The sequence below is a fragment of the Microtus oregoni genome, unplaced genomic scaffold, assembly GCF_018167655.1.
Source record: "Microtus oregoni isolate MIOR12 unplaced genomic scaffold, Mior012 000073F_ref0000255, whole genome shotgun sequence".
Classification (NCBI taxonomy): domain Eukaryota; kingdom Metazoa; phylum Chordata; class Mammalia; order Rodentia; family Cricetidae; genus Microtus; species Microtus oregoni.
In genome coordinates this window covers 1,824,508-2,112,865 of record NW_024543986.1, presented here as the reverse complement: position 1 = coordinate 2,112,865, position 288,358 = coordinate 1,824,508, and the positions used below count along the sequence as shown (strand labels likewise).

Below are 288,358 nucleotides of genomic sequence, written 5' to 3'. Positions count from 1 at the left end.
ACTTTCTGTTATTTAAATAGTCACTATTCTGGAACAATGCATGCCCAATCTCTGACCCTAACATGTAAAACAATTGATTGTGGCACCAAAAGTTATAAGGGCAAAATCTGTAAGAAATTCTGCATATGTCTTATCTTCCAAGAAACTCAAAAAGTTATTAGCATATTATTGTCTTTGAAAAATCATACAATAAAAGGAAATAGGTATAATTTTCACTGAATATATTTTAATTGTGGTATATAATCTCTTCTATTATTAGATCTTATTAGATCAAAGAGAAAATGAAAACAAATATGTTAATATTTTAAAAGGTAAAAATGACCCAATTTAAGAGATGGCTCAGCAGGTAACAGAATATGTTTCTTTTCATAGGACTCAAGTTTAGTTCCCAGTACAAATATCAGGTGGCTCACAACTGTAACTCCCACTCCAGAAACTCTGACCCCCTCTTTTGGCAACTACCATATTTGCTTTCATATGCACATACTAATCCACACACACACACATAATGTTATTAAAAACAAAACAAATCTTTTTATAGGTGAAAGCAATCTTTTCTGATCTGCCTATTTCTTTGCTGAATTTTATACATGTATTTGAATGGATGTATCCTCCAGTTTTGGTTTTCCCCTTCTTATCACTTTTTGTGTTGGTTTATTTTATTACGTAAGAGTCTTCCTAGTGAATTTTTTTCACTTGATTTTATGTTCCCTCATTACTCTTCATGGGGCAGGCAACTACAGTAACAGATAGAAAGATTTGACAACAGCCACATTTTTTTTTCAGTACAATGATTGATTCAAAGTGGATCAAATAACTTATGGTAAAGTTCGACATTTTGAAATCACTAAAAAATAAAATAAAACAAAACAGGTCAAACCTTTCAAGTTATAGGCATAAGCAATGACTTTCTGAAGAGGACTCCAATATCTTAGAAAAGTATAGTAGCATATTAGCTGTGTTTTAATAAATAAAGTTTGCCTAAAGATCAGTGAAAAGCAGCCACACTAATCAGCCATTCAGGCCAGGCAGTGGTGGCATATGCCTTTAATCCCAGCAGCTACGCTAGTCAGCCACAGAGGCTGGGCGGTAGTGGTGCACGCCTTTAATCCCAGTACTAGAGAGGAATATAAAGTGGGATGAGACAGGAATTCACTCTCATTCTCAATAGGAGGAATTGTGGAAGCAGGATTGCCTATTTTTGTCTGAGGTAGAGGTAAAAACCAGTGGCTGGCTTCTTTGTTTTTCTGATCTTCAGGTTGAACCCCAATATCTGACTCTGGGTTTTTATTATTCTTGCTTGGAAAGAAAACCAAGGATTAGCAAATGGAACTACATGAAAATAGGAGGCTTCTTAAAAACAGTCACCAGAGTGAAGAGAAAGTCTACAGGATTGAAATTTCTTTTCACCAACTACACATTATACAGGGGACAAATATCTAAGGTATATAAAGATCTGTTAAAAAATTAAACATCAAATATATTATCTAATTAATAACTAAGCTAAATGTCAAAACAATAAATATAAATGGTCAATAAATATTTGAAAAATTATTCAATATCTTTGTAGGATGATTATCTAAAAACAGAAAGAAGATGAGTAGGGACAAAGGAAGAAAAGAAGAAGAAACAGCAGCAAATGCTGATGGGGACTTGGAACAAGAGGAGCCTTTATTCACTGATAGTAGGATTGTAAACGTGTATAACTACTGTAGAAATCTATATGCAGATTACCCAAAAACATTGAAACTAGAACTAACATATGAAATAGTGTGAAGGCGCAAATATTTGAACCTATTTTATCCTGTTTGAAGGTCCAAGAGTTTGTGATTATTTAAAGTTGTTAATAATAACTGTACTACACACCTTGACCTAGGGTGTGGTTATTTGGGATTTTGGACATTAAGATGGTCCATGGAGATAAATCCACTCCACCCTGACCTAAATTCAAAAAAAAAACTCAAGCCTACTTTTGCTCCTTCTTTTGAAATAAGAGGTTTGACCTTGGAAGTGGCTGCCTTGAGGATACTTGATCTAGGATGGGTTTATTGCCTAAGGACAAAATGCTTTTCTCATAAATTAGTGGCTTGACATCTCAAAGTATTAAAACAAGTAACTGTTCTAGCTGTTCTTTGTATCATGTTAAAGCAGTATTTTGCCTTCTCCCCCCCCCTTTTGTATTGGGTTATAAATATTATGGTTTTTGACTCTTTAAGAGGCAAGCCACTCCCACTCCCCGTGACCGCTGCTCCCCTCTCTTCGCCATGTTGAATATCTTACTGTTCCCTCTTTGCGTGCATGTGTCTCTCCGCTTCTCTTCTTCTCTGTCTTTCTCTTCTCTTCTCCTTCTTCCTCCACACTCTCTCTTTCCTCTAAGTAATAAATACTCAATTCTATTCTGTATGATGTGTCTTCCTTCTACCTGCCACCTGCTCATACCCGCCCACATGGTGGGACCAGACTGCTCTGCCCCTGGCCACTGGGAAACTGCACCAGGTGGGACCTCCAGGAACCAGCAGATGTCTCTGTCTGGGACTGGCTGCTCCCAGTGGGACTGGCTGCTCCCAGAGCCTGCTGCCTGCCACCATATGGCCCACTGGGGACCTGCCAGTATTTTTAAAAATTAACAATAAATGTGTATGGAAAACTAAACACAGGCAAACTCAGAATTCAGAACTCAAAAGTCAAAACTCAGTTTACAAGAGGCACTGAGTTACTCTCCCAATACTATGTTATGTTTCTATCAGGGACCAGCCTCAAAAAAATTACCTTTCTTCGAGAGTGGAGGCATAGAAATTTAGAAATACAGTAAGGAATACAAAGGTGTGGAACAAAAATAATAAAACACAGAAAGAGATAGGATAGTATTGGGACAGAATTTCAGCGAATACTGATAATTTTTCTGTGTTTAATTTCCAACAGTTTAATATACCCCTGATTTCAAAAGGTAGGAGTAGAACAAAAGGACTGCATTAACATACAAATTGAAAGTCACGGGGTACATTCATCACTCACGCCCTTGACTCATGCCCTAGAACAAACACTCCATAGGTAAACCACTCCCTGGGTAGAATCCTAAATTATTTCCATAAAGGGAACTGGAACTTACTTGGATCCTTAGACTTTTGTTTTAAGTAAGAACCAACTACTTCCCTATTTCAGGAACATGAGGTCTGGCAATTAGCCATACCTGTTGACAATACCCCTGAAAGAGCAGAACTCTGATTTACAACTAGGTGAGACCTTTGTTTAAGTTAGAAGTACAATAATCTCAAACTAAAAACAAATCCCAAACTCTCTGACCTTTGGCCTCTTTGGCCTCCACATGCCTCTGTGATTCTTTCTTATCTCTGTTCTTTCGAATCTTCTCACCCCTACTCTGGAACTTACAAACTCTTCAAGGCTAGTATCACAACAGAAGTCAGCCACAAAAGGTGGCCCATGATATATGGTGCCCAACAGGGGGTGACTCCCTACATATGGTGCAGGAACATGGTGCTTAGTACTCATGACAGATAATGCACAGATGTTTGGCCAGTGGTACAGGGGGGAAATATGATGGACATTGCCCATAAATGAGACACTGCAGGTATAAGAATAAAAGGTGAGTGCTCGTGTAAATACAGAAAATTAACAGAAAGGGGCAATGATTGTATTGGGAGAAAAGCTATCAATATTTGTAAATATGGGACAAGAAATAGTATTCAACTAAGTACAGTTCCTTAGATGTATTTTGAAAGCCAAAACAGCTGAGGGTGGAGCAGAAACAAATGCAAAAATTTTTAGAGTTTGTAAATTGTATAAACAGTATACATCCTCCACTCCAGCTCTGGGCTGTTCCTAGTCTCTGAAAGGCTGAAGTGCAACCCTGCCTTCATCCCCAAAAATAGCCAGTGCTATGGTCATGTAGCTGTATCTGCTGCAACTGAGTGGGTGGAAGAATTATGGAAGCACAGGACACAAGGTGTGCCATACAAAGTCAGGCTATGGTCACAGAGCCACAGCCTCTGCTTGTTGTTGAGTGAGTGGGAAGAGAGAAGGGATCTGGGGGCACACAGTCCTGCAATGGCCTGGGTTAACACTGAGATTGTATCAGGCCAAACACACGCATGCAATGAAGGCAGCTCACTCTGGCCTGCACCGTGCTGCTTTGGAGACAAAAAAGCTTGGATGGCTGTGCCCAGAGCTGGTTGGCAGGAAATGGCTAGAGGCAGCATGGCCTGATACAGAAATTCTGTGATTCTCCTAATTTTGTGATTACAAGATTTAAAATAAAAAGTCAGAGGTAACTAAAAGTAAAAAAAAACAAAGCAATGTGACTATACCTAAGCTTGTGAATGTGGCAGTCTCAGAGATGCCACATTGATGGACACCTAAAAACCTGAGCTAAATTTGGCAGCTGGTCACTATTTGTGGCAGGACCACTGAGTATAGCTGGCACCCAGCCCAGGCACAGCAGGCAATGAGGGACTAGCTTCCTGATCCCAAGTTCCTGGTTGGACCCTGTAGTAATAAGGGCAGCGGGGCTGCGTCCCCAGCACCCCAGCCACCTGCCTGGCTAGCTTATGCCCCGAAATAATTACACGGACACTGTATCCTTTTAATCACTGCTTGGCCCATTCTCTTCTAGGCTAATTCTCACATATTAATTTAGCCCATTTCTAATCATCTGTGTGTAGCACCCCAAGGTGCGCTTACTGGGGAGATTCTAGCCTATGTCCATCCTGGGTCGGAGCTTCATCCCGGGAGCGGGGCATGGCGTCTCTCTGAGGTGTCTGCCCCCGAGAGGAGAGCTGTCGAGTCTGACCTCACTTCCTCTTCCTCCCAGCATTTTGTTCTGTTTACTCCACCCACAGGGCCAAGCAGTTTCTTTATTGCTTAACCAATGAAATCAACAGATTGATATATGACACTCCCACATCACTTCCCCTTTTTCTGTTTAAACAAAAAAGAAGGCTTTAACTTTAACATAGCAAAATTACAAATAACAAAACAGTTATCAAGTAAAAGTTACAATAATCTTTGTCATAACTAAGGAAAACTATAACTAACTATTCTTAACTCCATCAAAGACTCCAGAAAGATATAATATTACCTAAGTAAACAAGAACTAAGAAACTTCAAACTCCAGAAATGACAAAGACATCTCGCTGCCCGGACAGTCACCCAAAGTTCTTTTGTACTGTTGGGGCATCCATCTTCAGCCTTCAACCCCATGTACCCAGCAGACATTTCCATAAAGCAGGAAAATTCAAAGTCAGTTCAGTCACTATCTGTTGTGTCCTGCAGAATGTCTCGCAGACTCTTTCAAAATGAATCAGGAACCCCGAAAGATCATCTCACCTTAGGCAAGTTCAGTAGTCCTCTCTCTGTGGGTTCTCTGTGTCCAGTTTATGCAATAGTCCAGGCAAGAGCAGTTTCTTGCCCAAATGGCTATCAAACTCCATAAGGTGCCTCTTTGATGCCCATCTTCCTCTTGAAGTACATTGGTGCTGCCAGGAGCAGAGTGTCTCATTGTCATGAAAAGTCCTCAGTTATTAAAACATTAAATGTCCTATTCTATAATCTTTGAAAGACATGAAGAATGTCTATCTAAAATATATCTCTATATATCTAGAAAATCTAACTAACATGACTGCAAGCTTTACTATTATCGACGATTATCCATTAACAACCTATATTTCTTAATTATAAAGTACATATTTAAATGAACTACACAATCACAATACCTTAATCAAAATCAGAAACACTTATACATATAACAAAATTGACCTTAAATCTCTATCAATAAAGCAAAATCTATACTAATGCAAATTATTCATACCTATATCATATCCCCCTTTAAATGTAAAAGGACGTTTATAAACCATATTTGGGAACATGGGTGCAGTTTTTTCTCTCCGAACTGCTTCCTGCTAAATGGGGGCGTCGTTAATTAGGTCTTTCATGGTATAACCTGTGTGCTAGTTTCATCTCAGTTGGCAGTTGAGCGAAGCAATTTTCTGAAGATGTTCACTGCAACCCTTCAGGAGGGCGTGGTCCATCATACCAAATCGGAATAGAAGAAATGAACAGCGTCTCATCCTCTGTGAAAACAAAATAAGAAACTCCTTTCCAAAGTATCATATCCTTAGATCCAAATTCAAAATATCTATGTTGGATTAGTTCAGCAGCATTTATAAACAAATATCTTTTAGCAGTTGTTGCTCCTTCCTCAGCATTCAAATAATTCAAAGAGAGCATAATAGCATACAGTATCAAAATTCTCTGTGTATTTTCCATCTTTGTGCAGCTTTGTTTTAACCTCTATTTTGTTTACTTTTACTTTTAACTCTTTGCTTTTTGAGACAGGCTCTCTGTATCTTTGACCTGAAGTAACTTTGTAGATCAGGCTGTCTTTGAACTCTCAGAGATCCGCCTGTCTCTGCCTCCCAGGCATTTGGGAATAAAGGTGTACACTACTATGAAGGCGTAAGTCATAAACAAGGCCACACCAGTTTGGAATTATGATTAATAGGGTGGTATTTATTTAAAGGGGAAAAAACTTACAGATCACCATCCCAGACAACAGCCCTCTGCGCAACCAGGAAGGGAGTCTAGTTGCCGGCGGAGCAGGAAGTGAAGAGAAAAAGGAGAGGGAAGTGGCCGCTCTTTTAAAGGGAAAGAGACCACGCCCCAATGGGCTGGAATCTCAGTGGCTATAGGCTGGAGGAGTGGGAGGACCTCCCGCAACATATGCCACAAACACCAGACAGGAGCAAAGAGACCAGCTATGCCAGAACGTGGCCAGCACTGAGCCTTCTCAGGTTCCCCCCAAAGATGATGCCCACAAATAAGCAGGAAGCAGTCTTGAGAATCCGCTGCCCCAATTCCTTTGACCTGTGGTGCCTAACCGCCTGGCCTTTTTATTGTAAAAAAGAGATGGGAATGTAATGGTTGTTCTGTCTCTTTAAGAGACAAACCACGCCCACTCCCTCCCCCATCTGCTGAGGCAGGCTGATCTTCAGATTCCGGCCTGAGCTCGCTCTTTTTTCCATCTTCCTCTTGGAGAGGCAGCTTTGCCAACTTCTCCGCATCCCCCTTCTCTGTTTCTTTCTCCTCTTTTCTCTCTCTCTCTCCCCCCTTCACCCTTCTCCCTCCATAACCCCCTGAATAAACATTTAACCTCACTCTGCATGTCGTGTCTATCCATGTCTCTGTCTCCTGCCCTCCTGCCATGTGTCTCCCTAGCTGGGACCAGCCACTGCTCAGGGACCAGCAGCCTACTCTGCCTGGGACTGGCTGCTCTCAGAGCCTGCTGCCTGCCACCACATGGCCCGCTACCACCATTTGGAACCTACAGCATTTCTGCTGCCTACTGCTCCCAGGTATCTTGCAGCATTTTAAAATATATATATATAAAACATGGCCTCTGCCGTCCATGCTCAGAATGCTCCTGCCCTGCTCTTCCCTGCTGACAGTAAATCCGTTTTTCCCCCATCCTTCCACTCTAAAACTCCTACCAAAATGTTTTGTCTTTATGTTTCTGTTCTCTCTTGCAATGCCTAGTCAGCTGACACAGGTTCCCTAAGGCTGTCCTATCTGTTTCTCTGTTAGAATAATGTGCTCACTGTGTTTATTTAAGTGTGTAACTGTGTTTTTGTGATGTGAATTTGAGTTTTGTGTTTATGTGTGCTTCCGGATTACAACAGCTTTAAAAATTTAGTTTATATGCCCAGTTTAAACTACCAGGTAATAATACTTGGTTCTCAAGTGCCTTTATATTTCTGAGATCATGGCATTTTAACAAGAGCTTCTAACAAAGACAGCCAGCTTCTGCAGTACTGTGTCCTCCAAGAAGACAAAAGACCTGCCGTCTCCAGGCTTGCTCTGGTTTGCAAAGCCACCAACACAGAAGCCAAAGAGGCCTTTTACCCAGGAAACTGATCTGCTTTTCTTGCCAAGACAGGTAAAGTAAATTCTTCCCGCTCACAGGAAAAATCTATGGGCCTCTCACACTCAAAAGCTAATGCCAAATACTGCTTCTAAGCCTGATGTTCTCCAAGGACAAGGAGAGGACTTGAGATGGCCTGCTGGCCAAAAGCTGTCTCAATTTTTGCTCATCTATTCCTCCCAGATCTGTCTAAGGCATTTGACATCTAAAGGTACTGTTCTTTAACAGGCTTCATAGTTCAGGATTACCAGGTTTTCTATCCTTTATCAATAATCAGGTCTGGTAAAATCCAAGGCTTTTAACTTTTAACCCCATCCAGTTTTAAGCATATTTTACAGGTTACTCTTGTTGCCTAAGTCAAGACCAACCTACAAAATGCTCCCAGGACAACACCAAAAGCACCTGTACCAGTTCCTGGGACTTCATTGGTACCAGCTCTTCTGGATCACAGACACCTGCCAACTAAAATCTGGTTTCATCTGCTATTGTATCTCATCCCATGGCTAGCCCCATTTCATAGGTCCAATAATAACATTTTTTTTTCTCCTAGACACCTGCCTTCTTACCTCCTTTAAGAAACAAATGCCTGGCATTTCCGGGATGACAGTGATCAGAATGCTATACCACCCGCTGAACATGGACCCACCAACACCCAGCTCTCCCCTACCTACCCATGTCACCCTATGCCTGCAGGAAGTAACCAGACTTGAGTCTGCACCCCCTTTTTCCCAAAGAAAGCCTATCACTTCAACTTCCTGTCACCCCTATATCCAAAGAGTCTGGAATGTTAAGTCTGGAGTGTAACTCCAGCCCCTGGCATCGATTCCAGCCCCCCTGACCTGGAAATATATTGGTCTGGAATCCAAATCCCAGCATGCCAGGTCCTGACAGGGTTTTTAAGTGGGCTCCCAGAGGAGAAACACACGGTTCTGGGTTTGAATGTACTCCCCGCTTTCCTGTTTCCCCACTATGCGCTCGGCCACCTGAGAGCACCATACTTAATAAAATGATGGGCATTTTAATTTGGTTTGATTTGACCTAATTGGATTTTCTTGCACTGGTGGAGCTGCCCCTTCTTAGGATTTTTTCTTAATGGGGAATATACCACCTGAAAGAAAATATTCACAAGCCACCTAGCAGAGAGCTTCCCACCAGTGTGACAAATACATGAGAAAACCAATTTATAAAGAAAAAGAGGTTTATTTCTGTGCACCATTTTGGGGTTTTCAGTGGTTGAAAGGCTCAAGTGGAGTTTGTTGTGAGGCAGTACATCACAGCAGGGAGCACTCAGAAGAATATCTCATAGTGTTGATGCAAAGAAAAAGTGATGAAGAGACCTATGGGCCTACAGTCTCCGTCATGAGCCAGCCTAGAAGGATCGCCTACTGGCCCCACCTCTTAAAGTTTCTATAACCTTCCTACAGCATCACAGACTGGAGAACAAGACTTTAACACATCTGTCTGTGGAGGACATTCTAGGTCTAAACTATAGAATCACATAGCCACCAAAGACTTAAGATGTAGAACATATTTTTGAAATCTCAAAAATTAATAATAGGAACAGGGAAATAACTTAGTGGGTAGCAGCACTTGACACACAAGAATAACAACCTGAGTACAGATCTCTGGATCCCATGTAAAAGTTGGACACCATGGTACATGTTTGTGATCCTAGTACTCCTACAGCGAGTGGGAGGTAGAGACATGAGAATCCCCTAAACCTTGGAAGCCAGTGAATCTGCAATAGGAAGCATGGGAGAATCAAGAGGGATCGTACCTCGATAAAATAGAAAAAGAGGACCAGTTCCCAAAAGCTGTCCTCCACAAACAGACTATGGCACAGAACATGTAACATTGTATGTACACATACACAGAAATAAATGAATACGTTTCTTAAATCAGCAATAAATAACAAACATGATCAAACTCTTCACCAAGAACACAAAGACAACTAATAAGTATATGCTTAACCCCTAGAGAGCTGTCCTTAGCCTCTCTTCTCATTAATGTTTAACCAAACTCCTCACTTCCCTAACACCATCCCCATTGCCTCCCACTTTCCTTTTTCCTCCCCCAGCCCTGTCTTCCTATGCACAGTATCCTAGCAAGGTTCTCCCAACCCTTGTGCAAGGTCAGGCAACCTGATTTGATCCTCACAGTTTATTCCCATCTACTCCATGCTGTGAACCTCATCTTAGTAACCAGGGGAAGTCAATCCTGGACACTTAAACTGTCCCAAGTCAAGTAAAAGCTGAGAAATGGGGCAAGGTGGTAAAGAAAAGAGGGGCTTTCAGCCCTACAAAGAGAACTGAACACAGCTGTGTACAGCAGGGTTCCTTCCGCTGCTGCCCTCATCAAGCTATAGAGGCCACCAGCTTCTTTCTACTCTCTTGTTCTCAGATCAGCAAGAAATGGACTAATCTGTGGTTTTCTATTCCTTAAGCAGCAAAAAGCTTTCAAATCAGTGTTAAATGTGCTGCCTAATGGCCTGCAAGCTAACCTCTAGCTATCTCACTATGGAATTTACTGAAAGTCAGGGAGTATGACTGGTTAAGTGCAGAACAGATTAGCAGCTTCAGAGAAGGGGAAGTTAGTGTGGGGTGGTGGTGGTGCATGTGTGTGTTAAACTCTGTATATGTATTTGTTATGGGGTTTGTGTTGTGGGGTGTTTCTATATGTGATATAAGGTATGTATGAGAGAGAGAAAAAAAGAGAGATGGGGTTGTGTATATATGTGTGTTAAGGAAGATGGAGATAGGGGTGCAGTGTGTGTTAAACTCTGTGTGTGTGTGTGTGTGTTATGGGGTTTTGTTGTGAAATATATGTGCTGTGAGATGTGTGTGTTTGATGTGGGATGGTATGTGCATGAGGGTTGGGAAGAGGAGTGTGGTGTGCATGTATCTGTATGTTATGAAGTGTTTGTTATTTGTGTGTGTTGTGTAGTATATGTATATGTGATGTGAAGTGTGTGTGAGATGTGGTGTGGTGTGCATGTGTGTGTTTGCAGGTGTTGTAGGATAGAGATTTGGGATAGGATGCATGTGTTTGTATGCGTATTAGACTGTGTATGTCTTGTGGCGTTCATTTTGTGAGGTGTTAAATGTGTGTGTGGAGTGCATATCTATGTGGTGTGAGGTATATGTGTATTATGTGTGATGGAGTAGGGTGGGATGAAGCAAATGTGTATATGCACATGTTGGTGGAGGTATGCAAGGTGTGTAGTGTGTGTGTGTGTGTGTGTGTGTGTGTGTGTGTTTTCCACAGGGACAGATGTACCCAGAATAAAAACAGTGGAGGGTGGAGGCCTTCAGGATTCTTTGAAACTCCCAGGTGGATCCTAGGTCCTACACACATCCTGCATGGACTTTTCCTGCCCAGCTGGGATATCCTGTGTTTGTCAAAAGGACTACACAGGGAAGCCATAACCAATGTCCTTCCTGAAATCTGCCAGTGTGCCCCTCCCCAGACTGAGGCAGCCTCCCCATACAGAGGAAGAATGACTTTGGAAATGCGTTATCAGCATCCTCCATGGATTTCCTCATCTCCTGCCCAACCCCATTAGCTGCTAGCTCCTTAGCATCCTCAGACAGAAACCTCAGAGGCTGGGATAGGGTCAGCATCCTGAGGCCAGTTGCTTTTGACAGTTTCCTTCTGGTCAAGCCTGGTCTCTGTGCTGCTCTGAGTGTTCCGCTCACCACCGCAGCTGCAGCGCAAAAAGCAGGATGGAGCCCCTAGCTGGAGCTGACACTGCCACCTTCCACCAGCGCTGGCCAGCCCGGCTCCTGCTGTGGGTCTCAACCCTGAGCTGTTCTTTCTCCTCACCAGCTTCTCTCCCTCCGTCCCTGGTACCCCGAGTCAGAAGCAGCTACACTCTGGGAAGGACGTTCCTCAGTCTTGATAAATGCAATGCCTGCATCGGGACATCCATTTGTAAGAAGTTCTTTAAAGAAGAAATAAGGTCAGAATCTTCATGAAATAACTCTGAGGAGCAAATTAAGCTTCTCTTAGTGTGAAGAGATCTAATTTATGGGTGGGAACTAGAGGAAGGCATTTAACAGTGGTAACTGCTTGACATAGAAGGGCAAGGGTGGAAGCCAAATTCTAGCCCTAAATGCTAAAATCTAAGGTTCCACTTGAAACTGAAGGCTGAAATTTCTTTTCTATGACTGGAGTGGCCTGAGACTGTTGAGTTTTCCTACTCATTCCTCATAATGGGAAGAATAAAACATATAGAAAGCTACTATGTGGCAGACATTTTAAACCATTCCAATCTCAGGTGTTGATAGTTTGCACCCATTATTCAGACATTACAGACATGGCAGGATTAAGGGACTTGCACAAGGCAGACCTGGGATACAAAGACAGTTTGCTCCTACATTTTAGAGCCTGTCTTCTGCTGTGTGGTAATGATCTGAGGAAAATCAGAGCTTAGTTCATTGTGAGATGTGTGTCTCTCATCAGAAAAAGGCATTCATGCTGATCAGTACACAGTCACAGGAAATTTAACAAGGCTAGAAACCAGCTGGGACTACGTGGGAGCAGCCACCATAACTTTTCTCCTTGTGTTCTCGGTGGGCAGGAGAAAGGACAATATTACAAATAATATTGACATTTGGTCTGATGCAGGCCAGAGTACAGAAGTGCCAGACAGGGGACAGTGATTACAGAGAGAGATTTTCTGGGGAGAGGACTTCTGAGCAAGGTCTTTCAGGGTGAACTGCGGATTTTGCAAGGGGAAGGCAGAAGAATGATCATAAACATGGGTGGAAGTGTGTGGGGAGAGATGAGAGGTACTGGTGGCTGAAGCCCTGGGTATAGGTGGATACGGGTACAGGAGAAGCCTGGAATGACACGTGAGGCACAGTCCCTTTAATGTTTAAAATTTTAATGTTTAAAAATTTAATGTTTAAAAATTTCCAAGAAATGGAAAACTTAGCTTTCAGTATTTTTCAGAACCAAAGACTTGACCGACACCCTTTCTCCTCCTCTCACCTCACTGAAACCTAGCCTTCTGCCTGTAAGATAGATGCTGTGACCAAACAAAAGGCATAAGCAATAATATACAACCTCTCCATTAGCCAGATATCTATGATTGTTACACTAAGTTACTAAAAAGAAACAATAGAAAAGTTCAATCAAAAATGTTAAATTTCTTTTTCTATTTCGCTTTTTTATTACTACATATTCATTCTACAAAATAATGGGCTTCCTTATGACATTGCCATGCACGTATATTATGTGCCTTAGTGGTATTTACCCCATTACATTTTCTTGAGCGCCTCTTCCCAATAACCTTCCTCTTCTCAAATCATTCCTCTTTATTTTCATTTCATATATTTTTTTAAAAAATTAGGTCCACATGTGAGAAAAATGTGGTATTTGTTTTTCTGAGTCTACCTTATTTCATTTACTATGATGATCTTCAATTTCATCCATTTTCCTAAAAATGACATAATTATGTTATTCTTTATGGTTGCATAAAACTCCATGTGTCTGTGTATGTGTGTATGTGTGTGAGAGAGACAAAGACAGTGACAGAGACAGAGAGACAGAGAGAGGAAGACAGAGAGAGCGAGAACATTAAACTTAATTTTTATTTTATTTCATGCTTGTGTGTGTTTTGCCTGCATGTGTGTCTGTGCATCAAATGCATGGCTGGTACTTGAGGAAGCCAAAACATGGGGATAGATCCTCTGGGACTGGAGTTACAGACAGTTGGCTGCTGGGACTCCAATCTGGTTCTGCTCTAAAAGTGCTTTCTTAACACCAAGCTATATCCCTAGATCTATTAAACTTCCTCTTATAATTTTAGATGTTTTAGAGAGTTTATGTGGACATTTGCTATTAAGAATTTTTGGTTTCTGTTTTCTTCTTCCTGGTGATGAAATGAAAACACAGGGCCTTTCGAATGCAGCCAAGTGCTCTCGGCTGACTAAAGGCTTTGTGAAGGTTGCAAAGTTGAACGATCCCTAATTAGGACTGCTCTGCTGCAGACAATGGGAAAGACGCTAAGCTGGGAGATAAAAATCCATGTTTCAGGGGGATCTTCCAGAAAGTCATAGGCAGGGTGGCCTGGGGTTGCTCTTAGGGACTGAAGAACCAGAAGAGAGATCACTTCAGAAAAAGAGAGCAGAAAAAAAGCCATCTGGATTCAGCTCTGTATTCATTTTGTTGACTGGATTGTGAAAGGAAATACAGAGATGTTGAATTTGAACTCAGAAATTCCCACCTAGGAAGTGGGGTGCAGAGAAACAAGAACATAGTGAAGTGTGCTGATTACTCTGAGAGAGCAGCAAATGAAGATACAGATCCAGTTTAAACTGGGAGAGAAAGGGACTGCAGGATTCCAAAGAACAGCTCTAGGCTCCCTCCCTCCCTCCTTCATCAAATTCTAGATGTTTTTTCATGCAACACTCTTTCTTTAGAATTTAAGACATTCCATATGTACCTAAAGAGGAAGTATGCAGATGGACACAGGAAAACATCAAACATGGCAGGCTGGTGGGATTACAGCACTCTATGCTGAGAATGTTTAACCTCAACATAAAGAGACAAAGAATGTATGGACTTGCTCATCCCCTGCTTCACTACCTTATAAATAATTTTCTTTTATTATAAGCACTGTAGTTGCTTATTTTAGAAATGTTAAGAAAAATTCAAAATAAAAATCGTATAGAATTCGTTCTCAAATGGGCTATAGAGATGGATCCATGGGTAAAGTGCTTGCTGTGAACTTGGATCCCCAGCACACACACAAATACTGGACTTGGATCCCCAGCACACACAAATATGGCCTTGTAACTCCAGAACTGGTAAGTGGTAACAGATAAATCCCCAGATACCCTGTTAAAAAATAAATAAAATTATGTCTCTCTTAGGGTCTTCTTTGTTGTCTGGATTCTCTGGAATTGTGAGTCGTAGGCTGTTTTTTCTTTATGTCTAAAAGCCACTTACGAGTGAGTATATATTTTAGATTCATTTGTTGAGAGTTCTCTGTTTAGGTTTGTACGTCATTTTTATTGGATTTTTTGTTCTTTTGATGACCAATTTCTTGAGTGCTTTGCATATTTTGGAGATCAGACCTTTGTCTGATGTGGGGCTGGTGAAGATCTTTTCCCATTCTGTAGGCTGCTGTTTTTGTCTTATTTGACCGTGTCCTTTGCTTTACAGAAGCTTCTTAGTTTCAGGAAGTCCCGTTTATTTATTGATGCTCTTATTGTCTGTGCTACTGGGGTTTTATTTAGGAAGTAGTCTCCTGTGTCAATGTGTTCAAGTGTACTTCCCACTTTCTCTTCTAGAAGGTTCAATATAGCTGGCTTTATGTTGAGGTCTTTGATCCATTTGGACTTGAGGTTTGTGCATGGCAATAGATATGGATCTATTTTCACTCTTCTACATGTTGATATCCAGTTATTCCAGCACCATTTGTAGAATATACTTTCTTTTTTCCATTTTACATTTTTAGCTTCTTTGTAAAAAATCAGGTGTTCATAGGTGTGTAGATTAATATTTGGGTCTTTGATTTTGTTCCATTCATCCTCCTGTCTGTTTTTATACCAATACCAGGCTGTTTTCAGTACTGTAGCTCTGTAGTAGAGTTTGAAGTCAGGGATTGTGATGCCTCTAGAAGTTCCCTTATTGTACAGGATTGTTTTAGCTATCCTTGGTTTTTTGTTTTTCCATATGAAGTTGAGTATTGTTCTTTCAAGGTCTGTAGAGAATTTTGCTGGGATTTTGATGGGCACTGCATTGAATCTGTAAATTGCTTTTGGTAAGATTGCCATTTTTACTATGTCAATTCTAAATTCTACCTACCCTAGACAACAACAAAGATCCTAATAGAGACATGTTTGGATCTAATCTACATGGGAAGTAGAAAAAGACAAGATCTTCTGAGTAAATTTGGAGCATGGGGATTATGGGAAAGGATAGAAGGGAAGGGGAGAGGAAGGGAGGGGAGCAGAGAAAAATATATAGCTCAATGAAAACAATTAAAAAATAAATCCTATATTAAATATTTCCACTAAATTATAATGCCCTATATCAGAAAGCAGAAATATCCTATTATTAGTCAAAGCACCTTTTCTATGGTTCTCTTTTGTAGAATTTATAATTAAATCAAACAATTTTTCTTCACTAAAATAGGAAGGCAGTTTTCACAATGTTAATGAAAGATTTGCCTCTAGAGATGATAACCCTGTTGCCATGGCTTCCAATATGGCAGGTTGGATGCTGACTAATTCATTACCATCATCTCCTATTGTTTGTTAATTTTTTAAAAACTTTAAGAATGTTTCAAATTAAAACAATAAAATTTTATTGATTTAAAAAATAAATATTTTTTATTTATTAAAAATCTCCACCTCCTCCCGTCCTCCCATTTCCCTCCCACTCCCCCCACTCCCATTCCCCCTCCCTTTCCAGTCCTAAGAGCAGTTAGGCTTTTCTGCCCTGTGGGAAGTTCCAGATCCTCCCCACTCCATCCAGGTCTAGGAAGGTGAGCATCCAAACAGACTAGGCTCCCACAAGGCCAGTCCATGCAATAGAATCAAAACTCAGTGCCATTGTCCTTGGCTTCTCAGTTAGCCCTCATTGTCAGCCACATTCACAGAGTTCAGTTTGATCACATGCTCCATCAGTCCCTCTCCAGCTGGCCTTGGTGAGCTCCCATTATATCAGTCCCACCGTCTCAGTGGGTGGACATACCCCTCACAGTCCTGACTTCCTTGCTCATGTTCTGCCTCCTTCTGCTCCTCATTTGGACCTTGGGAGCTCAGTCCAGTGCTCCAGTGTGGGTCTCTGTCTCTATCTCCATCCATCTCTGGATGAAGGTTCTATGGTGATATGCAAGATACTCGTCAGTGTGACTATAGGATAGGGCCAGTTCAGGCACCCTCTCCTCTGCTGCCCACAAAACTAGCTGGGGAAATCCCCTTGGACACCTGGGAACCCCTCTAGGGCCAAGACTCTAGCCAACCCTAAAATGGCTCCCTTGGTTAGGATAACTTCTTCCCTGCTCCCATATGACCCTTCCTCCATCGCAATTATCCCATTCCCACAAGTTCTCCCCAATCCTCCCCTTCTCCCTTCTCTCTCCCCATCTCCCCTTACCCCCAATCCACGCCCCCTCCTCCCAACTTTTGCCCGGCAATCTTGTCAACTTCCAATATCCAGGAGGATAACTATTGTTTTTCTTTGGGTTCACCTTCTTATTTAGCTTCTCTAGGATCACAAACTATAGGCTCGATGTCTTTGTTTATGGCTAGAATCTGCTTATGAGTGAGTACATCTCATATTCCTCTTTTTGGGTCTGGGTTATCTCACTCAGTAAAGTGTTTTCTATTTCCATCCATTTGCATGCAAAGTTCAAGATGTCATTGTTTTTTGCTGCTGAGTAAAACTCTAAAGTATATATGTGCCACACATTCTTTATCCATTCTTCTATTGAGGGGCACCTAGGTTGTTTCCACGTTCTGGCTAATTACAAATAGTGCTACTATGAACATTGTTGAGCAAATGCTTTTGTAATATGATTGGGCATCTCTTGGGTATATTCCCAAGAATGGAATTGCTGAATCCTAAGGTAGGTTGACTTTCAGTTTCCTGAGAAACCACCACACTGATTTCCAAAGTGGTTGCACAAGTTTGCATTCCCACCAACAATGGATGAGTGTTCCCCATATTCCACAACCTCTCCAGCATAGATTATCATTGGTGTTTTTGATTTTATCCATTCTGACAGGTGTAAGATGGTATCTCAAAGTTGTTTTGATTTACATTTCCCTGATTGTGAAGGAGGTTGAGCATGACCATAAGTGTCTTTTGGCTATTTGAACTTCTTATGTTGAGAATTCTCTGCTCAGTTCAGTGCCCCATTTTTAATTGGGTTAATTAGAGTTTTAATGTCTAGTTTTTTTGAGTTCTTTATATATTTTGGAGATCAGACCTTTGTCTGATGTGGGGTTGGTGAAGATCTTCTCCCTTTCAGTAGGTTGCCTTTTTGTCTTAATGACAGTGTCCTTTGCATTACAGAAGCTTCTCAGTTTCAGGAGGTCCCATTTATTCATTTTTCCTCTTATTGTCAGTACTACTGGGGTTATACGTAGGAATTGGTCTCCTGTGCCCATGTGTGGCAGACGACTACTTCCCACTTTCTTTTCTATCAAATTCAGCGTGGTCAGATTTATATTGAGGTCTTTAATCCATTTGTACTTGAGTTTAGTGAATGGTGATAGATATGGATCTATTTTCATTCCTCTACATTTTGAAATCCACTTAGGCCAGCACCATTTGTTAAAGATGCTTTCCTTCTTCCATTGTATAATTTTAGCCCTTTTGTCGAATATCGGGTGTTCATAGGTTTGTGGGTTAATATCCAGGACTTTGACTCAATTCCATTGGTCAACATCTCTGTTTGTATGCCAATACCAAGCTGTTTTCATTACTGTAGCTCTGTAATAGAGTTTGATATCAGGGATGGTAATGCCTCTGGAAGTACTTTTATTGTATAGGATTGTTTTGGCTATCCTGGGTTTTTTTTTGTTGTTTTTCCATATAAAGTTAGTTATTGTTCTCTCAAGGTCGTTGAAGAATTTTGTTGGGATTTTTATGGGGATTGCATTGAATCTATAGATTGCTTTTGGTAGAATAGCCATTTTTACTATGTTGATCCTACCAATCCAAGAGCAAGGGAAATCCTTCCATTTTCTGGTATTCTCTTCAATTTCTTTCTTTAAAGACTTAAAGTTCTTGTCAAATAGATCTTTCACCTCCTTGGTCAGAGTTACCCCAAGATATTTTATGCTATTTGTGGCTATCGTGAAAGGTGATGCTTCTCTGATTTCCCTCTCTGCTTCTTTGTTCTTTGTGAATAGGAAGGCAACTGATTTTTTGGAGTTGATCTTGTATCCCGCCACATTACTAAAGCTGTTTATCAGCTGTATAAGTTCTTTGGTGGAGTTTTGGGGGTCGCTTATGTACACTATCATATCATCTGCAAATAAAGAAAGTTTAACTTCTTCCTTTCCAATTCGAATCCACTTGATCTCCTTATGTTGTCTTATTGCTATTGCTAGAACTTCAAGTACTATATTGAAGAGGTATGGAGAGAGTGGACAGCCTTGTCATGTTCCTGATTTTAGTAGAATGGCTTTGAGTTTCTCTCCATTGAATTTGATGTTAGCTGTCGGCTTGCTGTATATAGCTTATATTATTTTTAGGTAATAACCTTGTATACCTAATCTCTCCAAGACCTTAATCATAAAGGGGTGCTGAATTTTGTCAAATGTTTTTTCCGCATCTAATAAAATGATCATATGATTTTTTTCAGTTTATTTATATGATGGATTACATTGATAAATTTGCATATGTTGAACCAGCCCTGCATCTCTGGGATGAAGCCTACTTGATCATAATGGATAATTTTTTAATGTGTTCTTGGATTCGGTTTGCCAGTATTTTATTGACAATTTTTGTGTCCATGTTCATGAGTGAGACTGACCTGTAATTCTCTTTCTTGGTTGGGTCTTTGTGTGGTTTTGGTATCAGGGTAACTGTTGCTTCATAAAAGGAGTTTGGCAATGACTCTTCTGTTTCTATTTTGTGAAATACTTTAAGGAGTACAGGTATTAGCTCTTCTTGAAAGTTCTGGTAGAATTCTGCATTGAAACCATCTGGTCCTGGGCTTTTTTTGGTGGGGAGGTTTTTGATAACAGCTTCTAATTCTTCACTACTAACAGGTCTGAAGGCGTAAGTCACAAACAATGCCACACCAATTCGGGGTTATGATTATTAGGGTGGTATTTATTTAAAGGGGAAAAAACTTACAGATCACTGTCCCAGGCAACAGCCCTCTAAGCAACCAGGAAAGGAGTCTAGTCGCCGTTGGAGCAGGAAGTGAAGAGAGAGAGGAGAGGGAAGTGGCCGCTTTTTTAAAGGGAGAGAGACCACGCCCCATGGGCTGGTATCTTGGTGGTGATAGGCTGGAGGAGTGGGAGGACCTCCTGCAACACAGGTCTATTTAGATCGTTCACCTAGTCTTGATTTAACTTTGGCATATGGTACTTATCTAAAAAAAAATGTCCATTTCTTTTACATTTTCCAATTTTGTGGCATACAGGCTTTTGTAGTAAGATCTAATGATTCTCTGAATTTCCTCTGTGTCTGTGGTTATGTCCCCCTTTTTATTTCTGATCTTATTAATTTGCATGTTCTCTCTCTGCCGTTTGATTAGTTTCGATAGGGGTTTATCAATCTTATTGAATTTCTCCAGGAACCAGCTTTTTGTTTCATTGATTCTTTGGATTGTTTTCTGTTTCTATTTTGATGATTTTAGCCCTCAGTTTGATTATTTCCAGTATTCTACTCCTCCTAGGTGAGTCTGTTTTTTTCTATAGCTTTCAGATGTGCTGTTAAGTCTCTAATGTGTGCTTTCTCTGTTTTCTTTATGTGGGCACTTAGTGCTATGAACTTTCCTCTTAGCATTGCTTTCACAGTGTCCCATAGGTTTGAGTATGTTGTGTCTTTATTTTCATTAAATTCAAGGAAGACTTTAATTTCTTTCTTTATTTCTTCCTTGACCCAGGGGTGGTTCAGTAGTTGACTGTTCAGTTTCTATGAGTTTGTAGGCTTTCCGGGGGTAGAATTGTTGTTGAATTCTAACTTTATTCCATGGTGATCCGATATTACACAGGTGGTTACTGCAATTTCTTTGTATCTATGGATTTTTGCTTTTTTACCAACTATGTGATCAATTTTTGAGAAGGTTCCATGAGATGCTGAGAAGAACGTATATTCTTTTGTGTTTGGGTGGAATGTTCTATAGATGCCTGTTAAGTCCATTTGGTTCATTACATCTGTTAGTTCTCTTATTTCTCTGTTAAGTTTCTGTCTGGTTGACCTGTCCATTGGTGAGAGAGGAGTGTTGAAATCTCCTACTATTAGAGTGTGGGGTTTGATGTATTCTTTGAGTTCTAGTAATGTTTCTTTTACATATATGTGTGCTTTTATATTAGGGGCATAGATATTCAGGATTGAGACTTCCTCCTGATGAATTTTTCCTGTTATGAGTATAAAGTGTCCATCTCCATCTCTTCTGATTGATTTTAGTTTGAAGTCAATTTTGTTAGATATTAGTATAGCCACATCAGCTTGTTTCTTTGGACCATTTGATTGGAATACCTTTTCCCAACCCTTTACTCTGAGGTAGTGTCTGTCTTTGTGGTTGAGGTGTATTTCTTGTAAATAGCAGAATGTTGGATTCTGATTTCGTATCCATTCTTTTAACCTGTGCCTTTTTATAAGTGAATTGAGTCCATTGATATTAAGTGATATTAATAACCAGTGGTTGCCAACTCCAGTTATTTTTCCTGGTGGTAGTGTTTGTGTGTTTCCCTTCTTTGAGTTGTGCTGGTGGAGGGTTGTTAGATGCTTGGGTTATTATGGGTGTTGTTGGCTTCCTTGGTTTGTGGTTTTCCCACTAGTATTTTCTGTAAGGCTGGGTTTGTGGCTAAGTAATGTTTAAATCTGTTTTTGTTTTGGAATATCTTGTTTTCTCCATTGATGCGAGCTTTGCTGGATATAATAGTCTGGGCTTGCATCCATGGTCTCTTAGTGTCTGCAGTACATCTATCCAAGACCTTTTGGCTTCATGGTTTCCATTGAGAAGTCAGGTGTAAGTCTGATCGGTTTACCTTTATATGTTACTTGACATTTTTCCCTTGTAGCTCTTAATATTCACTCTTTATTCTGTATGTTTTGTTGTTTGATTATTATATGGTGAGGCGATGCTTTTTTTGATCTGGTCTATTTGGTGTTCTGTATGCTTCTTGTACCTTCATAGGAATATCCTTCTTTAGGTTGGGAAAGTTTTCTTCTATAATTTTGTTAAATACATTTTTTTGGGCCTTTGAGCTGTAATTCTTCTCCTTCTTCTATCCCTATTATTCTTAGGTTTGGTCTTTTCATGGTGTCCCAGATTTTCTGGATGTTTTGTGTTAAGAATTTGTTGGATTTGTTATTTTCTTTAATCAATGAGTTTATTTCCTCTATAGTATCTCCGGTGTCTGAGATTCTTTCTTCTATCTCTTATATTCTGTTGGTTATGCTTGTCTCTGTAGTTCCTGATAGATTACCCAGATTTTCCATATCCAGCCTTCCCTCGGTTTATGTTTTCTTCATTACCTCCATTTCATTTTTCAAGTCTTGAACTGTTTCCATTACCTTTTTGATTGCTTTATCGTGGTTTTCTTGGGTATCTTTGAGACATTTATTAATTTCTTCTACCATTTTGTTTGTCTTCTCCACTTCTTTACAGCAGTTTTTTACATCCTGTTTAAGACCCTCTATCATTTTCATAATGCTACATTTAAAGTCTATTTCTTCTACTTCTTCTGGAATAGGGTGTTCAAGTCTTCTTCTTGTGTGATCCCTGAAATCTGGTGTTTTCATGTTGCCTTTCAGGTTGTTGGAGGAATTCTTGCATTGATGCCTGCCCATCTCTTCCTTCAAAAGCAGCCAGGAGAATCTTGGTGTCTTGGTCCAATCTATGCTGTGACTGACTCTGGGTGAATCTCCTCAGTGCAGGAGCAGGAACTGTTCCCCTTTGGGTGGATAGCCTCAGTGTAGGAGTAGGCACTGTTCCTGGGCCAAGGACCTCACAGTCAATAGGGCAGGTTTTGGGGGGGGGGAGGCAGGGATGTGTGGAACAAAGAAGCCCCTGTAGCAGGAGTTGAAAGGTCCCAGTGCTCCTTTCCGGAAGTTCTGCCCCCCCCACCACGGATGGCACCCACTCACCGGTCTGAAAGGTTGTCCTCAGCACAGGGACAGGACTGTTGGAGGTTGAAGGACCCTGTAGACAAAAGGGCAAACTTTGGGGGGAGGGGAGGGTTGTGCGGAGCCAAGAAGCCCCTGCAGCAGGAGTTGGAGATGCCATGCACTCCCCTCCGGCCGGGCGGGTGCACACTCACACCTCTGGGTGGGTAGCTTCAGTGCAGGAGCAGGAACTGTTCCTTGGCCTAGGACTTCGCAGACAATAGCTAAAAAAAAAAATTTAAAAACGTAATCTTAGTATTGGGAAGGCAGAGACAAACAAGATCCTGAAGCTCATTGACTAGCCAGCCTAGCTGAAACAGAGAGTTCTATGTTCTGTGAGAGAGGCTGTCTCAAAAAACAAAATGGGGAATGACTAAGAAAGACACCTGACATCAACCTCTGACCTTCACACATACATACAAACAGTAGCATCTACATCCAAATACACATGTGTACACGCACACACACATGCATGCATGCACATGTCCACCCGTATAAAGATCCAATATTCTCTAGGGAGTTTAATAGTATGTGAAGAATATTTGTTTACATTATTCAATATTCTCCTCCATAATTTGATTTTAATGGCTTCATGATATTGGTACAGTTATATATTTAACTAACCCACAAGCATGAAACAACAGAATTTTTTCACTTTTTCAATATTATAAACAATGATGTGTCAAACATTACTGCAGGAAGAGTTTGTGCCTCTCATTAATTCCCTGTGACAAACTCTGAAAAATGGTATATATGAATAAAAAACTAATTTTTAGGATTGTATGTATACGTAGTCAGACGCTGCTCGTTCATTTCCCAGCTGCCCAAAATAATCACTCAAAAACTATATTAATTACAGCACTGTATGGCCTCTTAGCTTATGCATATTTCTAGCTCATGCTTACATATTAAGCAGCCACATGGCATCTCACTGACTCCACTTCTTTCTTCCAGCATTCAGTTTGATTTTCCCATCTAGCTCTATTCTGCCCAATCATAGGCCAAAACAGCTTCTTTATTAACCAGTGGCATCACAGCATAAAGAGGGGAACCCCACATCACCTCCCTATTTTGTCTAAATAAAAAGGAAGGTTTTAACTTTAACACAGTAAAATTACTTATAACAAAACCGGTATCAAGCAAGAATTATAGTTACAATATTTATATCTACTTTATTTTTATCATAATTATGGAAAACTATAATTATAACTCTATTCTTTAACTCCATCAAAGACTCCAGAAAAATATAATATTACCTAAGTAAACATAAAGTGCATTGTAAGCAACTTCCAAAACTCTAGAATTGACAGAGACATCTCACTGCCTGGACAGTCACCTAAAGTTCTTCTGTAACAATGGGGCACCCATCTTCAGCCTATAGGCCCATAGTGTCTGGCAGACTTTTCCAGAAAGCAGGAAATGTCAAAGATAGTTCCACCTATATTGGCAGTTTCTCAGTCACTTTCTTTGTTGTCCTGCAGAATGTCTGGCAGACTCTTTCATGAAACAGGAACCCCAAAGGACTGCTCACCTTCTTTAGGCAGCTTCAGCAGTCATTTTTCTGTGGGTCCTGCAAGTCCAGTCAAGCAGTTCAGGCAAGAGCAGTTTCTTGCCCAAATGGCTAACCAACTCCATGAGAAGCCTCTTTGATGCCCATCATCCTCTTGAAGTAATTGGTATTGCTAGGACCAGATGTGTCTCATTGTCATGAAAAGTCCTAAGTTTTTAAAACATTTTAAATACCATATTCTGAAGGTCTCTGAAAGATCTGAAGAATACCTAACTAAAATATATCTCTATATATTTAGAAAACCTAACTAGCATGGCTATAAGCTTGACTATTATAGATGACTATTAACCTGTATTTCTTAATTATACATTGTGAGCTGCACAAGCATACTGCCTTAATCAAGACTAGAAATATATATAACAAAATTGATCTTAAATTTTTATCAATAAACCAAGATTCATACCAATGCAAAGTATTGATCTCTATAGCATATTCTCCTTTAAATGTAAAGAAACATTTATAAACAATATTTGGAAATCCTACACATATATACATGCATACATCTTTGAAAGAGTACTCCTATCTATAAGGCTCATTTCTTGCACATTCACAAATATTTGATTTGATATTAATACTAATAAATAATGTTATTACATATATTAATATTACAAATGTTAAGTATTTTCTTAAACAAACTTCTCTGCCAATGCAAATAACCCCAATCAGACCAAATTAGACTGAATTAAAATATACCCAGGTTTAACTGAGTGCCTTCACTCTTGGGTGGTCCTGGAAAAACACAAAGGGGAGGGAGAAAAGCTGAAATGACCACCAGAGATGAAAAGGGAAGACCACATGTTTATTCTCTAGAGGGTAGTTTAAATAGCCTGTGAGAGTGGTCTTGATCTTCCCTGAGGAGGGGTCACCATTTGGTGGGCTTCCTTGACTCTCCCTGGGGAGGGGTCGCCTTTTGGTGGACTTTTTCGGAGGTGGAGCTTGGACTGAGGAGACTCCCATGGGAGGGAACTTGGAATAGAGATTTCTGTCCAAGATTCCAAAAGTGGATGCCAGGGGGCTGGGGTGAAGCCCCCGACTAAATTTTCCAGACTCTGTATAAAGGGGTGCCAGGGAGCTGAGGTGATGCTTCCAACCACTAGATCTATTAATATTTGTCCATATTGTGCATGCAAGGGTACTTAGTGGCAGTGTTTTAGAAATATTGACAGAGACCTAAAATATGTGGTTTACTCAAGAGTCAACAGGGACTTCATAAGACCAAAGCAAGTTTATAAGGGGAACAGTAGATGGTGGGCCTAGAAAGGTCATAGTGAATTGTGCTAAGTAACATGACTCTACCCTAAGTGCTTTAGAAAGATCCAGAATGTTTCAAGGGCTTGGTATGGTGCAGAGGCACATAAAAGAGAGAAGAGAAGAAAGAAATATTCTGGGAGGCATGTATGACCAGGATCCCTCCTAGGGAATCTTGGGCTTGCACCAGGGCTGATTCATTATCTCATCCTCCTGACTACATGTAATTGGGCTAACATCTCTAATTCTTACTCTCAAAACCTTAAAGAATGTTCATACACCCCTTACTGACTAGTGAAGAGCTTGCCAGGAAAACAAGTTAGGTTTTGTTTGTTTTGATTTTTGCCTTCCCCTTTCCTTTTTTTGTCCCCTGCAAGAAAGAGTTGGTAGTTACTTTTCTTGTCTCTGTAACCAAATACATGACAAAAAAAACAGTATATTAATGGAGGGATAGTTTAATTGTGCCTTGTAGTTTGAGAGTAATCCAATCCATCATAGCAGGGAAGGTATGTCAGGGAACACTAGGCAGCTCTGTAGCCACAGGAGGCATCAGCAGCTGACTACATAGTATTGGCAGATGAGAAATAAAAATAGGTGTTTGCTGATGCTCAATCAGCTTCCTCCTTTTTACCCTTTGACTCGGTCGGGAGCCCTGGTACACAGGATGGTGCTACTACATTCAGAGTGCATCCTCCTACCTCAGTCCAACCTCTCTAGAAACGCCCTCCAAGGCATACCCAGAGGTATGTCTCAGGTAATTTGAAATCCACTCAAGATGGTAGTAAAGATTGGCTCTTAACAAAGAGAACAGTAATTATTGCCTTAATTTATTTTCTGACCCCAATTCAGAAGTCTTGTCAGCTCTGAGACCTATACGATCCATTCATCCATTCATCCATGTGCCCATTCATCCACTGTCCAATTGGCTATTCATCCAGGAAGTCCTCCATACATTCTTCTCTACACCACCATCATTTTGTGCATTCTATGATCGTGTCCTTTGATCATCTCTCTCCTCTCATCCAAATAGCCACCATGGTCCATCTATACATCCAAACATTCATTCATCCAACTACAAGGTATTGAGTACCAACTTGGTAAAAAGCATTCTATTAAATTCTTGAGTTATAAAGTTGTAATATTTTCCCATGAGGATCTTGTTATTGAGAAAACAGACAAACAAAGTAATATTTAAAGCACAATGTATAAAATGTCCAATGCAGAATGTCATGGGAACATATAGAAAGAAAGCCATCTCAAATAGAAACAAAACAAATAAAGATCAGGAGAGGTACCTGTCAAGGATTTAAAAGGTTGAGTAGGTGCCATCCAGAGAAGAAACAGGAGGAAAGTGTTTCAGACAAAGGGAAGGGCATGTCAGGAACCTGAAATAATGTAGTTATCCAAGGGTACCTAGTAGCTTAGTGAGACCAAAAGAAATGTGTAAGGAGAATGAAAGCACAGCAGGTGATGAGCCTTGAAAGATCACTGTAGACTGTGCTAAAGACCATGACTTTATCCTGAGAGTTTTAGAAAGAAGATGGGTGTTTTGGGGGTTCAGCATAAATCTGGGACATGAAAAGAGGAGACAAGAAATATTTTAAAAGGTACGTGCAAATACAGTAAAAAGAGAATACTTCATTCCAATTCTAGTTCCGTCTTCCCTAGCACCACCACCACTAGCAACCACATGTCTGCCCTACTCACCTTGATTCTCTCCAGTTCTGAGGAAGCATGGCCCTGCTCATCTGCCCTTTTTGCAGCCAGCCTTACCTCAATCATGCCTTTGATCTCCATTCAAAAGAAAGAGTACAAAGGTGCCTGGATTTTATGTTGTTGTTTTGTTTTGTTTTCCAAACTCCAGAATAGTGGCATTTTAATGAATGAAGAGCAGAGCACGTTTTCCCCAACACTCTTCTAGTCTGTGAAGGAGGCAGTTGATACTGTGAGATACACACTTCCCCTTTGCAGCACTAAATGTCACACCATTTTGACTGAGAGAGAACCTGTCTGTTTTCCTTCAAATTCATTATGAAATCCCTTCGGCCATCACTGAACTTGCAGATCATCTACAAAGACACGTTGTCATCTCATCAAGCCTCCTCAGAAAATGAAAACAGAGAAAAAGAACAATAACCATGGCCCCACAGAGTAGGAAGTCTCTCTCCCCTCAACTCTACCAATTGGCTGAAGGAATCCCTAGGAGCTGCCTCCCTTTATGAGTAATTGTCTGTGATTCTTCACAGAAACCACATATATCTGTCTTCAGTTTTTCATCCTCAAAACAAGATGGAAATGGGGGTAAGAATAAGCTTTTAGGACTCGCCGGTTCTGGCCTTTAATAATATTATTGACCTGCTCCCATGAGCTAACTCATAAAATGGACTATAAAGGAATAAACAATTGCAACATTGTGAGAGCTGCAAACTCTGCAGGCTTGATGTTACTTCTTCCAAGTCCTGGTCAAATATCTTTGGAAACATTATATTGCCATCCCATGCCTCTGGGTCCTCATCTGCACAATTTGTAATGATAACAACATCATAGGTATATTGAAAGGATTATGGTGATGTGGAATTTCCCTCTGTATGCTGTGAATGCCATCGGTTAAAAAGGAAACTGCTTGAGTCTGTGATAGGATAGAATAGAGCTAGGCAGGGAAAACCAAGCTGAATGCTGGGGAAAAAAAGATGGAGTCAGGGAGAAGCCATGGAGTTGCCAGAGGAGAAAGACACAAGCTGCCAGCAGGAACCTTGTCAATAGGCCATGAGCCTCGTGGTAAAATATAAAGTAATAAAAATGGGTTAATTTAATATGTAAGATCTAGCTAGGAATACTCTAGAGTCATTGGCCAAGCACTGTTTCAAATAATATAGTTTCTGTGTGGTTATTTTGGGAGTCTAGGTGACCGGGAAATGAATGAGCAGCCTCCTACAACAGATTATGTGTTAGGGATGTGGTTTAGTGGTAGAGCCTAGTATGTTTGATACCCTGGGTGTAATACAAAAAGATTAAATGAATTAATACACATAGTTTAGGAAAGAAGATGACATATTTAAAGGCTTCATAAATTTAAGTTACTATTTCTCATTGGAAATTCTAAGTTCCAGGACCTTTGTGGGGTTGGAACTTCATGAGCAGGAGAAACCAATGAAAGCAGGACTGTCTCTGGACCCTGAGCCCTTTCTAATCCTTCTTAGAGGGGAAAGTGGTTCTCTGCAGTTGTCTTCAAACTTCCATTGGGATGACACTTTTCAAGTTCTTCTTCTTCAATATCCCTGTGGCAAGATTCTTAAACAGAACCTCTTGGGCCTGCATCCATTGCTGTTTGCATTGTTATACTGCAGGAGCAGCTTGCTGGCAGCTCTTTCCCAACTATAAGAGACTGGCGCTCTAATACAGAAGGGACTCAGAAACCTGGGATCTCCAGCTATTCTTTCTTGACCTTGACCTTTTGTCTTTTAAACTTTTTCTGTGGTTTGCCTTACTATCAAAATACTAGGAATGAACTGATAATGTGGTTCAGTTGTAGCACATTTCGGTAGCAAACGCAAGGTCCTGAGATTCCTCCCCAGCATGGCAATTAACAAGCAATCAGTGGAAAACTTGTAATCTCTTTAAACAACAAAGAATTATATGAGTAAGAAAATAAAACAATATACAGTTTTGGGTTCATTGAAATGCTAATTCATTGAAAATATACTAGCTAAAACTCATTACCAATGACTTCCCGATAGTGCTCAATAACAAGAATGGAAAACGCCCTTTTAAGTTCAGTATTTGATATAGTCTGACTTGCACTTGCAATATGACCTTCAGTTAATAATAATGAACACAAACTTTTTCTGAGTAATTTTTTCAGACATAAATCAAAAGCAGATTCAACATTCTTCCCTAATCAAAATGTCAGCGCACAGCTGGAGAGATGACTCTGCTAGAAAGTGTAACCATGGAGCCTAGAAAAGCAGCAGATGACAAGAGGCCAGTGCCTCTCCCCTGAGGAGGGTTCAAAGCTGACTGCGTCACAGTGCACTGTCACACACCTGCTGGAGCCAGATGGCTTAGACTTAATGGACATGAAGCTGCCATGAATGCCTGAAATTTGTTTGGTGCTGATGACTTAAATCAATGTCGACGGGGCTCCTTGGTGTTGGATATAGGGGTGGAGTGGTCTCTCAAGGTCAGGCCCAAGAGCCTCTTGGAGAACTGTATTTCCAGAACCCAGGCATTGGTCAAAGAATGGGTGGTTTGGACAAGCAGAGTAGGTAAAGGATAGATTTGGTGCTTTATACCTCTGACTGTCAACATTGTATTCCATTTTGAGCAAGATACATAGACTCTATCAGCCTCAATTTCTACATGTGTAAGGTGAGAGTGGGGCATGAAAAGAAACAGAAGTGTAAAGCTATTGTCTTTAAATGGGGTTGAAGTTCAAAGAGCCGTAGTTGTCCCTTCTGTACACTGGGGGAAGAGGGTAGTTTTTGTGTGACCTCTTTTGACATCACATGTACACTTCTGAGCTTGGCCAAAACCAGATAATCCTCTTGGAAAAGGAATTTGAAACACATCAAAGGGAAAGAAATGTTCCGACAGGTTGCTGCCCCGTCTCTCTGGCTCACCTCTGCCTCACAGGCTTATCCTATGCTTCCCACAGCTTTGACAACTTGATGACTTCCCACCTGAGACTGCCTCCTCAGGACTTGCCTTCTTATGCTGCAAATTACTCAGATGATTCGAAAACCTGGCGCCCTGTGGAGGTCTCTCGGTTGGTCAGCAAGTACCAAAGCGAGATCTCTGACAGGAGAATATGTGCCTCTGCATCGGCTCCCAAAACCTGCAGCATTGAGAGCATCCTGCGAAAAACAGGGAGGTTCCAGAAATGGCTGCAGGCCAAGCGACTCACACCTGACCTAGTGCAGGTGAGTGTGGGCCTTCGTAGAATGAGGGGTGGCAGGAGATATCCATTCATAGCTCACAGCTCAGTAGTTCGCAACCTGTGAGCCATGACCCCTTTGGGAATTGAATGGCCCTTTCACAGGAATCACCTAAGGCAATCAGAAAATTATATTATGATTCATACAGTAGCAAAATTACAGTTATGAAGTAGCAATGAAAATAAAAATAATGTTATAGTTGGGGAATCACCACACATGGGAGCATGTGCCCATAATCTCAGTACTCAGCCGGCAAAGGCAGGAGGACCATGACACAAGGTGGAGTCCAGTCAATGAGCAGCTTGGGCCTAGTCCCGCTGCCTGGCTAGCTTATGCCCGAAATAACTACACACACACTGTATTCATTGAAATACTGCCTGACCCATTATCTATAGCCTCTTATTGACTAACTCTCACATCTTGCTTTAACCCATATCTAATAATCTGTGTAGAACCATGAGGCCATAGCTTACCAGGGAAGATTCAGCATGTCTGACTCTGGCGACTTCATGGCAGCTCTCTCTGACTCTGCCTTCTTCCTCCCAGAATTCTGTTCTGTCTACTCCACCCACCCAAGGGCTCCCATATCAAAAAGGCCAAGGCAGCTTCTTTATTCAACCAATAAAATCAACACAAATACAGAAGGACCTCCTACACCACTCATGTGTGTGTGCATGCACACACACACACACACACACACACACACACACACACACCATGCTCTGCCCCTTTAGCAAACCTGACTGGTACATGTGGAGACTGTTGAAAGCAGGCATCAGGAAGAGTGCAGGGTTGGTCTCAAAGCCACCATCTGACACTGGACAAAGCTGAGCTTCCCAAGGTTGTCCTTCTGCCCTACCTTCTTGTTCACAAGTCCATCCCGAGGTACACAGTCCCTCAAGGCAAGAATATTTCCATCTGGAAACTGGGAAACAGCAAAAGAAGGAACTTCCTAGTGTACAATATAAATTCTAAAGTCTGTGGGGATCTCTACTACCACCACACCCACAGGCGAGCAATTCTGTTGCAGGGAAGCAAAGCAGTAGTTTGGTTCAGCATGACTAAGTAGCCAGTGTTGGTTCAAACTTTGGTAATATGAACACAAATAGTTTTTCAGGCATTGGAGGGGTTTTTTTAAGTTTTTAAACACAGCAAAATTTGGTAAATAACTTCCTGTTTATAAATAACCCAATCCCGTGTGCACAAGAAAATTTAAGACATGACTACATTGTCGCGACTCTACCTCGTCCAGCAAGGATGACGCGACCACTGGAGCTCTTCTCACTTCAGTTTATTCCAGGACTTTATTCACTTCCTCTCTCTCTTCCCCTCTCTCTCCTCTCTCTTTTTCCTCTCTCTCTCTCTCTCTCTCTCTCTCTCTCTCCTTGACCTCTCCCCTGGGCAAACCTCTCCCAGCCCTTAAGTAGGCATGGGCTGCCAATCCTGGATTGCCAGGTGGGCACTGCCCATAGGCCCACACATATGCAAGCAGCTGATGATCATTGCGTGATCAGGCATAAGTCAGACTTTAGCCATAGGAGTTGATTATACATCTCCATCAGGTGTGATTCCATGCAGCTCGCTACACTACATTGATAATACTCTTTGTAAAGTACATGTGACATCTCCCAGAAAAACAGATCTGATTCATTGATGAGCTCATATCTTGGCCACACAGATAGTACAAAATCATCAGTCATCTCTGCTCCCACTCTTATGGGTGAAAAACGGGTTCTGTGTAACCCTTTAACATTCCTGGTTCCCCTAGGGCTTATCTGTGAGCACAACAACCACCATACCTTCCACAAAAGACATTATAATGTGGCTAGATGAGTCTTGGGCTCTAGACAAGAGTGGTTCTCATACTCCCTAATGCCGAGACCCTTTAATACAGTTCCTCATATTGTGGTGGCCTCCAACCATAAAAGTATTTGATTGGTATTTCATAACTATAATTTTGCTACTGTTATGAATAATAATGTACATAACCAATATGTGACCCCAGTGGGGTCACAACCCACAGGTTGAGAACCACTGCTCTAGACTCAGGTAAAGTCTCTTCCCTTTGAGTTCTAGACACTTCCATATTAACAATAGATGTGGGTTATCCCTTGGATCTTGACAAGTTCAGAGCACCCTTCTGATACATCTAGGATCACCTGTGTTCATATATGTAGACATCAAGGTATAGGCCAGAGCTCCATGGAATTTAAAAACTGTGCTTGAATCTAGAATCTCCCACTAAAAGTTGTGGCAGAATGAGAAGAAACAGAGTCCCAAGAAGAACTGGGTGCTTCTGGTTCTTATTCAAACATTCAACAAGTTCAACAACTGTGCTTCAGCTGTGGATTTGGAGATGAATCACACACAACCTCCTGCCCTAGTCTTTTGGCTCAGTGGTGGAGACAGATAAGACCACTTTTACTACCAACTCTTTCATGTTGCGATGACAGTCTCTATGGGGACAAGGACCAGAGTACTGATTTAAGTCTTTTATTCACTGACCAATGGCCTTGAATTTAAGCCTTAGACTTATCCTACGCTGCTTTGGCATAATACCCTCCAGGTTCTGACATTCTTTGACTTCTGTGGCTCTGCCACGTTTACTTCACAGATGCACCTGACATTTACCATCACCAAGTGCTGGGCTAGGCTTAGATTTTCTCATTTCTGGAGGCAGACATGCTACCGTTGTACTGTGAGGTCCTGGATTCTCTCATTTCTAAAACAGCAGTACATGCTCCTTGTCTGCCTGATTCCTTCATCCTCATATTCGTAGAGATAGGAAATGCTTTAGAAAAGCCCCATCACTACAGAAATGCATGCAGAGTTTTGGTAACAATTGAGCCTCTTTGTTTTATTCATTATGCAAAATTCTTCTTTGTCTGCTTTTTCCTTTTGTATTTGACATGTAGCTTGCGAGTTTCCCTTCTTCCTACCCAAACAATATCTCTTCCCAACACTCAATAAAACAGCCCAAACCAGACTATTTTCACTTTTCCTTGGCCCTCCCCTAACACATCTTTTCATCCCCACTGGACCTAAAAAACAGAAAAAAATTATTTAAAAAACAGAAAAAATATCACCAACCAGTTTATAAATTCAGGAAAAACTCCATTGTTTTTCTATTCATGAAGATCAAAGTTCTCAGTATTCTTTTCTGGCAGCATCTTCTCCCTTTCTTATCATACTTTTCCCCAGAGACCTTTGCCCTTGGAGTCTAAAAGCTAACTGCCCTTGAATTTTTGCTACTCCTAGGACTCATCTGACTATCACCCACAAGCCTCTTCTTAGCTTGAGAAAATTTTAGTTTCAAATAGATCCTTTTCTACTAACACTGGAGGGAAAAATCCCTCACCTAGCCTAACCCAGAAGAATTGAAAACCAGACTTTAAAACAGTGTTATAGTAAATATTCATAACAGTGCTACTTATCATAGCCAAATGGTGGGAACAGCCCCAATGTCCATCAACTGATGGATGGCTAAATAAAATGTGTTGTGTCCAAACCACAAACTATTTATTAGTCAGCCGTAACAGGGGAAAAAATACTGATTCACATCCACACAGCTAAACCTTAAAAACATGGTCCATAAAATAAGCCAGACACCAGAGGGCAAGTGTGATTCTATTGATAGGAAATGGTCTCAGCAGGCAAATGAACAGAGACAAAAAGAAAATTAGTGGTTGACAAGGTCTAAGAATAGGAGAGAATTCAGAGTGAGTATTGTTGGGATGAAGCTTGTTTTTGTAAGTCATCTAGCCTATACTCTACACAAGCACTCCAACATTGTCTACAAATGATCAAGTATTGTGGAAGATCATAAAACCAACCACAAACCACCTATTCCTCTCCTGGAGGTCAAATATAGCTATAGAATCCTTCTCAATAGCATTCCAAACAAGCAGCCTCTGTTCCTATTCTCATCCAGAAAAAACTGAGACCTCTGACACCATTCATCCTTGATTTGGCTGAACAGCTCTGCTCTGTTTTTCTGACAATCCATCAGGCATGCGTCCTTATTTTTGGTTGGGAAATCTTTTTTTTACTTATGTATGAGTTGTATGAATAAAATGGGGAGCTATTATGGGATGTATTGAAAGGATATGTACCTCATCTTTCAATTTACACCAAATAGCCCAGAGCCAGCTTAGCCTACCAGCCAAGCCAGCCCTGGCATCTGTCAGTATTTAACTGAAGCTGCCCACCCCAACTCTCATTTCCTCAAGTGCCACTTTGTAACAGTGATCTAAGCCATATCCCTTAAGTGTGTGTGTGTGTGTGTGTGTGTGTGTGTGTGTGTGTGAGAGAGAGAGAGAGAGAGAGAGAGAGAGAGAGAGAGAGAGAGAGAACATTGTGTGTGTGTTCGTATATTTGGGGAAGGTAAAAAAAGGCTACAATAAACTAGCAGGCCTTGTTCAGAAAACAGGAAAGGCAGAGGGGAGAGTGATGGAGGAAAGTCATTTGTTAAAAAATAAAGAAACTGCTTGGCCCTCATAGGTTAGAACATAGGTGGGTAGAGTAAACAGAACAGAATGCTGGGAGGAAGAGAAAGTGAGCTAAGACTCGATAGCTCTCCTCTCTGGGGCAGACGCGATGAAGCTCCGACCCAGGATGGACGTAGGCTAGAATCTTTCTGGTAAGCGCACCTTGGGGTGCTACACTCATTATTAGAAATGGGCCAGTCCAGGTGTAAGAGTTAGCTGAGAAGAGGGTAGATATAATGGGCCAGGCAGTACTTAAATGAATACAATTTGTGTGTCATTATTTTGGGGCATAAACTAGCCAGACAGCTGGGAGCAGAGCAGCAGGAATGCAACCCGCAGCTCTTACTACAGAATGGCACCCGACGTGGTAGCAGCAATTTCTCAGGTCTGCTCTGCTTGCTAGAGGCAAGCAAGCGCTCTCATCTAAGAGAGGCTTCCTGACTCAGCTTTAGCTGCAAAACCCTGCAGCTCATTAAGAGGTCCTGCCACAAAACACTTAAATGGTATTGAAAAGCTGACTGCATGCTTGTTTGTTTTCAGCCATAGCAGGAAAATGTTGTGCTGTTTTAAAATGCCTGCTTTCTAGGCCATCCTGCCAGGGCAAACTCTGACTGTTTGAGGCAGGAGGGCCGACTACAGAGAGAGGACTTGTGTGTTGTCTGTGGACATGATGCTGCAATTTACTTGCTGGCAGGGACCTTGAAATGCCATAAAGTTGTGGCAGTAAAGATGGCTACAGCCGGTACCTCCACCATGAGACTGAAAGCTAAGGAATGGGCTGGATCTAACCGGCAAAGCCACTGCTTTAATCCTACCCATATTGCTCAGTAATTTAAAGGCTCATGTGATCAGAAAAAGAGAGAGAGATACAGTAAAAAGAGATTCAAAGACAAATTTTTTTTTAATGATTTACAGTGTGTTAAAAAGATATGCAGGCTAAAAGTTAAAGTTCTTAAAAAAAAGGAAGAAAGAGAGTAGTTGGGTGTGGTAGTACACACCTTTAATCCCAACACTTGGGAGGCAGAGGGAGATTGACCTCTGTGACTTCAAGGTGTGGTAGTACCTGCCTTTAATCCCAAAGCCTGGGAGGCAGAGACAGGTGGATCTCTGAGAGTTCAAGGACAGCCTGGTCTACAGAGTTATTCCAGGTCAAAGATATACAGAGAACCTGTCTCAAAAAGCTAAAAGTAAAAATAAGCAAAATAGAGGTTAAAATAAAGCACACACAAAGATGGAAAATACACAGAGAATTTTGGTACTGTATGCTATTATGCTCTGTTTGAATTGTTTGAATGCTGAGAAAGGAGCAACAGCTGCTAAAAGATATTTGTTTATAAATGCTGCTGAACTAATCCAACATAGATATTTTGAAAATAGCTTGACTTCAGAATTTGTATCTAAGGATATGATACTTTGGAAAAGAGATTCTTCTTTTGTTTTCACAGACGATGAGACCCTGTGGATTGCTTCTATTCCAATAGGGTATGATAGACCACGCCCTCCTGAAAGGTTGCTGTGAACACCTTCAAAAAATTAGTTCGCTCAACTGCCAACTGAGATGAACCTAACAGACAGGTTACACCATAAAAGACCTAATTACCAGCGCCCCTACAGCAGGAAGCAGTTTGGAGAGAAATAACTACGTCCATATTCCCAAATATTGTTTATAAATGTTCTTTTACATTTAAAGGGAGAAATGATATAGGTATGAATAATTTGCATTGGTATGGATTTTAAGGTCAGTTTTGTTATATGTATATGCATATTTCTAATCTTGATTAAGGTATTGTGATTGTGTAGTTCATTTAAAAATGTAATGTATAATTAGAAATATAGGTTGTTAATGGATAATCATCAATAATAGTCAAGCTTGTGGTCATGTTAGTTAGATTTTCTAGATATATAGAGATATATTTCAATTAGATAGGCATTCTTCATATCTTTCAAAGACTGCAGAATATGGCATTTAAAATATTTTAATAACTTAGGGCTTTTCATGACAATGAGACACGTCTGCTCCTGGCAGCACCAATCTACTTCAAGAAGAAGATGGGTATCGAAGAGGATCCTTATAGAGTTTGATAGCCATTTGGTCAAGAAACTGCTCTTGCCCGGACTATTGCATAAACTGGACACAGAGAACCTGCAGAGAGAGGACTACTGAACTTGCCTAAAGGTGAGATGATCTTTCGGGGTTCCTGATTCATAAAGAAGTCTGCAAGACATTCTGCAGGACATAACAGATAGTGACTGAACTGACTTTGAAATTTCCTGCTTCATGGAAATGTCTCTGGATACTATGGGCCTGTAGGCCAAAGATGGATGTCCCAACAGTACAGAGAAACTTTGGGTGACTGTCCAGGCAGCGAGATGTCTCTGTCATTTCTAGAGTTTTGAAAGTTGCTTATTTCTTGTTTGCTTAGGTAATATTGTATCTTTCTGGAGTCTTTGATGGAGTTGAAGAATAGTTAGTTATAGTTATGGTTTTCCTTAGTTATAATAAAGATAAAATAGATGTAAATATTGTAATTTTTATTTGATAACTGTTTTGTTATATGTAATTTTGCTACGTTAATGTTAAAGCCTTCCTCTTTTTTTGTTTAAACAGAAAAGGGGAAATGATGGAGGAAGGTCATTGGTTAAAAAATAAAGAAACTGCTTGGCCCTCATAGGTTAGAACATAGGTGGGAGGAGTAAACAGAACAGAATGCTGGGAGGAAGAGAAAGTGAGCTAAGACTCGATAGCTCTCCTCTCTGGGGCAGACGCGATGAAGCTCCGACCCAGGATGGACGTAGGCTAGAATCTTTCTGGTAAGCGCACCTTGGGGTGCTACACTCATTATTACAAATGGGCCAGTCCAGGTGTGAGAGTTAGCAGAGAAGAGGGTAGATATAATGGGCCAGGCAGTACTTAAATGAATACAATTTGTGTGTCATTATTTGGGGGCATAAGATAGCCAGACAGCTGGGAGCAGAGCAGCAGGAATGCAACCCACAGCTCCCACAACAGGAGAGGAGGGGGAAAAAATTACAGAAATGGAAGTGAACTGAGCCAAGGAGCCATCCAGCTGACCAGTGGACCTTAGATCTCTACACTGTGTCTTGTTTGGTAATAAAGTCGGCATGGGTGAAAGGGCCAGTGGTCACCACTATTAGAGGCTGACTCTGGAGTCTGGGGCTCCCCTCCTACAGAGCCAAGTACAGCTCTGTCACAAGGACACTCCCTGGAACCACAAATTATTTACAGCGGGAGCTGCCAAAGATGGTGGCAGGATCAAGAATCAAGAGGAAGTTGAAAATTCAGGGCTTATGTGGCTGTGTGTTCCCAGCGCTTACAGTAATTAAACCGTGACTTTCCTGCATTGTTCTAATGGAAATATCCCACAGCCTAAATTGCTAGTCCCCGAACAGCAGCGCAGGCAAGAACACCACACTGTTTTTCGTGATATGCTTTTTTGTAAAATCACAAAGAAGGCTTCCTCTGTTTTTATGCCAAGTGCAAAGAACCCCAGCCAGGCAGGTGTTGGAGAGGGAAAAGCATACCCTCCATCGTGTCTGTCTTCCATTCCTTCAAGAACCCAGCAATCTTCCAGGGACGTAGTCCTAACTGCAGGTCGGGAAAACTCCAAGGAGATTGCGCTGACGGAAGACGAGCTTTTTGACCACTAGATGTCATTACAGAGTCTTTCAACAGCTTTGTTTAAACCAGGACACCTGACAATTTTACTTCCTAGTTTCCTTTTTTTTTAATAGACGATGAAAGGGGGCATTTAAAGGGGGGCATTTGCACAGTAGTGAGCCAAACCCCTCAAAAGACATCAAGCCTCCATTTTGCTATGAAATGCTTCGTTAGAGATCTCACTACCCCTCTTTTGATATGCAGTAGCCCTTCCTTTATTTATAGTTCCATTCTCTAGTTCCCACGGTCATTCAAAAAATATCAAACAGGAAACGCCAGAAGCAAATATTTCATAGCTTTGAAATAAGTCTTATTATAGTACGTTGCTATAATTATTATATTTCATTTAATTGGTATCAGGATTTCCCTAAAGTGCCTTTCTACGTTTTCTTTTCTGTGAGACATAGTTTCTTATTGAACCTAGAGCTGTCCCTAGGATCCTGTCTCTACTCACCAACTTTCAGGATACCGTCCCCAGATTTTATATGGACACTGGGGATCCGAGCTTAGGCCCTTATGCTTCCACAGACAGCACTTTATGAACTCAGCCAACTTCCTAGCGTGACAATTACTGTATTTTTGTATGAGTTATCATTAACATTTTACCATAACTAATTTATAAATTAGACTTTTCCAGACTTCTTTGGATATAGAGAAAAATAGTTTATTTAGAATTGGTGCTCATATCCAGAATAGCTTAGAGAAAAGTACCTGCGGTCATGAAGCAGATGCTTTTCCTGTAAATGTGATCTGGTTTAGAGGCCTCTGGACTGGCTGTGTCTACAAATATCTTCACACCACAAAGGAAGCAAAGACTAAACATTGTAATTACTGAATACTTTCTACATGCAAAGAAAGATATATGGAATAAAAAATTACAGAACCAGCTTATGCATCATGTTTTAAAAGTATTTATCAGGTCATAAAACCACTTAATTTTCGGAACTATAAATATTAAAGACCACTTTCTCTAATCAAACTGTAGTAACATCAGACACAAAAATAAAAAGATAAAGAAAAAAATGAGGGATTTGACAGCAATCTTTAGATCACGGAACAAGGTATTGAAATTGTAATATGGAGAAAATAACAATGAAGAAAATTCTATATTACCACTATGTATATGACTTATTAGTCTTTACCAAACCACTGTTCAGCAGAAAATCAGAAATCAGTGCAGCATTGTCTTGGGCAGCTGTCAAAAGAGTTTGGTCCTTCATGTGGAAGAATAATACAAAAAGATACAAAGTGCATGTTTGTTCAATACGAAATCAGGGCCACTTCTAGTAGACATAATTTTTCCAACTGAGTCAACTCTCCTCTCTAAATATTATCTAGACTTCTGTGGAAGGCATGATTCCTAAACCTTTCCTGTCTGTTAGGAAGTAAATTTACTCTCAGTTTGTATATGACAACAGGTCACAGAGCAAGATAAAAATAAATGTCTGAGGCCAGTAAGGTGGATCACTGGGTAAAAGTATCTGCCACCGAGCCTAAGGACTTGAATTCAATCCCAGGAAGCCACGCACTCCCACGAGGTGTCCTCTCACCTCCACGTGAGTACCATATCATGTGCTCCCATCACACACACACACACACACACTGATTCAATAATTAAGGTTTTTGCTTTGGTTTGGTTTTTGGTTTTTCAAGACAGAGTTTCTCTGTAGCTTTGGAGCCTGTCCTGAAACTAGCTCTTGTAGGCCAGGCTGGACTTAATTCACAGCCTGCCTCTGCCTCCTAAATGCTGAGATTAAAGGCGTGCACCACCACCGCCTGGCTCTAATTAAGGTTTTTTGAGAGGGGAAGGAAGAGTTTATTTGGGGGGCACAGTTTTAGGGGATACAGTCCATCACACTGGGGAAGGCAGAGCTGCAAGAGTCAGGAGCAGCTAGATTTCTGTCAAGCATATGTCATAGGTTCTTGAAATAAACTTAAAACATCACTGTTTAAAGTAAGGGAAAAACAACAACAACAAAGGATTATCTACCTTACCACACAATGACAGAAAACTCATTCCTTCAGGAAAAAATAGGTTGTCTTGGGACAGAAGTCTCCTAAAAATGCACTGTCAATCTATCTTCTTGTAACTTTCCTGCATATAAATTATTTCTATTCAATTCCTCTAAGATCGTCCTCCTAAGTTGTTGTGTCTCTAGTCTAAATATCCCTAGTCCTATTTCCCATCTGCCCATTGCCCTCATATTGAAGTGTATTCATCTTTAGATCAACTATAAACTCTGTGGCTAGATTTTAGTTCATAAGAACAGAACATTTAATTTAACCCACTAAATATTATCCTAGATTAAATCCATTACTCTAGTCTACCATCTTGATCCTGATTTTAAAAAAGAGTCATATTTATTTTTATTTAATGTGTGTGTGTTGCATACATGTACGTGTGTGCACTACATGCATGCTGGTGCCTGCAGAAACCAAAGGCAAGTTTTAGATTCACTGCAATCCAAATAGTTATGAGCACTGGAAACCAAAGCTTGGTTCTCTGGAAAGAGAGCCAATGATCTTAACTGCTGAGCCAGCTCTCTAGCCTCCTGAGTCTGATTCCTTCTCATACTACTATCATCCCAAGTACACATCACCCTCAGTTTTAATTAAGAGAACTTTAGTTTCAGTTGTTAATAAAATTTCTACATGGGACAGAGCCAAAAAGAAAACCTTATTGTTCCATGGAAATTTATCTATTAGTTTTCAGGCAAACCCAGTTAGCATTATCTTTGTTTTGTTGCAGTCAAGATGTTCAGTGTTATACTAAGAATCATTGTTGAATATCTCACTAAGTACATATATTCTAAGTCCATTTCACTTCTGAGATTTAAAAAGAAATAAAATCACCAGGTCAAAGAAGAAAGCCAGTTAGGAAATACTTGATTAACAGATTCTCAGTTGCTTCATGATATCAAGTATCCTCCCAGAAGTTTCTAAATCATCCCACTACAGCCTTACTTTAGGATATTTACCATGATCCAAGATGAGCCGATTTCTCTAATCCACCCTGTGCTCCTTTGGAATATCTAAAACGTGCTTTTTAGTCTTTTCTGATACCTGCATCCACTGCCCATGGCCCAGAGATCCTGTTTGCAAAGTCTCTGCGGGTCTGGTTCAGAAGAGTACAAGCTTGTTTGCTGCTGCTGGCTTTCTGCTGCTACTCACCAGACTTTGTTCCACTCTTTTCAGATGGAAGTTTCATCATCTGGCAAAGAAGACAGTCAAACCCTAAAAAAAAAGCAGACCCTTCAGTTTGTTAACGACAAAAATTCTTCCCATAACCTTTTTTAACAAGCCTTTTTTAAATCTCTGTACAATGCCAAGTGTCGGGATTGTTTGGTTTTGGATTTGCTTTTTTGTTTGTTTAGTTGGCTGGTTGATTGGTTTGGTTTGGACAAGGTCTTGCTATTTATCTCAGGCTAGCCTTAAACTCATGATCTTCCAACTTTGGCCTCCTGAGTGTTGGGATTTCAGGCATGTGTCACCACACTCAGCTCAAATAGATATTTTTAAAGACTTCTAATTAAAGTATGAATTACATAATTACATAAATCTTAAGTATATTGGGTAAAATGTAACATGTGGGTTCACTCAGAAACACCATCTACAAGATCCTGGATGTTTCTGGCCCCTCAGAAGGCTTTTTTTTTTGTCCCTTTCCAGTAAAAAGTCCCTTCCTAGGATGACAAACCATCCCAGTCTGCTCAGAACTACTTGATTTTAGCAATAAAAGTACAATATCCCAGACAACTTCTCAATTCCAGTTCAACTAAAAGCTCACTCTATCTCCTTTTAAAAGTAGTCACCTTTCTGGGCTGAACCACCTTGGATGTTCTTTGCCTGTTTTGCTTTGTTTTTTGTTTGTTTGTTTATGACAGAGTTTCTCTGTGAAGCCCTGTTTGTCCTGGAACTCGCTCTGTAGACCAGGATGGCTTCAAACTCAAAAGATCCACCCGCCTCTACCTCCCGATTTTTGCTTGTTTTTGAACTTTATTTAAATGAAATAACACAGTATTATAATGTTAGTATTTCATCAAGTTATTGAATCAATAGTTAATTTTCTTTTTTCTAAAAATATGATAGTTTACTTTGGATGACACAAGTTACATATTCTGCCATTGATGAACATTTGAGTTGCATTTACTTTGGGTTATTGTCAATTGAAATTTATGTCAACATTCTCTCGTTTGTTTGTTTGTTTGTTTGTTTTATAGCCTGGCTGCAGTTTTCCCTCCCTCCTCTCAGCCCAGTCCCTCTCCTCCATTCTTTCACAGTTCCCACCACTCGTTCCACTTTTCCTCTGTTTCTGTTTATGAAAGGGCAGGTCTCCCATAAGTATTAATAAAACAGGGCATAGCAAGTTGCAATAAGACTAAGTACCCTCCTCCTCCATGTATTAAGGCTGAACAAGGCAACCCAGTATGAGGAGGAGGATCCCAAGAACCTGTAAAAGAATCAGAGAGAGCCTCTGTTCTCCCTGTTAGCAGTCCCACAAAAGGATCAAACCATACAACTGTAACAAATATGCCGAGTGGCTAGGTCAGTCCCATGCAGGTTGTTGGTTCAATTTCTGTGAGTCCCTATGAGCCTAGTTTAGTTAATATTGTGAGTTTTCTTGTGATGTCCTTGACCCCTCTGGCTCCTCCAATCCTTCCTCCCCCTTTTCTGTAGGATTCCTAGAACTCTGCCTAATGCTTGGCTGTGAGTCAGCATCTGTTTCCACCAGTTGCTGGATGAAGCCTCTCTGATGAAAACTGCTCGTCACAGGAGATTGTCAGTTCAGGCTACTTATCCACTATTGCTAAGTTGGGGTCTTCCTTGTGGATTCCTGGGAGATTCTCTTGCACCAGATTTTTATCTGACCCCAAATGCACCCCTTTCCAGTAGTCTGTTTCAGTACTCTCTCCCACAGTTCCACACCCCCAAGCTGATCACTCATGTTCCCATCCTGACCAGTCCTCAATTCACTCAAGAAATCTCTTTTATTCCACTTCCCAGGAAGATCTGAGTGCCCCTCCACAATAAACCCTCCTTGTTTTCTAGCCTCTCTAGGTCTGTGGATTGTAGCATGGCTGTCTTTTATTTTACAGTTAATATCCATTTGTGAGTGAGAACATACCATGTTTGTCTTTCTCGATTTGGGTTATTTCACTCAGAATGATTGATGTCAACTTTCTTTGTGCCTACAGTTGAACTTAAACATGTCAAAGTGAATTTCCATGGTCATAACATTACATATGGACAGAGTTTGAAGGGACTTTTTACTGGTTTTCTTATATGCAGTATGCAATATATGCTTCTCCTATATGCAATGGAAGAGAGGGTAGTGACTGTTCTTTTCTATCTGCGTTGGCTCATTCTTATTAATTTTGCACTTCAGGTATTTTAGTGGGTGTCTACCAGTATTTCACATGGTCTCACTTGTATTTTCTGATAACATAATATAGGGCCTGTTTTCATGTATTTATTGGCTTCTTTGATCTTTGATAAGGTACTTGTCCATTTTGTAAGGTTTTCTGTGTTTATTATTGATTTTCACAACTTACACAAATTATATTTACATCCCAAACACTATTTCTTTATCACATATGTATATTATGAGTAGATTCTTATAGATCTCTTTGTTTCTGCATGGACCTGCCAGTATGAGGAAGGCTCTCCTTCCAACAAGGTAACCCTCCTACATAGCACCCTTAGTCTCTGTTCCCTGGGAGGTAGAAAGACAGTCCAGGAAGTACACAGTCTGATACTGGAACCGGGAAACACACTATAGCCTTCAGTGATCTACCCTAGCCAACTACCAGTTAGGTCTCACCTATTAAAAGTGTCACAGTCCCCCAATATAGTACCACCACCTGGGGAACCAATGTTCAAAACATGAGCCTCTGGGGAACATTTTCAGTTTAAACCAATAACAGTATTAAAAATGATTTAGAGATTGTTTGGCATATACAGACAGATGTAAGCCTATGTTTTATGTAAATGCTTTACCATTTTACACAAAGGACTTTTAGCACTTATAGGGTAGTCCCTAATACCCCATGGATACTGAGAAAAAAAAACCTACTTATTATAAAAATTCATAGTCTCATCCAGCGTGGTGGTACATGCCTTCAATCCCAGTACTTGGGAGGCAGAAGCACGTGGTTCTCTGAGTTTGAGGCCAACCTGGTCTACAGAGCTAGTTCCAGGACAGCCAGGGCTGTTACACAAAGAAACCCTGTCTTGGGAAAAGAATTTATAGTCTCTATGTATTTATAAAAATGAAGTTTGGAGATGTAGATCAGTCACAGAGTGCTTGCTTAGCATGTAGAAAGCCCTGAATTTTATACCCAAGACCATAAAACAATGGAACAAAACATTAGGAAATTAAGAAGATGAAAATCAACTATAACAGAGGCAACAACTTGAACATACTGCAGTTCTTCCTTCTAGACCTTTTCTAGTCGTGTTTAATTTAACTTGGCTGCAGATGAGTTCTATGTGTAATGTTTCCCTATGCCTTAATTGCATATCCCATACTAGTCCCCTTGCTATTGGAATGATAAACATTATTTCATCATGTTGATACAACACAGTTTAATTTACTATTGTTGAATGTTGTTATTGCTTGATTTTTCACTTATCAAAATATACTTTGAAGAACATGTTAGTGCAGAGGCTTTGTCTGAATCTTATTATGTCCTTGAGATAAATTTCCTTTTCAAAGCTACCACTTACTGACCAAGCATACTTCATACACATTGGTGATAGTTGATCTTTGAATCCTGAAACATTTTGTCCCCATTAGATGGGGAATCTAAAACATGTGTTCAAAGCTTACACTGCTAATAAATTTTGGAACTTGGATTTGAACACAGGCCTTTCTCCTGACTCTAGAAATTACAACCATAAACACTGCTTACTCTCTGTTGTTTTATTATGTTATTATAGTAGAACAAGTAACCACAAGGATGTGAGCATTTTACACTAGAGGTGTGTGTGTGTGTGTGTGTGTGTGTGTGAGAGAGAGAGAGAGAGAGAGAGAGAGAGAGAGAGAGAGTGTGTGTGAGTGAGAGAGAGAGAGCACATGCCATATCCTGTTTGGAAATCAGAAGACAGTTTGTAGGTGCTAATGTTCTACGGTGTGGGTCCCAGGCATCCAACTCGGCAAGTGCCGAATCATCTTGCCATCCTCCCACTCACTAAAAGTTTTAAAGTATGATCATAGCAACTTCATGAACTATAAACTTTGCCTCTAAGTTTATGTACATTATGTGATCAACATTCAAATGGTTCATTTTTCAGCTTTCTTTTCCAGTCTTCTCCATGTCTGTATGTTCCAGGCCAGAGATAGCTTTTAACTCTATTCCTTATATGCCTCTATTCTTTGTCAATTTTGACCTTGTGGCCCGAAGAGCAGTGACTTGAAATATCCACTGACCCAAATCCAACTCAGCCTCAAAGCCAGGCACATATGGCCACTTCTGTGGCACATATCCAGATTCCCCTGCTGTTCTGCTTTCCACAACGCCTGATTTACACCTCCTGGAGCATTTGTTGTATTCTGTCCCACAGTGAACTTTGTGACTTTTTATTCTGGCTCATAATAATGCCAATTCCTTAGAGGTAGGGACCTTCTTTGATTTATCTCTATGACCCCTTCTTTATATAAGACACTTTGCATAAATTTTGACAAAAGCTTTGTTTAACATATGTGCATGACTGGATTGGTCTATTTTCCCAATTCTTTCTGATTTTATCTGAACTGCAATGGCTGGATCTGAGCTTAGAGACAATCACAGTGAGTTAGGACTGCTAACACTTCCTTCTGAGGGCCAGGGGTGCTTAACTGAGACTGATCCCAGCTCTAGACCTCTCTCCCCATTGTTTCTGAGACTACTATCCCATGCCCGGGAAGCTACTTACTTTTTTCTGTCCACAGCCCTTCCTTCCACCATAAAAAAGGCACAGTAGATGGTACCCTGTGAAGCCACTCTGGGTGTACAGGAGTGGGGATACTAACAAGAGGAAACATAGGGTTAAAATAGAAAATGAAACAAAGATACAATGGCTGGGGATATAGCTCAGAAACAGAACACAGGCTTAGTAGGTGCAAGGCCCTAAGATCTATTCCCAGCACAAAAAGGAAAAGTCCCATGAATCTTCCTCTCTATTTGAATCCTGCCTAATACATGTGGTATAATAGCACCTGAAGGACTCAAGGAGGGGTAGAGAAAAAAACCTAGCAATGCCCCCCTCCACTCTTAGGCCAACAGGAGTGCTTTCCTGACAGTCAGAATTGTCAGAGCCTCCTGGACCAGACCTTTCAGACATGCTTAGCTTCCTAGTTTTTTATTAGAAAAAGAAGAAGAAAAGAGAAAATCAGTAGCCCATAAAAAGAAATGGCCCAGTGGAGAATTAGGATCCACCTTAGCATGCCTGAATCCAAATGACAGATCATTGAATAACATTTTACTCTGTATCAGCTGCCCTGCCTGCCCCAGCTGTCAACTACTTTGCCTGCCACAGTGATGATTTCATCTGGCCCAGTGAAAATCTTTGAGCAACCCACAAATGCTTTAGTGGCAAAGCTCCAGGGGCACTGGGAGAGAGGAAGGTGCAGGACAGAACAGGAAGCAGGAGGACCTCGCTCTGAAGTCCAGGCTGCGCAGAACTTGGTGTTCCTGCTTTAGGCTCCCCCATGCTGGGACTGAAGGACAGTGACACTACATTCAACTTTTTGTCTGTGTCTTAATCTTGGTTAAGGTTAGGGTGAACTTAGTTACAAGGATCAAAAAGTGTGTTCAAATCAATTAAAGTCAAAAAGGAAGCTGGGCAGTGGTGGCACACACCTTTAATCCCAGCACTCGGGAGGCAGAGGCAGGCGGATCTCTCTGAGTTCGAGGCCAACCTGGTCTACAAGAGGTAGTTCCAGTACAAGCTCCAAAGCTACAGAAAAACCCTGACTCGAAAATTTAAAAAAAATGAATAAATAAAATAAAAAAAGAAGTTAGTAAAATCATTAGTCTTGATTGTTAATTTGACTGAATTTAGAATCGTCTAAGAGACACACCTCTGGTAATGACTGGAAGGGTGTTTGCAGAGAAGTTAAACAGAGGACAGAAGATTCACCCTGGATGTGGTAGTGCTATCCCAGGAGCTGGATACCCAGACTAAATAGAAGAAAAGCAGAAAGTGAGCTGAGTATCAGCATTCATCTGTCTCTGCCTCCTGTCTACAGATGCACTATAGCCAAGTGTCTCATGACCCTGCTGCCATGCCTTCACTGCTATGATGAACTGTACCTTCAAGCTCTGAGGTGAAAAAAAATAAAACTCCTCATTTAGTTGCCTCTGTCAAGTAATGAGAAAAGTAACTAATACAATTAATGTGTTGGAAATGCATCTACCTCTGCCTCCTCCAGGGAACTAGGAAGCTGCAAGACATTTCACCCAGTCCACTTATGTCTGTTTCATGGCCCATTCATTTCTTGTATATATCTATTTCTGGAAGTCCATGCTATGACCTGTGGGGTCAACTGGATCCTTCCATGTTATTCATGCTTTCTACTCCCCCAACATCACCAGAAGTCAGAGTTCCTGGACCAAATACCAGCTGCCTTACTAAGCTTCTCAGGATTTGAAGACTAGGGCACATACCCCAAGAAAGTACATAATTACATACTACATTATATCAGTCTGTGAACAAGAATTTATTTCTTAAAATTTCAAAGCTGCCCACACACTACTAAGTTACAGAAGTGTGAAACTCCAAAGTCCTGGCCACAAGGGACCAGATGACTAAAGAGACATGTGATGAGCATATAGCCTTAAGACCTATGAGGCACAGGTAACAAGAGAAAAACGAAAATGAGTGTTGCAAGATCCAGGAAGCTTCTTGGAGGAGGTGTGACCTGAAGAGGAAGGATGAGGTAGAGAAAAGGTTATGTATCCTCTGTCAGCAGCACAAAGAGAATAGAAAATAATGTGTGATTATGGAAAGTTGGAAGTGTCATGACCTATTGTCACTGTGTTGAACTTAAAAACACAGCCTGGATGACAAGGCTGGAGCTGGGAGCACGAAGCTAAACATCACTTGTTGGAAATGGTGCTCAGCTGCCAACATGCGTCAGGAATCCTGAAGAGCTTCTTACCACATATATCACTGGGTTCTGGCCCCCAGGGTGCTTCTTCAGAAGGTCAAAGCAGGTTCTGAGAATTTGTATTTGTAGAGAAAAGCAACTGAGGACAGTGGGGTCTTTCCATAAGGAAGTTTAAATGTGGTATACAGGTTAGACAGGAAGGGATTCAGAAAAAAATTAGAGACTTCATGGCAAAAGTAGGTCAGGATACACCCACATAGAGTGGGGTTAACACGAACTGATGGAGAAAGTAGGGAAGGGAGAGAAGAGCCAGGTGGTATGGCACTTACCATAGGCCATACAATATCTAGAAAGGAATTTGTGGAGAAACAAGGGCATGTGAGATCCAGTTCCTTCATCTGGACTCCCTACCAGTACTGGAGAGAAAAGGCCCAACAGAGACTGGAGAGTCAATACAAAGAGAGAAAATGGACTGGCACTCAAACAAACCTGGGTTAGAATCCTGGCTCCATCACTGCCTCCATCACTGTATACAAAATTATGAATCTGTCTTTCAACTCCCTGGCAAACAAATCTCCACTGTGAGTTACCACCAAGTCTGTTCCCCTAAAAGTATAAAAATTAATACAACATTTACCCAGCACAGAACAAGCTTTCAATAATATTAGCTGCTACTTTTATTCTCACAAAGTCAACAGGCATAATACCTATTAGCTTTCTACATAGTTTAACCCTTTCAACCCATTCATGAGCATGTATAATTAATAGGTTGTTCAGACTTCTTTCAAGTGGCCTCATTGCATGCCTACTGTACTGATTTCATTGTTAAAATCACATTTTTGAATGGGGTGATGATGTGGGATTCCCCTCTGTATGCTTTGATTGCCATTGATTAATAAAGAACTGCTTTGAGCCTATGGCAGGGCAGAACAGAACTATGTGGGGAAAGCTAGGCTGAATGCTAGGAGAAAGAGGGCAGAGTCAATTGACACCATTGAGCTGCCAGAGGGGAAAGATGTGAGCTGTCAGCTGGAACCTTGCCGGTAGGCCACGAACCTTGTGGTAAAATATAAAACAATGGAAATGGGTTAAATTAAAATGTAGGAGCTAGCCAATAAGAAGCTAGAGCTAATAGGCCAAGCAGTGATTTAATTAATACAGTTTCTATGTGGTTATTTCGGGGCTGAGCAACCGGGGACAAACAAGTGGTCTCCTCCTACAGGGTGAGAGGAAGAAGCTTAAAAGAGAAGAAAATAACATGTGGAAGAAAAAGGGGAGAATCCTGGGGTAGGAAATATTTAAAGGAAAGAGGAAGGAGGCAGATAAGAGAAAGGTTGGTGTTGGGGAGATGGTCAACCAAACTAAGAATATATGGAAAAGCCACAAAGAAACTTACTGCTTTATGAGCTCACTGTGGTGTGAGCTCTGAATGAGAAATATATAAGCTCATGTATTGAACACTTGGTCCGCAGTTGGTGGCAATATTTGGAGAGGCTATGGGACCTTTCAAAGGTGGAGCACCTCTGGAGAAAGCTTGTCACTTGGGTTTTGTGGATTTATAGCCTGGCTTCACTTCCTGCTGGCCTTCTCTGGTCCTGTGCATTTCAGTTACAAGGATCAAAAAGTGTGTTCGAACCAATTAAAGTCAAAAAGGAAGCTAAGCTGGGCAGTGGTGACACATGCTTTTAATCCCAGCACTCTGGAGGTAGAGGCAAGTGGTTCTCTGAATTCTCAGATTTGGTCGGTGCTGTGGGATGATATTTCTGTATGCTGTGAATATGTATTCTATTGATTGAGCATTAATAATTAATATAAGCCTCTGAATGATTATTTGGAAGCAGCTATGGGACAGGGTAGTACAGAGAACGTATCGTTTATAGATCAGAGAAGCCTCTTTTGGTAGTAGATAATGGTCAAAGCAGAAACCCATAACTGATCAAAGTGCTGAGAATAAGTAACTGCTGAGTGCTTGGATTAATAAGGGTCACCTATGTAACACTTCCCCCTTTAAAATACGGGGATCATTGAGGAAGAGTGGGTGGAAGGACTGTGGGAAGTAACCAGGAGGAGTGCAGTGAAGTATGTCTTCTGGATATGGCACAGCTGTGGAATCACGAACACACAGAAACTGTGACTGCCTGTATAGGCAGGGGAGAAGGAAAGGAAGGACACGAGGGTAGGAGGGAGACTGATTGTAAAGAGGAGGTCAATAGAAGTAGAGAAGGGATTAGATAAGGTAGTGGAGGTGAATGTAATACAAGTATGTTTATCTTTTTTTAATTAATCAAATTCTTGAAATCACCTCTTTCACTCTCAAAAAAGCTCCTGGTTCAGAAGATAAGACAAATGATCCCCTTTACAATTATCCCTACATTACATATAAGATAAAAAACTCCCAGAACATGCAGTTGTTAAGTGACAGATCTGGGATTCGAACCTGCCAGCTTTTCTGTAATGGATGTGCTTGAAACTATTTCATCACACTGCATTCTGAAGGTCTCTGAAATCCAAGCTTGGTTGTGAATGTTGTCTACCCATCCAAGCAGAAATCCCTCTTTAGGTCAGAAGAGAACCAGGTTGAATAAAGAGAAATAGGCAGTCAGTTTGGAGAGGTAAAACAGAAATGTGTTGGAAGACTCTGGTAGAGGCAGGAAAAAGGATAAATCCAATACAACTTCACACACTCGTTACTCCTCTCTTGGGAACTTCCCCCCAGCAACCAAAATGGGACATAATTACAACTGCTCTCCTCCTCAGAGAACAACTTAGAGTCTCTGCAAAGTACCAAGAATCTAAACAAACAGAAACCCTGCCTAAGGAAAGATGTCATCAGAAGTGAGAGGACCTGTCTTATATAAAAACTTGGTCTTTGAGAGACTGTACCTTCCATATTGTTTACCCTTCCTAACAAGTCATTCGGCTAATTGAATATGGCTTTAATGTCTACTCAACTGTCCTGAGTATGCTATTCACTCTAACATGATCTAAGACAAACTCCAAATTCAGCACTCCCCCTGGGTTCATTTCCTTCTCTACCTCTACCCTTTTAGGGTGACTTTGTACCAATGCCTTAATATCAGGGACTCTGGGCTGATCAGCCTAGGTTGCAGAGAGAGCAACTTCCTAAGGGGAAAGAGACCTATCATAGCCTGCCCTAACTTATGGATTTCAAAGACAAATTGAAATTATTTAGGGACCATCTACTTAAATCTTCCCCTCCCTCCTCTAGTAACAGTGAGCTTAACTATCCATAACAATTGAGACAATTATTAAATTTCATTGTCTTAATAGTAGCCCGTTGATTAACTGTGATGCATGGTTAACCTTAGCTCTGTTTTACAAGCATACTTAAGTGCACAGTCGTGTAAAAGGTGTTCAGGTGTATAACTGGAAGTAAGTTTATTCAAATTCATGTCTTCTCCTAGAGGCTAGAAGAGGTTGAGAACAGCCAATTTTCCTCAAAGTAAAACTTCCTTTGCTGTACATTTCTTTCAGCATTCTAAAGTCAGTTGTTGGAGGCAACCTTACTGAGAAGAGCCAACTTCCAGTTTTAGGGTGAAAAGCCATATTTCGGGTCATAGATTTTCTTTCTCAGAATAACTGGTGTTCGTTTCCTTCATACATTTATATTTCCATCAGAACAGATATTCAGATTGTTCAGCAGTGGTAAATCGAGCAGTATTTGCTTTTGAAAACATCAAGTCAGTGAGAGCAACCTTGAGTGATTAATATACACTTTAGCTTAACCATAATGTGGTTTTCTGAAACCCAGGATGCTGAGTGTTTAAAAAGAACTTTTTGAAGGGTAATTCCTGTGAGGTGAGAGAAAGGGTTAAGGTTAAGTTTCCTGAAGCTAAGGTTAAGTTTCAATAGATTCAGGACTTCCTATCCTAACCACTGCCTTTCCTTCAGTGCCTCAGTAAAGCCGCATTTCCCTGAATTGCTAAAGCTGCTTGGCTTCCTTGGGACAAGGAACAAAGACTCAGTGAAGCCACTCTCTGGAAAAGGAATTTGTGGTGCTGCTGTCTTCATCTGTTTCCTATTGGCATGTGTGAACACCATCCCCAAGTCCCCAAGTTTTAAAAAACAGCTGTTTGTCTCACTAATGGTTTTTGAGGATGAAAAGTCCAAGAATTTGACACTAGCATCTGGTGTGGGCTCTATTATGACCCAGCAGAGGCATTATGTGAGATACAGAGCAAGCATTGTAGCTTAGGTCTCTCTTCCTTTTCTTAAAAAGCCACTAATGCTTTTATTGGGACTACCCTCTTGGCTATCCAATCCTAATTACCACTCAAGGATCCCACCTCCAAATACCATTAACATATGACTGGGATTTAAAGTTCCAATTTGAGGGACAAAGTCAAAACATGGCACCATCTCCGACTTAGCTTTTAGTATAGCAGTTTATAGGCCTTGTGCTCTAGAATGAAACAACGTTGTATTTTTTTTGTTCTAAATTTTCTTTCGTAAGTTTCCAATCACTTTGGTTCACAGTATCTCTTGCTTTCTTCATAGCTCTCTCATAGACCCTCTGTCTCAGATGGATCTCCAAATCTAAATCCTCAAGGGGATTGAGCTAACTTTACTGTCTGTCCCATTAGGAAGAGTCCTTACCTCGAAAATTCTGGATCCATCCAAGACAGCCTTATTCTTATCCTACTTCTCTAAGCAGGCAGTCATGGGAAAGGAGCTTCCACTAGAAGCACATGGACAGCAGTACGACTTATACTATTAATTCTCTTTTGATTTTGATTTTTTTTTCTGTATGGAAGCAAAAAAAAAAAAAAAGCAAAACTTCAAACTTTCAAAGAGGCAGAGCTGGCCTCCATACCCCCAGTGCCCCAATTCCTGCACGGCCTTCTATGCCCTCTCCCATTCTCTATGTTCCTCCCAGGGGTCTCTACCCTCTTGCTCAGTATCCTCAACCACCCATGGATCTTTCCTCTACTATTTATCTAGACTCCCAGTCCGATATCTGTGTCCCTTACAAGAGTCCAGTAACTCATCCTGGGTCTCTCTCATGTGTCTCCAGGGCCTGCCCAGTCCCTTCCTGCGCTGCCCTTCCCAAAGACTCTTGGATCGTGTGGTTCGACGCTATGCTGAAGTGGTTGATGCTGGCAGCATCTTCATGGACCACTTCACCGACCGTGACAAGCTGCGTCTCCTCTACACACTGGCTGTCAATGCACACCCCATCATTCTGCAGGTACTTGGTGACCCCCACAAGCTCTCCAGGTTATGTTACCACCTTGGAATTTCAGAGACCATCCATAAGTTGATTTTTCTCTCCTTCTTGCTTCATGTCTTGGGGCCACAAATCTGGGCTCATACATTTGCAACATCAGGTAAGTGTTTGACAGCCTTGGCAGCTAGTGAGGAAAGAGGTATGGGAGTGCAGGGCTGGGAATGTAGGTGACAGGGAACAGCAGTCAAATTTACAAATTGAGGCAGACAGGAAGGCATTCATGAATCTCTGCCACTAAGAGAAACATGATCTGAGCAAGTTTCATGGATTGGTGAGACAGCTACTCAGAGATATACCTTGAAGCTGTGTTTGGAAAGGAGAAAAAAAAACTGAAAGTGAAATTATTGAAAAGTGGTCAAATAAATGAGTACATATTAGGCCTGGGACACACTTAGTCAAAAAGATAGAGGCACCATGTTAACAGTTATCCATAGAATTCATGGAGCTAAATTCCCCCAGAACAAGGGTCAGGACATGGACACATAAGTCACATCATGGACAGAAAAGATACCAGAAGTCACAGGGGGAGAGAAGGGGTGAAAGAAGAGTAAAGGGTGAAGGAATGGGATGGGAGGAGGAGGGAGAAAGATAATAATAGGGGGAGGAAGAAAAGGAAAAGAGGAGGGAAAGCTTGGCATGGTGACACGGGCTGTATAATAAGACCATCTTTTTCTTTTTTTCTTTCTTTTTTTGGGGGGTGGGGTGAGACAGGGTTTCTCTGTGTAACCCTGACTGTCCTAGAACTCACTCTGTAGACCAGTCTGGCCTTGAACTCACAGAGATTTGCCTGTCTCTGTCTCCTGAGTTCTGGGATTAAAGGTGTACACCACCACCTGGCATGAGACCATCTTTTAAAATACCATAATATAAAAATACAGGTAGGGAAGAAAGGAGCCACAACACAGATAGTTCCTAAATATTTGCCAAAAAACTAATGGATGACTACACAATGAAGACTGTTGGTTATTAGGTTCTTGCTGCGTGCCAGGTGTGCTGAATAATGGCTATCATTGTCAATTATTTCTCACTACAAACCTCCAGAATGATATTGTCATCTCCATTGGGAATAAGACGGGAGAAGTGCCTTAGCCACTATCACCTAAACACAAAGATGTCTGCCATCAGAGACAACAAAAGCTATACTCTACCCATTAAACCTGCCTAGTGTCTTTGACATGCTAGCAGCAGAGAAGGAGCTGCTCTTTGCCCTACATGCTCAGGGGTCTTCTTGGAGGCCTTTTACTCACAACTTTTATTCTAACTTTTGTTGTCACCTTGGTTACCTGAAGGTCTGGTTCCTGAGAGACCTGACCTGGAACCATGTGGCTGAGACACCCCACTCAACCCTGGGCATTACCAAGAAAGAGTGTGGTAGGGGACCAAAGAGTGGTTTTGCATATTTAAACAAGATCAGTAGGTCCAGGTTGTCCCTTGGAGGCACATAGTGTATAAGGTACTCCAGTTAGGGAAGCTCAAAGACCATGACTCTTTATAACGTGACTTAAAAGAGGTAGAAGATACAGGAAAGAGAGACAGACAGGCAGACAGACAGACAGAACTTTGAAGTCTACTTTTTATTTTATTTTCTGTAGTGCTGGGGATGGGACCCAGGGCCTTGTGTTTGTCAGGTAAGTGGTCTGCCACTAAGATGCATCACTCAGACATACTTTGTTTTCTTAAGGTAAACAAAGGGGAAAGTGGTGTTTATAGTTTTGCTTGTCAGTTCTAGACACAGATTCATTGAGAAAATGATAAACAGTTGAGGCTCTAACACATACAGGGAATATTCCTTATGGCCCTACCAATAGATGAATACAAGCGGCCCATGGCTACTGAGAGAAAGAGAATCAGTCATCTTTCTCCATGGACAAATTCCCACATAGACTGTCCAATTCCAATGGTCAGCTCTGGTCACATGTACATATGAGTGACACTAAATGGACTCAGTAGGTTGTATATAATATATATGTGTGATTATATATGTCTATAAATATATGTATCTATGTGTAGCAATAATTAAGAATAGATCATGAATTTTGGAGAAAGAAAGGGGACACAGGAGTTAGGAGGAGGAAAGGAGGGGTGGGAATACAGGGTTCATTTATGATGTACAAAAAACAGACAAAAACAAATAAAAAAATTTAAAAATGGCCAAGAAAAAACAGCTAGGATTCCTTCCTAACTTTATATCACCCAAATCCACAAGTTGAGAGCTTTTTCCAAGGACAGAGGCTAGGCTATGCTTCCCCAGACCAATGTTAGTCTATCTGGAAGCTTCCCACCAGTGGAGAAGAATCTTTAAGTGTGTAGTTACCTGAACCATGCAGGAATATCCAGTCTAGCAGCGGGAACAGCCACCAGAATTATTCTTGTCCCATCTTAGAACCAGGTAGTTGTATTTATTCATTTATTTATTCATGAGCTCTGTTGACCAAGCTGACCTCAACCCTCCTGCCTCATCCTCCTGAGCAGCTTGAAGAAACCAGCTCACATGATACCTGATTTGTAATGTATTTATTTATTTATTTTTTTATTATTATTGTCTTTCAGTTGCCCTGAAGTTTCTCTTTTATTTTTTTCCATGGCCTCTTCCTAAGTAATGATATCTTGGAAAGTACAGACTAGTCATATTTTTTAAATGGCACAACTTAAAAGAAAAATACCCTGAATCCTGGATACCACTGAAAATCACTGAAGGTTGATTAGCATTCTCAGGTTCCACTTGGAGAAACTCGTAAAATCTGATCCACTGCATAAATGAGAGCGGCCTCCTTCCTGATTCCTTCCATTAGCAACACACTCCCAAAGTAGGGGGAGGGCAGGGCCTTACTATGTTCCAAAAGGTATGAAAAGATGGGGAAATGTTTTGCCAGCATGTTTTGAGATCCAGGGTGGCAATAAGACTTATTTGTGTGGGCTGTGGGTGAGAGGTAGAAAACAAACTCCTCTGTGAGATCTCTCTGTGTCTAATTCCTGCTCCTTCTGGCTTGGCAGATCTTCCCGGGGGCAGAGGGCTGGCCACTGCCCAAGTACCTGGGCTCCTGTGGTAGATTCCTGATCAGTACCAGCACCAGACCACTGCAAGAATTTTACGATGCACCCCCAGAGCAAGCTGCTGACCTTGCCTACCAACTCCTTGGGGTCCTGGAGTCCCTGAGGAACAATGATTTGAACTATTTCTTCTACTTCACCCATGTTGATGCAAACATGTTTGGCATCTTTGACAATGGGCATCTGTTCATCCGGGATGCCAGTGCACTAGGTGTCATCGACAAGCAGGAAGGTACTCAGCATGGGCTTCATTGAGCAGCTGTCAAAGGGGATGTTAGGGTGACGAAGGCTAAGGAGGGGTGACCTGGGCCTTTGTACTCTCTGTATGTCACAGAGTAATCCAAGTTGGGAAATGTTATTGGTCATAGCACAATATCTCCTCACCCTCATTTGAATTTTGGTTTTATCTTTATTTTCAAAGGGAAAATGAACTTGGTCTTGCCTGTAAGGGGCATTGTCCGTGGTGGTATGGACCCCCAGTGAGCCCTCCCAGGGTAGTTCTGGATCTCACTCACATACAAGTCACAGGCCCCTCTCCCCCTCAGACCCTTTCTCCTCAGATGCTCTTAGCCTTGGTCTAAGATACAACTGCTGGCCTAGTTCACTTTGCAGTTAGTGTTGACATATTGACCCTGTAAGGTTTGAAAATTACACAAACAGGGAACTGAACGAGGTGTGTGAGCAAGTCACAGTTCTCGTTGTTCACAACGGCTCAGCCAAGTGTTCTAGAGACCATTAAGCCCCAGTTTCTCAAGGTGACCAAATTTGTTGAGCCCAATAACAGGACAAAAGATTTTTTCCCATTTCTGACACTTTTTTTAAACAAACTCTGTAGAGGGAAAAAACCTTTCCTCACTTCCTGATTTGCCTTTATTAAGAAGAATCAAATTAAAAGAGAGATTGATCCCAGCTATGCAAACATCAGTTCCATTGTAACCTGCTAAACACATATTTTGGATGACATGTTTTCCTCCCTGACTTTTTATCCTAATGGTACAATAAAACCAATCCTAATACCATCCTCACTTCCCTAATTCAGTAATAACAGAAAAGTAACAATGTGGTTATAATTTTTATAATTATAGCCCAGCTTCTGGTAGAGACAAGTGGGTTTTCCATGCTTGGGCTTTAGCCTAATTGTAGGACAGTATTACTCAATGCTGTTCTCCAAAGGGGCTGCTGTGTTCTTGAGCCCTACATCTGATGACAGGGAAATGCTTGGATACTAAAGCACTTCACTCCGCAATTGTAATTGGCAGTCCCCCTTCACCCCGTCCCCATCCCCACAAGAATAGGTTTACAATATCTGATATTTTCCATGTTTCTTCTAGGCAGCCAAGCAGCTTCCAGGACTGGAGAGAACAAAGACATTTTTAGCTGCCTGGTGTCTGACTGCACCACCCAGCTGTCCTCCTGTGACACTGTCCCTGAGAAGCAAAACCTGGTGCTGGTGTGTCAACAATTGCTGCCTCGACTTCTCCAGGGAAAGTTTCCTTCCCCTATGCAAGAGAAAATAGACTCTGCTCTCAGTCTGTGTAGCAAGAATGCCAGCACAGACATGGAAGTTTTAGGGGCCACCAACCTACTGAAGGACATCTTAAGACCACTGAGAACCTGTGACCCTAGATTTGCCTACCGCTACCCAGACTGCAAGTATAATGACAAGTTCTGAGTGACTGGGGCCTAACTAGCTTGAAGGGACAATCCACAAGCTCTTCCATGTCCATGGATGAGTTGACACCAAATTAGAAGAAGAAATTTCAGTTTAAATATTTAAGTACATTCCTTTCCTAGGAAACACTCAAAACTAGTGAAAGAAACTTGTCTAACATGCTTGCCTTCAAGTCCTCTAAAAGACAAGTGTCAAAACATGAGTTTTCTTAGAGAGGACATGCTATGGGGAAGGTAAACAGGCAAAAGCTGACAGGCAAACTCGTGCTGCACTCTGACCTGCCAGCAAAAAAAAAAAAAAAAAAAATTGTCAATGCAAGAAAGTTTTTCTGGATGTCTACAAGACCAATATGGAGCCATACACCAAGAGAGCTCCATGTCTCCCACGAACAGATCTGCTGTATTAGCCCTGTGTGTTCAGGGATATGCAGAACAGGCTGTCCAAGTGTGACTACAGCTTAGTTACAAAGACAGATTTCAGAGCACAGCAGCCTGAGGGTACCAGACAGGTTTCATTGTTCATTGTAACTTCAGCCTGGGACCAGGGCCTGGTCTCTTCCATACCACATGCTCCAGTGCAAGACTCAAAGGAGTCCTAAAATTTACATCCAAATGTGACCTTACAAGTTTTATTTAAAACAAACAAAAAAAAACATTTTTTTAAAGGTCAACCAATGGAATGCATTTTCCTCTGCTGTGCCTTTAAAATATTTAACTACATGGCTTATGGGCCTCTGTGCATGCCTCCTTAATAATTATAAAGGGCTCTTAGACCTTTGCCTAGCCTCCCTACTAGACTTCTACTCCTGGGAATTGATCAGTCTACCTCCTTTCTTCTACCTCTAAATCAGCACCTTGGAGGTCAGAACACTCAGTCAACAAGCCTTGCTGCACCCATGGGGAAACAGAGGCCCAGGGAAGATGTGATTTGCTTGGATAATGCCGAAACCCTCCCTACCAGTTCATTCACCTGTTGCCTTCCCCATCAGTCTCAGACACCCATCTTGAACAATTCAGTTCTAATTTCTTTCACATTTAAACATGAATCCCTATCTTGTGGTATACTGGGGGACCTTTCAGTTTTGCCTTTTGACTGCTCCAGACACTCTCTGTCCCCTGGAAACCACAACAGTGAGGATGGCAGGCCAAGCTGCTGCAAGGACTGGCTTGTCATGCTTGAGAAGCTTTAAAGCTGATGTCTTCTGGTTGACTGTTGAGAATGAAGTCCGACCACATCTCCTTACTGACTTGCTGGGGTATGTGCTCCCAGACAGCCTCCTGACCAGAACCCAAGGAAGGGGCTACAGTCTCAGACTCCCCAAAGGTACAAATGAACATAAGACTGTCCTCAGGACTCTCCAAGACACATGCCAGGCCTGGCCTCTCTCAACAGAACCATTGTTTTTCCACTAAATACTGTAAGTGACTTTGAGTGACGCCCCAGGGTGAGTTGAAAAATGGAACTTACTGTAACCCTCTTCTTATTCCTCTATCACATATCTGTGGGGAAGGTAAGAAGGGGGGACAAATGAAGACCTCTCCTCTGGACCAGTGACCTGGGACTCTAAAGAGCTGCTGAGTCTTAGAAGGGAAAATAGCCCTAGACACCTCTTGAATCTAGACAAAGACATCTTATGTCCTCCTTGATCGCATCCCAGGAAAGAGCAAAGAACAAAACTATCTGAGTACCCCCTGGAAAATAGTGGGATATTTGTTTTTAGTACAAGCTAAAGCAAACTACATGTTTTTGCAGCTGTGTGCAGATCCGCAGGGCAGGCCAAAGGAGGACAAACAACTCTTAGGGCCTAACACTTTGGAGTGGCCTGGAAATAGCTCCTCAGCTAGTGACCTTTTGCAAGATCAGGAAATAGAGAAGTCCCTTTTCTCATGCCTTTTGAGAACAAAGCAGACTTGCTCTTTTCATCGTGATTGAAGATCCAGGCCCCCTCCTAGGTCTTATCTCCAAGGGATATACTCCCCACTATCTGCCATCTGTTTATTCTCTGCCGCTACTTCTACAAAGGGCACCTCTCTCTCCAACGCAGGAGAATAGTAGGCAGACAGCACTGACTGCCAGCCCTTTGGGCTCTGCCTTGGTCACTCTGTGGCTTCACTCCAGGCCACACCCATCCTAAGGCTTATCCATACCTAGTCACTGGGCTTGGCAAGATGTGATGTCTCAGGCAATTTGGCCCACTTAGCTACAACTCTGATGGGTAGTTTTTATTCCAAAATTCTCCATGAATCAGACCAAGACTTTACTGGCCCTTCATCACAGTCCAACTTCCCCTACTCCTCCTTTCCCTCTGAATTCTTTTCACGGGTGTTGGCTAGACAACTTGTGCCCATTTTGTGCCAAAATGGTAGCTCCAGAAAAGTATTTTCACATCTTAATCCTCAGAAACTGTGACAATTGCCTTATATGGGATATGGTTAAGGATGCTGGGATTTTCCAGGATTATCTAAATGAGTCCTAAATGGCAGCCCATGTGTCTTCATTATGAGGGAGGTCAGGGGACTTTTAAGAGAGAAGAACCAGTGAAGTGAAAGCAGAGGATAAGATTGGAATGAGGGCAATTATAAGCCTCCAGCAGTCACCAGAATCTGGAAGAGGCAAGCAATGAACCTTCTGCCATATCCCCCAGAGGGAATATGGCTCTAATGCTACCCTAACTTTAACCCAGTGAGCCCCAAGAACTGTGAGAGGATATAAATCTATTGGTATACACCACCTCCTGTATAGTGATTTGTTTAAATACCTTCAGCAATCCAATACATACTCCAAAGTCTACTGAATATCAGCTTCCAGAGAGCTCCAACTGCAATACTTGTCCACAGTCTACCATGAGCAAATAGAAAGTAGTCCTTGGGCTGATGATGTAGCGCACTGGTAGAGCCCTTGCTTAGCATGCTCACGGCCCTAGTTTCGGTCCCAGTACAACAGAAGCATGTCTTGGCATGGGAAGCATGAGCTGTAGCCCCGTGTAAGGATAAGGGCTTCCATCCTCCAAAGCTCTAAACACCACTGAAGAGCCTGCTCAGTCCTCCATTTATGCAGAGCCTTTAAAATATGCCAGCCACTACAGAACACTTTCTGAACCTTGTCCCTGAAATTCTGGTCCACATGTTTGTGCCTCATTTGAGTATGATTTCAGGAAGACCTGTGTCCTGCTTCCCCATCCGTCTGGGAGCTTCCTGAGTCTGGGTGTAATGTGGAGAACTTTGTGTTCCCCTCAACAAGGGAGGGCTGGACCCAGAGCAGAGGCTGAGAACAATGAGTGCCTTCTTTAGCCCTTCCCTACATTGTTCACATACCATACTGGCTACCCATCAGATGGAAGACTTCTCAACAGGCAAGAAACAGTTGAGTCAGCACCCAAGAGCCTTCAACCAGAATAAAATTATCACCAGCTTCTCTCTGCTCCCTGGGATTTGAGTGGAGGCATTATTTCGCCAGTTTTTGTCAGCTATGCCTTTTAGCCTCTAGGACTGGCTATGTGACTTGTGGGGCCCAAAGACAAATGAAAATTTGAGATGGACCTGTACAGAAACAACTAATAGTTGCAAACTGAACCAGCAAAGCTAATCTGAGGCCCTCTGCTCTATAGATTACAGGCTCACCAAGCTGGCCCAGGGGACAGACTGCAGATACGGATTCCCCTTACACTTGACATTGAGTCTTACTGGCATTGGCTGAGGGCTCATTTAACCTTCACACCAAAGGGAGCAAGTTTAGGACAGTGATGAAATGTAATATATGCCGAAGGCTTATGAGATCAGACTCCACCAACTGCAGTTATCAGGAAGGTATAATGCCAGCTCACCCACAAGTCTGACTTAGCACAGGAGAATGCTGGCTTCAGTGTTTTGTTAAGTGTGATTGTTTTTACGTTTCCTGACTGTGGTCTTGCATCGTCTGACTTCTGCCTATAAGTGATTCCCTAAGTCTGAACACTTTCCCTGGTGTTAACAGAAATACTTTGTTGAAACTGAGGTCTTTGGTGGAAAGTCCAGATCTCTGGAAATAGACTGACTTGTTATCAAATCATGATTATCTTGTTACTGTATAACTTTCTCCATGTTATTTATTTTTTCCAGATATCACTCTTTTTGTGTATAAAATATGGAGGAAGAGATTTACTCTTGCAGAAATATTGTCCCCTGTAAGTGATGTGGGTCTCTTTTTGAAAGGAAAGAACAGAGGCATTCTCTATAGAGAACATAGTGACATTTTGAAGGAAATTCTGACTCCTACCCAGGAGGCAACTGGCCCTCTGGCTGCTGACAGTCTGACTGTGGTCATTTTTGGTGCTTCTCCCATTCAGACCCTTGGTCAATCATGAAAGGCAACTGGGCAGCTTCTGTCCCCACCTCCCTCCCTAGCCTGGCCTTCCATCAGGCTCAGAAGGGAATCTTCCAGTGAACATGGTACAGGGAGCCTTACCAAGTCCATCTGTGCTCATTATGTGAAGAGAAATAAGGACATAATGTCCCAGTGAGCACCAGTCTCCTAGCTAGCTCATGGTGCTGTGGCTCCCCTATCCACCTTACCCCTGCTTTTCACACACATTGGCCCAATTGAGCTCACAAGAACATAGGATATTCTCTGATCAGCTTGCAGCTCTTGAAGGAATTTCAAATGATAGGAAAAGCTTGACACCCAAACAGGGGACAACAGCATTTGCAGGTTTGCTTGAGTATTTGCATGAGTAAAGAATGGCTTCAGGCCTGTACTGTGACCAGAGGGCCAGCGTGGCAATCCCAAGGAAGCAGACATGTATCCCTTTGGATCCTGTTGCAGTCAGCATAGCAAAAATCAATATATCCAAGTTACTGTTTGCAGGAATGTTAGTCTTTGCAATTAAGCAATAAGCACTTCATTTGTAATAGCAAAATGTTGGAAATATATTTCTACAGAATAACCTCCAAGGCATCCATACAACCGAGTGCCACCTTGTACAGAAGGATGATGAGTGACTCTGAACTCACATGAGGAAACGCACCATAAGCACTTAAAACAGGCTGATTTGTGTGCAGGAAGAAGAGCTATAAAATCCCATTTATGTGCCTGCTCACTTGAAATATTCTAAACTGCATACTATGAGGAATTGGAAGAAATTACATGATTGTATATCAGAATACATCCACAGTACAGGCTAGAAAAGATGAAGCATGTCTGGAGCTCCATTAGGAAAACAGCAGCCTTAGTTTAGCTTCTTCATGGTTAAGGTCAGGGTGAGAGATGCTTGGTCATTCTGTCTGTACAATGTTCATGTTGTTGTTTGTGTTAAGTCATGAGTACAGAGCAGCCTTGTTTTGTCTTGATCCCTCTTAGTCAAAGAGGGGCCTTGTTTGATGTTGGCATTCTGAGAAATTGTGTCTAAGGAGAACAAAAGGGCTGTGCTGTGCTGGCCAAGCCAGCTGTGGGTAACACCGAGGCTAAGGCTTAAATGACCATGCCAATCCAAATCCACCCCTCTAGGGTGCGCATCTCCTTCTCTGTAGGACAATTGGTAAATGTCAAATATGGTCTATAGGTCAATAAATGGGGCTGTTATGAATATTAATTTTTGAGTATCAGTGAAGATTTTGGTTGAGTGATGTGTTAACATATGAGGAACCTGAATGAAGATAATAAATGGATCCTACATTCTATTTTGTAGCTTTGTAATTTAAAAATTTTTTTATATTGTGTGATATGCTCTGTGTGTGTGTGTGTGCGCGCACGCGCATGTGTGTGTGCACGTGTGCGTGTGTGTGTGTGTGTGTGTGTATACCACAACATTCATGTTGTTGTCTGGCATGTCAGGGTTGTGCTGCACAAAACAAAATGCACATATCAAAATACCAAAGCATTATCTATGTGACACAATAGCCCTAACAATGAGAAGCACATGGAAACTGAACTAGCACCACAAGAGGATTCAGGTCACCCATAGGAGGTATAGTCGAGGGCAGTGTTAGTTGGGTAGAAGCATTACTGTTCCATTTCCATTGTTACTGTCGTTTATCTCCATCTCTTTGATCCAATCTGTTTATGTGAATGTGTCCATCATGGGACCAGGGCTACTTGTATCACAGCTGAAGAAAACAGATACTCAGAGCCCAGATTCTTTCCCTATTATACACAAACAACAGTGTTCTTTGGAGAGCAGCTACCAAACACAATCTAACCCACCTCCCCACCCTGGCATTCCACTGTCATACTTTAGCCAAATCCATTTGCATCTTGCCTGTACCTGTAACAACTCTCTGAAAAGAAAATCACTCATTAAGGGGACTTGTGCCAAAAGTAAGTCAGTAGTATTTGGCTTGTTGAAAATACAAATATTTTAATATGTTATTTTTTTAAAGATCCTACCCAGGGAAGGCAAAATTTCAGGAAAAGAAGCAAGTCATGGAAACTATTGAAAAGCAATTTGGTAAAGTTCGTCAAGAGCCTTAAAAGTGGAGTAGTGGGGAGAGGAAGGGAAAGGAGCCTAAAAAGGGATGGCACACTCTACCTAGTAATTCCACTTCTGGGATGCCGTCCAGAGGAAGCCATCAAGAATGCAGAGATGTGTGTGCAGACCAACTGCAAATTAATCATGGGTTGAACATTCATGACCTTCACTGAATGAGAGTAAGTAGTATTTTTAATAGGTATAAATTACAAGACAGAGTAACTTGGGAGAGGAGAAAACAGAATCACAACTTTGAAAGCCCAAAAGCAAACAATTTTGAAGCAAAAGAACAGGATTCTAAATTGGCAGCAAAGAATGTGAGAACCAGATCAATTCATACCACAAAACCCTTCCCTCCAAAAGCTTGAGACTGACATCAGATCACACCAGAAACGAGGACCGAAAGGTGGCTGTGGTTTGTATAAGGCTTCTTTTTAAAAGCAATTGGATGTCTGCCCGATTCCTCAGCTTTCAGATCCAATGTCAAGGCCCTCAAAGATCAACAAAGAATAAGACACTCTATTATGTACTGGACAGTGCATGTGCAGAGAGGGCCTGAAAGTTTGTGTGCATGAAGACTCAAAATTCCCAACCCTCTCCCATACCTCCAGGCTAGAGAATAGATGAGTGATCCCTAATCCCAGAACCTCATGGAAGAGACTGACATGAGAAACTCCTCGAATAACCCCCTCATCATGTCCCTACCAGGTCACATCCTACAACCCCCATGTGCTTTCCAGAGCACTCAGTCATCTTTTTAGTTCCCTGCTCCTTTTGTTTTCCTTCTGGTTTTGAGTCCCAACATTATTTTGAAATGACCTCAAGCCTTCAGAAAAGGTGATAGAAAAGTCGAAATGCCTCCTGTGTACCCTGTATCTGCATTGCTCTTTATTTGCTTTTTTCCCCATGCCTGCATTATCGTACCACCCCTCCCTCTTCACCCATCTCTCTCCCTGGATGGCTCTGATGCCTCACGCTCCACCTTTTATATTCCTACTGTTTTCTGGGCTATTTTGGGAAGATCACACATGTGTACCTATATACTTGAGTCCATATCCTAAAAGCAAAGAATTCTATAATCATAGTTTGAGGACCCAGACCAAAATAGTATCACTAAAAAACTGGTAGCCAACTACAGCACTTCTTCCAATTTTTCTAATTTCCCTCAAACTGTCCTTTAAACAAATATGTTTTCTTCCTGTCCCAGAACCTAATCCTGGACCACACATTGCACATAGCTGTTGTATGACTCTGGTCTCATTTAACTTGAAATGATTGTTTCACCTACATATGTGTGTTTCATCACTTTGATGCCTTTAAAGTGGAAAGGCTGTTTGTTTTGTAGAATGTCATCCAATTGGGTTTCTTTGATTCAGTTTGTTTTTTTTTCCACTTGGAGTAAGAATGTTCAGAAATGACACTGCGATTTCTCAACTGTTTCCTATCAGATACCATATGAGGCCAGTTTATCCTGTTGCAGCTGATGCTGGTTTGGTGATGTGTACTTGGAAACATCTACTGCAACTGAAGAAGTGATATTTGGCAAATATCAAGAGATCCTCTATTCCTAGAACTTCCACCTGCTAACTTTAGTATCCATTGATAATGCTTCTGAATCAGGTGTCATTATAATGGTTGCCAAAAAAAAGTGACTTTTTAAATTCTATTATCTTTTACATTGATTAGTTGCAACCCTAGTATGAAAAGAATTTTTTCTTTCCCTCTGCTTACTATTTTATTTGTGCATCTATATATGTATGAACTAGTGGATTCATATTCAATGGGTTATAATTTGTTTCCATTTATTTGAATGCTTAAATTTTTCCCAGAGTTGGTGATTGGGTTGTCAAGGAACACTAGACATGAGAAGATGATGACTTCAAATTTCTGAAGGAAAATTGTTTCCAACCTTGAAAATACCTATTTAAACTATCCAAAATATTTCCAGATATTCACGGTCTGAGGTTTTCTTTGTAGATTCCGTGTCTTAGGAAGCCATCAGAGGATGTGTTTTGCTACAAGAGCACAATAGGTATAGGTATTATATAAAGAATATAAGAGTTGTAGGAAACCAGAGAGCTGGCATGGAGATGGGCAAGGATCCCAGAACACTAGTAAATAAATGATGTTATGTGGTATGTTCTTTGAGGGCTCTAGCTCTTTGACTCAGTACATTTTTTGAGATTTGTCTACAGTGTTTATCTTTGGTTCATTTCCTTCTAATGCTGAATAGAATTATGTTGCTTAGAGCTCATATGGGATGTATCCATCCATTGAGGGGCATTTGGCTTGTTACCATTTGGAGGTGTATAACTAAAGCGAAACACATGTTTTTGTGCAAGTCATTACATACATATACTTTTTTATTACTAAGTAATCCCTTTTCCTGAGCAACACTGAGGCAGTAAAATCTATGCCCAAGGCTTCTGTCTATTTGGCATGCACCTGTAACTTCAGCACTCAGGAGGGTCAGAAGTTGGCTATAAAGTGGATGTAAGGCTAGCCTGAGCCACACCCACTTTCTCAATACAAAAATGAAATAAAATAGCAATAGGACAATGATGGGGGAGAGTCTTCTGTTTTCTGTTAATTTCATTGGTTAAATAAAGAGACTGCCTTGGCCCTTTAATAGGACAGAAAATTAGGTAGGTGGAGTAAACAGAACAGAATGCTGGGAGAAAGAAGCTGAGTCGCTGAGTCGCCATGGTTCTCCCACTCCAGACAGACACAGGTTAAGATCTTCCCCGGTAAGCCAGCTTGTGGGCTACACAGATTATAAGAAATGGGCTAGTCCAGGTGTGAGAGTTAGCTGAGAAGAGGCTGGAACTAATGGGCCAAGCAGTGTTTAAAAGAATACAGTTTCCATGTAATTATTTCGGGGCATAAGATAGCCATGTGGGTGGCTGGGTGGCGGGACACAGCCCCGCAGCTCCCTATTACAACAGGATAATGCAGTTGTGTGGGTGATATCCCCAGAGCTGATAGATTTAGAGTCAAAGAAACTGCTTACTTTTTCCTCAGTCAATTGCCCAATGCTTCTAAAAGTTTTGAGGCATGATGATCATTTTTGGTTGTCAACTTGGCTACATTCTATAATCAACTAAAACCCTGGACAGTCTGAAGAAAATTTTCTGGATTGGATCATTTGAGATAGGAAGATCTACCCTAAATCTGGGCCGCACCTTCTGGTAGCAGCCCACATGAAAGGATATGAAAGAAGGAAGCTTTTGCTTTTTGCCTCCTTGCTTTCACTCTGTCTGGCAAATTTATCTATCCTGTCATTTAGATATTCCTTCACTGATATTAAACCCTACTTCTTCAGGATTCCAATGTAGACTGATGACTGGCAGTTCTCTGGGTGCCTAGTGTACACTCTGGGCACAATCTACCTCTGGATCCTGGATTCTCTCCACTTAATCTAATTTTGAAAAGATACTTTATTTATTAATTTCCTGACTGTTCCCTAATTTTTACAACTAATATTATTTATTATAATGAAAAATAAGTAAAAGATACAATTTTAGTTTTACATTTGCATTTTTAAAATGTAATGCACAAGAATGGAAGCACCTTCCAAACAGAACTTCATGAAAACCATCTGTAATTAGAAAACTGAAAATAAAAGGCATGCACTTGAGTGTTAGGGTGTCTTTTATGTTAAGATTGATGATCTCAATTGTCAAATTGATGAGGTCTAGAATCCCATAGAAAATACACCTTTGGGCATGCCTATGGGGAATTATCTTGAGTAGGCTGAGATAGGAAGATCCACCTATTCTGGGTGGTCCCATTCCTGGTGGATTCTGGATTGTATAAAAGTGGAGAAAGTAAGCTGAGAACAAGCATGCATCACCACCTGCTTCCTAACTGTGGATGCAATTTGACCAACTGCTTCAAGCTCCTGCTACTGAGACTTTCTTGACATGATGGACTATAGTCTTGAACTATGAGTCAAAATAAACTTTTTCTCCATTAAGTTATTTTTGTCAAGGTATTTTATATCAACATCAAAAAGTAACTAAGACACTAGTTTTTGAACTACAAAACAATGACTATATAGCATTGTGAAAGTATTAGCCAGCACTTTGAATAAAACACTGAAGTGTTTATCTAGCTATCAATCAAAACTCGGGAGTCAGATATCAGGTTAAGAACATAAATGATCAGAGAAGCAAAGGAGGAGTGACCAGTGACCTCTCTCTCCCCCCCCCCTTGATACAAAAGGGCTGAGACTCTCTCTAAGCCCTGCCCTACTACTTTCTGTGTCTCTACAGATGTCTTTGGTCCTCCAAAGACCTTATGGCTAACTTTGGTCAGCTAGTAGCTAGCTCTGCCCTATGATTCAAAGCAAACTTTATTGGCAGTCTTAGCTTTTCTGAGATCTGTTGCATATGACATTTAGTTAAAATGTTTTAAGATTTCTGCTGTGAACCATACACATTCCTAACAGTGGCCTTTGAAGTCTCCAAAAGGATGATGGGACCCCACAATGAAGATTCCACCTGAATTGTGGTAATGCCATTAAGTTGACAAACATCACCCAAAGATCAGGTGTTGTGATCCAGCTGCCCTCACTCCCCCTGACTGACAGTGGAACTTCCTTGTGGTCTGTAATTGACAAGGATGTTTGTGTTCTTTCTGGCCGGACCCAACCTTTTATAAAAGGTTTCTGGGCAAAATAAAGGTTGCTGTTCTTCCACCTGAAAAGAAGCCTCTGTGTCTCAATCCCGGCACCCCCCCCCCGCCTGTCTCGGCCATCCAGGCTGCACTGGCCCCAGCAAGTGGAGGTCCCACTGAGATCTGGAAAGTGGGGATAAGTGAACGGGGTTGCTCCAGCCACCGACTAAATCAAGGAGTGTATTGGGGAAGGTAAAGTGTTCTTTTTTTTAATCTTCAGAGATAACTCTGAGGGACATCCTCCAAAACATAAGCAAGTATAAAGAGGCAGGAGGGTGAACTGAAAGGCCTCAAAAAGTAACTGAAACTCTTAAAGCAACAAGGCATGAAAGTAACAGACAGCCAAAGATTTTGTACAGGAGGGGGTTTAAATGTTCCAGAGTGGGAACAAGCCAAGTCAGATTAAAAGGAGTATGTGTGTCTTCATCCCCAGAGATTCTCTGAGGGATGCCCTCTGGAAGATTGACTAGTAGGGAAGAAATAAAAAGGAGGCAGGAAGGTGAATTAAGGGCCTCAAAAAATAGAATGTGTAGAGATGTGTATTATTATATTGATTGTGTTGTCTTTTGTGTTCTGGACTGGAGAAAGACATTTGATTCTGGGAACTGCTAAGAAAGGTATTTTGACTTTAAAATACAGGCCTAAGGATTTGATGCTTTGGAAAGGAGGTTTTGCTTTTGTCTCCACAGAGGATGAGAACCTGTGGATTCATTGCAAATTTATGCGGTTTGAATTACTGAGAACCCCTGAAATGCTGATGCAAAATACTCCCAAGAATGCAAGAATGCCATGCCCTCGCTCAGCAGGAGGTAGCCAGACAGCTTGACTACGCCCAAATTCCCTAAAAGATTGTTAAAGTGGGGCCCCTTCAAAATGGTTCTGGAGCAGGAGCAGCGAGCCTGCTTCCCTGAGTTCTGCTCCACTCCATGCAGCAGTTTGGATTCAGAGTGAGTGTGGCTGGGGTCAGAAGGCAGCTGGAGCAGAGCTTTGCCACCACAGCTACTGCTGCTGGACTTGCTCTCTCACAGACAGTGCAGACGGCTGAGACTGTCAACCATCAGCTGAAAGAGTCAGCAATGCTTTGGACATTCAAATGATCTTAATGGACATATTAGATTGGGCATATTGACCTTGAACCAACAAGTGGCTCTGGTTCAGAAGCAAGTGGACTATCTTTGGACTTTTGAACAGTTTATGTGTGTTACTCATGGCACTGTATTGCATGCTTCTGCTACTGTTATGGATGAGAGGGGTTTGGAATACTGCTTTTGTTAATTTTACCACCCAGTTAGTGCATGCTAGATGGTTACAGTGCTGGTCTGGCTCGTTGGCTGTCAGTCTTGGGGATACTTGGTTTAGAGCTATGTGTCTGGGTAGCCATGGATGGGCAATACTTTGGGGGCAGGATGCTACCTAAGACAGGGAATATTAGAGGGCTATTCCCCAGGACAGACAATGTATTATAAAATAACATGGGGGAGTTGTTGTGATCCAGCTGCCCTCACTCCCCCTGACTGACAGTGGAACTTCCTTGTGGTCTGTAATTAACAAGGATGTTTGTGTTCTTTCTGGCCCGTGAATCTCCACTGAAGGAGTACAGGTATAAAAGGTTGCTGGGCAAAATAAAGGTTGCTGTTCTTCCACTGAAAAGAAGCCTCTGTGTCTCAATCCCGGCACCCCCCGCCAGTCTCGGCTATCCAGGCTGCCCTGGCAGCAGCAATCAGCTTTGGACTACAAACATCTCAGAACAATTTCAAGGTGTCTAGCTGAGTTGATGCAGCTTCATAAACTACTTCAGTTAGGAATTCAAATAAACCTTACACTTTCCCATCACACAGAGCTCTCACAACATTTAGCTCTCCAGGACTTGACTATTATCTCAATTTTCTCATGGTCCCCTTTAGTCACCCCCAGAAAACAGTCTATGAAACACGATGCCCACATTCCCAAGATGTGGAGTGGATGGGTTTATTTATTTATTTTTTAATTTATTTATTTTTGGTTGTTCGGCAGATTACGGATATTTATCATAGTTTAGGAGGGTTGATTGCGAGTTGTCAGGGAGAAAACTAAGCAAAGGAGATTAGATGCTGGGATCTTGTTACTAAAAAAAAAAGAAAAGGGGATATAGGAGTAATAGGATAAAAGGGTAGATTATTGGATCTACATTTTTAAAAAGATTTATTTGTTTATTATGTATACAGTATTCTCAGTACTCTGCCTGCAGGTCAGAAGGGGGCACAGATCTCATTACCCTGTAGTTTCTGGGAATTGAACTCAGAACCTTTGGAAGAGCAGGCGGTGCTCTTAACCACTGAGCCATCTCTCCAGCCCTTGGATCTACTTTTAAACTAAAAAAAATCAACTGCTAGTCTTAAATATTATATATTTGTATGGATTTTGTATATACTGAAATCTATTTAAGGTAATTTTTGTTAGAACATACTGTGTGTACATTTCTACTTTTGTTTAAGGTATTATACCTGTGAAGCTCACTTAACAATGCAATGTAATTTGTTATTCCTTGAAAGCTATTATTATAAACTATTTAGAATAACAAAGAAATGCAAGTTAGTAATTAGTCACCTATAGTAGTTAAATTTGTAGTCATGTTAGGTATCTTTTAAAGGGCAAACAGATATATTTTAGATAGACAGGTGATCATCAAATACTTCAGAGACCTGCAAAATATGTCATTTGTGATGTTTTAATAACATAAAGTTTCTCATGACAATGAGACACATCTGCTTCTGGCAGATCAATCTGCTTCAGAAAGGCTAATGAGCATTAAAGAACCTCCATATGGAGTTATTTTCTGTGGCAAAAGTTAGCCACTAGGCAAGAAAAATGCTCCTTGCCTTGACTGCTGACAGTATGCTGCCCGAGTTGAACAAACAGGAGACAAATGAAAGAGTGTTGATGATGAGGTGGGGCAGCCCTTCAGAATTCCTGCTACACCAAAAACTCTGTCAGATATGTCAGGCATTCAGGCTGAAGATGGATGCCCCAACATCATAGAAAAACCTTGGGTGACTATCCAGGCAGCCAGATGTTTCTAACATTTCCATAGTTTTGGAAGTTGTTTGCATTACACTTCCTGTTTTCTTGAGTAATATTATATCCTTTTTGGGTCTCTGATGAGTTGAAGATGAGATAATTATAGTTACAGTTTTCCTTGTTACCAAATTCAGAATGGAAGCTCACAAAAAAAAAGGTATACAGTATATAAGACTGACAGACATAAAAGCTTAAATTGTTTACCTAAGAAAAGGTTTTGAGATCTGAAAAAAATGGTTTGGGCTTGGTAACATAAGTTAAGATAAAAAATGAATTAGGTGCAAAACTTTGGACTCACCAAGATAGAATAGATAATGGAGTATTTTCTCTGAATTTGCCAAATGCAAATGAACTGAACATTATGAATGTAGTTCTTAACTGATAATTATTCTTATTTCATATAGTTTTACACAAAAATATTAATCAAGAGTGTTGGAGATATGACTCTGTAATTAATAGCACGAACTGTTCTTTCAGAAGAACTAGATTTGATTTCCAGCACTCACATGGTGACTCGCAACTTTCTGTAACTCCAGTTCCATGGAATCTGATACCCTCTTGGCTTCTGCAGACACTATATGAGTGTGATGCAGGCAAAACACTCAAATAACATAAATAAAAGTTTTAAAATATGTTGAGCAGAACCTTCCCACACAGCTAGATAAATCACATTCTTCTTGACGCTAGGGGACCACTAAATCTGCCTGACCTTCCCCCAAATAGACTTTTCCCAACCTGACAGTTCTAGCCTGGGTCTCACATCCAGTGTCCCAACCTAACCCAGCTATTCCTGCCAATGCCAAAACCAACCTCAAAGCTTCTACCAGGAACTACCGTGCCTGTTCCCAAGCCAAAGATCCCTCAAATAGTAAGTTTAACCTCTCTACCTAACTATATCTACTTCCACACTACGCCAGGCTTCAACCAGAACATACATCCTACACACCAACCCAGTCCCCTCTGTCTACATAACTTCATTTCACCTAAGCCTATTTCAAGGTCCAAACCATCTACACATTTTCTCTTTTGCCCTAACCAATCCTGCTCATATCAGACACAGAACTAATAAAATAATTCTACATGCCCATCCATCTCTTATCAAAAATTACAAATAATATGAGAGATCTAGGCAAGATCTACCCTCCAAAACCTACTGGGACCCAGAATTCAAAAGAACAATCATAAACATCATCACAGAATTCATTCAAAGAGTTTAAAGAGGACACAAAGAAACAACTTGATAAAATTAAGGAGAATAAATGCCTGAGTAATTAGCAATAGCCTTTGGTGTCCAGCCCTAAGACTCTCTTCAGGGTTCAGAATAGACACAACAGCAAGTGAAAAGAACTTTTTCTGAGGGTGACTGAACTCTCTCATGTGTATTTTTCCAAATCAGTTTCTTTATTTTTCTGCCGTTCTAAAAAGTTTCCAATTTATATACATACACAATCAGCAATTCTCTGACAATAGCAAGGTTACAAGGCTTGAATTTTTCAGGGCCATTAAACAGATAAGAGCTGCACAAAACAATAACTGTCAGCTTTCTTTATGGCTCAAGGGAGGCATGACTTCTGAAATGACCAGGCAACTATAAGAGGCAGAAAGGTCAATTAAGGAGCTTTAAATTCTAAGAAGGAAAAAGAGGAGTTTGTGTGCTTTACTATGTTCCTAAGGTGACTAATTAAGCTAGAAGTTTGTAATCAATAAATGTAAAAAAGAGGAGAAATGCAGAAACACAGTCTCTCTCCTGGCTCTCTCTCAGCTCACCAGAGGTGTAGCTCTAGGAACAGTGTCAGGGTAGCCATGGCAACTGGTGTAAACTACAGAAGGAGACATGTGGTGCCCAGTCCATGACAGCATTCTCGCCGAATGTTAGCTGGTTAAAGGGAGCTTCTCAGACCTAAGAATTGCATCTTTTACCTTAAACAGTTAGAAAAAAGGGAGATCTATAGTAATATATTATAAAATCCAGAGCTTGACACTTCCAGCCGCCTGGGCCAGTGTTTGTTCCCATCGTACCTGTGTAAAAATAATTATCTTTTTCTGGGGCAGGTCAAACGATCAATAAACTTTTCCTGTTATCTCTCAGGGTTAAGACACAAATAGTTAATTTCCTAGACTAAGATCTTATATCAATAAACTGAGGTGAAAGTAGATGCAGAGTATTAATAGCCTGTTAAAGTTAGAGCAGGCATAACAAGGGTTTCACTTCCCCATATTGACTGAAAGTGTGAATACAGGTCACCCGGTTCTCCTTATCTGTGAGGGTTATGAATCAACAAATCCAGGCCCTAATTTCATTCTTGGGCCTATCTGTGAAGGTCCCAAATGTGATCTATTTGCAAGACTCTTTTTCTGGCCAAGTGTTTTTCAATTAAAGATAAGTGTGAAGAGCTGGCTTCTAAGTTTATACCAAGAAATAGAGCAAAGATTTGACTATGGGAATAAAGGTTTTTGACTCTGTGACTTACTTTCTCATGAGTGTCTCATGGTGTGTGGAAAAAGTCTTCCAAAATAACAGTACATGGGGCAAATTGTACCCATTAATTGTGCTGGGGTTTGGGACAATTCTCACTATAGAGCAAGAGCACTATGGCTTCACAAGGGATCTACAGCAAGAACAGCCACTGTTCAAATGACCAATGCCTTGGGTCTGAAATTGTCTCCATAAGAATGCACATTTCTGGTGGGTTGGCCTTCCAAATTGTCAGCAGAATGTCATCGTGTAATGCTATAGATGGCAGCAAGTAATAACCAAGACAATTGGAAAATAAGGCTGATGAAAAAAAGGACGACAGTCTAGGACTTGTAGTAGGAGCTGCAGCACCCTGACTGCCTGCTAGCTTATGCCCCGAAATAATTACACGGACACTGTATTCTTTTAAACACTGCTTGGCCCATTAACTCTAGCCCTTACAGGCTAATTCTCATATCCCGATCAACCCATTTCTTATAATCTGTGTAGCATCAGTCTTACTGGGGAAGATTCAGCATGTCTGACCTGGCAGCTTGCTTCATGGCATCTGCCCGGGAGAGGGGAGCATGGCCTCTGAGAGGAGCTGCATGATTTCTGAGCTCACTTCCTCTTCCTACCAGCATTCTGTTCTGTTTACTCTGCCTATCTAAATTTTAACCTATCAGGGCCAAGGCAGTTTGTTTATTTAACCAATGACCTTCCTCCATCATTTCCCCTTTTTCTGTTTAAACAAAAAGGAAGGAAGGCTTTAACTTTAACATAGCAAAATCACATATAACAAAACAGTTATCAAGTAAGAATTACAATATTTACATCTATTTTATCTTTATCATAACTAAGAAAAACTGTAACTATCTATTTTTCAACTCCATCAAAGACCTAAGTAAATGAGAAGTAAGCAACTTACAAAACTCTAGAAATCACAGAGACATCTCGCTGCCTGGACAGTCACCCAAAGTTTCTCTGTACTGTGGGGGCATCCATCTTCGGCCTACAGGCCCATAGTTTTCAGCAGACATTTCCATGAAGCAGGAAATTTCAAAGTCAGTTCAATGACTATCTGCTATGTCCTGCAGGATGTCCCGCAGACTCTTTCATGAATCAGGAACCCTAAAAGATCATCTCACATTTGGGCAAGTTCAGTAGTCCTCTCTCTGCGAATTCTCTGTGTCCAGTTTATGCATCAGTCCAGGCAAGAGCAGTTTCTTGCCCAAATAGCTATCAAACTCCATAAGGAGCCTCTTCGATGCCCATCTTCCTCTTGAAGTAGATTGGTGCTACAGGAGCAGAGTGTCTCATTGTCATGAAAAGTCCTAAGTTATTAAAACATGTAAAATGCCATATTCTATAATCTTTGAAAAATATGAAGAATGCCTATCTAAAATATATCTATGTACATCTAGAAAATCTTAACTAACATGGCTACAAACTTAACTATTGTTAATGATTATCCATTAACAACCTATATACATTACATTTTTAAATGAACTACACAATCACAATACCTTAATCAAGGTCAGAAACACATATACATATAACAAAATTGACCTTAAATATAAATCACTAAAGCAAAATCCATATCAACGCAAATTATTCATACCTATATCATATCCCCCTTTAAATGTAAAAGAACGTTTATAATCAATATATAGGAAAATGGACGCAGTTATTTCTCTCCAAACTGCTTCCTGCTGAATGGGGGCGTCGTTAATTAGGTCTTTCATGGTATAACCTGTGTGCTAGTTTCATCTCAGTTGGCAGTTGAGTGAAGCAATTTTCTGAAGGTATTCACAGCAACCCTTCAGGAGGGCATGGTCTATCATACCATATTGGGATAGAAGCAATCCACAGACTCTCACCCTCTGTGAAAACAAAATAAGAAACTCCTTTCCAAAGCATCATGTCCTTAGATCCAAATTTCAAAGTCAAGGCATTTTCAAAATATCTATGTTGGATTAGTTCATCAGCATTTTTAAACAAATATCTTTTAGCAGCTGTTGCTCCTTTCTCAGCATTCAAACAATTCAAAGAGAGCATAATAGCATACAGTATCAAGATTCTCTGTGTATTTTCCATCTTTGTGCGCTTTATTTTAACCTCTATTTTGTTTATTTTTATTTTTTGCTTTTTGAGACAGGTTCTTTGTATATCTTTGACCTGGAATAACTCTGTAGACCAGGCTGTCCTTGAACTCTCAGAGATCCGCCTGTCTCTGCCTCCCAGGCTTTGGGATTAAAGGCAGGTGCTACCACACCTAGAAGTCACAGATGTCAATCTCCCTCTGCCTCTCAAGTGTTGGGATTAAAGGTGTGTACTACCACACCCAACAACTCTCTTTCTTTTTTTTACTTTAAGAACTTCAACTTTTAGCCTGCATATATTTTTAACACACAGTAAACCATTTAGAAATTTTCTTTGTCTTTGAATCTCTCTTTACTGTATATCTCTCTTTTTCTGACCACACGAGCCTTTAAATTACTGAGCAATATGGGTAGGTTTAAGCCGTGGCTTTGACAGCTAGATCCAGCCCATTCCTTAGCTTTCCAGCCTCATGGCTGAGGTACTGGCTGTAGCCATGTTTACTGCCACAACTCTATGGCAGTTCAAGGTCCCTGCCAGCAAGCGAGCTTCAGCAGCCTGTGCTTGCAAACTGCACGAACCGCCTGCGTAAAAGAGTCAGAATTTGCCCTGGCAGGACAGCCCAGAAAGCCGGCATTTTTAAACGGCACAGCTTTTTTCTTGCTATGGCTGAAAACCGAAAAGCATGCGTTCAGCTTTTCGTCAACACCGTTTAAGTGTTTCGTGGCAGGATCTCTTAATGAGCTGCAGGGTTTTGCAGCTAAAGCTGAGTCAGGAACCCTCTCTTAGATGAGAGTGCTTGTTTGCCTCTAGCAAGCAGAGTAGACCCGAGAAATTGTTGCTACCAAGAAAACATGCTTTACTCTTTCCCAAGCTTTCTCAGGCTTTCAGTGGATTCAGTTGTCCACATGTCTGGACACAATTCTGTAGTAGGAGCTACAAGGCTGCGTCCCCACCACCCCGGCCGCCTGTTAGCTTATGCCCCGAAATAATTACACGGACACTGTATTCTTTTAAACACTGCTTGGCCCATTAACTCTAGCCCTTACAGGCTAATTCTCATATCCCGATCAACCCATTTCTTATAATCTGTGTAGCAACAGTCTTACTGGGAAAGATTCAGCATGTCTGACCTGGCAGCTTGCTTCATGGCATCTGCCCGGGAGAGGGGAGCATGGCCTCTGAGAGGAGCTGCATGATTTCTGAGCTCACTTCTTCTTCCTCCCAGCATTCTGTTCTGTTTACTCCGACTATCTAAATTTTAACCTATCAGGGCCAAGGCAGTTTGTTTATTTAACCAATGACCTTCCTCCATCAAGGACTTTGAAAATGGAATTTAATAATGAGAATTAAACATACAAAAGGGCTCAAGCTAAAATGAAAATAGAATTGAAAAATCTCATAATCCAATTAGAAAACACGAAGGAAAGCTATACAAGGAGAATGAATTAAGCAGAAAATAAAATATCAGGACTGAAACATAAAGCAAAGGATCTAGACAAATAAGCAAAAAATTAATAGGAAAAATTTAAATAAGAAAAATTAAAACATTGAAAGGAGCACAAAGAACACCATGAAAAGGCCAAACCTTCAAATTATAGACATAGATAACAAAGAAGAATCCCAGGTCAATGGCTTAGATCAGATCTTCAACAAAATCTTATAAGAAAACTTTCCAAAACTGAGAAAAGACATGCCCATATAGATATAAGAAGCACACAGAAAACCAAATGGAGAAGATCAGAAAAGAAAAGAAATTCCCCAGGGGGGCTATAGAGATGAGACAGTAGTTAAGAGCACTGACTGATCTGGTCTACCAGGGGTCCTGAGTTAATTCCCAGTAACCACATGGTGGCTTACAGTCATCTATAATGGAATCCAATGCCTTCTTCTGATGTGCACATTTACTTCCAGACAAGCACATAAATATATAAAATACATAAATAAATAAACCTTTAAAAGAGAGAAAAATGATCCAGGCATATCATAACTAAAATACACAGCAAAGACACTTTATTGAAAATTACAAGAATGAAAACACAAGGCACATATAAGGGGAAATGTATCAAAATAGTAGCTGATTTCTCAATGAAACTTTGAAAGTCAGAAGAGCCTGAAGCAATGCATCCCAAATTCTAAAAGACCATGATGGTAAACCTAGACTAATATCCTGCAAAAGTCCAAGTTTTTCCTTCTCCAAGAAAAACTCCCAAATACTCAGACTGTAATTCTTTTAGCCACCCATAAGGCTGCACTTCCGGGTTCTGAAGCTGGCACATGTACTTCCTGTGTGCATATTAGTGGGTCGCCTGCCATCTGCATCATATGCTGATGACGCAGAAGCCCCCATACACAGGCACAGGGTATAGCATCGCCCGTCATCATCGTCTGACATGGACACATCTTTCCCCTCGTGCACATGTGCTAGGAAGCCTTTAAAAGCTGGACATGCCATTCCTACCTCTCTCCTTTTCTGTCCACACATTTCCCTGAGCTCATGAGCACAAAGCCCTCTTAATAAACTCCTACGTGGGTTCGTTCATGTCTCATGTTCTCTCCTCATTTCTGCTGGACATTTTTACAGACAGCCACAGCAAAGATTGGACCAAGATGCCAAGACACTGTCAGCCTCATTAGAAGGAAGAGATGGGTAGACACCAATACAAAAATTCCTCCAACATCCTAAAAAGCAACATGGTAACACCAGAATCCAGTAGAAACACAACAGGAAGACTTGATCATCCTAACCCAGAAGTAGAAGAAAACAACCTTAAACATAACTTTATAAAAATAATGGAGACCTTTAAAGAGGAAGTGAAACTCCCTTAAAGAAATGGAGGAGAACAAAATAAAACGTTAGAAGAAATTAATAAATCCCTCAAAGGTACCCAAGAAAACCAAGAAAAAGCAATCAAACAGGTGAAAGAAACAGTTCAAGACTTGAAGACCAAAATGAAGGAAATAAAGAAAACACAAATTGAGGGAAGGCTGGATATGGAAAATCTGGGTAAACAAAAAGGAAATACAGAGACAAGTAAAACTAACAGAAAACAAGAGATAGAAGAAAGAATCTCAGGTGATAAAGATATAGACTCATTGGTCAAAGAAAACATTAAATCCAACAAATTCTTAATACAAAACATTCAGGAAATCTGGGACATCATCAAAAGACCAAACCTAAAAATAATAGGGGTAGAAGAAGGAAAAGTCCAGCTCAAAGGCACCGAAAATAAATTCAACAAAATTATAGAAAAAAAAGCTTACAGAACACCAAATAGACTGGATTAAAAAAATCTCCTTGCCATATAATAATCAAAAGACAAAACATACAGAATAATAACTGATTATTAAGAGCTGCTAAGGAAAAAGGTCAAGTAACATATAAAGGTAAACCTATCAGAATTACACCTGACTTCTCAATGGAAACCATGAAAGCCAGAAAGTCCTGGATAGATATCCTGCAAAAACTAAGAGACCATGGATGCAAACCCAGACTACTATACACAGCAAAGCTTGCATTCACCATAGATGGAGAAAACAAGATATTGCATGGCAAAAACAGATTTAAACAATACATATCCACAAACCCAGCCTAACAGAAAGTACTAGAAGGAAAACCACAATCCAAGGAAGCTAACAACACCCACAGTAACACAGACATCTAATAACCCTCCACCAACACAACCCAAAAAAGGGAAACACAAACACTACCACCAAAAAAATAACCAGAGTTAACAACCACTGGTCATTAATATTGCTTAATATCAATGGACTCAATTCACCCATAAAAAGACACAGGTTAAGTGAATGGATATGAAAACAGGACCCAGCATTCTGCTGTTTACAAGAAACACACCTCAACCTCAAAGATAGACATTACCTCAGATTAAAGAGTTGGGAAAAGGTTTTCCAATCAATTAGACCTAAGAAACAAGCAGGTGCAGCTATCCTAATATCTAACAAAATTGATTTCAAACTAAAATCAATCAGAAGAGATGAAGAAGGACACTTTACACTCATAACCAGAACAATTCATCAAGATGAAGTCTCAGTCCTAAATATCTATGCCCCTAATACAAGAGCACCCACATAATGTAAAAGAAACATTATTAAAACTTAAATCACACATCAAACCCCACAAACTAATTGTAGATTTCACCACACCTCCCTAGAAAATGGACAGATCAGCTAAACAGAAACTTAACAGAGAAATAAGAGAACTAACAGATGTAATGAATCAAATGGACTTAACAGACATCTATAGAACATTCCACCCAAACAGGAAAAATTACACTTTCTTTCTCAGCACTTCATGGAACCTTCTCGAAAGCTGATCACATAGTCGGTAACAAAGCAAACATCCACAGATACAAAAAATTGGAGTAACTGCCTGTGTCTTGCCAGATTACCATGGAGTAAAGTTAGAATTTAACAACGATATTACCCCCAGAAAGCCTACAAACTCATAGAAAATGAACAGTCAACTTACTGAACCACCCCTGGGTCAAGAAAGAAAGAAACAAAGAAAGAAAGAGAGAGAGAGAGACAGAGACAGAGAGAAAGAAAGAAAGAAAGAAAGAAAGAAAGAAAGAAAGAAATTAAAGTCTTCCTAGAATTCAAAGAAAATGAAGAGACAACAGATCCAAACCTATGGGAAACTACGAAACCAGAGCTAAAGGGAAAGTTTGTAGCACTAAGTGCCCACTTAAAGAATACGGAGAATGCATACATTGGGGACTTAACAACACACCCGAAAGCTCTAGAAAAAAAAGAAGCAGACGTGCCCAGGAGAAGTAGAAGACTGGAAATAATCAAACTGAGGGCAGAAATCAAAAAAAAAAAAATAGAAACACAGAAAACAGTCCAAAGAATCAATGAAACAAAAAGTTGGTTCTTGGAGAAGATCAACAAGATCAACAAACCCCTATCCAAACTAATTAAACGACAGAGAGAAAACACGCAAATAAATAAGATCAGAAATAAAAAGGGGGACATAACCACAGACACAGAAGAAATTCAGAGAATAATTAGATCTTACTACAAAAGCCTGTATGCCACAAAACTGGAAAATACAAAAGAAATGGACATTTTTTTTAAATAAGTAACATATACCAAAGCTAAACCAAGACCAGGTGAATGATCTAAATAGGCCTGTTAGTTGCAAAGAATTAGAACAGGTTATCAAAAATCTCCCTTCGAAAAAAAGCCCAGGACCAGATGGTTTCAATGCAGAATTCTACCAGAACTTCCAAGAAGAACTAATACCTATACTCCTTAATGTATTTCACAATATAGAAACAGAAGAGTCATTGCCAAACTCCTTTTATGAAGCTACAGTTACCCTGATACCAAAACCACACAAAGACCCAACCAAGAAAGAGAATTACAGGCCTATCTCACTCATGAATATCGACACAACAATTCTCAATAAAATACTGGCAAACCAAATCCAGGAACACATTAGAAAAATTATCCATTATGATCAAGTAGGCTTCATCCCAGAGATGCAGGGCTGGTTCAACATACGCAAATCTATCAATGTAATCCACCATATAAATAAACTGAAAGAAAAAAACCATATGATCATTTCATTAGATGCTGAAAAAGCATTCGACAAAATTCAACACCGCTTTATGATAAAAGTCTTGGAGAGATTAGGGATACAAGGGTCATACCTTGTAAGTATAATAAGTATAATAAAAGCTATATACAGCAAGCCGACAGCTAACATTAAATTAAACAGAGAAAAACTCAAAGCCATCCCAATGAAATCAGGAACACGACAAGGCTGTCCACTCGCGCCATACCTCTACAATGTAGTGCTTGAAGTTCTAGCAATAGCAATAAGACAACATAAGGGGATCAAGGGGATTCGTATTGGAAAGGAAGAAGTTAAGCTTTCGTTATTTGCAGACGATATGATAGTATACATAAGCGACCCCAAAAACTCTACCAAAGAACTCCTACAGCTGATAAACACCTTTAGTAATGTGGCAGGTTACAAGATCAACTCCAAAAAATCAGTCGCCCTCGTATACACAAAGGATATGGAAGCAGAGAGAGAAATCAGAGAAGCTTCACCTTTCACGATAGCCACAAACAGCATAAAATATCTTGGGGTAACTCTAACCAAGGAAGTGAAAGATCTATTTGACAAGAACATTAAGGCATTGAAGAAAGAAATTGAGGAGGATACCAGAAAATGGAAGGACCTCCCTTGCTCTTGGATTGGGAGGATCAACATAGTAAAAATGGCAATTCTACCAAAAGCAATCTATAGATTCAATGCAATCCCCATCAAAATCCCATCAAAATTCTTCACAGATCTAGAGAGGACAATAATCAACTTTATATGGAAAAACAAAAAACCCAGGATAGCCAAAATAATCTTATACAATAAAGGATTGTCTGGAGGCATTACCATCCCTGACTTCAAACTCTATTACAGAGCTACAGTATTGAAAACAGCTTGGTATTGGCATAAAAACAGAGAAGTCGACCAATGGAATCAAATAGAAGACCCTGACTTTAACCCACAAACCTATGAACACCTCATTTTCGATAAAGGAGCTAAAAGAATACAATGGAAAAAAAGAGATCATCTTCAACAAACTGTGCTGGCAAAACTGGATGTTAATCTGTAGAAGAATGAATATAGATCCATATCTATCACCATGCACAAAACTCAAGTCCAAATGGATTAAAGACCTCAATATCAGTCCGAACACACTGAACCTGATAGAAGAGAAAGTGGGAAGTACTCTACAACACATGGGCACAGGAGACCACTTCCTACGTATAACCCCAGCAGCACAGACATTAAGGGCTTCATTGAATAAATGGGACCTCCTAAGACTGAGAAGCTCCTGTAAAGCAAAGGACACTGTCACTAAGACAAAAAGGCAACCTACTGACTGGGAGAAGATCTTCACCAACCCCGCAACAGACAAAGGTCTGATCTCCAAAATATATAAAGAACTCAAGAAACTAGACCGCAAAAGGCTAATCAACCCAATTATAAGATGGGGCACAGAGCTGAACAGAGAATTCTCAACAGAAGAAGTACAAATGGCCAAAAGAGACTTAAGGTCATGCTCAACTTCCTTAGCAATCAGGGAAATGCAAATCAAGACAACTTTAAGATACCATCTTACATCTGTCAGAATGGCTAAAATAAAAAACACCAATGACAGCCTTTGCTGGAGAGGTTGTGGAGAAAGGGGTACACTCATCCATTGCTGGTGGGAATGCAAACTTGTGCAATCACTCTGGAAAGCAGTGTGGTGGTTTCTCAGGAAATTCGGGATCAACCTACCCCTGGACCCAGCAATACCACTCTTGGGAATATACCCAAGAGAGGCCCTATCATACGACAAAAGTATATGCTCCACTATGTTCATAGCAGCATTGTTTGTAATAGCCAGAACCTGGAAACAACCTAGATGCCCTTCAGTGGAAGAATGGATGAAGAAAGTATGGAATATATACATATTAGAGTATTACTCAGCAGTAAAAAACAAGGACTTCTTGAATTTTGCATGCAAATGGATGGAAATAGAAAACACTATCCTGGGTGAGATAAGCCAGACCCAAAAAGAGGAACATGGATGTACTCACTCATATTTGGTTTCTAGCCATAAATAAAGGACATTGAACTTATAATTCACATTCCTAGAGAAGCTAAATAAGAAGGTATATCCAAAGACAAACATATAGTCATCCTTCTGAATATTAACCTTCATCAGGCGATGAAAGGAGACAGAGACAGAGACCCACATTGGAGCACCGGACAGAAATCTCAAGGTCCAAATCAGGAGCAGGAGAGGGAGCATGAGCAAGGAACTCAGGACCGCGAGGGATGCACCCACACACTGAGACAATGGGGATGTTCTATCGGGAATTCACCAAGGCCAGCTGGCCTGGATCTGAAAAAGCATGGGATAAAAACGGACTCTCTGAACATAGTGGACAATGAGGACTACTGAGATCTCAAGAACAATGGCAATGGGTTTTTGATCCTACTGCACGTACTGGCTTTGTGGGAGCCTAGGCAGTTTGGATGCTCACCTTACTAAACCTGGATGGAGGTGGGCGGTCCTTGGACTTCCCACAGGACAGGGAACCCTGATTGCTCTTCGAGCTGATGAGGGAGAGGGACTTGATCGGGAGAGGGGGAGGGAAATGGGAGGCAGTGGCGGGGAGGAGGCAGAAATCCTTAATAAATAAATAATTTTTTTAAAAAAAGCAGTAGACTTATGCCTTTGAATCATATATAACTTAGGCATCCCAAATGATTCTTGACTAAAAGCATCAGCAACAGAGATATTTTTCATCATGATGAGAAGTACTTTTAAGTGTATATTTAGAAGACAAACAAAGACAATGTAAAATTTTGAGCTTGTGACTATGATAACAGTAGCAGTGCTTTCCCAGGGTTAGGTTACCAACTTATCAGAACTCCACTGATTAAAGTTAAAACTCTGAACTTTTGAAATCTTACTACAACAATAGCAGGGCAAGAAGAAAAGAATCTGAAACAGTTTCATACCATCACTGTAATTATTCAGCCACAGATAAGGCTGCACTTCCAGGTTCTAAAGGCAGGCACATGCGGTCATGCCCTTGGGCACTAAAGGCCCCACCTGACCCATGTCCGTGCATGCGTGGTTACATCTACATATGACTCAGCTAAACCCTTGTGCTCATGCGTGAGTCGCCTGTCATCTACTTCATCAGTGTGATGTAGTCAAGCCATCCCCTTGTGTGCATGTGCAGGGCAGCCTTTAAAAGCTGGACGTGCCATCTTTCACTCTCTCTCTGCACCTCAATCTCCAGGCCTGTGCACACTGCCCTCTAATAAACTCCTAAGCAGGTTTGTTGGCGTTCCATGTCTCCTTCTCACTCACACCAGGTAATTTCATTGGTGCTGTGAGACTCAAGAGGCTCTCCCGCCCAGGCCCCTCTCTCCCCTGGGGTCGAGATCCATAACCAGGGATTTTCTCCAAAACAACCACATGTTCCATATGCCTGAGTGCGATTTCTCTAAACAACACCGGCTTCAATTGGTGAGTTTCCCCATTCTGGCCAGTTTAACCATTTCTCTGAACCCGAGGAATTGACCGTTGAGCTCTGGCAACCTTCTGGTGTTCCTAGAAACGGGAGGGACTGCCCCCAACCACGGTCTTCAAGGCTACCCCTTCACTGGCATTCATCTGTGGATTGCTTCCCTCAGTTGAGATTGTGTTTAGATTGGCCCGGGCCAATCCACTCGTGACTGAGGGCCCAGGGTCCCTCAGATCCTTCTTTCTCTTTTTTTCCATTTCTTTTCTTTTCTTTTTTTTCCTCGCCATGAAAGGCCTCTCAGAGCAGCATCTGGCCTTGCTGGGTTCCAAGTCATCCCAACCGGATCTATACAGGTCTAACCTTCCCACCCATGGCAAGGGGACACCCTTCCACAGGTCTTGTGACATGCTGATTTGCACTTCACCTACAGGGGGAGATGTCTCGCTATAGGCCTTGTGATGTCGCCATTTCGAGGGTTTTCACGGTCTCAACTATGAGAAGCAACCCATCAATCTAGCCTCCCCCCTGGGATGCTTTTTAGAGGCCCTAAAATCCCAGGCCTTAATGCCCTACCTACAGATTCCCACACTTGTCCACCTTTGTTCAAAAAAAATGGCCTTGTTACAATTTGGATGGCAATATAATGTGGCTGCCTAACGTCATCTTTGATCCCGATATTTTATGGGAGCTTTCTAACTATTGTCAGCACACAGGCAAATGGAAGGAGTTTCCTTACATCCAAGCCTTTTACTATTTAAGCTCTAAGCCTAAGCCCTCTGTCCTTGCAAGCTGTTCACCCGCTCACATGTTTCTGGCTATGCCATCTATACTAGAAGAACCCTCTACTTCCACTCTGAACCCAGCAAATGAATCATTTTGGATTCCTGGGAATTTCTCTAGAGCCTGGTTCCTGTTAACCCTATAATGGCTCCCTCAATCAAGACATCTCTTCCCTTGCTCTCATATCTGTCCTTCATCTCAACTATCTCATTCCCTATGTTCTCCTCAACCCTCCCCTTCTCTCCTCCTCTTTCCCTTCTAACCTCCCCTCTCTCCCCTCATCCCCATGATCCCAATTTTGTCAGGTGATCTTGTCTGTTTCCAATTTTCAGGTGGATCTATATATGTTTTTCTTTAGGTTTACCTTACTACTTACCTTCTCTAGGATCATGAACTGTAGGCTCAATATATTTGTTTATAGCTAGTATCCACTTATGAGTGAGTACATACTGTATACGTCTTTTTGGGCCTGGGTTACCTCACTCAGGATAGTGTTTTCTAATTCCACCCATTTGCATGCAAAATTCAAGCTGTCATTGTTTTTTTACCATTGAGTAGTACTCTAATGTGTAAATGTGCCACACTTTCTTTATCCATTCTTTGGTTGAGGGGCATCTAGGTTGTTTCCTCATTCTGAGTATTACAAACAATGCTGCTATGAACATAGCTGAACAAATTCTTTTGAAGTATGATTGAGCGTCTTTTGGGTATATGCCCAAGGAGGGGAATTGCTCAGGTATATGCCCAAGAGGAGTGTTGTTTGATACTGAGGTAGGTTGATTCCCAATTTTCTGAAAAACACCATATTGATTTCCAAAGTGGTTGTACAAGTTTGCATTCCCACCAGCAATGGATGAGTGTACCCCTTTACTCCAAATTCTCTCCAGCATAAGCTATCATTGGTGTTTTTTGATCTTAGCCATTCTGACAGGTGTAAGATGGTATCTCAGAGTTCTTTTGATTTGCATTTCCCTGATGGCTAAGGATGTAGAACATTTCCTTAAGTATCTTTTGGCCATTTGAGAATCTTCTGTTGAGAATTCTCTATTTAGTTCAGTACCCTATTTTTAATTGGGTTATTTGGAATTTTGATGTCTGCTTTCTTGAGTTCTTTATATATTTTGGAGATCAGTCCTCTGTCTGAAGTGGTGTTGGTAAAGATCTTCTCCCATTCAGTAGGCTGCCTTTTGTCTTATTGACTGTGTTTTTTGCTTTACAGAAGCTTCTCAGTTTCAAGAAGTTCCATTTATTTATTGTTGCTCTCAGAGTCTGTGCTACTGGGGTTATATTTAGGAAGTGGTCTCCTATGCCCATGAATTGAAGACTTCTTCCCACTTTCTCTTCTGTCAGGTTCATTATGGTCGAATTTATATTGAGGTCTTTAATCCATTTGGACTTGACTTTGTGCATTGCGTTAGATATGGATCTATTTTCATTCTTCTACATGTTGACATCCAGTTATGCCAGCACTATTTGTTGAAGATGCTTTCATTTTTTTCATTGTATAATTTTAGCTTCTTTGTCAAAATTCAGGTGTTCAGAGGTGTATGGATTAATATCCGGGTCTTCTATTTGATCCATTGGTCAACCTCTCTGTTTTTATGCCAATAGCAAGATGTTTTCATTACTATATCTCTATTAGAGTTTGATGTCAGGGATGGTTATGCCTTTGGAAGTTCCTTTATTGTACAGGATTGTTTTAGCTATCCTGGTTCTTTTGTTTTTCCATATGAAGTTGATTACTGTTCTTTCAAGGTCTGTGAAGAATTGTGTTGGGATTTTGATGAGGATTGCATTGGATCTATATATTGCTTTTGGTAGGATTGCCATTTTTACTGTGTTGATCCTACCTATCCAAGAGCATGGAAGATATTTTCATTTTCTAACATCTTCTTCAGTTTCTTTTTTCAAAGACTTAAAGTTCTTGTCAAATAGGTCTTTCACTTCTTTGCTTAGTGTTACCCCCAAGATACTTTATGTTATTTGTAGCTATTGTGAAAGATGATGTTTCTCTGATTTCCCTCTCAGCTTCTTTATCATATGTATATAGGAGGGCTACTGATTTTTTTTTTTTTGAGCTGATCTTGAATCCTGCCACATTACTGAAGGGATTTATCAGCCATAGGAGTTCTCTAGTAGAATTTTGGGGGTCACATACACACACACACACACACACACACACACACACATATATATATATATATACTATCATATCATCTGCAAATAATGAAAGTTTGACTTCTTCCATTCCAATTTGAATCCCCTTGATCTCCTTTTGTTGTATCACTGCTATTGCTAGAACTTCAAGAAATATGTTGAAGAGATATGGAGAGAGTGGATAGCCTTGTCTTGTTCCTGATTTTAATGGAATGGCTTTGAGTTTCTCTCCATTGAATTTGATGTTGGCCATCGGCTTGCTGCATATTGCTCTTATTATATTTAGATATGTTCCTTGTATTCTTGATCTCTCCAAGACCTTTATCATAAAGGGGTGTTGGATTTTGTCAAATGCTTTTTCAGCATCTAATGAAATGATCGTGTTTTTTTTTCTTTCAGTTTATTTATATGATGGATTACATTGATAGATTTTCATATGTTGAACCAGTCCTGCATCTCTGAGATGAAGCTGACTTGATCATGGTGGATGATTTTTTTTAATGTGTTCCTGGATTTGGTTTGCCAGTATTTTATAATTTTTGCATCCATGTTCATGAGTGAGATTGGTCTGTAATTCTCTTTCTTGGTTGAGTCTTTGTGTGGTTTTGATATCAGGGTAATACTAGCCTCATAAAAAGAGTTTGGCAATGACCCTTCTGTTTCTATTATGTGGAACACTTTGAGGAGTGTAGGAATCAAGAACTTTCTTCTTGAAAGTTCTGGGAGAATTCTGCACTAAAACCATCCTGCCCTGGGCTTTTTTTGGTTGGTGGGCTTTTGATGACATCTTCTATTTCATCGCAACTTATAGATCTATTTAAATTGCTCACCTGGTCTTGACTTAATTTTGGTATATTGTATCTACCTAAAAAATTGTCCATTTCTTTTACATTTTCCTATTTTGTCAAGTACAGGCTTTTATAGTAAGACCTAATGATCCTCTGAATTTCCTCAGTGTCTGTTGTTATGTCCCCCTTTTCATTTCTGATTTTGTTAATTTGGATGTTCTCTCTCTGCCTTTTGATTAGTTTGGATAAGGGTTTGTAAATTTTGTTGATTTTCTCAAAGAATCAGCTCTTTGTTTTCTGTGTTTCTATTTTGTTGATTTCAGCCCTCAATTTGATTATTTCCTGTCTTTTATTTCTCCTGGGTGAGTCTGCTTCTTTTTGTTCTAGACCTTTCAGGTGTGCTGTTAAGTCTCTAATGTGAGCTTTCTCAGTTTTCTTTAAGTGGCACTTAGTGCTGCGCACTTTCCTCTTAGCACTGCTTTCATAGTTTCCCATAGGTTTGGATATGTTGTGCCTTCATTTTCGTTGAATTCAAGGAAGTCTTTAATTACTTTATTTCTCCCTTGACCTAGGGGTGTTTCAGTAGTTGATTGTTCAGTTTCCATGAGTTTGCAGGCTTTCTGAGAGTAGCATTGTTATTAAATTCTAACTTTGATCCATGGTGATCCAATAAGACACAGGTAGTTACTCCATTTTTTTTTGTATCTGTGGATGTTTACTTTGTTACCGAGTATGTGATCGATTTTAGAGAAAGTTCCATGAGGTGCTAAGAAGAAGGTATATTCTTTTGTGTTTGGGTGGAATGTTCTATAGATGTCTGTTAAGTGCATTTGATTCATGACATCTCTAAGTTCTCTTATTTCTTTGTTAAGTTTCTGTCTGGTTGTTTTGTCTATTGGTGATAGTGGAGTGTTGAAGTCTCCTACTATTAGTGTGTGGGGTTTGATGTGCAATTTAAGTTTTAATAATGTTTCTTTTACACATGTGGGTACTCTTGTATTAGGGGCATAGATGTTCAGGATTGAGACAACATCTTGATGGATTATTCCTGTTATGAGTGTAAAGTGTCCTTCTCCATCTCTCCTACTGATTTTAGTTTGAAATCAATTTTGTTAGACATTAGGATAGTTACACCTGTTTGTTTCTTAGGTCTATTTGATTGGAAAACATTTTCCCAACCCTTTACTCTGAGGTAGTGAATGTCTTTGACGTTGAGGTGTGTTTCTCGTATACAGCAGAAGGCTGGATTCTGTTTTTATATCCATTTCCTTAGCCTGTGTCTTTTTATAGTTGAATTGTGTCCATTGATATTAAGCAATATTCATGACTAGTGGTTGTTAATTCCTGTTAATTTTCGGTAGTAGCATTTGTGTATTTCCCCTTTGGGGGCTATGCTGGTGGGGGGTTATCAATTGCCCGTGTTTTTGTGGGTGCAGTTAACTTCCTTGGGTTGAGGTTTTCCTTTTAGTACTTTTGGTAGGGCTGGGTTTGTGAATACATATTGTTTAAATCTGGTTTTGTCATGAAATATCTTGTTTTCTCCATCTATGGTGAATGCAAGCTTTGCTGGGTATACTAGTCTGGGTTTGCATCCATGGTCTCTTAGTGTCTGCAGCACATCTATCCAGGACCTTCTGGCTTTCAGGGTCTCTATGAGAAGTTGGGTGTAATTCTGATAGGTTTACCTTTATATGTTACTTGACCTTTTTTCTTTGCAACTCTTTTTTTTCTTTTTTTTCTCCTTTGCAACTCTTAATATTCTTTCTTTATTCTGTATGTTTTGTGTTTTGATTATTATATGGCAAGGGGATTTTTTTCTTGATCCAATCTATTTGGTGTTCTGTAAGCTTCTTGTACCTTCATAGGGATATCCTTCTTTAGGCTGAGAAAGTTTTCTTCTATGATTTTGTTGAATGTATTTTCTGTGCCTTTGAGCTGGAGTTCTTCTTTCTCTTCTATCCCTATTATTCTTAGATTTGGTCTTTTCATGGTGTTCCAGATTTCCTGAATGTTTTGTGTTAATAATTTGTTGGGTTTAATGTTTTCTTTGACCAATGAGTCTGTTTTCTCCATGGTATCGTCAGTGCCTGCGATTCTTTCTTTTTTCTCTCATATTCCAATAGTTATACTTGTCTCTGTAGTTCCTGTTCACTTACGCATATTTTCCATATTCAGAATCTCCTTGGTTTGTGTTTTCTTTATTACCTTTATTTCAGTCTTCAAGTCTTGAACTGTTTACTTCACCTTTTCAATTGCTTTTTCTTGAGTTTCTTTGAGGGATTAATTAATTTCTTCCAAGTTTTTGTTTCTTTTCTCCATTTCTTTAAGGGAGTTTTTCATTTCCTCTTTAAAGGTTTCTATTATTTTTATAAAACTACATTTAAAGTAGTTTTCTTCTACTTCTTATGGGTTAGGATGATCAAGTCTTCCTGTTGTGTGACTACTGTATTCTGGTGTTACCATGTTTCCTTTTATGTTGTTGGAGGAATTCTTGCATTGGCGCCTACCTCTCTCTTCCTTCAAATGATACTGTCAGTGTCTTTGCATCTTGGTCCAATCCTTGCAGTGGCTGTCTGAGTGTTTGGGAGTTTTTCTTGGTCTGTTCTGTACTGTCAATATCTTTCTTAGAGAGCCTTGTCTACAGCATGAGTCCCAGGACAACCAAAGGTATACAGAGAAACTCTGTCTCAAAACACTAAAAATTAAAAAACAAAAATAAAAGAACTAGAATAAGAATAAATAAGCCATGTAAAGATGAAAAATACACAGAGAGTCTGGATACTGTATGTTATTGTGTTGCCTTTGAGTTGTTTGACTGCTCAGGAAGGAGCAAAAGCTGCTAAAAGACATTTGATTATAAATGCTGCCAGATTAATCCAACCTATATATTTTGAAAATGCCTTGACTTCAAAATTTAATCAATAGATATGTTACTTTGGAGAAGAGGCTTTGGTTTTGATTCCACAGGAAATGAGAGGGTGTGGAATCATTCTGGGTTAAGAAAAATAAGGTTTGATCAATAAAGACCCTTTGAAAAAATCTCCAATGGGAATGGATGACCCAGATGATTCAGCATTTCGGAGCACCTCTGCTGCAGTTTCCTATGAGTTATGCATCCAGAACAGCCAGCCTCAAGGCTTCTGACTGAGAAGATCCAGCCTCACAGACTACTCCAGTCAGGACTTAACCATACTCCTAAATTTTCTTTGGGTCCCAAAAGATTAACAATGCCCCTCAATCAGCAGGCAATAGCCTAGAAAACTATGCCCACATTCTCAAAAAATAAATTATGGATGTTTGTCTTTGTTTAGTATGTTGGTTACAAGTTGTTATGGATGATGGTCAGCAAGAAAGTGAAAAAAAAGGAGGCTAGATTCAGAGTCTTGTTTTGACAAGAAATAAAGGGGACCTGCTGTGGGATAATGTTTTTGCATACTGTATTGGTTTAAGAAAAATGCTGATTGGCCAGTAGCCAGGCAGGAAGTATAGGCACGGAAACCAGACTAAAAGAACTACAGGAAGAGGTAAGACAGAGACACAGTCACAAGCCAGATGCAGAGGAAGCAAGTTGAAAATGCTTCACTGATAAAAGGTACCAAGTCATGTGGCTAAACATAGATAAGAATTATGGGTTAATTTAAGTTGTAAGAGCTAGTTAATAATAAGCCTTCACTAAAAGGCCAGTTTGTAATTAACATAAGACTCTGTATGTTTCTTTGGGACTGAAAGGCTGAGGAACTGGGTGGGACAGAAACTTCCATCTACAGTATTCTTTGTTCTATTCTGTCATTTAAAACATAACACAGGGTGTCTATTTGAGATTCTAGATGCCTCTTGTACTTGGATTTTCATTTCTTTCCTATATGTGAGAAATTTTCTTGCACGATTTCATTGAAAAGGTTTTCTATACCTTTATAGTCACCAGCCCCAATGCCACTCAAATACAATAACTGATAAATCTTGTGGTCAAACAATGATATTCCTTCTTCTCCATGGCCTACTCTATTGTGATGTTTTACATCAGCAGTTCTCGAGGGTCATGACTCTTTAAGGATCCAACAACTCTTTCACATGGGTAACCTAAGACCACTCTGCTTATCAGATATTTACGATTCATAACAGTAGCAAAATTACAGTTATGAAGTAGAAACAAAAGTATTTTTTATGGTTGGCAGGGTTATCACAACACAAGGAACTGTTTTTAAAGGGTTGTAGTATTAGTAAGGTTAAAAAAATGCTCAACACTGACATTTTTATTTGTTTTTTTTTTAAGCTTTTCATTTTCTAGATATTTTTTCTACTTTTTTCATTTGTTTGAATCCTCTTGGAGGTCACTGATTAGATTTTAAAAGTACACTCTTTTGATTTTTTTGGGGGGGAATCTGGCATTTTAAATTCAGTATCTTTGGATTTAGACAGTGTAGAGTTATGGACCTTTTGAGGAATCCTGTGACCCTGTTTTTTTTGTTTTGTTTTGTTTTGTTTTTTGGTTTTTTTTTTTTGCTATTTCTTGTGTTGCTATGTTATAATTTGCATATATGTTGGATCAATACCTGATTTTATATGTGGATCTTTTTGCTGAGATGGTTTCTCTTGAGAGCTCACACAAAGCACTACTCAGGAAGGAGGAAAATGCTCTAATAGCACCACCACTGTTGTGGGGTATCCACCAGAAAATACTTGGACATGGGTTTATGCCAATAGAAAGTCTTTATTTGCTGGCCAGTGCCTACACTAGGTGTTTGGGATCCCAGTGTAGCTCCAGCCTTTAGTGGGGGAGAACTTAAACCACTAAACCATGTTTTGGGTTGACATACTCCAGTTAACAAGAACCGTCAGAAGCAGAACTACAGAAGCCAAAAAGCAAGGTTACTATATTGTGTAGTAGGAGCTGCAGGCTGCTTCCTGCCTCCCAGCTCCTGGCCACCAGCTAGCTTACCCAAACTAATTACACAGAAACTATATTCTTTTAAACACTGCTTGGCCCATTAGCTCTAGCTTCTTACTGGCTAATTCTCACATCTTGATTAACCCATTTCTAATAATCTGTGTATCACCTTACTGGGAAGGATCTTAACCTGCGTCCATCTTGGAGAGGAGAGCTATAGCATCTGCTTGACTCAGCTTTCTTTCTCCCAGAATTCTGTTCTGTCTTCTCCACCTACCTATGTTCTGACCTATCAGGCCAAGCAGTTTTTTTTATTAATTAACCAATGAAAGCAACAGATAGACAGATGACCCTCCTCCATCATTTTCCCTTTTTCTGTTTAAACAAAAAAGAAAGGCTTTATCTTTAACATAGTAAAATTACATATAACAAAAGTTATCAAGCAAGAATTACAGTTACAATATTTATATCTACTTTATCTTTTATCATAACTAAGGAAAACTATAACTATTTATCTATTCTTCAACTCCATCAAAGACTCCAGAGGTTATAATATTATCTAAGTAAACAAGAAATAAGCAACTTCCAAAACTCTAGAAGTGACAGAGACATCTCGCTACCTGTACAGTCACCCAAAGTTCCTCTGTACTGTCGGGGCATCCATCTTCGGCCTACAGTCACATAGTTTCCAGCAGACATTTCCATGAAGCAGGAAATTTCAAAGTCAGTTCAGTCACTATCTGTTGTGTCCTGCAGAATGTCTCACAGACTCTTTCATGAATCAGGAACCCTGAAAGATCATCTCACCTTTAGGCAAGTTCAGCAGTCCTCTCTCTGCTGGTTCTTTGTGTCCAGTTTATGCATCAGTCCAGGCAAGAGCAGTTTCTTGCCCAAATGGCTATCAAACTCTATAAGGATCCTCTTCGATACTCATCTTCCTCTTGAAGTAGATTGGTGCAGCCAGGAGCAGACGTGTCTCATTGTCATGAAAAGTTCTAAGTTATTAATACATTTAAAATGCCATATTCTGTAGTCTTTGAAAGATATGAAGAATGCCTATTTAACTGAAATATATCTCTATATATCTAGAAAATCTAACTAACATGACTACAAGCTTGACTATTATTGATGATTATCCAATAACAACCTATATTTCTAAATTATACAATACATTTTTAAATGAACTACACAATCACATTACCTTAATCAAGAGCAGAAATACTTATAACAAAATTGACCTTAAAATCCATACCAATGCAAGTTATTCATATCTATATCATATACCCCTTTAAATGTAAAAGAACGTTTACAAACAATATTTGGGAATATGGCACAGTTTTTTCTCTCCAAACTGCTTCCTGCTGAATGGGGGCACTGTTAATCAGGTCTTTCATGGTGTAACTTGCATGCCAGTTTCATCTCAGTCAGCAGTTGAGTGAAGTGATTTTTTGAGGGTGTTCATAGCAACTTTCCAGGAGGGCATGGTCTATCATACCATATTGGGATAGATGCAATCCACAGGGTCTCATCCTCTGTGAAAACAAAAGAAGACTCTCTCCAAGGCATCATATCCTTAGATCCAAATTCTGAAGTCAAGATACCTTTAGAACATATATGCAGGTTCAGTTTAGCAGCCCACTTAATGAAATTTTTTTTTTTTTACTTAGCTCCTTCACAGTCAAAAATTTTAAAGAAAACACAATAATACAAAGAATCCAGACTCTTTGTGAATTTTCCATTTTTATGTGGCTTATTTTTACTCTATCACTTTACTTTATTCTGTTTCTTTAAAGACTTTACCCTTTTTTTAAGACATTAACTTTATTTTTTATATTCTTTTTCTTCTCTCTCCCAAGCCTACATACATTCATCCAACATTGTGACCCATTTGCAGGTCTTTTATGTCTGAATCTGTTCTATTGTGAATCTGTAATTTTTTTACTATCCAAGAGCATTTCTTAAAATGCTAAGCACTTCTTAAAAACTTAAGTTGCACCATGTAGGGGTAATACAGTACCACCTGTGTCCTGCTCAGTGTAAACCTTAACTGCGTTGTTATTATGGTAATTACAATAGTTCCTGCCTGTGATCAGCACAGTTCAGCGTGGCGGAGATAAGCCACTCCTGCCTCAGAGCCATTTGGTGCTCCTGAGCTGTGCACAGTTCCAGACACACAGCAGTCCACATTGCCATCAAGCAAGCCATAGCACTTTACTCCAAATGTTCCATTCAAAAGCTCTGTCTTCTGCAGGAGCCAGAGATTGCAATGGTGGCACAGCCCAGGAAGCGGCATTTTAAAATGACTGTGGCTTTTTTTCTACCGCTATTGCTGAAACAGGAAAGCTCTCTACAGCACATCCTAGCAAGCAGCAAAAAGCTGTGTTAAATTCTCTTTCCCTTATTTTTAAGCCCTCTCAGGTTTTACATGGAGTTAGTTACCACATTGGGTGCCACTCTGTTGTGAGGGAGCGGCGGGCTGCCTTCCGGCCCAGCTCCCGCACGGCTAGCTTTACACCCAAAATAACACACACAAATTGTATTCTTTTAAACACTGCTTGGCCCATTAGGTCTAGCCTCTTACTGGCTAACTCTCACATCTTGATTAACCCATTTCTATTAATGTGTGTAGTACCACGAAATGGTGGCTTATCAGAAAAGATCTTAACCTGCACCCATCTTGGAGAGGAGAGCTATATCATCTGCTTCACTTCCTTTCTTCCCAGCATTCTGTTCTGTTTACTCTGCCTACCTGATTTTCTGTCCTATCATAGGCCAAGGCAGTTTATTAATCAATGAAAGTAACACATAGACAGATGACCTTCCTCCATCAACATTGAGGGCCTCTCCCAGACTTTGATGGATTAATTCTTTATTTTCATTTTTGGTAGGTGTTGCTGTCTATGTTCTGAGTTTTATGGCCTGAGTGGTACTTCCATCATGTAGTCAGCTGTGCTAAGGTCTGAGGGCTTGTAATACCACCAAATTACATAAGAAACAAAGACAACTACCATTACAACCAATAACCACAGAAAATTGGCATAATTTTAGAGTTAAGTATAAACTTAAAATTTTATTAACTTACAATAAAAAGTTGAACGAGAGGGAAGTTGGAGCTGGAGAGATGACTCAACAGTTAAGAGCATATACTGCTCTTGTGGAGGACCTAAGTTTGGTTACCCTAACAGCCACGTGGCAGCTCACAACCATGTTCAACTGCAGTTCCAGGGGTTCTGAAGTCTTCTTCTGGCTTCCACAGGCTGTTGCAAACATATGGTGCACATGAGCTCCCACAAGCACACACATTTCACATGAAAATAAATTATTTTTTAAAAATAGAGGCAGTGAGAGGGGGAAAAAAGCAAGGTTAAGTAAAGAAAATGGAGAAGACAAAAAAGAAAGATTTAGTATTTGATTATAAAGCAAAATGTAAATAAAATTAGGTAAATATAGAAAGAGGAACAAAAATACTACCAAGATTTTTTAATAAAAATAATTCTAAAAATATAGTAAAAAGAAAAATCTTGAAGAAAAAAATGCAAGAATTGAAGAAGCTTCTTTTTGGGATATGTAATATTGTAATTTACCATGGTGGTGGTGGTGTGTATGTGTTGTGTGTGTGGGGGGGGGCTATAGAGGGTTGTCAACAGAATCTATTGTAGGTCCTGTCTGTTTCCACCATGTAGGATAGTGCTATATTTTAGTGAAGGATGGACAATCAAGTGTATGTTGTCAGCATTAGGCCACATTAATGTTAGAAGCATCCCTTCTTCGTGTACTAAGAGCTACTTTGCCTCTGACGGGCTTTGCAGCCTGTAGGAGAGGCAGGTTCCCACTCTCCAGCACTCCCCAACTCTGCTCAGGGATGTCAAACGTCCATGCTGATGTTTGATCACCTGGCAGAGTGTATGAGAAACTGGATAGACAAGCAGAGCACTGAATTCTGAATTTGAGGGTAAGACCTGGGAAAACTTGTCACTGTATCTGCCAGTTTCCACACTTTTCAGATCCCATCCAGCAGTAAGGAATGTGAAAATTAAGCAATTCAGACCTAGAGTCAGAGATCACAGATTCACCTGTGAGAATGCAGCTCTATGGCCGTGGAAGCCATAAGCAACAGGTTTGGAGTTTTGTCTCCACCGTGATCCACAAGCAATAGGACTTCTCACCACAGAAGGCAGGGCTACCAGTGTGCTTTCCCAATCTGAACTCCCTACTCATTCAACACTCATCCTCAAAAGCCGGGCGATGGTGGCGCATGCCTTTAATCCCAGCACTCGGGAGGCAGAGGCAGGCGGATCTCTGTGTGTTCGAGCCCAGCTTGGTCTACAGAGCTAGTTCCAGGACAGGCTCCAAAGCGACAGAGAAACCCTGTCTCGAAAAAACCAAAAAAACAAAACAAAACAACACCTCATCCTCTCTTCAATTGCCTCTTGTGTCCTCCTTCCCAGACACTAGTATGTTGCCCTTTGTCTCTCTGACTTGTGAGTGTCCCTTGCTTTTAGGTCCCCAGAGTAGCACAGTCTCAAATAGCTCAAATAGGTCCCCTCTCAAGATGATGCTGGGCTATAGCACTTCGAAATATGAGAGTACTAGAACGGCTTTTCTTTTCTTTTTTGTCCTTGTTTTTGTTTTTAGATGGGGTCTACCTATGTAACCCTGGCCTGGGGTTGTGGAGCAGGTTGGCCTTCAACATCAGACTCTGCCTCCTGAGTGCTGGGACTTAAGGTATGTGCCACCATGATGAGTTCAGGATGACTTTCTTTTCCCATGTTGGACTGCCAAATAGCAGCCACATCACACTAAATCTGCCCACTATATTTATGTTTTTATGAGAACTGGGGTTTATCCTGTGGCTGCCAACCAGCCTGTTTTTGTGAAGGTTACTTGGCTTATCTTATTTGTGGCTGTAACTTCCTCCTCCTGTGCCAGGACCATGTAAGAGGAATTAATGTTGTTGCCTTGTTTTCTCTATACTCTCTCTCTCTCTCTAGGCTTTTTAATCTACCCTGCCACCTCTTTCTTGATTCCCAATGCCTTCCTCTCCTTGGAATGCAATCACTCTTTTGTTACCCTGACACTTCTTATTCACTAAGTAAAAGAGGAAACCTCTAACCTGCAGTCTTATCCAAGCAGTACATCTTGGAACTTTTGATGTTTATTGCAGGATAAATCAAAAAGCAATAGAACTTTTCATGTAACAGAAAGGCAAATGTGAATTGAAATATTAGCTAGGTATGATAACATAAATACTGTGATCCTAGTATTTGGAAGGTGAAAGCAGGAGGATCAGAAATCAATAGGTTCAAATCTAAAATAAAATGTTGAGAATAGAATATTTGCGTGGTGACAAAGATAACCCCCACAGGTTACTCAGAAAGTTAAAATTATGGCAGAAACATCCGGTGATCACCATATTTATCAAATATGCATATATTTCCATGTGTGTATGGTTGATGTCAAAATGTGTATGTTATGCCAAGGTCAATATACATTGTCTTCAATTATTGCTCTCCACCATATTTTTTCAAAAAAGTTATCTCACTGAACCTGGACTTCACTGATCACTAGGGGTAGATACATGCCACTCGGTTGGGCTTTTATGTAGGTGATGAGGGATCTGAACTTGGATCCTTGTACTTGTGCAGCAAGCACCTACAGTACACTGAGATATTTCCTTAGCCCTATGCTATCTTAAATAGCTGATTAGTAACTCTATGAAGTCAGACATCTGACATAATGTCCTTCTTGATAAGACAAAATGCCAGTATACAGTATTATCTGTTAAAAGTCAGCTAAGCTAAATGATACAAGGAAATATGACACACAGATAAACAGTCAGTTGTTATGGACAAATGTCATGAATCTTCAACAAAACTTATGATTCAGTGATGACAAAAAATTATGTATCAGAAAAGCCTAAAATTAGGTTTCCTAGTCTTCCTAGGTGTACACACAGCTCCTTAATGGGCTCTGATTCATGAAACTTTCTTGCAGTTGACTGGCATTTTCTGGGGAATTAAATGGAGCTAAGTCTAGGATAATATTAATTCATGCACTCTGAACCCTATCTGATTTAGTATGTGGGCTGATCAATATTTTAATACACACAGTAGTGACTAAAAGTTGGGGGTGGGGAAGGTTAAAGGATACAAAATAGCAGATATGCATGATAAACAAATTCAAAAGTTCTAATGAATAAAATGGACTAAAGTTAACAAATGGCACCATAATAGGGACAGAGGTTTTTAGCTACTTTTAAATCAATGTACAAAGATAGATGTTAATGTTTCACTATAGTAACCATTCTATTACCTGCATGCATACCATAAAATACTAGGAAAAACATTCAAGGGGACTGGGAAATGTTTTAATGGATGGGGATTGGCAGTACTAGCATGAGAATCTGCATTTGAATCCTTTGTATTCACATAAAGATAAGCATGGCTACATATGTCTGTAACTAGGGCATTTTATGAGACAGAGACAGGTAAATCATGAGAGCTCGCCGGCCAGTCAACCTAGCCAAAACAGCAACCTTGCAATTCAATGGGAGACCCTGTCTCAAGGCAGAAAGTGATTGAGGTCTCAATGTATCTCTGTATCTCTCTCTCTCTCTCTCACACACACACACACACACACACTTGGAATTTGTATACAGCACTTGTACCCTCAAATCTTGGATATAGTCTTTCACATCAGTATTATTTATGAATTTGAACTTGTCCCCTCCCCCAATGTTCTAAGTAGCATCATCCTGAAAACCTTGGCAACTAGAGATTAGAGATTTTAATCCTGACTTCCATTTGTTTATTTAAAACATTTGTGTACATGGGCACTAGAACTGCACTTGCACTCTCTGTAAGAACAGCACATGAACCTTCTCTAGCCCTGATTTCAATTTGTTCAACAGATTTGTGTATAAGCATCTTAAATGTTCAATCCAATAAATACTTTTAATGAATGATAATGAAATCCTTAATATCAAATTCTCTAAAGATATTTTTCATTCTGCCCAATGTATTATATATACCTCAAATTGTAAAGCACCATAATTAACCCTTAACTATAAATATTTAAGCCTTCAAATCAGTGCATTCACTCCTCTTTTCTTTTAAAATAGATATATCGTACCCATGTATTTTTGAAGGCAAGTATATTTTGGAGTACTGCTTCGTATTAAAAATACCTTTAAATGCTATTTTCACTTTTAAATTCTGTGTATACATGTGGGATCATATGCGGATCCATGTGATTGTGGAGTCCAGAAGAGGATATCAGATCTCCTGAACCTAGATGGAGTTATAGACAATTGTGAGTGGCCTGATGTAGGTGCTGGGAATTGAACCTGGGTCCTCAGGAAGAGCAATACATGCTGTTATGCAATGACCCATCTCTCCAGCCCATTTAACCTATCTTTGATCTCACACACAACAATATAGCTGTTGTCCAGTCCAATTATTAATAATGGTCTTTCAATCTCATGTGAATCCTGCTCTGAACTATAACAGATATGGTCAATTTAATTATAGGCTATCAAGTTTAAAGACATCTTGATCTTGGTAAAGAAAAATTCCAATAGGAAAGATCCTTACTGCAAACACAATAGTGCAAACACATTGAGTCCCTAGTTTTTTAGTAAGAAGTACAATCTGGAATGGGACTGCAAAATGGGATTTTGGCTTCCCCACCAAATAATAATACTTGATGCAAATTACATAACCTCCATTTAACTTAATTTACTTAAATGTAAAGATGAGGTTAAAATAGTACTTAAGTCAAGGCTAAATGGACGGAAGTACTAAGTAAGCACAAGTCCATAGTAGAAATACTGAAGTCACAACAGTGTCATTCTCATTTTACTGTTCAATATATGCATACACAAACACCAGAGAATTGGAGGAAATCTGTTCTCTTTCCACCATTTTGAGTTTTGGGGATCAAACTCAGGTTGCAGGCTTTGTGCAAGAGCTCTTCCTTTCCTCACATCACCGGCCCTATATATGTTCTGAGATTGGTTGGGGATCTGCCAGTCTGACAACTACCAAGGAGTAACAACACAATTTGTTACCTGGAGGTCCTGGAAAGACCAAATCTCATTTATGTCTCTCAAAATTAATACCTTTCCTGGCCATCAGGTTGTTACTTCACTGAAGTAGCTCTGGTAAATATCAACAATTAACTGACAACCCTGTTAATCCTTATCTTTGCTGCATGGTATCGTTACTTTTTCAAAAAGTTCTGGCCTAACTCTAGTTAGCTTAAACTTTTTGCTCCTTTGAAGCTTGCTTTTCTGTGTGCTGGTATTTTTATCGGATTTGGCACCTTGTTTTCTCATTTAACAGTTCCTGTATTATGTTGTAGTTCTTTACCAACACCTCAAGGATACTCAGCTATACTTGTGGTCCAGGACACACCTTAATTTAAGACCCAAACATCCAATTGCTACTTTAACAGTTAAATTGTCTGCCTCCAGAGCTTCTCACACTATTTCCTATTCTGGCTGCAGGTACTCTCACTTACCTGGAAAAGATTTACTCAGTCATATAGACTTAGTCTTTAAAATTCAAAGTTCAAGCCCATATCATCTCTTCCTTTTAGTTCTGAGCTTTAGAAATATCCTAGTTGCAATGCAGTTAAGAAATGTCTACAAAGGGCAATAAAACCAGGCATGGTAGTGTAAACTTGTAATCTGTGTTCAGGAGAACCATAAGTTCAAGGTTAACCTAAGAAACATTGTGAGCTCTCATCTCAGAAGAAACAAAACCAATAAAGATGAGCGGTAAGATCACTGTAAACTCAATGTTCTTTGGCTTAAATCTAATAGGTGGTATATTAAATAAAAGCCGAAATACAAATATTGCACCTGGCGGGTACAGCTTTCCAATGTTAGGTCCTTATCTTTTCAAACTGTCTTTCGACATTCTTTCAACCTCAGCCACAATACTTCGAATTCCCAAATCATCTTGCCCTGTTAGGTGTAATGATGCTGAAATGCATGCCCCAGTGTCACTCCTGCTACTTGGTATCTCCTCTATGTTTCCCAGGATATATACCTATGAACCTCCCTTCCTAGAAAATACAAGCTGGAAAGCAGGAATCACATCTTATACATATGCACAATTATGTGGAACAAATGAAAATCCACGTAACTTTATGGCGTGGAACGTGTGTATTACTACCCCACCAGACACACAATAAAAAAACTTGTTATTTCGTATCCAGAAGCAGATACCTCATTTGAATTACGCTAATAATATTTGATCCTCAGTTTCAGTTGGTCAGTCACTAGTACTCTGAAAGGTACTAATTTGTTACTTTGGAAAATTGACTTATTACAAAATGTAAAACCTAGAACTTTTTATTGATTTAACCTAAATAACAGGTTAAGTAAACCGAATTGCTGTATTTATGTTCATTAAGATTAATTACTTTTTAATTAGTGCCAATAAGAAGAAAATTTTGTTGCCACTTTGAATCAACATCTGTTTTGTATTGCATTATGTGGTAAGTTTCTTTTTCTGAACAGTGTATGTGCAGTGATGCAAATTTATTTCATTATGAAGCCATCAGTACAGTGTGTGACTTAATGGATTTACCTATAAAAGCAATTAAAAAATCCCCCAAACTATCCTAGCTTCTAAAACCTGAAAAATGCAAAGCATAAAAGGCTGTTAATTGACGCAAAGCTGCTTACAAAGAACTTCACTCATCTATTTGAGAATACTGATTTGTTTTCTACTTTCAATCTTTTCTACTCATTCAAAGACTAAGTTCCTAGCAAGTATTAATCTTGATATATTTATTTAAATGTGGGTTACATAAACTCTCTCCTACGTAAATGCAAGACAACATACTCATCTTGACAATAGATTAAGCTTAACAAAATCACACAGAAGATATGCCAGTAAGAAAAATGAAAACTGAGTAAGAACAGTTGGTTGTTTTAGCCTTTAAGGTTAGCGTACAATTTTTTTGTTCACAAAACATTTAGTTTATTTCACTCTGGAGGACTTCCCGGATAGATGATTTTCACAAAGCAACCATTTAAACTATTTGTGGTTAAACATACTGATTAGTACTCTGATAAATGGTTTGGGAATTATTCCTTCATGAAGATTTAAGAAATGAATGCCAATAAACAATCAGCTTATCATGTTAGTAACCAACTGAATAAAAACATCTCTAAGCTTTCAGTCCTTAAATTGCTAAGAAGATACACTCCAAAAACTGTCTAAAAAGATAATGCATTCAGAATAACATTTAACAGATAGGACTGTTAAATTATATAAATCAACCAACCAACCACCCCACCCACCATTTACTTAAAGGATTCTTTATGTTTCTTCCCTAATTTTGTGGAAAATTGTTTAAAATTATATTATAAAATGAAAATGTGTTCCAAGTACTTCAGAAAACTGAGGTGCAAATGCAAGGCGCCATTATTATTATTATAAAACAAAATACTAGCATTAATTCACAGTAATTTTTGAATGTTATATAGCCTAATATATTCTACTGGTGATAAGGAATTTGTAGTCATCCACCCCACTGTCATGCATACAGGAAGACGTAAGATTTCAAAATTGCCTAACATTAAAAAAATAAGCCTTTTAATTTATTTGCATTCTAAAACAGGGCACTTCATCCTGGAATGTTTCCCCATATAAAATGCTGAGTAATGCACAGGATTTGGCAAGCCTGTATTAAAACGCCCTTTAAAGTTTTAAGTTCAATCACTATTTGTTTTGTATTATACTACATTTTGGCAGAATTTTTTTTTTATTTGTCTGTAACTGCAGTAGTTGGAATTTAACAATAAACCAGTCTGACATTTTAGGTCTTGAAGATACATACCATATATATTTCTGTAAAAATATCATACTTTTTGTAAGCAACTTTACAGTAGACACCTCAAAAATCTACCATAGATGTGAAACTTAAAACAAGAAAAATTTAAGTTCTAAATCTTTATACATATACATCTAGATTTCTATATATATTATATATACAGACATAAGTATATATAAAATATATATAATCAGATTTGAAAAGTGAACAAAATTGGGCACTGTACATAAATTCTTTTTAAAACTCAAACAATAGAAAACTCTTTAAACATTAAACAATTTTAATAAAAGTTTCTGTACAATGCTAAGCAGTTTTATTTACACATAGAAAATGTAATTGGAGTAGTGCTTCAAATTACAGAACTCCTTAAAATTTCAATGGCAGGTAAATCTGGAAAAAAATAACAGCATTCCATTCACAAATATTTTCAAGCAATAAATAGTGTAAATTTACATCAAGATCAGAAACAAAAATCACAAAACTGAAGTTTATTTCTTAGTCTATGTGCAATCCATTATCTTTGTGACTTGGCTGTTAATTTTTTTTTTAATGTTTTATTTAGGAACCAAAAGTATAACCATCATGGTTTCAAAACAAGACAAAAAAACATAAAAGCAGTAGAAAAGTTTCTTACTTAACTTTTCACATTAAAAAAAAAAAGTGGACCAAAGAAAGACTTAAAACTGCTAACTACCTAACAAAGAAACGACCAGCTAGGCTAGTAGTATATTTTTTTTTTCGAGGAAAATTCTGAAAGGGAAAATATAGATGAAAACAAATTCATCAGCCCAGAAATAGAGAAATATAAAAGAGGTTGTCTTCAAGTCAGTAGTCTGTATGATGTTGCCAGTTTTGTCAGATATATACAAAACATGGGAATTATTATTTATTTTTTTCTGAAGTTCAGCTGTTTTTTTGAGAGTCCCGGCATAGGAGCAGTACTCTCCCCTGTCCAGTTGGTTGACACTCCACACTTGGAAGGTTGCATAGACACAGTTTTCAGCCAGCAGCCTTACGAAATAGCTACAAAAACTAGTGGTGCAGAACTGGGTTACTTCCTGAATAGCAGAAAAGGTCTCATGTTTAATGTCCATGGAACAATATCAAGATGAGGCGGATGGTAATGGAGGAGCCTGGAAATAAAAGCAAGGTAGACTATTTTGATATACTCATCATTAGTTGTGCTTCTATGTTTACAGCTACAAATATATAGTTGGTTTATGAGATTAGAAGACATTATTTACTGTTCGACAGCCTTGCTACACAGTGTAAAAGAACAACTTCCCTTTTTTTCCTTAGAATCTAAGACCATCCTTATTTCACTGTGCCTCCAAAAGCTCTTAGAAAATTAGTTTACCACTTTTTTTTACATATTCCTTTCTTTGACAGGGCTTTAAAAAACAATTTAAACAAATTAACTACATTTTTACTAGTGACAGCCTTCTGGGATCTATCTTACACAGGTAATATATTTTTTTTTCGGTAAATTTCAAATGATTTTCTTTTTTCCTGAAGCAATCTTGAAGACCATCCAAATGAAAATATCAGGAACTTCACCAGTTAGTTTTTGATTACATATGTGGAAAGTATTGGAAGAAAAGAAAAATTCTTAAATTATGTCTATAGTTCTATTCAGATCTGCTTTGAGTGAAATGCTTCCCATAAGCAACTGCTGTTTGCAATAAAAAACTTTGTGAGTATAGTTGAATTTCATAAGGTTATACCACACACCAGGAAGCAAGCGCTATTCAAATACTCCCACGGAATTAAAGCATCTGCTAATACACAATTCTAAGCAATTTCAATTAGCCCGAAAAAAAGAAGTATATTTTAAAGCATACTCTCTGATTCTTTTTGTGGGCACTAACTATGTAAACAAGCATTCTATCAACCAAGTTGAAATGATACGATATACGTCAATTTTACAGGAATACTTAGAGGCGATGGTGGTGGGACCAATACACACACACACACACACACACACACACACACACACACACTAACACACACACACACACACCCTCATGCAGTATCTTGAACCAAAGGAAAATCTACATATTTCATTCATTACCTCCCATTTATCAGGTGGCAGAACATACTCTACTGCCTCTCAACCCAGCTAATGTACTCACATGTTGATTTCACTTACTAATGTAAATTGGTCATAGACTTGCATCAGGTCCTCCATTTTGTACTGTTCTAGCACCACAAAATTTTCCAGATTTCCACTTGTTTTTCGTGCACAATCTTGGCAATGCACTATGTAAGTCTTTCGAGAATTACTCTCATTAGTGACAAAAAGCAAATCAAAAACCTCCACCTGTTTTACACAAATAAAAACTGCGGTCAACAGAGATAGATGGTGATGTTTATAGTACGTTTCTATGTAACCATGGACTTCTACTTTAACAGAACTATAGAGGGTCTAAAACATGGAGGAGTGGGTTAAGATGAGACTGAAAATATTTACACTGCACCAAATCCCAAAACATGACAGCAGTTGTATTTGGGGGAGGGACTGAAATGAATGTATAAAAATCTGTTAAAACTTAATTTAAAAATTTCATAAATGCCAGTTTAAAATAGTGGTCAAAGGATCACTATTTTCCTTCTACGTCTCCATGACAAAATTCATCACAGGGGACCAAATATAAATACGTGCCTTTTTCCATAGACTGAACTCTTTAAATACAAAGACTGTATTCATATTTGCATTGCCAGAGCACGTCACAGTGCCTAGTGCTTACTCAATCCTCAAAACATACCTGTAGTATGAAGGATTATAATCTGATTATTTTACAGATGAGGAAACTGGCAAGTAACAGTGAGTAAATAGTGTTATAAACCTTACGGTAAAACTAGTACTCATAAGTTTTAGAAACACATTAGAAATAATATATATATCTGTCTTAGAGTAACACTGTAGTGTAGGAATCATTCTCACATACTGAGAAGCTCATGTGTTCATTTTCGTGAGGTATAAAACACATCTATTTTCTCATTAACTTACTCTGATCAGGTTATATACCATTAAAATATCTAATGAATTTAATCATTTAAAATTAAAGCCAACACCAGAATCACTAATTTTCAAGGTTTAGAACAGATCATCAGTATCGCCATCTGTGACTTATCTTTAAATTTCCTCAAGAATAGAAAACTATTAATGAGAATGCGCTAACTCAAAATCCAGAGTTTATCATATTTCCCATTATCATTAATGGGCAACAACATGAACCTAAGCAGTGGAGCTGGAGAATTTGTATGCATTCTTTAACTTGTCCCTCATTTCTACCTTTTAATAAGTTACCTTGTGGATTTCATCTTCTTGATCAGTTGTTCTCAATCTATGGGACATAACCCCTTTGGCAAACTTCTAGCTCCAAAAATACTTACGATTCATAACAGTAGCAAAATTATGAATTAGCAACAAAAATAACTTTATGGTTGGGGGTCACGACAACATGAGGAACTTATTGAAGGGTTGCAGCATTAGGAAAGTTGAGAACCACTGTTTATTTTAAAGTTTTGTTCCATTTTAACAACCCATTGCCACATTCTAGTCAAGTATAGTATATGTGGCAAAGGGATCTTCTCTTACAAGATTACTATAATATGTTCCGTTTTCTCTGTGCTCTCCAACCATTTCTCTTTCTGAAACAGACATCTAACTTTGTTGACTTCTCAAAAGTTTCTGGTGGATTCACTGACTCTGGAATAAATATCACATTACCTGACAGCATTCAAAATGCACTGAAAGCTGCATGTCACCTAGATTTATGAGAAGAATCTGTATTGTCAGTATTGTAACCACAGTAGACTACCTACCCTCTTCTAAAGCCATTCCATTTCCCCACTCATGGTACCCATTACAGTCAATCTGTATTCTCACTAGAGTTTGTAGAGCCTGTTGAAATCATATTCATCCTTCAAAAGAGGACTAAAAGCTATGGATTTGTTTGTTTCTGTGAGCTCTTATTGCCAATATTAGAAAAAGAAAAACTATATCCATTATTTCTCTCTCTGCACTGTTCTACTAAGCCCACCTTCACATTCATTATAGTCTGATATGCAGTACTATTAGTTGATTGTAATTTATCTTCCTACGAAAAATTTTATGTTGCTTAAGACCAGGTACCACTTTATTGTTGTTCCTTTTGCAACCTTTAGCCACAGAAGATTGACAAGTGAATTGTGAATTCCACCAGAGAACTAAACACCAAAGCACACTGAGCTATACTAAACTCAATCCAGCTTATTGACATCTGTGTACATCAAGGTTGTTCCCAATCTAAAATCTCATAACTTTCCAAATGACTCTACAGTAGATACTTTTTAAGGTTAACTAATACTAACACATGATATACCATTAAACATTAATATTTGATGAGAAAATATAAAAATTGAACACAATGCTAATCACAGTAAAATGTATTACTAAAAACTTGATTATAAAACAAAAGAAACTTTTCATAAACAATTGTGGACAAGAACTATAACTCACCTCACAAATGCTACAATAATGAGCCGGCTCTTCTTTTGTCCGTCCATGCCATATGATCTCTTTTCCTGCAGCAATTAGAGCTTCCCTCAGTGTCTGACATTGCTTCAAAGTTCTCAGAAGACAATACCTAAGATAAGGGAAAATTTACTCATTACTAGTAACTAAATATTGTGTATTTTTCACCTAAGAGATATACCAATTAGAAATAATGCCAAACATCTTGGTCCTAATGCCTATTTTCCTTTTGTTGTTCATCTTCTGCTTCCCCTTGCCAGATATTTTTGAGATCTACCTGATAGCTGAAGATAGCCTATAACTCACTATGCATTTGAGCAGCCTCAAGTTTGAGGCAATCCATCTCTGCCTTCCAAGTGCTAAGACACTAGATATGGGCTACCGTGCTCACAGCATGTTAATTTTTCAGATATCAGATTAAAAAATAGGGCAAATGTACAGCAGCCCTAAAGATGACAATATTCTGTCATTTATAGTTGAGATTAATTGGTATTTAAACATGACAACATAAAGGCCTTAATATATAAAAACTGAATCTTTATTTAAATAAGTTCTTAACTTTGGTCCTTAGCTGGCGAACTAATTAACCTCTCTAAGCATCACATCCATTAAGTTAGGGGTCTGAACTCCAGATATGAACAGCTATGATTCTAGGCAGGCAGGATGACACATCATCTCTATTCATACCACCTAAATACTCATTAACAGCATCATCTGTGTAGCCGTTTGCATAACTTAAGAGTTTGTGAATAGAGAATAATTTATAAATTTGTTAACTACAAGGTACAAAATTGGTTTAACTATGGTAGAAGAAAAACAGACATGAATTTCTTCATTTTAACTTAAGGTAACAGTAGAATCCATTTACAGTAACACAATGGAACTTTTCTTGTAATTTGTACCTCTTCTAGTTCTCACAATTCTAACTAATTTTTCAAGTTTACTATCACTACTTGGAACTGTTATATATATATTTTTTTAAATATTTATTTATTTATTATGTGTATAGCATTCCTTCCATGTGTGCCCACAAGCCAGGAGGGGGGCGCCAGGTCTCATTATAGATGGCTGTGAGCCACCATGTGGTTGCTGGGAATTGAACTCAGGACCTCTGGAAGAGCAGTCAGTTCTCTTAACCACTGAGCCATCTCTCCAGCCCGGAACTGTTATATTTTTACTCTGCTGTAAATCTTAGCAATCAGACTTTTCCTTTGAACACAGCAGCCGAACTAGACTAATTTCTAAAGCAATTTGAAAGTACCATAGAGAAAAGGTTCATCAACTAAGTATCATCCTGAAAACAAGGTTTTTCTACTCACTGTCTGGCTGCCATATACAGTAGGTGTTCAATAAATACTTGCCTGTCAAACAATTAAAATTCAAGATATAAGTAATAGTATATTTACCTTCATCTTACTTTCATCATAAGTTAACAGCGTAAAGTATTGCTATTTCCAGGACTCATAGATATTAATTCCTACGGGATATGACTAGAAAAGGTTATTTAGCTATAAACTTACAAAACACATTAATACTGTTAACTTTAGGGTTGCAGGCTGTCTTTAAGGATCATATTCCAAGAAATTCACCGTTTTTGGTTTCTTGAATTTTTTAATGTTTAACAACTTATTTAAAAACTTATGATTTAAGCTGTGGCTAAACGTCAAACCTAAAAGCAGTTGTCAAAGTAAGCAGCATATGTGTTTATATTTAGGGTACCAGACAAAGTAGCAGCTAAAAACTTTTAGCTCCTGCTACTGTCTTCCCTCTTCCAGGTCCCATAGTTCACTAAGGACTAAGGCACAGCTCTTACTCAAGTTTTTTTTAATGCAAAGCTTCAAAATACCATTTTCCTTCTTTAAGAAAAAAAAAAACAATGCCAAACTGCAGATAAATAAGAAAGATTTGTAAATTCAACTATGCTCCTATAAAGGCAAACAAAAATAATACAAACAAAAATGAATAAAAAAATAATCAGGCCGGGAAATGTATCTGGTAATTCACTTGCCTTATGCCAACTATCTTTGTATTACAAATACAATTATCTTTATATTTGTACAAGATGAAACTTGGGGTCCCAGTACAACTAAATTTGTATGAAAGAAAAGACAAGCCACTACACTAGTTGAATTTGGGGTTTGAAAAGCAGGAAGCCTAAAGTGTCTCCATCTTACACTTTAGTATTTCTTCTTTTGGGGGGTACTTTCCATGCCCTATTCTCACTCTCTCTAATCTCCCCACCACCACCACACGCCCTGAAAAACAGAGCCTTGGATCTACAGATTATTGTTTCAGTCTTTACTCATAAAATGAGCCTTCATTTTCAACGTTATTAACTACTTTGGTAATTTAGCTACAGTTAGGGGATGCCAGGAATAGCCTTCTGCAATTACTCCATAATTTTTATTTTCTGTTATAATAATCTTAGAAACCTTAGTTTTCTGAAAATGTATAACTACACTTTTTCCTTGCTTTTATTGTTTTTTAACATTAAAATTCTGTGTTCAGCAGTTGAAATAGAGAATTTAGAGAGACAAAGAATGAACAGGTTTTTTAAAAAAGATGTGATTTAACTGCAAATCAAGAGATTCAAGGACAATGAATCTAGAAGTCACAGTATCAACATTCTCATTACCTGATAGCAATTAAGATTTCATTTTACTAAGAATTAAAGAGTAAATCAGTAACAAAAAAAGATAACAAAATTGTCTAAGATAAAATATGCTATTTTTTTGTGTAAGTACATTTTAGGAACAGGGTATAAAGTTATTTTAGCAGCTAGAGAAAGATAATTCTTTAACACTCAGGACCTGCTTTTTAACTGTTTGATGAAAAACTACACAAAAGAAAGAAGGTAGCTGGATAGAGTGGTGTCTACATCTTATTAGCACTTAGAAGACAGTGGCAGAAGTTTCAATTAGTCTGAACTGCCCAGGGAGACTAATCTTATATACATTAAAAAAATAATAATAAGACAACCACAAAAAGAGACTGAAAGCATAGTACATTTAAAGTTACACAGTAGACTCTAGCCCAGTCAAAACTGATTTGAAAAGAGAAGTGAAATTTGAGAGACAACTTCATAAGAGAATGAAAATAAAAACACTATATTCATAAACTGACATACTAAACCAAGATATTCAGGATATCATGGAGACTAAAAAAGGGAAGACTTTTCAAATGAAAGGAGATTTTCTATTCTGCAGCTGAAATTTCTTAATTAGAATATACCAGTTTAGATTTGAGCAGGAAGATGGGGAAAGGCATCTTGTGCAAAGAAGGAAGGCAATGAGGTAATAGTGTGTGTTGGGGGGCTGTTGAAAGAACAATTTTTCAACACAATAATTTCAAACAATTTTTCTTATAAAATTTTAATTTTCAGGTGAGGTTTTAGCAGCAAGAGAGTGCTGCGAGAGCTGCTTCCGCTCCTTCAGCGAATAGACTTTAAGATAGCAGCCCACTTGGGCCTTAAGCCTTCAAGAGAGTAATAAGGAATGAACCTATTAATAATAGTAAATAGATGCTAAGAAAATACAGAATTATTATGACATGTTGGGGGCATCTTTACTAAGTTTCTAAGTTACAGAAGAAACAAGGATTAATCTGACATTGCACTTTACAATTCTTTTAAGAATACAATCTACTATTAAGAAATTTTAAGTATACCTAGAGGTGGCTGGCCAAGACAGGTCTCTCTTAACTTAATCAGCAACAAAAAACAGGCTAACACCTTCAAAGCTCTCATACTACCTAACCATCAGGTCAGGATTGTTTACCCTTTGACAACAGTGGGTATCTGAGTATGACTAAGTCATCTAAGAATTTCATTTAAATCAAACACATGGTTGAAATTCAAGGTCTCACTAAGTCAATGATGAAACGAGCAGCTTAAAAAATTTTACTTTCTGGACAAAAACAAGCATAAAAACAAATATGTTACTCATGTGACAAAAAAAGGAAAAAACAAAACCCCACAAAAATAACTATACATTAAAACCCCAGTAACATATTAGAAGGTCAACAGGATTATCATACTGTAATGTATGCTAACTATGGACTGAAATTCTGTTCAGTTATGACTGAACAATTGTAGACCATCTCATTTGTAAAACAGGAATGAGAGAAGTTAACACTTAAAAGTCATCTCAATTTCTATCTTAAAAACTCAGTACTAATCACAAACTGCAATATAAATAAAGAAAAAGGTTTAAAAACCCCCAAAACTTTCTAGTCTTGAAAAACAATCTTATCTAGTCTGTGGTGTTTCTTGCTCGCCTGATCGTAAGCGTCTCTGGGTTCTTATGAAAGAGATTCTCCCCACAGTTCTTTTAGCAGAGTTCTGACTGGGTAAAAACAAAATTTTAAGTAGAGAATCAAATGATTCCTGTGGTCAGGCAACTAAGAATATCTCATTTTATTTAGTATTGAAACTAAAAACACTTTTAGGGGGTGATCTATCTGTAGACAGTACATGTATCAACTTACACTAGTGAATTTCATATTTCTTAGATATGCTAAATGGTCCCATGCATATTCTTATGAGAATGAAGTATATGATGGTAATATAATGATGCCTACAAATTACTTTTTCATGTAGCTCAAGTACCAAGTATATACTCATGTATAAGTCTGTGGGAACTGCTAAATACATATGATAAGTAGGTTACAAATTTTCAAACTGGAAGTTGGAGAGCAAGGAAGAAATAAATTTAGGGTAGGTAGCAATGTGTTACATATAATTCTTATCCTTTAAAAGTGAAGGACTGATTCCAAAGCCTTGGAAGCTATACAAGTCCTGGAAAACTGTCATAGTTAAATGAAATAAAAGATGAAATAAGGAGCTTTAACTTTGAAGATTTCTTTATTTCTTTGTGAGGATACTATTGGACTTCAAAAAAATCAGTAAGAGTTCAGAAATCCATGGTAGCTATCCCCTGAGAAGTAATTACTGTTCAGCTACCCAAAAGGTACAAATGTATATTTCAGATTGATACTTCCAAGTCAGCAGAATCATTCACTCACCTGACTGCTTAATTTAAAAATTTAAGTCACAAGAACTCAAGTTCTGTGCTACCTAAAGCCAGCCATACTCTATACTCTGCAACTACTACAGAAGTTAAAACCTATAAAGGCTTACCTAAGCCTGATCTAAGCAAGAAGAAACCAAGTTCATTTGCAGTATATGGGGTATGAGCAAAAAGAGGTTCTGCCCACTTCAATCATTCAATGAAATCAACAATATATTGTTTATGGACTTCCCAATAAAAATTTCCTATGAGGTGCTTGGTGTGATCATTTCGAGTCAAGTTCACTGCTTTATGAAATGAGTCAAGTAATTAAGATAATATTCTTTGGAATCATTTATGTGGAAGATTGAAAAAGAATGAGTAGATTTCAGTAAAATAACTAGGCTGTAGAAACAAGAGATGTGTTAAATGGCATGCTCAGATAGAAGACTTTATGGACCTGCAAAACTCATCAAGACCAAACTTGAACTTGAAAATGTAAAAGGAAAAATAAAAACATGAGGAATGTTGACCTATTTAAAGAAGTATAGATAAGATGCCCCGCGACCTCAGCAGCTCGCTCTGGGATGCAAAGAGCAGACCAAGAGGTGAGTGACTAGACCTCAGCTGGACAAAGCCATCTCTAGGCCTTAGGACCCAGGGAAAAACCCCTGGCCCTTCCCTTACCCACCTCAGCTGTACTAGACAGCCAACTGGCAAGGTTCCTGAAGGAAGGCTACTCCAATACTCCTAAATTGGACTCCAAAATCTACAATTCCCAGTCTACCTCCAAACCCATCCATCCCCAGACACCTCAGTAGCTCCCTGAAACAGTGACTGCACAAATGCACCAAGAGGAGTTCCCTATGATACAGAGAGCAACAGAGAAGATCGATCCAAGAAAGGATCCATGAGACACAGACATTGACTGCAAAGATTGGATCAGTAGGCAAAGACACTACCAGCATCAACTGGAGAAAGAGATGGGGAGGAGCCAAATACAAATACAACCTAAAGAGCAATATGGCAACACAAAAACCTAGTAGTCCTACAACAGAAGACCTGAACTTCCTAACCAGAAGAAAAAGAAAATTACAATAAATATAACTTTATGAAGATGATAGAGACCCTTAAAGGAGAAATGGAAAATTCCCTTAAAGAGATGGAAGAAAAGACAAACAAAAAGTTGGAACAAATCAATAAATCTCTCAAAGAAAGCCAGAAAAATATAAACAAATAGATCAAGCAAACAGTTCAAACACTTCAAGACTTGAACATTGACATAGAGGCAATGAAGAAAACACAAACCAAAGGATTTCTGGTAATGGAAAATCTGGATTAAAATATCAGGAACTACAGATGCAATTATACAAAACAGAATACAGGAGATAGAAGAGAGAATCTCAGGACTTGAAGACACGATAGAGGAAATAGATTCAATGGTCAAGAAATGATAAATCCAACAAATTCTTAAAATACCCAGGAAAGCTGGGATACCATGAAAAGACCAAATCTAAGGAGAAGAGGGAAGGACAAGGCACAGAAAATATATTCACCAAAATCATAAAAGAAAACCTTCCCAACATAAAGAATGATATGCCTATGAAGGTACAAGAAGCTTACAGAACACCAAATAGACTAGACCAAAGTGAAAAAAAAGTCCCCTTGCCATATAATAATCAAAACAATAAACATACAGAACAAAATATTAAGATTTACAAAGGAAAAAGGCCAAGTAACATGAAGGAAAACCTTTCAGAATTACATCCGACTTCTCAAGGGAAATTCTGAAAGCCAGAAGGTCCTAGACAGATGTGCTGCATACACTAAGAAACTATATAAAAAAGAAAATCTTTCAATCACCATAGACGGAGAAAACAAGATATTCCATGAAAAAAAACCGATTTAAACAATACCTATTCACAAATCCAGCGCTGCAGGAAGTACTAAAAGGAAAACTCCAACCCAAGGAAGCTAACTGCACCCATAAAAACACAGGCAACAGATAACCCCACACCAACAAAACCCAAAGAAGGAAAACACACACACACACACACACACACACACACCGAAAAATAAAAGGAATTAAAAATCGCTGGTTGTTAATCTCTTAATATCAATGCACTCAAATTCACCTATAAAAACAGGCTAACATGGATATGAAAATAGGATCCATCATGAAACACACCTCAACACCTCAACCTCAAAGACAGACACTACCTCAGAGTAAAGGGTTGGGAAAAGGTTTTCCAACCAAATAGACCTAAGAAACAAGCAGATGTACCTATCCTAATATCTAACAAAATAGACTTCAAACTACAATCAGTCAGAAGAGATGGAGGAGGACACTTTATACTCATAACAGGAACAATCCATCAAGATGATGTCTCAATAATGTGTAGAAAATGAGAGATTTTGGTATACTCAGTTCCAAATGGGATGTGTTCATCAAATTCCTCCTCTCAGGGCTCAGGGAAAGATTGTAATTGTCACAGGGGATGGATGACTCCATGGAAACAGTGCTTTCCAGATACAACAGGACTGGCTGATGCACGTATGAACTCAGAGACTCTGGCAGCACACAGACAGGTTCAAGCACTGAGAGGGAGAAGTGGACACAGGTTCCCACCCCTAATCTAAAAACTATCTACAATTGATATCCATTTGGCAAAGGAAAAATTAAGTTTTCCCCAATAAAGTCTCACTGGGTATATTAATTACATTTCAGGGTAGTCACCATGCCCAGCATTAGATGGGCAATATAAAACAAACTCAATGGTATTTTCACAGACTTTGTGTTATATTGCTTTGTTTGCACATTTTCTGTGTTACTAGGTTTGTGCCTACATATTTTGGTTTCTGTTTTTGCAGGGTGTGTTTCCTTTGTGTTTTTTTGGAGAGAGAAAGGGCATGGAATTGGGTAGATGGAGGGGTGGAGGAGCTGGAGGAAGGGAAAAGCATGCTCAGAATTTATTACACGAAAAAAAAATTTTTTTCAGTTAAAAAAAGAAAGGCGAAAAGAAAGAAAAGCAACAAATTTAAGGGTAAAAAAGCAAACAAAGGGAAAGCAATATCTTCTTTCTGAAAGGTATTTTTTAGTGGCTGTTTCTATTACTAATGTAAATTATTGCTGAGCATTGGGTAGTAATTATATGTCACTTTTGAGTTAAATTTTTTTGCTAATGTGAGAACTACATGTCATTGTGTTAACTTTTATTCTGAAAGGGAAGCTCATGAATAATTAGATTGCTCGATTTTAAAAAGCAAATACATGTCTATAATGGCATATTATTAATATCCCCATTTTTCATAAGCTCATTTGGTGTTAAAACTTAACCTGGAATTATGTATAGATTTCATTTAGCACATCACAATGACTAACATATGTTTTACTATAAAAATAGTAAGGTGTTTTATTCTAACACAATGTGATAGACCTTGCTAAAAAAATAAAATTTCTATTGCCTTTTTAAATCCAAAATTTCTGAATTCCCCTACACATTTGGACTGAATACTGTTGTATGTCTTTGGTAAAATCCTTTCTGAATCATCTCCTAGCTTAGAAGTTCTTTCCCACGGTTCATTGACGGCTAGAACACCCTACATTATTGATAGTGCCGTGGATGTGGTATTAAGTTTGTGTATTTAAATGACAATGGCTCATATATTTGTGTGTGTGTATACACACACACACACAAATTATATGTCCCCAATTAGAACTGTGAAAGACTAGGAGGTGTGGCTGGCTTTGTTGGAAGAGGTATATCACTGGTGAGTGGGGTTGGTTTTTGAGGTTTCAAAAGCCCACACCATTCCCAGTTAGTTTATTGTCTTGTGCTTGTGGATGGAGATATGAGCTCTCGGTTATTATCTGGGCAGTGGTGGCATAAGTCTTTAATCCTAGCACTCAGGAAGCAGAGGCAGGTGGAACTCTGTGAGTTTGAGGCAACCCTGGTCTACAAAAGCTAGTTCCAGGATAGGTTCCAAAGCTACAGAGAAAACCTGTCTCAAAAAAAGAAAAGTGGTCATGAGTTCTCAGTTATTACTCCAGCACCTACCTGCCTGCCTGCCACCATGCTCCCCACCATGATGGTGATAAACCCTTTGGAAGCATGAGTCCCAAGTAAAATGATTTCTTTTATAAGTTGCCATGGCCCTGGTGTTTTATCACAGCAATAGAAAAGTGAGTACAACAGTTGGCTCTAGGGGCCATTTTCATCCTGTCTGTATTTTCAACATTTATACAAACTACATGTCTCCCTAGAACACATAGCTTCTTAGTATGTTTTAGCAATACTTGGGATTGAACTCAGAAGAATGCACAGCTTAAAAGAACAAAAGGACTTCTCTAGACTCTGGAAGACTCCAATGGACTTATCATTTCATTTCTTCCATTCTATCCACTTATGTGTACTAACTGAACTATTCATAAATCCATAGTGATTAGCCTATAGCCTGTATTCAGTCATCAATATTCATTAAATGAAAGAATGAGAGCAAGATGTTTGATAAAAAGTTCACTTTATAGCAATGACTAAATGCATTGTAAAAAGTAACTCTTTTTCTTTTGGGTTTTTCGAGACAGCTCTTGTAAACCAGGCTGTCCTTGTACTCACAGAGATCCACTTGTCTCTGCCTCCCAAGTACTAGGATTAAAGGTGTGCGCCACCACTGCTCAGTCTGTAAAAAGTAATCTATCTATCTTTATTTTCTTTTTTTTCGAGACAGAGTTTTTCTGTAGAGCCTATCATGGAACTAGCTCTTGTAGACCAAGCTGTGTAAAAAGTAATCTTAAAGCAAGGCTGAGGAGTTTGTACTTGTGTTTTGCATTTTCAAGTGGTATAATCGAAAAAGAAAAAAAACCTTCTTAATCACAGATGACAATCCAACCAAGCTGGGAGCAGAGTTTTTAATTTGACGAGGAATGCAATCAAAAGCAAGATAATTTGACATTTGTAGTGCCAGGTAAAATGGAGAATAGGTGCTCAAGGCTTCACAATAATAAAAGACAAGAGGATAAACCTAATCATGCCTTTTAGATTCTGCTCTCCATGAAACAACCATGTCTATTTTCTTATAGTGGAGTTGAACATCTTCCTCTCTGCTTAAAATCCTCTGATGGTAAGCAGCAATATTTAGAACCAATATATGACCTTCTTACCATGTCCCAAAAGTTCATGGACAAACTTCATTTTGTTACATTGATCTAATCCTATCACTTTTCCTTTAGTAAAAGTAGCATTCTTACCATCTCTACCCAAATTATTTTTCAATTGTATCTTATACATATAAATATGTCACCTCTCAGATCTCTTGCTTGGTAATCTCTCCCAATATACTAAAATGTTGAGTGATATTTGATCACTGTGCCTGTCCTTCTTCACTTGCCTTAAGGCACCTTCTGATTGGTTTAATAAGGCTAAGCAGGGCTTCTGGGAAGAGAGCAACTCTGGAAGGAAGAGAGGCTGAATTCGCCAGCGACATGTGGAGGGGGTCAGACCTACTGTATGGAGGACAGGTAATGGTGAGTCATGTGGCAGAATTTAAGTTATAAGAGCTAGTTGGTGACAAGCTTAAGCTAAGTTAAAGGTTTCATAATTAGTAAGTCTCTGTGTCTTATTTGGGAGCTGGTAGTCCAAAGAAAGTCTTGACTATACTAGTACAGAACTTCTGTCCTATAAAACAGGAAATTCATCTTTATACCACTACGTGTCCTTTAGTGTATACAATTGGTTCTCAAAACAGTTCTTGAACAGGTGTTGAACTATATTTAGGGAATGGAAACAAAAAAGCAGGTAGATTTTAGACTAATTTATAAAATATCTAAACTGATGACAAGAATTTTCAAAGTTACTAGATAATCACAAGTTATAAATGTTAAAGAGACGACTACTGTGTTATGTAGAAATTACAACTTAATTCCTTTTATAATCCTGATTCCAATTATAAAATCCTAATCAAGTCAAAATGTAATGTGATGAACTACCCAATCTACATAGACATTACTTAACAGCTTTTTTCAATTATGCTTTCTCATCAGTGGTGGTTCATGCCTATAAATCATAAGAACTGAAGAGGGTGAGGCAAATAGAATTCTTTTTTTTTTTTTTTTTTTTTTCGAGACAGGGTTTCTCTGTGGCTTTGGAGCCTGTCCTGGAACTAGCTCTGTAGACCAGGCTGGTCTCGAACTCACAGAGATCCGCCTGCCTCTGCCTCCCGAGTGCTGGGATTAAAGGCGTGCGCCACCATCGCCCGGCGGCAAATAGAATTCTTGAAAATTCGAGGGCATACTAGACTACATAGTTCCAGGCCAATCTGAGATACAGGGTGATATCTCAAAATCAAAGAGAACAAATATTAGTAAATCCTTAAGTTATATCATCTCTTTACTTTTCAATAATCTGAGTGACTTCAACAAGGTCAATAACTCTACCACCAAAACCACACAAACAATTAACAAGCAATAAATTTGCTATTGTAAACAAACTAGCTGTTCTGAGGCATAACAGGTTAAATACAACTCCCAGTAATGATCATATGGTGAATATGGTGCCTAGTGTTCAATATATAAAAGCATTATAAGAACATGCTATATACTTTGATTTCATCCCTATTTCTCTTCATATATATTTTACCTGGTCTTAGAATGAGGTAAAATAGTACAAATAATAAAAGATTGCTGTAAGAAAGTTCACAGACATGTTACCTTGCCTACACATAAAATTTGGATTTAGGTTTGAAAGGACTCAATTAAATCCATCATTTTCCATCTATCTTTTGTGTATGAATATTTATGTATATATCTGTGTAGATGCTGATGCACATGCATGTTCATGTCAGGTGTCTTTCTCAAAAGGTTCTTCACCTGTACTTTGGGACAGGGTCCCTCAATGAATATGGAGTTCATCAATTCAGCTCAGCTGGCTGACCAAAGAACTTCAGGGTTCTGGCAGTCTCTGCCAGCAAGTGCTGAGACACCAGCTGCCATACACAGGCTTTTGAGTTGGCTTCTAAGGATTTGAACGCAGAACTTCATGGTTACACAATGGGAAATTTACTGACTTAACCATCACCCCAGCCCTCACTTCTCATATTTTTTTGACCAGAATTCCCTAACTTTTGATAGTGGAATGTACACTATTTAAAAAGAAAAACAAAACAAAAACTGTTCAAAAATATTACTTCTAAGTAGAACCTGACAATGATTTACTAGTATTCAAAGTAAGTCACTAAGAATTTATATGGACATTCAAAGTGCAAACAGCTAAAATATGGGGAACAATTATAAGATAATTAAATGAAAACTCTGGAAAACTGACATTTCAGTCAACTCCCTATATTAACTTTTCTATAACAATTATTCTGTGATATTCTTCCTTCAGTGACTAAAAGCATTTAATATTGAGAAAAGCAGGGAAGCATCAGAAAGTGAATCTTCTGCTGTAGAACAATTTATAACTTTATTCCTTTTTAAACCATAGCAGGCTATTTGGAAGGGAACTGTATTTGTAAACAAGCATATTCTCATATTTTGCTAGACTTCTGGATCATCTTGTTTTAATGTGGACATAATTCTAAGAGGGAAAAAGTATTTGACAGTTAACACCCCCCTGTCCCGCAAGAGTTCAGTACAGCAATTTTAGAAAGCACTCACTTAATCATTTCAAAAAGCTTTGGATCTGAAACCTTGATATTTCGTGCCATATTCCAGGAAAGATGAACCATGGGTACTATTGACTTCACACTTTGCAATTTGTTCCATTCGTACCGTTCCACTGCCAACTTATACTGGCAGGCTGGGGGGAAAATTAAAAAACAAAAACTAAACTATCAAAAGATGTGAAGATAACCATTATCACCTCATGAAAATCTCAAAGCACTACAAAAAAACATTAATTTCTCCCTCCCCCCCTCGAGACAAGGGTTTCTCTGTAAACTCTGGCTGTCCTGAAACTCACTCCACAGACCAAGCTGGGATTAAAGGCTTGTGCCACCACTGCCCGGCTTACAAAAATAATTTTTATGTTTTGTGATAATTTTTTATCCATTATCTCATTTGATTCTTAGCATTTCCTTATTGATTTTATTTTCATCCCTAGATGAAGAAATCAAGGACCGGAAAAATCAAGTAACTTGCCCAAACTCACATAAGCCAAGTCCTAGTCTAAATCCAGGTCTTTCTGGCTCCAAAGGCCACATTCTTAATCTCTAAAGATAGGCATAATTCAAATTGTATTTCATAAGCCAACACAGGAGAAAAAAGAAAAATCTAAAAGAATGTATTTTTACTTAGTTTTTTTCTCCCTTAAGAGGCCCCTTTATAAAGCAAAATCAATGACTCTAAAAATTATTACAAGTATATCTTCCATGTATAACTATATAGGCCTTTCATTTGTTAAGGATTTATGGTTTTAGATTCGATAGTTAACTATCATTTAACTTTTATAATAAAAATTTATAATAAAAATGAGACAGTTCCTTCTAAATACATTAATTAGTCTTTTTTAAAAGGTCAAATCTTTTTTCAAGCATATTCTTTTAAAATACCTGTAAGTGGACCAACATTCCAAGCAATGTTGTTGCACCAGCCAATAGCTTGAACCCAATGAACAGTGCCTGCATTTATCCAGACCAGATCTCCCGGTCGCTGAATAAACCTATACACTGTAACATTTGCTTCATAAAGATCTTCAAGGTTGGGCCACCAAGAACCCATTAAGAAATTTAAATTATTTCTGAAATAAGAAAAACAGAGCAAATGGATCAAGGGCTCTAATAAATTCTTTATAAAAGAATGTCAAAAGTTTCTTAATACTAATTAATTTCAATAAAACTTAACTGATAGAGTAATAAAAACTGCTGTATGCACGAAAAGAGTAAAATTAATTATAGTAAAGTACAGGAAGACTTATCTAAAGATAGCATTACTTGTTGAATTTATTTCTTCAAGATTCAAGTGAAAATCTGTAGCTACTTTGAAGTAGCACATATTTTTAACTTCTAATATCATTTTACTAAGTCCACACCTTTAGTCGCTGAACCCTTCTCTTTTTCTTGAAACAAAACCTGAAGCAGTTAATTAAGTTTTATAAAAAGCCTTTTTAAAAAAAGATGCCAGTTTTAAAAAGAATTTATATCATGAAATGGTAAAAAGTAATATGTTCAAGCTTGAGTTATTCCCAATAAGCATGTTCACTTACAGAGTTTCCTTCACTTTCTGAAAATATTTATGAAATTTTTTTCTACACCCACACACTAGGACAATGGGGATGTTCTATTGGGATCTCACCAAGGCCAGCTGGCCTAGGTCTGAAAAAGCATGGGATAAATCCGGACTAGCTGAACATAGCGGACAATGAGGAATACTGAGAATTCAAGAACAATTGCAGTGGGTTTTTGATCCTACTGCACGTACTGGCTTTGTGGGAGCCTAGGCAGTTTGAATGCTCACCTTACGAGACCTGGATAGAGGTGGGCAGTCCTTGGGCTTCCCACAGGTCAGGGAACCCTGATTGCTCTTCGAGCAGATGAGGAAGGGGGACTTGATCGGGGGAGGGGGAGGGAAATGGGAAGCGGTTGTGGGGACGAGGCAGAAATCCTTAATAAATAAATAAATTAAAAAAAAAAAGAACGTATGCCTTATAAATAAGAACTTGAATGTATCATTTTAAAAATGAAACTAATAACTCAAAATTTCTAACCTCTAAATACATGCCTACTACTATATTTCACAGAGTGGTTTCATGATACCTTTAAAAGTTTTCTCATAACGTAATAGGTTTGGAATCAATTTAATACACATTTTTCCACTAAATGGTAACTAAAAGCTGAGTGTATATCTGCATTAGGCTATCGAGTTTGGTAAGTTGTCCTTTACAATACTGTTTTATAATAATCATGTTTAAATAAAATTCAGTTTGAAAACCTACTTTTCACAGAAGTCATTCAAAACACCCCAGTAACCTTCAGGAACAACAAACCATTCACAGTCACCTGGGCCAATATTTATATTAACTGAACAGAAGTTATTATTTTCTTGATGACCTAAAAGGCAAAAAGAAAAATAAATCAACATACTATTAATTCTATAGAAAATGTGTCTTTATTTAACATTTTAAAGGTTTCATGTCTATAGATAATGTTAAAGATTCAGTTCTTTATAGTGATAAGTCTGGCTTTATGACTGAGTTAGGTCAACTACTCCTAAGTTATCCAGTAAGGGCTAACATGGAAGGCAAAGTAGAATTTAGGCTTTGATAAGTTGCCTGGCTCAGTTATAACATTAACCAAAGCAAGCTGTAAAACATTTTTAGTTCACCTTCCTTAGAAATAAGAATAAATATTAATAATTTCTATACAATTGTTATTTTGAAGATAAATGAAATAATGATTAGAATGGTGTCTAATAAACAATATACATTAGTTGTAGATGCCATTACTTTTTTCTTTTTCATTGTGAACAAAGCCTGGCTTTAAAAACATAGCTACTTAGGCCAGATATATGCCTCAGTGCTTAAGAGTCCATTGTGCTCTTGCAGAAAATAGCAAAATAGAGAAGATCCTCCCTCTTTCTCCATACATGAAGATCAACTTTATCAGAACACACGGAGATAATCATAGGTTGACTGTCAGGAAATAAATACCAAAAGAAAGGTAACTTAAAGTTAGTAGACATTTGTAGTATAATACTTTGTATCTTGCCTTCCCTGCATTGATGGTTAACTGATGAATTTAAAACACAAAATTTGTATTTTTGGTGTAGTACCTAGGTCCTTTGGAGGAAAACAAACTTTGTTCCCAAAGAATTACTATTTTGTTTTATTTTCACTTAACTAAGGAGTCACCAAGGAACTGAGGCAAGGACTTCTTGCTTCACGTCATCTCAGGGCAAGCAATGTAATGGTACTTAGTAGTTACTTTAAGTATGTATTTGGAAATGTACCACAGTATGGATTCTAAATAAAAATGAGCTCTAGTTACAGTCAGAGCTACTAAATAAACCTTAATTGTCTATACAAAATTCTTTAAGAGTAAAGCCTAAACACAACCCTGTAGTTTAAAATATACAGTCTGATTGTAAAGCTAAAACAACTATCACTTGTACTTATGTAACTCCAGAACAACTTTAATACAAGACACACAAAAAATGTTATTTCTTATAGTGTACTGATTAAACTATACACATTTCTTGTAAGACCATGCAATCTAATACAGAAAACCTTTTTACAATGTGAGTTGGAAGCGGTAGCAATTGCAGAGTATACACTAGATTTCAAATACATGGTATAAAAAAATGTGAAACATCTTTGTAATTTTGTATTGATTATATGTTTATATTTTGGGTGTTAAAGGGAAAAATTAACTTCATTTACTCTTTGTACTTTAATATATCAAAATGACTTTTTAAGTTATATATAATTTGCATTATATTTCTATTGGACACCACTACCTTCAAGGAATTCTTCAGGTAATTCCTTTGAGAGAATAGAAGAAAAGTTGTTACCAATGACCTCAGACAGGGGATTACTACATAATATAAAGAACCAAAAATATTAAATTCTTCTTCCTAATCATCAAATAAATGGGCTAATGGAACTAGTATTTTAAAAGAAGCAAATAAATACTTGAAAAACTGTTTGGCATCCTTAGACATCAGGAAAACGCAAAATTAAAACTGCTTTGAAATTGCTGTCTCTCAACCCAGACAAAATGAGTATGAAGAAATCAAGAGACAAAAAGTGCTGGTAAGGATATAGGAAAAGCGGAACCCTTATACACTTCTGATGGCAATGTAAACCAGTGTGGCTACTATGGAAATCAGTATAGAGATTCCTCAAAAACGACAAGCACAACTTCTGGACCTTCACGCTGTAATGTTCACACTGACTGCTGCACTATTTATACATGGAACCAGCCTAGATAAAAGAAATTAAAGAAATCCCACTACACCTACAGAACATGAATTTTACTCAGCTGTAAAAATGAAATTACCACACTCACAGGAAAATAGATGGAATTAGAGATTATTATGCTATATGACATGAGCAGGTTTAAGAAAGACATGTATCACATTTTCTTTTATGTATGGAATCTATTTTTAAATTAATATTAAAATGATTTAAAAAAGATAACAAAATGTTTTTTCTTTTTTTTTCTTTTAAAAGATTTATTTATTTATTTTGTTCACAGTGTTCTGTCTGCATGTGTGCCTGCAAGCCAGAAGAGGGCACCAGATTTCATTACAGATGATTGTGAGCCACTATGTGGTTGCTGGGAGTTGAACTCAGGACCTCTGGAAGAACAATCAGTGCTCTTAACCTCTGAGCCATCTCTCCAGACCCAACAAAATGTTTTCTGATGCAGGTACTTAGCATTCCTCAGAGCCTTCTGATTGCCCCCAGCAAATAAAACTCTACAAATGGGGCATGGGAGTCCAGGGCCATTGCTCAGCATATAAGAATGTTTGTTATTAATCAATCAGGACAATCAGAGTTCAATCCTCTAGATCCACATGGTAAAAGGACAGAAACTGACTCTGGGCAAGTTATTTCTGACTTTCACATGTATGCCATGGCACATATATGCAGGCTTGTGCAACCATATGTAGACATACACAATAAATGTAATAAAATATTAAAAAATATTCAGAACTGTATAGGCACAAGCAACCAAATATTCTCCATACTTATTCTTTCCTAAGATTTATAACGAAAAATTCTTTTCAATTAGGGCATATTATTTGCAGAAAATAATTCAAACTGGATGGTTTTTAAAACAGAATCAATCTGATAATAAAGACAGAAGAAAATAAGTGAGTTCAAATAGCTTGCCCAATGTTTATATTGCTGTCTAATGATGGAACAGAAAGTAGAATATGATTCTCTTGCAATTGATGCCAGAATTTTTTGTCCTTTATCAAACTATGAAATGACACGAGAATAAACTGCAATAAATGGTTTTAATACGTAAGATTCCCCTGGAAAACAATTTGTATTGTTTGTTGGTTTAATAATATTCATTCTTAGATCTTACATCTCCAAAGATGGAATACATAGTCTACAAATGAGACTTGTCTGGACAGTCAGAGATAGCAACCAATGATCTCTATTAGTCAAAAGCAACATGGTTCTACTTTGAAATAATTCTTAAGCTATGATTCATTAAGGTGACAAAGAAAATAAGCAGTTTGGATTTTAAGCTAGGTTTACTTCAAGTAAAAGACTGAAAATACATGACAGAGATATGCAACCTATAGGTACTTTATTTCTTATCAGTAACTGTACTAATTCATTGATGCTAGGATTATAGTGATTGCTAAATATTTCAAAATATTACTCGGCAGTTTCATGTCAATCCATGGGCCCCGAAGAATAAAATACATTAGTGGTAGATTGAAACATGAAAGCTGAAAATTAAACCACTTGACATGAATAAAACAATTCAAAGAAAGAATATGACTTGCAAAAGTACACAGTGTAACTGGTGGCAAAGTCCACATGATGAATCCAGTAATTATTCCATATTAAATGCTTTTGAAACTACCATTTGCAACCTAACCAGAGGATTGTAATCACAGTTTCTTTTTAAAACTACACAGAAAGGAAAATGTATTTTTCAAGTGAGGCTGTTGTCACATACATAACATGTACTAGGCCATGATATAAAGTAAGACATTCTATTATGACTGTGATTTTAAAAACTGTTACAAAACACTGTACACATGCCATTCTTAGAAGTATGCAGAAACAACAGTTGTTGGACTACAGGGTGCCCTAATGAACTTTTAAGAACAAAGTATTAGTAGCAGACTTGAAAGATATCAAAGGGAAAAAAATCTTGACCTAAGTCCTATTAAAAGCATCAAATCTTATAAGAATAATCCTTTTTAGTTCTATTCATTTTAAACAGAAAGATTCTGATTCTCTTCATATGCATCATGTTTTATGATATATTAAGTTTACCTGGCGTTCTGCTTCCTGGAACTTTCATATATAGTTGAACTGTGTTCATGCCCAGTATAGTATGACCAACATGGCTTAGAAGATTTCCTGCTGATACGACACGCACAAAAGCAGGAAGTTTAGTCAGCTCATGTAACTGCAGTTTCCACCTATAAAGAAAAAAAAAAAAGAGTAATGCCTTGCTTTTATGTTCCAATGAGAAAAAAAAATCTATAAACATTTTGCTTTCAAATAAGAAATAATGGAATATCTAAATTAACCTACCAATGAAAAATAGCATTAAAATTATAGACCTAGAACATAATGAAAAACTACCTACCATAAAGTTAGGGTATCAGTGGGAAAAGAAGGATATAACAGTCTTAAATAAAAAAAAAATAATAATTTAACTGTAAAGTCTAGTAAAATTATTTAGTTTATTTTATATCGATTTATAAAAAAATGATAAGGAATAAAACAGAAGAAATTGTAAACAATTCTGGACCAGAGCAAGGACACGTCTTTGCATCAGTTCACAGAACTATCACAAGGACTTACTTTTTGTCATCAGACAGGTCAATGTTGGTCCCAAACTTAATGGTTTTAAAGGGTCCTTTTCTCCTTTTCCCAGAACTTAAAAAGAAAGAAGCAAAATTACAAGTGCATCTTTTAAACAGAAATATTAAGTAGAAATGAAAAATGACTTACTTATCTGATGATGTAGATTCATTATCAGAATGGTCTTTATGGTGACTTCTTTTCTCATTTTCTTCCTAAAAATTAGTAAAAGGCATTTTAGCTTAGTATTCCACATATCTGGTGACTCTTTCCCCTTCCCCATGCTACTAAATGACAGATTCTCACAGTAGCTCTATTTGCAAGGAGAGAAAACTGATATAATTCACTGTAACTCAATACAATTTGCAGGACAGGTTTTAGTTTATAGAAAGGGACAGTGGAAGTGGCTAGTGTATGTCAACTTGACATAAGGTAGAGTTATCATCTAAAAGGAGGGAACCTCAACTGAGAAAATGTTTCTGTAAGATTCCTTAAAGCTGTGGGGCATTTTCTCAATTAGTGGCCGATGGGGTAGGGCCTAGCTCATTGCGAGTTGTGCCATCCTAAACTGGTGGTCATGGGTTGTATAAGAAAGCAGGCTGAGCAAGCCAGGGAGAAGCAAGTCAGTAAGCAGCACTACTTCATGGCCTCTGCACCAGCTCTTGCCTCGAGGTTCCTGCCTGACTTCCTTTGATGATATAGTAAGTCAAATAAACCCTTTCCTCCCCAAGTTGTGTCGGTCATGGTGTTTCAATTCAGCAACAGAAAATCTACTTAAGACAGTAACCCAAATATATAATTTCATGTAAAAAGGTTGTCTGGACTAAAAATGTGAACTCAGAAACATTTTAAATATTTTTAAAGAGATAAGCAAATCTAGTAAACTAAATTAAATTTCCTGTGCAAAAGATATGAACAAACAACTCAGCACAAGGCAGTATTAGAGTAATATTTCAAACTCACTTCTGTGGATGTTTTATCTCCAGTTTGTGTGAGGACTCATAAAGCTCTCATTATGATACATGATTTTAGTAATGTTGAAACATCTTACTAGGCAGTAATTCCCTCTCTGAACAATACTTACTGAATCAACTCACAGGTTTAAGTAAACTGGGTAGCACTTATTATTATGTTTTATGTAACATAATATAATCTGATGACATCTACTTTCAAAACTTCAAAATGAAATAATTTTAAAATATCTAAAAATAATCTCCAGGAAGCAAACACTTACTCTCAATGATTCTTGGAATGAGGATGCTTGGTACTGAGCATATTTAGCAATTGTAGTATGAGATCTATTACTTTCACAATGCCAGATTTTCTTGGTTCCAGTAGGGTCCCAGTTTTCATCAGCTGGTTGTAACAACTGTGTTCTCACTTCTACCATATGTTCATTGTTAGCTTCCACCAAAGTTTTAGTAGAGAAAAGTCCCAGGTCTTTATTACAAGTAAGCCATAAATAAATAAAAGAAGTCAACGAAAGCAAAGCAAAAATGCATCCAACAAGTTCTCCCGCCCCTCACCGTTTTTTTTTTTTTTAAAGAGAAAGCATTTTATAGTAATATATCCAAGTTCCCCTAAAAACTGACTAGGTCATCTATACACTCTGAAGACCAAGGTATTCCCAATATTCATGGTGTTCCAACAAAGAAAGAGTCAAGAGTCCAATGGTCAAACTTTTCATGTACTTAATCTGTGTGGGCACTAGCAAATACCAATGGGGCTATAGTACATTATTTGAAGAGTATACTAAATTTCACTTACATTTTATATTCAAAATTTTCCTGGTAGTAAACATAACCCACTATTATAAAACTTGATAAAAGTAAAAGCTAAATTTAAAAAAAAAATTGCCAGCAACTAACATCATCACCATTATGCACTCAAATCATGAACCTCAAGTAAAATTAATCATGATCCTCCATCCATATTAGAATAAAAATGTGTATGTGAATGGTAGTGGGTGGTAACGACACTCTCTACTGGTGTTTTAAAAGATTAAAAGACAGCATGCATAGAAAACATTTTTCCTTAAGCGTACCTAATTTAAGAGCTCCAGCAAGGCCACGTATTACTGTAACAGGGTTGTTTGGATTTGTACAAAATTGATGTAATGGAGGAAAGAAAGCATCACGTTTATTTTCCAACTGTAAAATTAAAATATGTGGTTATATCTCAGGAAAATAGAGCTTTTAACTTAAATATTATGTCTCAGATTCACTGCTTATCAATCTATTCTATTTCATGCATTTATATTTCTTTTCTATTTTCTAGTACTTTTGCATTTGGTTTTAATAATGACTAGATAGTAAGTAACCACATATATTTTTGTGTACTACATGTTGAACAAATTATGCAGCAGAAATTACATTTAAATTTCAAAACCAAAGTGCTTTAAGTACAATTGGACCTTAAAAAGGAAGAAAAACAACGAGCAAGAGTAGGGAGATTGGTTCAGCCTCCATTAAGGCCTTCAGTCCAGCATCCCTGAGAGCAAGAAATCACAAAGTATAAGTTGGGTTGTAGGTTCATGATAGTGTTTTTGACATCCATGGGGCTCTGGGTTTTATCTTCAATACTGCCCCTATTGAAAAACCAAAAAGTAAAAGAGTTAAAAGATCCTATACAGAAGCTGAGAGTGGTGGCAGTCATCTTCAATCCCAGTACCCAGGAGTCAGAAATAGGCATATCTCTAAGTTCGAGATCAGTTAAAGTGATAGAGTCCCTTTGACCAAAAATAAAATTGTTTTTGCTTGGAGATATGGCTCAGTCATGAGCACTTATTGCCCTTGCAGAAAAAGGACCTGACCTTGATTCCCAGACCTATGGCTCACCTGTAACTCCAGCTCCTGGGGACACCTACACTTACATGTAATCACCTACACTCACTTAATCTTCCACTCACATAATTAAAAATAAGAAAAAAGAATCTCAAAAAGAGTCTGTATGATTCCATACATTCTTATGTAACATTACTCATGAACTTAGGTAAATAATTTATCAGGCAAGATTGGAAGCTTGCTAAAGGATAGAATATGAAGCTCAATGGTAGACTACTTAAAAAGCCTAGGATTCATCCCTAGGAGGAGGAAACCAGGCAACAAATGAAACAAATTACTGAGAAAAGAGACAGAGTTTGGTGGTATAATAGTTGCATTAGTATGTCAACATACTAACACTAGCACCACTACCCAAGTTAATTGACTGATCGATTATCCTGTCATGTGGATTAATCTTGAGGTCATAATAAATGAAATAAATTAGTCATAGAAAAAATAGTGGTTCCATTATATAAAGTAGTGAAATACATGAAAACAGAATTGTGACAGCCAGGACTTAAGGAAAAGAGGATGTTCCATGGTTAGACACTGGCCAGAAAATAAATTCTCAAGAAAGGTTATACAACAACATGAGTGTGTTTAACACTACTTAACTATATACGCAGTTAGGGAAGAGATGGTGAATTTTGTCATGCTTTAAAAACTCAGAAAGAAATCAAAATTTCTCGAACAAATTCAAAATTCATTTTCACAGATGTATGGCCATTTAAACTATATCACTATAACTTTGTGTATTTAATTTTTTTCTTTCACATGGGAAGGTAGTAGGAAGATATTAATATAGTAGCAGCAGGACTTATTTGTGAAAAACACAATTGAGAATTGCTTTTATAGCTGGGCAGTGGTGGCTCATGCCTTTAATTTTAGAACTCAGGAGGCAGAGGCAGGCACATCTCTGTGAGTTCTAGGCCAGCCTGGTCTACAGAGCTAGTTCCGGGGCAGCCAGGGCTGTTAAAGTGAAAACCTGTCTCAAAAAAACAAACAAAAATACTAAAAAACAAAAACAAACAAAGAGAGCAAGAGAAAAAAAATCTATGAAAAAACTGATAGTTTTAAATATGATAAATAGCTTACAAAGATTTTTGGTGACACATATCTACCTATTATTATATTTTTTAAATCCAGGCATGCTGGTTTTAAAAATCAATTCTTATTTCATGTATATGAGTGTTTTGCCTGTGTATATAGATACCACGTAAATGACTGGTACCATGGAGGTCAGAAGAGGGTATCAGGTCTCCTGCGAGTAATGGGTGGTTGAAACATCATGTAGGTATAGGTGACGGAACCTGGGCCTTCTGGAAGAGTAACAAGTGCTCTTAACTGCTGAGCCATCTCTCCAGCTCCAAAGACCACATTCTTAAAATGTCTTAGTTTTTTTTTTTTTTGCTTTGTTTAATTTGAAGGTATTTCTTTTAGCATATGTATGAAACAGAATGAATCCTAAGGTCCAACAATTAGTAGATTTAAAACACAGTTTACAAAAAAAAAAATAAGATAAATAATTCCAAGTAGCTTTGGTTTAATACTGTTCAAAATTAAGGCAGATTAAGCATTTTTCCCTTATTCTAGTCCAGCCTATAGTCAGAGAGGAACAATAGGTATATAGTAGTAATGCTATAAAAGTTCTTGACGAGAATATGCAAAGCTCTGGGTTTAGTTTCCAGCACAGAAAAAAAAAAGCAAGAAACTAAATTTTCTAATATAATCATAGTTAATAGCTGAGCAGGCATTTGCAAAATAGCATAAAATCTTTTTCAATACATCTTTTATGTTGTTGTTTAATATTCACACTGCTGCCAATAACTGTAATATTTGCTAAAGAGTATCCATGGTGACCTAAAAGATTTTTATAAGAGACAACTAAAAGTAAACATTGGTTTGGCTGAAATTTAGTCAATTCAGACTCACATAAATACTAGGAGTAGGTGGATTCAACTTGTCCTTTGGCAAGGGAGGGTATGGTGAAGATGGTGGTCTTGGAGGTGGACATTTATCCAACAAAATGCTACTGTTAGACAGGCCATTTTTACCTAGATTCCTTTAAAAATAACAAAAAGGAGAAAAAATCAGCTTTACATTTACATAGAAGGCAAAAAAAATTCTGAACTAACTTCTAATTAAATGAATAGGCATTTTTATAAATCCATGAATTTTGGATCCAGTGGGAACAAGAAAAATTATTTCTGCAAATACTTATTTTGATTCCTATATCTTACATTGAAGTAAAATAAACACACATATGGAGCATAGAAAACATTCCTTATTTTGTTTGTGATTTCTTTATCTAAATACAAAAATAAGTTGTAATTTCCTTTCTATCATCAGAATCTTTCCCATTCAAGGTTAATATAGCGCAACCAAGAAAGAGTCCCAATAGGTCATATTAATTAGTTTCTTACTGTGCTTTAAAAATTATCTGCCTGTTAAAACCAAGTCTGAAACAGACAGAAATTTCTCTAAAACAGATGCATACAGTCATCTATATAAGAGACTATAAACATTTCCTACTTAACTACACTCATAATCTTAGTAGATACTTAAGATACCGGGTATTCACGTCATCTTCTGAACACTGCTTTAGAACACCTTAAACCAGAAATAATGAAACTTCATCTTAATAATCCAAAGTGGACAGAAAAGTAGAAAGCAAAGTTATGAAATAAGATGGCGACAGAGAGGATTCAAAAAACACATCATTTTAAATAGTTTTCTCCCATTTTGGAACAACCATACTTAGTAAAGAAATTATGGTAAAGTGTTCTGTGAGCAAACCAAATATTCTTCAAATCTTCTCTAAAAAGCTCCTAAACCATAGATCCCAGGTCTCCTAATGCCATGCCTGTGTGACTTCCTGGAAGCCTTATGCCAGTACAGGCTACTATCAATCTAACACCCCCTTACTTGTAAACAAAATTTCTTTTCTTTAAGCTTCAGAAGATTGATCTCCAACATAAAGAAGTGACTTCCTATATCATCATTTACAAATTCATGCCGAGATTGATTGAAATAACCCAGTGTTTTGGTGTATCTAGCTACTTATAACACAAAATATCTATAATGAGGCAAAATTGTTTTTATAAATTAAGTTTAACATAAAACTATTAGAATATACTCAAGTGAATGTCCTAATGTCCCCATCAGCAACAAAAAATGAGATAAAAGAGCATCATCCTTAACACACTAAAAAAATACAATCAACTAGGTACTCCATAGCATAAAATTTTATTAACAAAAACTGCTCTTTCACATTGCTCATAACTTGTGGGCCATAACATAGCTCCAGAATCACCCTCCCCCCACTTTAAATGACATCTCAGTTTCTCCCTGTTTTTATTTTGTTGCTGTTGTTAAAACAAATGTCCTGAGTGTCTAGAGAGAGTGGACAAGCCCCTGCTTTAGCAGAGTAGAAAGAGAACTAGAAAAGGAGGACAGAGAGCAGATCAGTCAAGGGAGAGGCAGACAGAAGATAAGCATACTGGAAAGGAATCAAGGTATTGTGTCTCCAGTCAGCTATGGCTATTGAACTGGACACTTAAAGGGGTTCAATGTTGAAGTGAATGATAGTAACTTGTAGACAAAAAGACTAATGCCTCTAAATTCAAAATTTCTAAAAAACGAATTTTAGATGTTCAGGAACCCTACTATATGATTTATTTATTTTTTTAAATTTAGAGATCTAATGTGTTAAACGCTGACATGAAAAAAAGTTAGGACTGGTCAAGTGTGGTGAAGCACACCTTTAATTCCAGCACTTAGGTGGCAGAGGCAAGGCATCCTGGTCTTCAGAGAGAGTTCAAGGCCAGAGAGAGCCTGCTCATGTCTCCCCTACCCCCACCTCCCCACCAAAAACAGTTAAGATCAGTGACAGTAGTTGTCATGTTGTAGGCCACTCAGGAAAATGATACCAGCAAGATGGCCTAAACAAAGAAATAATAAGAAATATAAAAGTAACCACCTGATAGTTAAAAAATTGACAGAAAATAATGACAATCAATGCATGATAAAACACAGGCCAGAAGACATTTAAACACTTCAACTCAATTTTCTTTTAAAAAAACTTTAGTATATTAAAGTTCCAGTGTCACAATTGAAGTGGTAAATTAAGATTAATTAAAATTTATTTTAAACGAAATTCTTCCCAATAAGTAGCAAATTTACTTTAAACTAATTCTTTCCCGTAAGTTACCCATAAGCAACATATTCTACAAAATAAAACTCAATTTTATATAAACAATTCACTAATGACAAACACTTAATGGTAGATCCAAGATACAGTATCAATAAAACAATCTAAACAGCAGAAAAGATAATGACACTTTTAGATAATAAATAAGACACACTAGTACTGGCAGTTAAATGGGAATTATTTCAAATTTTAAAATTAAATTGTTATATTAAGTGGCCAATGTCAACAGACTCAATGCTTAATTTTTCTATTTACAGAATGCTTATTTTCTGTTTTTTGATTAAACTTGCAACCAAATGAAGACCCTTTAAAAACCTACATCACTGCCTCAACTTAAAATTTAATGTAGTAGAAAAGTATGCAGAATTCCTTGTTGTGATTATTCCAAACAGTGTTAACATTCAAGATTTATTCATACACAGGGGATGACAAATACAAGTCAAGGAGAAAACTTAAACGTGCCATGCACAATGAAAAGACCATTAAGAATCTCTATCTCCAAATACTACAGAAAGATGGTGCTAGCCAATCAGACTGATCCTTTGATGATGAGGTATTTTTCCTCCTTTAGGAGACTAATTTTCCTCTAAGTTTGAAGGTTTAGCCTTCCAAAACTAACATGAATATGCTTTTCCTTTCATGAATGGCTAGCAGGCTGCCCTAATCTCTATTGTTCCTTACTTCTTCCTATTTCCTTTATAATTTCTTGTAGAGTCATGAAGTGTAAACCAGAGACTAACCTTGATGACTGTTGAGGTCTACCTCTAGTCTAACATTTAGTGAGTCCAAAACGAAAATAAACAATAGGCTCTTCAAGGCCTTGTTTTTTAGTCAAATGTGATTCCATCCCCAGAGCAGACAATAACACTGAAACCAGCAACTGTAGTAACCAGTAGAGGGCAGTAATAGCATGTTCAGAAACACCCTCTCAGATTAAGTTACGGAAGTTTCATTCAAACATAACAAACCTTCCAAGTTTTTACTTTAGATGACTGATTACACTATCTTTTATTTCCCAGATCTTGATCAGATAAATTGTCAAACATTTTTCACTCTGTGATTAACTTTCCCACACTAACCTGCAAGCTTTCAGAACTTCTGCTGAGCTGGGATATATGGACACAGACATTGATGGTATGATCTGAGGACTAGGTTTGTGGCTAACTAGAAGCAGATCTGTTTTAATGGGGCTCTGAGATTCTCCCATTCCTTCTCCATTAATTGTGTGCAGCCCACTGTGAGGGCTGTTAAGGCTGGTAACACTGTTTGTGGTTGTCTGCTCGGTGGATTTAGGAGAAGGTGTTGCTGTGGAAATGGCTGAAGATGGTGAAGAGGCAACAGAATTATCAGTCTTTGTATGGACAGTAGGGTGGATGTTATTGACTTTGTCACAGGTTCCAGGACCCACATTGTTATTAGCTTTTCCCATCAACAAGGCAGAGAGCTGAGGATTGTCTGAACTTAGTAAACCTGGTGACTTAGAATCTCCATGGCTAGGACTGCAAACAGAATCTGCCATCACCTGATGGACATGATTAGGAAGTCCCTGAACACTGGCAGTGCTGTTAGGTGTCTCTCCAGTATGCCTGCTTGCTTCAGGCATGGTCAATGTGTTTCCTGAAGGCTTGCTCTCTTTGGTTAAGGTAATGCCTTGTTGTCCACCTGAGGTAGCAGTATGAGAGGAGAGGTGATTGAGAGCAGCCCCCTGTGTTACTGAATTGCTAGGCAGGGTGGGATGTCCATTCTGATTTTGAATACCAGAGCCAGCTGCCTGGAGATGCTGGGAAGGCCCAGTGGAAGAGAGAGGTCGTTCATCATTAGGACCTGCCAAATGTGAACTCTGACCTTTGTGAAGCCCCTAAAAAGAAAAATAGACAGTTTAAATCTTATGTTAAACTCAGAGCATACACAGAATTCTAAGTATTATAGGTAAAAGTCACTAAGGAAAATTATCTGTATAATTTGACATAGTTCCTAAAGTTATCAAAAAAGTACTTACAGTTAGCGAAAAGAATTTCCCTAATTAGTATGGCATACATTAATTTACAGAAAGCACTAGGAATGCTAACTTAAGTTTTAAAACATGTACTTTCATTCCTAAGATCAAACATGGACAGACATACAATATCATTAATAATTAAACAAGAAATATGACAAACCAACTAATGGGTCTGTGATCTATTAAGAGATTAATTCTATAGAAAGCAAATTTATGTATTTTTTTTTAAAATGAACAAAGAAATTAGGACTATATTGTGACTTGAGAATGACTTTAATAGCAGAGTTGAGAGCTTTTTTGACAGGTAACATTTAACCTGGCAATAATAAACCATCAGGAAATAAAAATTAGCTATTGATACATTAAACAGTAAATTTAATCCCTAGTAAAAATAAGCAACCATAACCCTGAAATCAGCTTAAAAAATGAAAATGTAATGTTTGTATTAAAGAACTTTACCAAAACACAAAACAAAACCCAGTAACATTACAAGTTGAATATAGTTTAGTATATTGAAGAGTATAATTAGATTATCAAGTAAGCAACTACAAGTTCAGTAATAATATCAGTTAAAAGATGAATCATAGAGCTGAGTGTGGAAGCCAACATTTTTAGTCCCAGTACACAGGAGGGAGACACAGGATGATCAAGTGTTCAGTCATCCCCAGATAGCTGAAGGCCAGCCTAAGCTGGAGTATATGACATCTTGTCTAACAAAAAAGTAAAACAAAACAAAAAGGTTAAAGCCTTTAAGTTATATCGGAAAATTCTCATTAAAAAGAAGTTACAAATATTTCAATAACTAAACTACCCAAGAAAGTTTTAGGTGAACCAAATTTCTATTTAGTATTTGTCAGAGGCTTCTCAACAAATACACTATTATAAAGTGCAAACGTGACAAAAATATTTAATCATCTCTCTGTACATCAAGGCATTTTAAATTACAAATTCAGAAAATGTTTATATAATGAATTTTTTAAAGCCTGCCTAATCTATCATACTAACATCAGAGGCTCAAGCTCTCCAGCTGCGTGCGGTATTATAAGCAACTCCAGGAGGGAAACTTTTTACCTGGAATTAGTTCAACATTTTTAGACAGTTTTCTTACTTCATTACAACTATACTATAAGGCTCCTGCAGGCACTGAGCATGAGGGACTGGGACACCCTGCCATTCAGTGACATACAGAAGAAGTCTTTTGGCCTGCAAAATCATTGGGATCAGGTCAAGTATTTGTTTCCCGGGACAGAGATGGCTATGTCATAGGCAAGGATATCCTGAACTTGAGTTCCTCCTACATCAGCTTCCTGGATTTCAGGTTAGGATTAGAGAGGCATGAGTCACCACAATCAGTTAGAATTTCTTGTTTTATTTTAATGTTTACCAGATTTCTAAAATAAGATTGAGTAGTTTTGAAAATTTCAGCAATTGAGCAAGCCTGAGATGTAGAGGGGAAGAAAAATAAGAGAACTATACTTCATAAGCATAACAAAGGCTCCAATTTACGTAACTGCCAATTACACTTTAGGCATTTTTACAGAAGTTTCACGTTGTCCTTAACAATCTTTTAATGTTTAAAGATACCAAATTCCCAAAACATACCCTCTCATCTAACAATTCTTTCCTCTATTTTGTCAATCTCTCTACTGAATGTTTCCCATTAGCTTTCACTGCTATTTTGCATTTTAATTTAAAATATGAACAAAACCAAAATCTGAATTCTATTTCTCCTTTAGCTACCCCCTCCCTCATGTGCATAACCAACATGGTTGTAAATGTCCTGTGGGAACTATCCATATCTGCCACCTCCTTTAACCTTTTCACACAATTAGGTTTCATCTGCAACAATCCACTGAAATTGCTCCTATTCAAAAGTTCCCAAATCATCTCTGTATAGAGTCAAACAGACCTTGTAACTCATCTGGTATAACACAGTATTCGCTTATTTTTATTCTACTCTTTAAAACTGCAACAAACATTACCCTTAGCATCAGGCTATTAGAAAGAAGAAGGAAATGTGCAACACAGGTTATGGCATGGATTTCGGTTGCATTTATTAATTTCCCAACTCCAGGAATGTCACCTCAAATGACATTAACTTACTGGATTGTGGTGGTTTGAATAAATATGGCCTCCATAGGCTCATAAATTCAAAATTAGTCACCAAGGTATGACAAAATTTAAGATTAAAAGGATTAGGAGGTGAGGCCTTGTTTGGGTAGGTGTGGCCTTGTTGGAGAAAGTGTGCCACTGAGGGTGAGCTCTGAGGTTTCAAGAACAGAAGCCAGGCTCAGCAGCTCTCTCTCTTCTTGCTGCCTTCAGATCTAGATGTAGAACTCTTCTCAGCTACCATGTCTATCTGTGTGCTGCCATGCTCCCTACCATGAGGACAATGGACTCTGAAATTGTAAGCAAGTCCCAATTAAATGGTTTCTTTTATAAAAATTGCCATGGTCGCAATGCATCTTCACTGACAAAGACACAAATCTAACGTCCTTTATGATATATACTTTGATCAATACCTTCTTGAAATATAAGATATGGCTCATATTCTCCTCAATGCCCAATACCTCACAGCTCAATCCTTTATTCTAGTCTTAACAGTTCTTTAATTTCCTGTCTAGCAAATTACAAAAGGACCTTATGGTTCAATCTTGAATTCTTTTCCCAATCAGTTCCCACCGTCTGTAATCTTACCCAGTCTCAATTATTCTTGCTTATCAAGATAGCTTAAAATTAGACTTTTCTTTCTCATACTCTATTTCTATACACAGATGTTGATCACTATCTACTACTACAAAAATAGGCATTTTTTTTAATGAGGCCACTATAAATTAGAAGTGGTATGGGCGGTTATACAATTTATTTTCTTCACTAATAAATTTTCCAATTATTTCCATCTTTGGAAATGTTATCAAGGAAAGAAAATATATACATATAAACTGAATTGAAACACAGCAACAACAGTGTATAACTAAATAATTCATATAAAAATAGTTCCTCAAACACTTACCATGCACAAACCAAATAAAGACAAATTATTATATGAGAAGTCAATGAAAGCAATTAGTCTTTCTATTACCTGAGTGGAGTTAGATAGTTGGTTTTTCCACGGCTCCTCTGTGCTGCCGGTCAGGTTTGTGCGGTTATGAGGTAGAGTGGGTGCGTTTCGCTGCAAGTAAGGCACGTTTCCATTACTTCCACTTCCTGTTATGTGATTATTGCCTATCAAAATAGTGTCTGTACTTCCCAGCGTTCTTGGTGTGCTACAGGGAACATGGCCTGCAGAAAAGGGTCCATTGGCCAAAGACTGCCCAGGACAGGTAGGACGGACTACAGACTGAGAGACACTAGGCATTCTGGTCAGAGCAAGCTGTGACGGTTGGCCAGAGACTGAGTTTGTAGGCAGTGATGAATCAACTGTTGGCCCATTAGGAATTCCAGTAGGCTGTACCTGTGCAACTCCTGTTTGTCTCATCTGCAGGGAACAAATGAAAAGCAAAAAAATACAGTGTGTATAGTCCAGAGGGGAGAGACTCAGAATGTAAAGATGAATAATCATAGGCTCTGATCTGATCTCAACACTTCATTTCTCTAGGTTAAAAACCATAGACTTCAAAAACAAAAAACTATATGTAAGCTTCCTAGGAAAAGCAGAAATGTTTCATGTTAAGGAAACATCTTGTTAGTTATGACAAAAAAAAAGGGCAGCTGAAATCTATGGCAAACTCTGAAATTCATACTTCTTCCAAGGAACATCAGATTTTTATTCTAAGGTGGGTCTAGTGGAGCAGGCCTAAAACCCCAACTATTTAGAAGGTCGAGGCAAATGGATCTAAACTTCAAGGTCAACTTAGCAACTCAGACCTTATATGTGTTGGGGGAAGGGGGCGCAGGACACAGGAGGGTATTGTAGCTTAGCAGTAGTGGTAGCTCCTTTAACATGTACAAGGCCTTTGGTTCAACCCTGAGTAAACCACAACAACAATAATAATAAAGACAGAGAATCTATAGTATGACAGATTCTTTAAAGAACACAAATTATAAAATAAATTTTAAAAAATTAATAAAAAAACAAAGGAAGACATATAAAACCTAAACTAGGTTTAATATATTTTACTAAGTACTAAGAACATAAATAAAATACCATGGAATTAAATAATAAAAAAAGCTTAAAATTAAATCAGTAGATGTTCTTTTCTTAAAAACTCCATTACCTAGAATTTTAAGAAGCATGGACCACAAAATTCTACCAAATATAAGTAGACATGAGTATGGGTGAGTTCTGAAATGATGCTATAGTAAAAGTACATAAAATTCTATCAAATTTTAGAGGGAAAATGCTATACACACTTGGTGTTGCTGCATTAAGACAAACTGACTTTCCAGCTGTTCCAGCATTAGTTTCTGTGCTGGGTTTAAATTATTTCTATTTGCACGGAGCTGTTCCAAGTGCTAGGGGAAAAAAAGGGAGAATATAATTAAAGACATATCTAATAAACAAGCTAACAAATCTGTGAAACCTTTATCTGAACTAATTAGAAAAACTCAGAACCACTATCAGGTTGGACACTGATTTCTGATCAACAATAATCTAATTCTAATCTTAAAAGTTTTTTTTTTAAAAAGTTCAAGAAACCAAAGTAAAAACTGAGCATTCATCTGAATATGGTTTATTATAATGTGATCTTTGTAAGAGATGGACATGAAATTTTACTAACACAGTAATTTTCAGTGTTCATGAAGAAAACACCTCAAGTTTATAAGATAAAATGCTCCAAAAACCATTGAATAGAACAGGAAAAGTTTGAAGACATTCTGAATGTCTAAAACTAGTGATCAACTAAGCAATAGTGTCGTATCTAGATAAAGAAATAGGAGCTGTTCATTTTTAAGACCCCTAGTGAATTCCTAAAAAAAAATATCATAGAAAAGCTAAACTTACAGTTTAATGCTTTTTCAGTCACAACACCACTGCACACTGTGGGGATAGCTTGTGCAGTATTAGGTGTGACAATACAACTAGTATAAATGTTTCTTCATTCACAACTTCAGGTAAGAATGCAATATTTACCACCAAACTTAGCTACCTAAGCTTAGGATTATTTTGGATATTTTTCTCTTACTGCTCACACAGAGATTTCATTGTGCTTCTAGAATGCTATAATTTAAAAGTTAACATGGGTTTATTCCTGAAAATTTTCACTTAGTATTTTTGGACCAGAGGTTTAAGTTAAATAACTTGTAAATAAATATACAACACACCTCTGCAAAAACAGGCTAAGAAACAAGTAATGCCAGAAAACTTGGGGGGCAGGGGGGGGGACTGAGGTAAAGAAGTTGTCAGTGGGTTAGAGTAGAAGATAAAAGAAGACTTTATCCTACATAATCTATATCCATGCTTTATGTATATGAATGCATTGCCTGTTCCCAAAAGAGAAGCAAACTAGAAACAAATGGGAAACAAGATTGAATTATCTTCATTATTCTGGTAAACGTGTAATCACTTCATTCAACTTTAAGAATTTCTAAAAGTTCACTATTTCTGCCACATAACTTTTCTTAAAAACATGTTTTACACACCTGTAATTTCTGTGGTGTCAAACACCATGAATGAGCTTGTTGCTGTACAGGAGGATGGGGCGCAGCATGGCCACCACTCCAATTATCAGAAGAATTCTGAGGAAAATTGATAAAAAGAAACATTAAAGACTATTTAGTTAAGACAATAGGTTAACATTAATTAATGAAGGCCAAAAGATTACAAATTAGAATATTTACATATAAGAAAATCATTACATTCATTAAAAATAACTTACATGCACATTAAACTTGATAGTCATAACATCTTTTAAAATGCTGATTCTGTAATAAACCACCCCCCAAAAAGCCCACCCCTAAACTATGGCCCAAATGACTAGCCTATATACCACATTATCCACTAGGTTCATTATTAAACATAGTTCAATGTTGGCAAAAGTGATGATGAAAAGTGTGCTGATACCTTAACGGCAGGGAAATGGATAAAATGATTTGATGAATGCAAATTTATCCCTACTTGATTTAATATGATTCTAAGACTTTGGGATGGGGAAACTCAAACCTTTTACTATTCTGATGTCCACAGATTTAAAGTAAAGGACAGAAAATGTTCAAACTGCGCAATTAGAGGGCAGTTGGAGCTCCTTTTTTTGACTGGGATTTTTTATTTCTCTAGGACATATACCTTTGTTGGACTAGATGTTCTTTTCCTCTTGGCAGGACTGGACAGGTCATCTACTTGGCTAGGAGGAATCATGTGTAGTGGCAAAGACTGCTGTGAAATTGGTGTTTGACTGAGGCCTAATACAGGTTCAGTATTTGGATGATGAGGTTTACATGCCTAAGAATCACAGAAGGAAGACAAAAATGGGTGCTATATATTCTTACTTCATTCCTTCAAATTATGAAACTCACAAGCTGCATACTTTTCAAAGTTATGTGGACATCTCTGATTGCAATTACTTAAGGTCAAAAAATCAATGAATCATCATCAATGGAGGAATGTGTACCTTCCTTTGAAAATCTTTTAAAAATTAAATGAACTGCTGCAGCATTATTTTGAGAAATCTTGCAAAATCATGAAAATGCACAAAGGTTCTAAGTTGGTACCCCCAAATTTTGTCCCATACCAGAGGGAATTTTATTTTGATTTAGATTCCCTTAGCACTTAAATGAAAAGGCTATTATTCATTAATAAAAGCCTTCTATGCTTACTTAAAATAAGCATGATTACTACAGATTGAAAAGAACCCTTAAAGCTGGGCACCTGCAGAACATAACCCAACTTCTCACCTGCTGTGCTGTGTTCATGGCACCCTGCCTGGAGGTAAGCTCTGCGGGGATTGGTAGGCTCCATGCCTCCTCAATACTAGGAAGTAATTTAGTTTTATTCTGTAGACTACCTTGTGGAAGGTTACACAACTGAGCCTAGGAAAAATTATGTAAAAAGCAAATTTAACACAAGCCTACTTGAGTAAGAGTAAGTCCACTAAATCTTCCTAAGTGCTAATTGTTTTTAAAAGAAAATAGATTCTAAACTTGGGGCTTTAGAAAGATACTAAGTATAAAGAGGGTTACCAGAATATAAACCTTTGTGAAAGTCAAAATATAGCTATGCTGTTTCCAGGGTTCTCATTAGCTGTCTTCTCATGAAATTTGAAGCAAGAGTGAAAGACAGTGTTTGTGTTCTTTTCTTTAAAATGCTATGGCAACTTAAAAATGTAGACAGTACACTGAAAAAAAAAACTTATGTAAATTAATATGCATCAAAATGCAAAAGAACATTTTTAATAAAATATTGCTTATCTCACTTAAAATGTAAAGTAAAACAGTATTGCAAAGCTATGGTATGTTTACAAAATATGGAAACAGATTTTAGACATCCGAAGACAACTAGACAAAATTTCCAGCCACCCTATTCCTGCCTGAGTGTTCTGGGGAAATATGTGGCTTTAAAAAATTGATATTTAAAATTTTTACCTGTAAATATTTAATCCGTGCTGCAAGTGCAGAGGTATTACTAAAATTTTTGCTTCTAGTTGCATTTAAATAGCATTTAATAGCATCCTGAGGCTGGTTACAGGATTCATAGAGAGTGCCTAGATCCATCCAGACTGCAGCATGGCCATGGTCCAACTGTACAGCACAAATATAGGCCTGTAAAGCATCCATAGGCTGATTTTGTTGTTGATAGAGCACACTAAAAAGAGAAATTAAGAAAAAATAAGTCAATTAAGAATAACTGGTTTCATAGCCTGATTTTTATTACAAAGTGCATTATGTGATGCAGTCTTACCCTATTGAACACCATGTATCTGCACTTGCTTCTGATTTATCAATAGACTGCCTGTAAGATATAAAGGCATCCTGAACTTTCCCAATACTTGAATAGCACCTGAGAAGAAGAGGGAAGGGTGAAATGTAAGAAAATTCCATCAATACCAAAACAAATTACATTTGTTTAAAAAGGGTTATATACCAAAGCAACAATTTTTTAAATGTATTATGCTAATATATCTAGGTACATGGGTATATATGTACAAGGATATTGCAATATACAATAATAACTAGAAATTCAAAACTGTATTATAGTTTCCTTAAGCATGCTAAAGTATACTGCATTGATACAATCTATTAAAATGAGTAGGCCTTATCACTTCAGTATTATAAAACTGAAGGTTAAGCACAGTCCCTCCACACTCTGCTTTTTTATCTTGAACTCTAGTTTTTCAGCCAGAATACAGAGTTCTAAAAACCAAAACCACATGTTTTTAGTAAGAGCTAATGAATTTTTTAAATAACAAAAGGCAAATGTTCTTTAATTTATAAAAATGCAAATGTAATGGTTAATCTCTAAGTATCATAAACAGTATAAATATAGTATATAGTATTTCATGACTAGCAAAGACAGCAATATAAGATTGAGGTTTCAATCTTTGTCAATTTCTTACTGAGGATGTACCTAAAGGATGCAAAGCATTACTGAAACTATAAAAATAGAAATTATGTTTGGTGCTGTAAGAAAAAATAAACAAAAACCCTAGATCTTGCATTCAAGGAACATACAATTTAATTACTTTTCATCTGTTCTTTCCTTCTATTCTGTCCCCACCCTGGGTCTTGGTTTGTAACCCTGGCTAGACTAGAACTCAAAGAGGTTCACCTGCCTCTGCCTTCTGAATGTTGGAATTAAAGTTCTGCTTCACTACCCCTAACAAGTTTGCAATTTAAATGAGGATTGAAGGCACTATAAATATCATAATGCCACACATTATGATGGCTAACACAGACATTTTAAGAAGAGACTACAATTTATTCAAAATTTGGAAAGTTAAAAAGAGTGATCAAGTGAGACTAAAGAATGTGAATATTTATAGATAAATATTATTTAGAGCAGAAATTCCTAACTGCCAGCAAGTAAATCAGAGAAAAAGATAGCTTTCCAGTAAACTAGTATTTGTCTTATTATTTGCTTATGTTGGGAGAACACTAGTTAAGAGTAATCAAAAGAAAAAGTAAATCTGAAAATCTTTACTTGTTTAAAGACTATTTCTATCCTCCTAATTACTCCTTGAAAAGTGTATGAACCACTGAATCAGATACAAAGGGATGAAAGGAGATATTTCAAATAGATTTGAACTACATGGACAAATCCTGACGTATTTGTCTAAAATTAAGCGCGCGCACACACATACACACACACATTCTCTCTCTCTCTCTCTCTCTCTCTCTCTCTTTCAGACAACCCCCCAAAAACCCCAAAATCTATTTTCCTAACAATGGGAGTGGCTGTGATAAAACACTTTACAAGAATATTACTCTGCCAGCAAGTATAGTACAGACTGAAAGGAAAATTATGTAAAGGCAAGAGGATAATTACATTCACTGGTTTGGAACATGTCAAAGCGAGATGAAAGGAATGGAAGCAGAAAGAGCAAAAGAAGGGAGGAAAAATAAAAGAGTAGAACAGACTTCATAATTGATTATTATATATGCACTGAAGTGCGGCCACAACTTAGTTGCAAAATCCGATTAAACAGTGAAAGGGAGAAACTAGAGATGTAGCTCATTAGCAGTAGTAGAGAGCTTGCCTAGGCCCAGGAACCCTCTCTTTCAAAAGAGAAGAAAAAGAAAGAAGGAAAGGGTAGAATATGATTTTTGTCACAAAAGGAAATGAAGTTGATTGGAGAATATGATGAATAAAAAGATGAGGCAATTAGGATGGAAAACCTATGTGAAAACATTGAAATTTAAAATAGCTCTATAGAAATCTACCTTTGAAATTTATCTATATGAAGAAAATCTGTAAGAACAGAGGACATCTAGTAAAAACAGGCCTAAGAATTACTATCATACAGACTGGACAGTATAAAAAAAATTACTGACTAGACAGAGAAGCACATTTCACATAGTACCGACAAACTGTTCTATTGAAAAAAAATTATGACATGAGGTCAGTAATAAAGTAAAAAATGGAACAAAAGCATAGGGACAAGGACAGAAAGACAACCTTTAAAATATTATTTATTCATAAACATCTCATATTAAAAGCACAACATTAGACGGTAGTGACTGTAAGAAAGCATCAAAAAGTTTAATGTAGACCCAGAATATTATAACAGATGAAAAATAATTACTTTCTGAAATGATCATCTTGAATCATAAAACAAGTTAGACTATGATAACTATCCCTTGTTTAAGAAGTCAGGAAAGTTTACTGCACATTTGCAAAATAATACATCTCAATGGTACAGAATATACAACCAGCTGACTGAAGAAAGAAAAAAAATATGGACTACTGTTCACTGAAGTTGAAAATTACTGCCTTTTAAAACAGTAATTTTAGGTATGGTTCATTACAAACCAATTTTACAAAACTAGAATTTAAGTGCAATCACAAAACTGAAGCTTTGACACAGGAAGGTATGTAAGAGATCATCTATTTTGCAGCCAAGTAATTATTTGTTATAAGGGTTGGCTGTCCAGTATCTTGTACTTTTTAGCAGAATCCTAATCTCCACCCAAGGGGTCCTAGTAAGTACTTTGCTACAGTTTCTCTTGTCCCCAGAGAACCACTAATTTAATGCAATCCCTTTATGAAAGACATCACATATTTGAATCATAAAACATGGGAGATGCCAATCTGGCACTGACCCGGAAGCTGGAAAGATGCTGTGCATGCTATCCCTGGAGAAAAGTAATTATCAACCTCACCCAGCTGTGAACCCTGAAAACTGGAAAAAATGACTGACATAGCCAGACATACCCATGAGGTGCAATGATGGCACAAACATATTGGGAATAACCAAACACTTTCTGATTAAACTTAATAAGACCCACTCTACATGCATAAACTCATACTCAGTACCATTATTGAGGTTAAGAACCTGTGACCAGACAGGCCTAGGTCGTAGGAAAGAACCTACTAAATGGACATAGTATTAAACTGACTCTTAATGAATTATTGTTACACCCATAGATTACTGCATCTCTTAACCTTTATTAGAGAAGCTTCTATTTACAGTAGATAGCGATTAACAGAAACCTACAAGTGGTAACAGTAAAGAGAATAAGAGACTGAACATGCCTACTTCTAAATGGGGCATTTATATTACACCTTATCCTCCCCAAGATTTAGGGACCATTGCAGGTAGAGTGTTTGTGAAGAATATAAAAGGACCAGAGTCAGTGGATGACTGGGAAAGGGGGGAGGATCTGATCTGAGAGGAATTGGGGGAGGGATGAATATGATCAAATATCAAAGTAAAAATCAAGAGGAAGAGGGGGAGAGGAACTGAAGCCTCAAAGGGGTTGTATATGTACCAACTACAATTTTACAAAAATTAACTGAGCCCGTGCTTAAATCTGAGTCTTTTGGTACCTAGTACAGTGATCTTTACACTATATTATGAAAGGTAAAATGAATTAGGATCTATCAGATGCATATAGAAAGAGGGCATCTCAAATAGCACTGAACAAATTTCTGACAGTTGATGTCTCTTTCCAGCAAATCTAAGAAGAATGTACTTACTTTCTCAAAGAATGTTAAGATTTCAAGTGAAAGTGGGACCTGAGTTCTACTGCAAATCAAATGCTAGAACTCATGAGGAAATGTACAAAGTAGTTCACGGAAAAAAAGTAGTATCTGATAGGACCTTTTTTAAAAACTAGCAACAATTCAGGTTAAATAAAAAATTAAAATAAAAGCTGGGCGGTGGTGGCACATGCCTTTAATCCCAGCACTTGGAAGGCAGAGGCAGGTGGATCTCTGTAAGTTCGAGAGCAGCCTGGTCTACAAGAACTAGTTCCAGGACAGGCTCCAAAACCAAAGAGAAACCCTGCCTCGAAAAACAAAAACAAAAACAAAAAAAAAATTAAAATAAGAAATGCCCTCTTAAGGAAACAGGATTATGTTATGATGAAACTAATATATTTAGAAGCTTTCTTTTATCATTTACCTTTCAGGAACCTTTATTATAATCTATTAAGAAAAAATATACTGTTCAAGGTATAAATGAATGTCGAAGTTTAAAATCTCTTCACTTTAACTATCAACAGCAGAATATAACTATCTGGTTAAATCTCACCTTCCAAGGAAATACCAAGACTGGCCAGAATTTGGATCTGCTTCCAGGGACTTCTGGAGATACTGAATAGCATAACTTTCCTTGGTGGCCTTATCTCCCCGGAGATCCACAGTGTGATGCATCCAACCTTTAAAACATTAACATATACTATATAGTAGTTATGTTTTTAAAAATATGAAGCAGAAAATTAGCAAAAATAAGCTTTTCCATCAAAGTATTACTGATCTACTTCAGAAAACACATTCTAATATTTTAGAACTAATAATTCTTGCAATAAGAAATTCTTTCTCATAGGAAGGAATGCCAAAGAGATAAACAGCTTTTAAAAGAAATTAAAGAGTTTAAAAATTATTACTTAACAACCAGTAGATTACAAATTCAGATAACTTCAATAATCTACCATTAAACATGTCCACTGTAAAGGTATACATTATCAATCAAAATTGTAAATAACAAGACTGCATTGACTACTAGTAATTTTTCCATACTGATACAAAGAACATAGAAATATCATACATACTATTCTATATAAAAATTAAGTATAAAGAATCCCCAAGATAATCTTTTGGTCCAATATTTACTTCCGAAGAATACATGTAAAACTGTAACAGTTCAGATTAATATACATGCACAATACTACTTCCCTGGGTAAACAAATTCACATTGCATGTAAAATAAAAACTATAAAGAATTATAAAATGCTTAACTTTAAAAAATAGAACTATATAAAACCTATCAAACCTCTATTCAAATGTTAGGAGTAGGACAAAATACCTAACAAACTTTTCTATGAATCTGATCAAGGGACTGGAGATGACTCAGCAGTTAGGAGCACTCACTGGTTGTTTAAGAGAACTGGGTTCAATAGAATATGATCAAGGGACAGGAGATGACTCAGCAGTTAGGAGAACTCACTGGTTGTTTAAGAGAACCTGGTAACCCAGGTTTTGTAACTCCAGTTTCAGGGGATCTAATGATTGCTGCTTTGTTTGTTTTCTTTTTTTTTTTCTTTTTTTTTTTTTTTGGAGGGGAGTGTTGACCCTTGGGTGGCCTGGACTAGCCCAGCCTTGAACTCAGAGATCTGTCTGCCTCTGCCTCTCAAATGTTGGGATAGCAGGCCAGCATGATCAGCTCAGACTGATGATGTCTTCTGGCCTTGGAAGGCACCAAACATGCCCTTGTTACACAGACATAAATGTAAGCAAAACAACCATACGCATAATATATATATAATCGAAAACAAAAAAAAATTTGGTAAGTAGTTAATCCAGCAAAAAATATACCATGGAATACTGTATTTTAAATCTTTGAAATGTGTAAGATAAATTTGGTTAAATCTGGCAGTAGGTCACATTTCAATTGTAAATCACTTCAATGTATAAAATTGGCTCTGTGCTTGGTACAGTCTACAGCACATTAAACAAAGTTAAACAAGCAAAACACTCTTTCCCAACTCTCTCCTTCTATTACTAGCAAAACAAGATGGAGATGGGGGAGTGACATCACCCACCAGGCAAAAGCATTTGTTAAGCAAGTTTGAGCACTTAAATTCAACCCTTGGTAGAAAAAGAAAACGGACTCCTTAAAGGTGTAGGTGTCCTCTGACAGCCACATGTCTACCATGGCACCTGTGTGCCTGTAAGTGCAAGTCCCTTCCCCTATACTAAATTAAAACACTTAAAAAGCAGAATCTAGAAAAACAGCCTCGAAAAGGAGTTGGTCCTGAAGCAGGAAACAAGTTGCTATAAAGTGGACATAATTACACAAAATTATGAGTTTATTTGTATATTCTGAAATTTAACAAAACACTGTCAGAAGTCAGGTGATTTATGATTCAGAACAATAAAATCACAATATTCAAATCTATTTCTTAAGTTTAAAAAATATATAGCGATAGATAGATAGATAGATAGACAGACAGACAGATCACATTAACTGATAGGTAAATAATTTTAAAGTCATCACACTTGTTTTTTCTGACCTAAAAATTCAAAACTTTTTTCACTGTACTACATGTTTAAATTTAAAAATAAAAATTCACATTACTCAAACACTATAATTTATTCAATTAAAATTCTAATAGCTAAAACTGAACTGTAAAAACAAAGGTTTTATATGAAGGTGTGGAGGTTTGAATGAGATGATTCCTAGAGTCTTGGCCATTTGAATATTTGGTCCAAAGTTTATGACAGTTGGGTAGGATTTAGGAGCTATGGTTTCACAGAAGTATGTCACTGGGGTGGGGTTTTGAATCTCCAAAAGCTCCCTGGCATCATTATCAGTTAATATGAGGGAGCAATTGCATGCTCGTGCCCCCCCCAACCCCCAATCCCTTCTGGTTCTTATTCCTGTTTATGGTTGGAGATGTGTGCTTTCAGTTGTCCCTGCCAAAATTCCTGCCTGCTTCCATATTTCCCTACCATGACATGATAGATTCTTATGCTTCTGGAGCCATAAGATCAAACAAAATAAGCCCTTCTTTCTCCAAGTTGCCTTGGTCATGGTGTTTTATCACAGTAATACAAAAGTAACTAATACAGCAGGCAATGTGTTCATTACACATAGTCAGTCAATCACAATAAATCTGTTCAACTAAATTCAAAATTACACAAAAAATACTATAAATATTTGCACGCACACACGCACATTAGTTAAAAATTAACAAATGATTCCATGACAGCCAAAGATATACAGAGAAACCTTGTTTCAAAAAAATAAAAAATTTAAAAAAGTAAAAATAAAGCAAATGATTTTCCCAAACCTAAACCAAACAAAACTGAGAGGATAACTCCAACACCAAACACAGAAATGAAATAACTCAATAATTAGGTAAGAAAATTAAGTACTGGACGGCTTCTTTGCTCTCTTCTTCAAGACAACACAAAGATCTAAATGGTTACATAGTCTCATGTTTAACATTAAAATAGGACTGTGTCCTTATAAAAACCACAGTGTGCTAGAGTTTGTGTACTTTTTAGATAAAATATTTTAGTGATTAATATTCATGAAGCTGTGAAAGGAAGCTCATCAACCACTGAATAAACAGGCAAATCACTCAATTTCACAGAGCATTAAGCATAAATATAAGGTGGCACAAAGGAAGTGCTCATACCTTTTCACACAATAAATAGCTAAATAATAGGGAGAATTTTCACAATTTAAGAGGACCATTTAGCCAGGTTGTGGTGGTGGCGACGATCTGTGAGTTCCAGGCCAGCCTGGTCTACAAGAACAGCCAGGGCTACACAGAGAAACTCTGTCTTAAAAACAAAACCCAACCCTCCCCCCTACCACAAAAGAACAATCTATATCCAAGAATTATACTACACAGCTAGACTGTAAGATGGGAAATGCTTGGCAGAAGGTTCAGATTTTTATCAACCCTGAAAACAGAAAAAAACATAAAACATAAATTACATACCTAATTGTTGTAAGACAGTTGCTTTTACTTGTGCTGAAAGGTTGTCTGTTTGCAAAAGTTGCTCATAAGCTTCTTTTGCAGAATGATACTTTCTCTAAAAAGCAGAAAAAGAAATATAGAGAAAAATGAAACCAATATAACCTTTAAAGAACTATGGCATATATTAAGAATTATATAATATTTATTATGTGTTGGCACATTTTAAAAAACTAGCTGGAAGTGAAAATGGCTGATTCTATTACTAAATGTTTGTTTTTAACACTAGACAAGTTCAAATTGTATCCAATGCTAATAATAAACATCCACTATAGAAAAAAATCATTAAAGTATGACCTCTTAAATATTTGCCAACTCCCAATAGTCAAAATCACTTCAACTTATTTAATAATGAAAATCATCTCAATTTTACTTAATAACATTCACGAAGCCAGAGTACTCTCCAAGTGTAAAATCTGTCTGCTTAGGAACAAGTTTCTAAGCAACACAATAATAAAGAACATACTCAAAAAAATGATATAATGAAATCACAGGTACAAATGTAATTAAAATCTCAGGTATAAACGTATACTTTCCAGAATATGAAATCTTACAAATATTTATAACATCTATAATTTGAAATATATCACAAGTCCCATAATTACAGTATAACAATGCTTACAGTATTTTCAAGTTCCATAGGCAAATCTGTAAATGCAACTATTTATTCACAGTACTCTCCTCAAAGTTTCACCATGATCAAAAGCTACTATCACAACAGTCAAAGTTTAAAGCTACTCCTTCAAAGCAAAAGGAAAAGGCTGAAAAATGAAAAGCTTACAAGCACTGCCTTTAAATTATACTTGGTAGAACAAAAGGTATAGGGAAAAATACAAAACTGGTTATGTGAACCTCAAGCAAATCACTTACCCTATGATCTGACATCTACAAATTAATATAAAAGGTAATGTGTAATCTTTCTATCTACAGAATCATTCTAATTATCAAACAGCACTGGAAAAAACTAAGGAACTATATTATGTAAATATATTATTTCAACAATGAGGGAGCATTTTAGACAACTGCACACTGAGATCAGCACTTTTTTTTTTTTTTCGAGACAAGGTTTCTCTGTAGCTTTGGAGCCTGTCCTGGAACTAGCTCTGTAGACCAGGCTGGCCTCAATCTCCTGAGTGCTGGGATTAAAGGTGTGAGCCACCACCGCCCAGCTATCAGCATTTAGTAACTGAACTTCTATTTATCAACTCAACTAATTTCTAAGACATTAATCCTGTCTAGTCTATAAAAGTTAAGTAGGCAATTACTGAAGAATAAGGGCCAGCCTACTCAATCTAATTCCTTCAGCCAAAAAGTATTTATTGAACATCTAACACATCATAATGGAAATGGTTGGGCCACAATGTAGCTTAAAGAATAAAGACAGAAAAACAAAATACATCAATCATGCTGTGTAGTGACAGTACATTTTGGAGAAGAATGAGCAGATGGTTAGAATACTAGAAGACTGCTCACAACGACCTTGCTAAGTCAATTGACTGTTTAAAGCTAAGATCAGACACAATGAACTATTTCAACTAATATAAACAGATTTATACCTTAAAAAAATACATTGTGAACTATCTCAATGTTACTACACATGCAAAAACTAGAAATACAAAACAATGACACACTTGAAGATATATGTTCATCCTAACAAAAAAAACACAAAGTTGGCTTCTGCCTCATATCACATACAAAACAATAACTGCATTAAAGTGAATTCACTGAACATGGGCAAAAGACCACAAACCACAAGTAAGAATAAAGACTTCACAAAACAAAACAACTTAAATCCCAGCCAGAGGGATATAATTTCTCAAAACAATAAAAATTAAAATTAAAAAAAGTTGGAGAGATGGTTGAGTGTTTATTGCTTTTGAAGAGGTCTGGGGATCCTTTCACAGCATCCACATTAGGTGGATCACAATTACCTGTAAATCCAAGGGCACACATGTGTACACAAACCATGTAGACCCTCAGGCAGGTAGACAAACACACACACACACACACACACACACACACACACACACACACACGGCAAAGAAAAAAAAACCCAACATATAAAAGATTAAAGAAAACAACGAAATAAAAACTAGGTAAACACAATTTAAAAAAAGAAAAAGCACATGGGGGGGTGGTTTTTTTGAGAAAAGGTTTCCCTGTGAAGCTATGGCTGTCCTGAAACTCATTCTGTAGACTAGACTGGCCTCAAACTCACTGAGATCCGCCTGTTCTGTCTCTTGAATGCTGGGATTAAAGACATGAGCCACCAACTGCCTGGCCTTAAATATAAATCTTTTAACAGGTGGAGATGAAACAAAATACTGTTTGAGCCACAGAATTTCTTAATTTCACATAGTAACTCAAGTATACAATAAAGCATGTCCCCAGAAGATACATGGTTCCTGCTACATCCTCATATTTATATTTCTGTGGGATGTAATCAGATAGTCTTAAATCATTTGTCTGTGGTTTCCAAACTCAGCTACATAGCACAATAATTTGAGAAACTTTATAAACCAGAATTAACAACTAAAAAATGGTGATATGGCTCAGTGTAGGTAAAAGCACTTCACAAACCTGGTGAAATGAATTTCATCCACACAATCCAAGTAAGGGGAAAGAGAGAACTGATTACACACACACACACACACACACACACACACACGCACACAATGACTGATAAAATCATTTAAAAACATATAATAAGCATCTATTACAGAATGAAGCATTCTTCAGCAAGAAAGAAATATTAAATATAGCCATTTGAACTACCAAATCAAGTTTATAGGCAAGTCATAAGTAAAATCTTCTCCAAGATTTCTTGTATAGCAACTGATAAAGCAAAACTATAAGCAAAACTATAAGTAAACTTGAGTATAAAACCACAATATAATGCTCAGAATTTCATTAAATTATCTGAACTTAATTTCACTAATGCATGATGTAAGTGATACTGTATATTTCTTTTTGAACTTGGGTAAATTAAAGCACTTACCTGAGTTTCATATAAGTGGGCAATGTGAAACTGAACTGGAAATGATAGAAAACAAAAAACAGTAACAATACAGCAAAGTTTGGGGGCAAATCATTCAAGAATAACAAAACAGAAAATACGCATGGCAGGTAGCACAAGTACATAAATTTAAGTAATAGGAACATATTTTTACCGGCTCTTAATAAAAACTATACAATTACACTGCAGAAAAAAACAAAATAAACCATATGTAGCCCTTATTGGTCATTATAAAATGAAATTTGTTAGTTATTAGTGTTAACAGCTTAGCAAATGATATAGATTTCATCATTAACAAAGAAACAAAGAAGTCAAACCACTTGGAGGGCAACTAGTAAACAGTCTTGGAATTAACAAACACTGAAAATAAAAGAATATTTTGGCTTCTATTTTCCCCTCTTCCTGATATTATATCACCTGTGTACAAAAACAAAACCAAAAATGAAAAAACGGGTACTTTTTTATCTCTGTGTGTGTACCTAGATTTCAAGTACTCAGATACCCTCTCAAATTTACATGTACATAGTTTATATAAATTTGTAAAAACAAGGTTCAAAGCTATTATCAAGTGTTTCTGGGAAGCTTCTTATTAATCCAGATTTCTGAAAGTATGACCCTGACACTATAAACAAGGTCTGAAAGGCTGCCTTTTGATTCATTTCTGTGGGTGATTCTTGATGCTTGTGCTTTCTAGCTCTGACCAGGTGAACAATGTCACAAAAGCAAGGTAAAGAAACAAACAAAAAAAACCCCATATAATGAATTTTAAAATAACACTGTGGATAAAAAGTACTATTATAAACATCAGATAAGTAATAAGATAAATATCAGGTAAGTGCAAAGGAAAATATCTTTAGAAAATGAAAATCCAAAGTAATAAATTTAAGTTCTTTAATGTTAAACAGAAGGTATTCAAGGGCTTTTGTCTATTAATCACTACCTACTATATTATAGATCTTATAGTGAATTCCACTCATATATTTCATTACGTGAGAGGAAGACTATTATACGAAGAAGAGATGGGAAAAAAATCTATGCACTTTTACACTAGTGTTCTAAAATACTGAAACTTCTGGCCACTACCATTTTTTTAGTGTTGTCTAATAAAAGGTGGTATTAGAAATTGGAAACAAAACATCAACAACTAGTTGGTGAACTACTACCACTCTAAACTTCCTCTAAGTTGTCCTAGCTTTATGAAAAAGGATCTCATTAGCCCTTGAATTAAGTGTCCTTTAGAGTATGAAAAACACTAAAACAATATACATTTAAATTCTTTAAAGTCCTCTTTCAAACAGCATGACTTCAAAACCAAGAAAAGGCTTCAACAAATAGCAACAGGTGTTTTTTTTTTAAACTAATATTGCCATAAAAGGTCAGGAAACTAAGTTTATTCAGAAACTTAGATTTTGAGAATTAACAAAATTAATACTAGAAAGATATGGCGTAAGAGGTCCCTCTGTTTATGTGTTGTTTTCATTGGTTAATGAATAAAGAAACTACCTTGGCCTTTTGATAGCGCAGAACTTAAAGGTAGGCAGGGAAAACAGAACTGAATGCTGGGAGAAAGAAAGCAGAGTCAGAGAGAAACCATGGATCCTCTGCTGGAGACAGTCGATAGGAATTTTACCCGGTAAGTCACTGACACGAGGCAATACACAGATTAGTAGAGATGGGTTAAACTGAGATGTAAGAGTTAGCCAATAAGAAGCTAGAGCTAATGGACCAGGCAGTGTTTTAATTAATACAGTTTCTGTGTGGTTATTTCGGGTGTAAGCTAACCGGGAGGCCGGGATGAGCAGGCAGCCTCTCCCTCCAACAACTGGGGCTCCAAGGTGGTCAACTAAATCCATATAAAACCTGAGAGGGCTTGAAAAAAGGAATTCTAGGAAAAAAAATAGAGAGCTTTTTGCTCTTTGCTGGCAGCATGCCTCAGAGAGATTTTCCTGACTCGGCAGTCACAGAAGGAAAAAAGTGGCGGTTTTAAAATGCCGGCTGTCTGGGCTATGCTGCTAGTGCAACCTCTGTCTCTTGTGGGAGACAGAGAGGGATGCGGTTTGTGAGTAAAGTGCTACGGCTTGCTTGATAGTAATGTTGACTCTCTGTGTGCCTGGAAGTGGGGCACTGTGCGAGGCTCAGAGGCAGGAGCGGCTCTGCCACGCTGGACTAGGCGAGGCAAGCAGGCACTGACTGTTACCCGAGCAATGGCGCAGCTTAAGTTTTTAAGAAGTGCTTAGCATTTTAAAAAGCACTCCTGAACAGCAAATAATTACAGATTCGCAATAGGACAGATTCAGACATAAAAGACCTCTAAAAGGGTTACAATGTTGGATATATGTAAGCAGGCTTGATAAAGAGAAGAAAAAGTATAAAATCTTTAAAGAGACAGTCATAGATTAAAAGAAGTAAAGAAAAATAAGACACATAAAAATGGAAAATTCAAAGATATTCTGGATTCTGTATATTATTGTGTCTTCTTTGAATTTTTTGACTACGAAGGAGCTAAGTACAGAGAGATATTTCATTGTATGGGCTGCTAAGCTAAACCAGCATGTATACTATAAAGGTATCTTGACTTCAGAATTTGGGTCTAAGGATATGGTGCTTTGGAAAAGAGGTTTTTCTTTTGTTTCTAGAGAAGATGAGAACTTGTGGATTGTTTCTACACCAATATGGCTTCATGGACCACGGCCTCTTGAAACGTTGCCGTAAAAATCCTTGAAAAACTATTTCACCCAACTGGTGATTGAGATGAACCTAGCACACAGGATACACCATGAAAGACCTGATTAACAGCACCACCATACAACAGGAAGCAGTATGGACAAATCTACGCCCATATTCCCAAATATTGTCTATAGATGTTTGCTTACATTTAAAGGGGAATAGGATATAGATATGAATAATTTGCATTAGTATGAATCTTGGTTTATTGATACTAATTTAAGGTCAATTTTGTTATATGCCTATTTATGCTCTTGATTAAGGTATTGTGATTATGTAGCTCATTTAAAAATGTAATGTATAAATAAATATAGGTTAATAGAGTCACCTTTAATAGTGAAGCTTGTAGTCAGTTAGATTTTATATATGTAGAGATATATTTTACTAAACAGGTATTCTTCAAATCTTTCAGAGACCATCAGAATATGGCATTTAAAATGTTTTAATAACTTAGGACTTTTCACGACAGTGAGACACGTCTACTCCTGGCAGCACCAAGCTACTTCGAGAGGAAGATGGGCATAGAAGAGGCTTCTTAGCCATTTGGGCAAGAAACTGCTCTTGCCTGGACTGTTGCATAAACTGGACATGAAGAATCTGCAGAGAGAGGACTGCTGAACTTGTCTAAAGGTGAGATTATCCTTCAGGATCCCCACTTCATGAATGAGTCTGTGAGAAATTCTGTCTGTGAGAAATTCTGCAGGATACAGAAGAAAATAACTGAACTGTCTTTGAAACTTTCTGCTTCATGGAAAACGCTGCTGGATACTATGGATCTGTAGGCTGAAGATGGATGCCCCAATGTTACAGAAGAACTTTGGATGACTGTCCAGGGAGCGAGATGTCTCTGTCAATTCTAAACTTTTGGAAGTTGCTTACAATACACTTCCTGTTTACTTAAGTAATATTATATCCTTCTGGAGTCTTTGATGGAGTTGAAGAATAGATAGTTGTTATTATTATAGTCTTCCTTAGTTATGATAAAAGATAAAGTATATATATATATATATATATATAGTAACCGCAATTCTTGCTTGATAACTGTTTTGTTATATGTAATTTTTCTATGTTAGAGCCATCGTTTTTGTTTAAACAGAAAAGAGGAAATGGTGTAGGAGGTCCTTCTGTTTATGTGTTGCTTTCATTGGTTAATAAATAAACTGTTTTATCCCAAGGCAATCTTATAGTGAAAAGTCTCACATGATCCTGCTTTTCAAATTATAAACTGCAACTTATACTTCTTAAATACTACTAGAAACATTTCTCCTACAGAAACGGTTTTGAAAACTCACTTTACTTATTTATAACTTCTTTGTGAAGGGAAGGGGTGAGGATGGGCAGAGCTCATCCTCAACTGCTACAACTGCAGCTTTCACAGGCTGTTAATTCAGGCTATATTACAAATTCTGGGTATAGATTCTCAACAGAGGAATCACAAATGGCTGAAAAGCATTTAAGGAATTGCTCAACATCCTTAGTCATCAGAGAAATGCAAATCAAAACAACTGATATTCTACCTTGGCTGAGATCAAAAACACTGATAACAGATTATGCTAGAGAGGATGGTAAGGAGAACACTCCTCCATTGCTGGTGAGAGTGCAAACTTGTACAGCTGCTTGGAAAAATCAGTAGTATGGAGATTTCTCAAAAAATGAGAAAACAATCTACCTCAATATCTAGCAATAACACTCCTGGGACATGTTCACAGCAGCATTGTTTGTCACAGCCAGAACCCGGAAACAGCCTAGATAGCTCTCAACTGAAGAATGGATAAAGAAAATGTGGTACATTTACACAATGGAGTACTACATAGCACTTAAAAATAATGACATCTTGAAATTTGTGCGCAAATGGATGGGTCTAGAAAACATCGTATTGGATGAGGTAACCCAGACCCAGGATGACAAATATATGTACTCACTCATAAGTGGTTTTTAGACATAAAGCTAAGAAAAACCAGCCTACAGTCCACAATCCCAGAGAACCTAGACAACAAAGAGGATCCTAAGAGAGAATCTACATAGGAAGGAGAAAAAAACAAGATCTTCAGAGTAAACTGGGAGTGTGGGGATTACAGGGAGGGGAGAAGAGGGGAGGAAGGTAGGGGAGTGAAAAAATGTATACTCAATAAAAATAATTTAAAATTTAAAATTCTGCAAATTTTTTTCATAGGCATTTAAAAACACTGAAACTACTTGTCACTATTATATTTCTATACTGTTGTCTAAGTAGGAGGACAGAATGACAAAGGATTTGGGTGCTGGATCTGTATCCCTTGGCTCAACTGTTTGTTCTCTTATAGAACAATGTTTTTCAATTGTTCTCTTTCCACTTCTCCCTTAACAAGGAAGGAAGATGAAAGAGGAAGAAGAAATGGGACAAGATAAAGGAAAAGAGAACCCAAACATTTTATAGCAAAACAGTTATTTCCTGACAAACAGGATTCACTGAATAACCTGAAATTTTCATGTAGTAGTGTTATTTTCTCTTCTATTTTAAAAGTTCTATTTTCCAAAAATACTTTTTAAAAAATCTAGATCAAATTAAAAAAATACTCTTTAATAATCTATTAGTTAAAGTTTGCTATATGGATACACTAGAACATACACTGATAAACTTATCGATCCATCAGCTCCTGGGAAGAAATCTATACAAAAGATAAAACCTCTGGATCAAAACACACATCACAACAGCATTCTTCTTTAATTAACCAGAAAATATCAACTATAATAAAGTCAAAATATTTCCAGTAATTTTAATACCACATAAATCTTTGCATATCCACTACATGAATGGAAAATACTGTTTATAATCAATCTAAGTCATTTACAATATAATAAGCTACTAAAAAAAAAATCAACCTTCTTCATCAGCCCACTTCACTACCTATTCAGGCAGACTGGTGAAAATATTTAATGTCACAATTCTATATGTACAAGCAGCCATAGCAACCAATGGTTAAACTCAATAATTCTAGAAGAAATACACTAAACGGAAGTTGTTAATATGATTTTAAGTATTGTCCTCATTTGTAACAAACTAATCTGAACATATGTATCAAAAGGTATTTAATACTTACTTTCAGCATTGGACAAAGTGCAGGGATTACAGTCAACCAAAGCTAACTGAAAATGCTGCAAACAAGAGGAAAGTAAGAAAGTCAATGCATTAAAAAATTTAGTCATATGAATGGATCTTAAAATATTTTTCAGGTATGTCAGATCTAATAAAAATGTGTAATTATGTTCCACAAATGGAATATACTAACAAGTAAATGAGAATTACTTTGGATATTCACTCCTCAAAACTGAGATATATTTACTGTTGGGTTATTGTCTTAAAGCAGGTGAGTAGAGAATTTGAAGAATCAATCTTATCAAATTATTTTATGAATCTCTTTATTTATGAAAAAGCTTTAGATTTTAAATATTCAAGTAAATAGAAGTGATATAAAATAATTTAAACATAATGAATCTTTTTATTAATTTATTTTTTGGGAAAATTCTGGGATCAAACCTAAGGTCTCCTCAGTGCCAGGCAAGCACCCAATTTACTGACTTCCATGTCCAGCTCTGTATCATCATTTTTAAGAATAGTAAGTCAAAGTCCAATAGTAGTGTCCAAACACTTTTTATCTCAAAGTGAAACTTAAACTTTTGAAAGCAGAAATTTCATTATGAAAACTGCTATGAAAGGTAAAACTATCTGCCTTCACTGATTCTTCAATAGCCATTATACTTAAGTACCTTATAGTTAGCCTGCATTTATCTTTAAAATACAATTTTCTTTTTAGAATGTATATATTCAATTTGCTTAATTTCGTAGGCAATATTTACTATAAACACACATAAAAATACATGTTAACATCAGCATTTAACGCAAATTTTTTAAAATGCAAAAACAGTGATATACCTAGTTTAGCAATAATAAATTGAACATACAAACAAGTTCTTAAAAGTAACCAAGCATTATATACTTGGTATAAATTTTAAGTTAAATAAGCAAGATAATAAAATGTCTTCAATGCTCTGAAAAAGATTGCACAAATATATATATATATATATATATATATATATATATATATATATATATTCTAATTGTTCAGGCTCCCACATAACTTTTGAAAGTAATAAACAATCAATGTAAAATTGTCTAAGAAATCAACTTTAATAAATTTATTTCTACCTATACTTGAACCACCTAAAAATAATTGACATTCAAGGTGTCAATTTCTAGATATAAGCCCTGAGATCTAACTTTCATCAAAAGAAATACTATAATTAAATTAAGTATGGTATTTTAGTATTTTAACATGAAAGGAAAAATACTGCACTTGAATTTGAATCTTCCTGTAGTAAGAATAAGCTGTCAGTTACCCACCATTATATGGAAAAGAAATCTAGAAAAGTAGCATTTGATAAGAAAAGAGTAGCTTTTTTATGTGCAATCACAAATGTCTGTTACATATATGCAAAATCAAGCTAGCCTCTGCATTTGTAGCTTTCTTAAACCTTAAGGCTTAAAGTAACTACTGAATAGCTAAACTAAAATAGAGCTAGAAACACTAAATATTAATGCTTAATCAACTTAACAAATATTTACTGAAAGCCTCCAATGCCCTAAGAATATAAACACACTATGAGCACAATGGTCAACAAAATAAAGGTTAAAAATTATATGCCATACTTGACTGAACTTAAAAAAAAAAGATAAAAGAAAAAAACGTCTCAACATCTGCTACTTCAAAGATTGTTTGCCCTTTCCTTTGGTCTACTAAACAGATACTGAGTCTTCGAACATCCCTTTAGTGTGCCACCATAGCAATAGATATTTATTGATTTCACTGAAATGCTGAAAGAAAGATCATTTATCAGCATTCAAGATCCTGCATAGAAACCTGGTATGAATCATTCGGGTCAAATATATATATATAATTATAAGTATTAAAAGCAGCAATCAAATCACTAGTGCATTGGTTCAAACCTACAAACATTTCCAAAGAGAAAAAACGGGGGAAAATTACTGAGCAACCATGCATTAGAAAATGGAAGATTCTACAAAATAATTACTGTTTATACTAAATTTATTGATAAGGGGCTGGAGAAATGTTTTAGCAGTTAACGAGTACGTGCAGCTCTTCAAGAGGGCCTAGATTCAGTTGCCAGTACCTACATAATTGTGGTTCACAAGCATCTGTGATTCCAGTTTCAGGACATCCAAAGCAATCTTCTGGCCCTTCTCAGGCACTGCACGCATGTAGTACACACACATATTTACAAACAAAATACTCATATACAAAAAATACAGATAAAAATTTTTAAAGGCATACAAAATCATCCCACATAAAGGAAAGGACTGACACATCTTTCGGTGTATTAAAGGAATACAAGGAGCTTAGCGGTATGGATAACATGATTTTATAGCTTTATATCCAATATTGGAACATAATATATGTACATATGATACACACACATATACCTATTTGATGGAGGAAGGTCATTGGTTAAATAAAAAGAAACTGCTTGGCCCTCATTGGTTAGAAGATAGGTGGGAGGAGTAAACAGAACAGAACGCTGGGAGGAAGAGGAAGTGAGCTCAGACTCCACAGCTCTCCTCTCGGGAGCAGAGGCCTCAGAGAGACGCTATGCACCGCTCTCCCGGGCAGAAGCGATTCAGCTCCAACCCAGGATGGACCTAGAATCTTCCCGGTAAGAAGATTGTTAGAGATGGGTTGATCAGGATATCAGAATTAGCCAGTAAGGGCTAGAGCTAAAGGGCCAAGCAGTGTCTAAAAGAATACAGTTTGTGTGTTGTTATTTCGGAGCATAAGCTAGCCAGGCTACCGGGGTGATGGGGATGCAGCCCCGCCGCTCATATTACTACACCTGTTAACATATGAACCATAGACACTACTGGGAAACAGTTATACCTCAAAACAAAATACTGCAGTGCTAAAACTGACTTTGGTTGTATAGAATAGCCATTATTAAAAAGAGGCTTCTGCAGGCAAAAAACTATATAAACACAAAGGATGAATGTTGTCAACAACAACAAAAAATGGTTTCTAAGCAAAAAGATTTGCCCAAGATATGCCTTTAATATTAAAGTGATTTTCTTTTCTCCTCACAATTTTATGTAGTTTGAAGTATCGCAGATTCTGTTGGCATTTATGAGTGCCTGTGCCTGGTACCTACAGAGGACAGAAGAGGGCATCAAATCCTCGGGAGGGGGGGGCAGGGGAGATGATTGAAATCATAGACAGTTGTGAGCTACCATGTGGATGCTAGGAATTGAACCTGAGTCCAATGGAAAAGCAGGCAGTGTTCTTAACTGCTGAGTCCTTAATATCTTTATAACCAACATCAACTTTGGTTTTAAAAGACCTTGACTTACTCAGCATTTCACAATTTTGTTACAAACATGTCATTTGTTCCATATAGCCTGGAACTTGATTCTTGATTTCTAATTAAAGGATGAAATTTATATCTATACAATGTAAAATGAATTAAAATTTCTCTTTGAAGTGCTTCATTCCTAGCTTTAGAGTCTGTCTATTCATAATCCTATGGACAAGGAATGAATTATTCTAATTTACTTGAAAATTATTAATTTAAAGCAATATTTGGTTTCTGAGTTCAATTCAAGATGTTGATTAAATAAGAGAGGTACCACTATTCAAGCCAGAAAATAATCTACATATGGTTCTAATACACCACTAGCAGTGTTAAATGTCACTGTTCTGAGGGTTTTTATGCTGTGTGCTTGTCCCTAGAATCCAATATTTCAGAATATATAAACAAGATGAGTCCATAGCCAAAACTGTTATCTGTGTTCAATGATGACAGAATACAGTCTTTTAAGAGTTACATGTTAGTGCTGGGAGAGATAGCACATATCTTTCATCACAGCACTTAGGAGGCAGGCAAATCTGTGTGAGTTCGAGGCCAGCCTGGTCTATAGATAGAGTGGCAGGACAGCCAAGGCTACACAAAGAAACCCTAGGGGAGGAAGGAGTTTATTACATGTTAATAACAGGTTTTATCAGTTTTTTTACTCTATACCAGGAACTTCCTTGTGACTACAGTACTAACTACAATGCTCACTAAAGTTAGTGTGCTACAAAATTTATGTTTTGTTTTATTTCAATTTTAACTTACTGAGGAAATACAGAGAATAGACCGTAACAAGGCCTTGTACTGCCCCCTCCACAAGACAATTAAAATTTTAAGAAAAGAAATATTTCAGTCTAAAGAACTTATATTATTTTTGTTGGACCCTTAAACTTTTCTATTACCCAAGAGAAGAAAAGGTATGCCAGAAACTGCTTCAAATCAAAGGAAACGTTTTTTCTTCTCATCATTATAGTCTTCTAAAAGTATAATTTAAAATAAAAAAAAAGGATCTAAAACAAATTAGAGAAATGTAGGATAAAAGGATTTGGTTGTAGAAGGGCACTGAAACATTTTTGACTAAACTGACCTAATGTCTTCTCAAACTCAGCTCATTTGAGTTGTTTTAAATACAAAGCTGTTGTTGTGACTGCTCCTAGGAGAGACTATTGCACATTAATGACTTACTAATAGCTACTAGATTCTGACTCTATTCACCGAAGGGGGAGGGGTCCTTCTTTGAAATTATGCCAGTCTGATCTCTTAAAAGTTTCTCTTAAAAAAAGAAAAGAAAAGAAAGACAAAACATTTATTTATACAATTGATATTGAAATCTTATTTCTAGTTATTCTTCCTGGCTCTTGCCTACACCATCTGATTGATATCCCTTCATTAACTCCAACTCATCAATTTTCACCTACCAAATTCAAAACTTACTCTTACGTTTTTCTTTCCTCCTTCCCTCCTTCCCTCGTTCCTTTTTACTGTTCAAGACAGGGTTGCCTTTGTGTACCTTTGGTTATCCTGGAATTTGCTCTGTAGACCAGGATGGCCTTGAACTCACCAAGTTTCACCTGCCTCTGCCTCCCAAATGTTGAGATTAAAGGTGTGCACCACTTTATCACTTATTACTAATTGTAGTAGTTTGATTATAAAATATGTTTGAATACTTGACCCTGAGCAGGAGACACTATTTGGGAAAACTATGAAACCTTTATTAAGGTAGAGTTTCTGTATCCTGTCTACTCTCTGTCACCTCAAGTTCTGTCCCATCTTCAATGCCATGATGGACTGCACCAACTCAACTGTAAACCAAACTAAGCCTTTCTTCCCTTGTCAGATATTTGATCACAATTTCAAGATAAGTAACTAATCAAAATAATTAACAAGAAATCTCTTTCCATATCAAGTCAGTAGTTAGCAATCTCCTTAAATTCTGTAGCCTGAATTTGTGGCCCCATCCATTCATCTCTAAGAACTCATTTGTCCTTCTACTCATGTAACCATTCCATTTATTCTCCCAAATCTTCACTGTTACTTATATTTTGCAATGTAGAAGAGACTCTAATAGCCGAGCAGTTAGTGCATACCTTCAATCCCAGCACTTGGAAGGCAGAGGCAGGCAGATCTTTGAGTCTGAGGCTAGCCTGGTCTACAGAGTGAGTTCCAGGACAACACAAAGAAACCCTGTCTCAAAACACCAAAAAGTAAAATATAATAAAATTATAATAATAATAATAATAAACTAGACCCAGTATGTGTTAGATATGCACAGATAATGACCAGAATAGGGCAACCAAATACTCAAGTTCTTTCCACTGAGTGAATAACTTGAGCTACTCAAAATAAAGCTGATATGCACATAATTTGTAATGGAACATCTTATTTTGGAACATAACCTTCCTTAAAGTGAAATTAAATATACTGATTTGTTGTCTGAGTTTACTGTCCTGCCCAGTTCCCGCAATCATTAAGTCCCAAAGAAATCACAGAGGTCTACATTAATCATAAAGTGATTAGTCCATTAGCTCAGGCTTCTTATTAACTCTTATCATTTATATTAGCCCATTATTCTTATCTTTGCTAGCCACATGGCTCGGTACCTTATTCAGTGAGGCAGTCACATCTTGCTTCTTCTTTGGCTGGGCCAAAACTGCAGAGGAATGGGCTTTCCTTCTTCGCAGAATTCTCCTGTTCTCTTTGACCTGCCTCTACTTTCTCTCTGGTTGTCCCACCTCTACTTCCTGCCTGGCTACTGGCCAATCAACATTTATTTAAAATATAATTGACAGAATACAGACAATTGTCCCATAACACTGATTGTTTCACAAAGTTGCAGTTTAACACCAAATGTAACTACAAACTTAAGCCATGAGTAAATACTAATAGTCATTTTTTAATTCCAAATGAGTACATTCTTAAAACTTTAAGGAAAGAAATTTGTGATGTAAGAAACCTGCAATTACCCTAACCCTCCTGTATAGAGCATATTTACTGTTACATATATAAGCAGTTAGGACTCTTTCAAATATATATTTCATAGGTACTAAAGTATTTCAGATATTTCACTACTTTCTATATTGAGAATACATAATCAAACTCAGAGAAGTAAATGTCAAATATAAAAACAAAACTTGACAAGTAAGTGAAGTAGAGAAATGCAACTATTATTAAATCAATTGAACTATCAGGCGAAGTTAACAAATAGTAAAAAAAAAAAGGAATGAACAAAGAAAAGATATCTCCTTTACAAGTGAGGAAAAATACATAGACGGCAGCCATGAATAGCATCATGTCAAAAGGAACAGCTGTGTTCTAGCCAATTGAAAATAGGGTCTCACTGCCGGTGACAGTTAAGGAAGGTTTAATTCATAGAAAATGAAGTGGCTTCCAATTTCCACAACCAAAATTCAAATTCCTACTGATCATAAAAAGTCAAGCAAAGTCTTAAAATATAAGAATCAATAGTATTTCTGAAGGAAGAAATACACAATGTAACTATAAGTAGAAAAAAAAATACTAAAATTTCTACCAGAATACTACTCTAATGGCTTTTAATGTATGCTTAAACACACAAAAGAAACAAGTATTAAGATTCATCTCATAAGGCTTATTATGTTGTAATGAACACAAACTTTATTTGTAAATCATCCTGGACTTAGTGGAATTATTACCAATAATAGATACACTCGAGTATGAAGTTCATTAAAGAAAAAGTTTAAAAATACAGAACAGGCCTTCCTCACTGTGTTTGTTACAATCAATTCAAACAATAAGTACAGACAGCTTCTATGACATCAATACTACGTCAATCTTTTAGAGAAGAATTTCTTCTCTTAGTACCTTGCTATAGGCCAAATTCAACACTAAATCTTAAGTTTTAAAGCTTTCAACAAATCTTTCTAAACTATTGGAGAACATGAGGATCATTCCAATCACCTTTTAAAAAGGTAAACCCTATGGGTGAGATATTCTCTCTCAATCCATTCCAAGACTAGGATCTTTAAAATGGCAGAAGACATAAGATCATGAAAGAAAGAGAACATATCAGGTATGAAGAAGGAATAATAACTGTCACTGTTTCCAGACAACTGAAATGTAAGGTCAAAGTATCAATAAAAAAACACAGATATTTCAAAATTTAATAGTATGGATGAAATTAGTATCTAATATTCAAATTCCTAGGACGTATTTCTTCAGTTCACAATAGTTTAACTACATGAAACAAACTGTGTATCTATAATAACAAAAAAGTGAAGCATTTCATAGATTCAAAGATGGTTTCTAAGAAGGAAGTAAATATCTTGTCTTAGTTTATCATTTTTGGAGCGACTATATCAGCATTTTAAACTGAGAATAAAATTTTTAAGTTTTGAACCAGGTATAGTGGTTCATACCACTCAGGCGTTGAGACAAGAGGACTGGAAATTCTAGGTCAGCCTAGTCTCTACATGGTAAGATCAAAGCTAACATGAGCTACATATCAAGATCATATTTTAAAAAGGATTACTATGCTTTATGTAGGATATAAGATTACATCAACACCAGTAAATGAAATAGTTTCAAGTAAGGTAAAAACAATGTGAAGTGCTATTCTCCTTAAATGTTGACTATAAGAAGGTAAAGGAATAAATAAAGTGATGTACTAAGGCATTCAGCAAAAACAACTCAATATCCGTTTTTTTAGACAACTAAACTTTTATCCTAATTGTTTTGAGTCTATACTGTAAGTAGGTATTTTAACATTTTATAGCCTCTTCACTTCAATATCTAGCCATTTAGAAATACCAATACATAGTAAAGAGCCACATTTTCACTTAAAAAAAGCATCATTTGAGTTAAACCCATTTATGTTCAACTGTCCTTTTTATTCTCATCTCATCCCTTCAATCACTTATCACTTCAAACATCAAATTATTAAAAAAAAGTTAGCAACAATCTATAACTTTTGTTTAAAAAGAGAAAAAAAAGGTTGAGAGAGCCCCCTTAAAAAATGGCTGGAAATGGGGAAAAAGAGGCAGAGGCAGGCAGTTACCTGTGAGTTCAAGACCATTCTGGTCTACAGAGCTCCAGGACAGACAGGGATACACAAAGAAACCTTGTCTCAAAAAAGTAAACAAAAAGAGTCAGTGAGATGGTTCAGTAGATAAAAGATCAATAGAGAACTTGACTTAAATCACTGAGAACCATGTGATGAAAGGAGAGAATCAGCTACCACAAGTTGTTCTTTGACCCACAGGAACAGGAAAGATAAATTAGATAGAAAGATAGATAGACCAGACAGACAGATGATCAATCTGAATGTTCTTTTGGGCAGCAAGATTTATTTTCTTTTAAGTATGTGTGCGTGACCAAGTATCCACTGAGGACAGAAGCGGATAGTCCCTGGAAGATGGACTTACAGGCAACAAAGGTGAGAGGACCTCAGGTCCTCTGGAAGGGTGGTAAGTGCTCCTAAGCACTAAGCCAACTTTCCAGCTAGCTCCAAAATGTAAAAGTTCTTAACTTGATATACTTTAATAATATTTAAATATACAAATATTAGAATTTCTTGATACAATAAACAGATGCACTGGCATTAACTGACTGAAGAACACGGAAATAATTTTAATAGTATACCAGGGTGTTGAAACTAGGGGCAATATAGAAACTATTCGTCACAATTAGTGTACTTTTAGAAAAGTATACAAAAATAAGTAATTAGCATTAACAGCATTAAAAGGAAATAAAAAAAAATCACACCTTGAATTTATTGAATTGTTTTAAAAACAAGTATTATCTGATGTAAGAAAGAAATTTTTTAAAATGCCATATAGACTTATCACCCTAAAATGAAGTCTCATTCAGGTAATAGTAAACCAGTTTACAAATTGAGAAATGTGCCCAGGACAAACTAAACACATGGGATAATTTACTGGCTAATTTAATGGAAAAAAAATAACACCATGATTGACAAATGAGGTAATTATATTTCTGTGGCTAGGCAGACTGACAAAAACAAAACAAAACACACACAAACAAAATAAAACAAAATATACACACAACCAATGAAGGCACGGTAGTACACACAGATCACACACATCATAGGACTTAGGAGACAGAAAGATCAAGAATAGAGGCTGGAGAGATGGCTCAGTGATTAGGAGCACCAACTACTCTTTCAGAGGACTTGGGTTCAATTCCCTGCACCCATATAGCAACTCACAAACTTCTATAATTTTAGTTCCTCGGGCACCAGGTAAACAAGTAGTAAACAGATATACATTAAGACAAAATACCCATACACATAAAATAAATAAAATTTAATTAAAAAAATAGTTCAGGACTAACTTTTGCTAGGTTCAAGGTTGGACTGGGTTGCATGAGAGACTATCTCAAAACAACAACAAAACAAAACAATGGGGGAGGGGGCCACACCACACCCAAATCAAAAACCAACTGTACTAAAAGAACAAAGAACTGAAGCTGGACATGAGAGCACACACCTGTGAACCCAGCAGTAGGGCTGAGACTAGATCAGCTCACATTCCTTTATAGTTGGAAAAAAGGGCTATAAGACACAGAATATGTATAGAAATATTTATCCATGTACATCTTTATAACACATATATATTATAAACATAATTATATAATATTCTATATTATGCAACATATATTTAGGTATACCTTCATAACGACTTTGTGAGGTAGGCATAATTATTCTGGTTCAGTAGACAGAATCAGAAATTAGTAATTTTATTAAAGTTACAAAATTAGTTACAAGGTATGTGGCAGAATCAAATCTCAAAACCAAATTTGCTTGCTATGAGAGCTGTTACTATAGTACCAAAATAGAATGAATTTGTTTTAGAGATGTATTTTGATAAAAATATTATGAAACATTGACTAAAATAAGGAGGCTCTGGATCCATTTCATGTATGGATAAGAGGAATCTAGTAAGAAAATAAATTATTTTTATATAAATACCATTTTAAAAGTCTTATACAAGCAACATCTCTCTTCAGGAAAAAGTCAAGGAAATAAGGTAGAGAAGAACTGATCAGAAGCTAGACCTATAGCTCAGTAGTTAAGAGTGTTTGTTGCTCAATCATGAAGACGAGAGTTTAAATGTCAGCTTCCATGTCACAAGCAGGGTGTGGTCTAAATGTCTGTAAGTTTATCTGTGAAGGGGACAGAGAAAGGAAAATTGCTGGGGCTTGAAGGCTTCCAGACTAGCTGAGAAACTGTGAGCTAGTTCTAGGGTTTAGGAAGAAACCCTTATGAGACAATGAAGAAGACATCCTCTTCTGGGTTCAAAGCATGCACACCTGCATATAAATACATATACTTCCACAAACATGATTTAACAAAAAAAACCTGATCTGTAATGGAAGGAATATTCACAGTACCCTCATTACTAAAATATTCTTTTATTCGTTTCATCCCTCCAATATGTAGAAACAGTATATTTACAACCTTGAACCTTGCTCAAAGACTGAGCATAACTGTTCTAAGAATGACATCTCCTTTGATAAACAATTAGAAAAGACCATGATTTATTTCATCTAATGAGATGAAAGATGAAATACTTCTGAAAAGATTAACATGAAGATAGGATCATTCTCCTGAATGAATGATGACCACTACCTATTGACATTACTAATAAATGACAGCACTATACTAGGCACAAAAACTACTACATGTGACTATGAAAGTATCCCTCATCCACTTAAAAAAAAAATAGAACTAAAAGGAATCATCTTTGATGAAACTTCGGGTCAATTTACTCAACTAATTCTAAAGGTTTGATTTCATACATGAGCTACTTAATTTAATTAAATTTACTTGTATTTATATATGCATACATGTGTGGAGGTCAGAAGACAACCTTCAGAAATCTGTTCTCTCTATCTACCATGTGGGTCCTCAGGACCTAACTTGTAGGCTTAACACTGCAGCCTACAACATACTGTGCTATAAAAAAGTCTGATGTGGTAGACGAATCATCAGAGGTTCTCCCCTTATCCAGATGGAGGTAAAATATTTCCTTAAAAAAAAAAAAAAACTGGAAGTCATCCAAGGGAGAAGTGAACATCCTTCTAATTTCTACCTCCATGCACTGCAAGCTAAACATTTACAATAATAAACGAAAATAGCTGCTCTTGGAACCAAAAAAAAAAATGCTGAGATTCAAAAATTTCCATTTAATAGACAATGAATACATAATTTAGAGAGAAAGCTTTCAAAATAAGTATTAATGCAAAGAGAAAATCAAATCGTCGATATTGTGCAAAAGAAAAATATCAAGAGCTCTTAAAATCACCTGTTTGTAGAAATTTATTATATATCTGGATATTATCAATTATTTTAAACAAATAACAACTCTCTCCCTAAAAAGAAGGCTGCCCTTACTTGGAGCATTCTTCGTAAGACAAACATGATCAAGATTTGTTAGTATTTTTTTTACCTTAGCACTGAAAAACTATACATGAATATTTTGGTTGAGAAGCAGGAATGTTTGTTAGATTTGAAATACCACACCTCCTAATTTAAAGGAAACTTCTGATATTGTTGCTTTCTTGAAAACAGAATTTTTTTCAGACATTATTAAAGTTATCACTGTACTAACATTCAGGTATAATTACGTTCTGTAGTTTGGAACACATCTAATTACCATGCACAATGCATACCGGTAATAAAGTTTGTTAACTGCTATCAATCCTTCTACAATTAAGAGGGATGTTTATTTTGTGTAATAAAACAGTTAGAAATCTTTGATAGCTAATGAAAACTGACTATCTAAAAGGAACTTTTAAAGTATATAAGATGACATTTCTAAATTTATTTTCTACTTCAAAACCAATGATTTATCATAGTTTATTTTAAAAAAATATTCCACTAAGCTGAGGAAAACTGTAAATTCCAGGTATTATACTCTGCACACTACTTAAAGTCATGCTGGGACCTATTCCTCTACTGCACTTACCTTCAATTACTGTGGTCTACATTTTTTACAATCTATTTGTCTTAATGTTCTTGGTTGCATAACTTATCATTTTTCTTTATAAAAGCATGAAAGGCTGGAGGAAAAACAGTATTTGCACAGTTTCCTATAGTGGTATAGTATATGTGTTTTAATAATAAAGCTTGCCTGAAGATCAGAACACAAAGCCATACAGGCCAGGCAGTAGCTGCACACACCTTTAATCCCAGCAGCCACACTAGTCAGTCATACATGCCAGGCAGAGGAGGCACACACCTTTAATCACAGCACCCACATGAGTTAGTCGTAGAGGCCAGGTGGTGGTGGTACACACCTTTAATCCCAGCACTAGAGAGGAATATAAAATGGCAGGAAACAGTTCTCACACTCAAGTCTCAGTCTGAGGATTTGTGGAGGCAGGATCGCCCATTTCGGTCTGAGGTAGAGGTTAAAAGCTGGCTGCTTTGTTTTTCTGATCTTCAGCTTGAACCCTGATATCTGTTTCTGGGTTTTTATTATTCATGCTATAGTTTTCTACTTTAAAAATCTAGAACAATTAGGAACACTGATAGATAGCTTAAAAACAAAACACCTCTTGGCAGTTCCTTACTAGTGAGCTCAAATTACAACCAAATGTGAAGTCATTTTTATCTCCCTTCTCTACCCTTCCCACAACCTTTAGAATCATGATCAACATGCAACAAAACTCAGCAGTCATTAAGTTCATAAAACTGAAAGCTTGCCCCTAGGACATGTAATCTTTCCAAATTAAAAATTTTTGTCATGTAGGTAAGTGTTACTTTCATGAAAGTCCTAGTAATGATGTCAAAGGCAGAAGAAACTCAAATATAAAATGAAAATTGGGAGAAATACTCAATGTCCACTGGTAGGAAGATACTCAACCAACAACATATTATTTTTCCCCAACAATATTTATACTTATAAACCAGTAGTCCAAATGCCACGAAAATATTTTTTATTATTTAAATGCAAGACATCTCTTGCTAGCAGGGCGATGGTGGTGCACGCCTTTAATCCCAGCAGAGGCAAGAGGATCTCTGTGAGTTCGAGACCAGCCTGCTCTACAGAGCTAGTTCCAGGACAGGCTCCAAAGCCACAGAGAAACCCTGTCTCAAAAACCAAAGACGTGTCTTGCTGGTTGAAGTGGACAAATTTATAAAGTCATGTAAAGAAAAATGGTTGATGGCTAGGTCACAGACAAAACATTAAGTAGCAGTCTGTGGCCTCTATAATGAACAATCACTTCTTCAGGGAATTGCAGATGCCCCAAGATCCTTTTCTAACAGACCTTAACAAAACTTAAAACAAAAGTTTAGTTACGGTATGATAAATTACCAGGCAGCTCTCAGTATCAAAACACATTGTATTATGAAATCCAATTTTTCTTTCATTTCATAGTTGATGTACAGTTCCTTCATCTAAATAAATTTTCTTTGAACATGCCAATGTAAGTTAACATTTCTCAATGCTCTAATATTTAACAATAACAGCAACAATCAGAGAAACACAACATTGTATCTTGAAAAAAAAACGCAACAACCTACCTTTAAACTAGACTCATAGTCTGTGTTCACTTTGAACATAAGCCCAAGTCTTAAATGAATTTCCTTGGCTCGACAAAAGCTGGGATCAACATAAAGCACCTCCTGAAATGCTTTAATTGCCCTGAAAGAATATAGACATAAGATATCTTAACTTTTTACATACACATGCTTTTCTGCTTGGTAGTACAGTAAAACTCGTTTTATGCAAAACTATTTTTAAATATCTCAGGTTTATAAAAATAATGTGTTATTAAAAACTAAAAAGGAGTACCTAGCCCTTTCATACAATTAAATGTACATGGTCTAATTTCATATAAAATGGGAAAATTAAACTTATTCCAAATTATTCAAACAAACAATATTTCATGGTATAATAAAATTCTGTGTAAATAAACAGTTTCACTGCTTCTGGAATTTTTTGGGAGATGTAGAGAAGAATACACAAAAAGGTTTGACTTAAAAGGAGAAGGCAAAGTTTAGGGATTAATTATATTTCTAGTCTATTATATAAACTAAGTCTCCTTTTTAAGACTTTGTAGCTGCTTTCCATGTTTTGGCATGCAATCCATTTGCATTTTATATTGTTTTAGTGAGGAGTCAAGTTTTCATTTCTGTATTAATATCCAACAACTCTCACATTATTTATAGAAAAGACCATCCTTACTTAAAAGCTCAACGGAAATGCTGACATTCACGCATTTGTTTCTAAGTTTGTATTCTAGTTAACTTTCCTTGGTCTATCAGTTTCTTTTCCTCAAATTCTCATTGTATAATTTCTTTTTTTTAAAAAAAAAAAAAGTATGATTTCAAGCAGAACAAATCCAGGGAAGAGATTCTTTTTACTGAATAGACTTCTATCATGTCATTGCCTAACTTGATCATGTTAATTACCACCTGCTCAAAAAGAGTATTCAAAATGCTTTGAATTTTAAAAGCTACAAATCTACTGGAACAGGGATGCAGTTCAGATGGCACAGTGCTTACTTAACATGCATGAAGCCCCAAGTTTGATCCTCAGCACCTCATAAGTCCAGCATGGTGATTTATGGCTGTTTATCTTATACTCAGAAGGTAGAGAGAAAGACAATGAATCAGTCTAGGCTACTGAGACCCTTTCTCTAAAATGAAAATGTCACAAATGCAAGATCTCCTGAGAAAATTGGGAGCCATGGAGGTGGTAGGAGAACAAGGAAAGAGCTATCTTGATTGAGGGAGCCATCATGGGGCTAGCAAGAAACCTACCAGGAATCCACCAGGATGACCCTTGCTAACATCCAAAGCAACTGTGGAGGGAGTGCCTGAACTGGCCTTTCCCTAGAGTCAGATTGATGACTATCTTAATTGTCATCATAGAACCTTCATCCAGCAGTTAACGGAATCAGATGCAGAGATCCACAGCAGAGCACTGGGCTAAGCTCCCAAAATTCAACTGAAGAGGAGGAGCAAAGGGTCAAGACCATGATGAGGATACTCACTGAAATAGCTCACCTGAGGTAATGGGACTCTGAACTGACAGTAGGGGAACCAGCATGGGACCAAACTAGACCACTCTAAATGTGGGTGATAGTTGAATGGCTGGGGCAGACTGTGGGGCCACTGACAGTGAGACCAGAATCTATCCCTACTGCTCATACCGGCTTTTTGGAACCTATTCCCTTTGAAGGTATACATTGTTCAGCCTAGATAAAGTGGGGAGGGCCTTGGTCCTGCCTCAAAGCAATGTGCTAGACTTGCTTTGAGACTTGCTAGACATGGTGATTCCCCATGGGAAGCCTTAGCCTCTAAGGAGTGGATAGGGGGGTGTGGTGGTGGGAGGGGGAGGGAGCTGGAACTGGGATGGTATATTAAATGAAAAAAGACAGTTTTCTTTTAAAAATTAACTAATTTTAAAAATGTCACAAATGTTAATATAATTACATAGCAGGAAACAGTAAAATAAAATAACAAAAAAATCTACTGAGTTATGGTGAGTAATATCTAAATCCTATTGATTTAAAACTTCTACTAAGTAATGCATCACTCTACCAGTATCATATATTCTTTGTAAAGCTTTTTAAGAGCTAGCACTAGTCTTATAATCATTAAGCTGACTATTATGAATCTTAGAATTTTCTAAAATAATCTAAATATATTTATACAAAAATATATCACAAAATACTTCATATATCTTTAGTAATTTTAATGAATCACACCTTATCTAGTTTTTTCTTTTAAAAAAGTAACAATTTATATACATGTTTATTTGCAATGTTAAAGACTTCTACTAGACAGTTTGTCAAGAGGAACAAACCTTTATACCTGTTTATGGCAGCATTTAACTTTCTTCTTGAAGAAATAGGTATTTATCTGTTAGTTGATTTTAATAAGTGGGTGGGAAATGTGTAAGAGAGGAGTCAAAGGGCTGACAGAAAATAATGGGGGGGGTTAAAATCTTATTTAAAATGTGTCAATCAGTGCAAGCACAAGGAGAGAAGACAGTGGATGCCTGTGGGCAGAAGCGTCAAGAAGGTCAGAAAGAGAGACCACGAGCTCAGTGGAAGAATATATGAGGCCTTAGGTGCAGATCTAGCAGCAGCCCTTTGCTCTCCACAAAAACAGGCCACTTACTAACAAATGATACCAATTTGAACACATACAGTATGCCTGAAAAACAGTACGCAGAAAGGGTTCAGAAGCTTTTAGGGTGGTGGTAATATTTTACTTCTTCACCCAGATGACAGCTATACTAATGTTTATTTTTCACAATAGCATGTTATGATATGCATTTATTATTTAGACCATTTAAGGTATTCTTGTACTAACAAAAACCATGACCTAGAAATAAAGATGTAACTGAGCTAGAAGAGTGCTTGCCTAGGTTTCAACCTCAGCACTAAACAAACCAGAGTTGCTGGAATAGGTTGAAAATCTCAGCACTGAGGAAGTGGAGGCAGGGGGATTAGAAATTAGAGAGCATCCTGGCTACCTAGCCAGTGAGTTTAAGGCAAGCCTGGGATATATGAGACTCTGAATCCAAAATATAAAAGTCATGATTAATGCCTCACAATGTCCTTAGGAGATGAGTCAGAAAAACTGCTAAGCAATGTGCACATGTGCCAATCAATAAAAACCCCAGGCAGGTGTGAGCCATAGACAAGAAAGAAAAGTGGAAAGGCAGATAAGATGTTAGGAAAGAAAAAAGAAAGTTTATGAGGAAAAGAAGATAAGACTGCATGACATCAGTAAAACCCCATCTTCAAAAATATTTCCTGTTCTATCTCAATTAAAATTCTAGTTCTTCCCCCCAAATGTACTGTTTTGGGATGTGGACAAACATGGTTTTATGTTAATATAATCTCTGATTAGGCAATCAGTCTAGATTCAGAAACACTAAAAACACATTACGCTCAGTCTATGTTCACTCTTTAAAGTCTAAAAGTGTCAAGGCAGATATACATGCACAAATAGCAATGTATATCCTAATCATCAAGTTCTCCTTGATGCTATAATGTTATAAACAATCCTCAGCATTTCATTATTAGAACATTTAAAAAACCCTTAAAGATGTTTTTCCTGGAGGTAGGGTATTGCGAGAGGTCCTCCTGCTCCTCCAGCCTATCTCCACTGAGATACCAGCCCATTGGGGCGTGGTCTCTCTCCCTTTAAAAAAGCGGCCACTTCCCTCTCCTCTCTCTCTTCACTTCCTGAGTGAAGCAATGAGCAATGAGTTTTTCCTGAAGTGACATTTGAAGTTTCCAGGAAGAAGATGGGGCCCCATCACAACAACTCCACCTGGTTGATATGACGTCATGATACTAATAGCTCTACTACAAGACCCATTTTGGGTACCAGCTGCACAAGATGATTCCAACCTGGTTAGCTGAAATGGTGTACATCTTATACAACATTCTGGCCAGACCTGCACAAAATACTCAGAGACTATTGGCAATTTTAAAAGACATTGATCTTGAAATTTAACCATCATTTTACTTTCACAGAATCCCCCAGAAAGAATGTCGCCCCCATGACAGCTGAAAGTAATTCTAGAGGACGAAGTCCCCTCCCAAGTAAGGTTTACCTCTGGGTTTAGGGACATCATTTAGGGGTTGATTATAATTAGTATACGATTGAGGGTTGGGAGAGGAATTTTATAAGCTCAGGGATCATTTTGGCAAAAAAAAAGGGATGATGGGATAATAGTTTTATAATTGTGAGTTACTGTTTTTAGGAAAATATATTGGTATTGATTGTTGTATATTGATACAAAATGAAATTATATTGACTATTGTATGCATGCATGTTTCTACCTCTGTTTAAAACATTTTTTATGTATTGACATATATTGTATTGATATATATATTGTATATATTTACCATATTGCAGTGTACATTTCTACCTCTGATTAAGATACTTATATAATGTTTGTGTATTGATATATATTTACCTACTGCAATGTATATTTGTACATTGTTTATATTTGGAGGTCATTCTCCTCATTTGTTTCACAGTTGTTTATTTCCTTAGTCTTTAAGTTAGATAGATATTGAGAATTATATAGATTAATAGTCATCTAAGTTTGTCATTTATAATTAGACTAATCAGGTTCTTTAGATATATAGAGATTATACTCAGTATAGATAGATAATCTTCAACTTCTTCAAAGAGCTGTAGAAAACGGCCTTTAATCTAACTCAGAGTTTTGTGATAGTGAGACACAATTGCTCCTGGCAACACTACTCTATTCCCGAAAGAATGTTGAGCACGAAAGACACTCCACCTGGAGCCTTTCTTTTTGGCAGAACTGGCCTTTGGGCAAAGAAATGCCCATACCTCAACCACTGACAGAGATACAGATATGCATCAATGGATAAAACAGGACTGTCATATCCTGCCAAGACAGGGTAAGATAGTTTTGAAAAGTTGCTTGCCTTTAATAATGGTATGTCAGTTATGTTAGGCCTTAGCCAAAGTTGGTTGCTTCAATGCTGCTAACGTGACTTTGGGTGATTGCCCAGGTAGCTAGTTGTCTCTGTGATTTGTTGCATGTTTTGGAAGTTGTTTTACTGAACTTCCTAATTACCCAGGTAACATTATTTCCCTTCTCAGATCTTCGATGGGGTTGAAAACTATATAAATGTAGTTACTTTTCTCTCATGACTTGGCCAAGCTATTTATTATATAAGACCTAAGCTAGTTAGAATAGGATATTTGACTTATTGTATATAATTTCATAGTAGGTTTAGAACTCTCTTATTTAAACAAAAGGGGGAGGTGTTGCGGGAGGTCCTCCCGTTCCTCCAGCCTATAGCTGCTGAGATACCAGCCCATCGGGGCGTGGTCTCTCTCCCTTTAAAAAAGCGGCGACTTCCCTCTCCTCTCTTCTCTTCACTTCCCTCTCTGCTGGTGACTAGACTCCCTTCCTGGTTGCTTAGAGGGCTGTTGCCTGGGACAGTGATCTCTAAGTTTTTTCCTCTTTAAATAAATACCACCCTATTAATCATAATTCCAAACTGGTGTGGCATTGTTTGTGACTTACGCCTTCAGTAAGGGGGCTGGAAAAATAGCTCAGCGGTTCAGAGTACTGACTGCTTTTTTTTTTAATTGAAAAAAATTTCCGCCTCCTCCCTGCCTCCCATTTCCCTCCCCCTCCCTCCACTCCTCTCCCCTGCTTTTCCAGAGGATCCAGGTTCAAATTATTACAGCCCCCACATGGCAGCTCACAACTGTCCATAACTCCAAGATCTGACACCCTCATACAGTGTGTGTGTGTGTGTGTGTGTGTGTGTGTGTGTGTGAGAGAGAGAGAGAGAGAGAGAGAGAGAGAGAGAGAGAGAGAGAGAGATTTTGTGTGTGTGTGTGATAAGTTTGTGTTACATTTAACATCGTGGGCAGTTGCCAGTTAGTTCCAATCTCAGCTGGTTGTTGGCTGTTCTTCCTCAGCCCGTCTCAAAATTTTCTTTTTTTGCAAATACTGGTACTCTTGTCTTCACTACTTCTGTTTTTTAACCTATGGTATACTGTTTCCACTTCTTCTAAGCTTGTTCCTTCAGGTCTTTCATTCTTTTCTTCTTCTCTAAACCATCATCAACAAGAACGAATCAACTTAACATGTTAACTGATACCATCACTTGAATACAATCAATACAGTTATTTGTTGAGAAGGAAGAACTCTACAGGCTCTTTACTGATCAAGATCACCTAACAGACAATACATTTATTCACATATCTAAGTTTGACTTTCTGCCTAAACTTTTGCTGGTTTTTCTCTTGTGTGACACTTGGGCATTACACATCCCAGGAAAACAGAAGGGAGAAGAGAGAATGCTGCTAAAGATTACATTCAAATTTTGGTTATTATCTTACTGTATATTCCTCTCTCTCCAAAATACATGGAGACTGAATATAGTCTCTGTAACACAAACTAGTTGGTATCACTATTAAATATTTTATCCTGATAGAATTTTAAAGCAATTTAATTTAATCTTAAATGGCTACTAAAAAAACTGTACAAAATACTTTGATAACACAATGCCTAGAAAAATTCAGTTTTCAAATAGGCAAAGCATACATTTGACTGGAAAAAAAAATTTAAGGAACATATAGCTGTGCCTAGTACTATTGCTAATTTTTTTTAATAGCCTAGAAGCAAGTTTTTATATCATCAGATTATTTCTATTGATTTTGGGGGGCTAAAGAATTGTTTCATTTAATCATAAGTTTAAAAAGAAAATTATATAAATCTAAATCCCCAATAGCACTAATTCCACAAAAACACACATGTGCTAAATATACTTTAAAAGAATGGTCACTTTTGAAACAGATTTTTAGAAAAATCATACTACAAAGAAAGAAGGGGGAGAGGGGAAGAGAGAGAAAGAGCGACACAATTATTTAGATCTATAGGAAACAATTCTAACAGAATGTCCCTTCCACATTTTTGGCATATTTGTAAAGAGAAATAACAAAACCTGAAGTGTCTAGGGATAATTATGCAATGTTCAGAGTGTTTCCTCAAAAATAAAGGGGAAATGAAGAAATTACTTAATTTTTCATACAAATTAAAGAATAGTCTACCTCTAAGTTAGTAGTAAAATACACATATACAATATATATGTACTCCCATACATATACATTCAGAAATTTATAGGCTCTTTTTAAGAGAAAATTAGAAAGAATTGATGAATTCTTTCTAAGAGACAGGTGGGTAAGATTTTCGAAGATGGACAAACAAAGAGAAAACAGTTCAAACAAAGTAAAGTGACAAAAAAAAGCTTCTGGTCTCTTTAGGAAATGCTAATGTAGTGTGATTAGCACAAAAAATAAACTTGGACAAGAACTGACTACAAGGATCATTTGAGGTTGAATTAGAAGAGGCAGGAAATGTGAGGCTTAGTTAGAAAAAGCACATTGCAGGTGCATGTGCTGACATTTGCTAGTGAATCACCTCCCTCCTCTCTCTAGCCCTCTTTAGAAAATCTTCAATCACCATTACAATAAGTAGGGCCTATTTTCCCCTCCTGTATTGCAAAATTTAAATATTTAGCCCCTAATTCCCCTGAAGTTTAACTAATCAAAACCCTTACAAATTCTATCTGGTCATTGTTGTCTCACTAGTAAACTATTGTCAGAACTGCCTTAAATGTTCAAGTTTTGTTTCCCCAAAAGAGATTATTTAATAAACTCAGTGTATGTTAACATCAACTATTTATTGATAATAAAATTTCAAACTAAAAGCATGTTTGTTTAATAGCTCAAAAATAAGCAATAAATAGAGGTTTTGATCAGACTCAATGCCAGACAAGCCTTGGGAACAATGGTATCAAAAGTGCATTAGGTTTATTTTTTCCCCTAATTTCTTTCATCTTATCAGAATGCTTTAAAATCGTCACTAAAACCACCCATCTTTTCCCCTACAACATTTAGTGAAATGACCATACAAGAGGGCAGAAATTCCTTCTCCCTTAAGAGCATACAGTACTGACTGCTGTAGAAATGAATCCTAAAAAGCTGTACAAGTAATGTGTTAACATCTGTCCTTTAAAGCTCATCTCCTTCTCAATTAATCCCTTTTGATAACCTATCATAGTTGCCAATTACATTTGGAAACCTAAATTTCAAAATTTATGCATGTAGCATGGAACTATGTATCGCTTACATTTGCCACAGTGAGGCAACACTGATATTGATCAATGGAAAGTATACTAACAGAAAATGCCAGAGATAGGTGATAAAGATATACACATCTTAGATATGCATGTAAGGATATGGCTAAAACGTGCACTGAAAGGAAAAGTTTCTATTTCTTTAATTATACTTTCAAGAGTTAATTTTCTTCATCTTTTTCTGCCCATCTAAATTTCCCTTTTCTCTTTATACTCTCACTTGAGGATAATAGGTTCCCTATGAAGACATCTTTATTTCAAAGTAACCCTAGCAATTGACCACTTTCATGCACACAAATAAAAGAACTCCTTTAAGAGACCATTGTACATAATCATGAGTTTCCATGTCTTTATTTTCCAATCTGGACATCTCACCTTAAACTCCTAGATTTCTGAGTATTAATAATAATAGAGCTGAAAAGTCAGAATTAAAATGAGGATCTAACAATTGCTCTAATGTATTAGTAACCAACTATGGGCTCCTCTGCCTAAGAAGAGGCTGTTACTAAAACTAGAGAAGTTAATGAATATAATTAAATGAAACAGACCCACCAAAAACAAAATTCCCACCGAAAAAATGAAGAGCATAATCTGTCAAGAAACAGGTTAACAGTAAAAACATAGTTAATAAAGTAATAATATATTAGTATCACCAACCTAAAACACGCATGTTGGTTAGACGCATTGTAAGATACTCTGTCTCATCAAATGCCAAGAGGCATCATTACCAGATACAAACCTTATTTAAATTCTACCTGTACAAAAATTACAATATTCTGAGACATTTCTTTGTACAGATAATTAAAGGAAAAAGAACTTTTCTAACAACACTTCTCAACAAATTTCAAAGAATTTGGTGTTCAACCAGAAGTTCCTAATAGATATCAATATTTATCATGAAACATGTGACAGAGCATAAAGTAATTCAATCTAAATAAATTACTGTCAAATCAGTCTGTACTCTGAAACTCTCATCAAGCACTATTGTGTGCTTTTCTGTTTTCAATTGTTCAAGCAATACCAAAACAAGCTGAAGTAGAAACATGAGATGTAGACTTGGGGAAGAGAAAGGTGTTGACCAGGAAGCAAGTAAAAACACATCACCAGGGAGACTTTATGGACAAAGGTTTAAGGTGTATTATTCACGAAGTAGCCAAAGACTGAAATTTAAGACATAAGAAAATAGTGGTGGACTAAGAATAGATCAACAGAAGGCACTTATTTAAACATTGCCTTGTCCCCTTTATCACTCAGTTTCATTTCTGAAATCAACTGAATAATGTAGAAATCATATATTATGAATCAAAAATAGCATGGTCATGAACTTATTAAGTAATAACAACTTCATTACTAATTTTGTTCTTACCTTCAATGAAGAGGTAAGCTCTGAGTTAACCATAGGTTTCTGACATAAAAACATCCATTCTTAAACTGGAGAGTTCCTTGCTTTTTTCTTACATTATTTCCAATGAACCATATTTACCAATGTGCCCAAGAGAACCACTACAAATATGAACCAAAAGACACAGATGCCTATGCGCATCTGTGATGTCACCAGAGTCTGAGACAGCCTGCATTACAAAAAAAAAAAAAGGAGGAGGAGGAGGAGAGAAAAGAAAGGCTAGATGTAGAGGTACATGCCTCTCAACTGAGGCAGGGGCAGAGGGGCAGAGGCAAAAGGAGATCACTATGAGTTCCAGGCCAGCCAAGACTGAACAGTTAGTCATACCTAGTAATCTTAAAACTTACAGGCACAGTATAATAGGAAAAAAAAAAATCTATGCTTGAAGAATCTGTATATAAACCTTGCTTCTGCCACCAACCAAACAATTATGTAATACCAAGTTAAATACACACATAACCTTTCCTCCACCTACAAAATTAAGAAGGAAAGCATGAATCACCTCTAAGACTATTTGTCTAGTTTTCAAAATTTAGAATTTTTTACAACATGGGTAGGGTCTTTTAAAAAATTATAAGACTTAAAATTCTTTGGTTTCAAATATGATACAATGGACACTAACGTTGTGGTAGTTTGGATGATAAAGGCTTCCATAGTTTCATATATTTGAATGCTTGGTCCTCAGTTGGAGGAACTATTTAAGAATGGTTAGGAGGTAAGGCCTTGTGAGGGGATGAGGGGTCGGGGTGTCACCTGTCTTTGAGACTTCAAAATCCATTCCTAGTTCTCTCTTCCTCCCATTTGTGGATCAGGATGAATGTTCTTGGAAACTGCTCCAATACCATACCTGTCTGCTTGCTGCCACTTTCTCGACCATGATGGTCATGGATTCTAACCCTCTGAAACTTTAGCCCAATAAACTCTTCTATAAATTGCCTTGGTCATGCTGTCTTATACAGCAATAAAAAAGCAACAAAGAGAGAAGTTTAATTTAGGATTGCCGGATTGCCGTAAAGGAAGGAGTAACTTAAAAAAAATCTCAACCCTGGTATGGTGATTTATGTCTGTAATCCCAGCACTGGGAAGAAAGAGATGGAGGATCACCTTGAGTGATCTAAGCACTGTCTACTTAGTAAACGTTCTGGGCTAGCCAGAACTACATAGTAAGTCACTGAGTTGCTTTTGTTTTTTTTTTTTTTTTTGGGGGGGGTGGGGGTGCATGGAGAAAGGGCTAAAGAGAAATGGTGTGATTGTTTTAATTTCAAAAAGTTAAAAATAAATGTTTAAAAAAGGTGATGTTTTATAAAGATAAGCATAGCTTTATAAAGTTGACAAAGCAAAGCCATGTTCTTCTGGATGCTTAAAATATTAGAGCACAAAGGTATACCCTTAATATGTGATATTTCCTTAAAGGATCAAAAGCCAACCAAAAAAAACTAAAAGCTGAGACAGAAGAAAATTAACAAATGTCACCCATGTCTAAAGTTTCCTTTTTAAGAAAGATGGAGGATATCATTGTCAATTCATGCAAAACTTCAATAATAATATAAGTATACACATGGAGTATATGACAGAATTGTAATCTTTGGCCAATGAAAGCAATCCCCTTCCTAAGGATTTCAACCATACCCACTTAGCTTAAAAAACTAGCACACAGAAGAAACTAGAACAAAAATCAGAAACACCTTAAATTAAAAATACCCACACAGGGCTTTATAGTTTAGAAAACATGCAATTCTTGGGTAACCTTGAAAATTTTCTGAAAGGCAAATGATTATACAGTAGTTTGATTGTTTCTGAAGTTAGAGTGTGAATCTCTCTACTCAAATTCTATATTCTTTCCATTAGAGCACACTTCTGTCTTGAAAGAGGGTCACAGTAGCAGGGTCCTACATTTGACAGTCTATTCAAACTTAGGTGCTACTATCGTAACTTTATATTTTATAAGAGAGACAGAACAAACTTTTAATCTGGTACTCAGTTACTAAAAGTTGCAGTATGATACCCAGTGTATGACTAATTTTCCAACGTCAAAGAAAGTCAAAAAAATAAAATAAAAATAAAATACTAGCCATCATGGATATTTCTCCTGCAGATCTTGGGATCTAAGTTTAATCATATTCATTCTCTAGTTCAAATAACCTAGGGATCACCAGTCAACAATGAGTAATGGAGAAACTGAAAATTTTTCCTTTATCTAACCCTCTTTGACTATGATCTTATAGCATAAATAGTTAAAAACACAAACAATTCTAAATAAACTAAGGGAGGTCAATACTTCTGAAGAAACAATCTAATTATCTCAGGAGATTACTGAAAACAGAAGAAAAGATTTACTAACAGCAACATTTTATTTAACACACACTCTCTCATACCAGAAAATATAAATAAAACAAGCTATTGGAAACAACTGGAGTCAATTTTCTGTATGACATGTTAACTTACCACTGAAATGCATTGTAATGGAAGTAGACCAAACCAAGACCGTATAAAAATGCAGCATTCTATAAAGAAAGGAAAAAGAGACTTTTAAGGCAAATAGTTATATGAAATGTATATTATAGTGTTGGGGCAAAACATGGTATTCACAATGTTTAAGCTCTTAAAATTCTTATGCTATGAAACAATATATTTACAATATATTTTTCAAACACTAAAACAACAATTATAAGTAAGCAGATGGCATAGAATCCAATCAACTTGGAAAAATATTCTGGTTTCTGACTAATCAAATTTGTGCTAGGGGGAAAAAATCAACTAATGGAATTCAATCAGCAAATTAAACATAAACATCTATTCTTCAGAGGAAAGAAAATGCTTTGATTGTACTATCTTATTTTTTTCTATTTGCACATGTATATGCTTTCTTTCCCTCCTGCCCTGATGGGGGACTTCAGCCAATCACATGCTGCTTAAGGTGTGCCCCCGCTGGGGCCACACAAAAAGCCCATAAAACATCCATGTGCTCTTGCTCTTCCTCTTTGGTTTCCTGTGCTCCTGGCATTCGCAGGATCTTTGGTCGTGTAAGTTTTCCCTCAATTATTAAAATCTTTTGAATTGAGCTGGTCTGGTTATTTATCAATCAACCACGCCCCTTCACTGCCCCATAGTCCCCAAATCTTGAAACTCTTTAATTTTATGCTCATTAGCACAGGGGGGTTGGGGGCAGCGCTAAAATTCAACAGGAATTCATTATATAACTCCACAACAAATCTTACCACTGATAAAAGAATTCGATACCACAGCAACACCTCCTGAATTACATTTATGGGTTTAACCACTGATTCTTTTTGTAGTTTAAAAAACAGGAGCTATACTTACTCTTATCCATTTTATCTCTCGCTCATATCCAAATAGCTAATTACTTTTAGGTTTTTGCTGTTGTTTTGGTTTCTTTTAGTTTTGTGGAGATAAGGGCTTATTATGAGCCTGGCTGACCTGTTAATTCATTACACACAGCCCAGGCTAGCCTTGAATTAGAAGCAATACTCTTCCTTTTGTTTCCCATGTACTGGATGACATGTACCACCACACTTAATCATCATACTCATACTCATCTTATACAAATGGCAAATGTTTGAGCATATATATATATACTATACCAAAATGATGCAAAGCTGTTTTAGTAAATCTTTTCTAAAAGTCAAGCTTTCAAACCGTCCTTTTCTCAAAATTTCCCTTAAATTGTTCTCTTAAATTTCTCTGCTAAGCATTAAAAAAAAAATTTTAAACTGGGCAGGTCAGTGGTGGCACATGCCTTTAATCCCAGCACTGGGGAGGCAGAAGCAGGCGGATCTCTGTGAGTTCGAGGCCAGCCTGATCTACAAGAGCTAGTTCCAGGACAGGCACCAAAAACTACACATAAACCCTGTCTCAAAAATTAAAACTGGGGCTGGAGAGATAGCTCAGTGATTAAAAGCACTGGCTGCTCTTCCAGAGGACAGGGGTTCAATTCCAGCCATTCACATGGTAGTACACAACTATCTATAACTTCAATTCCAGGGGATCTGACACCTTCATGCCAATGCACATAAAAAAGTTAAATTATCTTTATAAAAACTTAAACTATGCACTGGAGAGATGGCTCAGCTATTTAAAACATATATTCCTCCAGAAAACCTGGGTTCAATTCCCAGCACCACATGGCAGTTCACAACCATCTATATCTACAACAGTTCCAGGGGATACAATCCCCTTTTCTGGACTCCTTAGGGATCAGGAACATACATGGTATACAGATACACATGAAGGCAATACACCAACACATAAAATAAAAATAAATCTCAAAAAATATTGAAACTTATTAAACTGCTTCTTTTTCAATTATGCTGTTATATTTTCTAAGAAGTATACCATTAACTAAAGGTTTTAGCACTAGTTAGTAGTTTACTTGTTGAGTTGACTTAGCTGAACACCTGTAAGGAAATGAAGATGTTAGGAAGAAAGGAGGTCAATACAGGATGCACTGTAGAGCTGATTATGGTTGTTAGCAACTGGGACTCAATCTTGCTGGAAATCTCTGACAAATAGTGTGGAACACTTGTCAGAGTCATCTTGCCCTAAGTGTAAGGAACCAGAGCACACAGCCCACAATAGTTATAAAACACTAACTCGAGAAAAAGAGTGGGTGGTTTAAGTTTAAAGCCCCAAATGTAAATAGGTAGATAATTTTTTGCACAAGAATTTTTAATAATAAAAATTTTTCTAGGACTATATTGTTCATTTCCTTTAAAGTCGATGTGCCTTCCAAAAACACTGAAAAACATTTAACTACATTGTAAAATCTAAAAATGTGGTAATTTACTTTCATTATATCCTCATTACCCCCAATTTTCCAAATGAGAACATTATATGTGACTAAGGGATACACAAAATTGAAGAGTTAAGAAGGTCTCAACATTCATTTTGAAAATTGGTATTTAATTTTCTTTAATTTCGCTAGAGCTGTTTTTAACCAAAATCATTCATTTCCTATTCCATCCTCTGAACAATACTGAAGAGGCTGTACAAAACTAACTAAAATAAAATGTATTTCCCCAATTCTCAAAAAAATCATGTAAGGGCTGGAGAGATGGCTCAGAGATTAAGAGCACTGGCTGCTCTTCCAGAGATCCTGAGTTCAATTCCCAGCAACCACATGGTGGCTCACAACCATCTGTACTGAGATCTGGCGCCCTCCTCTGGTGTGCGGGCATACATCGAGGCAGAATGTTGTATACATAATAAATAAATAAATCTTTAAAAAAAATCATGTAAAATATGATACAGGAAGAAAAATATAGATACTCCCAATACAGGAACAGTTAAGAGTCACGAAATGCATTATCTATAAAGTCAAGACCTGAAAGACAACTACTTTCTTGGAAGATGGAAACAATAATTGAATCCCAACAAGTATCTCTAACTTCTAAATTTGTTCTTAGCACAATGTATCATGATACCATAGCTTAACAAGAACTTAGTTTTGTTCAGAATGGTAGTATTTTCTATTTTATAAGACTAACAACCTCATGAGGCAGACAGTCTCACTTATAAAATAAAAAGAACTAAGGCTCAAAGAAAAGTAAATGCTCAAGGAGATGAATAAAACTAAGCAGAAGATATAGGGATTGACTAGGTCAGCCTCCAAAGCTCACTTTTAGCTATTGTCTGTGGTTTTGTTATTTGTGTACTAACTGAACTTCATCAAACAAAAATGATAAAGACAGGAATGTGAGGCAGAAATGATGGCACGTGTTGATAATGACAGCACCTAAAAGGCAGAGGCCAACTGGATTACTACTGTCAAGGTCAAGGCCAGCCTGATCTACACAGTATATTCTAAGACAGCTTGAGTAATACACACTAAGAATTTATCTCAAGGATAAAACAAAAACAAAAGTGGAAATTAAATGTGTCTATTCCTTGTTGTAATATAGCATAGTATATTCCAATACAGCAGATACCCAAAGACTCACTAAATCTAATCAACCATCATTTAAAGCTGTGCTTAGTTCCCATGTGACCCAGTATCAGTATGAGACATTACCCCATCTATTAACTAAGAGCTAAGTTTCATTTTTTAGTAATAGCGACAAAAAATATTCAAATATTTGATGATTAGCTGTAAATCAAAGCTGATAGCAATAACTAAGTTCAGAATACACCACCCCCAAAATGCAACATCTTAGTAATATGGGATTCCTCTCTTTATCTGTGAATATGTTTTATTACCACTGGTTAATAAAGAAGCTGCTTTGGCCTATGGCAGGGCAGAATATAGCTAGGTGGGAAAACTAAATTGAATGCAGGGAGAAAGAAGGCGGAGTCACCGGTAAGCCACAGCCTCATAGCAATACACAAATTAATAGAAATGGGTTAATTTAAGATGTAAGAGCTAGCTAGGAATATGCCTGAGCCATTGGCCAAACAGTGTTGTAGTTAATACAGTTTTTATATGATCATTTGGTTCTAGGTGGCCAGGAAACCCCAAAGTAGAGTTTCCATTTACATCTTAGCATACTGATCATTTAAGCTGAAGGAACTTGACAAATATTATGTGCTAGAAGAATTTCTTTCTGACCCTCACTAACCCTTCACCTCTGAAAGTCCTAAGACCCTAGTAGATGCTAAGGTGTGAACATTAAGAGTTAATGAAACAGGTTGAGTACCTATATCTCTAGAATACCTGTGAGATAAAGAGAAAAGAACATCTCAGCTGAGGACAGTTAGCTCATATCTCTACAAACTGATCTCTGAATGGGATTTGCTATAAACCCTGAAATATAATATAGTCCCTCACAAAATACTATTATCTCAACAAAGTACTACTGACATCTCTACTAAAAAATATTAATCTTATACAAAAGGATGGCTTGAATAAATATACTAACATCTGAATAAAAGCCTTGAACTTAATTTCCAAGGAAAAAAAGAAGTAAGTAAATTCCCCGAGGTACAGGTATTGGCAAGGAATTTCTGAAAGGCTCAATAGCACAGAAAATAATCACGCCCCCTCAATTGACAAATGGGATTACATAAATTTAAAGGCCTCTATACAACAAAAGAATAAAGGACAGCTTACAGATTGGGTGGGGAGGAGGGGAAGCAGGTGCACAGGAAGAGGTGTCTCAGACTACTACACATTTAATACCTAAAATAAGTGAAAAACTAAAAATTAGCCATAAAAAGGCAACAAATTCAGTCAATAATGGGTTAGTGAACTGAAGAAATAATTCTCAAATTATCAACAAATACTTGAAAATATGTTCAACACCTTCAGTCATCAGGAAAACTACCTTGAGATTCCATTTCACTCCAGGAAGAATGTGTTATCAAGAAAACCAATGATAACAAATGCTGGTAAGGATGTAGGTAAAAAAGGATTTTTTTTCACTGCTGGTGAAAGTATAACTTCAGTAGCCACTAGAAAATCAGCAGGAAGTTTCTCAAAAACCTAAATATAAAACTACCATACAATAGCTTTATCACTCCTGAATAAATATCCAAAGAACTCTAAGTCAACATACCATAGAGCAGTGATTCTCAACCTTCCTAATGCTATGATCCTTTAATATATAGTTCCTCATGTTGTGGTGACCTGCAATTTTTTTTAAATATTTATTTATTTATTATGTGTACAGTATTCCTTCCATGTGTGCCTGCAAGCCAGAAGGGGGCGCCAGGTCTCACTATAGATGGGTGTGAGCCACCATGTGGTTGCTGGGAATTGAACTCAGGACCTCTGGAAGAGCAGTCAGTGCTCTTAACCACTGAGCCATCTCTCCAGCCCCCTGAACTGCAAATTAAAAAATTATTTTTGTTCTTAATGCATAACTGTAATTTTGCTACTGCTATGTAGCAATGTAAATATATGATATTCAGGATATCTGATATACAACCCCTATGAGAGGGTCGTTCAATCCCCAGAGGGGTCATGACCCACAGGATGAGAATCACTGCTACAGAGGGACTTGCACATCTATGTTTACTCCTGTGCTATTCACAGTAACCAAGAGATGAAAGCAGCCTAGGTACCCATCTTTTAGAGCAGTGAAAATACTTTACATGCTACCATAAGGGTAGAGTCAAGCAGTTACACATTTTCCCAAAACAATGGAATGTACAACACAGAGTGAGCCCTAATATATACACTATGGACTCTGCCTGGCAATGATTTGTCAAATCTTGAGGTTACTGATAGTAACTAATTTACCACTGTTAGGGGATGTTTTTTGATAACAAAGGTGTTATAGAACTCTGTTCTCTGAGCATGGTGTAGTCACTGAGGTCCTGGAATCAAGGCAGATATGTGATCACCTGCACAAGACATTCCAAGACTGTACCCATTAATATTCTTCTGTGGAAAGAGTAGAAGTTTCATAAGGCTCAAGAAGCCCCACAAGAACATAAACAGTAATGGTTGCTGGGTAAAGACCATTCTCTGGTAGTGTAGTTGCCCTATATTGCCCATGCTCCTGAAGTAACCTATCACACTGAGGCTCCTGTTAAGTCCTCCCAATTAAGCCATGGTGGAGCTGGGTGACATTGTTTCTTTATTCTATGCTTACCATCCCTATCTGAAATGAATAGAAATAAACCTCCTGGGAAACACCACACAAAAGCAGGTTATATGTGTAAAGAGGTGGGGGTAGCTGTTTGCTATGGAACTAAAACTGAACTTAAAAATCAGTAACTGCAACAACACTTCCTATACTTTTCTAATAAGGCGCTAAATCACTATTGCCACTTTGTTGTTACTATTTAATAGTAATGGGCAAGGCCCCGACTCTTAGACCCACACTGAAAAAGAAAACTACTACCTAATAACAACACTAACTTGTAAAAAAAACAAAACTGAACATAAATGGGCATGGTAGTCTTGAATATATTAGAATTTTAAGAAAATACAAGTTATAGGCCATAGTAGAGTACCAGTAAGTTTAATATCTGAAGATTTTCATTTTATTGTGATCTGCAGACTGAGAGGAAAAATATGAAACCTTTATCCTAGGAGCATACTGTAATAAATAGCACTAGCTTGAAAAAAGACTCTTTCACAAAGGGTGAGAATGTGAGATAACAGAAGAGAATGCTGATCCAACTAATTAATTAATTCAAGACTCTAAAACTTTTATTAGACAAGTTCTAAACTAAAGACAGTTTAAGACAACAAGGTTCTATTATTATTTTGTCTTTTCTGTTTTCTTTGGCAGTACTGAGGGTTGACCTTGTGGCCTCATAAATACCATCCAACTACTGTACCACTAAGCTGTTGCTCATCCCCAATTTTAGGTTGAAACAAGTTTGGCTGTCAGTCAACACCAAGTATTCTATATGCCATAATTATCTTTGGAAACAATTACATTTTATGTTGAGATGTAATTGCAAAATGAATTTATATCAAACTATGAAACAGGCCAAAAAAGCTGCTTATGCCAAAAAGCACTGACTCCTTACTTGGGCACAAAGACAAATGAAAACAGGATGAAAATCTGACATATCAAACTTCATTCTGAATCTGTTTCTTACTTGGTGGCTCGGACTCCTACCTGACTTCTACCTAACTAACCTATTCTACCTCCTTCCAGGCTAAGTGACAGAGATGTCACTATCCTACATATGCAGTTACCTTGGATTTCAGGAACAAAATCATGCAGGACAGACCACACACAGATGAAAGCAATTATTGACTAGGAAAAAGCTGTATCCTGTAGAAATAGTCACCTGCAAACCACCTTGTTATCTCAAGCACTAAAGACTTCTAACCACCTTGGAGGACCAGAGCAAGGGTCCATAAATGTTGGATCCATGTCTTGACAAAAATTGCTGAATTATGCCCATTTTCTCCTTATTTTAAACCTAGAGTTCATGTCATTACCCAGATGATTATTTGGGGTTGCTGTACCTCTTTATCTATTCCTCTTCCCAAAGTGGCTACCGTGAATAAATTTCTAACTTTTTAACCATAGAAAATAAATCTCTAACTTTTGTCTCCTTAATTGGGGTGTCAGGGTATGTTGCCAAACTTACCAAGTGTTTCAGACTATCAGAGCCAGAAGTTTTATCTTAAAAGATTTGGTCATGCTACTTTAAAAAAAAAAAAATCCAATCATGCTATCACTAATTCCACACAAAGTGATACAAAGCAGGAAAAAGACTTCACTGGAGATCATTTGAGGGGTAGGAAGAACAAATAAAGATTTGAAGGCATTCTAGAGGTTCTAGGTATAAACTTCCTGGTGGCTGGCTACCTTAACCTGTTGTATATCCTATAAACAGATAAAACTATAAGAATCTCACATGGAATTGAGAAAACCAGATGTTCTGTGCTACTTCAGATTGTTTCTTAAGAAACAACAGTAACAGTACCAATTCACTGCTTTGGTTTCAACAGCCACTTCATTTTAGGCACCACAGAGTTAACAGAGATTTCCCATTTAAACCTGGATCCCTGGAAGATTTTTAGTAAAATTATTGATTGAAACTATTTGGGGAACAGAGGTATACAAGTAGAGAGAGGCACAACTTTTACCTATCTGGTAGAAAACAGAAGGAGTAATTTTATATCAATTTTAAAGGATTAATGAGCCTAAACTAGAATACGCTAAAAATTATTAACAATGCAGTACAAAGACAAAGACACAGAAATACAAAAGATCTCTGTGAGTTCAAGACCATCCTGGTCTACAAGAGCTAGTTCCAGGACAGGCTCCAAAATCACAGAGAAACCCTGTCTCGAAAAACAAAAAAAACAAACAAACAAACAAACAAAAAAACTGAACTTAAGAACAGGCAAGTTTATTATAAATCTAAAAAGTCTTGCATATAGAGGAAAGGTAAAATGGGACCTAGGTGATATTTAAAAATATGGTAGGTTAAAAAAAAACACATACACAGAACAAAACCTTCTAGTTATGAAGACTGTAATATTCAGATGCAGAAAACTGAATAAATAAAATGAAATCCCATAAAAATAGTAAAGTTGCAGAAGACAAAAAACAGATCTCTTAAAAGAAGCCAAGAGATTTAGGAGCTTGAAAAAGGCTTCAAAGAAGTTTTAACTTTCAGTTCAAAGAAGTACAGGGGATAGAGAATCAGCTAAACCATACCAAAATAACACTAACAAACTTTCAAAAACATAATAAATCTAAAAGAATGGAAATAACCAACAAGTTTATACTAGAAAAATAAATTAGAAATAGAAGAGCTACAGCAAAACCCTGTCTTGAAAAAACAAACAAAAAAAGTAGAATAAAAGAATAAGAATCAATGTATTCATACAAATAAATTTATATTACATAATTAAAGTATCATTGAATCTAATATTTCATCAAATTTAAGATTCATATATAACAAAGAAAAACACTTTAAATTAAGGTGTGATTGCACTTAAGATCAAGCATTACGACAGTTTTTAAAATAATTTTAAAGATATTTTATGATATACAATTTAGAGAAAATAAGATATGTCTTTCAGAGACTGATTTAATGTGCTTAATACAATTATCACCAGTTGTATTCATTTTCACACGAACATAATTTCATTTTTCTTATGACTGAAAAAAATTTCAGTGTACAGATAACATGTTTTCTATATCCATTCATCTCTTCTTGTTGGATACCCAGGTTGGTTCCATAACTACTGTGAACAATGTTACAGTGTTTCAGTCACATAAGATTCCCTGTGATATGTAGACTTTAAGTCTTTTGAGTAAATACAGAGAAATACTATAGCTGGATCATATGGTAGGCCTATATCTCCATAATGCCAGAATGAGTTTACATTCCTAGAAGTGTACTCCTTCTGTCTCCTCCTCACCAGCATTTTTTGTTACTTCCTTCTAATGACTTCTACTCTGACTAAGGTGAGAGAGAATCCCAACAGAGTTTCATTTACATTTCTCCGATCACTAGTGATGTTCAACATTTATTCTTCATTCTATGAGGATTAAGGTTTTGTAGGTTGTCGTTTTCGTTTGTTTAAAATGGGGTCTCATGAGACCTAGGCTGTCCTCAAACTCCCTATACCTTGAATGTCTGATCTTTTGACCTCAACTTCCAAAATGCTGGAGTGACAGGCTTGAACCAACAATAATTTATGTTATGCTAGGAATGAAACCAGGTGTGTATATGCTGGTCAAGCACTCCTCCAATTGAGCCACATCCCCAAGCCACTGGCTGATTTCTTTGACAAGAGAAAATGTTAGCTAAATTTTTTAAGGATAGTCTTTTTCAACAACAACAACCAAAAATAAATAATTCAAGACAAACTGGTTAAGAATTTAAATGAGCCCAGAGGGTATTATCATAAACAAATTGTAAAGTATTATACTGAATAGGTTCGAAATAAAAGCATTTCCTCAAAAATCTAGAACCAAATGAGCATGACCACTCTTATTTCATATAACACAATGGAAGTGTTAGCCAGGTTAGGTGAAGAAACAAAATAAGACTAGCAGAAAGGAAAGAAGTCAGATTCCACCTCTTTGCAGGTGATATGACTTTTAAAGATTATTAGAACTGGTAACTGAACTAAGTAAGGCTGTAAAATGTGACAATGTACTATTATAAAAATATGTCCTACATTCTAGGAGACTGAAACTTTTGCTAGACCTTACAGCCAGTTAATAATACACCTTGAAGTCACGTACGATTTAAGACTGCTATCCTACTCTTCATCACCTGTATCTTTAACATTTAAGAGAACAATTTAACAACCAACCTTACTTGCCATGGATTTCCCATTTAACAATATAAGATAATGGACATAGCTGTAATTTAAAGCTCTACTTCATGCCGCTAACCCAGGAGAGCAATGTATACATATATGCATGTGTGTTATGGTAGTTATTTGTTAAAAGCAAAAATAGATTGAAAGCAATCTTATAAAACAAATATCGACCAAAAATGTTAGAAGCAGCATATGGCTATTGTTTGACAGCAGTTGTTTGTTAGTTATGTGGGCCCACTGTAATTAGTAACATCTTATCCTTTATAAAAAGCCTGTTAAAAAAGTTCTGTAAAGTATCCCTCATAGCTTATTACCCATGTGATGCTTTCTATGCTGGTCAGTTAATACAGAGCAAACCCCCTTTGTTAGGGTCTCTTTCTCTCTGCCTCTCTCCCTCCCTCCCTGTCTCTCCTCTCTCTCTCTCTCTCTCTCTCTCTCTCTCTCTCTCTCTCAGTTAATACAGAGCAAACCCCCTTTGTTAGGGTCTCTTTCTCTCTGCCTCTCTCCCTCCCTCCCTGTCTCTCCTCTCTCTCTCTCTCTCTCTCTCTCTCTCTCTCTCTCTCTCTCTCACACACACACACACACACACACACACACACACACACAATCATCCAGACAGGAAGATTCAGACAAGTAGACAAGAGACAAAGACTCAGGGAGAGAGTAGAGAATTCATATCTAGGTTCCCTCTTGGTAAAATTACTTCAAAAGCAAGTTGTCTAATTTCTTTTCTTTAATGTGACACTGGTGCATTTTGGTACTCTAAGGCTGTTACTTTGTAACTTAGTAACTCTAAGGCTGTTACTAATAGGTTCAAGCCAGCACAGTAGAATGAGATATGATATGGTATCATATCAACTTATATGATACTGGTATCATTTTAACACAGTAATAACAAATATTGTTAAGCTTAAATAAGGGGCCAGGGAGATGGCTCAGTGGGTAAAAGTATGTACTGTGACAGTGTGAGGATCTAAGGTCAAATCTACAGTATTCACGTAAAAAGCTGGGAATGTCCACATATGCTTGTAACTCAAGCACTAGTATGCAGAAATAAAGTAGATCCCAGGAGTTCACTTACTAGCCAGCTTAACCAAAATGATCCAGGTGCAATGAGAGATCTCATCACAAAAGAGTAAGTTGGAGAGCATTAAAGAAGGTATCCAGGGCTGTGCAGTGGTGGTGCACACCTTTAATCCCAGCACTTAGAAGGCAGAGGCAGGTGGATCTCTGTGAGTTCAAGGGCACCCTGGTCTACAAGAGCTAGTTCCAGGACAGGCTCAAAGCTACAAAGAAACCCTGTATCGAAAAACCGAAAAGAAAAAAGAAGGTATCTAATATCCTACTCTGGCCCTGATCCACAACACACCCCCACACACCCACACCCACAGACACACCAGGGGGCTAGGGAAGTATAATGAAAGCAATCTAATTTACAATAAGCAACAACAACAAAAAATACCTAGGAAAAAATTTAACTAAAGAAGTAAAAGACATTCACCATGAAAACGAAAGAAAATGATGACACCAGAAGGTAGAAAGATGTTTCATCTCCATGGACTGCAACAATAATGCCAAATGTACAAACTACCCAAAGTAATTCACAGATTGTAGACATCTGTTCAAAATAACAATGAAATAGAGAAAATGCAAACTCATAAAGACACATGAAGACCCGCCCCAATCAAAAAATGATATCTGAAAGTTAGTTAATAACAAAGATGAGTTGTAGTTGATTTCAAATTATGCTTTAGAGCTACAGTAGGGATTAGCAATGTACACAAAGGTAAGAGATCCCAGGAATAAAACCATGCAATTAATAAGCAACTGATTCTCCACAAAGGAACCAAAAACATCACCAGAGAAAAGGTAACCTCATTAATACAAGATTCTATTCTATGCAGATGATTAAAATTGGACTTTTATCTCTAACCCTGTGCAAAAATCAACTCAAAATTAAATAAAGACTTAAATTTCAGACCTGAAACTATAAAGCTACTAGAAAAATAAATTCAGGAGGAACGCTAGTACATACAATGGCATTAGGATAGGCAACAATTTTGAGGATAATGCAGAGGAAACTAAAGTCAGAAAAAGGCATAAAAGATTTTGCATAGCAAAGGAATCAATCACTAAGAGTGACAAAATAAGGCTGTGGTGGCACATGCCTTTAATTCCAGCACTTGGGAGGCGAAGGCAGTAAGTAGGAACTCTTTGAGTTTGGGATCAGCCTGGTCTATAGAGCAAGTTCCAGGATAACCAGGGCTACACAGAGAAACCCTATTACAGGAGGGGAAAAAAGTAACAAAACAACCTACAAAATGAGAAATATATTTGCCTACTATTCATTTGACCAATAATTAATATCCACAATATATAGGAACTTGAAATTTCTTAGCAAAATTTCATGCAATCCAATCAAGAAGTGGGCAAATCATCTATCTAAACATGCCATTCAAAAGGAGAGTGCAAGAGGACAAATATTTGAACAAAGAGGTGAAAATGTAGCCCAGTTGTAGAGTACTTGCCTAGCAAGTACAAGGTCCTGGGTTCAATCCTCAGAACCACACAAATGAGTAATCCAAGCACTTGAGAAGTGAAAGCTGCTAGTTGGCTGTGTTTAATTTTTTTCACTTATTTAATCTTTGGTCAAAAAATGTCAGCAATCTAATTCTTTTTAATTAAAATACAAAGTAGTTAAATAAAAGACAACAAAAAAATAATACTTGAAGAGTACAAGAAGAAGAATATAGAAATGTAGGCTTCAGAAATAAGAATGTAGAAACAAAGAAATATAAAGTTGTAATCCTAGGAGAATGAGAGCAGAAGGTCAGCAGCTTTCTTAGCAGTTTAAGGATTAACTATTAACAGTGGGTTACTTTGCTTTACACCCCATACCTCTATCTGCAAGGCTGCAGCAGACCTCTGCAAACTGAGGGCAGTTTTTGGATAACCCCCAACCACTCATGACCAGCAACTGATGTGAGCTGAGTAAACCTTTAAAATGATGGGATGTACCTAACTTCTTGGTTGTGCATTGTCCCATAATGCCCTTCCCTGCAAGGCAAAACAGGCAGTACCAGGGGAGTGCAGACCTTTAGTAAACACCATCAGAAAGTGCCAGGGAGAAACAATGGGCTAAATACAAACACTAGTTTAACTGAAAAACCCAAATTGTAGGGAAAAAAGTAATCTGTATCTTGAGTTTTACCTCAAGATTGTAAAAATTCTTCTTTTCTGTTCATTTCTAATATGCTTGCTTCTTGCTATAAAATGGGGAGTTGGATAACTGCCCATTGCCACAGCCATACAAGCCCATCTCTGGATAAACTTTTTGTGTCCCATGAAGATTTTTTTTTTCTTTTTCTGGAATAAAGTTTGCCTCTGGTTTAACAGACTTTGGTGGTCTGTCCACCATCTTTGCATGACCCCCCGTGAACCCAACAATACTGATTTCCCTTTTCTAGTCTCTTTCCTGCAGAAGTAACATTTTCAAGTAGTCACAGAAAGAGCTTTAATATTTTTTGTAACAACCAATAATCTACCAAAGAAAACAAATAGGAAATAAGCATGAAAATGTGCACCAACCTTCCAGTAGTCAGACTGTAAATTGTAGTACCTCTGGTACGCAGATAATGCTAAAAGAAGGAAAATGATGAGTCACAATTATGTTTCATTTAAAGTCAAAGTTTTAACAAACATTATTATAGTAAGTATTTAAAAGCTGCCTTTGCCGATAAGCACTGGTTCTCATTTGAATCCACAAGGTAACTAAAGCAGGACAAAAGTCTGACATGTTTGCCTTCATTTTGTCTATCTCCCACTCAACTTTAAGGGTAGGCATATTAGTCACTCCAGGAATATCAGTCTAAATATTTGTGATATGTAACCCACCTCCCAACTTCGCCCTCTACATACTTCTTCCTCCTCAAGGCATAAAGAAATAACTGAAGCATTTTACTGTCATCTTTCACATCCTGTTTTAAACAATAGTCACCCCGAATGCTTGGAAGAGGAGAGACTCATATCCAGATCACTCTATGAGATTACTACCAAGGCAGGAACAATCCTTGGTGTTTTATAACAATCCTTGGTGTTTTATAGGCAATGTGATCAAAAGAGATGCACAAATTCTCCAACAAAAGCAGGTCATGCAGGTCAGATTCAACACAACAAACTATTTCTACATGCTCAGAGGTTCTAGTTCTGAAACTTTGCAACCCTTAAAACATGGCGCCCTACGAATTACCAGCAAACTAATGAAAAGAAACAAATAGGGAGGGGGTGCTGTGGGACAATGGTTTGTACCCTTGTCAACTGTATTTCAATAAAATGCTGATTGACCAGTAGCCAGGCAGGAAATGTAGGCAGGACAACCAGACAGGAAGTAGAGGCGGGTCAATGATAATAGGAGAATTCTGGGAAGAAGTAAATCCTAGTTGTGACCAGCCACAGAGGAAGCAAGATGTGACTGACTATCTTGTCGAAAAAGGTACCGAGCCACGTGGCTAACATAGGTAAGAATAATGGGCTAATATAAGTTATAAGAGTTAATAAGAAGTCTGAGCTACTAGGCCAATCAGTTTATAACTAATGTAGACTTCTGTATGATTTCTTTAGGACTTAATGAGTGTGGGAACCAGGCAGGACAGAAACCTCAGTCAAGGGGGGGGGGGTTTACTAGAAGAAAAAAATAAATAACAATATGAGATGGAAAAACAGATTCTCTAAAAGGAAGAAAAGCTGCTTTCATAAGACAATTCAAAAAAAGAAAACCAAGCAGGGGGCTCTAAAGAAATAAAATTTCAAAAATAAAATCATTAGAAGAATAAGATTAAGAAGATCAAGAGACTCCCCCCTCAAAAATGAACAATAACTAAACAAAAAAATAAAAATAAATAAATAAGGAAAAGAAACAAACAAATAAATCATTTACTGGAGGGCTAACTGCTCCTGCTAAAAACATCAAATCTTCTCGAGCCCACAAGCTAACATTAGGATGAAAAGATTTAAAATATCTCTGTCTTCATTTTGTATCTATGTCCTTTACTTTTTCTCTGATTCCTGCCTGAATCTGCCTAACCTAATTTATTTCATTCCTGTCAAGGCTAAAGCCAAAGATACAGTGTTTTCCAAAACCTCCAGTCACCTTAGACTTCAAGAAAACCTTCCTGGACAAATAGTCCCCTTCTCCAATAAAAGTAATTATCCTTGAAGGCCAGGCTACAACCAGAAACTAAAGAACTAAAGTAATCATGTTGTAGATGATATCAGACTGGTCTCCTCAGGGGACCAACCACCTTGTAGAACCAGAGCTGAGACAAAGAAGGACAGGACCACTTTTAACCCAGACTGCTTAATTATGCTACCTCTTGCCCTCTAGTTAAACCTAAGTCTCACTTCAGCACCCAGAAGACAGACCTAGTGGGCCACAGAACTCCTTTTCTGCTTTTCACACTGTGGGTACAATGAATAGGTCTCCTGTCCACTTTCCTTAATTACTCATTTGGTAACTGATGGGTTAAGACCTAACCTAGCCTGTTCGGAGATATAGAAGCTTGGACTTCTACTCTTTTTTTTTTTTTTTTGGTTTTTCGAGACATGGACTTCTACTCTTAAAACTCAAATTACAATTTCAGAAAATTCCCAGAAAGGAAGTTATATACTAGACTGTAAAGGCTTACAACACATTTGTCTAAATGGAACATTTTCAAATTTCTAAAGAAAGATTATCTCCAACAACAAAATTAAGATATTCACATTCTTAGTTCTGAAGAGAATAAAGGTAATTAGTTTTCGTATAACCAATAACTCAACCAAAAAACTTCCAGCATTTGGTATCAGCAGGCTTGGAAATCATTAAAAAGAACCCTCCCAGATAATCAAGAGTTTGTAAAACCAGAAGCTCAAACTATGGGGCTTTCACAACTGGTCACAAGAATGGAATCTGAGTACACGTCTGCCCCTGGGTATAGACATGATATTTTAAGATTACTACCTAGGTAGAGGCTTTCTGCTAAAGCACAAAAATAGAACACCATGTCCTCTTAACAGTTAGTGTAAATGTGCCAGCTAATCAATCACCTGGATAAGAAAACATCTCTCAAGAAGTTCATCTATTCTTAAAACTTTGAAAATAATAAGCCCTACCTAAAATGTAGGTAGCACAATGGTCTCTGGACACTGAGCTCTTTCTCTCTCTCTCTCTCTCTCTCTCTCTCTCTCTCTGTCTGTCTCTCTCTCTCTCTCTCTGTCTCTCTCTCTCTCTCTCTCTCGGTTGTTTTCTGTCTAACAGCCCTGGCTGTTCTCGAACTCACAGAGACCCACTCGCCTCTGCCTCCCAAGTGCTGGGATTAAAGGTGTGCACCACCATCACCCAGTTTGCACTGAACTCTCTTACCCAGTAATAACGTTCTACTCCAGGATGGACTCTTTGACCACTGCCCACTCCCATCCCTTGAGAATAATAAACTATACCCTCTATACTATACTGAGCATTTTGACTTCTTCTGAAAAAGATCCCAAGGACTATGGAGTCAAGGACAATCCAGAGAGAAATCAGGTAATAGCAGAACCTTTCCTAAACAAAATTCTGTCAAGTATGTTCCTCTAAAAGCACAATGCATATCAACAAGTAAGATATAAATCATTGAAAACCAGGAGACATAAATGAAATGAGCCTCTAAGAACACCTAAGATAAAGAAAAAGTGAAATCCCAGGATAAGAACTATACATGGGCTCCATGAACAGAGAAAGACCTATTCTTAGATTTTGCTGTCCCTTGTAACTGCCTTTTCAATCTGAGAACTGAAGACTCATCTAGGGTCATATTTTTCTTAACTATGTACAGTCTGATGAACTTCTTTGTCTGAACTCTACATGCTACAAAATGGACAGGAAACAGCACCTACACACAGAGAAATACTAAGTACGCTGTGTTGGTCTACTTGTAAAAATCACCCACCTGCTCCTTATGTTCCAAAGTTTCTAGTATTTGCCTATTAGTCTTACTCAATGTACTAATTACAGGTATTAGGTTTGCCAGAATTCACAAATACCCTAACCCACTTCTCTTCCTCAGAAACGGCTCTTGTAGGATCTAGAGATAGCTCAGTGAGAACAAATTGCTCTCAAAAAGGACACAGGTCCAATTCCAAGCACCTATATAGTAGGTCTGTAATTACAGTGTCAAAGAATTCAATGCACTTCAATGCCCTCTTCTGGCCTCTGCGGGCAGCAGACATGCACGACACACAGACATACACGCGGGCAAACTCCCATGCACCTAAAGAGGGGAAAGGGCACACTCTTATAAACAGCAAAGTAACCAGAAGCTAGACCATGACTCAGAATCACTTCTACTAAGAACCTATTACTAGGGGCTGGAGAGATGGCTCAGAGTTTAAGAGCACTGACTGCTCTTCCAGAGGTCCTGAGTTCAATTCCCAGCAACCACATGATGGCTCACAACCATCTATGAGATCTGGCGCCCTCTTCTGGGTGTGTGGGAAGCAGAATGTTGTACACAAATAAATAAATAAATTTAAAAAAAAAAGAAAAGAAAAAAAAGAACCTACTACTATCATTGTGACTATAGGGTACTTTCTGTACGCAGCTGTATTTGTGTTTATTCTCAGATGGTCTGTGTACATGGCATCATTCTAAAACTCAAGGCAAGCCTTGAACTCCCAACCCCCTCTCGCCTCAGCCTCTAAATGCTGTGCTTCTATTATGTGTCATAAGACTTGGCTTGTTACTCAATTTTCCCAAACAAGACAATATATTATTAGAGATAATTTTATTTGTGGCCCTAATAAAACGAAAAAAAAAAGAACACCAGGAAAACACTGAAATTTCAGACAGAGTACATCCATGAAGAAAAGTAGAGGATAATAGTTGAAGAAAACATAGGCTATACCACTATTGTTCTACCTTTTTTGTTTCTGTTTTTTGAGATATGGTTTCTCAACATAGCCCTGGCTGTCCTGGAACTATCTCTGTAAACCAGGCTAGCCAAGAACTCACAGAGAGATCCGACTACCTCTGCCTCCTGAGTGCTGGAATTAAAGGCATGCACCACCACCCAGTAAACTCTGCCTGGCTATTATCACATATCTTAACAAGTAACCTTTTCACTTGAATAGTAGTCTTTCTTTTCCCATTAAAATTACACTAACCAAAATATCACTGAAAATCAAACTATGATTTAAATTTTCCAGTGTTGCAGAAACCTGTTTTACATATCCCAATCCCCAGTGCTACATATATATAGTGTACCTAGTACTAATTAGAACAAACAACAAGCATTTCTATAGTGAATGGTATGACTGACATTTCAGATTATCTGTTTCAGCACATTGGCAAACTCCTGTCACTGATTTAACAGTGTTGCTCCTGACAATCTCAGTGATAATATTAGTCTAGAAATGTGCCCATGAACTGTGTTCCAACCACCACTGACTTATATATGAAAATCATGGAAAGGTTTTGTCCCTACCGCTGGATATAATTAAAAAAAATATATACCATAAAATACTGCCACAAGAGGAGCTATTTCCCTGGCATGAAGAACCAAATGGAAAGAAGTTAGATGCTTCTTAACTTGACACTGCCTAGAACATAACCCACCTATTAACTTTGTAATTGTGTGAATATACTTACTGTACAAGGTAGTCTTTGACATTTGTATCCAAAAATCATTATATTCAACACACACCTGGGTCTTTGACAGATGTTAAGATAAAAAACACAAAGACTTCTATAGTATGATTCCATTTAATTGTGAGTTATCTGGAGTGTATGTTTTCAATGACCTAGTTATTAACACCTACCTCTTGACTACATAAAATTTATTTTCAGAATTAGAAACTCTTAAAGAAATCATAATACTATCCATATTAAATAAAACTGCATTACAAGAAGCACACTGTTATTACTGATTGGTAGAAACATGGCATCTATACAACAATGTGTTGAATTAATAAATATGAAACCGCAAACTCAGAGTTGGTACTCTAAATTGCAAGGAGAGTTATAAATGAGGCATTTCTTCCATCTATCTTTCTATTCAACTACATACTTTCTCAGAAATTACACTTTACCTCCATTAGGTTTGGCATCTTATTTTAAGATCCTAACAAATTTTGTGTTTCTTAATCCACATAAGTCAGTGAGAGCCTATAAAGGCTATACAAGTACCTATCACCTGGGTCTTTTAAGTAAAATCTCTTCAAGCAGTCCTTATTTCTAATCTTTATCTATGTTATTTTTAAAAAAGGTCTTAGTTCACTTTAGGTATTTGTAAGAATGAAGAATGATACAAATCCTCTTTTCAATATCCTTGTTTCAAATCTGTTTCAGAAAGACTGTAGCAAAAACTGTTTTTTTTTGGGGGGGGGTTGTTTTTTGCTTGACAAACTTACTATCAATTATTAGAACACAGACCCTTTTTTGGTCTTACACTATAAATATCTCACAAAGGAGTACTGTCATTTAACTACCTCAGGCAAAGTTTCTACAAAGTACCAAATCTTGGCATGCAACCTGTACCAGCAATTTCTATCTAAGTACTAAAACATTCCAAACCTACTTTGCCACAATATGACAGGTAAGGGGTAAGAAGTTAGAGGGGGTAAGGAGGAAAAGAGGTCAATTACTTGAAGAAGGAAAAAAAAGAAATACATGCCAACTAAAATGTACATTTCTGAAATTCCCTCCCAAATCTTTTATCTCATAATTTCAGCCTTTTTAATAATTGGTCAAGGATGTTATAGTTTCATTTCTCCTTCAGTGCAATACTAAACTCATGGATATCCTAAGTTCAGGGAATTTTTAAAAAGTAGTAATAAATCCAGGCATATAATCATTCTCTGATTAACAAAGAAGTCCCCTACACATGTGTATATGGAGAACTATACTCAAAGATTTACATGTTCACTATATGGTTCATGGTAACTTTTTTTTAAAAAAAAAAAAGTATGTTTTATCATATGTTTCCTAAAATTAAATGTCTATTTAGCTGAGGTCAGCACTCTTATCTTGTGCCAGTTACAAAGAAAATAGTATAGCTAAGGAAAGAAATGCCTTTATTATTGGTGGTAATTGTTTGAGTGTGGGTGGGTACATGCCAGAGGGAAGTATTCTACTTAACATTGGCTTAGTTTTAAAAATGCAGAAAAGAATGGACAGGAAAAAAAAACACTAGCTTAATATTTATTTTAAATGCTATATATATGTGTGTGCCTGAGTGTATGTACATGCATCACACACCTGCAGGAGCTCCAAAAAGGAAGAAAAGTGTTAGATGCCCTGAAACAGACTGTTGTTAGCTACCAACAGAAATCAGGCCACTTCTTTTAACCACTAAGCCATGTCTCCAGTCCTAGCTTGTAGTTTTTTTTAAAAAAAAAAAAATTAAATTAAGAGAGAACATGGTCCTCAAACTCCCAAGGTGACCTGAAAAATGCATAATAATCATAAACTATAGAAGCTGCTAGTTTGAAATATACTGATAAATATCCATTCTCCTCCTCTTCCTATTAAAATTTAAACTACTATCTCCTAGCAAAAGCCAACTAACTAATTTAATCTTTACAAAGGTAGATGGGCATTTAAGAGTACACATTTTTCAGTGGCCTACTGATTACTCACCACCAACTAGTTTGTCAGCAGTGAAGATACTACATGCCTATATCCAACCTTCCAAAAACAGAAAGAAAATTTCCAAATGCCCCTCAGTTCTTTGTTATCTTCACAGACCAACTTTTTGTTTGTTTGTTTGTTTAATCATTTGTATTATAAGACAAGTTCTTAACTCTGTAACCCAGTCTGATCTGGAAGTCACTACACTGGCCTCAAAGTCACAACAATCCTACTGCCTCAGCCTCCTAAGTGTTGGGGCAATAAACATGAGCAATCATACTCGCATGCATATATAAGTTTGTATGTATGCATGCAGTTGTGTGCACATGAGAGCAGGCGCCCAAAGATGCCAAAGGCGTTAGACCCTCCTGGAAATGGAGCTAGAGTTACAAGGGGTTCTGAGTCATCTAATGTGGGTGCTAGGACTCAAAATTTCATCCCCTGAAAAGCAATACATGCTCTTAAATGTTGAGCCATCTACCTCTCCAGCAGCCCCTAACTGAACATTTTATGAATTTAAAATGTAGCTAAATTCACTGAAATAAAGTTTTAAAAGTTAAGGGCTGACAAAATTGCTCAGCAGATAAAGAAACGTACTTGTAGCCAGGCTTAATAGCCTAAGACCAACTCCAAAACCCAAATGATAGTTAAAACTAACTACAAGTTGTCCTTTGACCTCTACACCCATGTCATAGCATGTACATATGTGTGCAAATACAAAAATAAATTAACCAATTAATTAATTAAATAGGATGTTTAAAATAAGAAATAAAAGTTAAAAAAAATACATGATTTAGTAAGGTCACTAAATGACACAGAGCACTATATATGGGCAGTTCAAGTATAGGCCTCTCTTTATGTGTTGTCAAGCTAATGTGCTCTCTCTGTACATAAAAGTGTAGCAATTAAAACAAAACAGATTTCCCAGAATTCTATAGACTTCTAAAATAACAGCTTCCTTTAAATAAGTTATCAGCTTCAAATGATGTTAAAACATTAAGTATCAGGCCAACAAGATAACTCAGTAGGTAAAAAGTACTTATCTACCAAGCCTGACAACCTGAGTCCCTTGATAACCTCAAGGTGGAAGAAGAGAACTTACTCCAAAATGCTGTTCTCTAACATCTACAGCACATGCATACTTCCCACACAAATAAATGAGTAAACAAATAAATAGATGAAACAACAACAACAAAACCATTCTGAGTGTTAGAGTATTGAACTAAAGCTAAGTACTAGCCAGTATCAATCACTTAACAACCCTAAAATTCCTGAGCGATCATCTAGTACTTTTACCTCTTACATACTAGAAGACAAAAACTCAGGGATGTTTATATAATCTGCAACTATAAATAATGCAGCTAAACTGGGGCTTAAGTCTAATTTTGAATTTCACATAATATGAATGTTTCAGACTAAAAGTCTACTTCCATTAAGGAAAATGTGTGACCTGACACAAAACTGGCATGATCCAGCAACAATGTGAAATACCAACAATTCTTTACTCTAGCCCTAAAACTTTCCATTAAGTACTCTGCCCACGTTTGCTAAAAACAAATACATCTACTGCAATAAGACGTTTAATGTTACCAAAAGTTTAAATGTTATCACTTGTAAGAACAGTTTTCCTTTGCTGTAGAATTTTCCTTTTGTACTGAGGGAGGGTGGGCAGCTTTTTGACTTCCTGCATAAATAATGGTTTAATTTGGCAGCTTAGTTCCTTGAAAAAAGCACACCTCAGAGGATTGACTACTTACTATATTCAGATATATAACTTGGTTATTTCTTGATGAAGAACATTTAAGTATATAAAATAGTTTTATTTAAGGTTCAAACTCATGTGTACTGCCTTTATAGTAACATGACTATAGCTTAGTTTTATTCAAATACTTTCTAGTTAAGATGGACAAGATTTACAGAAAAAAAAATAATAAGAAAACTAACTTTGTATTACTTTTCCTATATGTCCTAGAGGAGCTTTTGTTCTCAGTTCACCCCTCAATGGAGCCTTGCAATTGCTAAGCAAGCACTACCACTGAGCTAAATTTCAAACACTAAGATAACAGTGTTTAAAGGAGGCATTTTCATGGAGCAAAACAAAACCACAATGAAAGTTTTATACATAGAGAGTTTTTTTTTAATAGATCTTATTTTATTGATTATTTACCTGGAGCCACGTGATTTTCCCAATTCCATCTATTCTGGTTTTCTCTTACTGTTTACTATATAGCTCATAAAGTGTAGCTTCTTACAAATAAAAATAACAGTGCCCTTCATAATTATAATTACTTGAAATGCATATATGAATCAAAGAAATCAATAAGAAAACAAGTTACCTTTTGAATAATCTTCCAACAAGAGGTTGAAATGACCTAATTGACAAAAGAAATCAGACTCCACTTTTCCTTCAGCTTTTAAGATCAGAGATTCGTAGCAGCGAACAGCCTAGAAATAAAAGAACACAAATGTTTAAGAGGTAGGTAAAAATCCTAAAAACACAATCTCTCCCTAAGATTGTATATATCCTCTACTAATCATCACCCAGGAAATCAATGAACTTTTCTTATATCTCCATACATCAGGACATCATTCTTTAAAAAGAAATAGATTAAGTATTTAATCAGAAATTCCACTGATAAGGGCATAAATATCTTTCTCATCTACAAAACTGCAAAAATATCTGACAAATTAAATAAAGGAGCACTTTGACAATTCTGTTCATAAGCTACAAATATAAACTACTACTATATAAACCTATTCAAATCAAACATTCATCTTTCCTACAGGCATGGAGAATTTAACTGAATTAGGTGAGAAGTCATACAATCTCTGTAATAAGTACAGCTACCATTTATACTTAATAGTTCACTTTTTACCAAAATCTATACCAGATTTAAACTACCTTACAATTATCTTTTCCTTGTTATAAACTCAAACACACTAATTCTAAACTCTATCTTACACTCCCAAAATATTTATATACACTCATATTTCCTTTCTCAGAAAACAAAATTGTTACGGCTGTTAACTCCCTTGAACTCTGAAGAATACAAATGACAGAAGAGTTTGATGACACATCCCAGTTGTCATATGCTACAGATCTTCGGAAACTTATTCTCTCTTACCCTCAGACCTGACAAGATGATTAAGATGTCAAAGTTGTTCACCAGAGATGGCTTAGTAAATACCAGCACAAGCCTGACAACCTGAGTTCAGATCTCCAAAGCCCAAGTAAAAAAAGTCAGACTGTCCTCTGACCTCCACACTTGTACATAAATACCCTCACACACAAGCATGGACACACATATAAAGACAGACAGACAAAAGGAAGGGAGGGAGGGAAAGGAAAAAGGTATGGAGAAAAAGGAAATTTCTCTAAGAGTTCTCAAAGTACTTGGCACAGAACTAGATACACTTGTTTCTTCCCTTTCCAGGTAACAACAAAGCTCTTACCCCCACGATCTTTTAGGTAATGTCAAAATTTCCTTAGATAAATACTGCATAATGTTGCTGTTGTAAGGCATCCTAGTAGAGTCATCAAATCAAAAAATAAATAAATAAATAAATAAAAAGTGATTTCTCAAATATCTGGGTATCCTCTCATTTGGCAAATACAAAGAAACCATTTCACTATTATCATAAAAATTTCCTGGAATGTCTACTTAGAAGGCCTTCATTTTTTGTGATACAGAGCCTTGATGTGTAGGGAATCAGTTTCAAAATGTATATATTAAATTTACTATCCTGACAAAATTTATCTGTCAGCAAGTTTGGAGAACCTATTGCAAACAATGTATATCCAGGCTGATCTTAATATACTTCAGAGCTACAAAAGAATTGTCCTCAGTTCGTATTATACTCTTTGACAACTAAATGTGTATGTAGCAAATCACAAGAACTGAGAACTACTAACCAATCCACTTCTCTATAAGAGTCTGGATTCTATAGTAAAGTCTCAGGAATTACTATAAAGGCACAAAATTTCAAGAGCCTCTTTATACAACTCTTATCAGACAAATGGTTTGAGTATAAAAATACAAAATCAGTTATTGAGTACGGTGAATTTACTTTTACAATTTTACAATAAATAAAATGTTTATAAAGTTAGTAACAGTATTGTAATTAAAGTTTTCATTGAAATCATTTTTATAGTTTTAGTTTTTTTAACTACATTTTTTATCCTCTCCCCCATGTGTGTGTTCACCCATGCTATGATGTATATGCAGAGGCCACAGGCAACTAGCATAATCAGGTTCTCTCTTCCTACCATGTGGGTCCCAGGGACTGAACTCAGGCCATCAGGCTTTGAAGCAGGCACCTATACTCACTGAGCCATTTCTTGAACCTTTGCTTTCGGAAACACTTGGTAAAATATATAGACACTTCTCCTCCCTGACAGTTTCTTGCAATTGATTTCTATTAACTTTATAAGCGAATATATTTCTGCGGTAAAAAAGTGTTCATAATATAAACATAGAAATCTTCTTTAATGATTTAAGCAAACAAAAAAACCCAAAAAAACTCCTTATTGCCTTTGATGTCACACAACTATTATGATCATATATTGCTTGTGTTCTATTTCTCATAAAACAGAGGAACACATCTAAAACTATTATATACACCTCTGATCATCCACAAAACATTAATACCAGACAAAATCCAAAATAAGAGAATTTTCAAACTAGATTGAAACTTTCTTAGTAATTTCCCCTATATATTCACTGTGAGCCTAGTAAACCAGTGCTGGTAGTGAAACATGATGATGACAGAAGACAATCAAATGAGACTGAAAAATGAATGGAAAAGATTTCCAAACAGCTTATGTTAGCATTTCATAAATACCTCATGTATTTATTTGATTTTTGGTAATTCTGATACTAGATACAGGCAAATGGTAACATAATTTTTAAACAATATTTAAAATAAAAATAACAGGGCAATTCTCAATACAATATAGAAAAAAAAACGGTATTGTTTATAACAATATTTTAAAATCAAAGGGTTTGGGTTGGCAAAATAGCTAACAAGCCGCAAAGTGCTTACTTTACGACCTGCCTTTGCTTATTCAGAAACATCTCCTACCTCCCTACTCCCCTGTAGGAGGAGAGAAGAATCAACTAGAAGTTGTCCTCTGCTCTCTGATCACCCAAATGCACACATATGCACACCCATTCCTTCTTCACCCCTTCAACATGCTGGATAATGATGATAGTGGACACAAATTATTTGTGAAAAATAAAATGATTAGTAATAGTATGAAGATATATAATTAGTTGTTTAGATTTAGATGCTCACTTAAATGTCTCCTCACCAAAAATATTTCAAAAAAAAAAGTATTTCTTATCCAACGGATAATTTTTAAGCTAGGTATAGTGATATGTACAACTTAAAAAAATGAGGAAGACCTCAAGTCCAGGGATTCAAGATCAGTTTAGGAAAGATAATGAAGTTCCCATTCTAAAAGAAAGAGTATGCATTTATATTGTTCATATTTTGGACATTTTACTTGAGAGTTTCAAATACTGTATCTACTATACTGTATTTATATCATTTCCTCCTCCCACTCCTCCCCCTGCCCCTACTACCTCTCAAATTCATTGCTTTTTATTAATCACACACACACACACACACTCACACACAAAACATCACTGCATTTTGAACACCACAGGTACACAAGTAAAATCTTTGCTAATACAGACTACGCTTGTACATGACTTCAGGATAAAATGACTAGAATGTAAAACAAATTTTAATAATACAAACTCTAGAAATTATATGTTCATGTCTATAGCTGCCCCATATAAAAGTTCTAATTTGCTCCACTTCTCTGTATTTTCTAAATTTTTCATAACTATATTATTTCTTTGCATAAGTCATTTAGAATTATGCTCTCCCTTGTAATTTAACTTATATCTTTAATATTATGACCTGAAGTAAGTAATATACATAAATATAACTAACAGCTATATTTTTATCTATTTACAGAGCAAATACAAACTTTTAAACTGAAAGAGTATTCAATCTATATACTAAATATTAGAAAGGCAACTTTTTCAGTTTATAAATAAAAGGCCTATAGAATTAATAAACTGGGCTGGAGAGATGGCTCAGCAAATAAGAGCATTGCCTGCTCTTCCAAAGGTCCTGAGTTTAATTCCTAGCAACCACATGGTGGCTTCACAACCATCGGTAATGAGGTCTGGTGCCCTCTTCTGGCCTGCAGGCATACATGTAGACAGAATATTGTATGCATAATAAATATTTTTTAAAAAAAGAATTAATAAACTATCTTATCTTTATAATTACCAACATTTTCCACAAAATTTGTAAAACAGAATTTAACAATAGCTTATTTATAATTGTAAATATATACATTATTTATAATTTATTATCTACTACAAAGAAAAAACATATTGGGAAGTATAAATAATCATTACATTTTGGAGGCATAGCATTAAGACTGCTCCCTTTCCCCAGCTTTTAAGAAAACTGAAATGTCCTCTCATTATACTGCCATTTTCTACAGTAGTCAATGCAATTTGCTTTAGTAACTACTTTACTTTTACTATTTGAAAAATCAGTTGCTACAGAAGAGTAGCGCAACACCCTCCATTTCTTCTGGGCCTGTCCGGCTTTTTGTGGTGCTAGAGGTCAAACCCAGGGTCTAGTGCCTGATAGTCAAGTCCTCTACAAGTGAGCTACAGCCAATGCCACCTATTTCTAAAACTCACACGAAGACAAATGTGTGTCCCCCCCCTTCTTTGATGTTTATGGGTGTTTTGTCTGCATGTATATCTGTGTATCACATGGTGTTTTACCTACATGTATGTGCACATATGGTTCCTGGTGCTCACAGAGGGCAGAAGAGGGTGTCAGAACTCCTCCCCCCCACCCCGGAACTGGAGTTAGTTGTGAGCTGTCATGTGGGTACTGATCCTCCTCTTACCAGCTACAGCACTCAGGAAATGGGTCCTGCATCTTTGCCTAAGCAGCAAAGCAGAGCTGCCCAGTAGTCGAAGGTGATGGTGACCCCAGGCCCAAGGTTATGAGCAAGGGAGAGCTTCCCCATTACTCATCAGACACGTGGTAGCATAGACAGAGGAGAAATGCCCTCCCCACCACACCTCCTACCCATCAATGCCTGGGACAGGTCTGGCCCTAGGGTCATAAGAGTGGGAGGGCTGTCCCTACCCATCACCATCAATTGGAAGGGTGGCCCCAGTATCTTGGCCTACACAACACAATAAAGCTGGTCCTAATGGTATAGGTGTGTGATAGTCAACCCTGAAGGTGTGAAAGCAGGATAAGTGGCCCCACCCTTGGCTTATTTCTAAAAGAGGTGAGCTAGCTGGGGCAATGCTGGTGTTGAGGACAAGGGAAAACAGGCTGGCGGACCAACCCTAAAACAGCTGCCCAGGTCCAGAATCAGGGTTAGGGCTTAGACCACCCCAACATTCACCCCATCCATGATCTGCTGGAGTTCGTGAAGGAACCTGACCTGCAGACCCAAAGGTGCAGGATCTCCAAAACACAGGGAAAAAGAGGATATCGAAGAAGAGTCCTAGTGAGAGCCTAGTACCAATAGTATAGCAGAAACCAAAGGCCTCGAACAAGACCAATGACTCATGAACACTTGCGAGTAAAGATATATGGACAGAGGAGTTTACTGTGTAATTCACTGTTACACTGCAGCTTCCATGAAGAGATTTTTAATTTTTCTTCCTTTTTTTCCCTTTTATCACTTAAGTTTTGTCTTATTTGGGGAGGAAGATATAGAGGCTGAGTGCAGATTTGAAGGGACAGGGAAATGAATGGGATCAAAATCTTTTACATCATGTAAAAGATGCATAGAATAAATAAAAAGTAAAAAAGATTCATCGTTTTATAGGTTCACACTTTATCAATAAAAAAATTCAGTAAGACAGTTTAAATACTTATTACAGGTTATCAAAAATGCTGGAAGCCACAGCTGGTTTGATCCTATATAATGTCACCACACAGGAGGCTGAGGGGAACTACCACAATTTCAAGGCCAGCTTATGCTACATAGTAAGACCATGTCTCAATGAAAGAAACAAACAAAAGATATGCTTGAGGAGAAGAATGTTCCCAATGTGAAATACTTTTAATTTGGAAATATTTGCATATAAACATAATGAAACATCTTGGAGAATGGGTTTTAGTCCTATACAGTAAATTCCTTACAACTTGTATGCATAGCCTGAAAACAACTTTATGTATTTAATGTACTTGGATTTTGTCTATGGAAAGATACAGAAATTTTTCATTTGTATTCTCTTGTATGTATTCAAAATAATTTCAGAGTTTGGAGTAAGATTTTAAATTTTCAGTTAAGGATATTCACCCTATTTCTAGACCAGGCTGGTTTCCAACTCACAGAGATCCGCCTGCCTCTATAGAGAAAAAATGGCAAGCCTCTATATTATTTTAAAGGGTATAAATACTACAAATTCTTAACAAGAACACTGAAATACTGGCAGTTGGTTAATCGGCAGAGTTTGGCTTGCAAAATGAGTTTGAGAGGCTAGTTGAAGAAAAATGTGAATGTACTTATTACTGACCTATAGATGTGAGAACAGTTTGGCCTAGAATTTGAGATTTCTCCTGCCTCATCCAGTCCAGTGCTGGTATTAAACAAATGTCCACTGTACCTAACTAAAGCTGTGTGGGTTAATTATTATGTTAATGACTGAACTGGACAATATGTACAATTAACTTAAAACATTTTGTTTTATGCTAGTCACTAATCAAGGAACACCAACTCAGACCTGAACTTAAACTGGCATCTAGACATTAAAAATGAAAGCAAATAAATACCTAGCCTCTTTCTTATTCTCTTCCACATTCTTTTCTCCTCTTTTCTTTTATCACTCTCCAGTTTCATTATCTGCGTTCCTAACTAAAGTTGTTTTCCAACAGTCACTTTTATTCTACAAATTGTCTAAATGTCTTGCTTTACTAAAATCAGAAAGAGGAGGCAAAACAGAAGAGGAACTTGGATCTTTATTAAGCCTCCAAGGTAAGGACTCGTTTTTATTTAACAGCCTAGCATGCTTTTCCCCTTTGGACATTTAGAAAGCAAAATTTAAGGGTTTATCCTCATTCAAAAATTTCTCTCTTTAATCTCCCTTTACATTAGTCCTATAAATTTAAATATCTTCATTCCTATACATTGAACATTTGTGTCATAACAATTATCCTTTTTTCTTTATATCATATCCCAATTCCTAGCATTACAACATGGGCACAACTTGATTCACCAAGACTCCTTTATTTCTATAGCCCAACTCATACCCGAAACAAACAAAAGCTAGTTTTAAACAATATTATTTAAAAAAATAATACAACAACATTGTTTATTGCTATGGTTCCCAGCAATAAGATCCAACTATACAGAGCCTACTGAATATTTAAGTTCACTCTCATTCAGTATATTAAAATGTTTTGCCTAATTTATTCCTACTGTGTATTATCTTCAACCACTGTCATCCCACAAATTCCATCATTTAGTCACCCCTAAAAAGGTCAAATATACAACTATCTCTGACATAGTCCACTAAAAAGACTTGTGGGGAAGGGTTGGCGCATGCCTTTAATCCTAGCACTTGGGAGGCAGAAGCAGGCAGATCTCTGTAAATTTTTTTTGTTTTGTTTGTTCTATTTATTCTCTGACAATTTAATACAGTGATATACAATGGGTCTTGATGCTCCCTCATGCCCAACCCATACCCCTCCCACCTTTTCACAGCAACTATTGTTTACATTCTACAGAAACAAAATATAATAATCTAAACAGAATACTAAGGTTAAAAAAATAAAAACTCCAGTGGAGGATCTGGAAAGAGTTGGAGGAGAGCAGACCATGACCATAACAAAATATATTGTATATTTTGTAAAATCTAATCACAAAGCTAAACAGTGGTGGCGCACGCCTTTAATCCCAGCACTTGGGAGGCAGAGGCAGGCGGATCTCTGTGAGTTGAAGACCAGCCTGGTTTGGAGAGCAAGTCCCAGGATAGGCCCCAAAGATACAGAGAAACCAGAGACATCAAAAATTAACCAACTGATTAGCACTGCTTCACTCCCACAAAGCATGTTTCTGTGAAAACAGACATTCCTTATCAATTGCTGTCAAGTCTGAAGCCTGAGTTCAATCCCTGGAACTCACACAGTAAAGAAAGAGAAAGTAGATTCTGGCAAGTTGTTCTCTGACTTCCACCTGTACTGACACATGTATGGGCACACACACAAATAAATAAATGTAATTTAACATTTTTAGTTAACTCAAATTTACGTAAGATACTGAGTGGTTCTGCAACTTTGCTGGGCCTACAGCATATCATCGCCATAAAACAGAGTATAGTAAAAAAGAATATCCAGCTTTGCTAATACTACTGGCAATCCAATGACAAGAGAAAACATACCAGATACAAATAACAGGAATGATATTTCAAAGAAAACATTAAATTCTACTTATTTTCTGCAAATGAATCACTTAGCCAGTTTTGACACTCTACTTGTAGTCTCAAAGCTAATGAGCAGCAAAGTCTGATGATAGGGCCAGGGAAAAATATGAATACACATACACACACATTGATATATATAGCATATAGAAAAGTATGCCTAGAACCCACAATTATTAGAAATACTATACTCTTTCTGCCTATTCCTTCAGGTAACAACTTTCTTAGCATTTTCTTACAGTGTTTTTTCCCCTGAATCTCCCTACAAAACCCTACACAACTGCCACATCAGATATCATTCTAACATCTATTGTATTTTACCAAATCCCTTAATCAGAACTACTATAACAATACTTACTAACTGCTAAATACAGTGTATTTTACAAGCATTCATTGCCACAAGTAGGTGTCTATTAAACTACTTTATAGGTGAGAATAAAGGAAAGGCTTAGAGGTGTTAAAGACTTATTTAAAAGACAAAGAGAGGGCTGGAGAGATAGCTGAGGAATTTAGAGCATCTGCCAGAAAAACAACTTCAGTTTCTAGTACCCACAAGGTACTGAAACCTGTAAACTTCAGTTCCAGGGAATTGAATAACCTCCTCTAACTTCCAGAGGCACCAGACATACACATGATACAGATATACACATGCAAGCAAATATTCATATAAATGAAATAAAAAGAATCTTTTTTAAAAATGAAGACATGGGCTATTGGAGGTCCAACAATGAGGGCAGATACAATTTTAAGGTCTTTGTAAAGGACATCACTTTTGTTAAGATCTATTTTATTTTTAATAATATGTATATATGTGTGAGGGAGGGGAGACACTTGCAGAGGCATCAGATACCCTGGAGCTGGAGTTACAGTCTGTTGTAAGCCACCTCCTGCAGGTGCTGGGAACAAGCTCTGAACTACTGGGCTACCTCTCCAGTCCAGAAAACAGTATTTTATTATTAACCGAATCATGTACAAATTCACTTTTAGGTGATTAAAGTGATACAGGATTATAATCAAGTTATAACGGGGCAAATAAAGCAACAGTCAGAAGTAGATAAAATGATTAGGAAAGAAAAGTACTTTTGGAACTGCTTAGAAATAAAGCAAAAGAATGTCTAGGGACCTACAACACTAAAAGGAAAACTGACAGCATCAAAAAACCAATTCATGTGTCAAAACAAAACTTGTACATAAAAAGGAAAAATCATACTGAACACACATAGCCATAATATAAGTGTTGACTTAACACAGGGAAAAAGTAATAGGGAGACTGAGTAGGGACAGGGTAATCTTCGCATCGTACACAAATAGAAATAGAAGAGAGGATCAAAAAACAAACTGCAGATACTGACATTATAATATGTGCTGGTAAATCTGAAGAGAAAGAGCTGAAGGATGGGGAAGTGATACTCTTACCAGGGAGCCAGGATTTTCTTTTGTGAGTTTGAGCTATCCTGGATAAAAAAGAATATCAAAATGGTCTAAGATGGTAGCTGAAGGATACTACAAAACTCATAGTATAGGCTCAAAAACTAGGGTAACGGGAGCAAACAAGACACAAGTTCTAAGAATACAAGCACATGGATATATGGACTTCTTGGTTGGACATCTTTTCCTCTCAACAGTTTTAATGTGTCATTCCAATGGTTTCTGGCTGCCATGGTGTCTTCTAAAAGAATCAAGCTGTTGTTTTTTTTTTTAATTTTGTATGTGATGAGTTGCTATTTTGTTGCTTCTTTAAAAATTCTCTTTTGACAGTTTTACTGTAATTAATGTGCAGCTCTTTGAATTTAATCTAACTGGAGTTCACTGAGCCCTCTGAATGTGAATTATTGTTAACACCTTATTTTTTATTACGCTGGAAATTTTTCAGCCAGTATTAAACTATCTAAATGTTCTTCACTGTTACAACTCTTTTAAAAATAAAAAAATGACATTTACTTATTTGTGCTTGTGTCTGAATATAACTCTCAAAATCCGTTTGTTATAATTTAATCACCAAAGGATGTCTCCAACCAAATTTCTTCCTTCAGATATCAAGAATCTTGAGAGGAGGCTGAAAGAGTGTAAGAGACAAAGGGGAGAGAGGCCCTCTCTAATGAGCAAAGCACATATGAATGCACTGACAGAAGCAACATGCACAGGGCCTGCAAGTCTGCACCAAGTCCTCTGCATATATATTACAGCTTCCAATTTAGTGTTTTTGTGGGACTCCCAAGTGTGTAAATGAGTGGGTCTCTGAGCTTTTTTCCTTCAGTTGGGTTACCTTGTCAAACTCTGACGTGATGGTTTTTCTTTTAGCTCATAGTTTATTTTGTTATGTTTTATTGTTACCACTTAGAAGCTTATTCTTTTCTAATGAAACAGAAAGGGAGTGGATCCAGATGGGATTGGAAGTAGGGAGGAAACTGAGGGGAAACTGTAATCAGAATAAATTTTGAGAAAAGAATCTACCTTCAATTAAGGGAAAAAATGCTTGTTTAAAAAAACTAATCACCAACGTAATGGCAAAAGTTGGAGGCTTTAGGAGGTGATAAAGACACATGGAGCTGAAAATTCATGAGTAGAATTATTAAGATTTTTAACCAGGCATTCCTTTAACCCTAGCACTTGGGAGACAGAGGCAAGGGGAGCCCTGAATTCAAGTCTGTTCGACAGAGAAGTTCCAGGACAGCCAGGGCTACACAGAGGAATTGTGACTCTAATAATAATAATAATAATAATAATAATAATAATAATAATAATAGTAAAATTTTTCTGAAAGAAATTTTAAAAGCAGAAATAAAAATAAAAAATTAAGATTTTCCTATGATTATTTTTTCCTAGCTATGTTGCCCAGGCTTTGGACTCAAGATTCTCTTACCTCAGCTTCCAGAGCGCTTGAGAATTGACATTTTTTAAGACTTGTGTTCATTAATATGTATGATAAATACTTTTCAGCTAACATTTTCCCTTTGAAAACTCTAAACACCATCAAAGTCAAGGAAAAACTTCCAGTTCAATAAAAAATTAAAAGACTTCAATCCTCCCCAGTTCTAACTTTTATAAGCAAAAAATTCCTGGAAATAACACAAGAAATAGCAACAACTTTTCTCAAGATCTCAGGACCTCCCTTATTTCCAGGACAAAACATCACTGCAGAAGCTACTGATCTAGTACCTTCAACAATTATAGAGTAAAAAGAAATGCAAGCAAAGCCAAAGTCCCAAGAAAAAGGCAGCTTAACAAAAAACTGGCTCTCACCCCTCTACCTAAAATTTGATTAGGGCTAAACATGCAACTAACTTATGCACAACCCACCAAAATCAGAAATGAGGTACTTAGATTCTCTTACCATGCAGTATGGGCAAGTGACTTACACACCCACCTCAGCAGAAGCAGTCTTGCTCATGGTAGCTCCTACCACGGTGGTAATGTTAGCAGGGTAAAACAAGTCAATGATCTTCAAGGTCATTGATAAGGGTACTCTAATTTTATCAAGATACTATAGATGGGCTAGTTAAAAAGCTCACCTTCTTTCTACGAGTGGCAGAAGCAAAGGAAAGTGCACCTCCTATGCCCATGACTGGGTTAGTGGCAAGACAGAAAAGAGGAGATAATCTAAGCCACATGCAGTAAAAGAACAAGGTTCTCCCATTTACCCACTTAGAGAACTTAGAGTAGAGAACAGTATTTCTCAACCTTCCTAATGCTGCAACCTTTCAATACAGTTCCTCATGTTGTGGTGAACCCCAACCATAAAATGATTTTCATTGCCACTTCATAACTAATTTTGCTGTTATGAATCTTAAATATCTGATAATGCAGGGTATCTTACATGCAACCCCTGTGGAAGGTGCATTCATTTATGAAAGGTACATTCATCCCCAAAAGGGTCTCGATCCACAGGCTGACAACCACTGACCTAGCAGATAGGAGACTTAAAGCTAAGGCAGTCACTTTATTATGCATCACCACCCCACACTCGTAACAGTCCTGGGTGGGTAGGACCCAGCAAGGAGCTGAAGCTGCACCCTAATTCAGTATCAAGAAAATTGAACAAGGTCACCATAGTGGCAATGGGACCCAGTAGGACGCAGAACTTCCACATCCATCACATCCATCCAGCACTGAAACATAGTAGTAAGTAGGCCCACAAGAAGTTTAAATTGTTCCCCTGTGCCAATGGCAATCACTGTGAGCTGAGCTCTAACTTTATATTTGGCATCAACAGGGATGAAGAGAACAGAGATAATAGGTTTGTGCTGTATGCTGTAGCATGAGAGCAGTCTTGAGTTAACTCCCTACTTCTTTCTCGCTAGAGCAACACAGCAAATCAGAATGTTATCTTAATGTCTCACTCAAGAGACAAGACAGTATTAAACTGGTTCCCATTCTGCGGACTTCCATTTTACCAGGGTAAATGTCAATAGGACCAATTGAAACTATGAAACACACACACACACACACACACACACACAACTAACTCTCTCTCTCTCTCTCTCTCTCTCTCCCTCTCACCACCCCTCCCTCTCCCCACCCCTCCCTCTCCCCACCTCTTGTCCTACATCTCATCAAGGATATTGACTACTATTAAAAAAAGCAGACTTCGAATATGATACCCAAAACGTACATGATACAATCAAAAAATCACATCCTTCCAAAATCCAAAAAAAATATAACATGGAAACAAACAAGCAATAGTGCTTATTATCAGTTTTAAATTATTCAATAGATTTAAAAGCCATCAACAAAATGCTTCAAATAAGCAATTAGAACTGTTCTTGAAACAAACAAAAAACTGGAAAAGTCTCGGCAAAGGCAATTAAAAGAACCAAGCAGAAATTATGAAACTAAAAATTAAAATATCAAAGATAAAAACTTTCTGGCTAGGCCTAACACAATCATGGAAATGACAAAAAAAGAATCTGTGAGCAGATCAATACAGTCACCAATCTAAAGAAAGAGAAAACAGTGAAAAACAAATGAACACAGCCTGGGGACCTATATAACAAAGAAAATAAGCTAAGATATAAAGGATCACACTCAAAAACACCAAGATGTGCTCTTTCTCTGTCTGTATGCATGTATGTATTTATGTACATCCCACCAGAAGGTAAGAAGAGAGAAAGAGTAATGAAAAATACATTGTGCTGGCTAGTTTTAGGTCTTTATCTCTCATTCCTGAGGTATATACTTGCTCTATATTAAATATGCAGTGGAGATTTCCCTTTCAGTATGTGACAAGGGTTATATTATTTCTTTTTGAGTTTTTATTTGTTGTTGTTTTTTCAGACTGCAAATGAGAAATCTGCTGTCCTTCAAATTGGTGTTCCCATATAAATGATGAAACTTTTCTACCTAGTCATTTTCAAGAATCTTTTTGTCTCTGCTTTCCAGAAGTTTAGTTATTAAGATGTTGGTGCTGGTATTTTTAGTATTGTTTTATTTAGTGTTTACTTGCCTTTTCTATATGTGTAATCTGTTTCAATAAAATTGAGAAATTTTCAGCCACTGCTACCATTAAATATTTCTTTAATCTTACATTCTCTCATTTTCCAAAACTCTGAAAATAATCTTAGCTCATTTGTTTTGTTATATGGGTCCCTGAGGCTATTTTCATTTGTTTTTCACTAGTTTTATGTCAATCTGACAGAAGCTTCAGTCATTTAGGAACAGAGAACATCATTGAGAAAATGTCCCCAGCAGATCAGCCTACAGGCAAGACAATAGGACAATGTCTTATGTAGTAATTGATGAGGGAGGGCCCAGCCCATTTTGGTTGGTGCCATCCCTAGGTAGGCTCTCCTGTGGATGTATAAAAAAAGCAGACTGAGCAAATGTGAGGAGCCAAAAAGTAAGCAGCACACCTCCATGGCCTCTACATCAGCTCCTGCCTCCAGGTTCTTTCCTAGCTTCCCTCTGTGATGGACTGTTTGTTACCTTGGAGTGTAATACAAAATAAAATAAACTCTTTCCTTCCTAAGCTGCTTTATCACAGAAATGGAAACCATAACTAAAACACACATGAAACAATAAAATAGCAGGCTTAAACTCTAAGTATAAATGACCTAGAGATATTAAGAGAGACAGGAAGAGTTAATTTATTTAAGTGTCTAACAACATACACTATGAGCAAAAAATTACTTCCAGTATGACAACACAAGTAAGTTGAAAGAAAAAGAAAAATGAAAAAATATATACCAGAGAGTGTAGCACAGTGGCAGAATTCTTGCCTAACATATGCAAAGCCCTGAGTTCTACTTTCAATACACAAAAAGGGAAAAAAAATACTATGTAAACATTAAATACTTTAAAAAGGCAAAAGTGTCTATGGTAAGAGAAAGTACACAACAGAGCAGGGAAAATCACCAATAAAACAAAGGGATACATTAAATACTGACAAAAGTATTAACATACCAAAAGACATGGGTATAAATGCAATGACAGATCAACCTCAAAATACAGGAAGCAAACACAAATCCATAACTGCCGATGAAGACAGGCAAAACCACACACTAAACAATTCACAGAAATACTGGATAGCAAACTGGCGAGGACAGAGAAGAACTAAACACAATCAACTAACATCATCTATCATGTTGGTTTACACAGTAAGAGCAAAATACATATTCAAGCACCCAGAAATATTCACAAACAGAAAACAAAATATGTACCAATTCATAAAACAAAAGACAACAATTAAAAAATTAGACACAGTAAAATCTAACTACAATGGAAATAAGCTAAAAAAAAAAAGCAATAAAGTTAAGAAAAAATCTCCATAACCTCAACAAGTTGTTAATACTCCAAAAATGTCAGGAGGAATTAAAAAAAAAAATCATAAAACTGACGAAAACTGTTACAGAATATATGAGGCACAGCTACAATAATGCTGAAAGGTAATGTGCTAACACTATATCATCTAACAAAATAATCTAAATTCCTCGCTTAAGAAAACTATTATTTATAATGTAATAAAAAATTATTTGGAAAAAATAAATTTAAAAAAAAAAACTAGAAATAAGCCAGTAATGTATGTCTTAATCTCAGCCAGCCTAGGCCAACCAACTACCTGTCTCATTAAATAAATAAATAAATAAATAAATAGAAAAGAAAAGAAAAGAAAAGAAAAGCAAGAAAAAAATTGAGAGATAAAAGACCCAGAAATGTCTTTTCGTGTCACAAATAAAACTTGGGATCATTACACATATCAAATAGCCATTGAAAGCTCAATAATAAAAAAAAAAAGAGCATAAAGAATTCTATGTTCCTATTTAACAAACCCAGTAATTTAGAAGAAGTAAACCAATTCCCCCAAAAGTACAAATTACCAAAATTCTGCAAACATGGCAAAGTCTGAGAAGCATTAATGGTGAGTTCCTAATTAGAGCTTCAAAAAGAGAAGCTTACCCATTTCACCAATTTTTATTCAGAAATAAAAACATTTCCCAACTCCTTTTCTGAAGGTAAGCATACAGTAAATGATAGCAAAGCTAGACAAATGCTATCTATACACCAAACTACAAACCAAAATGAACTCAAATACAGAAATTCAGCCTCCTCATGATCACAGACACAAAATTCAACAACAACAAAAAATTAGCAAATGTAACTCAACAAGGTACAAATGAAGTATATACATGAAGAGCAACTAAGTTTTAGTCTGGGCATGTAAAGCTGGTTTAATATTTATCACACACCAACAGACTAAAGAAAAAAATGGTAAAAATCACATCAAATGACCCACTTGGGGGGAAAAAAGTCATTTGACAAAATCCAACTTTCATGAGAAAAACTCCTAAACAGTTAAAAAGCAGCTAGGTAAAGAAGAATGGATACAGGAACATTCTCAAATATATAAATTGCATCTTCTGAAAAATCTAGCATGAGCTGATTTTTTTTTTTTTTTAAATACAGGCTCAGGAGGTAAAGGCTTCTGTCACCAAGTCTGACAACCTGAGTTGGATCCCCAGGATTCACATCATAGAAAGGAGAGAATCAACTCCCACAAGCCATGCACTGATCTGCATACATGTGCGCACACACAAGCACACAGAATAAATGTAATCTTACAAAAAAATTTTTTAGCTCTATCATATATTTTACAACAAATAACTGAATGTTTTCCCTCTATCTTCAGGAATAAGGAAAAGATATCCACTGTCTTTATTCTTATTCAACACAGTACCTACTAGAAATGCTAGCCACTGCACTGAGGCAAGAGTGATAAAAGACATAAAGGTTGGAAAGGAAAAAATAAAACTTAAAACAGGTAACATAAATCTCTACTTAGAATATCACACAAGGAATCTTTAATAATAATAAAACTTCCTAGGATAAATGTGTTATCAAGGTTACCATACAAAAATATACATACATACATACATACATACATACATAAATACATACATACTGGGCTGGGAAGATGGCTCAGTTGGTACAAAAAAGGGTCTGCCATGCAAGCATGAGGACACGAGGTTCAGATCCCCAACACTCACATAAAAACAGGCACAAATAGCCAGCCAGTCTAGGCAAATCCATAAGCTCCAGTTTAAGTAAAAGAATGTGTCCCAAAAACTGAAGTAAAGATATCCTGACAACAACCTCTGTCCTCAAGTGTCTGCACATAACACAAAACAAATAATTTAATACACCACAGGGATGAGGGATATGACTCAGCAATAGAGAAATGAGGTCCTAGGTTTGGAGTTCAGCCATAAAAATTAAAAAAAAAATTTCAATCTTAGGCTCTCCTACAAGATAATCAACTATCCCAAGTTATCCCCGACCTCCACATATTATTTAGATCAGCTTCACAGTTGGAATAAGTGTAAATTGTGATCTTCAGTTTAGATCTACAATGATAATTTATATTTGTTTCAAAGGAAATGAAACAGGTAAAAATTTAACAAATACAGAATAATTCACAAAAAACCTAACTAAATAAAAAAGTGCTCCAAACTTGGGTACTGGAAGACAGCATAGTAATTCTATGATATATTATTACTGCAATTCATATCAACTTTTTAAAAATAATTTTAGTGCCTTAGGCTACATGTGAAGATCATAATGTAATAGGAGCGGCCAGGCTGCGTCCCCAGCACTCCGGCCACCTGGCTAGCTTATGCCCCGAAATAACAACACACAAATTGTATTCTTTTAAACACTGCTTGGCCCATTAGCTCTAGCCCTTACTGGCTAATTCTGATATCCTGATCAACCCATCTCTAATAAACTGTGTAGCACCGGTCTTACCGGGAAAGATTCAGCATGTCTGACCTGGCGGCTTACTTCATCGCGTGCGTCAGCCTCAGAGAGCAGAGCTATCGCGTCTGCCCCTGAGAGGAGGGCTGATGAGTCTGAGCTCACTTCCTCTTCCTCCCAGCATTCTGTTCTGTTTACTCCACCCACCTATGTTCTAACCTATCAGGGCAAGCAGTTTCTTTATTTAATTAACCAATGACCTTCCTCCATCATCATAAGACAACTTTCAAGAGTTATTTCTTTCCTTCTACCATGTAGATCTTGGGGATCTAACTTAGATCACCAGACTTGATAACAAAAGCACCTTTACCCACAGAACTATCTTATAGGCCCACAAGCTTACTTTTAAATGAATACAGAATAAACAATAAGAACTACAATATTTAATATTAAGGCTTAGATTTAGCTATTATAAGCATACTAATAGAACAGATCTACGAATAAATGAAACAAAATTCAGCACCCAAAAGAAATAAGACTCTAGAATTATGTGTAATTTTTGATAGATACAAAGCAATTAGATGGAAAATATCACATTTTTAGAGAATAGGGGTGGAGTAATTAAACATATTACAACAAAAATAAAATAAACTTCAACCTAAACCTCACATCTTGTTCAAATAGAAACACATAAAAACTGCATTTACCACAAACTTTATAGTTCAGGCTCAGCGAAAGAAGCACTTCCTGACAATTATGAGAAGCTGAGTTGAAGTCTGCAATAACCACACAAAAGCCACACATGATGGTACACACTTGTCACCCTCAGTGCTAGGGGATGGGGTGAAACTGCTGGGACTTGCTGGTCACTCAACCAGCCTAGGGGGAAACAAAAAAGCACTCTAGATATAGTACGAAATCCTTTCTCAAGGGTACAAAGTAACAGAGGACAACACCCTTTATCTTCTAGCTTCTGTATGTACATACACAAGCACATATAGCCATACAAACAAATCTGAGCATACATATACCACACTGATGTGGGAGTGTCACATATCTGTTGACTTCATTGGTTAAGTAATAAACAAACTGTTTGGGCTCATAGCTTAGAACATAGGTGGGTGGAGTAAACAGAACAGAATGCTGGGAGGAAGAGGAAGTGAGGTAAGATGCCTCAGACATAGACGCCATGCTCCGCTCTCCCGGGCAGACGCACGCGATGAAGCTCCGACCCAGGATGGACGTAGGCTAGTATCTTCCCGGTAAGACCGGTGCTCACAGATTATTAGAGATGGGTTGATCGGGATATCAGAATTAGCCAGTAAGGGCTAGAGCTAAAGGACCAAGCAGTGATTAAAAGAATACAGTGTCCGTGTAATTATTTCGGGGCATAAGCTAGCCAGGCGGCTGGGGTGCTGGAACACAGCCCCGCCGCTCCTATTACTACAACACACACACAAACACACACAAATACACAAACGTAAAACTCTGAATAATAAAAAGCATTTAAAAAAAAAAGTCTTCAGGACCTATAAAAAAATTTAAAGATCAGCCAGGTGGTGGTGGCAGATGCCTTTAATCCCAGCACTAGGGAGACAGAGACAGGCCTGTTTCTGTGAGTTCAAGGCCAGCCTGGTCTACAGAGCCAGTTCCAGGACAGGCTCCAAAGTTACAGAGAAAGCCTGTCGCGAAAAACAAAAACAGAAAACAAAAAAAAAATTAAAGACCCATGGAATAGAGTCAATGAGATACCTCAGCAGGTAAAGGCACTTTCCAGTAAACCAAAGTTCTAGTCCGAGAACCCACAAGGTGGAAGGAAAGAACCAATTCCCGTCAGTTGTCCTCTGACCTCCACATTATGCCATGCACAAGCACACTGCACACACACCATAAATATGCAAATGAGTAAATTTTTCAATAGAATATGTCTAGAAAATTGGTATCTCTTTTTATTGTGTTGTTTTGTTTTGTTTGAGACAGGGTTTCTCTGTGTAGCTCTGGCTGTCCTGGAACTCACTATGTAGAGCAGGCTGGCCTACCTAGACCTCAGATCTGCCTGTCCCTGCCTCCTGAGTGCTGGGATTAAAGGCATGTGCTACCACTGCCCAGCTGAAAATTGGTAACTCTTGCTCTGTTATAAAAAAAAAACAAAAAACAAAAAACAAAACTTAAAACATTCAAAGCAAAGCAACTGGGTAGATCCAAATCAAGGAATGGTGCAGAGGCTACACCACACAACAGATTTCACACAAGAGATTTATTGGGGGAGGGAGAGAGTGAAAGGCAAGGACGAGAGAGAGAGAGAGAGAGAGAGAGAGAGAGAGAGAGAATGAGAGAAAAAGAGAGCAGTCTGTGATGGAGAGAACCTTTTGACCACTGGCGACCACATAGCTGCTGGAGCTGAGTTACAGCTGCTGCAGTTAAGCCACTCAAGGCAGGCTGGGAGCACCTGATTCCTAATAGTTCTAAAAGTCAAAATACAAAAAACCCTCAGGCTGATGGCACTGTCCCAGCCAGAGATAGAATGCTTGCCCAGTATACACCAGTTTCTAACATTTTATTGCCAGCATTACCAAAAGACACTTAAACAGCTCAAAGACAAATAGTAAAAAGAAAACCCAAGGGAAAAAATAAAACAAAACAGGGAAAACACAAATAAATATTCCACCAAAAAGAGATACATGCTATACATAAATACATGCTATACATATTTAACATGTTCAAAAATCACAGCTTTATTTTTCTATTGAGTCCCAAATTGGTCAAATAGCCTCATCTTGTTGGTTGCTAAAACTATTTTAATTACAAGAGGAATTAAATAAATAAAAAATAACGTGATAGATTGTTGTAGTACGGAGCAGCGGGCTGTGTCCCGCCACCCGGCTAGCTTTACCCAAAATAATTACACGGAAACTGTATTCTTTTAAATACTGTCTGACCCATTAGTTTTAGTTTCTTATTGGCTAGCTTTTACATATTGATCTAACCCATTTCTATTAACCTGTATAGCCCAAGAGCTGGCTTACCAGGAATGATCTTAACTTGCGTCTGTCTGGAGTGGGAGAATCATGGCGACTCCCTGACTCAGCTTCTTTCTCCCAGCATTCCGTTCTGTTTACTCCGCCTACCTAAGGGTTGGCCTATCAAATGGGTCTAGGCAGTTTCTTTATTAATAAGAAATCACTCCCATATCATTTCCCCTTTTTCTGTTTAAACAAAAAAGAAAGGCTTTAACTTTAACATAGTAAAATTACATATAGCAAAACAGTTATCAAGCAAGAATTACAGTTACAATATTTATATCTATTTTATCTTTTATCATAACTAAGGAAAACTATAACTATCTATTCATTCTTTAACTCCATCAAAGACTTCAGAAGGATATAATACTACCTAAGTAAACAAGAAATAAGAAAACTCTAGAAATGACAGAGACATCTTGCTGCCTGGACAGTCACCCAAAGTTCTTTTGTATGGTTGGGGCATCCATCTTCAGCCTTCAGGCCCATAGTATCCAGTAGACATTTCCATGAAGCAGGAAATTTCAAAGACAGTTTAGTCACTATCTGCTGTGTCCTGCAGAATGTCTCGCAGACTCTTTTATGAGTCATGAACCCCAAAAGACCGTCTCACCTTTAGGCAAGTTCAGCAGTCCTCTCTCTGCGGGTTCTCTGTGTCCATTTTATGCAACAGTCCAGGCAAGAGCAGTTTCTTGCCCAAATGGCTATCCAACTCCATAAGGATCCTCTTCGATGCCCATCTTCCTCTCGAAGTAGATTGGTGCCACCAGGAGCAGATATGTCTCATTGTCATGAAAAGTCCTAAGTTATTAAAACATTAAATGCCATATTCTGCAGTCTTTGAAAGATATGAAGAATGTCTATCTAACTGAAATGTATCTCTATATATCTAGAAAATCTAACTAACATGACTACAAGATTGACTATTATTGATGATTAACCATTAACCTATATTTCTTAATTATACATTACATTTTTAAATGAACTACACAATCACAATACCTTAATCAAGATCAGAAATACATATACATATAACAAAATTGACCTTAAAATCCATACCAATGCAAATTATTCATACCTATATCATATCCCCCTTTAAATGTAAAAGAACATTTATAAACAATATTTTGGGAACATGGGCGCAGTTTTTTCTCTCCAAACTGCTTTCTGCTGAATGGGGGCGCTGTTAATCAGATCATTTAGGGTGTAACCTGTGTGCCAGGTTTATCTTAGTTGCCAGTTGAGTGAAGTAATTTTTTGAGGGTGTTTACAGGAAATTTTCAGGAGGTCGTGGTCTATCATACCATATCGGGATAGAAGAAATCCATAGGGTCTGGTCCTCTGTGAAAACAAAAGAAGACCCTTTCCAAAGTATCATATCCTTAGACCCAAATTTTGAAATCGTAATACCTTTATATCCATTCTGGTTTAGCTTGGCAGCCCATGTAATGAAATGTCTGTCTGTACTTAGCTCCTTTACAGTCAAAAATTTTAAAGAAAACACAATGTACATAATCCAGACTCTCTGTGAATTTTCCATTTTTACGTGGCTTATTTTTCTTTATTTCTTTTAATCTCTTAACTATCTGTACTCTGTCTCTTTAAAGACTTTACCCTTTTTTAAAGACATTTACTTTATTCTCTATATTCTTATTCTTTTCTCTCTCAAGCCTATGTACATTCATCCAACACTGTGATCCACTGAGGTCTGTTATGTCTGAATCTGTTTTATTGTGAATCTGTAATATTTTTACTATCCAGGAGCATTTCTTAAAATGTTAAGCACTTCTTGAAAACTTAAGTTGCACCATGTACAGGTAATATGGTACCACCTGTGTCCTGCCCAGTCTAAACCTTAACTGTGTTGTTATTATGGTAATTACGGTAGTTCCTGCCAACCAGCATAGTTCAGCAAGGAGCAGCCGCTCCTGTCTCAGATCCATTTGGTGTCCCTGAGCTGTGCACAGTTCCAGGCACACAGCAAGTCCTCATTGGAGCCGCACTCAGCAGTTTAATTTTGAGACTGAGCATGCAGCACAGAAACTCTTTTTATCCAAGTTACAACCAAATCTGACACGCAGAGCAATGCGGAGTCTGAAAACATGTCTCTTCCAGCATGCTCTTCCGCCTGCCTAAGCCTGATTTTGCCATCTGCCCAGGTGCAGGCGGGGAGCGCTGAGAGCACTCTCCTTTAGATCCCAAGCGGGAACACAAACATCCAGTCCCATAAAATCCATTGAAATGCTTTAAAGCCAGAGTTTGCAATGGCTGCACAGTCCCAAGATGCCGCACTTTAAAATGACGCAGCTTTTTTTTCTGCTGCTGTTGCCGAATCAGGAAATCTCTCTACAGCACGCCACCAACAAACAGCAAAAATCTGTGTTAAAGTCTCTCTCCCTTATTTTTAAGCCTTTTAGGTTTTTAAGTGGATTTAGTCCATCACGTCGGGCGCCATTCTGTTGTAGTACGGAGCAGCGGGCTGTGTCCCGCCACCCGGCTAGCTTTACCCAAAATAATTACACGGAAACTGTATTCTTTTAAATACTGTCTGACCCATTAGTTTTAGTTTCTTATTGGCTAGCTTTTACATATTGATCTAACCCATTTCTATTAACCTGTATAGCCCAAGAGCTGGCTTACCAGGAATGATCTTAACTTGCGTCTGTCTGGAGTGGGAGAATCATGGCGACTCCCTGACTCAGCTTCTTTCTCCCAGCATTCCGTTCTGTTTACTCCGCCTACCTAAGGGTTGGCCTATCAAATGGGTCTAGGCAGTTTCTTTATTAATAAGAAATCACTCCCATATCAATAGATGTTGCCAGGCGTGGTGGCACTCAACTGTAAAACCAGCAAAAGTGGCTGGGGCAAGAAGATTACCACATGATCTCAAAACAGTCTGTACATAGTAACACCCTATGAGAAAGGGGGATGGGAGGTGATTGGGGCACAACACTGGAGAGAAGGCTCAGCAGTGTGTTAAGTCTTCTGGAGAATCTGAGCTTGGTTTCCAGTACCCACATGGTAGCTCACAACCATCTGTAACTCAAATTCCAGAGGATACAATACCCCCTTTCTAACCTCTGAGGCCATTGCATGCAAATAGTACACAGAAATAGACACAAACACCCATACACATAAAATAAAAATAAATATATTTTAAAACATATGCAACTACCAGCAACTGTACTGAGAGGCAAAAGAAGGCAGATCTCAGGGTTTTGAGGCCAGCCTAATCTATACAGTGAGTGTCAGGACAGCAAGAGCTGTTGTTACGCAGAGAAACCCTGTCTTTAAAAAAAACAAAAAACAAAAAACCGGGGGGAGGGGGAGTCTAAAGAAATGAACCTGGAAAAACGGCTCAGTGGTTAAGAGTTATCATATGGCTCTTGCAGAGGAACCAGGTTCAATTTCCAGCTCCCACATCAGACAATTCACAACTACTGTTAACTCCAGCTCCAGCAGATCTGACACCCTCTTGTGGTCTTCAGGGACACTGAATTCATGTACACAAATCTATACACAAACACGTATGCACATAATTAAAAAATAAAAAGAAGGGACTCTAGAGGCAGGCATTAAGAGTATTTGTTGCTCTTGAAGAGGACCCAGTACCCACCTGGCAACTCAAAGCCATTTGTTAACTCCAATTCCAGAGGATTCAATGTCTCTTCTGATCTCCAATAGGCACAAACATGGTGTACATACATAATCATACAGGTAAAATAAAAAATTTAAACCTAAAAAATAACTTTTTAAAATTTTTTTTCAAAGTGAGAAGGGCTGGAGAGTTGGTTCAGTGGTTAAGAGGACATGTTTCTACTCTTGCAGAAGGCCCAAGTTCAATTATCATCCATCTGTAACTCCAGCCCCAGGAAATCCAATGCCCTCCTCTGACCTCTGAATATACTAGGAATATATGCATGGTGCACATACATACATACATACATACATACATGCAGGGAAAATACTTGTACACAAAATAAATCTAAAAAATTACGTGAGAGAAAGGAACTCTAAGTTCAATTATCATCCATCTGTAACTCCAGCCCCAGGAAATCCAATGCCCTCCTCTGACCTCTGAATATACTAGGAATATATGCATGGTGCACATACATACATACATACATATATACATGCAGGGAAAATACTTGTACACAAAATAAATCTAAAAAATTACGTGAGAGAAAGGAACTCTAAAGTAAAAAGTTCAAAATCCATCTCCCTAGCTGTGTTCCGCTCTCCATAATAGTGATTACTTAACTACTTTGTGATTACCCCTCCAAAACTGATCTTTATCTTTTAAGCTGGCAGACAAATGCACTGAAGATCCCATAGAGGGCTGGAGATGGCTCAGAAGTTAAGAGCACTAGCTGTTCATTCCCAGTACCCACAGGGTGGCTCACAATCATCTGTAATGAAATCTGGTGCCCTCTTCTGGAGTGCAGGTATACATGCAGACAGAACACTACATACATAAATCTTAAAAAAAAAAAACCATAGGAAAGTATATATTAGTATTACAAAGAAAGATCATGAGGTATATAACACATAGATCATCCTTTGAAGAGCTGAAAAAGCCAAAAACTGATTTTTAGATTATTTTTGTAAACAAAATTAAAAAGCAACTTGTTACTATCTAATTGGGAATTAGTAAGGATCTCCAAAGAAAAAATTGCCATAGTTTTTAGGAGTTTTGTAATATGTTAAACTGACCTTTCTTACAAATGTTCAGAGTACTGGACACTGTGCTTTCTGCCCCTAAAATTCATGGGCCAGTAATCCTTATACTAATCCCACCCCACTCAAGGAGTTTCAAGTTTAACATAATGATATCCACATTACCTTCATATTTCCTACACTGAGCACTTGAACTTGGTGTGCATTCAAATATTTCTGTCATAACTTATAAACCAATATAGAAAGCATATGCAATTATATATCAAGTGTCAGTATGAATACATGACTATCATGCTTTCATTAAATAAACTCCATTAATTAAATAGTCTGCAAATAACTACATGAAAGCCATAAATAGCCCAACCATCATTTCAATTCTTGGACAAGTGGTAGGTAGTGTTTTAAAAAAAAAAAAAAACACCAAAAAAACCATAAATTAGTTCTCTGGATACCACATTTCAAAAATACTAATAATGTAGTGTTATCAGTTATCAACATCAATTTCAAAGAAATCAAAACATCACTAAGTTTCAAAGCAAAAATGAATAAAAATCCCCTTCAAATATGCAGAACATTGGTAATATATATGCAAAGCTAAATGTTACATGATCTAAATCAGAAAGAGTGCAGCCTGCTAAGCAATAAACCTTAAGTTTAAGTATGTTTTTGTTACACAAGTAACAAAAATTTACCTTTGAAGCAGTTTTAACAACCTATATTATGTAAAAGGAAATCAAATGTTGTCTTTTGTATCTGAGTCTACAGAAAATCTATTCAATGAAGAAAACAAATTTAAAATTACCAGTTTAGAGCCAAGCATTCTTATGGCTCACTCTTATAAATCCCAGTAGTAAGGAGGCTGATGCAGGAACACTATTACCCAGTGGCCACCTGGGGCTAGAGTTAAGACCCTGTCTCAAACAAAGAAACAAGAGTATGTACTGCTGCAACTCTATTCTGTGACAGACATGTGAACATGTTCTGTAATCTCTTACTATAATTTTGTTTCAGGGAACACAGCAAAAATCTTAGCAAATATGTAGTAATTGCATAAAACTTTGTCCAAGCAATTTTGACTATAAGTGTTTAGAAGATAATTTTCCAAACTAGAAAACAAGTTTAAAAATCAATCAAATTAAAAATCTAATTTTCAGTCACAGGCATACTTATTTATTTTGGGGGGGGTAGAATGAATCAGTTGTCTCTCCCTCCTCATTGTAGTTCAAAGTGATGAAACTTAAGTCCTCAGGCTTGGCAACAAGTGCCTTTTCCTGATGAGTCATCTTACCAGCCCTCATGATACTATTTCTATAACTACTTTTTCCAACCAAAACACTAAAGTTCTTTAGCACTGAAAATGAATATCCTCTTTAAGTCCTTACAAAAATAAAGTACACATTTGTTTTCACACATCACCAATAATCCAATATTATAACATAAGATACCTCTAAAACTTACCTAATAATTTCCTCACATATGCAAAACCAAGCTTAGGAAAATATATCTTCAGTAGATCTTAAAAATTATTTTCATTACCCACCCCCAAAAATAAAAATGTCAAGTATTTTCTTAATATCACTTTAAGAATACATTTTTAATTTTTCAAATGATAAACAATTTGTAATTCCTAAGTATTCTATAAAATCTTTCTATTAAAAGAGCTATCAAAAAGAAATCCAACCAGAATACTTAAGACAAACTTTAACAATAAGATTGTTTGAAACAAACAACTATAGGGCCTGGGACATGGCTCAGTCAATAATCACTTACTGCCAAGTCTGACCACCTGGGTTCAATAACAGTGACATAGGAAAGACTAGAACAAGGATTCCTGACTTTCCACTGGTGCTTGCTAGTGTGCCTGCTCTAGCCTGCATGCAATGCTCTCTCTCCCTGTCTCTCCCTCCTTTGTGCACACAAACACATACATGCGGTTAAGAGCACTGATTGCTCTTATAGAGTATGCAGTTTCAATTCCAAGGACCCACATAGTGATTCACAACTGCCAGTTCTAAGAGATCAGAAGCTTTCTGGCCTCACCAGTCACACCACCCAAGTGGTACACAGACATACATGCAGGCAAAACACCCACAGACATAAATTAAGTAATAATAATGAATAATTAAGTTATCCAAAAATTAAGGTTCAGCATTAAAGAGAAAATTTAAAGATCATGCTATATTACAAGAATTTTAAAGCAAGCTCTAGTTCCTTACAGCCTTATTTAAGGTATTACTACAAAAATACCTTATTAAATTTTTTAAATACAAAACACCATACTATATATAAAAGACAATCCTGCAAAGAAAACTTCTTTCAATCACTCTTGCATAATGGGATCTTACAAAAGAACGCAGAGTCCAGGAGAAATCACCTGAAATATAGCAGCCTCACACAGGAAAAAGTAATAAATAAATTTGCAAACAAATAAAAAATACTTATGTAATGGTTTTAGTTTTTCAAAACATTTTAGACTTCTGTTTATAAATGTGCACTTTAAAACTTTAAGGATGCAATAAAAACACAAGGGTAAATTTTTTTTTTTTCAAAACAAATAGGAATGACTAAATTTCCACAAGAAATTTAGTGAAATACATTTTGGAACAGACGAAATTTTTCTGGGAATAATGCAACAAAATTCGTAGCTAAAAAAGGAATTCTGGTAATTATTTATTATGTTTTCGGTTAAACTGCCTGAACACACCCAACACACACAGTAGAGAAAAGTCAACATTTTTTTAAAGAGTTACATAGGAAATAATTCTAAAACCAACATAACTCAACATTCCACTCCCCAAACCTCACATCCAAAAATACAGATTCTCAAGAAACTTAAAGGATGGATAAAACTAAATAACTCAATACTCCTTTCCAAGGACTCTAGTTCACTCATTCTATGCAGAATCCAATTCAAGCAGAAGAAAAAAGTTACATTTTGTGAAGCATAAATTTATATTATACATTTTACGGATATGTTCAAGCTAATAAGGACACAACTAAGATCTATCCAAGCGTTCAAAATACGTAATATAGAATGTTCTAACATGAAGGCTGTTGGGTCCTGATCTAAGTAGCTAGGACCCTAAAGAGCACTTAGCCCAAACCAGTGAAGATTTTTTTTAGCTCAATATACTAACTCAGTTTATCAAACTACCCGACACGTATTAAGTCATAATTCTTCCCCAAAATTAAATGAAGCTTCACAAATTTTTCATGTTTAAGATGTTACTATATTCAAATACCAAAAAAATGAATAATGCACATTTAGAAAATTTTGAAAATGCGCAATTTTTAAAATGTTAACTGTAGGTTTCACTCACTAGTACAATACAATATCCAATGTTAGGCACCACCTGCTGTGATTCTGATTACAAGCCTTCTAAGATATGAAATTATGAACTAGCACTTTACACGTGTACATAAAACAGATTCCACTTATTTCTTCATCACCATAACCAAAAGCAATAAATTTAGTCAAACTTTCAAAATGAATTCTTCCTGCTAGCAACTTTCTTAACGCAATGTAGAATGGCAATGCTCAATCCAAAATAAAATGGGCCTTCAATCTGAACACTTAATTAACTTTGGAATGACAACTTCACAGAAATCTAGTCTTTCTACATAAAAGACTTTCAGATAGGCTGGGGTAATCTTAAAAGCCGAAGACCAACAACTACTGATGCTTATATCATTCAAAAACTAGTCTGTACATTTTGTCCAGCGACAATTTTAATGGAGCAAATTAATACCCATATTGTCAAAGTTTAATTCAAATGCTCTTACCGCTCAAAGAAACTGGACTTACTGAAAAGGATTATGTGTGTTCTGTTTTCTGGTCACTGCCTATACTCAAAACTTCTTATATTTAGATACCTGTGACCAGAGATAAAAAGCAACTAATGTCGCTAAACCAAAATACAGGCCAAAAAAAAAAAAAAGATAATCATTAAAATAATCAACTTTTTAAAGTGGTGCTAGGCTTTAGTCTTCTTTCTTAAATTTCTCACTTGCAATAATAGAGCTAAGTGTCAACCGCAAACCTAGACTACAGCCAAAGAAAATGTCTAACGAATGCAACAGCTTGCATACACACTCCAAGTTTCAGGGTCCAAATGAACAAGAAAGCCTCCCAATACCATTCCAATCACACTTCGGTCAGGAACTATAAACTGCAGCCGACGGAACAGACTCCAGCCTTTGTTCAATAGCTTGCTTCCGATGGGTAACCAAAATGTGCTACAGGTTGATCAGCATTACCAGGCTGGCGCATGCTGTTTCCAAGCTAGAGAAGGGTACAAAAAAATCTACATGCAAATAATCTATGACAATTTTTTAAACCACTGAGCTACACACTCCATGGGGGAGGCCTGTTCTTCGATACTATTTATTTCCATGTTTACCTCTCCTCCCTCCCTAACCCCCCCCTCCTTTCACTTTCTCCTCCCACCCTGTCCCGCCATCTTGGGCTGATAGAAGCAGCCATTACTTAAGTAAATGACAGTACCAACAACTTTCCACACAAATAAACAGAGACTACACCCTGAATCCTCGCCAATCGCCCCTGGCAGACTCACAGGAAACGAAGGTCCAGAAAACGCACTCACATAAACTGTGGTATATCTATAGCAGAGAGACCCAAAAAGTAAACAAGTCACCTAACTTCAGGTAAAGCACACAGCAATCGAAATACGTGTCACCAACCCAATGCAAAGTCGTCACCGACCTAAAGTACGGACAACTTCCCCCTGCAGGCGGCAGAGACAAGAAGCCGTCCCAAAACGTTCGGTTAACAGCAGACATCACCAACAGCCTGACTAAAGAAAGCCTAAAAACCCGTGGAGGTAACTAATGGGGGATCCAACGCAATCTGCCCCGTTCGGGATCTCAGGACCCTGCAGAGGCACCCCGAGGATCATCGGCCTAGCTCCCCGGGGCGCTAACATCGGAAGCAATTTGGTCGCCGCACATGAGCTCGGCCCAAAATGCGCGGCTGCTTCTGTTGCTCTGGCTCCGAGAGAAGTGATCTCTCAAGAGAGCAAGGGAGGCACCAGGGGGTGCGGGGAGCGCAGGGGCAGGAATTAGTTGTCCGCAAGCCCCTCTGTCGTCCGAGGCCACGATGCGAGCTCGTCCGGGGCCCCGGGCGAGCGCGCGTCTGGCCCGAGGGACTGTGTCCGCGCTCCCGCCCGCAGCTGCCTTACCTTGCCCAGGAGGGCCTTCATCCTGGCGCCATCTTCATGAAACCTCACGAACCCGAAGAGGCGGCTGCCGAAAAAGACACACGCGGCTCGTTAGTGCTCCCGCAACGCCGCCGAGCTGTCCCTGCCGGAGCCCGAGGCCCCGGCGTCGGCGCTCAGCCGAGGTGCCCGCCCCACCGCCACCACACGCGAGCCATGCTCCAACCTCGGCGGAGAGCGGCGCCTGCCTGTCCCGAGCCGCCCCGGCCGCTGCCCGCGCCCCGTACCTGTCCAGTCCGCCGAGCGCCTCCCTTTCGTCGCCTGTCAGGCTGGGGGACGCCTCTTCGCTCTCGCCGCTCGCTTTTCCCGCCGCCATTTTCTTTTCCTCATCACCGAAAGCGGCGGCGGCGGCGGCGGTAGCGAGCGATACTCCGCAGGATTTCATGGAAACGCAGCGAATTCCCAACTCCAACGCCGATAGCCCCCCTCCCCTGGCCGGGGCCCGCAACGACGCCCCCAATCTCCGCACGGGACTGGCACAGCAACTTTATCTCTGCCTCCTCCGCCGCGAAAGACGGCGGCGGCGAAAAACCCCAACGCGGAAGAGGCGAAGGCAGCTGCAGCAGGGGCTGTGGAGCCACTGGGTCGGTAGCGGCGACGGCTCGGCTGTAGGGTCACATCGCGGGGGCGGGAAGGGGACAGCCACAGGCGGGGACGACGGGAATGGCCGGAGCGCGCGGGGACCGGGAGCTCTGGAGAGATTCGTGGGAGACACAAACTTCCCCGGCACCAGCACAAAGTTGTTGTAATTGTGTCACACAGCAAACCCCACGCCGCTGTCGTGACCCCCCCCCCTTCCTTCCCGGCTTCTGCGGCCAATCGGAGCAGGCCCTTCGCCTCACGTGACCTTTGTTGACTCGCGTCAGCCGTGGCTCCACTCAACTTGCTAGCTGCTTTAGCCCGCCCACCGAGGCCGCCACAGACCCGGGAGCGGGGTGCTCGCCAGCTCTGCTCGGTGATTGGCTGAAGGGCCCGTCCGTCCTGAGAAGGGTTGTCACTGAGTGGGGCAGCCGGCTAGGTTGTGCTTCTTAAATACGCGGGCAGAGAATGGCGGGTACGGGCCGAGTGGCTTCTGGAGCCTTGGCGGGTCGGGGTTGGGGAGGGGGGGGCTCGGGCAGGGCGAGGTCCGACATTGCCCGCGGCGGCCGCGCGCAGGGACACCGTGGAAGATCTGTGCCTGCCCAGAAACCTTTCGGTGGGCCGAGACTGCGGCTTCAGTGCTCCTGCGCTCGCCCGCGCACTCCGGGAATAGCGAGCTCCACAAGGCCCAGGAGGAGCGGCCGAGTCGCGGTCCCAAACCGCTGCCCTCGGAAGAAGGCGCACACTTTGACCCTGCCACAAATAAGAACCTCCACGAGGAGTGCGCCGGAGGGGCAGCTGCCCGGGTGCCGCCCTAGACTAGGCCCCAGTGGTGGTCCGAAGCCCCACACCCTCCCCGAGGTGAAGGGGAAAACGTCCCCGACCCCCTCCCACACACCCCAGGCCGGAAGGAGTGAAGAGTCACCCGCAGGGTCTGGCGCGCTGGCCGCGGCACCCCACCGCCAAAGGTCTGTCGGCAGCACTTTCGGGCCAAATCTAACTACTGCTTGGATTTAGCCCGCACCCGTGCAGTAATTCATTACCCTGGAAGAAAAAAACAGTGAAATTTGTTGAGGAGGGGATACCCAGAATGCTGGGTCCTGTTGCTGTCGTCTCAGTAGGACCTCCATGGAAGAGTAAGAACTGCATGTGAACTGACCTTAGAGAAACAGAGCCTCAACACACTTGGCTGCCCACAAAAGCTTTTGCCTGCTTCCCCGAGACACAGAAACTCATAGTAATATTTACTTGTTCTGCCCCTCAGGAGGGGCACATAAAAGTCTGGTTTCAGTCCACAGTATAATCAGGAGAAAAACTAATGGACTTGGAAAGACAGATTTAATTTGTATCTCATATAGCAGGGCACACCTCCAGTTTTAGGGGATAGGGAAGTACTGATTATTAAAAAATAACTATATGAAGAAAAGGATCCCTTTATAAGTGGAGTTTTATATGTTTTAAATAGTAAGTTTACACCTGTAATCAATAGGGTATATTTAAATTTCGATTTCAGACTATGTGAGTGCTGAGTCAGTAAATCCTAGCTGGATTTAGTGAGACAATGACAATCCAGAGTGATTTCTGCAAACACAGGGCACTTTCAATTGCTGCCTGGAGACTAGTAACTAGATGAACAAACTCTAATTTTATATGAATTATATTTCATGTTTAATTACAGTTTTGGAAAACATCTCTTCCACTCTATGGTATTCCATTTTACTTGAGTGAGTGCAGGGGACTGAATGTTTTCCATAGCTAAATTAACACATGTATTGTTAAGTGTCACCAATGGTGACCTTCAAAACCTGAAAGATTTTTGGCCTCACTACCACACAAGCATTCGTTTGCACAAACAGAAATGAAATCTGCCAGTATTTGGCCATATTCCCGAAGTTAGTGGTTTCTGATTCAGTACCTTCCCAAAAATAATATAAAGCCACCCACCACCCATGACTCAATGCCTTCCTGTCCTCCATTGCTAGGATAAAATATTAGGGGCAGAGTGATGGGGGTGGCTGAAGTCTAGCTAGCACTGCCACTTTCTAATCCTTTGTCCAAGCTGTGTGACCTCTAATCCAAAGCTGTTGTTTTGCTTTGGAGGGATTCTTGTTTGTTGGGGCACAGATTTTATGGGACAGCTTCTCGCTCTGTAACCCAGACTGGCTTCTGGGTTCTTGAGCCCCAGACTCCTCCCTTCTGGGCATAGAAGACATGTACCACCATGCCTGGCTAAAACAGCACTTTGTTTATTCCAACTACAACGATTTATCCTCCATCAAGCATGAAGCAGTTTCCATATAGAAACATAAGTCTTATATCACTGTGTGAGTTGTTGGCCTTTTACATAGTTTATCTTCTGTCAAATATAAATAAAATAAGTTTGGACCCTTTCTTATTCACTGTTGAGAAAATGATTAAATTTTATTTTAAATTTATGACATACAAAGATGGGAAATGTTTATTTTATAATAATTATATCTGTGGAAAATAGTAACTGGGCTGATTTAGCTCAATTGGTAGAATGCTAGCCTATCATCATACATGAAGCATTTAATGTGTTCCCCAGCACAGCATAAAGAGGGTGAAGCAGGCCAGGCGATGGTGGCGCACGCCTTTAATCCCAGCACTTGGGAGGCAGAGGCAGGTGGATCTCTGCGAGTTCGAGACCAGCCTGGTCTACAGAGCTAGTTCCAGGACAGGCTCCAAAGCCACAGCGAAACCCTGTCTCGAAAAACAAAACAAAAAAAAAAAGAGGGTGAAGCAGCACAGACCTCTAATCCAATCACTCAGAAGGTAGACACAGGAGGATCAGAGGTTGAAGGTCATCCTAGGCTACAAAACACAAAGGCAGAGTGCTGTCACAGTAAGAGCCTGGTATGTATTACATCATACAAATCTAGGCTTTAATCCTATCTCTACCACTTAATAATGAGGCAGCCAACCTTCAATAACTCAAAGTATTTGTCACTAAGCCTGACAATATGATATAATGAGGCAGCCAACCTTCAATAACTCAAAGTATTTGTCACTAAGCCTGACAATATGAGTTTGACTCCCAGATCCATGAATTGACACTTGCAAGTTGTTTTCTGACCTCCACAGGCTTACAATGACATACACATGCCCCCCCACACACACAAATAATTAAAAAAATTAACAAACTCTGACCACTTAATGAAATTATTTTAAAGAGTAGACGGTGTGGCCTGGAGTAGGAGCACATGCCTTTAGTCCCAGCATTAGGGAGGCAGAGGCAAATGAATCTCTTGAGTCTTAGGCCAACTTGGGCTACACAGCAAGTTCCAGGATAGCCAGGGCTACAAAGAGAAAACCTAACTCAAAAAATCAAAGATAAAGAAAGAAAAATTGGATACTGTAAAACAGATGGAGTACTAGATATATAATATAGAATCCTAAGCCTTAATAGGACTCGGTGTGATTAGCATACTCAGGGACTTAAAGTCAATCTCCAACATCAAAATAAACAAAATTTAAAATTTTGATTTTTGAGATCTTTTCTTGCTTTCACATACAGGGTCTAAATTTTTTAGCAGTACACTACAAATCACTTCTGCCTATCTTTCACCCTCCCTATAAACCCAATACAAAAGCAATCCTAATCCACTTCATATTTAGCGAATATAATCACAGTGTTGCTATTCCCCTCATTCTAAAATGGAAAATTATATTAATTCCAGATTTTTTTTATAATTCTGATAACACAATAGAAGCTCAGAAGAATTAAATCAGAATTTTCCAACCTAATAAAACTTTCACAGGCAAATCAACTATATAAAACGTGGTAAGTCAGCTTATGGACTAAATACTATATAATTTGAAGTAGTAATACACATACTATAAGTTCCATCAATGTCAAACCAGTTGCAAGAAAATAAATTTAGCTTATTTTAAACAACTAAATATTTAACCTAAAAAATGCAAAATGAATAATAAAAACCTAGAGACAGGGTTCAAGCTGCAGAGCAGAAAAGCAAAGCAGCCAAGCCACTAGAGAGCTCTTATTCCCTTGAAATTTTCAGACTGAAAGAGAGCGAGTTCCTGTCTAACCCACTTATAGTCCTCTCTAGTGCTGGGATTAGAGACATGCACCACCACCATCCAGCAATTATGACTAACTAGTGTGACTGCTGGAATGAAAGGTGTGTGCCACCACTACCTGGCTTATATGGCTGACTAGTATAGCTGTTTTGTGTTCTCATCTTCAGGCAAGCTTTATTTATTAAAATACAAATGAAATATCACAACATTTCCCTTTTTGTCTAAAAAATAAGGCTATAACTAATATAAGAAAACTATATACAATATATACAGGCAATAAATACATCAACAATGTCTATTCCACTTGCATTTGACATATTCAGAGAAAACACTCCATATCTATCCTATCTTGGTGAGTCCAAAGTTTTGTACCTAATTTACTTTCTATTATAACTTGTTTTCTGTATCTGGTAAACAAGGAAAACTATAACTCTCTAGTCTTCAACTCACTCAGAGATTCAAGAAGGAAATAATATTAACTGAGTAAGCAGGAAGTACAAACAAGTTGAGAGTTATTTAAAAGGTTGAAGACATATGCAATTCATGCCACATGGCACAAAAGAGTAACTATTAAATGTTGCGGGAGGTCCTTCCGCTCCTCCAGCCTATAGCCACTGATATACCAGCCCATTGGGGCGTGTTCTCTCTCCCTTTAAAAAAGCGGCCACTTCCCTCTCCTCTCTTCACTTCCTGCTCCGCCGGCGACTAGACTCCCTTCCTGGTTGCATAGAGGGCTGTTGTCTGGGACAGTGATGTGTAAGTTTTTTCCCCTTTAAATAAATACCACCCTATTAATCATAATTCTAAACTGGTGTGGTATTGTTTGTGACTTACGCCTTCAAGTAGGGTTTTACTATAAGTTCTTATTTGGCCAGAACATTGTAAGAAGGTGCACCATTTCACCTAACCAAGTTGGAACCATCTTGAGCAGCTTGTACCCAAAACCAGTTTTATAATAGCACTATCAGCAACATGACATTGTATCAACCAGGTGGAGTCATTGCTGTGAGGCCCCATCAACTTCCTGGAAATTTCAAAGTTTATTGCAAGAAAATATACTGTTCATTGGGGAAGAGTTAAACATTATTCATATAGACATATATTCAACGGAAGATATGATATAGACAAAAGAGGCATGGAGAAAAATAAATTTTTTTCTAAAGTCTTTTGTCATTCTGTCCTGGTATGGCTCCTGACATGAGACAGAAACTCTGAATTTTTCTTTTAACAACATGCTTAGATTTAAAGACAGAAAGCCATTGTCCAACTCCAAAGCCAGCTTTGATTTTTTAAGTGATTTTATAATGCTATAGGAAATTAGATAGTTTTTACCCTCAGATGACCTGGCCTCATAAGTCATATTCCTCTTTACTTAGTGATCCTTTCTGGATAGTCATTTTTTTCCTCTTTAGGCATCCAAATGTCCAAGGTCTCTTGACATTTTGAAGATGAGTATTTTCCTGTAAAGACAAAAACAGAACCCTGCCCCAACCTTTATGAGGTTTCCTTACCACTTGTATGATTGTCACCTCTTTGGATGAGATGTCGTTTCTCTTTCTCAAGAGATTTTTCTTTTAAAAACTGAATCTTTATTAATTTTTAAGGTATCCATAGATTTCTTCTCCTGTGGAAACAAGAGCAAAACCCCTTCCCCAACATAGCACATCTCCTGGTTTCCATTGTGAGGTCAACACATCCTTGAAATACACCGACTGATTTAATTCAGAAGTCTTTTTTTCTATTATCCAATATCTCTCTGCTGCCACTGTTTCTTTCTCATTAGCATTAAGAAAATTCAAAGTTAATAAAGCATTATACAATCTATTTATGGGGGTGTTTCCATTCCTTTCTGTTTGTTTAGCATATTCTTTATAGTTCGATTTGAACTTTCTATAAATGCCTGACCTGTAAGATTGCTTGGTATACCTGTAATATGCCTTATATTATATGTATTAAGCAAAAAACCTGTTTCATTTTTTTAGACACATATGCTGAACCATTGTCTGTCTTTATTTGTGCAGTTATGCCCATGATAGCCATACCTTCTAATAAATGTGTGATTACTGAATCTGCCTTTTCTGAGTGCAAGGTAGTTGCACACTGAAAGCCTGAATAAGTGTCAATGGTATGGTATACATATTTTAATTTTCCAAATTCTGGAAAGTGGAACATAACCATCTGCCAAATTTTATTCCTTTGAGTACTGTTTGGGTTAGTACCTGCAGGTAGCAGTGTTTGGTTATAGAAAGAACAAGTAACAAACTAAGAGCAGTTATTGTTAATGGGGGTTTTTGTCCTGCCTGGTTTCTGTCCTCCCACCAAGTCCCACACCTGTTCAGCCCCAAAGAAAATCACAGAGGTCTACATAAGTTATAAACTTATTGACCCATTAGTTCAGGCTTCTTATTAACTCTTGGATGTTTTTGTTTTTTTTTTTAAAGGGGGGAGTGGTGCAGGACAATAGTCTATATTCTGTCAATCATGCTTTAAATAAACGCTGATTGGCCAGTAGCCAGGCAGGCAGTATAGGTGGGACAACCAGACAGGAAGAAAAGGTGGGGCAAGGAAAACAGGAGAATTCTGGGAAGAGGGAAGCTCTCTTGGCAGTCCTGTTCAGACACCGAAGAAGCAGGATGTGACTAGCCCCAATGAAAAAGGTACTTAGTCATGTGGCTAACATAGATAAGAATAGTGGGCTAATATAAGTTATAAGAGTTAACAGGAAGCCTGAGGCCTGAGGTAATGGGCCAATCAGTTTATCACTTATGGAGACCTCTGTGTGATTTTCTTTGGGGCTTACTGTCTGTGGGCACTGGGCAGGAGAGAAACTCTAACAAGCAAGCCCTCATGTTACAGAATGGCACCCATGTGGACAGCTGCATCCACATAAAACCCGAGAGAGCTTGGGAAGTAATTCTAGACAGAAAGGAATAGGGTAAAGCATGGCTTCTTGGTAGCAGCAATTTCTTAGGTCTGCTCTACTTGCTAGAGGCAAACACTCTCATTTAAGAGAGGCTTCCTGACTCAGCTTTAGCTGTAAAACCTTGCAGCTCTTTTAAGAGTCCCTGCCACAAAACACTTAAATGGTGTTGATGAAAAGCTGACTGCATGCATTTTTGTTTTAAGCCGCACTGTTTTAAAATGCTGGCTTTCTGGGCCGTCCTGCCAGGGCAAACTCTGACTCTTTCAGTGTTGTAATATGAGCGGCGGGGCTGCGTCCCCAGCACCCTGGCCACCTGGCTAGCTTATGCCCCGAAATAACAACACACAAACTGTATTCATTTAAACACTGCTTGGCCCATTAGCTCTAGCCCTTACTGGCTAATTCTGATATCCTGATCAACCCATCTCTAATAAACTGTGTAGCACCGGTCTTACTGGGAAAGATTCAGCATGTCTGACCTGGCGGCTTGCTTCATCGCACGCATCTGCCTCAGAGAGCAGAGCTATCATGTCTGCCCGGGAGAGGGGAGCATGGCGTCTCTGAGCTCACTTCCTCTTCCTCCCAGCATTCTGTTCTGTTTACTCCACCCACCTATGTTTTAACCTATGAGGCCAAGCAGTTTCTTTATTATAATTAACCAATAACCTTCCTCCATCATTTCAGGCAGGCGGTCTGACTACAGAGCATGTGAGTGTGGTTTGTGAGCACACTGCTGCAGCTTGTGGACCTTGAACTGCTGTAGAGTTGTGGCAATAAACATGGCTCTGGCTGGTACCTCTGCCCATGAGGCTAGAAAGCTAAGGAATGGGCTGGATCCAGCCGTCAAAGCCACGGCTTTAATCCTACCCATATTGCTTAGTAAAGTAAAGACTCATGTGGTCATAAAAAGAGAGAGATATACAGTAAAGATAGAGTCAAAGATGAAGAAAACCTCTAAGTGTTTTACTGTGTGTTTAAAAACATATGAAGGCTTGGGAGAGAAAAGAAAAAGGTTAAAGTCCTTAAAATAAAAAGGGAAGAGAGTAGTTGGGTATGGTGGTACACACCTTTAATCCCATTGCCTGGGAGGCAGAGGCGGATAGATCTCTGTGAGTTAAAGGTGTGGTAACACACACCTTTAATTTTAGCACTGGGGAGGCAGAGACAGGCGGATCTCTGTGAGTTCAAGGACAGCCTGGTCTACAGCACGAGTTCCAGGACAAAGATACACAGAAACCCTGTCTCAAAAAGCCAAAAATTAAAAATAGAAGAAATAGAGTTTAAAATAAAGCCATGTAAAGATGGAAAACACACAGAGAATCTGGATGCTGTATGTTCTTATGCTCTCTTTAAATTGTTTGAATGCTGAGAAAGGAGCAACAGCTGCTAAAAGGTACTTGTTTATAAATGCGGCTGAACTAATCCAAGATAGGTATTTTGAAAATACCTTGACTTCAAAATTGAAGGCAAAAGGTATGTTACTTTGGAGAAGAGATTTTGCTTTTGTTTCCATAGGACATGAGATCATGTGGATTCATTCTGAGTTAAGAAAAATCAGGTTTGATTAAGGAAGACCACCTGAGAAATCTCTGGTAGGAACAGATGGCCTAGATATCTGAGTTCTACATCCAGAACAGATTCAAGACTTCTGCCTGAGACGATCAAGCCTCACAGGACACTCCAGTCAGGACTTGATTATAATTCTAAATTTTTTTAGGCCCTCATAAGATTATCAGCGTCCCTGACCAGCAGAAAGTAGCCTGGAATACTACACCCACATTCCCAAAAAAATGGACTATGGATATTTTCCTTTGTCTAAAAAAAAAAGAGGGGGAAGTGGTATAGAACAATTCTGTATCTTTCAATTATGTTTTAAATAAACACTGATTGGCCAGTAGCCAGGCAGGAAGTATAGGCAGGATAACCAGACAGGAAGTAGAGGTGGGGCAACGAGAACAGGAGTATTCTAGGAGGAAGGAAGCTCTTCCTGCAGTCCTGCCCAGACCATGGAAGAAGCAAGATGTGACCTACCCCACTGATAAAGGTACCGAGCCATGTGGCTAACATAGATAAGAATAATGGGTTAATATAAGTTATAAGAGTTAATAAGAAGCCTGAGCTAATGGGCCAATCAGTTAATAACTCACAGAGACCTCTGTGTGATTTTCTTTGGGAATAACGGCTGTTGGAACTGGACAGAACAGAAGTCCCAACAAGCAGGCCCTCGTGTTACAAATTATTAAGGACAATCAAAGAGATTTCGAGAGTTGGTGGTGGTCAGAATAAGAAGGAAGCCCAAAGTTTTTTGTCAGTCATGTGCCGAGAACTGTGTGTACCATGCTGGTAGAATAAATGCCATAGGGATTGCTGGCTGGAAAACAGCTGGTGGGGAATGTCAGATTCTTTAGCAGAGGCAGATGGCCACGAGCAGGCAAGGAAACATTCCCAGGCTGGCAAACTGAGAGGTTCCTAGTAAGTGTGGACTTTTTCCCACATGGGGTGCCAGATGATGCAGAATATGTCAAATGGGGGGAACACAAGTCAAATAACCCCAAACTAACTTGGAATAGAGTATTTTAAGGTTTTTCTTTATTAAAAGGGAACTCATGGATCACAGCGAGGAAATAAGGATGGGGTCTGAGATTCAGGTGAGGAGGAGAAGAGATAGCTAGGTGGGACTGCAGCTTTTTAGTACCCTAAGTCACACCCCAATCTGGTCTAGCATCTTAAAGGCCATTGGCTGAAGGAGGTTCCCCATTAAATAATCTACCTTTTTATATTATCATATATATATCCTCCTTTTTTTTCTTTTCAGAACAGATTTTATAATCTGCCCTTTTATCCTATCATATCTATAACCCTCTTTTTTCTTTTCAAAAGAAGAATCTTGAATCTAATTTCCTTTGTTTAGCTTTTTTTTTTTACCATTACCAGTAACAACTTGTAACCAATCCTGCTAAACAATGACAAATATCCATAACCCATTGAATGACCAGCCCTCTCCCCACCTCTTGGGAATGTGAGCTTTCTATTCTTAAATTTACTTCATGTTGTCCGAAGGGGCAACATTATCTTTAGGGGATCCTGAAAAGAAAAATTTGGGTTACAAAGAAAAACATATATAGTTCCTCCTGGAAATTGGAAGCAGACAAGATCGCAGGGCAAAAGTTGGGAGCATAGGGGTGGGGTGGGGAAAAGGGAGAGGGGGAGAGAGAAGGGAGAAGGGGAGAATTGGGGAGAGCTTGGGGGAGTGGGATGGTTGAGATGGAGGAAGGGCAGATATGGGAGCAGGAAAGAAGATATCTTAGGGAAAGGAGTGGGGGGAGGGGGAGAAAGGTGGGAGGAGGGGGCGTAGGGTGGGAGGAGGGGGAGGGAAATGGGAGGCTGGGAGGAGGTGGAAACTTGTTTTTTTTTCTCCTTTTCTCAAATATATATATATATATATATATATATATATATATATATATGAAGATATCTTAATTAAGGGAGCTATTTTAGGGCTGGCAAGAGACTTGGCTCTAGAGGGGTTCCCAGGTGTCCAAAGGGATGTCCCCAGATAGGTCTTTGGGCAGTAAAGGGGAGGGTGCTTGAACTGGCCTTGTCCCATAGCCACACTGATGAATATCTTGAATATCACCATAGATCCTTCATCCGGTAATGGATGGAGATAGAGGCAGAGAACCACACTGGAGCACCAGACTGAGCTCCCAAGGTCCAGTTGAATAGCAGAAAGAGGGGGAAGATAAGCAAGGAAGTCAGGACTGTGGGGAGTTGGTCCACCCACTGAGACAGTGTGACTGATCTAAGGGGAGCTCACCAAGGCCAGCTGGACTCGGACTGATAGAGCATGTGATCAAACTGGACTCTCTGAATGTGGATGACAATGGGGGCTGACTGAGAAGCCAATGATAATGGCACTGGGATTTGATTATACTGCATGTACTGGCTTTTCAGGATTCTAGTCTGTTTGGATGTACACCTTCCTAGACCTGGATGGAGTGGGGGGGGACTTGGACTTCCCACCGGGCAGGGCACCCTGTCCTCTCTTAGGACTGGAGGGGGAAGGGGAGTGGGGGAGTGGGAGGGAGATGGGAGGAGGTGGAAATTTTGAATGGTATTATTTATAAAGCAAAAACAGAAAAAAGAAAAATTTGGGTTAATCGTCAAGTTCTAGGAGAGGTAGCTGTATCAGTTGTACAGTCTCTGCATAATGTGAAAGTTCAGGATTTGTCTCAAGTCTTGGCTAGAATAGTCAGTTGGCTCGATCATCTCAGCTAGCCACCTCAAAATTAATCTAAGCAGGTTGTAGTCTAAAAACTGATCTTTAGGTGGTATTTTTCAGCTAAGTGGTGTTATCATAGTCCTGGAAAAATTGTCCTTGTGGGGCCCCATCCTCCTTATAGAGACTTCAAAGGTCACTATTAGTCATGTTCATGGTTCACTGTAGAAAACTGATAGAGACTCAAACTCGAAATCATATACAGGAAGGTAGATGAAACCTTTTTTCTAGAATTAGTACTCTACATGACAAAAAAGTTTAATATATATATATATATATATTATTCTTATAAAATTTATAACTTAAGAAAAGTTGTTAAAGAGTCAATATAAAACCAAAGGGTTATGAGATTTCTGGCAATAAAATAGTCCTTAAATATTTGTTTTTCTTCTGTTCCATAACAGGTGGCTCTTGTAACATGAGACAGAGATTTTGGATTTCACCTTAATTAGTATGCTTGGGTGTAGAGTAGGAGAGAGTCACACTCCAACTCCAAAGCCAACTTTGATGTTTCTTTTCTTTCTTTTCTTTTTAAAACAAACTTATTTTACATATCAATCCCAGTTCCTTCTCTCTCCTGTCTTCCCACTTGCCCCAACTTCTCCCCACCCTATCCACCATCCACTCCTCAGAGTGGGTGAGGCCTCTCTCATGGAGAGTAAACAAAGTCTGTCAATCACTTGAGGCAGGACCAAGGTCCTCTATCCTATCTCTATCTAGGTTGGGGAATCTGCATAAGACCAATCTAGGCACTCTGAATGTGGGTGACAGCTTTAGTTTTTAATTGGACTAGGATTACAAAAAGACCATTTGCATTATATGTCTGTAGAGAATAGCAGAAACAAATATTTGGAAAGATTATAAAATTTTATTTTGTTGGAAATGTGATATACCAATACGTCAATTTATTCTTTTTCTTGAGACTTTTTTTCTGGATGGTTTGTCCTTTTTCTTCAGATGTCTCATTTGAAATCTTCAGATTCTGTAGCTGGATACCTTTACTCTCCTGAAAAGAAAGAGGCATATGGAACTCATCCACATTAACTGCTGGTTTTCTGAGGTCGTTTCTCAGGGCAGACATTTCCACAGTTGTCCCGGTTCTAGTTTGCTGTCTATTGACAATAAAACACAAAACAAAAGCAACTTGGGGAGTGTCTCAGCCTTTCTATTGCTGTGATAAAACACCGTGATTAAAAGTAACTTCGGGGAGGAAGGGGCTTATTTCAGCTTACAATTTTCAGGTCACTCTCCCTCACTAAGAGAAGTCAGAGTAGGACTTGATGCAGAAAACCGGAGGCTGCTGGCCGGCTTGCTCCCTCTGACCAGCTCAACCTGCTTTCTTTTTCTTTTTTTTTTATTAAAAATTTCTGCCTCCTCCCCATCTCCCATTTCTCTCCCCCTCCCTCCATCCCCTTCCCCTCCCTCTCCAGTCCAAAGAGCAGTCAGGGTTCTGTAGTAATAAGAAGCAGCGGGGCTGCATCCCCAACACCCCAGCAGCCTGGCTAGCTTATGCCCCGAAATAACAAAGCACAAACTGTATTCATTTAAACACTGCTTGGCCCATTTCTATCTAGCCTCTTCTAGGCTAATTCTCACATATTAATTTAGCCCATTTCTAATCATCTGTGTTGCACTCCAAGGTGCTCTTACCGGGAAGATTCTAGCCTACGTCCATCCTGGGTTGGAGCTGAATCGCGTCTGCCCTGGAGAGCGGAGCATGGCATCTCTGTCTGAGGCGTCTTACCTCACTTCCTCTTCCTCCCAGCATTCTGTTCTGTTTACTCCACCCACCTATGATCTAAGCTATGCGCCCAAGCAGTTTGTTTATTACTTAGCCAATGAAATCAACAAATTGATATATGACACTCCCACATCAGGGTTCTCTGCCCTGTGGGCAGTCCAAGGCTCCCCCCCCCTCCATCCAGGTCTAGGAAGGTGCACATCCAAACAGACAAGGCTCCCAAAAAGCCAGTACATACAGTAGAATCAAAACCCAGTGCCATTGTCCTTGGCTTCTCAGTCAGCCCTCATTGTCTGCCACGTTCAGAGAGTCTGATTTGATCCCATGCTTTTTCAGTCCCAGTCCAGCTGGCCTTGGTGAGCTCCAACTAGACCAGCCCCACCTTCTCAGTGGGTGGGCGCACCCCTCGCAGTCCTGACTTCCTTGCTCATGATGTCCCTCCAACTGCTCCTCGTTTGGACTTTGGGAGCTCAGTCTGGTGCTCCAATGTGGGTCTCTGTCTCTATCTCCATCACCATGCACAAAACTCAAGTCCAAATGGATTAAAGACCTCAATATTAATTGGAACACGCTGAACCTGATAGAAGAGAAAGTGGGAAGCAGTTTACAACACATGGGCACAGGAGACCACTTCCTACATATAACCCCAGTAGCTCAGGCATTAAGGGCATCATTGAATAAATGGGACCTCCTGAAACTGAGAAGCTTCTGTAAAGCAAAGGACACTATCATTAAGACAAAAAGGCAACCCACTGACTGGGAGAAGATCTTCACCAACCCCGCAACTGACAAAGGTCTGATCTCCAAAATATTTAAAGAACTCAAGAAACTAGACTTTAAAATGCTAATTAACCCAATTAAAACATGGGGCACTGAGCTGAACAGAGAATACTCAACCTGCTTTCTTATGCAACCCTGGATCACCTAGCCAGGGGAAGCCTACAGTCTACAGCCCACAGTGGGCTGGACCACCCCACAGCCCTTCTCCAACCCTACTTTTGTGGAGATTCTCTTTTGGCAATCTATATCTGATCAAATGAAAAGCATTTCTTAGTTTTATAGGTTAATTCAGATTAAATGACCATGATGCTTAATGAACTATCATCTCTTCTAATTCAGAGGTATTTCTTGTTCAAATCGAATATCACGTTTGATAGTATCCATTGCTTTTCTTCTCCTGTGGGAAAAAAGGCAAAACTCCTTTCCCAACTTAATACATGTCCATGTTTCCATTCTGAGGTCAGTACATCTTTAAAGTATATCAACTAATTCAATTCTGTAGTTTTTTTCCTACTATTCAATGTCTCTCCACAGCTGATGTTACTTTCTCATTGGCATTTAGAAAATTCAAAGTTAATAAAGCACTATGCAATCTATTTCTGGGGGTCTTTATCATCCCTTTCTATTTATTTAACATATCCTTTAAAGTTCCATTTGATCTTTCTATAACTGTCTAGCCTGTAGGATTGTGTGGTATGCCTATCATATGTTTTATACTATAATAAGCAAAAAACTGTTTCACTTCCTTAGAGACATATGCTGGAGCATTGTCTGTCTTTATTTGTAAAGGTATACCCAGGATGTTCATAACTTCTAGCAAATGTGTGATTACCGAATCACCCTTTTCTGAACTCAAAGCATTTGCCCATTGAAAGCCTGAATAAATTTCAATGCTGTATACTTATTTTAGTTTTCCAAATTCTACAAAATTGAGCATAGTCATTTGCCAGATTTTATTCCTTTGAGTACCCTTTGGGTAACTTCCTGCAGGTAGTGGTGTTTGGTTGTATAAAAAAAACCAAATAGAACATTTTCTTATAATTTCGTTGGCTTGTTGCCACATGATGGAAATTTTTTTTTAACCTGTGCTAGTGATGTGATTTTTTTAAAATAAAATTCTGAGGCTTTCAGCCCATCTCCATCAAATAATTGATCAATTTTTGCATTACCTTGTGCTTGAGGATCTGGAAGATCCATATAGGATTGGGTGTGTATTATTTATATGGGATGATTCCTATTCCTGATTGTATCTTGTAAGTGAATAAATATTAAAGTCAATTCTTTATCATCTGGTATAAGTTCAGCAGTTTTAATATGTAAAAATCTTTTCTGCATATTGTCAATCTGTGACTATGTTGAAAGGTTCTTTAAAATTACTTAGTACCATGAGAATACCATATAATTCTGACTTTTGTACAAAATCATAAAGGCTTTGATTTACTTTACTTGAATCTTCTGATTTGTAATTTGTCTTTTCTGTTTTATTTGTACCAGTATAGAATGTACAGATTCCAGTTATTGAAGTGTCCCATATAATGTGAGGAAGAATCCAATTAATTCTCTTCATAAGTTGAATTCTCTTGCTTTAGGGGGTAGGTGTTGTTAATCTCTCCTCCAAAATAATTACTACTAGCTCTTTGCCAAGGTTCACTTTCTTCCCATAATTTGACAATTTTGTCATTATTAAAAAGTACTATAATTTCTGCTGGTCTGTTCATGCTAATTGATAAAGTCTCAATTTTCTTTTTTGAATTAACTCAGAGACACTTTCCATAAAAGTCTTCACTTTTTTTTTTAACTAGGTTTATGTGTTAAAAAGATCCATTCTAAGATAATATCTTTCCTTACTTCCTGTAGGGGAATGTTTGAAGGGTAGTATGACCAAAATGCAGTTAAGATTTGGATCCACATGATCTACATATGCCTTCTGTAATTTCTCTTTAATCAAAGCCAATTCTCTCTCAGCTTCAGCTGGTAATGCCTTGAGACTATTTAAGTTCTTGTCACATCTAAGGTTTTTTTTGTTGTTGTTGTTTTTGTTTTTCAAGACAGGGTTTCTCTGTGGGTTTGGAGCCTGTCCTGGAACAAGCTCTTGTAGACCAGGCTGGTCTCGAACTCACAGAGATGCACCTGCCTCTGCCTCCCAAGTGCTGGGATTAAAGGCATGCGCCACCACCGCCTGGCTCTAAGGATTTGTTTACATTAATCAGTTCATCAGTTCCTATTCTGATAGTGCATTGTAGATTGGGAATGTCTCCTAGTAATCTTTAGAAGAGTCTATAATCTTTAAGAGTCTATAATCGGTCCCTCCTAATTTGTACCTTTTGGGGTCTATTTTTTATAAGCCTATTTCATAACCTAAATAATTAGTAGAATATCCTCTTTGTATATTTTCAGGAGCAATTTGTACTCCCCAATAAGGCAATTTTTTTTTTACTTCTTCAAACATTCTTTCTAAAGTATCTACATTTGAATCAGATAATAAAATGTCATTCATGTAATAGTAAACTATAGTCAGGAAATTGTTTATTATTATTTCTACTGGCTGATTTACAAAATATTGGCATAGGGTGAGGCTATTTAACATTACTTGTGGGAGAATCTTACATTGATATCTTTTATCAGGCTAGGAATTATTATAAGTAGTCACTGTGAAGGCAAATTTTTTTCTGTCTTTTTCTTGTAAAGGTGTAAAGAAACAATCTTTTAAATCAATAACTATAAGACACCATCCTGTAGGCAATAGAGAAGGCAAAGGAATGCCGGACTGTAGAGAATCCGTTGGTTGAATCACCTTATTAACAGCTCTTAGATCTGTTACCATTCTCTATTGTTTAGATTTCTTTTTAACAACAAATATAGGAGAATTCCAAGGGCTGGTTGATTATTCAATATGCTCAGCATCTAGTTGCTCCTGTACCAGCTGTTTTAAAGTCTGCAGTTTCTCTGTTGTTAAGGGATATTGCTTAACCCATACAGGTTTTTCTGCAACCATTTAAAGGTAGGGCTGTTGTTACCTTTGAAATAGCAGCTGTTGTGTCCTGTTTTTGTACAACCTGAATGGTCAGTGACTGTTCTTTATAATATCTTGTAGCATTTTCTCCAGAAACATATGTTAATTTATGGTTTGTTTCTAAGATTGGAGAAATGTAAATCTGAATATTCCATGGCAGTAACAAATCATATGCCCTCAAATCCATTGCTATGTTAGCCACATATTGTTTTAATATTCCTCTCTGTCCTTCTGGCACTGTACATTCAACACATCTCATGCTCTGCTTTATCTGAAATAATGTTTAGATCCCTAAACACTGAACATTTACGTCTTAAAAAGGCTAATTTGGATGCCAAGATTCTGATGAAATTATTGTTACATTCACACCTGTGTCTACCAGACCTTCAATGACTTCATTTATTCATTTTTAATTTTTGTCTTTGTTCATTTATAGAAGTTTGCCAAAATACTCATTTTATGATTTCTCCTGAGTTTTTTGTTCTCTCTTCTATAGTTGTTCTGTTACCCAAGGCAGTGTGGTATCTTACAATAGGCATTAGGTTCTTTAATTGCTCTGGGAAGGAGTTTCCTCTATGATGGCAGGAAACAACTGAACTGGATTTTGCATAGGGGCCTTTGAGAGGCCCCTCACAGAGTTTCCTGATAGTAAAGGATTACCTTGAATATTTTTCATTGACCTACATTCATTAGTCCAATGCCTGCCTTTGCTACACCTTCCACATGATTCAGAAGGGATGGGCTTTCTGAATGGATTATTCTAAAAAAAAAACAAAACATTGTATCTAGGAATGTCCTGTCTACAATCCCTTTTAAGGTGACCTTATTTGCCACAGTTATGATTTTGACATTTCAATTTTTCCTCAAACCTCTGAAAATGATCTCTCCTATCTATGCATCATCATGGACATGAGATTCAACATTAACTATACCTCAAATCCATTCTTCCAAAGGTATTGATCTTCCATTTAATCACCTAATTTCCTTTTGCATAGAAATTGGCACTTTCAAAAGCCACAGATTCAGTTACTATTTGTCTAACTTTTGAATTTGGTATCATTCTATTTACTGCTGAAGTCAATCTTTGTAAGAAATCCATAAAGGCTTCCTTTTGGCCCTGTATAACTTTAGTAAATGACTCGATTTTCTTTCTTATTTCTACAATTCTGTCCCTGAGTTCTATGCATCATAAATCGAGGGTGTCATCATCATATACACCTTGCCTTTCTATAACAGTATAATCTCCTTCTCCAAGAATTTGATCTTAGGAGACTTTCCTACCTCTATCTTTAATCCATTGTTCAGTAATTTTAGCCACATCTCTGAACCAGGTATTTCACTTTAATTGTGGACCTGGCTCTAAAAGACCTTTAACCAATTCTATTCAGTCGTTAGGAATAATTCTATTACAAACTGACCACAAGTTTAACATTTGCTTCACAAAAGGTGAACATATACCATATGAGACTATTGCTACCTTGAATCTCCTTAAATCTAACATGGGTACAGGAATCCAGTTAGCTGTAATAGATCTTCTGTCATTTGGCAATTCCTGTAAGGCTACTGGATATATAAAGGTTGGTTGTTTGAAATCCTTAAGCTGTAACTCTCTATTCTTACAATGCAGTACTGAAATTTGTTCTCCATTAAATTCCTCTGTTTGGATCTGAATAGCTCTGTTATCTGTTTTATTAGGTTTTTCTGAGGCCTGTATCTTAGCACTCAGATTAATCCACTTTTTACTGACAAGACAAAATTTATTAAACTGATAATGTTTACAATTGACATTACTTAAATCCCATCTAAATTAGATATCCTCTCATTTAATCCTTCCATTTTCAAACTGTCAACATATTATCACACAGAGACCCAAATCCCTCCATTATAATGGTTTTCTTTTTATTTTAATGTGAGAAAAACTCTCTTTTAAGAATTCCCAAATGTCTTACCAAATCTACCGACAATGTTGAAAAAGAGGTATGGTTTATTGCTGTTGCATGGAACAGTAAAAGCCAGACTGGATTTCAAGGCAGCTATATAGTTTGGTAGCAGCATGAGAAGGAGTTGAGAGGGATGGAGGAGGGAGAGAGAGAGAGAGAGAGAGAGAGAGAGAGAGAGAGAGAGAGGAGAGAGACAGTTGTCTGAAAAATCCACAGGGAATTATTGGTGGTGGAGCACAGCTCATGTGGTGGTGGTCTGCCTGAAGTCAGAACTAGTCAGTCTAGGGCAGATGAATCCTGTGGCATTTGGAGCCCAGGTGATTCTGGAGTTTGGGTGGCAACTGGAGATTTTGTCAGAGAGGGTACAACTGGAAAAATCCCAAATTCCCTCAGAAGCTTGAGGAAAAAAAGAAAAGAAAGCCTAACCAGGTGGGGCTGGAACTTGATGTACAGCTCCAACAGGAGCCCCATGTAAAAGGCCACAGGCAGTGCTCACTTTGGCAGCACATATACTAAAATTGGAACGATACAGAGAAGATTAGTATGGCCACTGCACAAGGATGACACGCAAATTCATGAAGCATTCCATATTTTTACAAAACCTAAGAATAATAGAGATAGAAGGAGAAGAATTACAGCTCAAAGGCCAGAAAATATATTTAACAAAATTATGGAAGAAAACTTTCCTAATTTAAAGAAAGATATTCCTATGAATATTCAAGAAGCATACAGAACACCAAATAGACGGAATCAACAAAAAAAAAAACATCCCCTCGCCATATAATAATCAAAACACAAAACATACAGATTAAAGAAAGAATATTAAGAACTGCAAAGGGAAAAGGTCAAGTAACTTATAAAGGTAAACCTATCAGACTTACAACAGACTTCTCTATGGAAACCATGAAAGGCAGAAGGTCCTGGATAGTGATACTTCAGAAACTAAGAGATCATGGATGCAAGCCCAGACTACTATACCCAGCCAAGCTATCGTTCACTATCAATGGAGAAAACAAGACATTCCAGGATAAGAACAAATTTAAACAATATGTAGCCACAAACCCAGCCTTACAGAAAGTAATAGAAAAAAATCACAACACAAGGAATCTAACATTGCCAACACTGCCTATAATAACTCAGACATCTAGCGACCCTTCACCAACACAACTCAAAGAAGGGAAACACAAAAAACTCTACTACCAAAAAAAATAATAATAACCAGAGTCAACAACAACTGGTCAATAATATCACTTAATATTTAATATCAATGGACTCAATTCACCTATAAAAAGGCACAGGCTAAGAGATTGGATACGAAAACAGGATCCAACATTCTGCTGTGAAAGGTCTATTTGACAAGAACTTTAAGTTTTTGAAGAAAGAAAGGATACCAGAAAATGGAAGGATCTCCCTTGCTCTTGGATTGGGATTATCAACATAGTAAAAATGGAAATCTACCAAAAGAAATCTATAGATTCAATGCAATCCCCGTCAAAATCCCATCAAAATTTTTCACAGACCTTGAGAGAACAATAATCAACTTTATACGGAAAAACAAAAAACCCAGGATAGCCAAAACAATCTTATGCAATAAAGGAACTTCTGGAGGTATTACCATCCCTGACTTCAAACTCTATTACAGAGATACAGTATTGAATACATCTTGGTATTGGCATAAAAACAGAGTAGTCGACAAATGAAATTGAATAGAAGACCCAGATTTTAACCCACAAACCTATGAACACCTGATTTTCGATAAAGGAGCTAAAAGTATACAATGGGAGAAAGAAAGCATCTTTAACAAATGGTGCTGGCATAACTGGATGTCAACCTGTAGAAGAATGAAAATAGATCCATATCTATCACCATGCACAAAACGCAAGTCCAAATGGATTAAAGACCACAATATCAATCTGAACACACTGAACCTGATAGAAGAGAAAGTGGGAAGTACCCTACAACATATGGGCACAGGAGATCGCTTCCTATGTATAACCCCAGCAGCACAGACATTAAGAACAATATTGAATAAATGGGACCTCCTGAAACTGAGAAGCTTCTGTAAAGCAAAGGACACTGTCAGTAAGACAAAAAGGCAAACCACTGACTGGGAGAAGATCTTCACCAACCCTGCAACAGACAAAGGTCTGATCTCCAAAATATATAAAGAACTCAAGAAACTAGACTTTAAATTTTAATTAACCCAATTAAAAATGGGGCACTGAACTGAACAGAGAATTCTCAACAGAAGAAGCTCAAATGGCCAAAAGACACTTAAGGTCATGCTCAACCTCCTTAGCGATCAGGGAAATGCAAATCAAAACAACTTTGAGATATCATCTTACACCTGTCAGAATGGCTAAAGTCAAAAACACCAAGGATAGCCTTTGCTGGAGAGGATGTGGAGTATGGGGCACACTCATCCATTGCTGGTGGGATGCAAACTTGTGCAACCACTTTGGAAATCAGTGTGGAGGTTTCTCAGGAAATTCGGGATCAATCTACCCCATGGACCCAGCAATACCACTCTTGGGAATATACCCAAGAGATGCCCTATCATATCACAAAAGCATTTGTTCAACTATGTTCATAGCAGCATTATTTGTAATAGCCAGAACCTGAAAACAACTTAGATGTCCATCAATGGAAGAATGGATGAAGAAAGTATGGTATATATACATATTAGAGTACTACTCAGCAGTAAAAAACAATGGCATCTTGAATTTTGCATGCAAATGGATGGAAATAGAAAACACTATCCTGAGTGAGGTAACCCAGACCCAAAAAGATGAACATGGGATGTACTCACTCATACTTGGTTTTTAGCCATAAATAAAGGACACTGAGCCTATAATTTGTGAACCTAAAGAAGCTAAATAAGAAGGTGAACCCAAAGAAAGACATATAGTTATCCTCCTGGATATTGGAAGTAGACAAGATTGCTGGGCAAAAATTGGGAATGGGGTGTGGGATAGGGGAAAGGGGAGATGGGGAGAGAAAAGTGAGAAGAGGAGGATGGGGAAAGCTTTGGGGAATGGGATGGTTGGGATAAAGAAAGGGTGGATATGGGAGCAGGGAAGTATATATCTTAATTAAGGGAGCCATTTTAGGGTTGTCAAGAGTCTTGACTCTAGAGGTTTTCCCAGCAGTACAGAGAGATGCCCCCAGCTAGGTCCTTGGGCAGCTGAGGAAAGAGAACCTGAAATGGTCTGATTCTATAGTCATACTAATGAATATCTTGCATATCACCATAGAACCTTCATCTGGCGATGGATGGAGATAGAGACAGAGACCCACATTGGCGCACTGGACTGAGCTCCCAAGGTCTAAATGAGGAGCAGAAGGAGGGAGAACATGAGCAAGGAAGTCAGGACCACGAGGGGTGCACACTCCCACTGAGAAGGTGGGGCTGATTTATTGGGAGCTCACCAAGGCCAACTGGACTGTGACTGATAAAGCATAGGATAAAACCGGACTCTCTGAACATGGTGGACAACGAGGGCTCTGAGAAGCCAAGGACAATGGCACTGGGTTTTGATCTTATTGCATGTACTGGCTTTATGGGAGCCTAGCCTGTTTGGATGCTCACCTTCCTGGACCTGGATGGAGGGAGAGGACCTTGGACTTCCCACAGGGCAGGGAACCCTGACTGCTCTTTGGACTGGAGAGGGAGGGGGAGGGGAGTGGGGCTTGGGGAGTGGGGGGAGGGGGAATGAATAGGAAAAGTTGGAGGAGGCGGAAATTTTTAATAAAAAAAAATGCCACAGGCAATTGGCTTTTTTTCTGAATTCATACCCCAAACGTTAGGCACCAAATGTAACACAAATAATAAAAATCCAGAGACAGATACTGGGATTCAACCTGACGATTAGAAAAGCAAATCAGCTAAGTAACTAGAGAGCTCTTACCTCTTTTAAGTCTTCAGACTGAAAGAGAAAGCAAGTTCCTGTTTCCTCCTGCCTTATCTTCCACTCTAGTGCTGGGATTAAAGGCATGCACCACCACCACCGGGCTTCTGTGGCTGACTAGTGTGGCTGCTCCGATTAAAGGTGTGTGCAACCACTGCCTGGCCTGTATGGCTGACCAGTGTGGCTGTTTTGCATTTTGATCTTCAAGCAAGCTTTATTTATTAAAATACGAATGAAATATCACTACATAGGAAAATGTAGTTAATTTCTAATGTTAGTACCTTAGAACCTATACAAACAATAGGAACACAATAACAGTTGTGTTTTATCTAGTCTAAATAAGGTTTTCTTTGCTCATGCTTATAATCCCAACATTTGGGGGAGATGATGGTGTGGTCAGTAGTTCAGGGTCCACTTTGAGTACATAAGATTCCATTACCCCTCCCCCCAAAAAGCTATAACAAAAAACTAATAATTTAAATCAAGATCAAAAATAAGTTCAAAAAATTTCACCAGTTCTTACCATAATTAGTGAGGAATAAAAATTCTATTGCTCACTGAGTAAATAAAGGAGCTTGACACTGCTTGAGTGATCCTGGTAGAAGGAGAAAACCAACTCCTGGAAGATGTCCTCTGACCTACACACACACACACACACACACACACACACACACACACATATACCTTAAGTCATAAATAAATATAAAACAGTATTTTCTAAAAAAGATTATCCAACTGATGGTAGAAATGAAAAAAAAAAGGTTAAGATTATACAAATATAAGAAACCATTGTGAGACTAGGTTGGGGATTTTTCCTTTATCTTATCAGGATAAAATAAGGTATCCAGTTTCAGTAAACAGCCCGAACTTCCACCACACCCAGTCATTATGAGGGGTCGTCCCCTCTCCCCACTGAATTGGTGTCAAAGGAGGTCTAGTGGAGAGTTGAGATTTTCACTGCTGCCACCATCCTCACTTTGTCAGCAGAAGCACTATGGAAATCAATAATTTATTTCTTATACATCCCAACCACGTTACTACAATTGGAGATTAGAATTCCCATCCTCATGGAACAGTGACCAGGAGACACTGCCTCTCCAATTAGTGTGAATAAAGATGGGGGAATCAAGACTTCTACTAACATAGAACATACAAGATGCAATGCCCCTTCCCAGAACACTAGAGCAAGCAGAGGATCCTTGCTAAAATGAAAGGTTTACACAAGATTCTGAGTCATGAAAGGCCCAAGGTTCTTTCAAATTTTCAAGCTCACAAGAACCAGGATAATCTTGATGAGAAAAAGAGAATCAATAAATACAAACAGTAAGACAGTTTGAGTATTTTAATTATCTAGAAAATATTTTGAAACAGTCATCATAAAATGCTTCAATAAGCTATAATAAACCCACTTGAAATGATGAAAAACTAGAACCAGCAGTGACAGAAAGTTTCAGCAAAATAAATAAATAAATGAAAGATACAAAGAATTATTTTCAAGCAAATGACATACCTTTTAACTAAAAGTAGTTTAGGTACTTTTACTCACTATATCTTGGTATCAGTGTCTAAAAGAAAATGCTACACAGTCAAGCACCAAAATGGAACAATGCTTTATACAAAGACATATCAAGATTATCTTTAGTAGTGGACATTAACCCCACATGGCCAGTGGGTCCCTCTAGCTGCCAACACATTCCCCCGTGTTGCAGCAAAGAACCTTACCGCCCCCTGCAGAGAACAGATACAGAACTAGAGATGGACCAGGTGCTCCATAAGTCACATACTATGCAAAATGAAGGAGCATCATACATTTAGTCTGAAACAGAGAAGCATACTCTTACACAGGTTGACAATCCAAGCATAGGCTATAAAGGATTTTTTTTTAAAAAAAACACCAATATTTTCTCATTTTACACACCAATCTCAGTTCCCTCTCCCTCCCCTCTTCCCACTCCCCCATCTTTCCCCTACCCCACCCACATCAAATCTTCAGAGAGGGTAAGGTTTCCAATGGGGAGTCAACAAATTCTGTCACATCACTTGAGGTAGGACCAAAGCCCTCCCCCTATATCTAGGATGAGCAAGTTATCCCTCCAAAGAGAATGGGATCCAAAGAACCAGTTCAAGCAATAGGGATGAATCCTGGTACCACTGCCAGAGGCCCCACAGACTGCCCCAGTCCGTACAATTGTCACCAACATTCAGAGGACCTAGTTTGGTCCTATGTTGGTTCCCTGTCCAGAATTAGTGAGCTCACACTAGCTCAGGTCAACTGTTTCTATGGGTTTTCCCACCAAGGTCTGACTCCTTTGCACATATTATTCCTCCTCCTTCTCTTCAGCTGAGCTCTGGGAACTCAGCCCTCTGCCTCCATCAGTTGTTGGATGGAGGGTTCTATGGTGACATTTAAGATAGTCATCAATCTGACGACAGGGCAAGGCCAGTTCAGGTACCCTCTTCACTATTGCTTAGGGTCTTTCCTGGGGTCATCCTTGTGGATTTCTGGGAATTTCCCTAGTGTCAGTCTGTAGAGAGCTGCGTGGAGCCACACCTGATGGCAATGTAGAGAGCTGCATGGAGCCGCACCTGATGGTACTGACTCCCGCCCTCCGCGTTCCCGAAAGCGAGCACTCTCTGTGATAATCAGCTCTGAATATTGGCTAAGACCTGACTTACGCTATTATCACGCAATGATTGTTAGCTGCTTGCATATGCGTGGACCTATGGGCAGTGCTTACCTGGCAATCCGGGGTTGGCGGACCATGCCTACTTAAGGGCTGGGAGAGGTTTGCCCCGGGGAGAGAGAGAAAGAGAAAGAGAGAGAGAGAGAGAGAGAGAGAGAGAGAGAGAGAGAGAGAGAGAGAGAAATAGAGAGAGAGAGAAATAGAGATACAATTGTTAAAAAAGGTCCTGAAAAAACTGCTAGCAGGAAGAGCTCCGGTGTCGCATCATCCTTGCGGGTCGAGGTGGGCGCGACATCAGTCCCATAATGGCTCCCTCAGTCAAGATATCTCTTTCCTTGCTCTTCCTCTCTGTCCTTCCCCAATCTTGGCCATCCCATGCCCTTATGCTCTTCTGACACCTTCCCTTCTCCCCTCTCTCTCCCATTCTGCCCTCCTTTCCCCCCAACCCTGCCCCACCATGCTCCCAATTTTCTTGGGAGTTCTTGTCTGTTTCCTCTTCCCAGGAGGATCCATGTATATCTCTCTTAGGGTTCTCCTTGTTACCTTGTTTCTCTGAGGTCATGGACTATAGGATCATTATCCTTTCCTTTATGTCTAATATCCACTTATGAGTGAGTACATACCATATTGATCTTTCTGGGTCTGGTCTACCTCACTCAGGATTGTGTTTTTTCTAGTTCCATCTATTTGCCTGAAAATTTCAAGATGTCATTTTTTTTTTCCTGCTGAGTAGTACTTCATTGTGTAAACCTACCACATTTTCTTTATCCGTTGTTCGGTTGAGGAGAATCAAGGTTGTTTCCAGATTCTGGCTACTATGAATAATGCAGCTATGAACATAGTTGAGCACATGTCCTTGTGATATGATTGAGCATCCTTTGGGTATATGCCCAAGAGTGGTATTGTTGGGTCTTGAGGTAGATTGATTAAAGGATTTTTTTTTAAAAGACAGAGTTTCATTATGTACCCAAGCTAGCTTCTTCTGCCTTAGCATCCCTAGATTTTGTATTACAAGCTTGTGTTGCCATGCCCACAAGATTCTCTGTTGGAAAGGTAATGTTCCCTATCCAAGACCTACCCTTACGAGGCTACAGGATGTGGTGGGAGACAGACAGTAACAGAGTCCCACTCATAGTGTCAAATGGAATTTTTTATTTTAACTTTTTTTTTAAATATCAGTTTATGAACTCAACGGCAAAATGGAGGGAAAGAAATAAGTAAAAGGAAAATATCAGTGAATAGGCAATAAAACTTCCAAAATTAGCATGATCCTTATCTTGAAGCTTTGAGAATTGTACAAATAAATTGTATTAATAATTGTATAAATAAATGTTATACTATAATACAGAACATTGTGGAGTTTGTCCAAATTCCTGTGGGAGCTCAGAAGAAGCATCTTCATTAACTAGAGAGAAAAGGGAAGGCACTTAGTGAATGGAAATTAGATTGATAGGAGCTGAACTGAGAAGGAGAGGTTGTATTTCAAGCAGAGGCAATCTCTTATCCATATAAGTACAGAAACCTAAAATTATGGAAATTATGATTAACTCAAAAAGTTGAGAATGAGGTTTGGGGTTCAGCAGTTAAGAGCACTTGCTGTTCTTCCACAGAACCCGAGTTCAGTTCCCGGCATCCACATGGTAGCTCACAGCCATCTGTAACTCCAGTCCCAGGATATCTAATACAGTCTTCTGGCCTCTGCACATACACACATGTTGTGCAGAGGCAAAACACACATACAAAATAAAATAATAATTTTTGAAAGATTTTTTAAAAGAAGTTGAGGATGGCTGTGGTCAAGAAGATAAGGAAGAACGCTGAATGTAAATGAAGTTGAAAGATGAAGCAGTGTTGTGAGTCTACAATAACATGCTAAGGTATTATAACAAAAGTTAACTATTAAAAGAACTTAGGTCAAGAAATAATAATCATAACCCTAGAGTTATTGGGGCTGATAATGCTGTTACATTAAGCTGGAGATTTCCTGGATGGAGTTGTAGCTCTGATAGAGGACTTAACCATGCTCAAGGTCCTAGGTTTAATGCATAGCATACTTTTAGGCAGGAGATTGGCTCTTGGAGGGACGGACAAACAGGCCTTGAAAGACGGTTGATAAAGAACAATGGATGAGCTAAAAGAATATAAAGTACTGGCACTCATCAAGTTACCAATTGACAGGAAAGGAACAATGTGAACAATTAGAAAATTTAATACAGTATTTCATCACAACAGATTTATTCATGAAATTAACTCTACAAAGTAATTCTCTGAGTGGCTTAATTTTTAACTAAATTATGCTTGATTAGAACAGTCAAAATAATATGTCCAGAAAAAAGAAACAGGACTAATGACCTTTCATCAATGGCTAGTTGACCATGAGGACACATATAGGTGGGCAAATGTTGAAGAGGATAAGGAAGGAGAAGTTTAAGTCCAACCTGACTAATCTTTAAAAAGAAAACAGTTTAAAAACAAGGCAATTATAATAATGTGTTGTCTAATTTTCTGCCACCAAGTAAAACTTCCAGGACCAGGAATGAGTTACTTGTTGCTTAGTCCCTGGCCAAAGGGATCCCATAAACTCCCTACCTTCAAACATCACAAGTTATTTGTTTCTCACCACAACTTTATGTTAAGACCTTATTGCTAAAGTCACCACTTATTTATGTCATCAAACATGGAGAAATAGAGCTGGTGCCCAACTAGAAGCTTTATCCTTAAGGACAACCATTCATGGTACACAACGTACTCTTTATGCTACTGGAGGGGAAATGCAGTCATCAGTCTCACCCAGTCGCTGGCAGCATGGTGAACCTGCCTGAGAAAGTGAGTGTGGGAGAGCTGGCACCGCCTCTTATCTGCCATGCAGTGGCATGGGTGCGAGGGAGATCCCCCCACCTCCACCCTCACCGCTTATGGCAAGTGGGAGAGCTGGCCCTGAGGACATGAGCAGGAGAGAGCTGGTCCCACTACTCATCTGTCATGTGGTGCCATGGGTAAATGAGAGATGCCCCTGCCCCTACAACCATGGGCAGCAGACTGGAGAGCTGGACCTATCCCTCACTGGCTGCAGAACTCAGGAGAGTGGACCCTACACTTTGCCTGAGTAGCACAGTAGCACTGACTCTGTTGAAGGATGTGCAGGTGAGTCAACCCTGAGGGAAAGAGAGCAGGAGAAGTGGCCCTGATGCCTTGCTGCCTACTGCATTGTGTGAGCTAGTGGGCCAGGGCTGGAGAGCTTGTCCTCATGGTGGGGATGAGGGAGAGCTGGTGGAGTGACCAACCCAGCTACTACCCAGGCCCAGAACCAGGGCTGTAAGTTGGCCCACCCCAACATCTACCTCATCTATGAACTGCTGAAGCAGTGAAGGGGCCAATCCTGCAGACCCAAAACTACAGAATCTCCATAACATAAGACAACGACAGAATATACAAAAGGAGCCCCAGTGAGAACCCAGTATCAGCAGTGTAGCAGAGGCCAGAAGCCTCGAGTCAGACCAATGACTCATTGCAATGAATACTTGGAAGAAAAATGTATGAACTAAAGGGTCTCCTGTGTGACTCACTGGGCCACAATATTTTTTTTATTTTAAAAATTACCTTATTTTATTTTGGGGGGAGGTTGCAAGGGCAAAGGGCAGATATAGACGGGGAGATGAATGGGATTGGGACGCATGATGTGAAATCCACAAAGAATCAATAAAAAGTTTAAAAAAAAAATCACCCAGCCACAAAACCTGAGACCTACAACAGAGACCTGCCTGCAAGGTATACTTTTGCAATAATGGCATGAATGTTACAGGAGTAAGCAACTTTTTTTTTCTTTTTGCTTTTTAACATGGAGTTTCTTTGTGTAATTCTGGCTGTCCTGCAAGGCACTCTGTAAACCAGGCTGGTCTCAAATTTGCAGAGATTTGCCTGCCTCTGCCTCTTGAGAGCTGGGATTAAAGGTGAACGTCAACACAACCTGAACCTATACTGACCAAGAACCTGAGACAATATAGGTCATGAGGCAAGAGGAAAACCTACTATTATTATTCTGCTAAAGGAATAAATGACTCCTAATAACTTAATCTTACACCCATAGATCAGTGCACACTCAATCCTCATCAGAGATGCTTCTTCTTTCAGTAAATGGCAACTAATACAGAGACCCACAAATGGACAATGCACAAAGACTGTTTCAAAGAAAGACTTTGGAGCACTCAGCCTTAGGTGGGGTGTCTTCATCAAATATTTCTCAAGGCCCAGAGATAAATTGCAAAAGGGGAGGCAGAAATATCGTAAGAGGAAGAAGTGATCAGTGGTCCCCAAGAAAACAGTGTCTTCCAGACAAATCAGGACTGATAAACACATGAACACACAGGCACTGTGGCAGTACACATAGATCTGCACAGGTTTAAGCCAGAAAAATTCCCAGCACTGAGAAAGGGAATTGGACACAAAATTCCACCCTTAACCAAGCTGTTTGCAATTGACACCTACTGAGAAATGGAAAATCAGTCTTCTCCAATGGAATGTCTCTGGGTAGATCAACCATACGCCATGCACACTAGTAGTTGCCAACACAAAACAAAATGGATTCATTCTTTGTTTTGTTTTGTTTTGTTTTTTGGTGGGGGTTGTTTTGGTATCTTTTGTTTTAGTGGGTTTCTGTTTTTTTTTAAATTTTCATTTGCATTTTTTATTTCCTTGGAAGAAGAGAGGGAGAAAATGCACTTGAAGTTGGGTGGAGAAGTGGAGACAACTGGGAGGAGTTAGGGGATTGAAAGCAACATAACCAAAATATGTTCTGTGAAAAAAAATTTAAACAAGCAAAAAGAATGTGTTGTTTAAAAATGCCTATTTAGTTTTTAAAGATGGAATTCTACCCTCTAGTTGATTTTAACCATGTACAGACTGCTATGATAGGAAATAGTAATAGCGGTGTTCATTTGTGGAAATAAATGGTGGGGAGACACAAATATACACGGGAAATAAGCTCAGTATTTTCATAAAGTGGAAAAAAGAAAAATAACTTTGAGTGGTTTCTCTTGGACTTCATGAATTAATAAATATTACCAATACTACCCAAATGTTGAAGAATCAATATTATATTTGAAGAACTTAAAAAATTAGCCTTTGTCTAGAGTATCTTGGTGTTCTTGTGGGATTCCTAACTACTGTTAGGAGTTGGAGGGGGGCTGTCTCTGACTCTTTCACCTGTTTCTGGGACCCTTTTCCTCCTACTGGTGTGTCTCATCCAGTCTTGATGTGATGGTATGTGCCTGGTCTTATAGTAGCATATTATGCCATGTGCTTGGTTGATGTCCTCGGGAGGCCTGTTCTTTTATAAGCAGAGGCAGGGTTCTGGAGGAGGGGTGGTAATGGGGAGAGACTAGGGGAAGGGGAGGGAGGAGACACTGTAGTTGGGATGCAATATATGTGAGAAGAATAAAACATTTTGGCCTTTGTGAGTAGTCCACATGAAATAGCTCTATGTGAAAATAATTTTAGAGAGGCTAAGAAGCACTTTCAGCCATGGAAGCCGTCTTCTAGTAACTCACAAAAATGCTAGACACAAATAATAGAGGTACTCACTATATGTTCTCTAAAACTTTTCAGGAAATATGGACTTTGTCCACAAACATGTAAATCTACAAGAAAAGTGATATTGGAGACTTTAAGGGAAAGGTTACTATTTAAAAGGAATAGACCTTAAGTGTTACCATGGCAAAACTGGAAGTATTTGCAAATTCACCCAGCATGCTGTGGGCATCACTATAAAAAAACAAGCTAAGGGCAGTACTCTTGTCAAGAGAACTAATATGAGCACTGTAAGAGCTAAGGCAGCTTCCTGTAACGGGTGAAAAAAATGACCAGAAAAAAAGGAAACCAAGGAGACAGGTACCTGACTTTAGCAGAAACATCAGCCTGCTCCACCCAGAGAAGCACACTTTGTGAGAACTAACAGATGGAACCCGATCTGCTGCAGCCCATTTCTTATGAATTCACCTCTTAATGTACAAAAATAAAGAAGAGATCTATACTGTCAAGAAAACAACAGCTAAGAAGTATAAAATGAAGTGGAATCATCTAAGATGTGATATAATTGATGGTGGTAAGTATATGTGGAAGAACAAAGCAGTGGGATAAATTTACAAAGCTTTAAGAAGGAAACATTTTTAAATCCTGTGACTATTCATAGAGTGTTTCATATGTAGTTACTCTACAGTAGGGTTTTGAATCTAGCACAAAGTTACTGAAACGGTGGTAACTTCATTCACTCTCCTGAACCATTAGTTCAATGAATTTTAGTATGAAACACAAAATGTCTTCAGTGTTTCAGCAGTAGCAGAGTTCTGCTGTGATTCTTTAAGCTTAGACCAAGATTGAAAGTTTTATAAGAACTACCCTTAGTCACAACTTAAGCTGCATTCATGGATTTTGCTGGTTGCATCTCCTTGAACCTAGTCCTAAGAGTGAACACACCCTACAGGTGCTGGTGCTCAGTCTTCTTGGCCCCATCTACTTCCTTATGCCACCTTCTACAGTATCTTGCCTTAGCAACTCCTCACATGGCCATCATTGTTTAGACACCTTGGCTCTGCCCCTCTACCTATCATGGAACCTTACCTAAGCTTTCACACCAAATTGGAATCATCCCAGTCTCCCCATTCACGGATGAATACAGAGTGTCTGAAAGACTGAGTTTCAAGTACTTCCTATCTCATCAGAAGTCATCCAAAATCATATAGCTGAATCAGATCACACAACACTAGTGGATTAGAAATTTTATCAAATGAATAGCTACCTACCTATATCAGATGCCCAGGTCCCATAATAATATATATATATATATATATAATATATATAATATATATATAATAATAGCAATATGAAAAACCAAGACAATATGTCCACTTCAAAGATCATCAATTCCTGAAGCAATTTTCCCCAATAAAAACAACTCTGATGAATATCAAGACTTACTACAGGAGTTAAGTTCCTGAGATCCACATAGTGAAAAGAAAGAATGAACTCCAAAAATTCATCCTTTGACCTCCACATCCATGCCATACCACCTATGAGCTCCCACACAAATCAATAAATAGACATTAAATATAAATGTTTAACAGGGAATAGTTTGTTTTGGCTCACAGTTTTAAGGGTATAGTCTACCATGGCGGGAAAATTTTTGTGGCAGAAATATGAAGTAGACCATGTTGTATCTGTGGTCAGGAAACAGATAAAAGTTGGTGTTCAACTCATTTTTTTCTTTTTAATCAGTTCAGGATCCCAACCCATTTATGGTGTCACCCATGTTCAGAGTGAGTTGTCCTTCAACTAAACTGTTCTGGAAACACACTTACAGACACACCCAAACATTGTTTCTACGGTGATACTAAATCTAGTCATATTGACAATGAAAACTAACCATCACACAGACACTAACTGAAAAAGATAGAAAACCACTTATTTATGACCCACATGCCCATCTCTTAATCGTCTCCCAATTTAAAGACTTGCTACCTAAATCAACAAAAAGGTTCATTTTGTCATTCTTGCTTTCTCCCTACCTCCTCTTTACTATTGTTGAAGAAGCCAAGAAATAAGGGAAAGACTAAGAGGAAAACTGATGAGATTTACATTTAGAGACATGAATTCCCCTTAACTGTGGCTATTTTCAGAGCTATGAAACCTAAGCAGCCACACAGGACCCCATTATTCTGTGCTCATTTGGAAAGCAAGATAGACTCCACATACAAGGTAAGGCAATGAATTAGATTAAAATGAAAATATCATAACAAGTCTATTACTTTGAAAACTAGCTTAAAAACATAAAGAAGAAAGAAAAGGAAAACGGTTCCAGGATTGATTTAATACTTTGTTTTGCTATCATTAAAGTCTTAATTTTTGAATAAGGGGCTCCACAATATACTTTTCTGGCAAATTGCATAGCCCATCCTTTCCAAATTTAAATAGAGAAAGCTCAACTACTTGAAGGTATCCAAAAGGAATCTATGCTGGGAACTATGTTGTGTTATGTATCATATTAGTAAAATAAGAGGTTCAAAGAAGGAATCAAACTATGTATGCCTAATCAATGTGCTCTCCAACCATAGGCTCAAGATAATGAGTCTGTCACTACTTCCAGAGACAAATGGTGATACCAAAGGTATCCAGCTAAGTCACCCATGCACAAATACTGATCCTAGTGAAAAATCTGTCTTATTTAAGTGCAAGAGAAAAACAACATCTAAACTAAGGGGAAAACAACACAATCATTAAGGAAAGTCAAAGGAAAAAATGGACCTACTCTCTACCAGAAGAAAACTTTAGAAACCTCTTGCTGGTGTGGGAGGTCCTTCTGTCTATGTGTTGCTTTCATTGGTTAATGAATAAAGAAACTGCCTTGGCCTGTTGATAGGGAGAACTTAGGTAGGTGGCAAAAACTAAATGGCATGCTGGGATAAAGGAGGCAGAGTTAGGAAGAAACCATGGAGCCGCAGGAGACACTGGGAATTTTACTAGGTAAGCCACAGCCACGTGGTGATATACAGATTAATAGAAATGGGTTAAAATAATATAATAATTAGCCAATAAGAAGTTAGAGCTAATGGGCCAAGCAGTGTTTTAATGAATACAATTTCTGTGTGGTTATTTTGGGGCTAAGCTACCCAGGCAGCCTGGGCAAACAAGCGGGCCCTTCTCCTACATCTTGCCAATCCTTAAAGCTTCTGCAAGAAAGAAAGAGAAGGAAGTGAAAAGTAGGATTGAGATGAAAATCCAACAAAGTGAATGAAATGGCAAGAGAAATGGGCAAGGTAAGAAATACTAACCAGGACACTTTAAATAGAACAACAAAAGCAAGTACACATTGGAAATAGTCAAGAGGAATATTCATATAGCAAAAAAGATTGGTGTCAAAAACAAAGCCAATGCTTAGAATTTACCTTACTGTAGAATACAGAGATGAGGCCAGTAAGACAGATGATAACGGTGAAGAACCAAAGAAGCTAGAGATCATTCTTGGATGTTTTCTGTTTCTAAAAGAGGAACAGAGGCAAATGGAAGCAAAAGCATAAAAATAGGAGAAAATGACCCTCCAATGAAGAGCAGCATGTGTTGACTAAAAGAGCCCACTGTGGGGGAGCAATGTGCATTGTTGACATAGATACCACCATGTCAAGGACCCATGGGAATGCAAAAAACCTTCCACTGGTCTGAACAGTGTGTTCAAAACCTAGCAACTGGAACTTCCTCCTTCAGGGTGACTGCAACCTCAAACTTCTCCCCTACAGAGATCTCCTACTGAGAATACCACACCCTCCCCTCTTCCTTTGTTATGTATAACAATAAGCTGAGTTTCTGGGTTGCATTGTAGATTCCTTCTATCAGTGTTATGTGTGTTTATCATTTGCTTAGTGTCTGTCATTTCTTTATTCATACATTGTTCCAGTCAGGATTTCAGGATAAAGCTGTACAGGATGAGGCAGCTCACCATGTTTTATGCAAAGTCAACCAGAGGAGACACAGCTAAATACATCATGGCAAAAGTCAAGCAATATTATTAAAGTTTCTATGTTGATTCAGACAAAAGTGTGAAATCATGCTACCCAAGTTAAATGCAAAAATTAGTCTCAGAGACCCACAACTGGATAGCGTGCAGAGAATGAGAATACTTTGTCCTGAGTATGTTGTCTTCACCAGACTTCCCCCTCAGGGTTCAAGGATTTGTGTGGAAAAGGCGATGGAAAGAGCCAGAGGTGATGGATGACTCCAAGGAAACACGTCTTCCAGACACAACATGACTGATACACATGTGAATTCACAGAGATTGTGGTAGCATGCACAGGGCCTGAACAGGTTCAAGCAAGATGGGCTCTCATGGCTGATAGTGGGAAGTGAACACAGGGTTTCCCCTCTAACCAAGAAGCTATCTGCAATTGGTACCCATTTACAAAGGAAAAAATAGTTTTATTCAGTTATATCTCACGGAGTATTTTAACCACACTTAAGGATAAGCCCTATGCCTGGCAGTAGATGGCCAACACAAGATGAATTCAGTGGTATTTTTGCAGACTTTTGTCTCATATAGCCATATAGCATAGCTTTGTCTGGACTTTTTTTTTTTTTTGTCTTTTTGGTCTTTTGATTGCATATTTTAGTTTCCAATATTTCTTTCTGTGGGGGTTTTGTATATATGTATATCTGTTTTTTTTTGTTTTTGTATAGATTTTTAAGGAGAAAGCGTGTGGAGTTGGGTGAGTGGGGAGGTGAGGAAGATCTTCTTGGAGTTGGCAGAGGGGGAGAAGCATAATCGAAATATATTGTAAGAAAACAAATTGTTTTCTATTAAAAAAACTGAAAAAATTGATCTCCCTGACTTCTTACATATAGACATTTAGGAAATTTTTGTTGGACTAAAATATAACATACATGTGAGCTGTCTTTCAAATGTAAAGATGCCAGAAATACATCCTACTACTTGAAGGATTGTGAAAGATAACACCATCTTGTTAATATTTTCTTTTCAATATGAATTGTTTCTCTGTGTGTGTATGGGATGTGGGAGGGGTATATGCATATGCAGTGGGGTATGTGTGTGTGTGCATGCATGTTGGTGTGCATGTGTGTGTATCTGTCTGTCTTTCTATCTGTAGGCTAGAATATGACTGTGTGTTGTAGTAGGAGTGACGGGGCTGCATTCCGCCACCCAGCTCCCGCCACCGGCTAGCTTTACCCGAAATAACAACACACAAATTGTATTCATTTTAACACTGCTTGGCCCATTAGCTCTAGCCCTTACTGGCTAATTCTGATATCCCCATCAACCCATCTCTAATAAACTGTGTAGCACCGGTCTTAGCAGGAAAGATTCAGCATGTCTGACTTGGTGGCTTGTTCCATCGTGTCTGCCTCTAAGAGGAGCTGTATGGTTTTTGAGCTCACTTCCTCTTCCTCCCAGCATTTTGTTCTGTTTACTCCTCCCACCTATGTTTTAACCTATGAGGGCCAACCAAGCAGTTTCTTTATTTTTTTAACCAATGACCTTCCTTCATCATTTCCCCTTTTTCTGTTTAAACAAAAAAAAAAGGAAGGCTTTAACTTTAACATAGCAAAATTACATATAACAAAACGGTTATCAAGTAAAAATTACAATATTTATATCTATTTTATCTTTATCATAACTAAGGAAAACTACAACTATAAGTAACTATTCTTCAACGCCATCAAAGATTCCAGAAAGATACAATATTACCTAAGCAAACAAGAAAAAAATCAACTTTTAAAACTCTAGAAATGACAGAGACATCTCGCTGCCTGGACAGTCACCCAAAGTTTCTCTGTACCATTGGGGCATGCATCTTCGGCCTACAGGCCTATAGTTTCCAGCAGACATTTCCATGAAGCAGAAAATTTCAAAGGCAGTTCAGTCACTATCTGTTGTGTCCTGCAGAATGTCTCGCAGACTCTTTCATAAGTCAGGAACCCCGAAAGATCATCTCACCTTTAGGCAAGTTCAGCAGTCCTCTCTCTGTGGGTTCTCTGTGTCCAGTTTATGCAATAGTACAGGCAAGAGCAGTTTCTTGCCCAAATAGCTATCAAACTCCATAAGGATCCTCTTTGATGCCCATCTTCCTCTTGAAGTACATTGGTGCTGCCAGGAGCAGACGTGTCTCATTGTCATGAAAAACCCTAAGTTATTAACACATTTAAAATGCCATATTCTATAATCTTTGAAAGGGCAGCACAGGATGGGGAACCTGAAATGACCCTATCCTAGAGCAATAATGACGAATATCTTGCATATAATCATAGACCCTTCATCTGGTGATGGATGGAGATAGAGACAGAGACCCACACTGGAGCACTGGACTGAGCTCCCAAGGTCCCAATGAGGAGCAGAAGGAGGGAGAACAAAGAAGTCGGGACCACGAGGGGTGCACCCACCCACTGAGACAGTGAAGCTGATCTATTGGGAGCTCACCAAGGCCAGCTGGACTGTGACTGAAAAAGCATGGGATAAAACTGGACTCTCTGAACATGGCGAACAATGAGGGCTGATGAGATGCAAAGGACAATGGCACGGGGTTTTGATCCTGCTTAATGTGCTGGTTGGTGGGAGCCTAGCCAGTTTGGATGTTCACCTTCCTAGATATGGACGGAGGGGGGAGGACCTAGGACTTACCACAGGGCAGAAAACACTGACTGCTCTTTGGACTGGAGAGGGAGGGGAGGGGGAGAAGGGTGGGAGGAGGGGGAGGGAAATGGGAGGCTGGGAGGAGGTGGAAACTTGGTTTTTTTTCTCCTTTTCTCAATATATATATATATATATATATATATATGAAAAATATGAAGAATGCCTATCTGAAATATATCCATGCACATCTAGAAAATCTAACTAACATGACTCCAAACTTGACTATTATTAATGATTATCCATTAACAACCTATATACATTACATTTTTAAATGAACTACACAATCACAATACGTTAATAAAGATCAGAAATACATATACATATAATAAAATTGAACTTAAATCTCTATCAATAAAGCAAAATCTATACTAATGCAAATTATTCATATCTATATCATATCCCCTTTTAAATGTAAAAGAACATTTATAAACCATATTTGGGAACATGGGCGCAGTTTTTTCTCTCCAAACTGCTTCCTGCTGATTGGGGGCGTCGTTAACTAGGTCTTTCATGGTATAACCTGTATTTTAGTTTCATCTCAGTTGGCAGTTGAGTGAAGCAATTTTCTGAAGGTGTTCACAGCAACCCTTCAGGAGGGCATGGTCCATCATACCATATTGGGATAGAAGCAATCCACAGACTCTCACCCTCTGTGAAAACAAAATAAGAAACTCCTTTCCAAAGCATCATGTCCTTAGATCCAAATTTCAAAGTCAAGGCATTTTCAAAATATCTATGTTGGATTAGTTCAGCAGCATTTATAAACAAATATCTTTTAGCAGCTGTTGCTCCTTTCTCAGCATTCAAACAATTCAAAGAGAGCATAATAGCATACAGTATCAAAATTCTCTGTTTATTTTCCATCTTTGTACTGCTTTATTTTAACTCTATTTTGTTTATTTTTACTTTTTGAGACAGTTTTTCTGTATATCTTTGTCCTGGAATAACTTTGTACACCAGGCTGTCCTTGAACTCTCAGAGATCTGCCTCTCTCTGCCTCCCAGGCATTGGGATTAAAGGCGTGTGCTACCACACCTTGAAGTCACAGAGGTCAATCTCCCTCTGCCTCCCAAGTGTTGGGATTAAAGGTATGTCCTACCACACCCAACTACTCTATTTCTTCCCTTTTTTTGTTTTTTATTTTAAGAACTTTAACTTTTAGCTTGCATATATTTTTAACACACTGTAAATCATTTAAACGTTTTCTTCGAATTTGAATCTTTCTTTTATTGTATATGTCTCTTTTTTGACCACATGAGTCTTTAATTTACCAAGCAATATCAGTAAGACTAAAGCCGTTGCTTTGATGGCTGGATCCAGCCCATTCCTTAGCTTTCCAGCCTCATGGCTGAGGTACTGATTGTAGCCATGTTTACTGCCACAACTCTATGGCATTTCAAGGTCCCTGCCAGCAAGTAAGTTGCAGCATTATGTCCACAGACAACACTCAAGTCCTCTCTCTGTTGTCAGCCCTCCTGCCTCAAACAGTCAGAATTTGTCCTGGCAGGATGGCCTAGAAAACCGGCATTTTAAAACAGCACAACTTTTTTCTTGCTATGGCTGAAAACAAACAAGCATTCAGTCAGCTTTTATCAACACCATTTAAATGTTTCGTGGCAGGACCTCTTAAGAGCTGCAGGGTTTTGCAGCTGAAGCTGATTCAGGAAGCCTCTCTTACCTGAGAGCGCTTGCTTGCTTCTAGCAAGCAGAGCAGACCCTAGAAATTGTTGCTACCAAGAAAACATGCTTTACTCTTTCCCAAGCTTTCTCAGGCTTTCAGTGGATTCAGTTGTCCACACATCTGGGAGCAATTCTGTTGTAATATGAGTGGCGGGACTGGGTCCCCAGCACCCCAGCTGCCTGCTAGCTTATGCCCCGAAATAATTACATGGACACTGTATTCTTTTAAACACTGCTTGGCCCATTATATCTAGCCTCTTCTCAGCTAACTCTCGCACCTGGACTAGCCCATTTCTAATAAAGTGTGTAGCACCGAGGTGTGCTTACCGGGAAGATTCTAGCCTACGTCCATCCTGGGCCGGAGCTTGATTGTGTCTGCCTCAGAGAGCAGAGCTATCGCATCTGCCCCAGAGAAGAGAGGCAATGGCGTCTGTCTGAGGCGTCTTACCTCACTACCTCTTCCTCCCAGCATTCTGTTCTGTTTACCCATCTATGTTCTAACCTATGAGGGCCAAGCAGTTTCTTTATTTTTTAACCAATGACCTTCCTCTATCAGTGTGTAGTCTCTTCTCTCTTACCTTTATGTAAGTTCCTGGAGCCTGAACTCATGTCATCAGGCTTACATAAGAAGTACCTTTACCTTCTGGGCTGTCTTACCACCTCTGAAGATAACTCCTTGTAAGTAGCCAAGAGATTTTTAAAAAGCTCAGGAATGAAGATGAGACTGGGGTGATAGCTCTGTCAGTTAAGTGCTTGCCTTGCAGCATGAGGACCCGAGTTCAATCATGAGAGTCATGAAAAAAATGCTGGGTGTGGTAATGTGTGCTTGTAATTCCCAGCACTGAGGAGGTAAAAACAAGAGGACCCCTGGGGCTTGCTGGCTTGCCAGTCCAACCTAATTGCTGAGCTCCAGGTCAGTGAAAGACCCTGTCTCAAAGATGGAAGATGGAGTTCCTGAGGATGACACATGATTTTATCCTCTGGCCATTATACACATGTGCATGGACATGTATGTGGACCTGCCCCCCCACATGAAGAAGGATAGACACACATACATAAAACTAGAATGAAAGTGCTATGGAGTGAAGTGTTGCCAAGTTGTGATGGTGAATCTGCACTGTCAACTTGACTAGATTGAGAATCACCTAGGAAATACTGCCTGGTCAGGTCTGTGAGGGTGTTTCCAGAGATGTTTAATGGCGGAAGGAAGACTTCTTTTAACTGTGGGTGGTACCAAAGGAGAAAGCTAGCTGAGCACCAGAAGAGAAAACTAAAACTAAAGAACAAATAAACATAAAACCAGAGAGTTCTTACTCAAGTAATAGATTTATTATATAAATTCAGAAAGTAGAAAAGTACATGAAGCACAAAATAAAGTATTCCCTTTCTCTGAGTAGATGCTCTCAACTAGAAGAATGAAATGCTTAAGCAAAAAACTGAAAAGAAAGAAAATAGCAGAGAAACGTTAATAAGCTACATAACTAACAACAAGCGTATCTTCTATTTAAAGACTTAGCTGAGCTAAAGAAATTTAAATATAGCGTAGTTATAAGAGACATAGCAATTAAATTACATAACACACTACAAACTAAAAAACAAAGATAATAGCCAAATGCAGAGCCGAAAAGGGGGGAAATAAGTTGGTAATTTTAAGTGATCACGCAAAAAGCATTTACCAGATAGGAATCTGGTATTATTTGGTATACCAAATAATAAATATTCTTATTGATTTTTTTTGAAAACCTCACCCCTAAGCTCACCTTCAGTAACCTAGTGACAGCAGGACACATCATCATCAGCCACCAAGATGAGACACATTTCCACTGTCACCACAAGTTGTGTATCCTCTTTTGTGCATACACTATATCCCCTTATAAAAAGCCAGTGCCTCTCTCCCCACTCTCTTTCCCTTCCACCCTCATTCATAGACAGCCTCTGCATCCTTTTCCCCCTATAAACCTCTTTCATGAGATCTGTTGCATCAGGTGTGACTTTGTGCCATTCTTTGCTCCAACCCACCAAGGTACTTCCACCACTTAAATCTTAACAGTCTTGAAATTCAATACTATCATACCATGAAAATATATAAAGTCCAAGTATGAGATGGTTCAACTGAGAAAGATGTTTCCCCGAATTTGATCTCCAGGACCCATATCGTAGGAGAGAAGCAACTCTCAAAAGTTGTCTCCTGACCTCCTCACATGCCCCCTGGCACATCCTTCACCCCCATCCCCACTAAATAAATAAAAGCAACTTTAAAAGTATATTAAGAAAAAGTATTAGACATTCATCAGATGTATTAGTAAGCATTAGCTGTATTACTACAAGATACCTGAGATAAGATATAACTAAAAAATGATTTATTTAGCTCACAGTCTAGAATCAGGAGGTTGTATTTGTTTGGGCTTCTGGTGACGGCAGCATACAATGGGAAGTAATCATTAGAAGTATCATTAGAAGCATTAAGGCAAAAGGAAAAGGAGGAAGAGGCACAAATAACAAGGATGTTTGAAAAAGCCATAAAGAATCATATTATTTGTATTTATCTAAAATTACATATAAATTTATGTACACATACACATGTAGATTCATATTTAAATGAGGACACAACATATGGAGTGATAATACTTCCTCCAAGAGCCATAGATTATTTAACAACAACAAAACTTATGGGAAACCTACTTCAGAGCTGTTGGCCAAGCAAGTCCAAGAGACTCTGGAACAATATAGGCTGTTGCTGTTGTTCTTGAATGTCTCCGAGAACTTGAAGTTAAGTCCCTGTTGCTAAAGACACTATGCACTTTGGACACAGGACTCAGAGGATTGGAGCTGGATCTGACCCAAAAGCTTCCTCCCTGAGGACAAGCTTCCATAGTACCAAGAAAAAAACAATTAATAGTTCTACCCAGCTGGAGGAAGAGGGGGCAGAAAGATTGTAAGAGCCAGAGGATCAGGAAGTCTGCTTGAAGAGTGCACAGAGCCTCATGGCTGCTCCGAGGAGCCTGAAGAGACCTACCGAGGCTGCTTGGAGACACAGCAGTCAAGGATGAGCCTGCAGAGTAAGAAATATTTCCAGAACAACCAAAAAAAGTCAGGTCTTATAGGAAGATGTTTGTAAAAATGGTTTCATGAATTGGATGCTGACTAGAGCCGGTCCTCGGGTGGTCGAGAGGCTAGGACCACCACCAGACCCTTCTTATCCCTGTAGCCACTAGACCAGTGTGTGGATTCACCTCCTCTGCTGCTGCTGCCACTTGCTCTACTTGTCTTGCTTGGGGGAGGAGAGCACAGGCTAGGGGTACTGGCAAGACGCAGGAGTTGAGCCAGGGTCATGTGCAGCAACCTGGAGTTCGCTCAGGTCCTATCCTCAGACACACTGAACAACCGCATGATCACCCTGACTCTGAGCAACTAGATATTCAAGATGAAGAATGGTTAATTTTCTGGACTCAGTCTCCTAGAAAGACTTCCATGGTCTATGCTGCCTCTGGAGGCCATGTTGTTTTCTGTGATCCATGCTGCCTTTGGAGACCATGTTGATATCTGTGATCTGAACTGTGGGCAGCTGCTACGGGCAGGGAAGCTTCTTCTGCAGTGCTATTAAAGACTCAGACTCATAACTGAGAATGTGAGACACTGAAGGCTTTTGTGACAACCTCTCCCCTGCCAAAAAGAAACAGTCGGGAAGCTATTGAAGAGTCTTTCAAAAGTGGTAGAGATGCTGAAGTGTAGCTCTTCATAGTTGATGGCTTTTGGTGGGGAGGTGGGAAAGTACTCAGTTTTCTTTAAGGGGCTGGGCCCTGGGAGTTTGACCATGCTTCAATGAGTTTATGGGTAACACACACCGGACTTGATGGGTTTCTTTTGTGTGTAGCGGGCCACAAGAGTTGGAGGGGGACCTTGGAGGAATGACCAGGGTGAATTGTATGAATATTTTTTAAAAGACACAGATTTAACTAATAAAAATTAAAACTTCAGCTGGGCAGAGGTGGTGCATGCCTTTAATCCCAGCAGAGGCAGGCAGATCTCTGTGAGTTCAAGGTCAGCCTGGTCTACTAGAGCTAGTTCAAGGACAGGCTCCAAAGCTACAGAGAAACCCTGTCTCAAAAAACAAAACAAAACAAAAAAAACTTTAGAATCACAAATAAGCATCATAAATAAATTACACTTAAAATATATGAAACATATTTGACAAAATTCAATGTCCTTTCTCCTCTATATTTATTACAACCAAGAAGAAAGATTACCACACAAATGCCTAAATGTGTGACTAAATGATTCTCCAAGGAGGAACCAAGATGAGAAGATATGGAATATCTATATTAACCATTGCTTGGTTGATGTTTCTCAGCATTCATCAAAGTCATCTGAGATGCTTTCTAAAGTGTAGTTCACTAGACCTGCAAAACCTACAGTTATTTATGTGAGTACATGGTACTCAGGTCAAAAGACAAGTTGGGGAAACTAATTGGTTCTTTCCTTCTCCCATGGGATTAAACTCAGGTAATCAGGCTTGGCAGCAAGCATCTTTCCCCACTGGGCCTTCTCAAAGATATGGCCTAAATAGTCTAACTCTGAAGTGAGGACAGATGCAATATAAATTCCCTGGTGGTTGGCAATCAAACAATTCAGAAGTAAATTCATGACTCGAAATTTTCCCATTTTTCTTTTCCAAACAAACAAACAAACAAACAAACACCAACAAAACTGGTCATGGCAATGGAGGCCTGTAACCCGAACACTCAAGAAATAGAGGCATGAAGATCAGAAGTTGAAGGTTATCCTTAGCTACATATTACGGTCCACTCTCAATTTTGTTTTCTTCTTTTTCAATCCATTTGCTTTTGTTTCAGAAGAAATGTGGGAAAATAGAGCTAGTTAATTTCACCTCTTCATTTCTGGCCTGTGTGCTGCCTTAGGCAAATTACTTAACCATGTTAAAAAGTGTGGACATTAGCTATCTTTAATGGTTCTTGAAAAGATTAGAGTTCCTGTTTCTAAAATATCTAATACTGTGATTGGTCATGGAATACTTTCCTAATGAATAGTGGTTATTTTTGGTGTTACTATTATTTGTGTAGTCTACTTCTATAATTTTTATACTCACCTTCCTCTTCCTTCTTCTTATATAGTGCTTTGTGTATAATTATGCCTCTATAAGCAAATATGTACAAGTCACAACCCCTAGAACATTAGAATGAGATATTATTTTAAAATAAGATCATTATAGATGTAGTTTTCAGAATGTTCCCCCACCTCATGCTAGAGATCAAACTCATCCCATTTCCCCAAGTTCTCACTTTTCTTTCCCCATCTCCCCTTTCCCCCATCACACCCCACCCCCAAGATCCCAATTTTTTGCCTGGCAATCTTGTCTACTTCCCATAGCCCGGAGGATAACGATATGTTTTTCTTTGGGTTCACCTTCTTATTTAGCTTCTTTAGGATCACAAATTATAGACTCAGTGACCTTTATTTATGGCTAGAAACCAATTATGAGTGAGTTCATCCCATGTTCATCTTTTTGGGTCTGGGTTACCTCACTCAGGATAGTGTTTTCTATTTCCATCCATTTGCATGCAAAATTCGAGAAGTCATTGTTTTTTTTACCGCAGAGTAGTACTCTAATGTGTATATGTGTATATATTCCACACTTTCTTCATCCATTCTTCCATTGAAGGACATCTAGGTTGTTTCCAGGTTGTGGCTATTACAAATAATGCTGCTACGAACATAGATGAACAAATGCTTTTGTTGTATGATAGGGCATCTCTTGGGTATATTCCCAAGAGTGGTAATGCTGGGTCCATGG

At 38.1% G+C, this 288,358-nt stretch overlaps 2 protein-coding genes and 1 non-coding gene across 9 annotated transcripts; 2 read left to right on the top strand and 1 right to left on the bottom strand.

The window, feature by feature from the left end:
• Positions 1-11,655: 11,655 nt before the first annotated feature.
• On the top strand, positions 11,656-58,723 carry LOC121441116 (divergent protein kinase domain 2B). The gene is made up of 5 exons (XM_041642251.1): positions 11,656-11,891; positions 30,217-30,481; positions 53,788-53,961; positions 56,995-57,283; positions 58,383-58,723. Exons 1-5 carry the CDS (start codon positions 11,656-11,658, stop codon positions 58,721-58,723), a joined length of 1,305 nt encoding a protein of 434 aa, XP_041498185.1.
• Positions 58,724-106,650: 47,927 nt separating this feature from the next.
• On the bottom strand, positions 106,651-243,167 carry LOC121441113 (lysine-specific demethylase 6A-like). Of its 7 annotated transcripts, XM_041642245.1 has the most exons (30): positions 243,001-243,158; positions 242,738-242,801; positions 212,509-212,617; positions 203,119-203,168; positions 189,264-189,322; positions 177,276-177,396; positions 163,438-163,492; positions 157,616-157,650; positions 154,582-154,675; positions 151,161-151,287; positions 146,870-146,968; positions 146,554-146,773; positions 145,867-146,001; positions 145,259-145,414; positions 144,616-144,711; positions 143,386-143,487; positions 142,115-142,510; positions 138,113-138,891; positions 134,756-134,885; positions 132,046-132,151; positions 131,236-131,441; positions 130,152-130,216; positions 130,002-130,076; positions 129,465-129,613; positions 125,433-125,547; positions 124,051-124,238; positions 123,158-123,299; positions 110,483-110,609; positions 108,128-108,298; positions 106,651-107,111 (listed from the first exon to the last, which is right to left on the bottom strand). In XM_041642245.1, exons 1-30 carry the CDS (start codon positions 243,156-243,158, stop codon positions 107,082-107,084), a joined length of 4,359 nt encoding a protein of 1,452 aa, XP_041498179.1. In that variant the 3' UTR covers positions 106,651-107,081. The 7 variants fall into 7 exon arrangements, with proteins under 7 accessions (XP_041498179.1, XP_041498182.1, XP_041498180.1 ...); XM_041642248.1 differs by lacking the exon at positions 145,259-145,414 and having other exon boundaries at positions 243,001-243,167; XM_041642246.1 differs by lacking the exon at positions 143,386-143,487.
• A 19,408-nt stretch (positions 243,168-262,575) lies between these two features.
• LOC121441169 lies at positions 262,576-262,682 on the top strand. Its single transcript, XR_005973436.1, has one exon. It is a non-coding gene; the product is annotated as a U6 spliceosomal RNA (small nuclear RNA).
• The last annotated feature ends 25,676 nt before the right edge of the window (positions 262,683-288,358 follow it).

What these genes read in the sequence shown, in the direction of transcription:
- LOC121441116 (XM_041642251.1), top strand. Translation starts at nt 11,656, where the DNA reads ATGGAGCCCCTAGCTGGAGCTGACACTGCCACCTTCCACCAGCGCTGG. An exon ending in TTCTTTAAAGAAGAAATAAG is followed by an intron (nt 11,892 to 30,216) that starts GTCAGAATCTTC and finishes TGCTTCCCACAG; the next exon opens with CTTTGACAACTTGATGACTT. An exon ending in CACACCCCATCATTCTGCAG is followed by an intron (nt 53,962 to 56,994) that starts GTACTTGGTGAC and finishes CTGGCTTGGCAG; the next exon opens with ATCTTCCCGGGGGCAGAGGG.
- LOC121441113 (XM_041642245.1), bottom strand. Translation starts at nt 243,158, where the DNA reads ATGAAATCCTGCGGAGTATCGCTCGCTACCGCCGCCGCCGCCGCCGCT. An exon ending in GATACATGGTGTTCAATAGG is followed by an intron (nt 146,774 to 146,869) that starts GTAAGACTGCAT and finishes TTCTCTTTTTAG; the next exon opens with TGTGCTCTATCAACAACAAA. An exon ending in TGACACCACAGAAATTACAG is followed by an intron (nt 143,488 to 144,615) that starts GTGTGTAAAACA and finishes TTTTTCCCCTAG; the next exon opens with CACTTGGAACAGCTCCGTGC.